Source organism: Melospiza georgiana, chromosome 6 (assembly GCF_028018845.1).
Source record: "Melospiza georgiana isolate bMelGeo1 chromosome 6, bMelGeo1.pri, whole genome shotgun sequence".
Lineage (NCBI taxonomy): Eukaryota > Metazoa > Chordata > Aves > Passeriformes > Passerellidae > Melospiza > Melospiza georgiana.
Genome location: NC_080435.1, coordinates 53,281,430 through 53,534,417, shown reverse-complemented (window position 1 = coordinate 53,534,417; position 252,988 = coordinate 53,281,430). Strand labels below are relative to the sequence as shown.

Sequence of the window (252,988 nt, the reverse complement as noted above, 5' to 3'; positions counted from 1 at the left end):
CGCTTCCGTTCGCTGGGCGCGGTGGAGGCGGACCGCGGGCCGTGTGTGTGCGGGCTCCGCGATCTCTCCGCGATCTCTCCGCCCAGCGATACCTCTGCTCCGCGCTCCTCGGCTGCGAGCGGAGCGCAGCGGAAGGCGGGGCCGCACCCCCCGCCGGGGAGCCCCTCCCCGGCTGCTCCCCCTGCTCGGCCCCGGTTCCGCCGCCCCGCCGGGAACTCGGACCCGGGAGGAGCGTGGCGAGGGACTACTTTGCCCCCCCCCCCCCCCCGCCTCCCCCGTGGCGGAAGGTTACGGCGTAGTTTGAATGAGATTCCATACAAAGCTCAGTTGCCCGCGGGGAGCTGAGCCCGGCAGGGTTGGGGTCTGTGGTTGCTCTGCCCGGGACGGCTGCCGCCGGCAGCAGTGCCAGAGTCCCACGAGGGGATGGGAGTCCCGGCGGCCAGCAGTGCTTTGAAGAGAGCAGGGGCGCAGCCCGACCGAAGCGGCGCCGAGAGTGCGGGACAGCGCCGGGGTCGGAGAGAGCCGGGGCAGCGGCGGCAGCTAGCCGGGGAGCGGCACCGCACGGACGGGTCCGCGGCGCTGCCCCGTCAGCCGGGCGCTGCCAGCCGCTCCCGGGGCAGAGCCGCCCGCCGGGGGCACCGCACGGTGCCCAAGGAGCCGCCTCACCCTCGCCCCGGGCGCCGCCCCGGGTCCGCCCAAGTAACTCCGTGGCTCCCCCTCGGCCCCTTGTGCCGAGCCGGATCCGCGCCCCCGTTCCCGGCGAGTCCCGCGCCCCGCATTCCCAGCGGATCCCGCTCCCCACGCGGCCCCGGGGCGGAGCCGGCCCCGAGCCCTCCCGGGGGGCGGCCGCGTCCCACGCTCCGTGCCTTCCCCGCCGTGACCCGGCTGCGGGCCGAGCTGCGGAACAAAAGCGGCGGCGGCGCCGCGTTCCCGTCCCTCGGCACACGAGGCTCCTGCCGGGAAAACCCGCACGGCGTGGGGGAGGACTGCTGGGGGGAAAGGAGGCGTCCAGCCCCGCCGTGGCCAAAATGGGCAAGCGAAGGGTGTCCAGACCGCACGCTGTTATTTGCGACTCGAACTGTACATCAGGCTGAGGCAGCACAATGCACGGTCATGGAAAGCAGCTTGTGGGGTGTGTCTGCTATTTTCATTCAAATTAACTTCTGTAGCAAGTTTTTTTTTTTATTGGCCCGAGCAATTAAAAGTGCCATTTGACTAGCAGCGGTTATCTCGTATCAGCCAAACTGTCCCCAGCCACTCCCCGCCTCCCTCTGCCATTTTAATCCAAGGGAATTTGCACAGGGGGAGGGGGAAAGAGCTGCCGGGGAGAGCCATCGTCTCCAGCCTGGCCTTACCATTCCTTCTCTATCTTGTGCCTAAGATTATCAAAATTATTTCACTTCCAGGGAGTAGTTTGGAAAGGGTCCTTAATATTCACGTACTATTCTTCTCCATTAAAATTAAGAAAATAAATACCTTGTTAAGGTGTGTGGTAGTTTGCTTCAGCATACTGTGGTCTTTACAGTATCTCCTTTCCCATCTTCACTCGGTATGTGTGTTGTGTGTACATACTGATATGCAGTCAATTTCCTTTGTTTACACATGCATGTACCTGTGAGTATTTATTCACCCCAGTTATTTACCACTGAAAAACTAAGCTTATTTTCACTACATAAAAATAACTATGTATATAAAAAGAACTTTTTCTAGCTCACAAAACTAAAATTTATTATGCTGGCTGTAGATCCCACATTCTTTGAAAATACCAGTTCTAAATTAGGGGAGTAATTAGCGATGCTCTTAAACCCCAGCACGGACAGCCACAAATATTTCCCATTGCAAAGTGTATTAGTTCTGTAGTAGAGAATACATTGTCATGATAGACAGGAATGCAAACATGGCTGAGTGTTCATTATCCTTCTCCTCTGTATTTGAGGATTTCTACTCCAGAAATGCAAGGGCAGGAAGGTAACATCTGATCTTTCATTTTAAAATGAGCTTTGAAGGTCCCAGTACTGAAGGGGGGAGAAAAAGTTCACCAAAGACTTAGGCTGAAACATACCTGAACCTGAACTTGAACTTGAACTTGAGCCTGAGACCACAGATGACATTTGGAAACGTGTGTACAGCTTAGGCTGAGACTCACACGTGTGCACAGTTTTGCAAATCTGGGCCTAATTTTGGTCTTCCTTCACTTCCTCTTCCTCCCTCCCTCCTCCTCTCTTCGTGGCCATTACCCACTTAGGCCCCGGGATTAAAACCTTAAGTCAGTCATCTCAATTATTTACAAGACAATTTCCCTCACTTGAACAGTTGAGACTGCGGGCCCTTCCCCGCGGTGTGCCTGTCCCGAGCCTGCCCGCAGCCTCTCCCGCAGCGGGCTCAGCAGCTCCATCCTGTCCCACGGGCTGGGAAGCAGCACATTCCCTGCTCCCCGGCTCCTGGGGGATGCCAGCTCTGCCCGAGCCGTGCCCCAGGCCAGCCGGGCACGCTGTGCCCCCGCTGCCCTCCTGCCAGGCCGCTCCTCGGCCCCAGCCGGCGATAAGCGGCTGCCCAGGAGTAGCAGCAGCTCTGTGCCTCTCCCTGGCTGACAAGGGCTGCGTGTGTGCCCTGTGCGTGGATGTGTGTGCGTGTGTGCCCTGTGCATGTGTGTCTGCCCTGTGTGTGGGTGTGCATGCATGTGTGTGCCCTGTGCGTGTGTGTGTGCCCTGTGTGTGGGTGTGCATGCATGTGTGTGCCTTGTGCGTGTGTGTGTGCCCTCTGTGTGTGTGTGTGTCCTGTGTGTGTCTGTCCTGTGTGTGTGTCTGTCCTGTGTGTGTGCATGCGTGTGCCCTGTGCATGTCTGTGTGCCCTGTGCATGCGTGTCTGCCCTGTGTGTGGGTGTGCATGCATGTGTGTGCCCTGTGCGTGTGTGTGCGTGTGTCCTGTGTGTGTCTGTCCTGTGTGTGCATGCATGTGTGTGCCCTGTGCGTGTGTGTCTGTGTCCTGTGTGTGTCTGTCCTGTGTGTGTGTGCATGCGTGTGCCCTGTGCATGTCTGTGTGCCCTGTGTGTGTGTGCCCTGTGCATCTGTGTGTGCCGTGTGTGTGCCCTGTGCGTGTGTGTCTGCCCTGTGCGTGTGTGCATGCATGTGTGTGCCCTGTGCACACGTGTGCCCTGTGCATCTGTGTGTGCCATGTGTGTGCCCTGTGTGTGTGTGTGTCTGTCCTGTGTGTGTGTGCCCTGTGCGTGTGTGCATGCATGTGTGTGCCCTGTGCATGTGAGTGTGCCCTGTGTGTGTGTGCCCTGTGCATGTGTGTCTGCCCTGTGTGTGTGCCCTGTGCGTGTGTGTGTGCATGCGTGTCTGCCCTGTGCATGTGTGTGTGTGCCCTGTGTGTGTGTGTGTGCGCCCTGTGTGTGTGTTCTCTGTGCGTGTGTGTACATGCATGTGTGTGCCCTGTGCATGCATGTCTGCCCTGTGCGTGTCTGTGTGTGTGTGTGTGCCCTGTGTGTCTGCCCTGTGTGTGTGTGTGTGTGTGTGTGTGCATATGTGTGTGTGCCCTGTGTGTCCCCAGAGCAGGAAGTCTCTGCGTTGTCACCGTCGCAGCCCGTCTGCACCTGTCACAGCTGTTGTCCCAGGCCAACAACACTCTCTTCATCCACAGCAGGGCTGCTCTTCATTTTCCAGCCTTTCTGCAGAAATTCATGAGCCTGAATATAACATCTCTGATGCTGATGGAGCTTTTTGTTTCTAACCATTGAGAAAATTCTTCCTGTTTGTTTCTGCTTTCTGAACAGTGGTGTTGGGTTTCTTTATGCTTAAGCTAAAAGCCTGAATTTTTGGGAGTGTCTCAAAACAGCACAACAGATTTTGGTGTTGTTCTTGAAGGAAACTTTGAAAAATTGTTTTCTGGCCATAAAGAAAACTCTTTGAAGAGTGTAGGCAATGTGTACACAGACACTGTACACAAAGTACAGAACTGTGTTTTATTTTTTAGCAGCAACAGTGAATACACTTTATGCAGCCTCTAATGCCAAAAGAGCAACAAATTATCCTCTGTCTCACAGCACTTGCTCTGGAGAAAACCTGTGTTAACACTTCATTATTTTTAAGTTCTGCAAAGTGGGACAGATGAGGAGGAAACTCTTTGAACACTAAGAGCGCCTCTGGTAGGTACAGGGTCTTGTTTACCTGGATCAAAACTTCATTTAGACACATCAGGCCAGGATCCCACACATGACTGCACACACCTGTATGTCCTGCTCAGGCTCCTCAAGAGGAATTTCGTGTATGATCTGCAGCAGACTCAGTTATGTAAAGCAGGGATTGTATCTTCCTTGCACCTGAGCTTGGCTGCAACTTCTGGACAATACTGTAATGTAGTGGTTAACCTGCTCACCTGTTTAGATAACAGAGGAAAAAGAGTGGAAAAAGAAGTCTCTTCCTTATGAAGACAGTGTCACTGTTGTGCATATACTGTGGCCTAACAGGTTGGACCAGCCAGGACCATCATATTAAAAATTTTCTTGAAATTTGTTTCTTTTTGTTAAGGGGAAAGCACCTCTCTTTGCCAATTTTTAAAGGAAAACTTTTCTTATTGTCATTAACCCTGTGAGTCCCAGAAATAAAATACAGATGGAAGTAGAAATGCAGCCAGGATGCCCAACAACTGAGCAACTTTTTATTCCCTGGATGAAAAGAAGAGTGTCTTCTGCCTCATTTTTTGCCTCCTTCCTGGCCAGCGGAGTGTTTCAAGCCTTTCCCCAGGACAGCAGTGCTTAAGAGTGTGCTTGGGGCTGCTAGCTCTTGCAACAAAGGGTTAGGAGAGTTAAAACCCTTCCCATTAGCTGGAGTTGTAGGCAGCAGCTCTCTCACCTCCTTCCTAATGTATTTTCCTTGAAAACAGATGCACTAAAAATGCTTACCCCAGTGAGAATGTTCTTGTGTGTTTACACAAGTATATATGTATGTATGTATATATATGTAGCTGGTTACCAGTAGTAAAAGGACAATTAATCATGCTCTAGACTGACTGTTTTTAATACTCAGAGGCTATTAATCAGGAAAATGTTGCCCTTTGAACAAGATGTTTATACAGTCAACACTATGGGCTGTTTTCTTACCCCTGGTGCTAAGCTGCCTGCAAATGCAGAGAGGAAATCGGGATTATTATCTCTTACTTTAGAACTTGGTGCTCCAAGTTTGACAACAATTTTGGCTGGAATTTGGAAGGAATGCACATGAGATGATGCCAGGTTCTCTTAGGTTTCAAGGGGACTTGGATGTTCAACCCTCAAATCTCTGGAAGCATTTATGTGCCTAAAAGACATAAACAGGCGTGATATGCAAGTTTCAAAAGCATCTCCTTTTGCTGAAAAAAAAAACCCAAGGGGAATTTAATTTCATTTTAATGTGACTAAAAGACTTTTAAAATCTATCCCTAAATCTCTTGCGGGCCTTTGGAAATTTGTCCTTGGAGCCTTTCAGCCTAAAAGTTGCTTTTAGAGAAGGAATTATATAGTAAATTTTAATCCAAACTTTTATTTCCCACTGGAGAGAATGGCTCATATCCTGTAGTGAGTGGGAGGCCAGCGGAAAAAATCGAGGGGGGAAACTGTGGTGGGAGTGAGAGGGTGCAGAGCTGGGGCTGGATCAGCAGTGGGAGGCAGGAAAGGGCTGCTGGCAGCTGCAGGGCGAGCATGGCAGGAGCAGGGGAGCCTCTGCAGCTGAGGAGGAAACACTGTCTTGGCCTGGAGCAGGCCAGAGGGGAGTCACTAAGGGATGACCTGGGAGGAAGGAGAGGATGAGACTGAAATCCTGCACAGGCAGGGGCTGGCGATGCCAGGAGAGAGTGGGACGAGGGCACAGGACAATCTTGTGGGCAGAGCTGCAGAGAACTCCCTGTCTGTCCCCAGCAAAGCACGCACGCAGCCCCCAGTGGTTTTTCAGCATTTGTGCTAGGAGATATTTCACAGCTTGTGAAGCTGATGGGAACAGGAGTCACCCATCTGTCCATGCTACTGTGACCACCCCTTTGCAGAGTTTCGGCTCCTTTTTGGCAGGGACATACAGCTTTCCCTGCCACCCTGTTTCCCGGACAGGACTCAATTTCTTCCCTTTCCTCCTGGGAGTTCCTCTCAGTGAATTAAACCTGAAGCTGTTGAGGAGCCCTGCTGCCCCTCAGCTGCCCAACCAGCAGTGCTCCAGGGCTGGGCACCCTTGGCTGGCAGCATCCAGAGCGGGCAGCCCCTCTCTGTCCCCCACCCTGCACCCCCCATCAGCCCTGGGGAAGAGCTCAGGAGGAAAATGGGAAATCACAGCAGTGAGGGTAGGTGAGAAGGGTCCTGATGGCATTAACCCCTCCATAGCTGGTGGCTTCTCCCAAAAAACAAACCTTGAGTGAGGTGGGACAGGCATCTTCCCCTCCCTGAGGATGAGGCGTGCAGCAAAATCAGAGTAGAAAGCCTCAGACAGCTGATGGGTTTGCTTCACTCAGTTCTGTGCTTAAGTTAATCTCCATATCTGATGAGAAACACACTGTGTGAAGAGATTCATCACTCCTTAAAAAAACATATGGGGGAAAAAATTTCCTTTTAGGGAGCCACTTAATCGTAGGGATGATTGCAGTTAACACAGCACTTAACCTGGGAATATGCCACTCTCTTTTTATAGACTTCCATTTCACTTGTCTCTGGGGCAGCCAGTGAGCAGTGCTAGTCTGTGAAGGGAGATGGAATTGCAGGGGACAGCTGCCATCATTTTTAGGGTGTCTGAGAGTCAAATAACATAGTTCTTCTCACAGGAGATTTTGAACAAGAAATGCACACAATCCCTTCAGAGAGCTCTCTGTTACAAGACCTAGTGAGACAAGGATTGAGGTTTAACAGCAGATACCCATTGTAAGAGCTTTGCAAGGAATACAATCCCTTGCATTTCAGGGTTTAAATCAACCTTTTTTTTTTTTTTTTTTCTTTTTTTTTTTTTTTAATTGAGTGAGGGAAGCAGTTCTCCCCAGGAGATCATGCAGTCCTGTGCATGAGTTACCTTTGAAGGACTCTGCTACGTCAAGGATAACAGATTATGAGAAGCACCACGTGGATCCAGCAGGAAAACTCCTCTATGCCAGCCCCTCCATGGTGGCAGCTTTCCAGTGGCTTTCCATGTCATTGCAGTCCAGGGTGGGAGCAGAAAAGACTGCCCAGAGAGAGGTGTCCCAGAGAGAGGTGTCCTAGACAGAGGTGTCCCAGAGAGAGGTGTCCCACCTTTGCCCATGTCAGGCAGCCCCCCCTGCACCCTCCCACAGAGGTGCTGGTGTCCAGGGCTCTGAGCACAGCAAAGTCCCTCAGCCAGGTGGTCTCCTGCCTCCCTGGGAGTCCTCCATGTGTCTTGCTGCTATCCTGGTAATCCCAGCAATGGGGACGAGAAGTCCAGCTGGGAGGCAGCTGCTTACTCCTGAAATCATACCAAAAAATCCCTGCATTGGCTTTCTGCCAACACAGCCCCCTTTACTCCACCACTCAGCCAATCTCTTCCCATGACACAGGGGATTTTAGGGAAATGCAGCCAGGGCTGTCCTACAGGGCCTCTGAGCACTGGCATTCCCAGGGGAAAGGGAACTATTAGAATTAATCTGAAACTCCCTTCAGAACTCATAGTTGTCAGGTTGGTATGTCCATACATGCATATGAACGTGAAGAAAATCATTATTCATTGCTGTGCTGAAATCTCTGGAAATTCCCTTTGTTGTAAAACCAGCAGAAGGATCAGGCCCAGCTTCTGTGAACACATCCCTAAGGCAGCACAGCTCAACAGGACTCTAGTGCCAGCTTTTGATTGTGCACTTTCTCTTCATTCAGCCTAAATATAATCTGGAAATGTCAAATGCTAGTGATCTCAGAGGAAGGAGAGAGAAATACAGGTTAGTTCCTTACTGGTATTTGTCTAAAGAAAACCCTCAACACATGAAAACCCAGAAAAGAAATTTTTAAAAATCAGTGGACCCTCTGCTTGGTGTCGAGTGAGGCACTAATCATGAACCAAAAGAAACAATTTTATAAAAAGCCATGACCTAGTACCTCTGAAAATCACACACAAAAAAAAAAAAAAAAAAAAAAAAAAAGAAGCTACATTCCTATCTGCCCCAAGCTTTCCCCTTATTAAGCATGGAACACACCAAATACAGATTCATTTCCCCTGCCCAGGAGCACTGAGCACAGGAGATGGATGGTTTTTCATTGGTACCCTCTTACAGCCACTGCCCCTCTGGGATTCCTCTGATGACACCAGAAATGTTGCACCAAACTCAGATATCAGACCAAATCTTTATTCTGTGGTCTTCCTCTTCTCAGTTACATGGGTGTAAATCAAAGGTTTAAACTGATCCCAACCTGTTCAGTGGCACTGGAAGACTCTGGATTAATATCAAGCAAAGGCATCTGTCTCCTGCTGTTTCTGTGCCTGTGGTATCAATAGTGATTTTGAAAATTATTATTTCTATACAGTCTGTAATGACTTAGAAGGAACAGTTACAGCCTGTTGTGCAAATGTGAATAATACTTGCTTTTTAAAAATGTGGATTTTTCATACGACAGGAACTAATGGCCCTTTCAGAGCAGTTATGGTCTATCTTGTCAATTTGGTTTCTATTCATGCATGCTAAGTGAATTTTTATAGCTAAACTAGGAGTCCTTAAAAAGGGGCCTTATACTGGAAATGCAGATGTGACTTACTGTGAGTTGTGCGAGGAGATCATCCCTGCCCCTGGGGAGCCAGAGCCAGTAATCAGAATTCCCTTTTCCTGTGCACATAACACGACTTGCAGGCACTCTTTCATCTGCACTGAGGCAGGAAGGAGAGGCAGAATTAGCCCCTCATTACAATAATGTTTCTCACACTTTCTCCAGCTACTCTCTGCAGGCATTAGTAAGGGGGGCCTGGCTGCCAGAAATGCTGAAAACCTACATCTCCAGTTAAAAGAAACCAGAGAGCAGGGTGCTCAGTGGCTCTGAAAAATCAGAGCCACAGAGCTTTAAACAAATGCTTTTATGCTCTTAAAAATATAAATATACGGACTCACCTTAACTTTACTCTCTACTGTGAGTGCTTTGTGGAAAGGAAATTGTGTATTTTCCAGACTGATTTCTCTTACAGCTTCACTGTAAACTGTACTGCATCCATACATCAATATATTTACCTGTCTGCTTCACAGCTGGAAAGAAAATGAAGCCATCTCAATCACCTTCACATTCAGCAATAAAGAAACCTGATTTTTTTTCCTCACTCAATGCCAATTAAAATGCAAAATGTGGATAATCTGATCTCCACTAAATATTCCAATCCCCTCCATAGCACAGAGTGGATATACCTCTATCCTCAGTGGCAACCTGAACCTTTTCTAAGACTGGGAAAAGCAAAAGAACAGAGGCTGTACAGTCTTATTACTTATTTATTTAAAATGTTGTAGCCGTGCCTCCCTTCATCTCTTGGCTCCTTACCCAAAACCTGTGTAATGAGCAACATCACAGGGCCTGACTCCAGCAGACACAACACCTCCACTAAAATGAATGCATTTATACTGATTTATGGCAGCCAAGGAGCACATCCAGGCAATACCCACCTCTCCAGAAAAAGGCACACCTCTGGCAATGTCTTCCCAAGGTATTTCTCACAGATCCCATGCCTTGTGGAGTGGGAGCCATCCCCAGCCCTGCTTCCAATCCTGTCTCCACTGCTGCGCCGAGGGCTGAACCACCTTGTCCTGCTGGTGGAGGCTCTCCCCTGGAGAGGCACGGAGCCAAAGCTGGCATGAACTGATCAGACATGTACAAAGGGAAATCTTGACAGCATCTGTGAACAGAGTTTAAGAGAAAGGAACAAAATAATACCACATATGTTAACAGATTGAAATGGTAGCTATGGTGACCACGGACAGACAAAGAACAAACCATTTTGACTGAATTCAGCCAATTCTTTCTGACAACAAACTGCAAGTATAAAGCAAACTTTTAAAAATCCCTAATGAAATCATTATACCAAATCCATTCAGCTCTGTTTGGCTTGTTTGCTTTCTAAATTTCCATTGCAGCTATTACATTAAACCTATTAATCATTGATGTAGTCAAATAATTTCCACGGACTAAAAATGGGAATTTTCTCACCGTAAAAAAAAAAAAAAAAAAAAAAAAAAAAAAAAAAAAAAAAAAAAAAAAAAAAAAAAAAGGTAAAAAAAATTAATTGATTGCATTTTCAAGGAAAAAAAATTGTAAAATGGCAGACATTTATAATTCAGGGCATTTTCTTGTGCATGAGAGAGTGTCTGGGTTTTGTAGAATATGGGCTTGTTTATGAAAGTTGGATTACTTTGCCTATCCTGATATGCATCGTAGCTATGAAAAACGACTGTCCTGTTTATTGTGTATCACAGTGTCAAACCTCTCAGTGTCTCTTTCCCCCAGTGTGCCACGGAGCTGGAGCCCTCCCATTGAGGGCTGGCCAGTTGTGCCTAAGGGAACTGAGCTGAGCACAACGTGGGAGAGAGAGCCAGAGCTGAGCTATGGAGGAGCAGAAGAGCTCCCTGCTAAGAGCCAGCAGCAAACAGGCAGGCAGGAGATGGGGAGGGTTTCTCCAGAGCCAGCACATCACGAGGCTGCTCCAATGCTGTGCAGCTGCTCTCTTGCTTGCAAACTCCCCCCGGGAGGCTGGCAGGGACCAGAGGAGCCCCCTCAGTGAATGCCAGGGTGGAGGCTCCAGCACATGGCCTGCTGTGGAGCATCCAGGCACACCTCCATGGAGACCCCAGTGCCTGCTTGGTTTCAGTCTGGAGACTGCTCCAGCACCCCTGAAACAGGAGGTGCTGCCCCTCTGCCCTGTCCCTGCCCCCAGCTGCGCTCACTGGGGAAAATCTCAGAACACAACACAAAATCTTACTTCTAACCTGTGGCAAAGCTGCTGTTATTTCCCTGGCTGAGGGCTTAATATTTAACTGTGTGCTTGGTCCCTTTATGGACTGCACAGTTCCTAACAATATGAATTTGCACTGTAGCTGTGCTTTTGATGTTCCAGGAGCAGTAACTTCAGCTTTCTGCAGTGCACAGACACTCTCAACTCCACTCTCACATTTCCATCTGCACAAGCTCATAGATTTTAAAGAACAAAACAAACCAAAAAAGCAAACTCACACAAAGTGCCCACCATTCTAACGTTGCTCTCTTTTATCTGTGTGCTGACAGAGGCTCTGGCTCAGCCTTCTGCCAATTAAATTAAGCTCCCAGCTATGCCATCGCTGCCTGCGTGACCACGGGCACTTTCCCCAGCTGCCTCTGCAGCAGGACTGGGTTTATGGCCTTTCCTTTCTGCTGAGCCTGGCCCTTCCCCGTGCTCTCCACCCACACTCTTGGCTTTCGCTCCTGCCAGCGCCCAGGGCAGGTCCCTGGGGACTGTGCTGGCTCTGTTGGGTCCCCAGAGAGCAGGGCTGAACCAGGGTGAGCACATGAGGGATAGCAGAGCTGAACAGGGTGAGCACATGTGGGATAGCAGGGCTGAACCAGGGTGAGCACATGTGGGATAGCAGGGCTGAACCAGGGTGAGCACATGTGGGATAGCAGAGCTGAACAGGGTGAGCACATGTGGGATAGCACAGCTGAACCAGGGTGAGCACATGTGGGAGAGCAGAGCTGAACCAAGGTGAGCACATGTGGGAGAGCAGAGCTGAACAGGGTGAGCACATGAGGGATAGCAGAGCTGAACAGGGTGAGCACATGTGGGATAGCAGGGCTGAGCCAGGGTGAGCACATGTGGGAGAGCAGAGCTGAACCAGGGTGAGCACATGTGGGATAGCAGGGCTGAACCAGGGTGAGCACATGAGGGATAGCACAGCTGAACAGGGTGAGCACATGAGGGATAGCAGGGCTGAACCAGGGTGAGCACATGTGGGATAGCAGGGCTGAACCAGGGTGAGCACATGAGGGATAGCAGGGCTGAACCAGGGTGAGCACATGTGGGATAGCACAGCTGAACCAAGGTGAGCACATGTGGGATAGCAGGGCTGAACCAGGGTGAACACATGTGGGAGAGCAGAGCTGAACAGGGTGAGCACATGTGGGATAGCAGGGCTGAACCAGGGTGAGCACATGTGGGAGAGCAGGGCTGAACCAGGGTGAGCACATGTGGGATAGCAGGGCTGAACCAGGGTGAGCACATGTGGGATAGCAGAGCTGAACCAGGGTGAGCACATGTGGGAGAGCAGGGCTGAACCAGGGTGAGCACATGTGGGAGAACAGGGCTGAACCAGGGTGAGCACATGTGGGATAGCAGAGCTGAGCCAGGGTGAGCACATGAGGGATAGCAGAGCTGAGCCAGGGTGAGCACATGTGGGATGGCAGGGCTGAACAGGGTGAGCACATGTGGGATAGCAGAGCTGAACCAGGGTGAGCACATGTGGGATAGCAGGGATGAGCCAGGGTGAGCACATGTGGGAGAACAGGGCTGACCCAGGGTGAGCACATGTGGGATAGCAGAGCAGAGCTGAACCAGGGTGAGCACATGTGGGATAGCAGAGCTGAGCCAGGGTGAGCACATGAGGGATAGCAGAGCTGAGCCAGGGTGAGCACATGTGGGATGGCAGGGCTGAACAGGGTGAGCACATGTGGGATAGCAGGGATGAGCCAGGGTGAGCACATGTGGGAGAACAGGGCTGACCCAGGGTGAGCACATGTGGGATAGCAGAGCAGAGCTGAACCAGGGTGAGCACATGTGGGATAGCAGGGATGACCCAGGGTGAGCACATGAGGGATAGCACAGCTGAACCAAGGTGAGCACATGTGGGATAGCAGGGATGACCCAGGGTGAGCACATGTGCTCCTGTGCTTTGTGCAGGGACACAGGGCAATCTGCACAGCCTCACCTGCTCAAGACATTTGCTTTTGCTGCACCTTAAGAGTGGCAAGGAGAACATGGAGGGGGGGGAAGAGGGGAAGAAATAAGCATGTTTTCTTTCGGTATTGCCGGCAAACAGTAAAGAAACAGTTACTTTAATTTTATGTGCAGTAAACCCTCACTAGATGGCTCCTTACAGCAAGTAAATATATTCCCCACAGAAGGAACGCTGGTGTGGCAGTCTGTGTGAGAGCAGAGACAGCGTGCTGCTGGCTGGGCTGTGTGGCAGGCAGAGTGCTTTGCATGGAGAAGCAGGATATAACACGGGGGTGTGGGTGAGCAAGGGAGCGCTCACACGAATTACGAATGACACCACTCTGCCAGTCGTGAACTGTGAGTCACATGGGCACCGGTGTCTCAGGCGCATCAAAAATGCAACTTGCCCTTTTCTGTAGGTTTTTCTGTGAATTTGTTTCACATTCAACTTTCTAATTCAGAAGGCAGAACTGGGCTGTGGTCAAGGATACCAGCAGTGGAGATCCTGCAGCAGAAACGGCTGATCCCAGCGGCCGAGGTAACAGATGGTATTAAAGCTGAACCCCCTAATGTCATGTAATCACTCCTAAAAAATATAAGCAATGCTTGCTTCTGAAATGCCCCCCCATTACCATCACGAGAACATGTTATTTATAATGTGTGTATTGGCAGGATGTTCTGGGCAGAAGAGCAAAAAGAAATGAGCTGTCATCTGCAGTTAACCTCTCATTCATACATCACTGTGTGCATTCAGTGGTTCAAGGTTATGCAAGTTGATTGTGCCCTCATTAACGAGCAGTGTTAATTGGTGTCTATCCTGCTTTGAGATAAACATGTATATTATGTGTTAAAAGTACTGCAGGCTGTGAAGGAGCTGTATGGTACACAAATGCATAGGTCCCTACACAGGGAGCTGCAGGGAGAGGCTGTGAAACGCGAGGACTGATTTAAATCCACCAGCGATTCCAGTCTGCGCAGCCCACGTCCCTGCAAGACAGCCTGGTGCTGGCTCGAGGGCTGAGTGACTTCTGCTGGCAGAACTCTGTCACTGAGTGTGCCCCCAGCTCCCCTCTCTGGCTCTTGCTGCAGCCCTGAGCACGCTGCCTGCAGCCCACTTTTCAAGGTGAATTAGCAGTGATTTTAGCTTCCCTTAAGCCCCCAGGCTGTAACCTCTGGCCATCAGCAGCTCATAGGTGGTTTGACCACCAGTGCACCAGGGCAAACAGACGCAGAGGAAGGTGCTGTCCACCTCCACATAAACTGCCCCTGCTCAGGAGTCAGATGCAGTGGAGCCAGGTCAGCTCCTGGTCTCTGTGTCAGCAGCCCTTAGGGCTTTATCTGGCCTCTTTTTTCTCACATTTCCCTCTGCTCATGTGCTGGCATGGTGCAAACTCAAACTGAGCTCATGTACACAGAGTCTCACCTGTCCCGGTGAGGGACAAAAACAAGGTTTGACACTGTGTCAGTCTTGCACATCATGAAAAGACCTTTTATTTTTTCCCTGAGAACTGCTGAAAATCAGCACAGATAAACATCCTGGTCCAGGTCATAATCAACACACAACATTGATGAAAATATTACTTAAATTAGAGAATTATGGCAATTACATTAAATAATCTATATTATATTATAGAATATTATAAATGCTCAAAAGAATTGAGTTACATGTCTCATAAGCAAGCACAAGCCATTCCAGGCCAATGCAAGAATTTATCAATAAAGTAATATTTGATCATCTAATTAATGGAGCTGTTATCTGCCCAGAACAAGCAGGGCTTAGAGCTTTCAGGGTGTTAAACACTTTGTCTCAATGCTTAAAAGCAGCAGCACCCACCAGACCTTTCCTTTTCTCAGTAGCATGCAGTTGTTTACTTCAGGCCTTGAAGGCTGGATTAAGAGTGGAGATTGTTTGCTTTAAATTATACACACAAATTTTATTGCCATTCCTCCTGCCACTAACAAGCTATTTAATAAATGTCAAAGTGGCAGAGCTCACTGATTGCAAAAGTGAGAGGGTCAAATCTGTGAATCCAGAAATAATACTGAGATTTTCCTCTCCTTTCATGAAATGTACTTGCAGCACACAGCATTGAAGTGCTTCCAACTTTCATAGCAACAAGGAGAAGCAGCTCATGAGTCAGCCCAAAGAGGAAATATGTCATTAGCCAGGGAGTTCTCAACATATGCAAAACCATCAACATGTCTGTGGCATCCAGGGAGGAATTTTTATAATATTCCTTGTAGTCAGCATTTTATTGCCAGAGCTGTGGGTGTGGCTAGGTATCTCAGTGGCTGAGGCTGTGATTGCTCCCAAACTCACTGAGCATTTCACTCCACAGCACTCATGCTCTTCCTTTTCAAGGCAGGAAACAGATGAGACATATTTGTTTTTGATAACTGCTGGAAAAACCCAGCTAAGTCCTGCTGGTTGTACCTTGAGTTCCTCTTCATCCTTCATCTCGTGCTCACCACACCAAGGAAGGGGCAGGGCTCTTATCTCAGCTCTCTGCAGTTCCAGCCCTTCTGGAACTGAAGGAAAATAAACACAAAGAAAAAAGTAATCAGCTTCCTACATTTCCTTGCCTGTGTAAATTATGCATCACACTCATTATCGGAAAAGGGAATACGCAGATTTGGAAATCAGTTGTGAGTTTCTCCATATTTCTTAAAATTATGCAAGTGTTACAGCTGCATACACAGGGGATTTTCTTTTTTCATGCAGCTTTACACCAAAATAAAGGACTCAGTTGTTCTAGTTGGTGATTAGGCTCAATATTATGCCTCTGGGAATGGGAAGCACAGGGACTCAGAGAAAACTTAATGAATTCTTTATTTGAAGAAGAAAAAAATTTTCAAAATGTTTTCCAGAGCTCACAGGAGAGATTCAGAGGCTCCTCCCTCTTCAGGAAAATGCATCTCTTCCAGGTGAAAAAATTACCCTTGTCTGCTCTCAGCTGCCCCTCACCAAAGGTTCCTTGCCCTCAGAGCCCAAGCTGGGCTGTACAAATTCCCCCACTGTCTCAAACGAAGTCACCGACCCCTTTACTGGATCTTTTCACTACTGTGGCTCACACTGGCACATCTTCCTGCGGGACTTGAGACTCACAGCAGGATGACTCAGAAACCAATCTTGAGTTGCACAACAAGCTCCAGGAAGACAAGGAATACAATCAGTGAATTTGCATATACTCACTTTGGAGGGGGCTTGCAGGTGGTCCATGAGCCAGGCTTAGCAGGCCCCTGATTTGGACAGGCTCCTGCATCCAGGTCTGAGCCAAGAGCATCAGACCTCAAAATGGAAAGCACTGCACCACGGGACAAAGGGACAGCAGCCCTGCCCAGCAGGAGCAAATGGGAAATATCCTTCTCTGGAAACACCTTTGGGTAATGGGAGCTTTCCTGATATTGGCATGGGTTGGTTTTGGATTTTTTTCCCCAATTAGAATTTTTTATGTAATGGAATAAATAAAAACATACCCCAATCTCAGGACTGCTTGCAAAGCAAACTGGGCAGCTGGCAGAGCATCAGTGAGGCAGGGCAGCAAATCCCCACTGTCACCCTGAGGCAGAGCCTCCTGGTGCTGCTGGGTCTGTGACACCTGCCTGGGGACAACACCAGAGAGGCCACAAACCGTGACAGTGAGACACCACTGGAGCTGTGGGCCAGCGTCAGCTCCCAGCAGTCCAGCTGAGGAATGTCCTGCATCCAGGGACTGCCACTGCTGCTGCTGGGACACAGCACGGCAGCACTGAGGGGTTCTGTTTGACAGCAGCACCCATGGGCTGAAGGTAACCCTGCCCCCAGCCCTGTCTACAGCAGGAGGTGAAGACACAATGGTAAAAGCTGCCCACTGTCTTATTTTATCCCAGATCAGATGACCCTAAATCAAGGAGCTGTGCCTGATGCTTCTGAGTGCACTCAAGCCTGCACATAAAAGAGGACTGGCAAAATAATCATGTTGCAAAATGCTGAGAATAGTAGAAGTGGTCACCCAGTGTATCCAGGCTGCTAAGAAAGCTCTTTTGATTAAATCAAACACAGAGCACAAGAAAAATGCTCACATCATACATGATGGTGTCTCCTGGGCTGCCTTATACTGAGATGAAAAAGAAGAAATTACCCATGCAAAACCCACATCATCCATAATCTGCAATGCATTTGGACAGAGGGAGGCCAGCCTTAATTCAAACCATGTGTGTTTGGCTTTAAAACCAGCATCAGCAGGACTCAGCCAGCCTGTGTGCCATCCTGCCTGCCCTGGATTCCCTGCTTCTCTCTCATATTCAGCATTTCTCTCCATGTTCACAGCTGAATCACTCCTGCATCAGCAGCATCACCATGGGCAGTGTTCCTTCTCCAGGGCAGGCAAGTGGCAAGACCCCCAATCCAATCCTGCTGCTGAGCCCTCAGCAGCACAGGATCTCTTCTAGGATACTGTCAGATTCCTGCAGGGCCCTGTGCAACTTTTTTTCTTTTTTAATCCTAAATTAAAACTTAAGCTTCAAAGGCAGAGATCTAGGGGGGTCTCTTCATGCAGACACTGTATTTCCTGGAACAGATCCTTTAATTTTGTGGTGAGCTGGAGTTGAAGACATTTGTATTCAAATCCTTATTTAGGCTCTAATGCTCTTTAGTATTGGATATAGGGATTTTAGACTGGAAATGGCACTTTTGACTTTACTATCACCCCAAACAGACAATCACATTTTAAGCTGCTATTTTTTTCCCAGCCTTCTTACACTGTTCTCCACACTCTCCCAGAAACTGTAATTATTCTGCCACATCTACTCAACTAATAAAATTTATTCTGTTCTATGTTCTTCCCTAATTTTCTTCACAAGTCTTACACCATCAAATAAAATCAAGGTTTTCATTTGTAAGGTGGTTATCAGCAGCTCAGCTTTTACTTACAGTTCTTTGAACAGGCTACAGGGATGGTAGATGGGTAGAAATGTAATGCAGTAGCATGTACTGTGGTGTATCCTCCAAGCATCACTTTCTATGGGGTGTCCCACAATACCTTCTCCTTTTAGGGGGGTTTAGCCCTAGAGATGATAACTGGTTCCAACAGTTTTGCTGGATGTTAAAAATAGTCATGATCTAGTTGGTGTTGATGTCACTCATGCCAGCTCACCTCAGCGTTTGCAATCCTGCCTGAACACAACAGGATTTGTAATCTCCATGGGTCCCTGCAGAACAGCCCTCACTCAGGGATCTCTCAGGGCTTTACAAGCTCACATTGTGCTTTGTATGCTGCCTAAAGTCCACAGGGATGGAGAGCACTGGGCTACTGCTGAGGCAGGCTAGGTGCAAGACCACATCCCTCTAAAACCACAGTGACTGAAACTCCCTCTGAAGGATTGAAAGCATTTAAAATCTCACCTATGCCCAAAAAAATTATGAATATTTTGTGAATATAAACAAAATATTTGTTTGAATCTCCCAGTTTATTCCAAGATTTGCTCATTTTTTTGCATTGGTGTCTTTAGGAGCAGCAGCTTTTATAGCTGTCCAGCAAAGGATTCATTCTCAAGTGTCCCTTATATGCAGCTGAGCCTGTGGTGTCCATAGAGAGCCATGCACCTCCTCCACTCTCAAATGTGCAGGTTTTTTCCTCAAATGTTCACACCTAAGCTGGGATGCATGGGTAGAGCCTCCCACTCACCAACTCTTAATTCCCAGGCCTGGGGCCTGGGAGAGTTTTGTTTCATAGGCTGGTATTGCTCCTGCTCTTAAAAAACAAAACAAAACACCAACAAATCCAACATTAAGGATGAGCTTGAAATTTTCTGTACATTCCCTTTACAGAGACTCCAAAAACATTGGGGAAGGGGGGTGGAAATCAAATGTCATTCCCAAAAGGCAACAAGACAACATCCATTTATATAGTCTCACATTCCCTCATCTAAAATCAATAACACCCCCAAATAAATAAAAGAGGCATACCCATTCAGTAGATCTGGGGAATACTGCTAAAAAGGAGTTAGGAATATTATTTCATATCCTCAGCATATGGATGCACATTGCTCTGGGAGCAGCTCTCCATGAGCACTCCAGCTAACAAGCCTGCTGCAGAGCAATCTGAGCAGCAAATTTTGAAAGAAGGCTCGGAAAATATTCCCCAGAAGACAGCTTGGAATAACTAATCATCAAAAAATTCACACTGGACAGCTAATTTAGGAGCTCTGATCATCCTTTCAGTAGCTGGAAATATAACACTGGATGTGCTTGTCCAGTCAGAGCAGATGTGTGTGACTCAGAGCCGCCCGCTCGGGAAGTGTCGCTCACCCTGCACTCAGAAAAGTCCTGAGTGAGAGCAAGAATGAGAGAATGTGTGTGTGTGTGTGTGTGTGTCAGGGGCTTCCCTCCAGCACATTATTTACTGTGAATTACTTAGGCAGCCCCAGATTTTATTTGATAATTTTTCCCTTGATGTGCTCCACAGAAAGGCAGTGTTAGCATTAACCAAAGCTAATCCACGGCGCTGTTGGGAAGGGGATTATTTTGCCAATGATTGGTTTCTTTAAACATGGACTTGTGATCAAAGCAATATGGTTCTGATTTTTTCCTCTATTTTTTAGCTTTGTAGTGTGGTTCTTCTAAATGGTAAGTTACTGCTATAAGCACGCTGTGAATTTCCAATATAGCAAAGCTTTAATAATTTGCAGCCATAATTGTTCCTGCTTCAGTCTCCAATTCAATTTGGTGTGGAATTCCCATCTCCCAACACAAAGCTTAACTCAATGGTATCTGTGTGAGACAGACTATGAAACTAGTCTGGTATAATGGATTTCATTAAGGGATAGGCAAATTATTTTCATCTGTAATCTATTTTAAACGGAAAAAGGGGCTTTGAATAAATATTTTTCCTTCAAAAGTTATTAATTTCTGTGGGGAAAAAGAGGCACGGTTATTGTTGCTTATTTTTTCCTTTGTTTTCATAAAGGGTTTGAAAATTATTTTCTGGTTGAATTATTTATTTGGTTGAAATAACAAATATTTAAACCAGGGGTGGAAACAACATATTTTTATTTTATTGTAGAGTCAAACTCTGCAAGGCGCTTTCACTTCTTTGCCTGCCCATCTGTAACCTCTCCTGATGCTAAAATCCCAGCTCAAGGACTGACATAATAAGCATCACCCATCTCCAGACCTCAGCAGCTATTTATCTGCCTGTGTGTAGATTTAGTAGCCTCAAATAATTTTTTTAGTCCAGCCTGAAAGTAGAAAAGTGTGACATTTTAGCACAGATATCTGTTTTTAAGAGGGAGCCTGTGTTGGCACAAGACCATTAACCCTAACCTGAACACACACAGACTAATTCCACAGGTAAGTGGAAAGTCTTATTCAAGCCCTGCACATGGCAGTAAATTACTCCCTTGATGAATAAAAGCCATTACTTAGTATTTAGCATCATAGCAAGAAGCCTCTTCGGCCTGCTCCTAACAGAGATGTTACAGTTAATTTAGTGTAAAATTATCACCTGCTGTACAATAAAACAACAAACTGCAGTCAAATAATCTCTTAATAAATGAAAATGTGTAATAAACTGTGTCAGCACCACAGAGACTTGGCAAGGCTGAATACCCTAAAGGTACCAATCCAAACAAATTCACCATACAATATATGGCCTATGTCATTTCTGGTTCTTATCAGAGATGATTCATCTGGGAATCCCTGGCACTAAGTTTTACCTCTAAAGGCCAGACAGTTATTACAATGATATAATTTCTGCCACATTAATTAAATATAATGCATGTTAGCCCCTTTATAGGGGTCTATAAATTTGCTGTAAACATATGCTGTAGATGGGCAAATGTAATCTACAAATGTAATAAACGTTCAGTCAGCTTCCTCTCCTTGCAGAGCTGGGAAAGGTCAAATTATCACAGTGCCAGAAAAACCACAGATACCCAGAGGTAAAGCTAAGCTTGCTTCTGTCACACATTATGATAAGTATATATGATAAGTGTGTGTGTATGTGTATATATATATATATATATGTATATATTCACACACATCTTCATATACAGAGACCTGTGTCTGCCAGAAAGGGAGGCAGCATGAGCACAGGAAGCATGAGCTGGTGGGAGTCATGGTTTGTGGGATCTCAGCACCTCAGGACTGATGTGCAGAGTGACCGAGACCACCCTTGGGGGGCTCGGGAGTCCTGGAATGTTGCCAGAAGTGTCTGGTGGCTGGACTTTGATCCTACAAGGGAGACGACACCTGTATGAGGATGGGAGGATCTCACTGGGGTGAATGGTGAAGGGATAAGTTAATTAGAGTGAAACACAGGGTTTGATTTCTGTACAGGGGGGTCTCAAGAAGTAAGATGGAGGAATTGGGGCGTGTCCTGTCCTTCTTCTTCTTCTTCTTGGCCTCCATCTTCTGTGGTGATGTTGGCACTTTGGGATTGGTTATTACTAAGAGTGCACTGGTTAATAAGGGTAAAAGGTATTGGGGAAAATTGATAAATATTGTATACATAATTTTGAGTATAAAGACAGGTGACCACCCTGGGGGCTCTCAGTGTGCTCATGGCTGGCTTGCTGTGCAGACCTCTGTCGGGCGAGAGAAAATCTTTTAGATAAACAACTAATAAACACCGGAGAACGAGAAAAAACCTGAAGCCTCTTTTCGTCCTTTGAAGCGCGGGCTGTCCAAGGCCACCCCGGGCCTTTCCAGGTCATTAAAACAGCCGAGAAACCGACAATGGTTCTGTTAAATTGCCTAAAGTCTGTGTTTGCTGGAGATTCAAATGCTCACTTTACCCAGTAGGAGAAAGAAATAAGAGGGGAGGACAAAGAGGAAAGCCAAGCCAAGGGAACAAAAGCTGGGTAACACTTTTTGCAGTTCGCCAGACCCAGACTTTGAGCAGCATCAACAGACTTTCTGAGGCACCACATGATCCCAGAAGGACTTCTCTGTCTGTAAAGCTTGTGACTGTACAATCTGACTGTACAATTTGACTGTGTGATCTTACTCTGTCAATGAAAGGGACAGACCACTGCCTGCACTTGTGTTCCTGCTGCTGTCACCAGGGCAGCCACTGAGTCCCCCATTCCAAACAAGATCTCCAGCCTCAGCATGTCCCTTTCTCTGTATTTTAAAACTGCTGTTTATATGATTACTATTGCCATTGGCACTTCAGTGTGATGTGAAATTAAATGCTTGGTCTGGTACTGAACCATGATTTTCAGGTTTTTATTAAAATTAATAAAGATTGAGTAAAAACAGAAGAAAAGTTTGAAGTTTGAAAGTCTGAAATTTTTAGAAAAACAGGGAACTGTTCAGCTTTTCTTAGCTTTACCTTTCAGCTGCTTCAGTGTCATTAAATTTTGCATTTTTTGTGGAGGAAACCCAGCCACTCCAGTAATGAGTTGTAAAGCTCAGAAAAATAAACAACAAGAGTTTCACTTAGCTTTTATCTTTTGCCAAATCAGATGTGCCTTTTGCCTGAAGTGCAGTTACATTATGGCAGAGATGCCCATTGAAGGAGGATTTTCTCATAACACCCATGGCCACTGCCATCACTTATGTCCTCAGACAGGGTTCATTCCACTCACCTGGGATCACCTTGCTTTCAGTTTTGCCCTGTCCTGGATTTTGCCTTCCCCCATCAAAGGCAGAGCCCTGTTTGCACAATGGTTCCTTTTGCAGCAAGGGCAGGCAGCATGGGCAGCAGACCAGCTCCCCTGTGCTGCAGGACAGCTGCAGAGGTGGGGGGATCCCCCCAAAGAGGGGACACATGACTCCACCAGAGTGAATCCCCCGTGGCTCTGGAGTCCTGCCCTGGGGGCTGGAATGTGCAGGAGCACACCATGCTCACATCCCTCACCTCACAGCACTTGCTGTGCCTTCCCCATGCAGGAGACAAGCAGAAAGGTGATGCTTTGACTTTTTGGGGTCACTCCTGACTTACACCGCCACCACAGCTGATTTAGAGATTCCTACAGGAGTGGCACTTGCCTTTGGTTCCACAGGATTACTTGGGTGGTGACAAGAGGCAGCATTTGGGTCTGTATTATGGTGTCATCATTTTGATAAAAGATTTTTGCTTAACAGACATTTTCCCCCTCTCTGCTGGGTGCAAACCTCACACAGAACCAAAATCTGTCCAGAAGGGCATTAAAATGCAAAACTATTTCTGCTTCACAGAAGGACCCTTTCCATTGGCACCTCTGCTAGACCCCAAGGGTAATTCTCATTCCATTTTACAAAACCCCTCATTACAGTAAGAAGGGGAAGAGAGGCAGGGGGACGTTTAAAGTGATGTGGAAGCTGTTAAACATTTTCATCAGGTCTGTCAGAAATTCACATCAAGAATACAAAGTTGCAAAAAAAAAACCACACACACACCAAAGAATTCCTGCAATTGATTTTCCAGGCCAAAAAGAACTGCTCTGCACATGCCCAGCCATCAGCTATGAGCAGAGCCTGCACTGCCAAGGCAGTTTCTTCAATCATACCCAGGTTCCTGTGCCTGTAGTACTGCTGTACAAACTGGGGAAGAAGAGCTGCTGAGCCCTCTAGACATGATTTCACCCATGTTACTGGAATTATAGAGGGTCAATATTGCAGAAAGAAGGAAACAAATGAGAAACCTGCCTGCCCCCTGGTCTTCGCTGTGCCCAGCAGCAGAGATGGTCCCACCACAGCCATGTCTCCATGGTCTGGGCTGTTCAAGGTGTGTGTTTCTCTCCTGGCTGTGTGCTCTGGGCATGGCAGATGCACACAGGGGCTCAGCATCCTGAGCAATGCACACCAGCATAGTTCAACAGCAGTGGCTCCAAAGGGAGAGTGAAAAATGTTATTGCTCAGTAATTAAAACAGTTCTCACCTGGCACACAGCTGGGACATGGAGCAAGGGAGGCTGCAGCCAAGGTTTAGCTTCCTTGGGGTGCAGCTGTGAAGGGAGAGCATCCCATCACAAAATGGCTTTCTGAGCCCAGTGTTGGGGCTGCAGACCCAGGCACAGCCAGTGGCCACAGCCAGCCCTGCAGGAGAAACCCCCAGGGAAGGCCTGGAAATAGCAGACAGCTCTGTGGACAAGCTCTGCTCAATGTGCACAGCATGGATGTAACCCAATACATCCAACTGCTCACACCTTCCTCTTGTTCCTTTGTTCTTTTATTGGTCACCATGGACCTTGGTCTTTTTCTTGCTCTGGGTATTCCTCTCAGTGTAACCAAGCACACAGCTATCCTGAAACCATTTTCTTCTCTTCCTGGAGAAGAGAAATATTAAAGCACAGGTTTTCCTCCCTCAGTTCAACTCACCTCTCTACTTTTCACAGATGCTATTTCCCCTAACCTTATACTTCTGCTGAAAAAGTCCCTCAAAATAACTAATCCTCCTGCCTTCCTTCTCTGCCTCCCACCTCTTGTTTCCCCATCCCTGCTCCTCTCCTGTTTCTGGTTTCTTCCCTTTCATCTGGTTTCTCTCCACCAGCTGGTCTCTACATACACACAGCTCTCCCCTCCCTTCCCAGTCTCTCTTCACCCTATTAGCATTTTTTCACTTGTGCTAATTAGGCCCTCAGTTAACATCTTTTCTGCCTCCCTTCCCATGACTTCCTAGCCCCCCTATCCTGTCATTTTCCCTTCCAGGGCTGCCTTTAATGCCCTCCTGGGATGCAGAGGCTGCTCAGTGCATACAGAGGTCTGCGTGGGCTCTGGAAACCCCTTGCTCAGAAAGCTGCCCAGTCTGCAGCCCTACACTGCTGCTCTGCACAGCTCAGCACCAGCAAGGAGCCACTGTGGTGATGATCACCCCAACCAGGGCTCCCTCCCTTAATTAAGAGAGGTCAGATAATTACCAGCAGGTCAGGCCAATGCCAGCTCTGAGCACAGCCAGGCTGGGTGCCCTCCTCCCCCAGAGTCCCCAGCTCCACATGAAATCTCCTCCACTGCAGCCCCAAACCACAACCAGCACGGGTCCAGGAAGGGCTGGGCACCTCTCCCTGTCTGGGGAACAGGGGAGCTTTCCCCTCAGAGCTGGTGTCCCTGAGACCTGCCCTCCGGGACATGTTACAGCAGCAGCATGACTTATAAACAGAGCCTTGCTCAGCATCCTGGTGGCACATTCCCAAGCCTCCAAATAGCACAGGTCACTGACAAATTGTATGATTCAGATGCCAAGCCCTTGGTATCTGGGATGGTTCTAGTTAAGAATTGGAGAAAGGAAGGCTTGTGGCTTCTGAGGAGTCCAGCCCATTGCTGGGAGAGGTCAGAGGGGTTTTGGTCTGTGTGTGCTTTTGTCAAGGCTGGACTGGGAGAAAGCCGCTTCTCCCAAAAATGCCTGTGAACTGCTTTTCCCAAGGGTGTTTTTCTCAGCACGGGATCCTCAGGCAAAGAGTTCTGCAGCTGCCAGAAAACAAAATGCCTGCAAAGAAAACCAGTCCAGCTCAGTGTATTTTGTTTCACATCACTGTCATTCTTCCTCCTGATCATCACTGTTTGCCAGAGCAACCAAAGCCCTACTACTCGACTAGACCCTGTGCTGAACACAGGAAGATGAACTCTCTGGTACAAGGGGAATAATCTAGACAATCAGCTCCTGTTTGGAAATCATTTAGAACAAGAAAAGTAGATTTTTTTAAACGCTGAAAACATTGAGCTGTCAATTATCTGGCAGTAGCAGTGTGGCTCATACACATAATCACCTGAGGACACCGAAAGGGAACACAAACACTGGGTTTTGACCAGCACTGCTTGTGGCACCCAGACATTGACACTTTCCAGGCTGTCCTAAAGGCTGCAGGGAAGAGCAGGTATCCTCTTACAGGAGTAACTGAGGGTGTTGAGACACAAACACACGGCAAACTCTACCCAAGCATCACCCAAAGCCTACAGAGAACAGCCCTGGCAGAAAGATTCCCCCCAGGTCATCACAGCCCCTCCTCAAACCACAAGGAGCCCACAGGGAGCCAGTGGGACCAAAACCCAGGGAAGGGCTCTGCTGAACACCCATGGGAGCTGGCACAGGAACGCTGCTGTCCCTCCCCAGCCCTGCAGGGCCTTTCCAAGGAGAAGGAGCCACCGCAGCTGCATCTCTCCCCACTTGGAGGAGCACCCGTTTGGGATGAGTCTGACCCCACATGAACCCTCTCCCTCCTTCCCCTGCCAACTGCGAATGCGTCACTGAGGGATATTGCCAGAGCCAGCCCCGGTGAGAAGTCGAGTGCTTTTTATTGCAAAACGGATGAAAATGAGGCAGTCTGCACACCAAACTGTATCCAAAAGTATTTTGACAGGGAGAAAGTTATTCCCATTTTTTGTATCTAACAGATTTTATTTTATATTAAACTAAAAATTTCAGTTTATTTTGAATTTTCTTTCTCTCTCTCCCCCCCTTGGATTTAGAAGCTGTTAGCAAATGCCACAATGCAGCAGCAGTGCCATAAGCTCCCAAACAGCCTCCTTGCTGACCTCAAGCACAGGCAGTGAATGAAGGTCTCCTTTAAATTGCTCTCTGTTTTTCCCTTTGCCTCCCACTCTCTACTCCCCAGGACACAGCTTCCCCTGGGTCTGCTGAGCAAACACAATCCATCTCCTCTTCCACAAATACTGAACTCCTCATTCTGACAGGGACAGATCCTCCAGGCTTGGGCTGCACCCCTTCAGCTGCCTCTGGGTTTGTGAGGGCTGAGGATCACACCAGCTCCTCCCCAGGTCAGGCTCAGTGATCTGTGCCCCAGCAAAGCTTTGCCTGGGCTGGCTTACCCAGCACATTGGCAGCCCCCTGGGATCTGCCTGCCCCCCTAAAATATTGCTCCTTTGCAGTATTTGCCAGCTGCAGGGTGGAACGGGCCTTGCTCACACAGGCCATGGCATCACCCTCACCAGGAGTGAACACCAGCAGCTCCCCACAGTCCAGAACTGGTCCTGGTCAGGGCCAAGCACAGGGGACCTGGATTCCCCTGAGCACTGCAGCTGGCTGGGAGCTACGTGCCAGGGCCATGCCAGCTGGGGGAAGATGGGTAATTTCCAATGAACCATGAGGCTGGAGCAGCCCTGACAAACTCTATCTGATCCTGCGTCAAGCCAGCCCATAGAGTTTACCTGTCAGAATGTTTTAAGCCCCTGTGGATGTGTGTAGTAGGAGTCCTTGTAAAATCTATGTATTGTATAAGTGGCCTTGCCCCAGTCCTAGTTGTTCTAAATGGGCTACAGCTGTGAAGTCCTTAACTGGGCAGCAGCTGTGGCTCGTGAAGGCAACTGGGATAAAAGGGGGTGGGCTTTCTGGTCAGGGAGAGCTCTCCTCCTTGGAGGAGCCCTGATGAAGCAGCAAGAACAACACTGCTGAGAAGAGCTGCTCATAAGGTACAGGACTCTAGAAATAATATAGCAGCTACATGAATACAATAGATGTGCAGCAGGAGCTCCTGCTGTACCATTGCTCTGTAGCAAGGGGGTTGTGACAGCAGTGATCCAGGCTCCAGGAGCAGCTATTCACTGCTCTGGCAAGCCAAGCTCCTGGTGCTGGGGTCAGAAAAATCTGCATCACGGCACAAAGCAAAAAGCAGCAGCATATTTTAACTCTGCTTGTTAATAAACAGTAGCAGCAACCCTGTCCAGCCAAAAAGGGAGAATTCTAAGGCAGCAACAAGCTCCAGATAGGATGAACAGCACATATTCTGGAGATGAGGTGCAAGAGGATGCAGTAGAGACCAGACCAGCAGTGCTTTCCTGCTAACAGCAGTGATTCATCCAAGAGAGCAAACCAAGTAAAGTTTTCCCAGATAAACAGGGCAAAGTTTGTTCCTGTAAGTCATTCTAAAACAGTTGGCTTTTAGTTTTCCATTGAGCACCAGCCATTTCCTTGTCCATTCTTTCCAGGAAAACCTTTCTAGGTTGAAGGAGAAGAAGGAGGGATGACAAGAGAAGGCTGTTCAAGAATGCCTGCAAGTTAATAAAAAGACAGCATGGAATGCTCTTCTGTGACAAAATGGGAGCATCTGATTTTCTAAAGATTCCACATCACTTTCTTACTTTATTGATTTTTAAGAGGTTTGGGTATATTCCCATTTGGCCAGATTTCCAGACAGCTGTAGTGTGAGTTTTACACACCCTCTCCCTGAGCCAGGCCTGAACTTCCCCCCACCTCTGCATGGAAATTGCTCTCAGGGAGACGCAGGCAAGGCACAGCTTCCCTTCCCTTCCCATCCCTGCCCTCAGGGCTGGTGAGGGGCTGGCAGCACTTTCAGAGCTCCAAGGGCCAGAGCTGACCTGGGGCAGGTGTCACCCAGAAGGGCTTAAGGGATGGAAGCTCCAAAGCTCAGCTCAGCAATACAAGATCCAGGCATCATAAGACAACCTATCCCAGCCCTGGTGAAAAAAGGACAAACCCTGGCCACCCCACCACCAGTCCTACAGTGGAAGTGAACATTTAAAAGTGCTTGTTTGCAGCACCCTAAATAGAAAAAAATATATATTTGCCCCCATCATAGGCTTTGCTTTGTGAAGGGAAGGAAATGGGTTTTCAGGGGCTTTTTATACCTTTGTGAACTTCCACTACAAAACAAAAGGAGGATACAAGAGCCCTGTTTCCACCATCAGCAATAAAATGTTACACAGCTATGAAGCCGAACCTGAGATTATAAAGTAAAACTCAGTTGAAATTTAGTACTTTTGCCTTAGGTCAAGAAGTTGCATTTTCAGTGGAACCTTAATTACTTCTGTTGAGATCCATAAAATTAGAGGGTTTTGAGAAAGTGGTAAAAAAGACAGGCCTCAGACAGCAGATTTGTGAACAGTGCTAATGCAGCAGAAAAAGTTTTCTAAGCTGTAGAGCAGATGTGAGAAATAGAATAACATAGAAGAATAATAGAATAACAATAAGCCTCTGTGATTTGCCCTTTTAGGTTGCAACAAGTTTATTTAAGGTGTATCTTTAGAAGGTTAATATGAGTGAGTCTCTGTGCTTTGTCTCTCATAAATGAGCCACTGTGTTAAAGAATAAGTCTCTATTGTGTTAACTACAGTTATGTGTGTTTCATATGATTGGATAGAATTATTGTCAATATGTTGTTGCTCTATGTGGGATTGGCTGAAACTTGGACTGATGGCTTTATGCTATGCTGTAACGTTACATTTCCTTGGCATTCCATTTGAATCAGGGAGCTGTTCACATCTGTTCTCTCCATTGTCCTAACAATGTACTGATACTGACGTTTGAAATAAACAGCTCACGGCACTGATTTTGGGTGTCCTGTCCCTGTTCGTGGCTGTATATAATGTGCTGATGGCAAAATGGTGCCTATCCTCTGTGAGGAAGATAACTAGACTAGGATAAAAAAGAAAATCGTGGAAAAACCCGGCCATCGGAGACCCAGGTGTTAATCAGGAGAAATATTTAATCCCCTCGTCATTTGCATCTTCTGTGTTTGTAAGTAATTTTTTCTAGGGGCTCCTGGGTTACAGAAATGGGAAGTCATTTATCTAAAACAGAATGGGACATTTTTTACCAGCTTGAGAAAATTTACAGGATAAAGGACGTTCAGATATCTCAAAAATTGAACCTAAAGATTTACTCATTTGGGTGAAAGCGAACACTCAAAATATAAATTTACAGTCTGCTTTTACCTTTGATTTTTGGGATCAAATAAGCTGGAAAATCAATAATTTGTTCCCTCTCAAAAAAGATGAGAGTCTAAGTAGACTTATCCCTACCTCCAGGGCTTTGCTGGAGTGTTTCAAACAAACTGACAGTAACCAAGACAGTTCTGAACCACAAAACATCTTGCTCAGACTCTTTAAATCCAAGTAAAATTGAGCCTGCGTCCCTCTCGGGGAACTTTTCGGGTATGGGTCGGGATGATTCCCTCCCTCCTGATTCGTCCGGTGCTTCTCCCAGAAATGCTGGCTGCATCCCGTCCTCCGGAAACTGGGAACCAGAGCGGCTTTCAGATTGGGTCGGGTCTTCTGTTTCCCCCAAGTCTCTCTGTGTCCCTGCGGCAGAAAATAATCTCTCTAGCACCCCTCCGGGAAATGATTAACTCTTTCCATGTCGGGAAAAGTGTTTGGGATTTTTGTTGTGTTCCGGGAACGTAAGAGTTCGTGAAATTTGTTTGGGGGCGGGTGCAAGCCACGCGGAGGGGGGAGATGTGAATTTGCACAGGTTTTGTGATAAAGGAATTATGTGTTCTGAAATTGTAAAAGCAGTGGCAGCTGAAACTGGTTTAGTCTGCTGTGTCTGGCCGGGGGGCTGTGGGGGTCGCTTCTGTCACTCTTTTCCCTTTTCGGGAAGGCAACCCCTCGGATTCGGTTCAAGTGGGTAGGGTGCGTTGTGATTCGGGGAGTTCTTTTTTGGTAAATTGTTCAAATGAGCCTCTGCCAGGTTTTTCTGTTGTTCGCCAGCCTTTTGATGTATAGGATGAAATAGCAGTGAGTGGGGCTCGTCCACAGGACAGGGCAGGGGGGAGGACAAATGCGGCAGGCAGCAGCCAAGAACTGAGCCAAACGAGGGGGACTCTGCCCGGGCAGAGGCTTGAGGAAAGAGCAGGAGATTTTCGAAGGGTTTCTGGGGAGAAACAAGCTGAGATTTTGAAGAATTCGAAATCTATTTCTTTTGCTGTTGAGAGAAGGGATAGGGTGTTAAATTCTCAGTCTGATGTTGGCTGTTCTCCAGCTGAACCTTCGCAGGCAAAGGGACTTTGTGAAACATGCCATTATTCTTTAGAGATTCTCAAAAGCACAAACCCAAGGCTGCTTTCCCAGGGGAGTTCGAATCTTGGCTTTCCTCCAGGGTCCAGAGAACACGCCCTTGGCTCGGCCCCTTTTGGCAGGGCTTCGGAGGGGGCGTGTTGTTTGGCTGAGCCCTCCTCTGTCCCTCATGGCAGGGCTCCAAGGGGGGCGTGTTGTTTGGATGTCTCTGCCAAAAATTCGGGGGCGTGTTCTTCTGTCCGTATTGGCAGAGTTCCCAGGAAACTTTGTTGCTACAGCAACATCCCTGCCAAGAATTCGGACACTGGCAGGGTTCTCGGAACAGCTGCTGTCAGTGAAACTGTCAGCTCCAGTTCTGACTTCCCATTAAGGTTGCCTAATTGGTCTTACCTTAACCAAAAATTAGAAAAAGATTTAGACTCAAAGAAACAACTCCTTGCATTACCTGTAAGATATGGTCGTAATGATCGTAACCCACCATACGAAAGACTTACCATGACATAAAGGCATTACGTCAAGCTTTGAAAGAAAGTGGGTTCTCTTCTCCCTATTTTAACAATGTGCTGAAAAGTACTTTTAATTCTTATGATTTAGTCCCTGCTGACTGTCGAAATGTGGCTTCTCTGGTTTTAACCAATTCACAGTACCTACTATGGGAATTACAATGGAAAAAACTTCTTAATAAGTTGGTTGAAAAATATGCAGATACTGATGATGCAGATTTAGATGTTGTTCAATTAGCAGGTGATGCACCTTACCATAGAGCGGAAAATCAAGCAGTAGACTTTCCTTGCTCTGTATTAGCAGACATTAAAGATGCTGCTAGGAAGGCCTTGTTTTCAGTAGAGCCAGCTAGCACACATGTAAATTCTTATCTGCTGATTAAACAAGGTGAAGCAGAATCCTATGGTTCATTTTTGGATAGATTAACTCAAGCAGTTGAAAGGCAATATCCAGATGAACAGGCCCGTTCCTATATTGTTCAAAACCTTGCTTTTGTAAATGCTAATGATGAATGAAGAAAAATTATTTTAACTTTGCCTGATCAGCCTCCAGCTGTCACGCAAATGCTAACAGCTTGCAGCAGACTTATGGGTCCACAAAATCTTGCAAATTTACAGGTCAATGCTTTAGGAAAAACATTGGAAGATAATTTGACACAATGAATGGATAAAATTGAAAAGCTTTTAGAAAAACAAGGAAAAAATTGGGAAAATTCTGTTAGCACTGTGCAGTTGGACTCTGACAAAAGGCCTCATTGCTTTGCTTGTTGTAAACCTGGTCCTGTTAAAAAAGGATTGTCATGTGTAAACATTCAAATCAAAACAACTTTCTACCTGTCCTAAGATATGGTTGTCATGATGTATATGATTTGCTAATATCTTTTTGTACAAGTTTTGTCCTCAGTTCACAGAAGTTTCCAAGATCCAAGATTCTACACTACATGGATGATTTGCTCATCACAGCTTCAACCTAAACAGAGATGCAGCGAACCCATGCTAGTGTTGGGACTGAAATCCAGAGTGCTGGACTTGGCATTTCTACGACAAAAATCCAAGGCTACAACAAAAATCCAAGGCTGCAACATCAGCTCTTCAAAGACGACAAGCTCATTGCTGCATTCCGGACACATCTTTCTTTTTTGCAGTTTTAGGACAGAAGATGCAACTTTGTGGTCTCATTTTTCAGTGGGACCCTTCTGAGCTAGATCCTTTGTTGATAATAGAGAGGATTTTTCCTCCCTACAGGTTTCCAAAGACTATTTTCACAGTTTTAGAAATGGTTGCACACATTGTCATTAAGGCCAGAACCAGATTGCTAACTTTAGCAGGCCAAGAATTTTCAGTTATCTGTTTACCATTGAAAAAGATTACCTCCCTTGGGCAATGCAAAATTCTGATGATTTACAATATGCATTCTTGGGTTTCCCAGGAATTTGGTCTGTTCACTACGCAGCTCACAAACTATTGCAGGCAAAATTGAGTTTCAGAGAAAAACCTAAATTAAGTGAAGAACCTTTAAATGCAGTGACCCTCTTCACTGATGGCTCTAGTAAAAGTCACAAATCAGTCGTAACTTGGTTGAATCAAAAAACTAATACTTGGGAGTCCGACATTGAAATAGTAGAAGGGTGTACTTAAATTGTTGAACTTGCTGCTGTGGTTCGGCGTTTCAGCTTTTCCCTCAACCTTTTAATTTATTCACAGATTCTGCTTATGTTGCTAATGTGGTTAAGACATTAGAAAGGTCAATTTTAAAGAATGTTAGTAATGAAACTATATAATTGGCTTTCATGTCTTTTTACGACTTTGCAATATAGAACTAATCCATATTTTGTTTCTTACATCAGGGCTCATTCTTCGCTTCCTGGATGTTTAGTCGAAGGAAACACAAGAGCGGCCAAACTAACAATGGTTATTTCAAACACTTCGCCAAACATTTTGAACAAGCAAAATTCAGTCATGCTTTTTTCCACCAAAACACACAAACACTTCTGTGAATGTTTCAAATCTCTAAAAGTCAAGCTAAAGGTATCATCAGTACCTGCCCTGTCAGCTTGTGCAATCTCCTGTTTCTACAGGAGTTGTCAACCCGCAAAGTTTGTACAGTCTACAGTTTTGGCAAACAGACATCATTAAATACCCTTCCTTTGGTAAATTTAAAAATATTCATGTCTCAGTGGGCACGTTCTCTGGTGCAATTTTTGCTTCTTTTCACACAGAAGACGGGCAATCATGCCTGTCATGATTTTCTGCAAGCTTTTGCTTAATTGGGTGTACCCCAAGAAGTAAAAACTGACAATGGTCCCGCAGATATATCTCAAAAATTGGAAAGGTTTCTAAATGAAAGGGGTGTTTGTCACATCTTTAGCATTCCTAACTCTCCCACAAGCCAAGGAGATCTTGAAAGGGCACATAAAGCATTAAAAGGCATTTTAGATCAACAGAGGGGGAGTTGAGATCACACCACAGATGAGGAAGAACAAGGCTTTGCATGTTACTATTTTCTAAACAGTTTGTGTACAGACCCTGATCCACACACCTTTAGGAAATTTTAAAATAACACGAAGGAAAAACTGCAAGAAATTCCTCCTGTTTTCTAAATAAAACCTGAATCTGAACAAATTGAAGGTCCTTTTCAACTAATAACCTGGGTAAAAAGGGCATGCTTCTGTTGTTATAGGTGCTGGAATTAAGTGGGCCCCTACCAAAATGATGAAACAATATTGCAGCCCAGAACGAGCTGAGTAGTCCAGAACTAAGAAAGCAAGTACACAGTTTCTTTCTGGGACGAGAAAAGGAATCTTGGGAACCTGAAAAGAAAGCCTTACAAAGACACTGCAAAGGACATACGATCAAAGGAACTGCAATTAAAAATCAAAAAAAGCAGAAAATAGGCCGTTTTAGTGACTTCAAAAACTAGGCTGTGAGGAAGTCAGATGCATTGCAGAGCACCAAAACATGGCAAAACTAAGCTCACACATGTTGCAAAAGCAGGGGAAAAAGTCAAGGAGGAAGACAGGAAGACACAACTTAGGGGGGAAGATATGAGGGACATGGCACAGATCCTTAAAAAAAAACAAAAAAAGAAAAAAAAAATCTTTCCCAAAGTCAAAGCCATCAAAAGGCACAGCGTGCCATCAAGGGCAGGGACATGCACCAAACATTCCTCTATTTGTGCCCATTGAAATCGCAATGAAATGAAATGAAATGAAATTTCCTTTCGGGAAGGGAAAAGGAATCTTGCGAATCCCAAAAGAAAGGCTCACAAACACTCTGGAAAGGAGATAGGTTCAAATGAAATGCAATTGAAAAAACCAAAAATCGAGAACTTTAGTGTCTTCAAAAACTAGGCTGTGAGGACATCAGCTGCATTGCAGAGGCCCAAAACATGGCAAAACTGAGCTCACGGATGTTGCAAAAGTGGGGGAAAAGTCAAGGAGGAAGACACAACTTAGGGGTAAGATATGAGGGACATGGCATGGACACTTCATAAAAAAAAAAAAAAAAAAAAGGAAAAATCTTTCCCAAAGTCAAAGCCATCAAAATGCAGGCAGGCCATACGCCATCAAGTGCAGGCACATGCAGCAAAGCTTGCCAAAATTGATCCCCACTGAAGGCCAAAACTGAAAAGAAGGACTTACAAACACGCTGGAATGGAGATACCATCAAAGGAATTGCAATTGGAGGAGAAAAAAAGAAAATTTGGGAAATTTAGTGACTCTAAGAAAATGGCATGGGATTATATTAGGTGCAGTGCAAAGGACCAAAACATGCCAAAACTAAGCTCACAGATGTTGCAAAAGCAGGGGGAAAAGTCAAGGAGGAAGACAAAATATGGAGGGGAAGATATGAGGGACATGGCATGGACAATTCATAAAAAAACAAAAAAAGAAAAAAATCTTTCCCAAAGTCAAAGCCATCAACAGGCATGGCATGCCATCAAGGGCAGGGACATGCCCTAAACATTCCTCTATTGGTGCCCATTGAAATCACAAGGTTTCCTTTCCCTTCCCGAAAGGTAGGCTGAACAAGGCTTTTGATGTTTTTAATTTTCTAAACAGTTCGGTTGCAGAACCTTACCCACCAATCTTTGGGCAGTTTTCAAATAACCCACAGGCAAAACTGAATGAAGATCCTTCTGTTTTAATTAGAATTTCTGAATCTGGACAAATTGAAGGTAATTTTTGATTTATAACCTGCGGCAAAGTGTATGGTTCTGTCTCTACAGGTGCTGGAATTAAATGGGTCCCTGCCAAAACATCAAACCATATCACATCCCAGTACATGTTGACGAGTCCAGAGCCGAGGAAGCAAGTACACAGATGTGAGCCGAGCAGAGGTATTCCAGGTCACGCCTGACGTTCCTTGTGCCTGACGTTCTTTTTGCATTGGTAGAACCTGCAAACTCTGATTTTGTGTTAATGTTATTTATGAGTGTGTCGATGTATGTTAAATGTTTGTTTAACAGAGCTGAGTTTTGGCAAAAGTTTAGGTTTTCGTTTTTGTGGAGAACAAAATTTAAAAATTGATATATATGTAAGGATTCTGCCCAAACTTAGCTAATGAAAATGATGGAGCAATTGCAAGTTGTATGTTGGTATTGGTGGATTTTAATTGTTTTTTGTCGTGCATATTTGCCTGTGGAACTACCAAAAACAAATGTTTGGGTGACCTTAGCCAAGGCAGCCGGCTCGGATACTATATGTTTGTCTAATTCGGAACCAGAAAAACCTTTTTCAACCTGTCTGGTTGGTGTGCCAGTAAAAGAGTCGCCTTTGGTCAAAAAACAATCCAATGATAAGCCAGGTGAAACTGACAATGGAAACAATCCCTCATTGAATTGGAACGTTTGGTCCAAAAAACTTCCCAGGGCAGCATCTGAACCCCAAGAATTAGAAATCCTTGGCTCTTTAACAATGGATTTTTGCTTTACCTTCATAGCTAGTGCATGGCAAAAAGGTGATCCTCCAAAGTACAATGCTACTCCTCATTATTTTGCATACAGAAATTTGAGTTTTTGGTGTAATTTTTCAAATAGTTGGGATGTGCTTTCTGAGGCTGACCAATATCCACGGCAATTGCCGAAGGGGTATTGGTTCATTTGTGGAGACAGAGCTTGGCAAGGCATTCCAGCACACCTTGAAGGTGGCCCTTGTAGCATTGGGATGCTCACTACAATTGCACCCACTGCTAACGCGGTCATGAAAAATAAACAAAGGAGAACAAGAGCTGTTTCTCATTATGAGGAGAACTGTCAGAGTGATTTCAGGCCTTGGAAAGCTGCAAGAAGGGTTTCAGCAGGTATATTTTTACCCCAATTGGCTTCAGCAGTGGCACTGAAACAATTAGATTGAGTTGGATGCTGGCTGAGCAAACAAGCTAATGCCAGATCCTCTGCAATTAGTGATATGTTAACCGACGTTTACAGTGTTAGACATGATACCCTACAAAATAGAGCAGCAATTGATTTTCTTTTACTGGCACAAGGGCATGGTTGTGAGGAATTTGAAGGATTGTGTTGTATGAATTTGTCCGATCATTCTGAATCCATTCACAAAAGCATACAAAAACTGAAAGATCTGACAACTCAAATTAAAGAAGATGGTGGTTCCTGGCTGGATGATTTGTTTCAAGAATGGAGCTTTGCACCTTGGCTAAGGCAACTTTACAAGATAGGTCTTTATGTATTGGGTGTTCTGGTAGTGATATTGATAGTAATGCCCTGCATACTTCAGTGTGTGCGGCGAATGATGAATAAAATGGTCCAAGAAGTTTTTGTCATACAAGAAAGAGAGTTAGGAAGTAGAAGCACAGAGAGTGTTTGAAATCTCACGGAAATGCTAGGCGACGGTGCAGAAATGGAGGAGGGTTTTGAATTAAGACCCTGGAATTGACAAGAGTTTTTCGAACAATGACTTGTAACTATTGTCAGACGTGATTCATATCTCTTTCACTGACTGGGCCTTCACAGAATCAAGTTGCTGTGCTGTAACATAGCAATGCTTAAGATCAGCAAGAATAGGCCTCCAGCAGATAGTAAGCAGAAATTTTATAGTAGGGCCATGAAACGCAAGTAGTAAATGACATGAGTATGGAGGTTTCTTTTTGGGTCAACAGAGAGGGGGAGTTGTTGGGATCCATAAAATTAGAGGGTTTTGAGAAAGTGGTAAAAAAGACAGGCCTCATACAGCAGATTTGTGAACAGTGCTAATGCAGCAGAAAAAGTTTTCTAAGCTGTAGAGGAGATGTGAGAAATAGAACAATAGGCCTCTGTGATTTGCCCTTTATAGGTTGCAACAAGTTTATTTAATGTATATCTTTAGAAGGTTAATATGAATGAGTCTCTGGGCTTTGTCTCTCATAAACGAGCCATTGTGTTAAAGAATAAGTCTCTATTGTGTTAACTAGTTACGTGTATTTCATACAATTGGATAGAATTATTGTCAATATGTTGTTGCTCTATGTGGGATTGGCTGAAACTTGGACTGAGATGGCTTTATGCTATGCTGTAACGTTACATTTCCTTGGCATTCCATTTGAATCAGGGAGCTGTTCACATCTGTTCTCTCCATTGTCCTAACAATGTACTGATACTGATGTTTGAAATAAACAGCTCACGGCACTGATTTTGGGTGTCCTGTCCCTGTTCGTGGCTGTATATAATGTGCCGACGGCAAAAACTTCTTCCAGCTGTAGGTCTTAAATAAGCCTGTCTGTCAAAAGCTCACAGATTGGGTTGAAGTGGAAATTTCTGTGTAACCAAATTTGGAGCAGATGAAATTAAAGAAAAATAAACCACAAAAGAAAAACAAAATGACATGATATACTGAGCTGGAATTAATTTTGCTTTCTTGACAGCCTTCTGGAAGGGGTCACCAAGTCCCACATGCCCAAGCCCAAGGTGTTTGGCAGGAGGAGAGGATAGCCACAACAGTGTTAGTGCAGTGCAAACAGCTACCAAAAGCTGAAGAAAGCCTAGAATAACTAAAGTCAAATTTCATTAGGTCACTCCTCGGTACAGCTGCATTTTATCATCTCCCAAGGTCAGTTTTCATGCGTGGGAGTGTCAGAGTCAGCAATTCACATTTTTTATTGACATGCCACCTTGCAGCAGGTTCCATGCTAAATTTAACAGGTACAATTTCCAGCAGGGCAGGCGGCTGCTGTGGTGTTGTCTCCCCCATGGGGAGCCTGTAGTCCTGGCTGTGCCTACTCCAGAAGCCAGCTTAGGGCAGAGCCAGGGCCACCCTAGGCTCAAGAGCTTTTTGGCCACCAAGAGCCATGGTAAGGTCCCACAGCCCCTCCAGCATGGCTCATGCTGCTCCAGAGCCTTCCCTGGGGACAATGACCAGCCCAGCATGGGCAGCCTAAAGCAGGGTGGGCAGAGCAGCAAGAATGCCAAGAGTCACTGTTGGGGTATTAGTCTGCTGACAAAGCACATCCCCCTGAACCTTCTAAGAAGGCTTGGCCTTAAACCCCAAATCCACATTTAGAGTAGGTCTAGACTCCCTCAGGTCACCTTCTTCCTCTCTTTTTCCCTAAAGACAAGGAATGTGTTGTTCAGCCACTGTAGCAGTTGGATCAGCATTTGGCCTGGAGGAGAATGACCCTCTGCAGAGGAAGGGCCACGGGAGCAATCAGCTTGGATCCAACAACCCATATCCAAAGGTGTGTGCACTTCATAGCTACACCTCACAGCTGCTGGCCAGCTGCCACAGCTGCTTGCCAACGCTGACCACACTTCTGGCAAAGCCTGGAGCTTTTCCTCAGTGAAGGAACCCAGCCACCCACCCCTCCCCAGTCAGCTCTCTACCCCACACTCAGTCTGGTCACTGGTCTGCAGCTTTCCCCTGCCTCCATTTCAGTCTGGGCCCACTCCTGCTCGTTCTGTTGTGCCTGATCATGTGTGAGGAAGCACAGATAATCATATAACCACCACATTCAAAAAACAAAAATGAAAAAAGAAACTCAGGACTCCCAGGAGAAGCCACACTGCATCACACACTGTCTCAAAACAGAGTGATATTATAACAAACCTTACCCAGACCAGGAAAGGAAACTGATCCCCTATTATCTTCAATATATTGAATAAATACAATCTCCCAGACCCTATGAAAACAAAGGGCTCCCTGCACCCACCTCCCCCCACTCCAGGGAGTACAGACAATTTGCGACAGCCTCACCTCCCACCACACTGGCCTTTGCTCCAAGCACAGAACAATCATCCCTGACATCTCCTCAAGGCGATGTGTCCAGGGCAGGCTCCTCCGCCCGCAGCAGGAACGTGCTCGTACGTGTCATCCCTCCCCCGCCCACGCCTTGGCTTTGCCATCTCAGCAGTGCCCGGCAGTCCCTGGGGCTTTACCCCCTTTTCGGTGGCATTCACTGACTGTCAGGCCCGTCCCGTCTCTGCCCTGGGCTGGCAGCGAACAGGAGATGCTCAGGCCCCAGCACTGGGGTCCCGTTCAGGGGTGACCGAGCCCTCACTCGGCCCCCGGCCGGGCCATCGCACCCCGAGGTGCAGCCGCGCCGCTCCCGGCCCCCACACAGATCACATTGCCCTCTAGTGGAGCTGGAGACACAAAAAACCTTCAGCAGCGGCCGCAAGGACTGGGGAAATGAACATTAAAAAAAAAAAAAAAAAAATCCAGCCGATCAGCCCCCAGCCAGGCTCCTCCCTGGCATGCGGAGGCGCTCTCTGGGTCTCTGGGAACAGCCGGGCCCAGCAGCGGGGCCCGCGGCGCGGGGCCGCGGGAGGACGGAGCCCCCGGCCGTGCAGTGAAAAATACACGGCCAAGTGCTCGCTGCCCTGAAAAGCAGCGAGCCATGGTGCAGCTCCCAGCCATCCCAGAGGACAAAGCCAGGACATTCCACAAAGCGTTTGGTTCTCCTCACACTCAGGGCTGGAATCTCGGCTATCAAAGGCTGCTGCACTTCGGGTGAAAAAGCAGCAGGAGATGTCCCTCTGCCCAGGAGGGATTTTAAGCTGGCAGTTACTGAACTCTAAAGTGCAGGTGCTTTTTGAGAGGGGAATACTCCAACTATTTAGCCAGGGTGGTGGGTTCAAAGCGATGGGAACAAAGCAATGGCTCCAAGCTGCCCCAGCCTCCCAGCCTGCTGCGGCATTACTGAGGAGAGAGGGATGGATTATCCCCCTTAGAACAGGATTTCAGAGCAGGGCCTGTGAACTATCAGGACAGCAGTTCGTCCCTTCCAAAGGAGGGCAGCACAGCGGGGAGGTGGCAAAGAGGCCGTGGTTCAGTCCTCGGGCACAGGCACCCACAAAGCCTGCGAGAGGCTGGAGCAGCCCTTTTTCCCAGCAGTGATTTCAGCGTGAATCCTTATCAGCTCCTACAGGACAGAGCCACAAGAGAAGCTTCCCAGGAAGACACAAAAATCCAAGAGGCATCACTAACTGCTATGAAAACTGCCCAACTTCCCAAGGGGTTGGTTTTCCTCGGCAACCTGACTTCAAATCCAGTAAGGGAGGATCAGTGCAAGACCTGGCCTGCTCATTACATCAACTCCAAGGAACAAGCCAGACTCTTGACTGGGCTCGATAGAAAACCAGCACAAATGAGAGGAGAATTGAACTTTCAAACCACTCCTCCACCTAAAAATAGTTAAAGGTAAAAAAAAATGGCTATTTTTGGTTTACAGGTCAGCACAGACAGTCCTGCACCTCTACTCCATAGAAGCATTCACCCACCCCAGGATGCCAACAGTCACACCGGGAGCTCGAGGCCACTCTGGGCCAGAATATTGTCCCAGTTATCCTTGGAAAGATGGCCCAACCATATTACTTTGGGCCTCTTGCAGCCCCTCCTCAAGTGCTATCCAGCAACTTGTGTCTAAAGTTTCTGTTGCTCTGTGGTTTGCAGGGTTGGACAGCTGCCACTGCATGACTGCACCGCCGCCGAGTCATTCAGCTGGAGCATTTGCTGAGGGGAAGCTCATCCAGGCTCGGATGCTGCAGGGACTGTGTCACTCTTGGACACTCACAAACCCACTCCCAATAAAGGCATCCTCCACATTCTTCCTGGGGTGATTCTGGGCACCACCAGCCACTAGGCAAGGAAAGGTTTGTGGGTGGGAGCATGTGGATCCTCATGTCTCCTGGCAGCATCACCTGGTTGGGATACAGGTCACACTGCTGCACCCCAGCAAGGCATGAAGGCAGGGACCCATATACAAGGCAAAGTCTTCTCCCTCTCTTGATCCACCTCAACCAGGAAGGTTCATACCCTCCCCTTAGCTGACAGCCCTCCATGAAGGAGTTTCACTAACAATCAATGAGAGTCAGGCACATAGCTGCTTTTTGGGTTTCTCTGTCTGTATTCCTTGCATCCATGATTCAGGTATAAAAGCCATGCAGATGACATCCTGGTGCATTTTCTATTTGAGACCAAGCAAGAAAGAAAAGGAAAAGGAGGTCAGTGCACAAGAGGTTCTTTTCCTCCAAGCCCGGGTCAGTGGGTAACACCCAGTCCCTGGTGAGAGAAGAATCAGGGAGGCAAACAGCACTCAGGTTTCCCCTGAAAACTAGGGTCAGATGCTGTGCAAGACACTGGACTGAAATGCACAATGCCCTTTAGCTGGGCAGTGGGATGCAGCTGATCACTCACCTTTGGTGAGGATTACTCTTGGGCTCTACAGGACATTTCACATGCCTCTCACACACAGGCCCATTAGTCAGATCTTTCTCTTCCCCACTCTTTCAGTTTTATTCCTATCCTTTACTCACACATCCACACAGATCCTCCCATCACCCAGCAAACACCCACCCAGCAATAGCTTGTTTCAGTCACACGATGGTCCCCACTGCTGGGCCAGCACTGCTCTTGCTGAGTGAGGGGGAAAGCAAAGAACCTTCTTCCCCCTCAGGCAAGTCCATCCAGGGGAGGAACAGCACCAACCTCTCCCCATCTGCACCCTTCCTCCCCCAGTCCTTTCTTTCCAACTCCTTCACTTAACTCAGGTCAGAGCTACTGTGCTCTGCATGCTCCTCCATTGCCCAGGGCCGAACACATTGAAAAATTACTATATTTTACAACATATGCAAATAATAAAGGATAAATAATCCCTGATCTGCTCAGCCATTCTGCTAGAGCCAAATGAGGACAGAACTTACCTTCAAAAGTCCTGAGACACAGCATCTCAAGCGCAAGATTTTTAAAAGTCCTGAATAGACAGAGATGAAATTCAGCAGATTTATGTTTTTTGGGACATTGAATCTAAATTTGGAAGCAGGCAGTTGCCTTCCTGTTAGCCCTTAGCTATCCACTTTCCCAGAAGTAGCTGCCTGTGTTTCCAAGACATTTGGCAACTTTTCTACCTCTCACGTCATAACAACTTCCATTGGTTTTTGTAAAAGGGCTTTAAATAAAAGGAAAACACCATAGAAAGGTAGAGCATCTCCTTTGATATGGGTTTCAGAGGACATGATCGTTTACTCACCTCACAGACTGAGAAGAACAGAGGTTTTAGTTCTAAGTGCACTTTCAGTGAAAAAATATGCACTTTCAATGAAAAAGTTTCAAACAATTTTTTTTTTCATTATGACTGATGACAAATTCCATATGCATTCAACTGGTGCCAAGTTAGGTCTTCTAAGCCTCTGACAGAGCCTTATTTAATATGATCATTAGTTACAAAATTAGTTCTTTGGGAATACCATCTCCTTGGAGAATCAGACAAGTTGAGAAAATTTCCCTCTGGGGAATCACGGACTTAATAATCAGATTAAATTCTCTTCTAAATTTCTGGTGTGTGTCTCTAATATATTGAGTAGAGAGCTGAAGACATTTAGTCGACTATATCATCAATTTGAAATTCATGTTTTGTCTGGGAATGTGAAGGCTGAGCTGCTAGAAGTAGAAGCATATTCATTTCCAACTTGCCCTGAGCTGGTTCCCCCTTACTGAAGCTCTTTGCACCCAGCATTATTACATATAAAGCTGATTTTACCATGCACAGGTGCTTTGCAGCACTGCTCCCCATGTGAGCACAGCTGCTCAGGTGCCAAGGGCTGTGCCCCAAGTCCCACTTCAGAAGTGCCCTCAGATAGATCCTGTTTCCCAGCCAGGATGAAGAAACTCAGTGATGGCCATCCAGCTCAAAGGGCAGAAACCCACATCAGAGGAGTCCCTGATGCAACCTGCACCAGGAGTGAAGAGTGGTAGGAACAGGAAAAAATGTCTATTTACACCTAAAGGCAGGCTGGACATAACAGTGAAGTATGGAACACACAGCTTCTGGAGGAGGGGAAGCCTCACCCACTGGTGCCAGGGCACTCACTGGTGCTCTGCAGAGGAAGGATTCCAGTCCCCAGGGCTCCTAATCAGGCATTTAATAAAATTGATCTTATTACACTAAGCATATTACTGTTAAGCCTTCAGCTGTTAATGTTCAGTTGCTGTTGGGTCAGTCCCAGCCACAAATCAGCCTAAAAGCGACACATCTGAAGCAGCAAGATGATACTTCTGAGAGTAATAATTACTTTGTCCAGGGAGTCTCTGAATCAGCACAGCAACAACTCCTAAAAGCACTGACCAGTCATTGTGAGAGACCTCTGGGACACATCCCCAAGGGCATCTGTCTGCAGAAGTGCCTTCCTCACACTGCCAGCTGCCCACCCTGGGCTCTCCTGCTCCTTAAACCCCAGGTCTGAGCAACTTGGACAGGTCTGTTCTCCCATGTCAGAGAGCATCCCCCACTGAACTTGCTAGCATCAGGTTACCAGGGCTTTCCAACCCCTATGCATTGTACAGGCTCTGCAATTCTCCATCCTGCAAAACACACAGAACCTTAATTGGCCTCCAGCCCAGCTCTTACATCCTCCAGGGAAGCCAGAGCCCACCTTCATCTTCCAAGGCAGAGAAAGGTTCCTGGAGGCACTGCTCAGACCCCAGCAGAAAGCTTAACAAAACAAGCTTCCCTCCAGCCCAAATCCCAGGACTGGTGCTGAACATACCAGCAAAGATTGACACCCAAAACCAACATCTCCTCTTTGGGATTGCCAATCTAAACTTTCCAGCTTCTAAGTGCCCTCTATATCCAGCATGAGTTGCTAACAGCAACCACCTGAAGGCCAGTCCTTAGAAGCTGTAGGTTGTTGGGGCTTTTTGACGTCTAAATGAAAGCTTTGACCACCCACCTAGTGAGGAGTTCATCACCCAAGGGGGTTTTTGTGGGTATTTGGGCAGCCATGGTGAACCAAGGGGTCAGGGGCAAGTGAGATGCTCTGGGCTTCAGTCTCTCTGCCCAGCATCAGGTGGAACCAGGCAGAAACCATGCTGGGTTGTATTCACACCATCTACTTTTCTTTGTGTCACAGGGTTTTTTTCAAGAGGTTTTAATATTGGTCAGCTCTTTACATACTATTTGTTTAAAAGGGACCTTATCTTGAATACCTTTTTTGACATTATCAACTGCGATTTCACAAATTATAGAGGCTCAAATTATCTAATGTAAAAATCACCAATGATCTCAAAAGCTATGTATTTGAGAGTGTCTTCCAATTTCTTAATTTTCCTCAGCCTTTCTAGGGCAAAATTATAACCTTGAAGTTGAGAGAAGGAATAGAATTTAAGAAAATAAGAGTCAAACATTAGTTTTCAAATACCAGGAATGAGGACCCACGGCTCTAAAAGGATCCTTGAATATTTGGAACCAGAACCGTATTACAAGAGCCATCTGCTAAAATTATTAATCTCATTGTTTTTACACATGCGGTGGAAATCCATATTTGCAAAGTATTGCATGGGATTTAAGCACCCAAGAGAAACTGAAAAATTCAGCCCTGAAGATTTGGTCTATCAAAAATAAATAACTGAAAACTGCATGTTTGCTGATTCATTCAGTTTGTGATCAGCTCTGTCATTGTCACTTACTTGATTTCCTTCTCTGTCATACCTGTTTCACAATGGACAGAGAAGGCTGCATGGAAGAGTCCCTGGAAGTTGTAATCAGTTATCAGCACACTCAGATCTGTGACTGAAGGTTGAGGAAAATTCAAAGACTTCAAGCAAGAGTTCAGTGTAAGACACAGCTGGCTTGAGCTGCTGGTAGGCAGGAAAAAAGCAGGTAAATCAAGATCTGTGTCACAGGGGGAAAAAACCAGATTGGATTTCACAACACGGCCCACAGGATGCCTCTGTCAGAGGAACACACTGGGAAGTCCTCGTTGCTACCACCTATCCCAAACCCTGCTGGTGGAAACCGGGGGCAAGGAAAGGCAAACCCCACAAACCCCATAGCAAATGATTCCCAAAAAAGTCCCCCTAATGCTCTCATGCCTTTCTCCCACCACGGGAAGAAGGTGCTCTTGCACTGAGGCAGGTAAGGGAGGCTGTGGCCCCTGAGCCTGCTGGCCTCCCCCAGGAGCTCCCTCCAGCCCCACTGAGGATGGGGCTGTGCATGGACTGCCCACCATGGCAGCTCTCCTGGCCAGCCTTTCCCAGGCCATCTGGGCCAGCAACATCAACAAAAGCAGTTTAAGGCCATGGAGTATGAGTCATGCATCCTGTGACAGCCTTTGCACACAGGACTAAACACTAGGGTACACCATCTCCCAGTGTTTCTGTGTACCAGCAGCCTCCAGACCAGTGCCTCTCAGTTCAGCACAGTGCACACTGTGCCCTGCAGATTGCACTGGCTCTTTATTGGAGGTTCCTGTCCCTTGAAGCAGAGCCCAGGCATGCAGTAATGTCACTGCTGGCTTGTTTCCTACAGCCTCCTGCTGTAGGAAAACCAGTGCTGGAATGGGAAGCCTGATGTTAGATAGCCCAGGAGCTTTGCAGCCTGGGTTTGAGGCACAGCCTCTGCTTTCTGGGATGCTCTCTGAAACATTATCCACAGCTTGTTAATATGACCTGCTCTGAGCAGCCTGCAGAGCACAAAGATATTCTATTGGAAAGTCCTTGGCTACTCAAAACAAACAAGGAAATAAAATGGGATTAAATATAACAGCTCCAATAAAGGCAGCATTCTGCTGCATTATCCCATTTGGAAAGGCTAAACTAAATCCAGTAGTGAGAAAAATCTTGATTTCACTCCTGATTTAGCATTTTCAAGGCTAACATGGGAGTACACTACACAAGTTAGTTGACTTCAGGCCCTCCCCAGCTCAATAAGCAGTTGGATCACTATGGCCACATTTTGCTCTGCACTTTTTGCTCTGCACTGCAGTAGGTTTTTGAGTGACTCCCTGTGAGCAGCAAAAAAGCAAAATATCACTCTCCTTTTCTGCATTTTTAGGGCCCAAACTGCTGTTCTTTCCCCTTCTGTGCCCAGGCATGGAGATCTAGAAAAGGACAGTTCACCACCACTGGTAAAGACCATCTCCACACAGGGAAGACATGACCTTCACTTTCCAGTTTCCTTCTCTGCTTTCCTTTTTTCTTTTTTTTTTTTTTTTTTTTTCCTCCTCATCATTTCTTTCTCCAGAAAGTCCCCCCAGCAACAAGACCAAATTAATACTTGTGAGGAGTGTCTCACCAGACTGCAAATGCCTCTGCTCTTTATCCTAAAATAATTCTCATGTGAGTGACTAGAATTGCAAATTGTTTTACCTTAGCCAAATGTGGGACTTCAAATTATTAGGACTTTTAAAAGAGGCCAGAGGGTGCCCAGAAATGCCATTTCCACCTGGAGTGAAGCATGACCTCTGCAGGGCATAGCTGTGTCCTCTGTCACTCCTGAGGTGGCTCTCCTGCCGAGGGCAGGGGGCACAGAGTTAAAGCTCTGGATGAGTCCTTTTCAATGCAGGTGGCTTTCTTTGATCCCAGGAATAGCTGCATTTGTATCAGATAATGGCTCAGGGTGATATCTGAAGCTGGCAGGTTCATGAGGCAGCAGCTCACCCTGGGTGATTTTCATGTTGCCAGAGGATGGAGAGGCAGTGCTGGGCACAGGGACATCGTCCCACCAGCTGTGGATGGTTCAGGGTGGCTCTTGTCTAGCAAAATGAATTTGTCATCACCTGGAAATATCTTCTTGACAGACATTTCACTGTACTTGGTCTTAAACACACCTGTGCACACGTGTTCCCATCAGTGGGGTCACTGATGTCCCTCCTGAGCTGCCACGAGGTTGAACACTTCAATTTAGTCACTCAACAGTGAAAAAAGATGCTACAAAGTGACCTTTTGGGAAGGTGGAAATGCTGATCTCCAGTCTGTGGGGAGCCCTGCCAACATACCCATGTATCCCAAAACCAGCAGCTCAGCTAGTCCAGAGCCCAGAGAGACTTTCGGGTTCAGAGAGGGAACCATGTGACAAAGCCCAGAACACAAATCACCCAAGAAACTGTCAGCAGCCAGATCAAACCCAGCATTTGCATTGAGCATCTCAGCAGTACAGTGTGACAAAATCTCCACTCCAAAATTACTGAATCTGGAGGAAGTCTAAATTCAGAAACAAAACACTTATGCTTGAATCAGCCAGTATTTAGAGTGTGTGTTCATGGGTGGGAGTTTATGTGTTTGCATCCCATGCACACACATTTGTATGCACTCATTAACTACTGGAATATCTAAAAAAAAGTTAAAATCTAAGATGACAAGAAGTAAGAATAGCTTGTATTAGTTACATTTTTCATAGGCAAAGTCGCAGCTGAGGCTGGCACCACAATTTGCTTTTGCTCAGCTCTTTTCCCACGGACAGCATTTTGGGTCAAAAACAACTGGTTTAGTGAAGCTGCAGAGAGCCAGCCCATGCCAGGGGCAAATTCCAGGCCTGGCCTAAAAGAGTGTAATTCACATTCAAATCAGCTGAAGTTATGCTAGCCTGCTGCAGGACTGACCCAGCTCCTGCAGCTTTCCTGCTCAGATTGTTCCCAGCCTGTCACTGTGATGAGCACAGGCTCCCAGGATTTTGGCACAGGAGTGAGGCAAGGACGGCTCAGGACATGCTGATCAATCACAGAGCCTTACATTGGACAGATCTGAAATCAGTCACCAATTTACCAACTTCCAGGCATGTGACAATCAGGAGCATTTGGGGATACATATTTATGTTTCCAGAAGTGAAAACACAGGGAGCTATTAATAGATGAATCTAAAAGCATCCCTGGGACCGTGTGAGGTGTCATCATCTGGCAGCACTTCAGTGTACCCGCTGCTGGGAATGTAATCATGTGGGTTGTCATCTGCACCCACCCGGAGCAGCAGCACAGGCTCAGCCCCTCTGGGGCCAGCTCAGTCTCCACCAAAGCAGCAGAAATGTTTTAACTCCCCTCCAAAGCACTTAGAGAGGGAGTCACTGCTGGAGCCCAGGCACAGATAGGACAGGGATGTATTTTCTTACCAACTCAGCTGTTTCCACCTTCCCTTAGGAGACAGAATCCCATTTCCTCTCTCCTCAGGCAGAGTGAGGAAAGCCTGGAGTCATCCTCTGGTTTCATGACAAAGGTACGCTTGGGATCAGGAGAGCACCTGTGAAGGATGTTCCTCAGCTGGGGGCAGTGCTGAAGGAGGATGCAGAACTTAACCTTGCTCTTATTTTCTTGGAATAGGACTTGGCTAGGGTTGGGAAATTGCAGGCCTTGATGCCCAGACCTTGTCTGCATGTGACCCAGCAGGCTGGGAAGCACTTCTCATCCCCTGCATCCAGGCCCAGGGGATCAGGTGGGATTTGGCTGCACAGGCCAGGTGTTCAATGCACTGTGCATCAATATCCAGCACGAGGAACAGAAACACAATGTGTGTGTCTATTTGTTTTCATGTCTACTCCTCTGTTTCTCCTGCCATGTGTTCCCCTTGGAACTGCAGGCACATTAGACTGTTTTCCAGCTCTGAGATGGCTCTTATACAAATAGGCAAGGCAGTACAAGGAGATACTGTCCTTTCCCAATAACCTCTCTCTGTCTGTGCTGTTGCCCTGTAGAGGTGGAGGAGATGGCAGAAAGCAGGCTGAGCACCCACTGCTAAGAAGTGACAGCAGGAGAGGAAGGTGGCCTGACCAGCTGATTCCTGGTTAAGTCCTCAGTTCCTAGGTATGGCAGGGTGCTGACCTCCTAGGGAGAAAATATTCTTATTACTTAAAGCCAAAAACATTAAATAAATGAACAGTTTTGCCTCTTTTTTAACCTGTAATTTTTTTGGGAAAAATTTTTCAAATACATTAAAACAGAGGTATTTCACATCTAATCTGTTCTTGTCCTTTAGTGCAGTCATCTGGCACCCCCTTCAATTTCTAGAAGGTGATTCTACTATAAGGCTGTTTCAAATAGCTTAAAATTAGTTACAGCTTTATAAACAATTACATATTTATGTAAGATGAGGGATTTTCCTTAATATACATTTAATGACATACTCAGAATATGAACTAGCTATGGTTTGGGACTTTGTTCGTTTTTATGGTGTTTCTACCCATTTATTTTATGGGCTCTGGGGAGTGGAGGCTAAAATTGAGAACTTGTAAGAGGTTATAAAAGAAAAGAACTGACATATTTTTCATGGCAGTTTGAATAGCCAGGTTGAAGAAAAAAAAAAACCCAGCAATGCCTTTTATTCACATCTTAGGCAATTGCTTTTTCCCAGTGCTGGACTCAGACATGGGGACCTGTATTTTTTCTCATGGGCTTTTTTCCACCACACCTCACCAATGCAGCCCAGTGCTCACCAAGGTGAGAGCATCTCTATCTGCAGCCCGAGGAGGGAGGGGCTGTCATTGTCCCCTCCTTAGGGACTGGGCCAGGCAAAGGAGAGGCTGCAAACAGCCAGGGCCCCAAGCAGAAAGCCCCAAGAGTCCAGTCATGGGGGTGCTTGGCACTGTGCCCCTCTCTGTGTGTTTAAAGCATCACTCCTACCAACATCTGTCAAAGCTGCAAGCACCTGTCACTTCTGTAAATCAGATTTTCAGGTCTTCAGCAGGCATTCAGAGAAAAAGAAAACACATTTATGGGCCACCTGCAGTCAAACATCATGGAGGTCCAGACACAGATTTGCACAAACCAGTTCCTTGTGACGGATGGTCTGAGTACCCAGCAAGGCAATAGCTCAAACTCCCTCTGTGTTGTTCATTGCATATCTCACATGCACCACTTCCAGTCCCTGTTTTTACAGAAAATGTCTTGAAAGGAGAGGAAACAGCTGGTGAATAATTCATTGTGTACCCTCCCAGTTGTATTGCAGCCTCTCCTCAACAGGCAGGGTTATCTGTACCACCACGAGCCATTCCCCCAGCGCTTCTGGAAACAAAGGCTCCCTTTCTGCAGCTGTTTCTCCAAAGGACACGGAGAGAACTGCAGGAGGAGTTGGGGAAACAGCAGGAGTGTGAGATCCCACCCAGTGTAATCCCTTCTCACGGAGCAGAGGTGGACAAGGAGGGCTTGGGACTCACAGTCACATTCCAGGTGTATCTGCCAGCTCTGGTCCCCTCACCACTAAGTCTTTTCCCAACTTATAATGACCCATTCTCCCATATCAGAGACTGCTTCTGGACTTGGTAACAAACCAGAAGTTGTGAAGATTGAAGAATTATGAAAATTAAAGAAACAAGCAATGGGACAAAAGAAAACATCTTCAGGTTGTGCCAGGAGGTTTAGATTGGATGTGAGGAAAAATTTCTTCCCTGAAATGGTGATCAGGCTGCCCAGGGAAGGTGCTGCACAGAACAGGCCGCCCAGGGAAGTGGTGGAGTCACTGTTCCTGGAGGTATTTAAAATATGGGCAGATGTGGCACCTGGGATGTGGTTTAGTGCTGGATTAACAGACTGGAACTGGGTGGCACAGGACAGCCCTGGGGAATGAGACAAAAAGTGCACTGACTCCAGGGAATGCATTTTGGGGAAAGTGGCCATTCCCTGGGACAGGGCTACCAACCAGGATAACCACACTGCTCATCTTACGCTGAAGACCCCAGTTATCATCTCACTTCCAGCTCATCCTGAACTGGTTGAAAGTTGCTATTTCACCTCCCAGCCCATAACTCACACATCTATTAGTCACTGACAACCGATTATATTTTCTGCCATCACATGCAGTGTTGTAGATGTTGCCAGAGTCCAGCTTTGGGAATATTTCTCCAATTTGTCTTTAAATGTAATTTTACAAAAAGACTCTAATCAGCTAGCTGCCCCAATTGGCCTGCTGCATGGAGGGAGTCTGGGGAGAGGTTTGCAAGTTGTTTTTTCAGGGTTGCAGTATACCCATCTCCAGGCACTCACCACCGGCCAACACTGCCCTTTGTGAGCTGCACAGATGCAGTGGGAGGGAGAATGTTGGTTGAAATCCTGACAGACTTTATGCTAATTCACCAAAGAGCATTTTAGACCATACACGGACACTTAATCGAGTGGGAAAGACAGCAGCGAACACGACATTTAATTATGGGAAAGAAAAACGAAGTCTTTTACCCTGCATTTGGCCTTCTCCCAACACACAGAGTTAATTGTTAGGAGGGTATATTAGAAGGCAATGAAGGAGAAGATTGAAAACCCTGATTATACTGAGGTCCTGAAAATGCTGAATTTATTGAATTTCACATGAGAAAACACAGTCTGTGCTACACTGAGGGCTGTGCCAGCAGCCAGCTAAGAGCTCAGGGGGTCTGTGTGTGCATGTAGGAGGGGAACAAAGCACCCCAACTGCTTTATGAGCCTTTGCCAACTGCTGGCCAAGCCCCACTGCATCCCTAAAATGGGGCAGGTCAATATATACTCATGTGGATGCTCTTGGTATAGGTGATGCACAAGGCCAGCACGTTTTTCAGGAGTTGTTTTCCTTTAGAAAAGGATCTAACCAGGTAAAGTTGGAAAGTGCATTTCATCTGTGACCTCTGTGTAGTACATTCAGTTGCATTTGCCTAAATTTGGCTAGAGCCTGAAGCAACAGCAAGCCCAAAAGCTTTGGCAAGCACAGGCACAGATGCCCATGAGACAAGAGTGGTGGGACTGGATCATGGGAAGGTGCATCAGTCCCCGGTGCACCCAGAAGAGGAGGTATTACCAGAACAGAGAATCAACCAAAATTCTCCTCCAGAAAACCCCATCACCTCCAACAGTTTGATTCTTAGCCCTGTCATTGGGCTGTGGTGTTGCCTCAGTGTCCCTCAGCACATTTCCCTATGAATTTTTTCAGTTGTCCTTGAACCACATAAAGTTTTAGCCCATTTTTTTCTTCATGCCTTATCATGGGTGAGGAGCAAAATTATGACCCGAGGATATAGTCATTATATCATGACCCATGGCCCAACATATCTCCCTGGGAAACTCCCCAGATCAGGTCCCACAAAGGAAAAGTGTCAATAATTGCCAATTCCATCATGGCATTAACAATCCCATCTGCTTTTGCGGAAGTCAGTAGAATTTTCTCTGGGTTTTAGCAGCGCAAGATGCCTTTTTTTCCCCCTTCCATTTTTTTAAAACAGGAAAAGTCCTCGTGGATAAATGAGCTCCAGCTGATGGGGCACCTGCAGTAGCTGTCACTGTGCTGCAGGGGGGAACCTTTGGCTGCTGATGCACTCGCGGCTGCCGCAAGTTGGAACAGGCACCGCCAGTCAACTTTGGCCAAAATGCCCGTGGGAAGAGCCCTGGTGATTTATCGTGGTCCCGATTTTATTACAGCTTCTGGGGTTTTTTTCCTAGCTTTAAACAGTTTAGGAAAAAGAGTCGTAAAAATTAAAATAATTTGTAAAAAGACAGAAAGAATCTGACATTTGGCGTAAGATAGCCAAAGTTATTCCTTCAGATCACAGGATTTTTGTGTCTGACCAATGTCACTGGAAATACCCAAAGGGAAAACTTGAACCCCCTCACAGACACAGAGTCAGGCTGTCACTGCAGAGGGGGAAGTCCAGCAGAACATATAAAATTCTGGCTCCTTATGAAGAGCAGCAAACCAGAGGAAACCCCAAAGGCTTATGTAACAGGGACACACCCCTCTCACGGCAGCCAGGGGTGTCCCCGGCCAGGAGGGCCAGCCTGGGGACGCACAGCTCCCAGGACGAGGAGCTGAGGCAGGACAGGGCGACATCCAGCATCGATTTGTTGATGGAGATCTCAGGGGAAACTGCTGAGCCGAGAAAAACAAATTGACAGCAGCTCCATCCTCAGCAGCCAAAGGCACTCCAGTCTGGTTTAGATTTATCAGGTGCCTGACCGAGCTTGTGCTAAGCTTGAGCACAAGGCAGGCGTGTTTAGCAGGCTGGTGGCAGGCAGGAGGGAGCACTGTGCCTGTGCCAGCCCAAAGCCTGTGGATAGAGCAGGAACACTGGGATCTGGAGCTCTGGCTCAGCCCTGCAGGCTGGCAGCATCCACCCCTCGTGATACAGCTTTTAGGCAAATAATTACGTTTGGATTTTTTGTTTTAATGAGACAAGAATAAGTCTCTCAATTAAAATGTCCACTATGCTATTTAAAATTTGATTTAAACACTTCCCACTGCTTTTTGATTATTTATCCCTCTCTCTGAGATTTTTTTGAAAAACAATTTTCCACTTTAGACAAACATTTTCCTATAAGGTCCTCTGTGAGGAAGGGGCTGGCTGATCATTTGCAAGAGTGTTGATCCCTGGGGCCATTTCCAGCACTGCTGGGTAATGCTCCAGGAGACTTGGCAATAATTCACCTCCAAACTGTGCATGCCCTCAGTCACACTGGATTTTCAGGAACCACGTTAGTGTGGAACTGCACAGCAGGCGCACAATGCCCTGCCTGGGTCAGCAGGAGGAAAGTGTGAGCACACACCTATGGGCAGGTCACAAGAGGAAATGAAGGTTAGAAAAGTGCAGAAATCAGGCAGCAGTTAAACATGGGTGAGCAGCTTCCTCTTTTTTTCAAGGATTGAGGAGAATTGTTTGACTTTAGTTTGCAGCAACAACCACACCTCACCTCAGATCTCCATTGCACTGCCAATGCAAATGTCCTCAGAGGAACCCAGGAAGATCTCTGCATATAAAGAAGTCTCAAGACAGATTAAAACAGATCTCAGAACAAAGCCACCTCAACTACAACACTTTAAATGGAAGTCAACTTGATGATTGAAAGTCTGGTCTGCTCCAGAATTCAGTTCAGTGGTGGCTGAGCTGCTGGGCAGTAAAACTCACTGGTGAATGAACTACTTTAAAAGCAACAGAACTTTGTCCTCTTGGTGGCTCAATTTCTCTGGTGTCTCCAAAATGTTTGTTTATAAGTGGGAAATGACTAACTGGCCTGTGCAGAAACGAAGGCAGCTGCAGTTCCAGCTTTGGGAAGCTGCCCATGGTGTCAGGCAGATGGAGCTGGGGAATGAGAGCAGGAGGCTGAAGGCAGCAGAGGGAATGCAGCTCCATCCTCACCACTGCAGGTGACTCAAGGAGTTCAGCTTCTGACATCTGCTTCAGCTCCCTGGAGCCCTGAGAGAAAACCTGAATGTCATATACTACTGCTCTGACCTCGCCTCACCTCTCCACCCACCACCATCCTCACACTTCTGCTAAAATAACCTGCCCTCAGGCACACTTAAGTCTCTCAGAGCACAAACCAAGCATCAGAGAACCAGTCCCTTCTTCCCCAGACAGCAAAACACTGGGAGTGGCAGTGCCAAGGAGACTCCCCTTGCCTTTACATCCCCATGTGCTGTCAACTCTGAAACCTAATGACTGTGCTAACACAGCAGCTTCCTTTGCCTTGCTTCCAGGGACATTGCAGCAGGCTGCCAGCTGCAGGGGACTTGTGCCACCATCCATACTCCTTCCACAAAGCCCCATCCCCTCAGAGGGAGCATCCAGCTCACTGCAAATGTTTACCATGACCCAGCCACTGCTGCATGCCAGACTGAAAGGGCACCTCTGACACAAGACAAACTACAACCCACACAACATAACATTGTCTCACTCACCAAGAACAGCCCAGACACTGGGAACAGCAGATCAGCACCCTCTGGAAGACCATGGATGCCAGCAGTAACTTAAGCAAAGCTGCTTTTATTCTATACAAGCAAGCAAAGACCTTGAACTTTTATCAGGCACTTATCACCAAGACAACCAAGAAAGGTGCTTGAACCCTGGCCAATATGTTTTTCTTTCTGCTTCACAGAATACATGAATTGCAAGAGCAGGCTGTCTCCAGGAGCATTTGTGCCTCAGAGACAGCAGCTAGGTTTCCAGGGTAAACTCAAACGAACTCTTATTTTCTTGTGGGCTTAACCAAAACACAGGTCTAAGGGATCTCAAATGCTGACATCACTTAAAAACCCCCAGCCCCACAGTATTACCTCTCCCAAGCACAGACCTTACTCTAAGGCTTACCTCCTTTTATCACACTGCTATATTATCCCAGACCCACTTTCCTCAGTGGTTCAAGCTGAAACACCTGGCTGTAAACTGGGACACAGGTACTTCTTATTGTGCCATCTCCAGTGTGGGGGCAGGATAGGGGGGCTAGAGGCTACCAGCAACAGAGCAGAGATGTGAAGAGGTGAACCTGAGTAATTTTGTCTGTCTCCTACAAAGCTTCTCAGCATGACTGAAATTCCCACTGGCACTGTTGGGTGCTTCAGCAGGTGATGCTGTGCCCAGCTCTGAGTGAGCTGCTGACCAGCAGCACTCCCAGAGCCACAGAACAGCCCCCGTTGGTGACAGACCACGTTGGCAAGTGTGGGGTATGCAGATGGGATGGGTGGCCAGGATGGGCTCAGTCCACAGCGCTGCAAAAAAGTCTGAGGGAGCCCAAGACCTTTGTCCAAGCGTGCTTCACACCTTTCTGCAGTAAAAAACCCTGCATGTGCTCCAGACACTCTGTGCACCACAACAGTGGCTGCTCCACTGTGGGCAGCCCTGCAATGGTGAGCCCAGTCAGCCTGTCCTGGTCCCAGTATCCAAGCAAGGCTACAGGAGAGGTCCAGGGAGCAGAGCCAAAGTGGGGGAGAGCGCTGGGGCCCCTGCAGGTGGTGGCAGGGAGCAAGCTGACCTTTGTGTAGTGCTTAGCAGCTGAGTTCACTTGCTTCTCAGCTTCCGTATTTACATGTTTTTGTCATGTGTCTCATCTCCCAATTACTTTACATCATCTCTTTACACTTTTTTTTTTCTGTTTTCTGCAGTGGAGGCATCATGAAACACTTGCAGTACTTTGGAAACATCTGTTCTCCCATTTCCCTAAACTGTACGTGGAGGAGTAGAGGAAAATCCTGGCAGAGGAAGGCTGGACCCTAATGCCCCAGCCACTTAATAAGCCATGAGTAGACATACTAATGGACAAATCTGATCAGGCAGTTACAGCAATTTCTATGCAAAAGCAGTGCTTCCAAATGGAGAGTGCATGAAATTATGCTAGTGCTGAATCCATCAGGTAAAAAGCATTGCTACCCTGATTTTAAGCACCTTTATATTCACCAAATTATCTATCACCTCTACATAGGGGATACCTATTGACTTAGAAAAAGCAAATTCAAAGACCCTGCTATGAACTTGCCATGGCTTAACCTCCTGATTGTACTTGGATTTGAAAATTTAATTAGAAAGTAATTACAGAGAAACCGGAAATATTGAGAGGCCTCATCCAGGCCCAGGAGGCTTTCTTGGCAGCAGAGCAGCTGCATGCAGCACTAGAAGATTTCTGACCACTTTTTTACAAAGCAAAAGACAGACTCTTTCTAAACACCACTCTGCAGCAGAAAGGCTTCTGACTGATAATCCAATCTTTTCTCAGAAAAGCAGGACGGGTTTCCCGTTGGGCTGCTGGAGCGCTGCAGGGGCTGCAGTCGCTGTTGGAGTTAACTGCTGCACCACAGCTCCCCACTGGAGGAAGCTCACCACAGAGCTGCCCTCTTTCTTCATCCCTGTTTGTTATTTCAACAGACCCAGCAGCAGCCAAGAGCAGAGAGAATGAACAAATGGGAATAAAAATAAGTCCTCTAAGACACGCAGAGCATTAGCCAGTTCTTTTTTTAATCTTTCTGCTTGGCCATATATCTATTGTGTTTTAGAGCTGAAATAGCAGAGGGGTTTCTTACAGCAAAGCCACATCAAATGCAACTCTTGGGTGAGCATTATACTGTAGGTACCAGCCTCTAAACAGAAGTGAGGGGGCTGCTTTGCTTTATCTTAGACAGGAATTTGTCCTGCAATGAGCCACAAGGTCAGAACAGTTCCATGCTGAACAGCAGGGTCTGAACAGCCACACATGCCACCAAAATTAAATATGCACTAATCACAGGTGAACTCAAACCATTTAGGCCCAATGGTTGGACAGGTAATTTCTGTGTCACAGAGCCCTACTCACATGGCAGTGACAAATGCCTTGGGAAAAAAAAAAAAAAAAAAAAAGGATGGTTAGGGTAATGCTCCCCATGGCAACCCAAGCATCTACACAGTGAAGCTGCTGCAAAAAGAGGATATCTCTGCTTTGCTCCAAGGAGGCTCCATCCCCCAAAACCTCTTCTAGAGAAGGGGATCTACACAGCCCTGACAAGTACAGCCTGCTCCAGAAACAGGAGCTTGTGAACATACCACTAACACTATGTACCTACACATCCCTCAGCTTTATGCAAAGCCATTTTGGCATTTCCAGCAGCATTGCTTGGAATGAGGGTGCTGCTGCATCAGCAGTCCTGGGCCCTACAGCCTGAACCACAGGTTTCATTCAGGCCAATTATAGCACATTATAAACAGAGGATCCTGCTTGTCTTGGAAGCGGCACACAGCGAGCGAGAGGTTCTGCTGCCACAAATAGCCCAGGAGCTGGTGAGGACAGGCTGACATCCACCAGCCTGAAAAGTGCTGGGGTTAAAATGACACCAACAGGGAGCAAGGAGGTGTCCCCAGCCTGGCCAGAAACTGGAGTGAGTAAGTCTGGGTACCGATCCCCTATGGGGCCAGGCTCTGCTTTAGCAAAACCTTTATCCTCCTTATCTACAGAAAAACTGAGCTTTCACCCTGAACCTTCCTTGAACGTTTGAAGTAGCAAAATTTAATAATTACAGGTATACTTTTACAGACAAACAGATGATTTTGTAAGGGTTTTAAGGCATGTTCATGATATACAATACAAAAGGCAGGCAATTCATTGGTTCTTAGGAAACCAGGGCAACAAATTCACATTGAATTCAATCAGGCGTCTGCTCAGAGCAATTCCCACTGGGGAAGCCATCCTAGTCTCTAATTATAAAACACTGCATCATTTTTCTAACTTTTGAATATTATTGATTTTTTTTTTTTTAGGTGGAGAGAGAAATGCCAAGTGTGATGTCAGCAGGCAGCAGTACCTGGCACAGTTGCTCTTTCCCAGAGCAGAGCACTGAATGCCAAGTGAAGCATGGCTGGATATTGCACAATAAGAGACAAGCTATGCTGTGCATATTTGGGGCAATGGACACAAGGGTATGACCCCCTGTGCCCTTGGGGGTTGCTCTGCCAAGGCCAGGTTGCTATATCATTATGATAAGGGTAATCCTGTTAGGCAAACACATCAAACAAATAGTCACTCCTGATTGCAGACCTTGTCTAAGCAGATCTAAGCCTGGGTTAAAAATGTGCTGAGTGTTCAATCCTCTGGCACAGCACACCAGGGGCTGAGAGAGGAATATGTGGGGGCTTCTGTGCCTCAGGACCCCATGCAAGCACTCTCTGAGGCTCAGGCTAATTCCTGGAAGTATCTAAAAACTGCAACAGAATAAGTTCCCTCTCTTTCCCCTTCACTTCTTGTGTAGAAGAGGACAGATGACTCTTATGTCAGCCTGTTTTGCTTCTATATTTATGTCCTGCCTCAGGCTCACAATGTTCAGCTCAGATGCAATCCAGTCTGGTCATATTAATACATCTGGGAAAATATTTTTAACAACCAACATCAAGCTGAAGGCCAAGATCGTCCACAGGCACCGGGAGCTCTCTGACCCCTCTTGACCGCTTGCTTACGAAACAGAAAGGCTCCCCAAAAGGTGCTCTGTAGACTTTTAAGGGCCAAGCACACTTTTCAGCTTCCCTCTGTAATATGCTGGATGAAATTTAATCTCTGCTGTAACTCTGGGAATTTCCCTACATTTCCAAAAGGCTGAATGTGGCTCTTTTATTAGGGGTGCCAAAATCAAGGCTTAATGAGACATGGGCTGTGAACCCAGCCAAGGTGAAGAGGACACTGATGACAGCCTGTGAGCATCCCTGAGGGCCTGCAAAACACCTGCAGCAGAAGGAGCTCATCACCTTGCTACCCACCTCACTGTGCCAGACCACTTTATCAAGGAACCAGAATAAAAAATAAGTTTCAAAGCCTTAAAAATTGGGTAATCCCACTGGTGGGCAACATCAACAAATCCGTGACACCAGCTGAGACATTTATTCAGCTTCTCATCAGCTGGGACTGATGTCTGACAGCAGTCACCCTTAAATTAAAGAGTGACTTAATTAAACCCTCCTACACAGCCACTGGGGAGATTTCTTTTCCAAAACAAAATGTATCAGAGCTTCACTTGGGCTCTCAAGAATCAAAAATGGTTAAGTTTGGAAGGGACCACTGGAGGTCATCTAGTCCTACCCCCTGCTCAAGCAGAGTCCCTGGGAGCACATTAATCTGGATTGTGTCCAGGCAGCTTTTTAATATCTTCAGGGAAGGAGACTCCTCAAGGTCTCTGGGAACCTACTCCACCAAGAACCATTTTGGATGCAGATTTTGGAATTTGCTCAGCAACAGCCAGGAAACAAGAATAACATGAAAAGGCTTGCTCACTTTGTTGTTTCCAAAGCAGATTTTTCTTTCATGCCATGGATCAGGATGGAGCTGACCCTATAACACAGCAGAGAAAGCAGAGCAGCCAAGGTTATGGGTAGCTCTGGCTCAGTGTGAAATGGTGATTCACACAAAGTCAAGCAAGCAGAGATTGAGTGTAATACAAATGAAGACCGAGGAGGAAGAAGATGTGGATGCAAGACAGTGCAATGGTGAGTCATGAGAACAGGGCATGGTTCAAGGCCATGCCTCCTGCCCTGGACAGGGCAATGTTGTCTGATGATTCCAGCAAGGGAGTCAGGAGCATTGCCCCAGCCCAGATCACTGCTGACTCCCTAATCAGCTGTCTTGTTTATCAAATGAAAATAGCTTTGCACTTTCCAGGAAAACTTCTGTATCTTTTTCAAACTGATTTGATATTCTGAAATGAAAGGACAGCACTAGTGAAAATGCTCCCCTAAAAATTGGAGATGGGCAAAGAGACACACAAAAGGCATGTGCATGACCCAGGTGGATATAGGAGGGAGGTGCTCCCATCTCTGCATCTGATGTGCAACAGCCATCCATGGTGAGCAGCCCTCACTCACCACCACGCAGGAAGATGTGCACTCCTCCTTATCAGGCAGCCCCAGGCAGCTTCCCTTGCTGCCTTCCCATCCCTGGTGTTGCAGGCAGCCAAGGGCCCTGAGATGACAGAAACAAAGCACAAGCTCATCGGGGAACCAGCAGCAGCAGAAGAAATGAAACCGAAAGGTTTCTGAGAAAATGTTTGTGTGAGGCTTCCACGAGGTGTCAGCAACAGCTATTCTTCATCAGAGCTGAACAGAGCGCCTGGGGCTGCCATCCACCTCCTCACATGGCATGTCCTCACCAAAGGAGAACAAATCCTGTCCAGTGACTGCCAGCAGCTCTGTCCCGTGTCTCTGCACAGCATGACCAGTCCCTGTCCCCTGTCTAACACAGCAGAGCATAGGGTTCCCCACGCCGAGCCCAGGCCCCAAGGACCAGAACAATATATTTTCATATTATCCCTCAAGATCAGTGATGTACCTGTGGTGAGAGGGGGACACACAGAGTGTCTATTCCACCCCAGCACCCCTACCACAAAACCCCTGACTGTCCTCATTCCTTACTTCACTCTGAAGATGTGCAGTTTTAGCTAAACAGGACATTAGGCATTTCTCTCTGACTTGTTGATGAAGATCCCAGAGGCTAAAAGTGAAGTGGCAGCTGTGCTACTCCAGCCCACTAGGGATCTGAAGCTGTTGTCCAAACTCTGCTGACCTTTGGTGCTGAGCCTGCCTTTTTCCAGAGGAGACTGGTAAGTGTTCAGAGTTAAACCCATGCAAGAATTCTTTGCAAGGACTGGAGTAAACCCTGTATCCTTCATCTCTGTTCAAGAATGAGGGATGTACTCTTTGCCCATCTTCAATCCCATGCTCAAACCCAGCACTAGACTTTGTTCAGTGTACTCCCTGCTAGTGCCTATTTTTATTTTGCTTTTAATTACACAGTCAGGTCCATTATGTCAAAATTATCCTGCCCTCAATTTGATGAAAGCCTTAGGAAGCAAATGACGTCTGCCACAAGAAATGGCAGAGCTTTTCCCTCCGTCCCATTACGTAGTTGGGGTTTCCGTAGTATTAAGAAGGTTTTAGTTGGTCACTGGCTGGAGAAACCAAAGGATCAAGGTCCCAGAGTAGGGTGAAGATGAAAATAGCTCTGAGAGAATACGTCACGTTACTTGGATGTGGCTGCACAGATAGAGTAATCCCTGTCATGTGCCAAGGAACCTGTGATAAGCCCTCTCATAGTCAGATTGGTAATAAGATCAGCTACTTAATTCAAAGTGATTAAAACCAGGCTGGACTGCAAACAAACACATCATGTTCACGGGTCTCTGCAAAAAAATATACATATAGAAAAGTAAATTTTTTCTGGGTTGTCCTGTCACATCACTAGTACTAAGCACTGTACCCTATGAACAATTTTGGGGCCAAATGTAATGCAGTGCAGCCCACAGGCAGGCTGCCTTTCCTACAGGCAGGCTCCCACTTCAAATGTATGTGACAAATACAATTTGCAAAGGGTTACTCACCAGCTGCAAGGCTGAAAGGACTTGGCATGCTCTGGCCTATTTTTAAGCCAGTCCTGGGGCCAAAGAACACTATGGTTGTAACCATTCCCACCACCTCCATAGGAGAGCTTGGCCTGTGAACAATGCTCCCACTTCTACACCAAAGACATTAATTTCCCATGAAAAAGCCAGTTTGGCTTTGCTACTGTGCTAAAATGCCTTGCCTTTTGGGCTCTGACTTGCCCAGGTATATGTGCAGGATGAGTAGAAAGGGCTGGGCAACCTGACATCACCACACTGGACATCCAAATCAAAGGCAACGTCCTAGCAACAGCTAGAAAAGGATTTGGGATTCTCATCAGGGCATCCCCCAGAGCAGGACACACACGGAGATGTGGTGGGTACCACTACCATCAGCAATGGGCACCAAGGCATGGGCAGACAGAAAGGAAGGGCTGCAGAAGCAGCTGTTTTTAAACCATTTCTTTCAGTCCTGCATTTTGGTAGAAATTATCAATCCATGGCTGCAGTGACAGGACGTGACTGACAGGTCAGTGCCCTGGTGGCAGCAGGGAGTGGTGGAGCAGCTGCCTTTAATGGGTTTTCACCTGGAATCGGAAGCAAGCAGTGAAAGAGGATTTTCTGTGCCGTGGCCGACATCCAGGAGCCGCGGTGGATCCGCAGGGATCCTCCGATGACGAATTGTGCTGACCAACGCTGGACGTAATTCTCCCCAGCAAAGCAGATCAGTGGATGTTATCCTTCTTCTATTCTCTTCCCTCAGATGTGGTCAGCAGGAGTTTTTAAGTGTGACAGTGTCCTGCCCAGCTCCCCCACGTACCTGCACCCCCTCACAGATCCCCGGGGTTTGCTGTGAACATTTCTTGGCAGGGAAGAAATTACAAAGCAAAGCAAGCACAGTTTAGGCTTTGTTTCCCTGGCTGAATGGGGGTTCAGAAGAGGCACAACAAAGGGGATGGCTGTTCCTCGCCAGCTTCTTACTCATCATGGTCATCAGGACAGTTTGGTAGCATGATGTGGTCCCCCTTCCTGCCTCCCCAGTCAGCTTCACAGAGGGAGCTGCAGGGAAGCAGAGCATTTCAGCCCCTGTCTGGTGACCCCCCTCAGTGTGCACAAGTGTTTCCATTCCAGCAGCAAAGAGCAGCAGTGGGACAACTCCAAGGACACAGAAATCAGAGCTGTGGCCTGTAAACCCATCAGCAAATGGCATTGCCCACCTGCAGATGCCAGAGTCTGATCTTCCTGATTGAGAGGACAATGGCTGCAAGAGAGGGAGACACTGGGGCCAAACACAGAGGAAGAGGGAAATGGTCTCAGGGGGTCAAGGATGGAGCAGATCCCAGTATTTGCTATCAGTAAGGAGGCCTTATGAGAGAGCAGATCCCAGTAAAGCAGCACTTGCTTTCCCAGTGTGTGACTGTACACGTGCATTTCAGGGCCAAGTGACTGCAGGTGCCCAAGGGGAGCCCCTGGTGCAGGGCTGTGGGCAGTGCTGGACTCACCCCCCACCATGATCATCTCCCTGCTCTTCTGTAGCCTGAAACCTGACAGGTGTCTGTCAGAGGGAACGGCTGCAGGCAAATGTCACTCTCTGGAGACATCCCAGAGACACAAGTTTAGCAACAAGCACGTGTGCACACACGTGTGCTGGCCGAAGGGCAGGGCCAGGCCCCCGCCCGAGCCACCCACAGGGGCCAAGAACTGGCACAGGCCAGGCTGGGCCCTGCCAGGGCGGGCACGGGGGTGTGACACCGCCTGCCCCGGCACACGTGTAGCCGGGCACTGCCCGTCTGCAGAGTTCGGGTGTCCCACAGCCGCCGGGCACGGTTCCTCTGTGGCCCAGACACCGTGTGCCCTTGACCCATGAGTGTGTGTCCCGGATCCCGCAGGCTCAGGATCCCATGGCCCCGGGATTCTGCGCCCTCTGCATCCCTTAGTCCCAGGGCCCCACACCCCAGGACACCATGTACCTGGACTCCATCCCTTTGGGACCCCAGAGCCCGGCATTGCTGGGACCTCATACTCCCGGGAACCCCGATCCCTACGCCCCTGGGACCCCACACCCCCGTACTTCAGGAACCCCATGTCCCTGTGCCCTCCCGCTCCTGGAAGCCCCGGTTCCTACGCGGGGACCCCGCTGCCCGCGGCCCCCGCCCCGCGGCATTCCCGCCCCGCCCCCGCGGGACTCCGAGCCCTCAGCCAAGTTTCTTGGAACTTTGCCTCCCGTGACGCACGCGCCGGCGCCGGGCCCCGTCCTCCCGGCGCAGCCAATGGGCGGCCGGGGCGCCGGGGCGGCGGCCAATCGGCGTTGGCCGGACAGTTCCCCGGTCCTGACCGACCTTCACCGCCCGGGCGGGGGGGCCATAAAAGGGCCCCGCGGCGGCGCGCGGCGCTCCCGCCTCCCGCCCCTCCACTGCGGCGGACACCGCACGGGCGGCACCGCGGGACCGGCGGGGAGGTGAGCCGGGAGCGGGGGCAGGGAGACAGGCCGTTCCCGTGTACCGAGCCCTGTTCGCCAGGGATATGGGTGTGCTGTGCACTGCCGGGAGGCCGTTCCCTTGTAGCGGGTCTCCGTGCACGGGAAGGAGGGTGTCCAGTGCACCGCGGGGAGGCCGTTTCCCCGTACCGGGTTCCCGTGCGCCAGGGACATGGGCGTCCTGTGCGCTAAGGAGAGGCCATTTCCTTGTACCGGGGACACGGGTGTCCCGTGCAGCGGGAGCGGGGAGGGAGGGAGGGATGGCGATGCCGTGCTCCGGGTGTCTCCTGCACCAGGGTGTCGCGCCGGCTCGCTGTCCCCTGCACCGGCGGGGAGGCGGGCGGGCCAACCCTGCGAGCCCCGGAAGCAGCGCGGGGAGCCCCGGCCGCCCGGCACTGACCGCCCGTCCGCTCCCGCAGGTCCGGGCCGATGGTGGGAGGCAGCCCCCGGCGGAGCCCGGCCGCACGCCATGCCCTGGAGCGTCCGCTGGGTCGGCGGCTGCGGCGCCCAGTCCCAGAAGCAGTGCAAGAAATCCTCCTTCGCCTTCTACCAGGCGGTGCGGGACCTGCTGCCCGTCTGGTTCCTGGAGGACATGCGGACCATGGAGGTGTTCCACTGGGAGGACGGGGGCAAGGTGAGCGTCTACTCGCCCTCGGAGGCGCTGCTCTACGCGCTGGTGCACGACCACCAGCCCTACGCCCGGCACCTGCTCACTAAGTTCCCCCAGAGCGCCCTGGCCGTGCCCAGCCAGAGCTTCAGCTGCTGCCAGTCGGCCCCGCACCTGGCCATGGCCGTGCGCTACAACCGCGTCCGGGTGCTCTTCCGAATCCTCAAGGCCATCCAGACCTTGCCGCCGGCGGACAGAGCCGCCCACCTGGACCGGCAGGGCTGCAGCCGCGTGGAGGGCGGCAAGACAGCGCTGCACACGGCCTGCGAACTGGTGCGGCCCGAGTGCCTGCTGCTGCTGCTGGGGCACGGCGCGGCGCCCTGCCTGCGGGACAGCGCCGGGAACACCCCCCTGGACACCCTGCTGCAGCAGATCTCCCACATGCCCGCCGCCAACATGCGTGCCAAGCTCCTCTGCCTCGACTGCCTCTTCTTCTTCGTGCCTCAGGACCTCGAGTTTGCAATGAAACAGCAACTGTTGGACAACCGGCGGCAGTGGCAGGAGCTCCTGGGAGAGAGCAGGTTCCAGTGCCTGGTGGGCTTAGCTCCCCCGTCGCTGTTTGTCGGAGCCATGCGTGTCTTGATCAGGACCATTGCACCTGAGCACTTCCCAGAGGCTCTGGATAATCTGCCTCTGCCTCATTTTCTAAAGCCTTTGGACTTGAAACTGGAGAGCTAGAGGGGTGGTACGAGAGCCTCCTGCTCACCTGACAGAAATAGACTTGTGCTAAAAATGTATCATTATACAAAGCTGCTAATGCAGTGGCCAAGTATCTGTTTTACTGAGAACAGTATTTTTTAAAAGAATTGTATCTGGCACTTTAAAATATATTTTATTTAAAGATCCTTGTGGTGAGGTGAGGGCCATGCTGCATTTTATAAAGATGTTCTATGGCATGTACAAATGAGGGTTTGGAGAAGAACATATTTGTAAATACATCCGAATAAACCGGTGGCAGATGTGATCAAAATACAAAACAAGCAACTGAAAACCCTGGAGTGGCATGTGCCTTGGAAAAGGGTGTGCAGGGTGGGGGAGTATCTTTTTGTTAGGATTTCCCTGTTACATAAGCCTTGTCCTGGAACAGGATGACTCCTTTTTTTACAGCTCTCCTAATACATCTTGGCAGAGATGCTGGGTTTTTTTAAAGGCACAGATGAAAACTTCCTCGTCTTGTACACAAGACCAAAGAGAAGCCAGATACTGTTACAACTTCCCTAAACAAGGCTGCCAAGGATGTGCATATGAACAAAATGTATTTTAAAATATGCATAAATAACAGTTGGCTTCCTTGTAAAGTTGTCTCTGTTCTCCTTGGAGGGCCAAGGTGTTTGCTGTCAGGCAGAGAGAGATGGAGCACACGTGTTGCTGTGGCCAGAAATGTACCTGCCCTGGCCAGGCTGGCTCCTGCAGCCCCTCTGTGTGATTGCTGCAGGGTGAGGAGGTAGCACAGGGCAGGAGGGGCAGCTGCTGTTCCCAGGGCATGTAAGGAGGTGTGACAATGGCCCAGGATCCTAGACCATGGCTTTTCCTATGGATTCTGGCCACTCCACTGCCACTCCCATCAGCGTGCGATGGCTCAGGTTCAGCTGAGAGCACCATGACAGTCTTGGTGTTCATTCTAGGTGCCAGAGGAGTAGCTTAGATACCCAAACTTTCCCCAGCTATCCCTTCTGAGATGCTCCAAGGTAGAAACCACATCCTCACATCAAAAAGCCCTTTAGGGGTAATGTCCTGCTTCCAACACTTTCTACCAAGCACAGGGTACAGCTTCAGTTCCTTGCCCTGCAGCCCTTACTCTTCAGCGAATGCCCTGTGTGACTGGCACTGCCCCTGTGTGCTCTGCAGGGAGCTGTGCTGGCTCCATCAGCCCTGCAGTGATAGTGATCTCCTAGGACACAGCACTGAGCCTTGGCTCTGTTCTTGGAAGTTGTCATTGAAACTGGAGGGTTTTGTTTCAAGGCTTAAATTCATAGCCAGGGAGCTGTTTGCCACTTGAACTATTTCAGGACTGCTGTTCACTCCAGGGTCATCAAGGAATTGGTGTGCTTAGGAGAGAAGAGCTATGGTCAAGGCACAAATTTCTTTATTCAGTAATTAATTTTGGTTAAGGATCAAAAAAGCCACAGAATTAGGCACTGTAAGCTGTTCATGTTTCAGCAGAACAAAGTGGCATTTAATCTAAAATAATCTCCATACTGCATGCACAATAAAAGATAAGCCATGCTTCTGAAAATGGAGAAGAAACAGAAAGAAGATTGCTATTCTTAGCCTGATAGCACTGAAAATGTTTCCTAGAAGAGAAAATGTTCCTTTTTCCTAAGAAACGAAGCTGATAGCTCAAACCTATTACCATGGGAAATTCAAATCCCTTGCTGGAAAACATGGAAAAATTCTAACTGTTCTCTTCAGCTTCCTTATTGGTTATAAAAATACAGAAATCGAGAGAACTAATCCTAATCTTCCAAATCTAGCCACTTAAAAAAAAATCTATTTTGCTACACTATTCATTGGAGTATCTGTTCCCCATTGCTTCTGTAACAATGGTGTGGAAGAAACATCTTTCCAAACAGACAAGTAGTAAAGGAGTCAGGTCCAACTTGCACATGGCAAAGTTTCCAAGGTGAGGTGGGGGAAGAGACGGAGCAGGGGGTGGGACAGAATGTTTATCAGCTCTGCTGACAAAGACATAACGAGATTCAGCAGTAGGGGGGAGTTGGTTGGTTGGTTGAACTGGAAAACACTCCTGCTCCCAAGCTGTGAGGGTAATTACACCCTGGAACAGCACAACAGGCTGGGCAGGATATCCCACACCTTCAGATGAGCCCTTTGACAAAACACCAATGCAAAGGCTGTCCTGTGACCCTCTGGAGCCCTCCCACCACTCTGTAATTAACTTCAACAAACAGAACTGATCCCCTCAGCCTGCTGGGATGGGTGCAGAGCCAGCTGCCTGCTGTGCCCTTCCTGTTATTCTGGGACAGGATCACACTTGGGGCTCAGCCCACGCTGGGGTGGCTCTGCCCAGGGTCCCCACCAGCCCTGGCTGTGTGTGGCTTGGTGAGGTCTGCCATGCTTCATCTGGAGAGGAACTGGGGGCAAAACAACCAGTGAGCACATGGATCATTTACCCAGCTGGGTCCGGGCTTGTTTTTCAGACAGAGTCACAGCTTGCAAAAAAGGCTGGGGCTTCTTGGCATAGGAAACAAAAGTCTTTTGTTTGTAGACCAAGCAATAGCATCATCATCTTTCCTCAGACTGACCTGCCAGCACATCTCTGTCTTCTGCCACCTTTAGGGCACAGTGGAGTGCAGACTCCACAGCCCATTCAGTTTTCCATCTCTTGGAGAAGGCTACCAACAAGAATACCAAGAAGTGCCAGCTGCATCATCACTGACAAGCTTAAAAAAGCAAACATGGGCAGTGATTATGTCACTGCAGAAGAGAACTGTGGTGCTAGAGCCAGGAAGCTTACACAAAGGTGTGAGAAAGAAGATTCACAAAGTCCTAACACCATGGGAGTAGAGGGGTAAGGAGATAAAAGCTTCTGTCTTACCTGCATATGTTAATGTTGTCACACATGGAAATTACTCATCCATAGGAAATGCTTTCCAAAAGCAGGCAAGACAGTAGATAGAACCAGCATTCCTGAAAAGCTTGGTTAGAGTCAGTCCCCTAAAAAACTACCTTCTGCCAGGAGACAGTGATGAAATCTGATAAATATGTCCCATGGGTTGCTCAAGCATTTTCAAACCAAAATATTCAGATACTACCCACCTTGTGGTTTTATTTGCAGTGACAGTGAATGAAGCATTTTCATTCAGAAAGCAAGGGGAGGGAGGAAGTACTGAGTTAGTTTTGACTCTGCAGCTGACTCCTCTGTGCAGTTCCCTAAGTTTAGCCTGCCTAGAGTCTGCTGAAGGAGATGAAGTCTACTGTAATTTTGGGTAACTTGTTTAAAAGATGGCTTTGTGCTCTTTAACAGTCTTCCTTCATCCTGGCACAGAGGCAAGGAAAGAGAGAGACTAGAAAGGGGCCAGGGTGCCAGGTTTGTTTCCTAATTTCCTATTTGTCCTATGTCTGGTGTCCAAGCCATATGGGTTTTTGATTTGCAGTATAAGAAATCTACTGACATCAGCAGATCCTTGTGCATTGCATCATCCCATCCAGGCAAACAAGGCACTTGTGCCATGTGCTTAATATTTAAAGAGCACTGTAAATCCTTGCAAACCAAGTTTCATAAGATTTAAGTTAATAACAGGACTTCCATCCCTGCCTGGTGTCAGCACATGTCTGAGGCTACATAACCATTAATTCCCAGGCTGGTTTCAGTGGTCTCTCCTCCTCCTCCACCTGTAATGTGTGAAAAGGAGGTTCTGCTTATGACTTGCTCAGACCACATAAAATTGTCCTCTATTACCAGGAATCTCCCCTGTGGTGCTGCAAGGCTGCTGCTTGCACTGATTTACTCCTGCCCTTCCCACCACCCAGGAACAGGAGCACGTGGAGCACAAGAGTGGAAGGAGCTGAGCTCCCCCACAAAACCCAACTCAGCAGGAAACACAAATACAGTTTGCAAAAACATCAGAGATCCCTCCCTGCTGCTACAAGAAATGGAACCAAGTTCAGCTGGGGTACAAAGATTGCCCCCACTTGCCCTGATGACCTCTGAATTGACCAGTATCTGTTTGCCCAGTGGTTTAGTTGATAAATGAAAAAAAAAAATCACATAAATCAACAAAGCTAATTTCAGAAGCCTCAAACAAAGAGACTCTCATCATGTTTAGGAATTACTGCTAAAGCCAGGAGAGCCTGGTTATCTAATGACCCAGGCCAGCAGTTCTTAACGTTGAACTTATCACATCTGATTGATTTACAGTATCTGTTATAAATCCAACTTTACTTTATTGATTTTTAAACTATGGTGCATCTAAGGCTCTCTGAAGAACCTGTAGCTAAGTCAAACAAGGGTCCCATCCAGCAAACCTTGATTTCTCATCTCTCCCTAAACCCCAAAACATCCCCTGCCATCAATGCGATAAGAAAAATATTCTTTTCCTAATACAAATGTGAGAGTTGACCAAAATGGATCTGAATCAGCAAAGAGAAAGGCAGAGACAATTCAGAGAAGCAAGGAAGGCAGAGAGGGATTTTGATCTGTCCCACACTTGAGCTTTCTGAGCAAGGTTTTAGCAAGTCTGAGCCAGTAATTCAGGATCCTGTGTGAGCTCCAGACCCTCCAGCCATTGTAAGGTTACATCCCCTGTACTGCCAATCTACTGGGAAGCGGAACAAATCAACACTTCTCCTTCAGGAAAGCAAATGAGGCCTGAAAAGGTCAATTCCCCAGTTCAGGAGCCATGGCAAGACACCTGCATGCCTGGGATGTGAGGGGTGACCATGGACCAGTCTCCCCTTCCCTGTGCTCCCCAGCTGAGGCAAACACTGGGACAGTGCATTCCATGGGCCTCAACAGGGAGATGAACAATTAATGCTGGACAAGTCCTTCCCAGGAAAGGGGAAAGCAGTGGAAAGAGGCCAAGGAGAGAGAGACTTGCAGGCAGAAAGGACCTGGCTCAGCCAGGACAGGGAGCAGCTTCCAGCACCTTCCCTGCACAGTGTGCTGAGTGCCACAGCTGCCCTGGCCCAGTCTCATGGCTCTGAGGGCACATGGGCTGATGGGCTCTGCTCCCAGCACTGGCCAGGCTGGGGACACAGACCTTGACTCTCTTTGGAAAACTGGGCAGCCCCATCTTCTCTCTCAGCCAGCAAAGCAACTTTGCCCAAAATCGTCCCTCTGCTCCTTTGTTCCAGTCCCAGTGATAATTACTGTTTTGATGTAAGGGGTGGTTTTTGTCATCATGCTCTTAATATTCAGGCTTTATTTTATAATCATTAGGGGATTTTTCTTTTTAGCCATGCAAGTAAATTGTAATAAACATGTACTACATCACATTCCTATTTTTAATGTGATGTCATTTTCCTGACAATGTTTGAGGCAGCATTTCAGATCAAAGGCTAAAAGGATAAGTAATTTCTAACACACAGCAAGAGAGAGAATGAAATCCCTTGAGGAGCTCAGTTTCTGAACATGCTTTCCTCAAAACCATCTGCTAGTGCTCTCCTGCTCTCTCCCACTCCTGCAATAGGGACAGCTATTGATGGTTAGTGACTCAAAGTGACAAGGCAGAGGGATGCAGACTCTCACACTGATTTCAGTCCCTTGCTAATGCCATGCCCAGCCAGGGCTGTGGCCAAAGGCAGGCTGGATAAAATTTCCCAGCTGGTAAAGGACAATCTGAACAATGCCTTGTCCACTTTTTCTGTGAGGAGAGGGGCACATCACTTCTGGTAGCATCTGCAGGCTCTCCCAGCAGGAGCAGGACTGGGACCTTAAGGGCCCCAGAGCTCAGGAAAACTGCTGGAAGCACTGTAGGGCCAGAGAACCATGGCAGAGCTCTCAGTGCTTTGGGAAAAACACTCTCATGCCACTGGGAAGAACGTGGCACTCCCTTGGGTTTGCCTGCTCGTTCAGATGCCCAAGGTTTGACTCAGCTTTGCTGCTGCCTCATTTTCCCCATCAACATCTGTGGTTAGACCAGAAATGCCCTGGCAGAAAAACACCTTCTGAGACAGCCCTGAGCTAAGAGCTGCTGGGACAGCAGAGCAGGTGAGTCACTCACTGAGTCACTCAGCAGGTAGAATATTTTGAAGGATAAAACCAGGTAATTTCCTTCAAAGTGAAATGCCAGCTACCTATCACCCAGGCTGCCTTCACTGTGGAGAACATCAGGTGAGGTGTTGGAGCTCTGTACAACACCCTGGCCAGAGACAAGCAATTCACATCCAGCATCATCCTCCCAACCTTCATGACAGGTCAGCTAGCTACCATCCCATCAGCCAGGGCTGTGGTATCAAGCTCTAGGTGAAAGACTCAAGGTGTAATTCCTCATAATCCTTTGCTCCAGTCACTCTGGTCTCTATGAGACCATAATTCCTCCTGAGAGTCACCACCCCAGACTGGGTGTGCAGAGGGAGGCACTCCACCCTCCACTCTTTCTGTCAGCAACAAACTCCTCCCTCCAGCACAGGCTGTCCCCACACTCCTGTCTGCCACCGAGCCCTCCCAGCACTTCCAGCCCTGCTCTCAGGAAGCACAGGAAGCTCACTGCTGTAGGGGCCTGAGTAAATATATGTATTGTAAATATATGAATGGCAGTAAAAGATCTCTGTATTGTATTAGTGACCCTGCCCTGATTCTAGTTATTGTAAATGGGCTGCAGCTGTGATGTCCTTGATTGGGCAGCAGCTGTAGCCCATGGAGGTAGCTGGGATTAAAGGGGGCAGGGTGGTCAGGGAGAGCCTTGGAGAGGAGCCCTGACTAAGAAGCAACAACACCACTGCTGTGAAGATCTGCTGTGAGAAAACCACCCAGAAGGTATGAGACTCTGGAAATATGATACACAACAATATGAATACAACACACTACCAGCATGGCAGTGGGCAAAGAGCATCCAGGCTGTCCTGCACTGTTCAGGACACTGGGTGTGCCCAGCTCCCCAGTGAGCTCAGGCCCCTGTGGAAGCACAGAGCAGGAGGCACCTGGGGCTTTGGGAACACAGCACTGGGGCCAAGCACCACAACACTGCACCATGAATGCAGTGAGAACCTGAGTCCCTTTGGTCCCACATGGCACCAGCTGTGCTTACACACAGGCTTAGACAAGCCTGTGGTACTGAGCCCCTGCCCACATGATGAACAGCCAGCCCACAGCACATCTCCTTTTGCCAGTTCAGAGAGATATAGGGCAGTTAAATTCCAGCTTCTGAGGTCAAACTTTTCCAGAGTAACATCAGCAAACATTCTTATCAGTAATATCTGCAAATATTCTTATCACCAGAGGTCTCTGGCTCAGTATTGCCTTTAACTCTTTAACTCCTAAAGTCTCCCAGGCCCCCACAACACAAGGCAGACAGCAGCAGACCTTGCCCTGCAGCATTTTTGCTGGTACCAGCCCAGGGCTGTCAGGCAGGTGTTTCTATTGCACAGCTGAGCCCCATGGGGCTAAAGAAGAACCACAATGCTCTGCTCTAACAGCACCACTCTCACGTGTTCCCATCCTCTTTCCACTTCAGCTGAATGATGGGGGAGGAAAAATGGGGAACAAATTACTCTGCTAGCCCTGACAGTGAGGGAGTAATTTTCCAAGCTAGAGCCAAACAGAAGAGGGAAGAACTGACACAGAGCTTGGCTCTGCCCACCTCCAGCTCAGAAAGAAAAGCTCTGCTGAGCAAATGCTGTGCCTTTCAGAGGGTGCTAAGCAGCACTGAGTGCTCACTCTGGGAGGTAATAAGTCCCAGCTGGTAGACTGGATCTGCATCTATTCACCTTTTCAGCATTTGCAGTTCATGCATGGGAAGTGGCACTGTGCTGTACCAAACCAAGGACACAGAGCTGAGAGGGTATTCGGAAGTCTTTTGTTCCAGAATCAAAAGAAGCCTTTCCTGCCTCCTACTTGGGATTTGATGCTTTAGAAACTGGTTGCTCAGATACCAAACAAATCTTGTGTAGATTCCCTATTAAAACAAAAGCATAGAAATTTATGTAACCAAATCCCTGCTTTGGACTGTGACCTTACCAGGCCCTATTCATTAATTAGACTACACTGAAGCTTTACTCAGATCCAAACCTGACACAGGTGCAGCTCACTCCACAGGACACACCCTTGCTCATGGGACACATACCAAACATGCTGTTTCAATCCCATATTTACCACAGGTGACCTTGACATTAAATACAGTGTGGCAGAAAGAGATGTCCTACTTCTCTCTGTTAGATGCTGTCTGTGAAGAGAAAAGCAAGTTTGGCTATCCAAGCCAATGAATTTCAGCTCAGCTGGCAGAAGGGCTGCACCCCCTGTGACAGCAAGTCTTGAGCTCTGACCCTGAAGAAAACCCATGTCCTTTGTGATATCAAAACATGAAACTAGCACAGTGCTCCTGGCATTTCCACGTGCCTCCCCAGCTCCCAAGCCTCTGCAAGAGAGCTCTTTATGGGTTAATGGAAAAACACAGCTCTCCTGGTCTGTGGCTCACTCACCTGTTGCTGTAGGATGCATCATGGTACTCTCAAGCCCACCCCTCAGTGTAAGCTCAGTGCCTGACATCCTGCTGAACTGGGTAGTGAGGCTCACCTCACTCACCTCACTCTGGTTTGCTCCTTTCTGAGCTGGGAACTGCCTGACCTGTCAGTCTGTCAGCAGCAAACCTTCAATTCCTCTTTCCTGTCTGCCTGCTCTCCTTCTCAATCTGCCTTTAGGTAAAGATAAGTTTACTGCAGATTTACCACAATAAATACATGAGATGTCTGGGTTTGGGGAACATTACCAGGTAATAAATAAAAGTGACAGCTCATGCCTGCTGAAGTCAAAGACTGACACTACACATGAGCATCCTCTTGTGGAGGGATCACCTCTGTGGAGAAAGACTATTGGAAACCAGCACCTAGAGCTTAACTAAAATATATTTACTACACAAGTCTAACCATTTGGCTTTTACAAGTCCCCCATATTGTTGTAATGTCAAATCATCAGTGGTCAAAGGAATCTTTCTTATTTTTGTTCATTACATACTGATTCTGAAAATAAAAGACCAACCCAACCCCCAGATATGTCACATCTCTTACAGGTGATGTCACATGTCATGAGCCTGCTGGTGGCATTGCTTTTTTGCCTCTGCTACAATAAACAGCACTGTTTTCACACAGGCCATCAATAAGCCCTGAATGTTCTCATGGATGTGCAAAACTGCTGTGTGTTCACAGCACCAAGTGACTGTACAGGCCATTCATTGATGAGCTGGACTCAGTGATCCTTGTGGGTCTCTTCCAACTCATATTATTATTCTGTGATTCTGTGAAAATGACATCAAGGAAGATGCACTCATCCTTCACCTTCAGAATTCCTGACTTTCTGCTAACATCATTCAGATCTAGCAAGCAGAACATGAGGGACATAAAAGTACTTTAAGAAGTGAAAACAAGGTGATACCACCTACATAGAAGAATCAAGCAAAGCAACAGAACATTAAATGGCTCTGACAGACAGATGTTCTTATTCTTTTATCTAATTACAGAGTTTGGTCCCTTTGTCCAATGTTAAATGCTTTATGGAATGGAACTGCAACCATTTCCTGACAACAGCACACCCTAATAAGTCTTATGATAAGGAAATGCTTCCTGACATTAAGCCTGTTTCTTCTTTCCTCATTCATCTTCCACAGGTCAGAATTACTCTCTTCAACATTCCCTGAAATCATCATTTTACTTCTACTTACCCTAGCAACCACAGATTAAGGCAGGTGTTCTTTCACGGCTCTTCCACTCCCATCCCTGCCCCCCTTCCCAAGGAGGAGCATTATCTCTGCTCATACTGGCTTGTCAGAATGTCCCTTCTGAAATCCAGGTGTTTCCAGCTGTTTGCAGTAACCTTGATGTGAACACATCAATATCAGAGGGAAACAAAGTCACATTAGCACTGTGCAATGCAATGCAAAAGACTTCCCCCCACACCAGGAACAAAGCTGCAAATATTACCCAGAACTACTACCACAGGCCTCCTGTGACTTGGCTATCTTTTGAAAAGACATGCTCCTATTTCCCAATCAGTGGCATAAAATGGCTTCCAAAGATATTCCTTTTCTGTGTGGACTGCAGCAGAGGCATTGGGATAAAGAGAGGGGAAAAAAATGGTTCCTTCCCCAAGTGTCATCCGTATTAAAATTTTACGAGTCACTGCCAAAGAAGAAAGGCTATCACATTATAGAAAGAAGATCCACTTGTTTTGCAAAATCACTTGCTAGGGATGGCTTCCAAAAACATCTTACTTGGCTGAACATAAGCAGAGTTGCCTCCAGAGATGTTATATGGCAAAGCCTTACAGGCAAAGCCTACTAATAATATTCCTGAAGCCTTTCCAGGGTCCATTGTAGTGAAAGCTTTACCATGAATAAGGACTAAATACGAAAGACAAACACTCCAGTATTCCCTACTTGCCTGGCTGTGCTTTCACAAAATATTTTTTTTCAAAATAGTAAAAAAAAAGGTTTTGTTTTTTCCCTAGTCAGCGTGGGTTATAACTGTGGCCAGTATTTCCTGGGCTTTACATGAGAACTGAATTCAGATAATCTTAATTGGGAAAACAGCTGAATATAGGTCAAGAGATCAATAATATCAGTGCTAATAAAAATAAACTCAGATTTCTTTTATTTTTTGGGGAGAAAGCAATGTTCATATTCCCACTGCAGCAGTGTTTCTGGAGCAGTGATTCTCCAAGATGCTTCATCAGGCACTGCCAAGTGGATGGACCACATTTGTTTACAGAAGCATACAACTTCTGTGGTGCTTTCTATTAAAAACTAGATGGAAAAAAATGCAGGAAAATCTACAAGGAAGTTTAAGTGGTGACCCAGGTCAACTCACTCAAGAATTTGGGAATAGCTATTTTAAATCTACTCACTCTGAACAAGCTGTACTTGTAAAACTGAGAGTAACAAAAAGTGAGAATCTTGACTGCAAAATGCAAACAGGGTAAGAATTTGCAAATCATCTGGGTGAGAGGCCTAATTGGTGAGTCCATTAGACACTGAATTTTAAAAGTACCCATCTCAAGGTCAGAGATGGGTGCTTGTGGAAAATTACTGTCACTTAATATCCTAAAATAATCATAGATGGTAAATACAACACAGGCTGCACTGCTCCCCTCAATATTTAACTTTTAAAACTAAAAACTGCATGAAATATGATGAAATTCACCCTGAGAGAGCATGAACAAAGTTGTATTTGTAATAACAACTTATCAGGGATGCAATTTGTGTCTCTTGTGCTGATGTGTTCCACCCTGGCTGACTTGGGAACTCTAGCAGGGAACGCTAGACTTAAAGCAAGAATCCTTAGAGACAGACCTAAAAACCTACCCATTTGTCCAGATCTGCAAAAGATTGCTCTTATCCCCCACAGAGGCTGGCAAGACTCACCAGGGAGGGAATCCTGTGAGGGGATGAGCCTGCCCATGCTGCCCAGAACAAATGTGCTGAGGGAGACTCAGAAGTCTGAGCTCTTGGCCGTACAGTTCTGCAGAAACATTGTTATTCTTAAGGTCCCTGAAGCTGACAGCAAGATAGATGCCAACCTGCTTCTAAAAGTGGCTCTGAGAAATCACTGGCTGCATGATTGTGACACTCAGGGATTGAATGAAGCATGGCCTTTTAAGTGAAAGATGAGCTCACTTTGCTTGGTATGCTTTGAAAACTCACCTGGGAAAATATGGCATCTTTCACCCATTTAAGAAAAAAACCCAAACATCTGTTCCCTTCCACCTCAGAAGTCTTCTATTAAAATCAGGTTTAAGAAGTCACTACACTGTAAGCAGCCAGCAATGGTGAAAAACATACTGCAGAGGACTAAGGACAAGGTTAAAGCTGACACAAAACCCAGCTGGTTTAAACTCTGTGTTTTTATTAAAATTGAAGCTAAAGTAGGAGGAGCTGCTTCACTACATCCCTGGACCTCAGCTCCCACCCTACAGCATTTAGAAATGGCAAGATGGGGGGAAGGAAAAAAGGTGCTATACACAACACTGTTTACTTCAAAGGATTGGCTCTATATGGGCATCATGTAGACACATGAAAGGACAGGAGAAAGATCTCCCCACTAAGCAAAGAACAGTATGAAAAGCCATCAGCAGGCCTTAAAAGCAGGGAGATTCAGCTCCCCAGTGCATCCATTCCAAGCAGAGACAAACACAGGTTTCAGATTGTTTTGTAGCTGTTTTAAACATGCCCCATGTTGGCAGTATTTTAAGTAACCAGCTAATGAGACCTGAAGCCCAACAGATCTCCTACACAGGTACCTATGGCATCAATGTTAATATTTAACAAGGTCAGCATTATTACTACAGCAATTACAAAGAGAACCAACAGTGCTAAACATGTTATTGCAAAGTGTTACACTGATCATTTACCAGGCTCTCCTAAACTTAAAAGGTCTGACTTTCCCCACAGCACCATGGAACAAAGTGCAGGTCCATTGCTTCACATGTTTTTGTCCCCAATTTGGAGTGCTGGGTGTGGCTCACAGAGGGAACAGACCCTCGACCATCTGTTGAGGCACAAAACGGATTTAGCAAGACAAGCGTGGGAGCTGAGCAAGTAAAATCTCAGTCATTCTAGCAATTACCCTCCTTACTTTGCACTTCCCATGATCAGCTGGCTGGTCTGTTCCCTAGAACAACCAGGGATTGTGGGGTTTCTTGCTGGCAGCTGCAGTTTTTCCCCTGCAGCCCAAGCAAATTCATTCTCTGTGGTACATCCCCCTGCTCTGCAGCGAGGCACACGTGCCAGGAATTCTGCTGGGGGCTTCCCAGGAACTTTCCTCCCAGCCTTATTTTTATTTTCTGGGAGAGATCTAGTTAGCTTGATCTTTCATCTGACCCAACAGAGCTTAGCTAAATTCATCCAGCCCACATTTAGAGAAAAATACAGCAGCATGGAGTCATCTGTTGAGTATTCTCATGACTCCTCAGCAAGGAGTCATCTGTTGAGTATTCTCATTTCATGCTTCAAGAGATGTTAACACCTGTGTCACTTCTCCATCCCATACACCAGATACCTCTGCACACCTTTAACAGCAGAGAGCTCTCAGCAAAGGCTCCCACACTGATTAGACAGCAGGTCCACTGAATACAAATAAAGCACAGTCACTTGTGCAAACCCAAGATGGTAAGCACAGGATGGTAATAAAATTCTGTACACATCTTTAGGTACATTTTCCCTGGATATGAGATTCAAAACACAAGTGTTGTAAATGGAAGTCTCCTTCCTTTATCTGCTCTAAGTGTATCTCAGCTGAGGTTATGAGAAAAGTATATTAAAATGGAAAAACAAATCACTGGTTTCTTCAGTATCAGAAATAGTGAATAATGTTTGAAAGATTAATTCATAACTGCAGCTCCACTCAGTGAAATTCAGCTGTGTACTATTCAATTCCTCTATCAGAATCACAGGCTATAAAAATCCCTGTATTTAAAAGTAATTTCTGAGGGCCAAAATGGAAAAGGCATTTTCCCCTTAAAATACATTTTTCATATTTTATTATCATTGTTATCATCTTTTACAGAACAGAAATCAAAGCTTTTATATATATACATATACATATATAAGAAGTCCACCATCCATAAGAACACAAAGATTCTCAAACAGATCTTTACTTTTTCTATGCTTTTTTTCTTCCACTAGCACCAAGAAGGATTTTAACCTTATGGCTAATACAACAATTTGATAGATATATTTAAATAGATTTCAAGTCAGGTAGACTCAAAGACCAAAGGAGCCATCATGGTAATTTCACTCAGCTTTTTGTGTGATACCAGCCACAGAACATTCTAAAACATTTCCTGCACTAAACCCAAATCTCACTTCCCATCTCAATTTCAAGCAATGAGAAATCCATAACTGATAAACCAAGATATTGCTATAGCAGACTAGGGAGATAATTTCATTCATCCAGACATTTTAATCTTTATTGGTAGAGCTCTGGTTGTAGTAATTCACAAAAGATAATGACTGCAACTCAACTTTCGCTTTCCAGTAATTAAAATCCAGTCCTATATATTACAAGTTCTCTTCTGTCCTGATGTGAGAGTGGTAAACTACAATAACTCATTATCAAAAATCAGGGTGATCTACCTTGTTTGGCACAGGATCCATCAGTCTTTCCCAGCTTGCCACCATAATACTGTTTCCAACATGTAACCTTGGCTTTCAGGAAGGCTGCAAGAGGAATAACAGCTGGAAATCTCAATCCAGACTTACCTCTCTACTCCTGACAGCAGGGATGGGATGTAGACAGGGCCAGTTAGTGTAAAATCTGGACATCTGAGAATTTACACCAAAGTAATGAGGAGAACTCCATACCTTCATAAACAATTTATGCTTCACTAATTGCTAATTGACCAGGATAAGCCATAGGCATACAAGCACTTGAATTTCAAGCCTTTATACTCAGAACAGCATTTACTGAAAAGGTGTATCAAGCTTGTTCCTTGAAATCTACCCAGAACTGGCTGAAACAATAGCAAAAGCTCCCTCAGTATATGGAGTTCCAAGAGAAAAGCAAAAAAATAAATCAATGTCACACAAGTCTGAAACAATCCATAAGTGCTTTTGAAATGCCTGGCAGAACCCATCTATTGAAAAGTAATGCAGGGGAGTTATGGGGTTCTGATGTTCACAGGTGTGTGGGAAGAAGGGGGGATGATCCTGGTCTATTCCATCAGACACTCTTGGAACAGGTAATGGAGGCTGAAGACTTGTGAAACTTTGTACTGCACAAATAAAGTATGTTTAGACAATGACCCAAGTTCATAATTAAATGCTTCTCATTGTAATGTTCCTCATAGTAGCACTGTTTCACATCAACACTTCTACTACCTTACCTAAGGAATTAGAATATTTTCTTTGACACTTGTTAGTGAAAGACTTTCTCTGTACCATTTAACATGATCCTATCGATTTTTATTGCTGTGAGACAAAGAAAACCGGGAGTTTCTCATCTGTCTACAATAGCTGGTTTCACAACAACTCATCACAAACATCTTCCTTAAGCTGTGACATCAGGATTACTCCTGCACAATAGCAAGGAGCCAGTGCTGTAAGGAGAATACCATTTCCCTGCAGGGGTCAGAGAAGCAGCTGAACCAGTTTGTCAAGATAAAAGCTATGATAATTAGCAAGGACACTGCCATCTGAATCTGAACAGGATTCCTGGGGCTGGAAGTGTGTTTAAGAGTCAGAAGCCTCATTAATCACTGTTACATTGTCTTGTGTGAAGTTACCCAGGTCCCCACTCAGCCAGGAAAGAGCTCTCTCTTTTGGGAAGCAAAGCCAAGGTGTTCTCTCTTAAACCCCAGCTGCAGTTCCAGTAAAATGCCAGAAACACAGGAAGTCCTCAGATAATGAATAATTCAAGGAAGGGTGCAGTTACAGCACACGTGGTACAATCACCATTTTCTGCTGCACCATTTTCTAGCTGGAACCACAAATGCATATTTTTCACTGACAGCTAAAATATTCCAGATGCAATTTTTGTTCAGCATGCAAGGAAAGAAATTTGTTTCCTTCTATTACAGCAAGACTATCTTAATATGGATGCAACAAGCTTAACATTCAAATGAGAGACATGTTTAATTGTCCTTGCTTAATGATGAACATTTTGCTGGCTTCACACCTCTGTCACAATTTTTAAAAATAGATAAAATAAACTTCACACTATTCAGGTCCTTACATTGTCATTACCATGTTGTCTGGGGCAACATTAGGGCACAGTCTTTCACAACAGAAAGACTGTCAGACATAGAGAATTCTCTTGTAAATCACACAAAAGATGAGTCTTACCACAGTAATTTATTTCTTAAAAATCTAATTTATTGCACTTTGTCTTAAAGCACAAACAAAACCAAAAACCTAAATACAGAAATAAAAGTAAAAAAACCCATCCTAATTTTGTTGAAACTACCCTGAAAAGTAGTCTGTAAGAGCTCTTGACACCAATAGAATATTAACGACCATAGCAAGGAACAGTATTATACAGTAAATAAACAACTAGCAAGCTCAAACCATTACTAAGATGACTTTGAAAAATGTAATACAAAAGTGTCACTATTAAATAATGCCATTGTACTTGAGCATCTGGTGCTTGGAGGGCACAGAGAAGTTGTTCTTTCTCATGTCCTTTCTCCAAAGTGATTGACTCAGGAGTTGCCACAAGATACTTTTAAGCTGAATTTCAGCTTCCTTGGGGTCCTCAAGACACCAAGCTAGGCTTGCATAAAACAGACTGGGTTACTTCACAAGCTGATTCCATTACCATCCACTTCCAGACAGGCTAAAAGAATCCCTCTGGGGTAATCTCTGTATAGAGATGAGACAGCAAAGAAGCAAACAATCTGTAAAAGGGAATTAAATCTGTCCTTCCTGTAGGACTGAGATTCAACTGAGAACTGTAAGCCAATGCCACAAGTGCTACTAAAAAAAAAACAACATAACTTCTCTCTCCCCCAATTCACATTCTCACCTTGCACCATGTTTGTTCCAAGTTTAGTGCAGTACACGCATGAACTATTCTGAAAGAGAACAGAGGTTAAAAAGAAAACACATCCTTTGCCATTTGTGTTAAGTTCTGAAAACAGAAAAATCCCCACTTTTCAACTCTTGGCCTTTCCTGAAGCTGGCTCTTTTACAGTATTGGTTAGCAGCTGCTTAAAACATTCTGATGATTTATAAGCTTAGAACAAACACAAAATAACTCCTCCGCCTACACACTGAACTCAGGTTCTCTCATCTATAGTTCTATTGCTTAAAAAAGATGAGGTATCTTTCCAAGAAGATTTAGTATAAAGAAAAATAAACTGCAATGATTAACTTAGGTTACTTCCCAGTTCATCACATACTCCTGTTGCAACATCTGTTAAGTATAAGACACTTCAAAATTTAGCTAACATAGCTAAAAATCAGAATATTGTTAAGTATTTTCTCACAATATCACGATTTTAAATGGGATAGGTAGGTAATTCTATCAATTACCATTTTATTCTTAACAAATTTAAGTTTGGCACTCAAAACAATATGAGTCCAAATGTTAAAGCACTGGCTGGAGGCACAAATACAGCACAACAGGAATTATGAAAGCTGCCTTGTACATTCCTGCTTTGTACTACAAACTCAACAAGCAACCTCTTCTTATTCCAAACTGGGACTCACCCCCAAAACTCTTGTCAGCTTCCTGATGGTTATGGAAATGGGCAAAAGTCCCCCTGATATTAGATGTAATCCAAACCTCTACCTTGTGAATGAAGCCAAATTATGAACAAAATTTCTGGAAATGGAAGGTTAGTATAGCCTCACAATTATTTATATGGAAATGGATCAAATTAAATTCATTCTAACAATACTGAGTCATCATTATATTCTCAGATCTTACTAAGAAATACTTCACCATATTTTCTTCCATGCTGCAACGAAAAATAATTCTAAATATATGTACAAGAGTCAAGGAGTAATCCCATCAGTATTGTATGGAGTTCCAAATACAAGAAGAAATTGAGAAATGCTTGATGTTTCCACTGTAGAGAAATATTTAATGCAACATAATTCCTTCTCAAAATCAGTACATTAGTTGCATGCTGCTGTGAAGTATTCACTTTCATTGCTAGTAAGGTTAACTGAAAAGTTATATTTCCAAAGGAGCTTTTACAGTAGTACGGTATAACAATTGCAGTATGCCACACCTAAAGAGTCTCCCAAAAGATTATGTAACAAACATCAGAACTCACAGCTTGGGGCTATTTAACAGGTCAGTTTTCCAATACAAAAGTGCTAATATCACAGGTCCAATGAGTGGCTTTTAGATCCAATATTCTGTACATACATTACAGAAATTCTGTCCTCCTGTTTTTTTCACTGCTTCACAAGCTTGACAGACTTCATATCACTTCCCATTCATCTTCCAGATCATCAGGGTGAAGCAGAACAGAAGTGTCATTATTTTTCTGCAAACTATGGGAATGGCTAAAGGTCTTAGTCAGGCGCTGGAGCAGAGATCCAGAAGTACTGACCGCCCACAGTTCATCTAGAGGGGTCACTGCAAAGCACAAATTATCCATCTTTTAATTACAGTAGTAGCTTCCAATTCTAAAGACTGAATAAATAATATTTGGATCTGTTTTCACAATTATAGCCCGAGAAGGTTTTTACTAATGTGATAAAAACACCCTTGGTGAAACACAGTGCGTGCGGCTCTCCCTGCACACGGCCAGCTTGAGCACCATCAGCTAGAGCTCAAAGTGGACTCAAAGCAGACATCCCAACGTTTTGGACACACTGCCATGCAGAACCAACTTGCCTGTTAAACGTGAGACATTCCCAGGAATCTTTTTCCAGTAGTCTCCTGCGGGGTTCTTGTCGGTGACGCCGTAGCGGCGAGCGACGTCTCCGTTGGGGCAGCGCGCCCACACCGTCCTGGCACTCAGAGCCAGCTGGCAGGCCTGCAAACCTGCAGGGATTGCACATGAGCAGGGAAGAACCAGGCTGTCCTGCACTCCAAATACACTTGCAGAAAGTACTCTAAGAGCAGACTATAATACTTTTTATATGTTCTTACTATCAAGACTATAATAGTTTTTATATACTCTTACATGAAGCATCGATGAACAAAAAAAGGTTTTTAACTGCAGACTTGGCACTTCCTGCATCTATTGGCCATAAGGGTTATCCCAACATGGAAATAATTTGTTGTGTGGCCAGAGTCACAAGCAACATCCAATTAGAGGACCTTCATAACATGCTTTTGGAGCCCCCACTGCATGTGACTACCACATGGGGAACAAGCCAACAATTGCAATCTTAATTTGTCTAAAAATGGTTAATATTACAGACATTGTGGACTCTTGCCCTCTCTTCACAAGAGTACTCTGCAACTAAGTGCCATGAGTTAATGCAGTGACAAGTCTTTAAAAAGCAGATAGCATCAATGCACAGTTATTCAGAAGGAAACAAAATTTAGTTTTATTTAAAGGCAAGGCAAAAGTGTAATTACCTAATCCACAACATATCCAGCACACAGGATTAGTAGAAAGATGTGAGAAATAGTGTAAGGTTTTTGTTACCCACATCTAGGTAAGAAACCTCATGTGATATCACAATTAAATATAAAACCCCCCCAGCACAACAGTCTCCTTACTGCTTAGGAATTCTGCTTTAGTTTTAATTGAAAGGGAACTGTACCACTTACTAATTGAGTGGCAGCAGCCTGAAATAACACATCATAAATTCATTTAAAAAATCATATTTCTCCCAGTTAACTACTCAGTGTTTTTAAGTAAAACCAAGGTCCTCTTCAAAAAATAACCCTTATCAAACACTTGATTGAAAAAAAAAATAAGCATTACTATCTAATTTAAAAAACAACAAGAAAAAAAGAAAACCTGAATGAAACAAAACTACTGATAAAATGGCAGAAGCAACAAGGAACTGATGCATTAATTTTTACCTGGTACATGTTCCCAGTCAGTGCCTACAGGCATTTCATCTGTAATTCCAACTCGTACATGGACATTCCATTTGCTATCAATTGCCCACAACATCTGATCATTTGGACTTGAATGAATGCTGACCAAGTTGATTCCTACTGGCTATAAAAATTAAGCATAGTATTTAAACTTTGTACTACTGTATCTTTGTACTATTGTAGCATTTGTTTTTCACAGAAGTACACAAGAGCAGTAAAATATTTACCAGATACTAAAAACAGGGGAACATGTATCTGATATTTTATGTGTTACTGTACACAATTATCCATTTTCCAAGAACTTTAGCCCTTTGTAAGTGCAAAAGGAACATGAATGAATGTATCATTACTCATAGTGATATTAATATTTAAAGTTCAGTATTCAAGTCTAATAGTGTTAGTATTTACTTAACCACTGCTATTCCAATCAGATACAGTTTGAACTACAAGTTGGAAAAAGGAGCTCTTCCAATGAAATGCACAAAATGCAATATGTTCCTCTTGCCTGACAGAAAGTTTTCCTAACATTAATAAACCTGCACTTTATTTCTAAGCATATTCTAAAGCAGTACATTTCTACAGTCTGAATGTCTCCTCTTTGTAATTAAATGATGATCTGCCTTCTTTCCTGTACTCCATTCCACAGGAATACACCCATGGAACTCGCTGCAGAGCACTGCAGTACTGGAGCACCTCACCTGCAGGAGAGGATCCACACCACTACCCACTGGCAATCACAAGTGAAACACACTTCCCATTCTGCTCCCAGGCATGTCCTCACTCCACCTGCTTCTACAGAGATTTGCCTTAACTACTGTTCAAAATCAGTGGCACTGATGTAACATCATGACTTTGTAGCAAAACCTACCATCCAATCAGGTTGGATGATTGCAAATATCCTGCAAAACATGGACTTTGAATAAAACATGGTTAGTAAAGAAAAAAGAAGTTTTTCTCCACACCAGCCTAGTAAAGGCACTGCAGAAGACAGTATGATGTCTGAAGTACATCATCTCCTCACAAAGCAGCACTGCATTCTCTGCTTTAGCCTCATGGGTGTAAGCTGAAATTCCAGAGTACTAAATAGAAGAGCAAGTAGCTGTCTGTATGTATAAACCAAGGGATACAGAAGCATGATCTGCATGTATACACAAGCACACAGCCCAGTCCCAGATGGGCTTTCTGTGTACATAACAGTTACCTGCTTTGGTTCTGCTTCTAAAACTTTGGTGCCGACTTGGGCCTGACCAAGCTACAACCAAGTCTGACTTGCATCACCAAATCAATCCTGTCTATTCAGGTTTCAAGGCCCCTGACAGACAATCTTCTCATGTTTTTCCTCTCATTAGGTATTTGCCCTTTGTTGGAAGCCTGAGGCTGGTAGAGCCTTGATCAAGTGTTTACTTGTGGTCACAGTAAATTCACAAGTGGCTGCAGTTTGAACCCTTAAAAGTAAAGCCACTAATTGTCTTGAAAAGCACTGACTTCATAGAACACCACCTGCTTAGCAACTTTCAGATTGGTATTAAGCTACTGCCTTGAACAAAAATCTCAATCAACAACAACAAAAAAAAAAAACCAAAAAGAAAACAAACCAAAAAAAACCAACCCAACAAAAACCCCCCAACCCCACAACAACAAACCACACCAAAAAAACTCCAAACATCCAAAATTAACCCATCAAATGCCCAAACCACATTAAAAACAAAACACCCCAAAACCCCACACGATTCTCCCATTTGGACTTCTGCCCCTTTGCTGGAAGTGATCCTTACTCCTGAGCCAGTTTCCATTTCTCCCCTCCATTTTCCATTTGCTTCTTTCTGCAGCCCCCTTGGCTCTCACTCCCCCTGTCCCTGCCATGGGCAGTGCCTCCCTCCAGGGCAGCTCCCTGCTCCATCACAACCCTCCCCACACTCCTGCTCCTGCAGTCCCAAGTTTTCACACAAGGGAGCTGGGCAGTTATCAGCTTGTGCAGGCTGGAGTACTGCATGAACAGGAGACCTTTGCCTTTCACCTTTCTCTTTCTATTTCATTTTTAAAAATCCACTTATCTCCTTCTTACCACATTCTTCTAAATAGCCGCCTCTTTCCCAGATTTAGGACTTTCTGCCACCTTTCCCCCATGGCCTTCACACCACAGACTGGCAGTGTGTCTGTCTGTGCTCTGCAATACACTTCATGTTCCAGCCAGGGTCTGTCCCAGGGTCTGTGCCTGACACCTTGGTGGAATTTTGTTGCTGAGCTGTTGAGGTTTGTGCACCTTGCTCCCCACTCTCATATGGCAGGATCCCAAGCCTCTCTTCTACTGTCATTTGTCTAGAAGAGAATCCTCTGAGAAAGAGCTGGAGCAGGATTTCCATCCAAAAACACTTACTATTTAAACCTGCTACCTAAGCCTCTGCATTATTACAGATTTAGAGGTAGTGGAAACTAAGAAAAGCAGAGGAAACACCCAAAAGGAGAGCCACAAAAGGAGCTGTATGAATCTCAGCTAAATTGCTCCTGACACCACTGCAGGCTCAAGTGTAATCAAAGCAATTACTTCTGCTCTATTCTGCACCACCAACACATCTAAGGCACAAATGCCAATCATCAAATTCAAAATGTGTTTAAAAGCTTGGCCAAATAGTCCTCTCATTCTTTGCTTCTCTAAGTGAGCTCACTTCATCGTTCAGCTTCCCTCCCTCTCTGGGTTTCACTTCCAGCTTCTCTTCCTTCTTCAGGCTGCTCAGCTCTTTCTGACAACCTCACATCAATAAAACAATCTTCTGACTACTGCTGCAAAGGATCCAGGCAATTCCTCTACCCTCAGCTTCCTGCTGTGGAACAGCCAGGAAAGGACTCAACTGACAGGACACAGAGTGACATCATTATATACAGCAGCTTTTGGCACAAACCAGGAAATTTCTTTGGAAACAAATACAGGCAATTCTTAGAGCCTGTTGCAAAGGTTTGACTTCTGGATTATTTTTTACGCATCTACAACAAGAAGCCACTCTCATGGCCACCACAGTAAGGTGGATAAAATGAATTTTAAATTTTCTTGACATAATGAACTATTTTCTTAGAACAATCTTGCTGTTATTATCTCAGATATATCCAATTTTCACTAAGTTTTAATTACCATAAGTATGCTTTAAGTATTTTATAAGTTATATAACAAGAAAATCTCTACAGCTGCAGCTAAAGGTTAAATAGAGTTCTCTCACAGCACTAAAGAGAGATATCTCTGCAAATTCATAAATCTGCTGATAACATTTTAGAGACTGATAACCATGAAAATTGATAAATTATTTCAGCGTAGCCTTTACTTAGCTGGTTTAACTTCCAACAGCATTCATGAGATTTATACACCTTGACTGTGAAACATGTCCTATTTGCAATTTACTGGAGAATCTGGAATTTTAAAGAACCTGGCAGCAGTCTCTCAGCCTTCCTGCTCTGATACACCAAACTCTGTTTATACACTTATCCACAATATGATCAGCACTGTGAGAGATCAACCTGTGATGGATTATTCAAGGATCCAGCGCTGTTTGATAAAAAAATGCAGAACATTGTTTTTCTATTACTTGGGGTGCCAAACATTTCTAAACTCTAAAAATCTCACAAGTCTGTTTTAGCCAGTCAGATCTGAATGCAGATTCCCCATCCTGCAAACACCCCAGTCACTCCCTGTCTTTTGATATGAAGAATTTCCACCAGGAAAATGGACTGCAACACTATCAACTATGTACTTCATAAAAGCAATATACTGAGAACTATAGATATATCTGTTCTCCAATACAAATAAAAACAAAGAAAACCAGCTTGCTCCATGTCTGTTGTGAAAACAGGGTTGATAAAATGAAATAAACTTGAAGGAATCACATAACTGGCAAATGGTTAAATGATATCAGGAAATAATGTCTATGCTAAACATATTTAAGTTACCAAGTTGTCCATTAGCTTTATAATTCTGTGCAAGTTACTTCCTCTCTTTTGCAAACCACAGAGAAGTAAATTTCAGTGTAAGAATTTAACTTATTGGTAATAGTATCAAACAAAATCCAAAGTAAAAACTAACACATTTCTCCATCCAGTCTCCCCTACATACTATTCAAAAGTTCTCTTACTGGTCACAGCTGAACCCAAATGGTTAAAGTTCCCTGTCAAGGAAGAAAGGACAAGCACACGCACACGAAAAAGGCACCAGAACATTTTCCACGTCACTTTTCAGGAGCACAGAGTCCATGTACCAGCAAACCTCCATTATCTCTGTTCTGCTGCAAATATGCAGGATAAGGAAGACTAAACAGAACATTATCAGTCTGGCCAAGCCCAATCCTTTTTGTAACAGGTTGGTGGCTCCATTCAGCACCAATGTTCTCCTCTCCTTCCAAAGACAAAGCAGAAACACCTTCAGCTGGTCCAGGCCAGGCTGTCAGAAGGTCACATCAGGGATACTTCTCACACTCTTGAGTATTATGAGTGCATCAGACTAATCTATTCTCATGACTAACAGCATTCAGACCCTCCTAATAAGGATAACAAACAAAGAATGCAACTTAGAGAGACTCTCTCCCAATAAAGGCTTATTTACTTATTATTTTCTGAGGTCCATTTGAATGAAGGTTATAAAGCTCTTTCAGCATTAGCTTGCTAAATTAAGTGCCGTTTTTTTCTCTGCAGAGAAGTTCAAGGCATTACACAGGAGCAGGAAAGATGAATCTATGTTTGGCCTTCCTTGATGCCACATGTTCTTCAGGAAAGCTGGCATTAAACTGCCAGAAAGCCATAACTATTTATTGTCTGTAAAACTGGAGCATTACTTTCCTCAGAAGCCTCAGAACAGCAATAGGACCCTTTGCCCCACTTTCTGCCCTCACTGGATAAAAGGAAAAGGCCTTAGCTGGGTATTTCCAACAAAGCAGGTATCTACTGTGCTGCCTATGACTAGCACGATCTGGAAGATAAAGCAAAGCCAAGGAGGAAATCCCTTGACCTCTCCCCTTCTGTTAGCTCTAAATTTTTTATTCCAACATTTTTCCTTGCAGAAACATGAAAAAGGCAACACATGGTATCAATTCATAGAAAAGATCAAACCAAACCCATGCAACTACTCAAAATGTTCTCAACAGAACCATAAAATACTTTAAAAATACTTAATACAACTGTTCCTTAGAAGCAATTAAATAAATAAATAATTTAAATTTCATGTAACCACTTTAGAGACCATACAAACTCCAGGCCTACTCAGTTTTGCCCAACTGTATTCTGATCACACTGTTTTATAACTAAGATTATAAACTGCAATGTAGGAGATAAGCCCTCTGTAATTACCCCTACAGGTATTTTTAATAACATATTGAAGAAGTGAACTGTTAGGAAAATAAGAATTAATTATTTACAGAAATGTGGGTTAAGTAAACACTAAGTGCAAATTCCCAGGAAACAGAACATAATTTAACACTAGGTAATAAAAACCTTGTATAAGCAAACCTGAGTAACCAAGGTTTTATTTCCTTATAAATACACTTTTAATGAGCATCAGTGAAACACCCTCTGATGCAGCCTATGCCTATGAAGTGCCCCTCTTTAGTTTTTGAAACTTAAATACCTTATCAAGGACAGAAAGCATTTTTGGGGGATTACAGGGAAGGGTCTTCAAGGTCCTAATTCAAGGTCAAAGGGTCTGATGTCCAGCAGATACCCCAGGGTGTCTCCTTACTCTGTGCTACCACAGCTCATACCTGCTAAATCATGATGATCATCCTCTACCCATGAATTTTTACACCATGGTGCTTTTATTTTTGAATAGAACAACTCTGAAAAATGGCCAAAACTTTATGATAGTTGCGGTTAGTTTATTTGCCCAACTGAATGTTAAATATAATTCTTCATCTCTCTGAAGAATAATTAAATATCTAATTCTGTGTTAACTAACGAAAACATGGGAATATTGGAAGAGTTTGCAGGTATGGGGAAGTTCCAAATAATAACCAAATTGAAGTATGAAAACTGAAGGTTCTCTCAACTGAAGGTTCTTCTCTCAATTGATGTTTTAAATGTAAGTCAGTCTTGTGAAAAAGCAAATGCACCACCTGGAGATCACACTTTAGAAGGACACAGGAGGACTGCCCACTGAATTTTCTGGCTGTACTGCTTGTTGGGCACTTTCTGTGACCTGAAGCTTCTGGTGCTGATAACAATTGTTATCTCCCAGGCCAGGCCACGCGCCGCTTTTCTGAACACAGTGATAGCTGGGCCCTAAAACAACATCAGAGGGCTAAAACTCCAAAGCAGCAAACTACACTGAAATACAGAGACAGCAGTTTTCTTAACTAGCAACAAGGAGGGAGATAATAAGCACTACACTCAGCAATGGAATCAGCATGAGGCAACTCCAGAACAAATGTTGAAATTGTATTTTTTTCAGCCTCTAAAAGCACCTTTTATGTAACTTACAATTACTTAAGATAGGCATGCCTGTGAAGAATAGCATAGACTTGAACTTAAACATTATGGCATTCTAAATCAGCTAAACAAAAGGCACAGCTGCAGAAGCTTTGATCTCCTGCACTTATTTGCAACCCACCTTGAGACAGCTGCTCTTACTACTGCCAAACAACTTTTCTCTACATCATCTTGAAAAGTGCAGTCCTCCAGGAAAATCATCTCCCTATTAATGTCTTCAGAGGCCTCACATGAGTGCAGATACACAGAACAACAGACTACAGTTAGTCTGGTCTAGAGAGAACCAGGCCTAATGACTGTATTACTTCTCCAACCTATGCAGACTTTGGTTAATTAAAGATACTTCCTCTGAATCTTATCTTAGCACTCCAAAGCAGAACTCATGGTAACTCAGAAGATGTCTGTGCAATGGCTGAGAAACACAAACTGGTCTGTGCTAGTGAAAACTACTGCACCTGGAAAAAACAAACATGTGAATACTGAATTGGAAAGAACAGAGACTTCCATGACAAGGATGGTTCAGAAGTAGATGATGATTCTGAAGTAAAAACTATAAAGCATTTTCAACAGAAAAATTTCCTTCCCCTCAAAATATTCAGTTCTTGAAGATCATTTCAAACAAACCCTTCCTGCATTTCAGCTTAATGGCAAAATCTGATCTTGAGGACTGCTCACCACTTCCTCCTCTAAGTACCACTAAATGCAGAACTGGCCTTAATAACAACAGAAATCTCACTTAGAAATGCAAAAGCAAGGCAGATGCAGAACAAAGTCCCCAGATCCAAAATAAGTGTTCTGTAAGGTAAGCAGAATTTTATCTAAATAAAGGAAACAAAAGAAAGATGATGACAACCATTTCTAACAAGTCAACACTCATCTGTAAGGCACAACCAACTCTTTACCTTTTCTAGACGTATGTTCAGTGTGAGGTATTGAAAAGAACTTAAATCTATCCTGTAGTGATTTTTCAGAATTACAGATAATTTGCCTAGATTTAAATGGCATTTTTAGAGTACCATTTCCTTCATAGTTTTAATAATTTTTGAATGACTGTGAAAGCATGAAAAGCCTTAATTTATTTTTTGAAGTCTCTGTGCAAGAAAAAAAGAGCTCCTCCTACATCAATAAGAATTTCTACTACCTATAAGAATTTCTCTTGCCTATGACACCAAGTTTAAAGTACAGTGACACAATTACCAGGCTGTTTATGGGAAGAGCAGTAAATCAAAAGCTTCTCTAACTTGAAGCACACAAAATGCAAGAGACACTTTTATGGCAAACTAAGTCAAGCAGTGCTCATCTGCTGAGAACTACAAATGATCATCTAAAGCTTTATCCAGCAACCAAATGTTTCCCTAAACAAATCTCTTGTACTTTGTAGCTCAGACAAGCTATGAGAATATTTAAACAGACCTCTGGATTTAATAGTATCACTTTTTCAATTCTATTCTCTATGAAATGTGGTTACAAATTAACAAAGAGCAGCAATTAAAGAAGTGACAATAAAATGTCTCAATCTATTTTTAGAGTAAGACTGAATATTTACAATGACTAGATGATTAGTCACTCATTACAAATATTTGTTCTGTTTCCTTTAATTTGGTCAGATAAAGTTGTTTATCTGATAGATGCCTTGATGTAAATCTGAGAAGGTTTTAAGGCCAGTTTTTAAACTGTGGGAAGCAAGAGATTCTCAAGATCAGATTTTGTCTCAGCATCTTTTTCAGAAGGTACCAGAAATCAAAGCTGAAATGTTCAAAGAATTATTTTCAAAGAGTTCAACTTGGTGGGACCTTTGAAAGCAATTTAAAGACTTTCACCTTTTGATCAAGCTCTACCCTTTAATAATCTAAATTAGTCTTACAGTCTGTACTAATTTTCTATTTTATTTTTAGTTATTTTTCCTTTAGATATTGGAAAGGCATTAAATCATAATAAAGCTACAAACAAATAAAAAGATACTCTATATTATTTATATTTCCTGCCTTTTTTTAAATTAAATATTTATGTATGTAAAAATATGGGTGTATTTTGAGACATGTTGCAACAGATGATAGTTTTGTCCTGCATGTTAACAACAGAGTGGAAAAACATTTTCTATTTCCTGGTCTAAATTTCATCAAAGCATTTTGATTTGTTTTGTCAATGTCCTTGAAACAGCTTTCAAAAAGCAGCTTAACTACATAATTATTTTACTTCTAAGACTGCAGAACCAAATTGATGAATCACAGAAACCAGCTATATATAAACTACTACTGCTCAAGATACTCTAATGATGTTATCAACCACTTCTGAAGTACTGGATAAAATAAAAAAGAAGGAGGGCAGAGAACAAATAATGTTTTCTTCATCTCAAGAGATGCTTCAGTAAGGAGGTACAGAGAGAAGAGGTACAAATGAGAATGGGTTTAGCCTTGATTTAAGAAAAAAATACAGCATCACAAAGTCAAAGACTGAAATTATATTCAGTCATTTTAGCATGAGCAAAATCTCATCAAAACTGCAGTTTCTGAATACCTTTGTGAAGTTCTGCAAAGACGAATACTGTGCAACTGCAGCACTGCTTTAAGGAGAAGTGACACCATAAAAGCAGAATCTGCAGCTGCTCCCAAGCTGCTCCTGAGTCATGAGATCTGGGACAGCCAAGTCATATTGGCTCTGACATTTACTAGGGAATGAAATATCCATAGCTGGTTTTAAATTACGTTATTTGAGAGTGTTCCTGTACTTGAAGCAAGTGAAAAGCAGTTTTGATTTCCTTCTTCAAACAGAAAATGGCTGAATCATTCACAAATACTTCTTACAGTATTCCTGTTGTTCTGAACATAAGAGCAAAGCAGCATGAACTGTGTCAAAGTCAATTAAGAGGCAGAACAGTAAGGTGTTCCTAATAAGCAAATATTGTTCACTTAATAGTTCACTCTTCAGACATTATGATGTATTTGGAAATACTTTTAAAGTTCACATATTTTCTCATTTTGCATTAAGCCTCTGCAAAAGCATGAATGGCTGCTCATTTAATGACTTGTTTTAACATGCTGGAATTGTCTCAAAACAAGTACGTAACCCATGAGTGTTCATCATCTCTGCAAGCAATGTCTGAATTCTTGCCTCTTTATACTGACCCATTAAATCTGCCATGTCAGGAGTTGGCAAGATAAGAGGAAAGGGAATGACACTGCTCTGGGTATCAGAAGGTTATAATTTTTGGAAGGCAACATCATCCAGCTTTGTTGATAAGATTATGGGAAATAATTTGATTTTCAACCTTGTCCACTTTCTACTTAAGGAAGTCACTGCCAAATCATGAGCCTCAGCAAATCCCAATTCTTGTAAACACCTTTGTATTGAGTAATTTAATCTACTTCAGTGGAGAAGCAGAGAACCACTTAGTACAGAGAAAACAGTATCAGCATAGAGAAACAGCTTTTTGGGCTATTCTTCTGGATAGACCTTTGGTAAGAAGACAGTACACAAGTTTAATTCTCTGTCTCTTGGCAAAGTCAGTTTAAATGGAATGTTTCTTCCTCTATTTTTTAAAGAATACTGCCTTTGTGGGAGACATCATCACTGACACCTTCAGTCTCATCTTGTTCCTGCCCTACTCCCTTGCTAGCAGGGACAAGGTGTTACATCACAAAGATCCACTTGCAGCACACCAAGAACCAGCTCTGGAACCAAGTCCTTTCTGCAACTGATACTGGCACCTATTTATCAGTCTGCCTTGCTATCCTGCAAAACAAGGTACCATTTCTCCAGAACCACATTACAAAATGTACAGAATTAGTCATCTAACCAATGCTGTGCTAATTGATGGGATGCCTATCTGCAGTTTTCATTTCCCTGTTCCCCTGCCCTTCTTTGCTGTTACACCCAGAGATACACATGAGCCAACAACTGGCTGATGAGAGATAAGCAGAACTAAAAGCAAATGATGTAAAAACCAAATAAATGATTGCAACTCCACTGCCACAGATTTACTTCTATTTCTTAATGTGTACTTTCGAAAGTATCACACATTTCAAAATCTTTAAGAGAAATGCTGCAACATCACAGAATGTCCATCAAGTATGCAAACACATCCAGTGTTACTGGGCTAGACCAGCAGACAGTTCAGTTCAAGCCATTTTGTGCCAAGGAGTAAAGAATGAAATCAGTAGTCAGAGGTCAGCTCCATTACAGCAGTTCCAACCCACAACAGAAATTACTCCCATTTCACAGATTAACTTGCAAAGTATTAGAGCAGCAATGAAAGCAAGCACTGTGGTTAAAGAGGGATTTAAAAAGAAAACAACCAAAACCCAAACAACAAACAGACACTGGAGAAACAGATTTTGTCAGTTTTCTGTATTTTTCAAATGTGCTTCCAGGTGACTTTAGGTGGCTTCTTTCAGCTCTGACCCTCCCAGCTGGCAGGTAGAAAGGATATAAACTTTTCCCATTCTAGTAACAAGGGAAAAGAGCTGCAATTGTACTGCATGCTTACAAAGCACTGCATGACCAGCAAAGTCATGAATTCAGGCCCAGCACCCTAACAAGCATCCCAGACTCACAAGGGTGAGGATAAAGGAAGAGGGAGGCAGGCATTCAGCCCCATGCCACTTGAGCAGAGCCTTCCCACACCCTCTGCTGTGTGCTGTTTGTCCATCCAGCCTTGCTTAGCACACAGAGGGTTCTCAGCATAGCTCAATTCTATACTATAAAACCTGGCTCTGCTGTTTCCCATGAATTCTAAAATGACTGTTTTATTGTTTAGCATAGAGCGAAACCACTGGGTTACAAAGAATTGCAATCAACATTTTACCTGTATGGGTGGCTCAATCATTATCCAGGCAGGAAGCATCAAACTTGGGTTAAGAGGTTGAGTTCCCACACGGAAATAAATGCCACCATTGGTGTCACAGGCCCAAACATGCTGATTTCCACAGGTCAAGCTGATCAGCTTTACACCACCTAATAACAAAGAGATTATCAGCAACCTGGCATTTTCCCTTCAAATTCAGCTAACAATCATAACTTGTATTTAGACTTCATTGTATTAAACAAGCTTTAGTCACATAAAAATGATTAGAAGTTAATACAACTTGTGGGAGAATAAAAAAAGTTGCTGGATACAATGAACAAAACCAACAGGTAGTACATATGTGAGAAATTTCTCCTCTAAACCTAAATGTTTTAGTCATAGGAGAGTGCAATTTCTAAAGCACATTATAAATACTCTATTCCAATAACCAAATTCAAGCAGGGAACCATTCCATGACAAATGTTATCAGTGCCTAGACAAACTTTCACATGACCTAATGTGAACTCTTCTCTGTAGCTGGCCATGCTTGGAGACTTTTAAAGGTGTCAATCTGATAATACACTCAGCAAAGAACATTCCTAACAGCAGCAGCATTTCAAAAATATGAGAGCATATGGGTTATGCATTTCAGTGTTAACATACCAGTGTCACATCTGTAAATAAAGGAACTCATTTTCAAATGGATTTATATTCACCACTGTACATATTTATTACACCAATCTCAAATGTGCAGCAGTATTTTAACCCTGTCAGCATCATCAAAACAAAGCTGCCAAATAAGTGTGTGTTGGAATTTTGATGTGGTCTGTGTTTGGGTTTAGTCTAAATTCCTGCAAAGACAGTAGAGATGCAAACCTGGTATTTTAGACTAAAAAGAACTGCTAGTTAACTGTCTACTGAAACTCTTACTCTTTCAAAATAACTTTAAAATAGCCACACAACGTAATGTATCTAACATTTGATTTCCTTTTTTCACCCCATGTTGGAGAAAACAAAGCTAAGTCATGGAAAACAAGTTCCAAAGAAAGTGGGACCCAAGCAGTACAGATCCACTACAGAAGGAATGCTCTGGTCAGACTCCAAACTAAAGGCTCTAAAAATAGGCCTTGCTGGTTGACTGAACATGCCAGTGCTGCTTGGGATATCCCATTCTTGGTAACAGCTCTGTTTTCAGGGATGTGAAATTTGGCAACAAATCCTTGTAAAGTGCATCAGACACAGCATTCCTTAAAGAGAGGCTTGGAATTTTATCCCACAGAGTGCAAGTTCGAAGTATTTATTGCTGCAGAATGCAATATTCCCAATTGTAAGGGCTTGCTGGGGAAAAGAACAGAAAACAACAGCACAACAGAGCTTTATCTTTTAATTATCTGTGGTGAACAGATCTCATTAACCAGAATTATTTAATTTTCTGGATCACAGGAATAGAAATCAATCTATCTCACCCAAAAATTTCTTTTAACAGACAGCTTCATATAAAAACCAAAATGTCAAACAAAAACTCCAACTGCTTGGGATGAGAACATCTATAGTAATTTTCTTATGTAGGCAGAGACTTGACTTTGAGCTGCAAAGCCAAAATCTTACTTAAAACCTTGTTATTCCTTCTAATAAAGTATGCCTCAAAGGCTTTGTCACATGATACCTCAGCTGTCCAAGTGTTCTGATCCAGACAAGCATCAGGCACTCAAAGCTGGAATCACATATCACCTACCCAGCAGAGCTGGTATTATTTACGTCTACAGTACAATTTGATATTCAAAAACACAGCCCTTATGTAAATGTTTTGGGGTTTCTCCCTCCTCCCACCTACCATTTGTATCTTGGGACAAGGTCATGTTAACCACACTCACCAACTGTTTTAGAGCAAGTAGCATGAACCAGCAGCATTGTTTATTGTTCAAACCTAAAGGTCATTCTACTGTGTTTAGAAACCTTGATAGTGATAGTGGAATGCTAATCAAAATAATCTACTGGGTGCTACTCCCAGAACATACTGCAAAAGGCAAGATACTACCAACATCATAAGAGTATTTCAACCTAATGCTGGTAAACCCCATCACTTCCATACAGAATTCTGAACTGCACTTTACAGAAAGTTGCTCCCACCCTGCCTGCCCTCTGCAGTCACAGGCCTCATGTTTCTGGAGTAAACTTAAACATACACTTGACACAATAACAATAGCTGTCCCATTGCTTCAGCCCCATTAGAACAAATAAAGGCTTTTCTATTATAGCCATGGATATGCACTTGTCAAGCTGTGATGTACCACATGCAATTAAATGGAGAAAAAATGCCTAAAACATTTTCACATTTCAGTGCTAACCCACAGTGACAGGTACAGAGGAGTGTTTGAGTATTTCCTGACCTCAAATCTCTACTATGCCACCACCATGTGCCAGAGCTGACAGAACAGCTGAATGTAAAGGCTGAATTTCAGAACCGCTGAAGTTCACAGGCCAGGTATTACAGGCAGCTAACACCAATTACACTGATTTCCTATATGAATTCTTCTGAGATTTTCAGACAATGACTAGAAGTTACTTATTTTTTCAGTTAAACAATTACTGTCTAAACTGCTAGAAAGCAGTGGTTCATGAGAAGAGTTTCAAACCACACTAAGGATCATGAGAAGGACAAAGTGGCCAAATTTATCCTGTAGGTCAGTAAAAAAGCATCAGTGTTTAAAGTATGGTGATTTGGAACCAAATAATCAGGTCTGAAAAATAACTGGTGTACAACTGAAAAACAAGTTAATTTTAAAAGACACAGTTTATAATTTTTCCATTAAATATTATAAACTATACACTAAAATTGTACATGAAGCTTAAACTCTGTCAGCTGTCTGCCTTTCCTTAAACCTTAAGTTAAAACTGCTTGTCTGTTATCAGACCAGTCATGAACACTGCCATCAAAAATGGAAATATTGCAAACCAGTTGAATTATTTTTAAAATGGTGAGAGAATGGTGCACAGTCTCAATTTCCTTTCTCTTCACCTGAAAGAGGTGTGCAGATTAGCACAAATATAAGAATGTTCTAACAGTCAGAGTATTAAACAAATAAATCTGATGAGAGTACTACTTATGAAGGTGGCAAATAACTTGATTACCCCAGAACCACACTCCAAACTGTGATTACATTTCAATGATCAAATCATGGTCAAGCACCTGAGCAAATGAAAAGAGCAGTTAACCACCATCACATTCTGAGCATTATGCTGAATGTTTACATCACTATAAATCTCAACATGAGTGCTATCAGCTGCATCACTCATGAATGATTCAACTCTTGGAGCATAATTCTTCCTTGGCAGGAGCTAAAAATGTATTTAACCATAAAATTCAGACGTTTGTGCCCTAGATCAGGTGACTGTGGCTGCACTGAGGTACAAGAGCCAGCCTAGACAGAGCTGCTGGAGCCCCTGCACAGCGCCGTGTCAGGCCGAGCCACTTCAGACTGACCAACATAAGATGCACTAAAGTACCTTGCAAACAGCAATCTTTTTGTCTCCAGGAAAGGGCTACACAGAACATTCTTTGAAACTCACATCTGTTCCTGATATTTTACAATCACCTGCCAGTAAATGTTATATTCCACATCAGTAAACTGAGTGGTTTGTGGAAAATATGGTGTGCTTAAGAGACAATCAACTCACTAAAAATGTCCTACCTAGTTGGGAGAGATCCAGTTTTGTCCAGTGCATCCCTGTTGGGCAGCTGGAGGAAAGTGTTCTGATAAATATCTGCCCGAGACTATCCAAGGCCCAGATGGCATCCTGGCAGGCAGAGTAGTGCACCATTTCAGCCTCCGGTGGCAGCTGCACCGTAGAAGGACGAAAATGAGGATTCTGATCACTGACACAAAACAGATCCTTGTTGCTTTGGCACAGCCACAGAAAGCTTCCTATGGAAAGGACACTTCTGTTATTAAAATAATTCCTAATCCACTCTGAGAAAGCTTACACATCTACTTTTTCTGAAAAAAAAAATTATCAGTACATTTGAAGGCAAAACTAAAGCTTCTTGGCTATGCTCACAGGGTAAGGCTTTGAAGTACAAATACACATCCTAAGCCCTTATTTAGGCACTTAAATACTCCATTTCTCAAATAAAGGAAGTAGTAAGTGATCTCATTTAAAGAAATGTTTCATTTGAAGGAACAAATAGAGAGAAGACATGTAACAGTGCACTATCACCTCTCTTTATTCTTTTGCTCTTTTATATCCTCAATAATAGCCTTTGAAAAGCAGCATTCTTTTTCAGCTCTAAACCACATTTTTGCCACTAAAGCCAGTGTACTTAGATAATGCAATTGCTAACTGCTGTAACCAGCAGTTCAATTCCCTGACAGGGTCTCACTTTTACCAATAATGGGCAATTTTGCTGCAGTAATTGCTCTGACAGGAGAAGCACTACGTTACTACAGGCATTTCAGCAAAGCATGCTCTGAAACTTCCAACCACAAATTCTGGCAATTCATGCTTTGGCAGTTTAGGAAGTTGCTGCTCCTGAGGACCACCCATTTCCCTGTCGGGTGCCCCTCCACACCAAAGGTCAGAGTGAGTAATACATTCTGTTAATCTCCAGAAGTTTTACAGATATACTTCCACCCTACTTCAACTACTTTAGATCCCTGCAAACAGAAAAGACAACCAATACCTGAAGTAGTTCAGGATATTTAATTACTTACACCATCAATTCCACTCTGTTTAAAAATCAGATATTATACATCTGCAGTGTTGATTTACCAACCTTCTTTAGATGAAGCAGGGGAAGCCAACACAAAAATCCATTTTGTGGCAGAAGCAGTACCACGAGGCACAATATTATTCCAATACGTGCCTTGAAAGAAAGAATGAGTGGCATTAATAGGAAACACAGTTTTCTGTTAATGTTTGTAATTTCAAATTTAGAAGAAATTCTATTGCAATCAATTATTAAATATATTTTAGACAAGATTTTCTATGAAAATCTTCCAAGATACTGTAGGGGGAGGGGGAATTCTCCTCCCAACACCTGCGTAAACACACAGAGAAAACTGGGAATGCAGAAGAGGATAAAGAAGAAGATTAATGGTCTTCAACAGGGGACCAATTTGGTGATGAGGTTAAACAATATCCCAGATGCATTGTTAGAGTTTACCTAAACAACGAAATGTAGCAAATAAGTATTGTATTTTGAGAACTGTAGCAAGAAAAATAAAGCAAACCCTCCATTAGCACTATAAAACCATAACATTATGTCTTGCACAGTCACTGATCATGAGACTCCACTGTGCAAGACAAAATAGCTTCAGCAGCTTAAGGTTGCCTTATCCCAGAGAAGAGACAAATGTAGGTGTTAAAAGCAGTAACTTGTGCACAGTTCACTGGTTGGCAATGACTTTTCCATGAAAAATATTTCCCTTTAAATGAGAAAGTATTTAAGACCAAATGCTAATGAATAATTTAATGTAATTTTTAAACAAGTTAAAGCTGCTCTGATTTGCCATGGGTAATTTCTGTGGTGACAGAGTTGTAGTTAGTTATTTCCTTCTACTTAATACTCTTAACTTAAAAAAACTAAAGATGCAAAAGCACACCAACCTACTAAGTTCCCCTTTGCTACATGGAATTCATTTTTGCCTGAAGAGATCCAGACTCCACTGCCATTGACTCCGAGGAGGCTGGGCTGACACTGAAGCTGCTGTGACCAAAATGCCATTCTTAGCTTGTCAGCCACCTTCTCCACAGGTGCCTGAGCTGCTGTTGCCACCGTGTGAGTTGCCTGGATTATGGTCTGGAACAGGCTGCACTGGTCAAACACTACATAATCAGTGATGCTTACCTGGGGGAAAAAGAAAAAAAAGTGCTCTTGATAATTAATTAAGCTCTGGGGTGAACTGCACAATCTTTCACCAGAAGATTTCTTAGATTTCAAAGTGTAGGAAGAGAAAAGTAAAAATGGTACATTTTGAGTGATTCTCTTGCTAATAAGCCAAAATCAGTACTAAACCAGCTTACAACTCTTTTCTATCCAACAATCAATTTAGAAATCTGCATTTTAAGATAGGCCTTTGTTTTAGGACGTGTCCCTCTAAAAACATGCCAAACTAAGAGGTAAATTTTCAATTTCCCAAAGGAAGAGAAATTTGCACAGTGTAGCAATTCAAATCACATGACAAAAACTTGAATGCAATACTCCTTTGCAACTACCTCATGGACATTTTAATTCATAGTGCAGAAGGAGGTCTAAATAAGCAATTGCCCATGTTCTGTCATGGACAACTAGGCTGGCAACACTCTGGGATACTCCTAGAAAGGAATGAAATTTCTAAGAGCACAAAAAGAGCAGCAGTTTGCCAATAACTTCAAAGCCAAGCTACTCATCATGTGAGCATGACACTCACATGCAAAAAGGGCTTATACATACACATAGAACAAAATTCTTGTAACTAAGGTAGCGTGTTGACAAATTTTCTGTAAGACTGTTTTTGTACTCCCTTCTTCCCCATCCCTATCTCTGGAGGAAACAAGAAAAGCTGGAGGAACCAGAGTCAGGAATCCCAAATCAACACCAGACAATAATTGCAGTAACTGAGATGGTTTCACCCACATGAACTGTGGCTGAAGCAAGCTGCTCCACATGGCTTGAAGAAACCTCAACTGAATGGAAAAATGTGAAACACATTCTTTTGTATGGTGACTTATTATTTATTTTCTCTAGCTAAGGAAAAGGATGGGCACTAAAAGACAAGAGAAAAGGCTGCATTCAGCAGCCAGATTTGATGCTCTGCCTCAACAGCATGTCCTATGACCTGGCAGAGCATTTCTTGTGTTCTTGAAAGCTTCTGCAGTGCTGCTCTGAATGAGCACAGGATGGTTTTCCTTCCCTCTTTACAGAAGACACAGAAAGGAGATTTCAGCCACAGTCACACAGAAGTTTTAACATACTGAATAAAGTGTACTATTAATTGGAATTTTCCTTAGAATCTTGTGAGAAAACAACACAAATAATCAACTCAAGGTAAAAGACTAAACTGAAAGCAAAACAAAAAAATGCCTACTTGCCACCAATGGTTATCATCTCCTTGTGGTTTCTTTGAAACTATACCAGTCCTGAACCAGAGATTGCCATGGATATCCAGAGCCCATAATGTCTGCTGATCACCAAGGGTTATGCACACTGGTTCCAAAGCTTGCATTTCACTGGAAATGCAAACAAGCAAAAATGTTAAAAACCTTAATACAAATTCGTGTTAATGGCATTTTAAGGAAGCTGTTACAATGCTAATAGTTTAACACGGTTGAAATTCAGTGGGACCAAGCTAAAAAACACATTTGACATTAAATTTTCAGTTAATCAGTACTTTATATTTTATTTAAGTATAAAAAACATTCAACAACTACAACAAAAATGAGTCCTTCAAAGATCACTCAAGATTTGAAACTTGAATACATTACAATAAAACTAAACAAGCCCTCTTTTGTTCAATAAATAAGCAATCAAGACCTGTGTTCTTTAAGGTTTTGATAAGACAGCTTCATAAATGTATCTCCTCAACTTCCTTGACCTATTCTGAGAAAAATACCTGCAGTTCAGGGACTACAAAGAGAAAACTCAACTTAACTATGTGACAGAGATAAATGCTGAATTTAGGACTGAAAGTTTCCTGCATAAGTAAACGATTTTCAAGCTCAGAAAGTCAACAGGGTGAGGTGATCATATCAGACACTGAAAAGGTAGCAAACAACACCAGCTCTTTCAGATAACCTTTCTTGATAATTTAAGAACAAATAGTGACTGCCTTCTGCAATTTTAACACAAAGTCCAAGAACATGAAATGTACCTAAGGTGTAGATCAGCAGGTATTTTCATTAAACAAACTCATTAGAGTACGAGCAAATTTCACATTTGAACAAAGACACAGTAGTTTCTCAGACTGTTCAAGAGCCAAATACCAGGCTGGGAGGTAGCAGAAGTCAAGGTTTCACAATAGGATATTCAGTAGATAAAATCTCCTGATAACAAGAACTTGAATTTCTTCCTAAACTTGCACCAGGCTGATGTCACAAGAGACACTAAATTCAACATTCTCAGAGCCAGCAGCAGAGACTCAGTGCTTTTAACTTTATCACAGATGAACTACTGTGGGCATAGAATCAACTACAAAGTTAAATACCAACTACACAAAGTATTTATAAAAATCTGGGGCTAAGGAGTGCAGAAGCTGTGTGGATGACCAAGAAAATACATACATTGAATCTCAGGTAAAAAGAAAAAAAAAAAGAAAAAAAAAAACTCTCAAAAAACTGGAGAGCTCCTTAAAACCATTAAGCCACAGATTAAAGAAGGAATATTTAACAGAAAATCACATTGACAGACATCATAAAGATATTTTAAAAATTTTTTCTCACTCTTTAAACCTGCTTCTGTTTGTGACAATTCCTTTCATTACATAGCAGTGATGGATGGATGGATGGATGGATGGATGGATGGATGGATGGATGGATGGATGGAAAGAAGTATACACAGACAGACATCTAAAATAATTATATCCACACACAGTGGTATATAGACACAGGAGCTCAGGCAATACTTTTCCAACCATAAGGGAGCTCCAGCACAATCATTTGTGTCACTCAGGCTACGGGCAGCACGTCCCAGCAGCGATTACCTGACAATGTCGCTCTTCCAGTGCTCGCCCTCGGGGCAGAAGCTGCGCACTCCCTCGCGGTAGAGCAGGGCGCGCTGCTCGCTCAGAGCCCACACCACGTTGTTCCTGGACGTGACCTGTGACAGTGGATAAGGGCAGTCAACCTTTACTGCTCGGGCACAAGGACGATCCACACTCAGGCCTGGAAATCAGAAAATGAGGATTGCTTTATAAACTTCGGCTATTTGCAACAAAAAGGAAAGAGAGAAAGCAACTCAATCAAAGAAAATGAGGAAGGCAATCTCCTTGAAATGCTAACATTTGTCATTTGATCACAATTTCCTTGAGTGACCGCTCTTTCTGTAAACTACTAATAATTTCCTCTAAAAAATAAGACACTATACATCCTTCAACACCCTGCACAGTGCATGTCCAGTGCTGTCATTTCTGTTCCTTTTCTCCCTCTAGTGTCAGCACCAGGAATCTCCATTTATAAAACCTCTACTAGAGGTGACAGAAGAGTCAAAGAAAAAGCCAGTAATGGAAGAACTTTTGCCCAAAACATGCCAGGGAGAGAAGCAACCTGATGTGAGTAGTGACAGCAGAGCAATTACAAAAGAGCATGCCACAGTGTGTAGTACTGAAAGGAACAGAGAGGTTCTGGTAGATTTACAGGCAGTTTGCACACATTTCTACAGCTAATCTACAGGAACATGTCTTTACAATTACACTGAAGCTTGATTTACACATATGAAACTGCATGTGAAACATCTCAAGAGACACAGGTTTTGTTTCATCTCCTCATGCTGCCAAAATCAGTATGAACAGACTCGTGTATAATATATTCTAGACTAACAAGAACACTCATTTCTAAACCTCTGAGCACACACTTTTGTTATAAATGTTACACAAGACAGTGAAGGGGATGAAAAGCTCCTGGAGCAATAATTTTCACTGGCTGCCTCTCATTAGGAAGACTGATATACTGAGAATTTATTTTTTGCATCAAAAGACAAATCTGGAATCCTAAGAACAGCAGAATGTAAGCTGATGTAATCAAACCAATCTCCCAAAGGGAAGAAAAATATTGATTTAAACCTCCACAGAGCCCTGTATGATTAGCATCCAAAATTTACTCCCCATCACCCCTATCCATGCCTGTTGGCAGTATGCATGCGACCACAGGCAGGCCACTTGATTTCTCTAGGACTACTACACTTAACTTAAAAAAAAAAAATACACTGTCTTTGAAACAGTGATGTATACTTAAAACAGTTTTTTTAATCACAAAGAATTTATGCATTGTGCAACGAGAACTAAACCTAAAAGAGAAATTAATAGAGTGCCAAAATTAAACAAAAGGTAAATAAAAATTTTGATAGCCACTCAGACATGGTGTCCTGCCTGTATATGTCTTATACAGTTTGCCCTTAACCCAGGCCTCCTCTTCATTCACCAGTAATTTCTTCATCAGGTTATTGGTAATTTTTCCTTAGTAACTCTGTGCAAGCCTCACACACCTGAGAGTCCTTGGTACTTTTCTCCCTTAACTCCAAAACTAGCACTACCATCCTTCATCCAAGCTGCTTGCATTTAGCCTGAATACTGTTTGCATAACACCTTCCAAATACATCCTCTTCTACTCACTGAAGAACTTAAAACTAAGGCCACCACTTCCAAGTTGCCACTACAAAACCCCTTTGTCCAGTTTGTGCCTCACTGACATGCAGGAAGAAGGCAGCTGCAATTCCTGCTCCACAGCCCATTCTGTTCCCCCATGGCTTTGCTTTCTTGTCACACAGAACACATACCACTTGGCTATATTCCCAAAGCACCTCACCATCTTCTGTCTCAGAATACCTTCCTGCCATTATCAGGTGGTAACTCTTACCTTCTAGAGATCTGTGCTTTCCAAAACACAAACCATCTACTTTTCCCTATTCTGCCCACTTAAGGCTGAGTTGTTTCAGTGCACCATACCACTTTCAAAGCAAGGGTACTATTTTGATATTTTCCATAATCCCTTTCCATTTATCTCCATCCATCTCATATCTTCCCCATGCCATAAATTCCCTGAACTGTACGTACTCTACTTGGCATACACAAAACAAGTGGCCATGAACTGGCTTTTCCACTCTCCTAATTACACCAAATCTCACATCTGTTTCCAAGTGTTTCTCAAGATAAAAAGGTTTCCTTATGTCCTGGCTGTGGATAAAAGTTTATAGCAAATTGCCATCATCCCACAGACTTGAAATCTAATAATCTCAGCCCACAAAAATTCAAAGAGCCTGCGATTAATTCAGGTACCTGTTTGCAGATATAGATCTCCATTTGTTCTGATAATCCAGGCAGTGTCATCACTTAGAGCTACAAATACAGCCTGGGGTAAAGCCTCATACCAGTGCCTTTTTCCTTTTATAGTTACTTTTCCACAAGCAAAAGCTTTGTTAGTCTTCTGTTCAATTTTCCAGAGAAGAGTCCCTGCAAGAGAAGCAAAGAAAGAACATAATAGCACTCAGCAATTACTGCAGCAGCCACAGGTGATGTGTCCCAGCTACACCTAAACTAACAGGAGGGGAAAAGCAAATCAAAAGCATTAAACAAAAATGCAAGTTCAAAAAGCCCTTACAATTTTTTTTTTAAAGCAAGACCAGAACAGTAACTGACTTCTAATATATAATAATATCTTAAAAAAAGAAAACCAAATGTAGCTCCAAACTTAACTGCTGGCTTTACCAGAAGAGTACACCGTCATAATTTCCTTTGAATGATTCCACAAAGTTGCATTTAATTCCATTTTGACATGCTGTGGTTAACCTGCTCCTGGCATTAACACATCCATGGCAAACTGGGGATGCTAGAAACTTCCACAGATTCCACGAAAAGCTGAGTGAATTGAAGGATAAGAAATGCAGAGGAACAACCTTTTTGCCCAGGCAGCCTGAGCCACCATCAACTGCACCCTGAAACTACCACAGTCAAATCTGACACATGCCCAAGCCTTTCACTTTTCTGCAGGGACCCTGCAGGACCACTTTTAAGGGAAAGACACTGAGCTGGATGAGGCCACACTCTCACCTACTACAAGTACTCCCAAATTGTTTTGGCTATGGCTAAGCTCAGCGACAGATCAAACAGAATTTCTTTCTTAAAACAGATAGCAAGTCTTCCCCTACAGACAGAAGGGAAGACTGGCATGTGCTTTTAGAGATGACAGGGAAGAAAAGTAGTGGCAAGGCAGGACACAAGGAAATTAAAATGGCTGAGAAACTTTGTATTTTCACGCCAGTCCTGGAACAATCTGGAATGCCAAAAGTGACGCAAGTTTATAACCAAAACCTGCTTAATTTTAATCCAACATAATCCTCATTCACCACCATCCAGAACAAATGCATATGCAAATGTACTAAAACTTCAAAGTTTTTTTTCTTCAGCATTTAAAAAGAAATCAAATCAACCAACCCACGCATACACAAAGCCAGTTCTACACTTACAAGAAAAAGAACTTTAAAATTGTGAATCACAGAATGGTTTGGGTGGGAAGGGATCTTAAAGATCATCTAGTTCCAACCCCCCTGCCAGAGCAGGGACACCTCTCACTTGACCAGATTGCTGAAGGCCTCATCCAGCCTGGCCTTGAACACTTCCAGGGATGGGGCATCCACAGTTTCTCTGGGCAACCTCTTCCTGTGCCTCACCACCCTCACAGTCAAGAACTTCTAAAGCTCTGCAACAAAAATCAAGGTTTTGTATAGACAAGGAGCTTTTTCTTCTCTGCCTACCACTAAACGGCTACTTCTGAAGTTCACTTTAACCAGGCAAATAAATGCACGTTGAAAATCTCCCAAAATGCAATGTGAACCTGCTAGAAAGAGCCATTCAAACTAGAACATGGGATGCAGAGGTAGTGAAGATGCAGCCATATAACTGTGACTATTTAAAAAACAAACAAACAAAAAGAAATCCAAACCAACACACTACTTTTACATGAAACAACTAAGTTTCTGGAAGTAATTATTTGGAAAAAAAAACAAACAATAAACTCCTATGTGGAAATAACATATGCACTCAACTATACATGTAATCTCATAAAGATGACAAGTTACATATAATTAAATAATAAGTGATACTAAAAAACATCACCAAAAGCCAACAAAAAAAAAAAAAAAAAACAAGAAAACAAAGGAAGTGCCCAAGTCTATCCAAGTTTTATATTCACAAGACAACAGTGCAGCAGCAGCCAACCTACCTGAGGGGGAAACTGCCACCTGCTGGACCCCATCCTCAAACTTCTGCCAGCGCAGGCCGGCCGCAGGAAGGGCGCTGCAGTACAGGCTGCCCCGGTAGTCCAGGCACCAAATGTATTTTTCTGAGACAACCAGGCTCAGGATGCCATAGCCAGGGCCAGAGTATCCCATCCAGCTCTCTGCAAACTAAAAACTGTAGAGTCAGAACAGTGTCAGGTGTCTTCCAAGTGCATAAGAAAATGAGTATATAAGAAGAGCAGCTCCCACGTTTTGATTTTAAAACATGGGAGTACTAAAGTACTTTAATCAATGAAGAAATTTGCCTTGTGTAAAATACAACTACATCTGTCACAGCTCTCTAAGGCTGTATGTGCACAGTGAGACTGCTTAAACAACAGATTTAGGAAAAAAATAAACCCCTCCACCCTGTCATCCAGCTCCAAAGAAGGAACACATAGAAATGTACAGTCTGCCTGTAGTTCAGGAAATTATTCATTGTCTAGGAAGTGATGAGCAAAGGGAACAAAGCTGAAGGGCAGAGACAGCTGAATATCCAGCTCTGGTACTCTCTGTATGGTAGAGGAGCCACGTCTTGCACAAATCTGGTTTACAGCCTGCTCTCTTAAATTTTGATTGCCTGCATGAGGTGAACTCAAGAACTGCATACATCACCAGGGGAGGTTTCTGAACGTGACAGAGTGTAAGAATACCATAACCTGAAACAAAAATCTTCTGCACTTTGGGCTGCAGTTGTTAGTAGATAGGACACCAACAACTTATAACTCAACCTTTATGAATTACTATTTGGTTGATCTCAATACAAGGCTGTTACAGATCTAAAAGAAACAATTCCCCCACCCTACAAAAACTGCATTTCCTTCTTAAGACTTCTGCTAAAAGTCACAGTGATTCTTTTGCAGATTTTACAATTAACTTTAGTACTTCTTTTCTATAGTATCTATGAGGATTACCCACAAATAACTATGAAAGAAAGAGGGATAACAGAAGAAGGAAACTCTACATTTTAAACAGTACTAACTACTGCTGGCTAGGGGGCAAAGACTAATCCTTATTCTGAGTATTTAGAGGTAAAATAATCCTTAAGCAGAAGCCAGCCATGTGAGATCATTTGCATTAATTCTTCATGAAGTCAGCTGAATTTGGGAACAGCATCATGCAGAATTTGGACTACTGGAGAACCAAACAAGCAGCAGCCTTTGAGTGTGACTGAGTTTTACTGTTCACTCTAATGGATGGGTTTCTAACAGCATTTTTGTTGAGCTGGGAATAATACAGCCAGAACAGCTTCTTTGCATTGCAAGCACACATGACCCATTTTGAAGTCAGATATATCACATTTTTTAGGAGTTATAACACATACTGTTGTATTTTACTTGTGTATTGAATCAAGTTAAAAAAAATTGCTCTTCTAGAGATATAAAGGACAGTAATTGCAGGAATGTTTCTTTTTGCTTCTTTTTAAGGTTAAAGGTACTTTAATTAAACCAAAAAGAAATACCTGATCAGATTTTAACAGCACCATTTCATCTAGGCTTATCTTTGCTGCATCCTGTGCACCAGGCACAGCACCAACTTCAGGCATGCTGGTCTCTGAAGATGAATATGGTAATCCACGTCCATAAATATCCTCTTCATCACTTGAGGCAGATTTTTCAGTCCTACTTTCATGAGTGTCTGCTACCCTTTCAGCAGTGCTAGTACTACATTTAGCTTTGATTGCACTTTCAAAATTCCACCCAGAAATGGAACAGTTATCTGAATGAACATTGTCAGAGATGTCACACCGGAGTGCAGAAGGCTCTGACAGAGCACTGTGGATTAGAGAGAGAGGCTGTTGGTCTTCCTCACCAGTTTCATCACTTTCCTTTGGTGTCAGAGATGTCTGGACACCAAGTATACTGTCACATTCCAAAAACATCTGGTCTGTAAGGTCTGCATCTTCAGAAGATTTTTCAGTATCCTGCAGCTTCATTTTATCCAAGTCTTCATCTATTTTGCACAATGTAGGAAAATCCTGCTCCTCCTCCTCCTGGCTCAGCTTTCCAGGAGAGCATTCACTGCTTGCAGAAACCACAGCACCATTACATTCACCACCAACACTGCTTGTCAAGTCTTCTGTGAGCATCAGAGGAGATGCAGATGTCAAAGGATCTATAACAGCTGAAGTACCCATGCCACTGTCACTGTTTGGAAGGTTCTGTAAATCAGCCACATCTCCATTTTCTTCATTAATTAGTGCATTTGCTAACTCAGGAGACTGCAGGACACTGAAAGTTTCTGAACCATTATCTTCTTGCAAGATTGTATGGGACTCCATGCTGAACATGCTTTCCTGATCTGGAGATCCAGTACTCAAATGATCAATGCTGCCACTCATTATGCTGGAAGTCATGGAAAAGGAGTCTGCATTCAAGGAATGTGGACTGTCACCAGAAAGCTGACGCTCATAAATGGGTGTGCCTTCCAGAGAGCTGTGGTTTCTCCTTGTCCCACTTTCTGTGATCACACACACACACAGGAAAAAGAAGGAGAAAAGTAGTATTAATAAAATCTATTAAATCCCAGCGCCAAGCAAAAAATTAAAATATTTTCAGAACTGGAGGAAGAACAAAGCTAAATCTAAATTTTAACCATACTGATTTTTTTTCAACTTTAACATTAAATAATACATATAAAGCCAAAAAAAGTCTTAATACAGTAAACAATTAAAATAACTGAATACTCACACTACTTCATGAAATAAAGAGGATGGCTAAGAAAGACACTGCCAAATATTCTGAATAGGATGAACACACATTACACAATTCCAACATAAAACTGGACACAGAGTCCACTGTGTGGTCCCATTAACAAATACATTAGAACTCTAAGCATGCTTACACAAAGGAAAACAAAAGAAATAAACTCCAAACAGATCGAAAAAGTCTTCATCAATTTATCACTTTTAAAGGAGATTTTCATCTTAAACAGAAATGGCCCCCACAACCCCTCAGCCATTTCAGAGGCACAGCACCACAGTACACAGGAAGCCTGCTCAACACAGACTCTTCCATGAAATGGGCTCTCACAACGTGCAGTGTCAGGCAAAGTTCTGCTCCACCTACCCTGTTTCTTCTTTTTTTTCTTTTTCACCTTAATTGGCTTTACAATCAGTTCTTGGTCAAAATCTTCAGAGCTGATGGTGCTGAACCGTTGTGAGGAAAGCTGACCTTCCCTCTGAGCTTCTGGAAGTTGCTCTGCACACAGCAGGAAGCTCGAGCCGCTGTCCACGGAGTTGAGAGAGCTGCTCCTGCTCCGGGATTCACTCACCACAGAGCAGCCCCTTCTCCTGCCTTCACTGCTCAAGTCTCCCACTCTTTCAAAGCTTTTCTCTGATAGTGTTGGAGTTTCCAGATCATCTTTCACTGAAGAAGTGGTGCCATTTTTATCACCAGTCACTGAAGGAGAAGTAACCATTTTTCTTTCTGTTTCCACTGAAGGGCTGGATGATACAGATGAAACTACTGATGATGGGGTCAGCAATTTAGGACTTGTATCTGTTAAAGGATTTGACAATTTTGAATTCACATCTGAAATTGTCCAAGAGAAAAATAAAAGTATAAATACTAGTTTAAGTATAAATACTAGCATCATGTGAGTATGGGCATAATTTCAGAGAGTATTGAATGAAAACAATATTTATGAAAAAAAATTTCTAAGCTAACAACATTTAAAAATAAATACCTGTGCACAAACACACTATAAACTTCCTGCAAATTAATCTATGAGAAAGCACCTCCCCTGAGCCCTGTATCAAACTTCTATTAGCAAAATTCTGAATTTATGTTTCTGTCAAAAGAACAGTACAGGTCTGCAGCTTGGAAGATCCAATTCTATCACACACTGAAGTGCCATCCTATATCTTTAACCTCTTCATTCAAACATTCAGTGGCTTGAAAAAAAATCAAGGAAAATTACCAGATAAATCACTGCAGTGATTAGCAGAAAATACACTTCTAAAGGCTCCTTTCAAACTATACTTGAAAGCTCAAAAAAAATAATAAACAGTCTCTAGAAGTTTGTGAGTAAAGACCTGCCTAAATGACTAAAGCTATTGCCAATATGCAATGACAAGAAAGTTAAGTTCTCCAGCATTGAAAGAGACTCCATAGCACATTTATTAGTATTTTGCTAAAACAAAGCTAAGATGGAGTATTTAAATGCATTAGTAGTCCCTTTTAAAGAGTTCTAGTAACATAAATGTTTAACTCAGATGGCAACAAGTATGAAACAGCCAAATTATTTTGGGAATTTTAGTGAGCATTCTTTGGATTTATTTGCCAATTCTTTCCTTCTTTTTCATTGCTGGGAATGCTGAGATTTCCCCTGGAACGTGGTTGGTGACAGGTGGCACAGAATCAATGCATTCAGCTGTTGAGACTGATCTAAACCATGATCAGGAATCCAGACTGCTTCAGCATCATGGTTCAGAATGAGCTCCCAAATGCACAGATTAGAGATGCCTCATTAGGTTAATGCTGATCCACTCTCCAAAAAGGCAAGCATATTTAATTTCTTAATGCCCCCATTCTCATTGCAGCCAAAAGAGAAGCTCAGATAAGTAGATAAAGCAGATCTCTAAATATAACCTATCAGAACAGATGAGTAACTCTACAGGACCTGCCAGGTTTTTGTAACAATCTGAAGGGATTTGCCTGAGGTTTGATGTGTTTCAGTTTTGTTGGTTTTGGGTTTTTGTTATTAAAAATGTACAATAGGCACCATGTTCCATGAGGTACACACTAATTTATACATACTAAACTTACTGATTTCTACATAGTAAGCTTACTAATTATACAAACCTATTGATGACACTCCTTCAGGTCTATTTGAAATTCTTATAATGTCTCTATCTCCCTTTAAGAGAAAAATCTCATTGTTGGTACAGGACACAGACACAATATCACCATATCCTTCCAAGCCACCAATCAAAGCCTGTAAAGAGTCAGCAGAGAAAGAAATAATTGGCATTAGATTAAGAGAGTGTTTGCACAACATGGTACTCTTAACAAAAGCATTCTCTGGATTTTAATCAACATAAATAATAGAGGCTAAAGATTTTTATCTTATCAAAAAAAAAAAAGAAAACAGAAAAAAGAAACAGAAAAGAACTCTCTAATCATGATGCAGCTCCATTTTTATACTATTTTAAATTCCACAGATCCATTCTTTGTCCAACTAAAGGCAACTAAATATAACAACTTAAGCAATATACAATTTGGTGGCAGAAGAGTGCCACAGTATGAATATTTAATATCATTTAGACAAAAATATACTAGCTTGTATCCACATTCATATGCGTTTTTAAGACAATAAAATAGCTAACACTACACTGTATACCAAATAAAAGGTAATACATCTTTTTTTCAGACACCAGCAGTGGTAGAAGAGAAGAATAAATAGTTCCAGGCACATTTTATAGGCCTAAAATATCTTTTTGCACTAATTCCTAGACTGTAGGTTTCTATATGTTTCACTAAGCATCAGAATTAATTATGATGTTAAAACCTTAACTGAAAGCTTTACATATATGCAATTTTCATAAACAACATACTGAGCTTGGTGAGTATATCATTGCAATGACAACTTGAGAAGGGACACAATAAATATTCTTTTTTTTTTTGTTTTAAATAGGGATTAAAATCACAGCCATAGAATGTATAAGCAAAACAGATTCTCATGGCATAACATGAACAAAAATATGGAAGAAACAAAATATGCAACCACAAGATTTATCTACCTGGTTTACAGTGTCCAGTAAATAGATGCTGTATTCATTCCAGGTCAGCACCCATCCTTCTTGGAAAAAGCATGAGACAAGCCCGAGGTGTTTCTCTGGAGAGCTGTAACTTCCTCTGTCAGGTGGTTCTAAACGAGGATACAGTTCAAAAGTTTTTATTCCTCCAGCAAATACATCTTTCAATATGAATGTGGCCTGAACAGTCCCATGAACATCAGACTTCCACAGACGAAGCCCAGGTCTGGCAGCAAATAGTGTCAAGTCACTCTGTTTACACAGGCCAGGTATAAAACATGCTCCAAATTTGCCAGTGCTAAAATGCAAAAGAATTTATTTTAAAAGCTATATACTCAATTTTGAAACAATTTAAAAACTAAAGGCACAAATTCACAAATGATCAAAAGTCTTTGATTAAAATATCCAGTCAAACATCTGAAGTACAAATTTAGTTACAGTAAGACAAGAGCAGTAATTCCAAATAACAAGTCTCCCCTCAGCTTTGGATGTTAGACACTACATCAACAAAGCAAGTTAAATGACTCCTCCTAATAAGCTTCATAGCCTTAATGCCACTCTATCCATCTCAAAAAGATCCTACTATGCACTCTTCCCTCCACCAGAATTTACAAAAAACAAGCAAAACACTACAAACTAATGCTGAGGAACTGGCAGCCTTTGCTTGCAAGAAGCACAGAACAGACCCCAGCTGTTAGACCCTTCATTTCACAGAAACACCATTGCTATCATCCAAGAAAACCCTTCCATATAAGATGGACCTTGGTATTCCTCCTACTATTCATAGCCCTGGAAGATACATCATAAACCATCTTTCAAGGGTAAATTTCCTCTCCTTAAGAGAAACAGTCAGTCATGCTGTTCCATGACCAGGTTCCCTCTTCCTTACTTGAGAGGGATTACATAAGAGGAGATGTCAAAGTCACAAAAGAGGTTCCCAGTCTTCAACTCAAATTTAAGTGCTTACTATACATTCTCCCTGTTAACTCACTTCAGTGTATAAGAAAAACAGGGATGATGACTTGGTTTTTGCATTAAATATTACATCACCCATTAGACAGATTTGATTACAATTGCTGCAAGTCACAGCAAACAAAGAGGGATTGCAGAGGAAGTTTGGCAGTGTTTTCAGTTTAAAAAATGAGAAAACATCTTAAATATTTTTGCCTAACAGTGCCTTGAGAATATGATCGTGACATACTTGCAACCACATACTTTCTAAATAGGTATAACTGTCATTGATGTTTGATCCCACACAGCTATGGTAACTAGCTTTTTATGAGCAGACTGCTGTGTTGTATTAATTTTACTGCCTAGATGACTCTGTCTGTAATTCACTTCCAAGAATTAATAGATAAGCCTGCATCAGGATTTTATGAGGGTTACTTTTTTCTGGGCTGTGTTCCAACTTGGTTGACGGATTTCTCTTCTGTGTAAAAAAGCAGAGTCCGCTGTAAAGTGGAGACAAGCAGCACCTTCTGGTTGTAATCCAACTGCACAATCGAAGAGGGCTCTTCCAACACAAGGCTGGAGTTACAAATACCCTGTCAAAGACAAACACACAATTCACAAGAGTCAAACCTTCCTAAAAATGCAAGGTGGTAACTAACAAAAAGCTTTTGAACAAGAAAACAAACAAAAAGCTTTCGAACTGCGTTGCATGAAACTCACTTAATGAATATAGACTTAACTTATGTAGGCAAGAGGAGAGTTAGATTGTGTGTGACACACAAATGTAGTTTCTCTTGGAATACTAGCTAATACATTGCTCTTGAAATCAACAGAAACTTTAGAAACTTTAGGACACGTTTTTTTTCCTTCTTCCCCACTGCCAGCTGATGCCTTGCTGAGACAATCATTACTTTTGGTGGTTTTTGTCAAACCAAATTGAGGGACAGTCACAGATAAATCAGGACAGATGTTGTTTAAACTTTTCTCTCATTTAAAAATTCAAGTTAGCATTAATTTTGTTGACATTTCAGGTCTGTATTAACTAACAAGATGTGAGAAAAATTCCATTTACTGGTAACACGCCACTCAGCCAGCAGCACCCAAATGTTACTTTCATTGTACACTTTAGACTAAGATGCTGAACAATTCTGGGAGAAATACTTCACCAACAGAGCCACATCAGTCAAAAATACCCCTTCCAAACAAAAGAGAAAGTACTGACTGAAACCTGAAGAAAGATTTGATAGTTATTTCATGAAAAATGAGAAGGATCACTACTTCTTTTAAAATGCATTACTTTTTTAAAATGATAAGACAGTTCTGAAAGATATCCAATGGTTGCCTTGCTGGGTGTGCACACACTGGGCCAAGTGTACAGATACCAATAAAGCCATCCAACTAAAGACATAACACTGAGCAATTAAGTAACTGCTGAATATTTAAACACACAAGAATCCTTTCAGAAACTGCAAATGTGAATTAAGATCCCTATAACAAATGCTTACCTGGTCTAGGTCTAGTGCAGAGTAGACAATCTTTCCTTTGTCATCTCCAGAGAATAATTTCATTCCATTGGGACTCCAAGCTAAAGCTGTAATGCTACTTTTGTGGATGCCAGCAACATCAAATCTGCGAAGCTGTGAAACAATAACAAAGCAGTAGAAGAATGAGCTGAAGAGAAAATGGATGCACAAAGCCTATTCAGTGACTCCTGACTGGTTTAACTGGAGATCAAGTACAAAAGTGCAGGTTCTTCTAAAGTTTATTTAGCACAGAAAACCCCCCTCCACCAAAGAGATCAGCCAAACATGAAAAATCTCTCAGAAACATATTTGATTAAATACAGCTTTTGTAATGCAAAGCATGCTTTAATATTATTGTTTTATATGCTTAACATATAAAGCCTAAAACTTATTCACAGCTTTTTCATCAGGCAAGACTGGCTGGGTGTAACTCTTACATAGGATCACAGTAACACTGTACTAGAACTGGCCATACTAGAGCTCACAGAGATTTAAGCAAATGAAAATATTTACCTGTTTGTTCCTTCCAGGTAATGAAGACACAAGCTGGAAAACTGCAACCCGGCCTGAGGCTGTGCCAACAGCAACCAGATCATCAAAACAACTCAACAGCTTTACAAAAGTTATAGATTCACACCTCCCCTGTTGAAACAAACCATACAAAGAACTCAAAGTTAATGAGACACCAACAGAGAGCTCAATTCAGAGCAATCAGCTTCATTGGAAGAGACAACAGTAAAAGTTAAAGTGTTTACCTCAAAATTATATTTTTTCATCTGGTTTATGTGTCTGCAGTAGAGATAAAGCATTCCAATGCTGCTCCCCACAGCAATGTAGTCTCCATTGGTATCAAGTGCTGTCAGGTAAACCACGATGGAGCGAAAGCCTTTCTGGATCTTTGTAGGAATGGCATTGAGGAGATAATACAAGGGACAAAATTCCTTAAATATAACTGGTGAAGCCACAGATGCCATGGCAAGGATTTGCATCAGCAATTTTAAGGCTGAAATAAATACTTCTACATGACCACATAAGGAAATCTGAAAGACAAAAGCAAAAGACATGTCATTGACTTGTGTGCAGAGAGTAAAAGGGTAACAGCCACAATCTAGCAAAAAAACAAGAAAAAAATCTCATATTTTGCTTTGCATAAGAAAAAGCAAGTTAAACTCTTGAAGTGAATGTAACCTATTTTTAGAAAAAACATTTTTTTTACCAAAATGTGTATTCCTTAAGTTCAGCTAACATATAAGGGTGTATGGTAACCACTAAATATGGGATAACCACTTTTCCTTGCATCTGTAAATTTGTCAAAGCTGAGTTGGAATGCAGTGTTTCTTTTCATCTGCCTAGTGAAAAAGCCATGAGGACTCTGACACTGAACAATCCATGTGATGTATTTCTTCATCTTTCTGCAGCCTCTACCCTCAATCCAACCAGTGCCCAAGAGCCTGGGCTATTACAGGGTTGCAAGATCAAAACAACATTCCAGCATTTGTGCTCCACTCCTTAATGCCCCTCAGCCCAAGAAAAAACACAGCTGAGAAGCACTTCAGCTAGAGCTACATCTGCTATACATTCAAACAGCAACCAAAAAATTAGAATAATGTGGGAAGAAAGGGGTGAGTAAAAACTTAAAAACTCCTATTTTGACAGACACAGGAAAATATCCATGTAGCAACTGAATTTAGAAAGATAAGAAGCAAACAGGAAAAAAGTACCATATGTCCAGGTTTCCTTTTATGGATAAGAAAATAATTTCATGCTTGTGAGCAGTACAGTAAATATACTTAGGGAAGAATATCTATGAATAACAAAAACAAAGAGTCTGTTTGCCTTCTCCAAGAAAAACAACATAGTCAGAGCTCAGCACAGCAACAGCATACTGGCACCTTCAGAAAAAGCTGATCAGGAGGAACGACAAAATATTCAAAAAATTTAATTAAACCAAGCAATTTTTCTCAGCACTACAGCCTTGACAAGAACATTTTGCAGCAGTAGCTGCTGCTTCTCCTCATGGGTGACTTTGAAACATGGAAAAGAAAAGAAGCCTTCACTCCTCGAGTTTTATTTTGCTATGAACAAGTGCAGTTAACAGAATGGTAGAGAGTCTTGCAGTTTTCCAACACAAGAATTTTGAGGAAAGTTTTTGATGGTTGTTTAAGATCTTAACACTGAAGATTTTTTTTAGCTTCAGCACAGTTAGAACTTCCTTAGAGAAATAAAAAAAGGAGATCTGCCAACTGAAGTTAGAAATGCTTCCAAATGCTCACAATTATTCTGTGAACTACTCCCACTGCAATTTGTGATATATCCTATTGTGCCTTGTTTTTAATTCTCTAAGGATGGAAAATGTTTTTTGTTTGGCAGCTTATAAGCAATACATTGCTTGCAGTGTGTACCAACTAAACTAGACAAAAAAAAAAAAGCTGTTCTAGTTTAATATCTCCCTTACTGTGAAAGACTCTGGTGCTTCAGCTTTCCAACAATTTCAGTTACTGTGCAAGAGCATTCAGCACATGCACTTTGGGCCCTGCAACACTTGCTGTCAATATAAAATTGCACTAAGGCCACAGGGACTGTTTGCAGGACATTGCCCATGCATGTCATACACAAGACCACAAGAATAAAAACTGGGTTTTGGGCTTATATTTTATCTGCTACAAAAACTGCCAATAGCTACACTAGCACCAACTGTTAGAAGTTCCTAATTGTGGTAAATTTTACTGCTTGCTAGAGTTTAGAAATTAATTCCATTCTGCTCCAATGTTTACAACCTGCCATGATGTATTTCATGAAATATCAAGACCAGCTGATACACATGTCCAAACTATTTCTGAATGAAGAGTTCCTTTCAGAGGTGTTTACAAAGTTATCTGTTAACTTTAGCACATCATGATACTTCCACAATATTTTCACAAACCATTGATTTCCTATCCTGTATTTTAAGTCTCCTACCCTTTCCTTCATCATTTTCTGCTATCTACAGTCAACTAAATATATAAAGAATCCACTGTTAAAGTGTCATTTGCTGCTCTAAATGTGCTGTTTTGCCACTTTAGTAATTTTACTAGTCAATGGTCTTTCTTTTCCCTAATAAAATAAAAAATAAAATCCAGTTTTTGTCCTGAGTCTCACATTTTCTAATCTTCCTGTGTCTAACCTCAACTTCTACCCCTACCCAGCCACTGCCTCATGAATTCCACATATTTTATTTTGGGTTTTAAGTCCTCTTTGTGACTCTTGCAATTTACATCTCTCAGCATCCAAAGCTGCTCCTGTAGCTGGAACCATCTCACACTCCTCAGTAACCAGAGGACTTTCCAAGCCCTCAGAATTCACCCTCTTTCTTATTTCCACCACTTATTCTTCCAGCTCAACTAAACCATTAAAAACAGAGTAACTGATTACCAGCTATGGAAATGTGGAAACTTTTATTATCTGGAAAAAGACTTTTGCTCATTTCTCCACAATAACCCTTCCTGCTACCTGATGTATATTTTGGAAATTTACATTTAATTTTAAAAAAGAGTAAAAAAAGAAAGCTTGACAGGGGTTTTTCTTACTACACACAGAAAAAAATATAGGAGGAATTACTTCTTGTCACATACTAAGTTAAATTTGAAAACTCTGCTGTTAGGTAAGGGCTAAAATAAGATTCATAAAATTTATATACCATCTCTAATAGCAAAGTAGTCAACAAAAAAAATTAATATTTTGTTCTCTATAATCCATTTACCCTGTACAATCAAAAAAAAGGAAAAATTTATCAATGAACTATACTTTCTTGACATTGCACACAAATTAGTTTCACCTTGAGCTGTTTACAGACTAACAAAACACTTCTACTGATTGTGTAAAAACTTAAAAGTGAAAACTCAAAACTTTTATTAAAAGTACTACTAATATTAGGGAATTTTATCTACACTAACCAAATGTATAAGGGACTAAAACATCTCCCATATGGCCTATACATTCAAAACATCTGCACAAATGCCACAATTCTCTGCTTTTGAGCCTAAAGTCTTTAATATCCCTCTAACAACAGCTGTGTATCACATGTAGTCTGTAACAGCTTTAGGATTAATTGTTATCTGTTTTTCCTACCTCATTAATCAAAGGCAAACAGCAGATCTAATCTATTTTCTCAGGCAGATTTTGGAAGTGGATGCATGTGTTCAGTCTGTGTCAGCCCCAGTTACTCTGAAGTACACAACAGCCATACAGGGCAAAGCAGCTGGTGCTAAGCAGCTGTCCTGCAGAGACAGAGTGGAGAAAAACCACATCAAAAACAATCACCAGAGTCCTTCCTTCTCAACTCTCAGACTTCACAGTTTCTTCAATACTGCATTCAGGGTCATGCTTCGAAAAATAGCTTTTTTAAATTTTTTTTTCCCCTGGTCTTAGAAACAGGAATAAGGCTCAATGCTGCCTAACAGAGACAACTAAAGTGAGAGATAATCCTGTGCTTCAGCAGACGGGCAGTGCCCAAAGGTTCAGTGCCAGGATATGCCACAGACTGACTGCAGGAAACTAAAGCTGTCACTGCATCTCTCTGAGCCCAAGGGTCCTGTTTGTACTAGAGGGACAACAGCCACATTAAAAAAAAAAAAATCTTTGACATTAAAACTTAAATGTAAGTTCTTCAGAGCACAGACAAACTCCCATATGACCGCAGCTAAACACAAGAGTCTCTGTTCTCAGCTAGATCCTGCCTACTAAAGAGAAAAGCAGTTTTCTTTTCGCATACTTCTCCCACACACAGCCCCAGGGCAGGCTACCCCTCTGTCACATCTCCAGAGCTCTTCACAGCACAGTGCTGCAGAACAGAGCACACAAACACACACCCTGCCAAAGGACCTCTGCTTCCCGTGCCCTGCACACAGGTCAGGGTTACCTGATTAACTCACACTTGGCTTTACACAATTCATTACATGTTGCATTTTCACCTTGTGAGAAACTCACTCTCTGAAATTTTAAAAGTTTAATAAGGGATAAAAGGGACAATATCCAGCACTGGAGTGTTTGGGAATATGCCAAAAACACACAATTAGCTTAACACAGTGTTCTTACATACTGTTACATTACAGGGGATAAATAAATACTCATAAGAGTTTACACATATTCAAACATTCCAGTGAGTTTAGGAACTCTTTTGCTTGGCTTTAACCTTTAACTTGTCTGCATGCCATCTTGTAGATTAAATCAATACATTTTATTTCTTCTTGAGGCTCCATTCTGTTGTTTTGACACTTCCTAATAACTAGAGAGTCAGTAGCAAACTTCTCTTGCTGTCCTGGTTCTTGTCACTGTTATCTTATCATTCAGGTAAAATGGTCCACAAATGTGAGAAACCACCTAGCTATTTCATACCATTATCTGAGCTAGTTACACAAAAAAAAGCATTTTAACATTACATAGCTTTTATTTTAATATTATGCTAAGACCTAAGATATATATTGATCACACTATTATTTATATAAGCTATAGGGTACATACATAAACTGACAGGTTATATTATATCAAAAAAGCAGTTAAAAGGAATTACCAATTGTACTATATCAAAATCTTTGTGATCAATAACTTGCAAAAGCAAATATATAAATGCAAAAGCCAATAACTACATTTGTCATTTATAACATGGCTCAAACTAGGTTTGTTTTTCTTCCTCTGTGACATAATAAAAAATAAATAACAAAACAAAGAATCTAGATGAATGATGCGGAAAGGGTAAAAAAGGGGAACCTACAATCACTGCACATCCTTATAGAGATGGGAAAATTCAGCTGATGGTCTTGTGACACCCTATGAAACCTTCACAGAATCCTGGAATGGTTTGGATTAGAAGGGACCCTAAACACCATCCAGCTCCAAGCCTCCTGCCATGGGCAGGGACACCTTCCACCAGCCCAGGCTGCCCTGAGCTCCCTCCAAGCTCGCCATGAACACTTCCAAGGATGGAGCACCACAGCTTCTCTGGGCAACCCGTTTCAGCGCCTCGCTACTGTCACAGTGAAGAATTTATTCCTAGTACCTAACATAAACCTGCTCTTCTTTCACTGTGAAGCAATTCCCGCTTGTCTTAACCCCCCCCCCCCAACTTAAACATATTTTATTGAAACACACACATATGTTTCAAACCTCTCCTTCCCACCAGGTGCCTTCCCGCACCTGTGTGGCTGCAGCCTGTGCCAGAGGGGGACAGAGCCCGTGGCTCCAGGCCGGACACCCATGGGGCTGCCTCGCCTCCCCGCCGGCTTTACCTCGGCTTATGCCGGATTTACCGCCCAGACACAGAGCCCCGGCAAGGGGAGGGCGACGCAGCCGCCCCGGGTAACGCAGCCCCTCCGGGTAACGCAGCCCCTCCGGGTAACGCAGCCCCTCCGGGTAACGCAGCCGCCCCGGGTAACGCAGCCGCCGGAGCCCGCCCCGAGTCTCCTCACCGAGCGCTGCCCGGGAGCGCCGCCCGCAACAGGCGCCCGCAGGCGGCAGGCCCCGCTGGCGGCGCTCGGGGAGGGGAGCGGGACCGGGCCGGCCCTGAGGGGTCCCCCCGGCTCCGCGGGGACGCGGCTGCACTCACCGCTCCGGGGCGCGGGCTGCGGCTCAGGGAGGGCGGCAGGGAGCGGCGGCGCCGGGCCCCGAGGCGGCGGAGCGGCGGCGGCCCCGGTGCCTGCGCCGCTCGGGGGCCGGGCTGGGCGGGGCCGGACGTGAGGAAACTTCCGCGGGCGGAGGGGTCGCCATGGCGGGTGAGTGAGGGGGGAGCTGCAGGGAGCGAACGAACGCGGGAGTAGCAGGGGGCAGCCAGAGGCGGGGTCCCGGAATTTCTCAGCAAACTAACGAGGTTTAAAGGGCCCGTGGTGCTCTGGCCGTCCGCCGGGCTGCTGCTGTCACACCCCGGGGTGCACCGTGTCCAGCACCTCGCTCGTGTGGAACGGGGCACCTCATTTGTTTTACCACGTCTCTGTATAAATATCTAAAGAGAGGGTGAGTGAGTGGGTGGGTGTTAAAAGAATTGAACCGGGCTCTTCCCAGTGGTGCCAGCGAACAGGACAAGAGGTAATGGGCAGAAATTGATGCACAGGAACGATAAACATGAGGAAGAACTTCACTGTGCAGTGACCGAGCCCTGGAACAGATGAGCCAGAGAGGTTGTGGAGTCTCCTTCCATAGAGATATCCGAATATCCCTGCAGAACCGTCTGGACACGATCCTGTGCCGTGTGCTCTGGGATGGCCCTGCTTGAGCGGGGAGGTTGGACCAGCTGACCCACTGGGGCCACTCACAACCTGACCCATTCTGTGATTTTGTGTGGACTTTTTCGATGTGATGAACTCTTTTCAGGCATCTCTGTGGATAAAAGTTGAAGCCAGCAAACATCCAGGCAGGGCCTTGGCTTTGAGCCCTGCTTTGGCTGCCAGGGCGGGGCGTGATGTGCAGAGGTGGGGCTGCTTTGTGTGATCAGAGGAGGAGCAGAGGGTTCTTAGAGCTGTCTGCTCTCCAAGGAGATTCCATAAATGAGGGCTTTGTGCCCAGCAGTAAAGCACCCACCACCTTCAGCAGGACTCAGCCTTTCCCCAGACTCTTGCAGCTCACATGTTGCTGTGAATTAATTCTGACATTCATGGCATGAGCACTGCACACATGCCATTGCTGCCATGATTTCTCTCTGTCGGGCACTGCATTAGCATCTGACTGTCATTTGATGTCAGAAGACTGCTAGATCTGCCAGCACTACAAAGCCACTGCTGTCTGTGCTGCAACTGCACAGCTCAGGATCTGCTTCACTTGCTTAATAATGTGGTTTTCTTGCAAATAGCAAGAGATGAGGAATTAGATTTCATGACCAAAGACAGTTAGTGTAAATTCCATTTTACTTTAATCAATATTTATCAGTAAAGCAGGAAATCCTTCACACAAATAGCTGCTGGACGCTGATTTGTTTCTGTATGCATTAAATGGCTTCAATATCTTAATTTTCTCATACAGCAAAAAGTCCTCCTGATAGTACTCCAAGAAGGCCTGTTTTATCTGTCAGTGCAAGAAAAATTAAAGATAATGCAGCAGACTGGCATAATTTAATGATGAAATGGGAGAGACTGAATGATAATGGATTTACTACAGCAAACAAAATAGTCAACATGAGGATCAGTGAGCAGTAAGTATGCTAATGCACACGAATAAAGATAGCATAAAGATTGCTTTTATTGAGAGATTAATGTTCTTTCTTCACTAGAAAGTTCTTTTGGGGGGATGGGAAAAGAACATGTCACAGTGGATAAGCTAGCTCTTAGATCAAACTCTGCAGTTGCATTTCTTTGGTTACATAAACTATTTACATTCAAATAATGGCTCATAGTAATGATATTTGCAATAAATGGGAAATGTTTATTTTACATAGTCAAATGTAACATATTTTAAATACTTATATAATGTAACAAGTTAAAAATTAGTTCTATAAATCTCAGCCCATGTGAGTTCCTTTATTCTCTTGCATGTTTTACAGTGAGACATAAAAAGCTAAAGTCAAAAGTTGAGAATATTTTAAGGAAGGATCAGTGATTTGTACAGATAAAAAGTTTTAATGGTGACAACTTAAAACCAAGAAGGAATCCACAAAAATACCACACCACAACCACCATTAAAAAAAAAAAAAAAAACACAGAAAAACTGAAAAAAACCCACTTTGGTACAGCTTTTATTTTCATGCTGTAATGAGAAACCTTAACTAACAGGGCTGTGAGCAGCTTCTCCAGATCCCTGACAGCTGAAGACGGTTTGTCTGACAGGGTTCTGACAGGTACAAGCTGAGCAATATTTTGCTGTAATGGTGCCAGATGTTGCTTTTGCTCTTTAGCAGCTCTCTCTCTCCAGTCTGAGTTTCCAGCTGGTGTGAGTCTGCCAGACTGGGCAGGTGTCTGCACACTGGCTGCTCTGGGGTCACACATAAATGTCTTGGCTTAAACTTGCACAAAGATGAGTTTGTGGTGAGGCTCCAGATTGTCCTGTGGAGCAGCTGAAGCCTGGGCATACCTTGTTGGTGATGGGAGAACAACCTCCAGCACAGGGGCGAGGTAAAGAGGGAAAAGGTGTTATCTTAACACCTGCAAATGTTTGTTCAAGCACATGTTCTAAGGTAGAGTGGTTCTGTTTTTCTCTGAAGATTATGGTACTAACCCCATTTGCCCACATGGCCAGCTATGCTTTGTGCTATTTTTATGTAGGAATTCTCATGAACAGCCTGTGAGTGAGAGAATTTCTAGGATCAGACCACAAGGATTTTAAATCTGCACTGCTCAAGTAAACCTTTGTGTAGTTCTTTATGCTGCCTCATGTTTGTTTTAGATTTCAGGACAACAAACTGGAGATAGCATGTGATAACAGTGCCACAGAACCTGAAAAGCCAACCCCAAAATACAATCAAGAGCTGGACAATTGCTGTGCAGAATTACTTGAGACCTTAAAGCAAATGGTAATACTCATTTTTCAGACTTAGTAAATATGAATCAATTCCAAGCATGCTCAAATAACAAGGAAAGGTCCTGAAGTATTTATTGTAGGCAGAAAATTGGGATTTTCATTCATAGTTCTTTGGCTTCAAATCTAAATGACTAAAATCCAGAGTGCACCCTGTATTTGGTTGATGGGTAAATTTCAAAGTTGGTTTTACATCATCTGTCGGCTTATAGTTCTACTCCCCCCTTTATAAAGTGATGTGGAAACAAATCATACCCAGAATGCATTCCAAAGCTGCACCTGTTTTCTGTTTCTCATCCTGGATATTCCCTCTGTTTAGAACAAAAGAAACAGCAAAGCATAAAGCAGTGCTCTACCTGCCATCAAATCCTTGCAGCTGTCTTTGATCAGACATAATGCAGTCATATTTTAGCCTTCCTGCCTTCATTTGCTCTGCAGATCTCCTTCTCTGGAGAGTGGAGTAAGATAATTATGTAACCCAACATTTTTTCTGGATACCTTGCTAGGAATTAATGTCACCTGTCAGTTTGACAGGAAGCAAGCATTTTTTTCTGCCAGATACTGTAATTTAAAATTCCTGTTAAAAATAACTTTTACAGCCTTTTGCCAAAGTGGAGGCCCATTAAAAGAATGGTAGATCTAGGGGTTTTTTTATAGACAGGATACAGACCTGCAGTGTTTAGAAAAAGCAGGAAACTGGCTAGATTTCCCTCAGATTTTTTTCTGTGGGGAAAATGTTTGGGGATTTTTTTTTTTCCTTCATGTACTCTTGTATTCAGACTACAAATGCATTGATAAAGTTTTTACTCTTCCTGAGGAACAGGAGTCAAAGCAGTCAGTGTTAGATTGGATACTAAAGATAGCTACTATGATCTAATTTATTTTTCATTCCTTAGGAGTTTATACAAGCTTACAGGTTCATAGATGTATCTGTGTTTTAGCTGCTTGATGTAAAGATACTGCCTGCAAGCTTCATTTTGGTGTAAATATTCATACCCAAATGCACAAAGTCAGATGAACATGAAGGAAGTGGATGGAATTACCTATTTTTGAAGCAAGCTGTTAGATCACCCTAGATATATTGTCAGTAGTAGCTTGAGCTGCTTTTCTCACCTGCTGCTGATCTTTTGAAGTTAAAGTCATCTTGATATGGTAACGTACAAAAAGATCTTGAGAGGGCTTGTGCTGTTCAGGTGTGATGTTTTTCCCCACTGCTAAATTGCTATAGGAAAACTACAGAGGTGAAAAAGTGAGAGAGCTTTAGTATATTTCTACATGTGGGAAACAAAAGAATGTCCAAAAGAGAGTCATTATCTACAGTGTTCAAAATTTCTGTGTATCTCATATTAAGTCTTTATATAGATTCCAGTTTTGATTCCTGTCTGGAGTTAAAAAAATGCAAGTTAGAAATGTCAATATTAAATAGCCTTCATAAATAGTGTGTTTTCAAAAACTGCTTAAGATCATGGTAGCCTAATATTCCTGAGATACTCATTAATGTTCCATGTTCATCATTTTCAGACAAAAATACAGATGAAAATGGAAAAGCTTACTTCAACTACTAAAGCAATCTGTGACTTGGAAACATTCCACCATGGAGCTGGGAATTGCAAGGCTCCCTTCTTTCATACATGGCCCACATCATACTTCTGTAAGTAAAATATTGATTATCTTAGCTAATTACATTGTGTCATCAGTGTCATCCAATTTATGTATGACTGAAAAATAAGCCCTCTTATCTGGATGTCTTGCCTGAGAGGGAGAGAGTGCTGTCTCCTTTACAACTGACTAATCAATAAACACAGGAATGCATCACTTGGTTTAGGGTTACTGCTGATGACTGCCAAGCATTGTCTGACATGCAACAATTACAGCACAGAACCAAATTTGTCAGCAGCTGGCAGTGTCCAAGCTGCAACAGCCACATCCTCTGCAGGCAGAGATGAATTTGCAACTTGCTGGTGTTAAGCTGCAGGCTTAACTACTTGACTTGTTTCTTGACATTGAAATTAAACCCTTGAATGCAAGAGCAAGCTATACCTCAGTTAATTCTCAAGCAGCCAAAGAAAAATACCTTTGATCTCAGTGTCAATCAAGACAAGTAAAGAAATGTTACACTCTACTGTTAATATTAATTCTTTTAGCATTCACTTGATGGCAAAAGGTACTGCCTCCCAGCTGGTATTACCCCAGTTTTAAAACTGTCTGAATTCAAGAGAAGCCTGATTGCATGCAAGCCAACTGCCTTCTTTGTGAAAACCATACTTCTGTGAAGCTCTGCCTCTTAATTCACTACCACAGTTTAGCAGGAATCTTAATGTATCAGTTTCTGCCAGCCTCAAAGAATAAGAATGACAAAGACAACTGCTGTCAAAACACCCATTGTGACTGAATCATTTAGTGATGCTGTCTACTCCATGAAAGACTAAATCCTTCTGAAGGCAGTGATAGTTCAGGCTAAGGTAGAAGCATAAGATCAGTCTCTCTTTAAAAATACTTTGTGTGATTATTTTTTAGGAATTCAAACAATGAAAGATTACAGATGAATTTTAATCTCCCTACCAGTTTTACTAACACAACTAGTAACAGTTTTTGCAATAAATGCTTCAGTTTTGGTCTCTTGGGGTTTTTTTACTGTTGTTTTTCACTATTGGTATTACTTATTGGTGATCATGCATTGCTGAAGTGCTTCACAGCATGTGAGGGCATCCTTAAGATTAGCTAAAATCAAGAACAACTCTAAATGTGAAGCTTGTACTACAGGATAGCATTATCAAATTTTAAAATCAAATTTCAGTTATATGAGGAATAAACTGATTATTTTACAGGGGGTCCTGAGAACCAATGCCACTGCTTATTCTATAATTAAATGTGGGCTCATGTAAAAATCAGCAGTGTGTAAAATACATCCCAAAGCTGAGGAGATTGTTTAGCATTTTATATTCTAATGTAAAAACATCATTAATGCTGTAATAAAATATGGCTAAATTTGGGGCATAGCTTATGTAAGGTAGGGTTTTTTAATGATCCACGTATTACAAGTATAATTTAGCTTTTAGAGAATTGCTGGAATGTTCTGGTCAATGTGCTTGGGTTTGTCAATCCATTTCAGATGAGGTTTGTCTGAAGCTGTCTGAAATGTACAAGAAGGAGCTACAACTCAAACAAACAATTGTACGAGACATTGCTCATTCTGCTGACCAGGATCTGATGATGGTGTATTTATCCTCGTGGCTGTACCAGCCTTACATTGACAACAGCAGCATGCTGCTGCTCGAAGCCATGCTGCTGGAAACAGGACACAGGCAGTGCTAGAATTCCAGAGCTTACATGGCTGCCTTCTAGGGGTGCTAATATGAAACTGAACTGGCATGTTGCAAAGCTTACCAAGTAAGTTGATTTTTTGTAAAACTTATTAAAAATATTTTTCTCTATTCATATTCCTTACTTTGTCTCAGCTGATACACCTTTTTCTGTGTTGGACAAGCTAGTTTTGGTTGTTTTTCTCTATTTTAAGGGCAACACTGAGGTTACAAGTAGGAGGCTAAGTCCTCTATACTCAGAAAGAGGTAAGCACTGCCTGGCAATCTGGGGGATTCAATGCATTTAGAATCTACAGCAAAAGATGTTACTTCCTGCCAAGTCTGGACAGCCTGAAATACCTGCATGGTCCTTTTTGCCACAGAAATTCAGCAATTCTTGATCTTCCATGGTTTTGGGGTTTTTTTTTTTTGGTTTTTTTGCAAGAATTAACAGGGCAAATGTTTTTGTAATTCATTTATAAGTGGAGGAAAGGAAAGCACAAAAAGAATCCAAAAGGATCCACATAGTTTGGTGTGTGATTTTGAAATGCTGCTGCAGACAATAGTACAAATTCTGGTTTGGTTTTGACTCTGGTGTTGTTGGGTACTTCACCCTCAAAGAGTGATCCAAGCTTGAACCAGCACCCAGGGAAGGTTTAGTACAACTCAGCATTTTACAGTCATTATATAATAAGGTCTTGTCTCTTTTAATTAATTTTAACTTTTTTTTTTTTTTTTTTTTTTTTTTTGGTAGGAGATGTTTCATGAAAGCATCTGTGAATAAAACAAAACCTGCTTTAGTCAAGACTGTATCCCATCTTGTTTGCTCCCTGTCATAGGGCTCAGTGAGTTTTTCCTTGGGTTACTGATACTGATGTCAAGTGGTTTTGGTTTGAAGGTGTCTGTCCTTCTGTACTGATAGGAAAAGCAAGGTCACTTAACTCATTAGCCCCAAGCTGAAACCTCATAAGCTTAGTAAGGGAAATTCATCAGTTTCCTGTAATAACAGGACAGACAGACATGAATTGATAAGTTTTCTTTAAATGTTGTTCTGTTAACAATGAGGTTGTTTTTGGCAGCTAATGAGAGTTCTATTCTTAACCCACAATTCCAGCATCTAAAAAGAAATTCTGCTGTAGCTCAAGGAGAATAAAGTTAGGAACAGCTTTGTTGGGTTTTGTTATTTTTTCAGTGGAAGTGTTCCACTTAGTTTAACAGCCACCTTAATTCATCTGAGTTGGGCCAGACCTGTGTCACTATGGAAACATCTCAGTACTTCAGAAATATTTTCCAAGGAGAAAAGATTGATTCACATATAGAACTGTTCTTTTAAGATGAGAGTAGGTGTATTATATTTCCCAGCATGTGCAAATTGATAGGGAAGGCAAAATTGAAGCAAATTTTCATTTTCTCCACAGGTGGAAATTGTGGTTTGCTCTCATTTCTTAAGAGGAAAAAAGCTCTTCAGGAAGGGGTTTTCATATTCACAGACCCTCTTGCTTATTGACTGTTGTTGGGCATTGGAAGATTACTGCAAAATCATTGCAGAGATGTTTTGTCATTCTAGCTCTAAGCAGTTGTTATATTTGTAGCTCTCAAATATAATTATGAGACAGTCAGTACAAAAAAGTATCATAAGGAATTGCTCACTGCAATGAAAGACTTTGAAAGACCAGCAGAACTTTGCTTTGTGTGTTACCTTCACTTACAAGGTAGGTGTGTATCCTCTGGCAATTACCACCTCCTAAAAAAAGAGGGGAAAAATCCCAAAACAAACAGTAACTCATTAATAACTCATTAATGTATCTTTCACAGCTACTCATAAAAGGCAACGTTTTGGATAATCAAATTCATATTCTACTTAAACAACCACAAAAAAACACCACCAAACAAAAAAGCCTAACCCAACTATGTTTAAAGGGACATAGTAGAACAGTTTATTTAATCTGTAAATTGTCTTCTGTTTAGATTCAATTTTAATGTTTTTCTTTGTGGTAACAATACCATGAAAAAAAAAAGTCAGTGTTCATATTCAATTTAAGAACAATTCTCCCGTCCTTGGCAGATTTGTCTGATTGTCCCAGTAGTTGCATCTATTCAGCAATGAGGTGACAAACACATTTTAAGGATGTTACCACTTTTCAGTAATGTCTGCTCATTTAATGTTGTTCTTTTTCACCTGCTAAACTTCTTGAAAGAAAAGACAGTGCCCGGGACAAGATGCTGGTAGGAGGTCTCTACAAAATATACTCTGATCCAAGGATCATATTGAAAGTATGACAGAAATTCAAGTAATTTGCCAAGTTTTCTCCCTGCCTAGAGCAACAGTTCCTTTGTATTATGATTAAACAGTAAAAGGTAGTGTGGAGTTACTGCAAAGGTTGAAGTGTAGAACTCATAAAGGATGCATCATCTGAAAGGGGGGAAAAAAAAAGTGTAATACCACTCTAACAAAAATAGGCCATGACAGACTAAAGCAAAAAAAGAATTTGGTACCTCATTAAGGAAACTTATATCACTACTTATGCATTTTCCCATTTATGTCTATGTAACAGCAATTTTTAAAGGTGTGGCTGAACATTAGACAAGCAACTTAAACACATTTCCAACTGTTCAGTACAAATCAGATCTTTTGAGGCTATTTTTGTCTCAACTCAGTGAGTGCTTATTTCAGTAAGGATCAGCTAGGCTGTCACATTGTTCCCAGAATGCACAAGTTTGTGGATTATACTTAAACCTGCTCATTTTTCCAGGCAGATTTATGAGCATCAAGTCTAGATGCTAATGAAAATTCAAGATAGCTTTTAAAAAGCACAATAACAGCGTTTTGTAATCTCAGTGGCACAGAAAATGCACATTTTTAATATAGCTTTTATTTTACCCATATACAGCTTGCCAGTACACAGCACATCACTGCTGCACAGCAGTACAACTTACTGCATTTTGAGATGGCTAGAGAGAAAAGGAATTATGTAACAAAAGGGAACAGTGCAAGTTTTAGGGTTGACAAGATTTCCACTTTCCACCCATCCCCAACATATAAAGCAAATAGAACAATGTTAATTCTAGAATTTTTGGTTGCAATGCTGCTAAATTTATATAAACATAAGTTATAAAAAGTACAGGGCATAGAAACAGTTTACAAATAAGTTAAATTTCAATTATCTCAGTATTCACATTAGAAAAATATACATTTTATAATCAGTCTTTTCCAGAAGAAAGCTTATAGGGTTTTCTAATTTATGGCTCCAATTCACTTTGAGAGAGCAAAATATCTTCACTTTGGCCACCTGCTTCCATTGCCAGTAGTGCTTCCACTGTTTCCAAAGGTATCCCTTGGGGTGTGCGGATGTGCATTGTAGTGCCATTGGAATCAGTCACAATGACGATGCCTTCTGCCTGAGACAAAACAGCAGTGTCTGGATGAGACAAGAGAAGCCCATCTGAAGTCTGAATAAAAATCTGTTCGTGTCCCTGAGACAAAAAATCATGGCTCTCATCAGAAATCTCAAAAGCTACAGTTTCATCTACAGTAACTGTATTTGCCAGCTCGTGTGCTTCCTCTGTCCCACAAGAATATTCACTGTGGTGATTGAAAGCGTTTTCCTGGTTCCCTTGAGCAGACAGGGAAGCTCCCTGGCCAGGGTTCTGGTGTGACTCAGCCTGAGCACTCTGAGGGTAGTTTATTGGCACAACGTTTGTTGAAAAAACCTTCTCAAGTTCCTGTATCTCATCAGTCACATCAGCATTGTGGAGCTGCTCAGAATGTTCTTTAATTGCAAAATTCGGGTTTTCTTCTTGCAGCTGATGATATTTTGGACTGTGACCATTTTCTGCACTCGTTGCTAGGCCAGTGCTCTGCCTGGCCCCTGCCTGCTCCATCAGGGAGCTGTGGAGCTCAGGAGCTGCCGGTGGCCCCGCTGTGCTCCCGCTCACAAAGCGCGCCTGGACCGGCCTGGCCGAGCCTCCTTCTGCCACAGGCAGCACCACTCCGGGGTGCAGCAGGGACCCTTCACCTGCCAGGCCTGCTCCCTGCATCCCTGCAGCCTGGGGATACTCCATCCTCATTTCCACAGTCTGGGAGAAGGTACCTGAATTTGCACCATCGATTCCAACTCCTGAATCAGCAAGTGAGTTGTGTTCCTCTGCTGTCTGTAATGTACTTCCAGTTGTACAGCAGGTGATATGCCTGTCTTCTGAAAGCAGGATTTCTCCATTTAATGGATTAAAACCTGAAAAGGGGGAAGAAGTATCATTTTGTTGGGCAATCTAATATTGCATGCCAAAAAACCTATATTTCAGTAATAGTTTTGGAGGAAAAGCTAGACTACTTCCCTGCTTTGCTTCCCCCAGATTAGCAAACCTGAAGCACCTTACAGGAGTTTCACAGAACTTCCTCATGAGAAAGTCATTATAAAATATAAATATACAAATATTAAAATTATAAATATAAATTTATAAATATAAAAATATAAATAATATTTTTAAATTCCTTGTTTTTGAATAGTGATAGTTTATCAAGTATTTCTATATTAAGAGACCTTACATTTAGAGGCAGCATTTTTCCATTTTTCTGTTCGTCCTGAAAACAACCTGAGCTCAAAGGCAAACTCAATTTTGTTCCATCTGTCATGCAGTCAGTAATATTAAAAGATAAAGACAGTCTTTTTTATCAGGCACAAACTTGTCAGCTGCTCACCCTCATCACTTTTAGTAAATTGATGGAAGCATTTAAACTTCTGTTTAAATTTCTATTCCTAATCAAGCTCATCCTGAACTTGGACGTGTCATCAGGTTGCTACATATTAATTAGCTGTGCTAAGAGCCCCAGCAGCACTTTTGTCCTGTACCAGAAAAGGTAAAAACCACAAGGAATGCAGTGTTCTACCAGTTACTTGACCTGGACCTGACCAGGCTGCCAAACCCTGAAAGTAGTTGGACAATAACTACTAAGCTGCAGTAGTATGAGCTGTCAGACTTTATTATTAAAGCTCAAAATGAACAAGTAAGTTGGTCTGGTTTTGGATTTTTTTTGTTATGAAAGATACCACTGCACAAAGAAGGAGACTTAACACTGCAGAGAGGACTATTTTTAACATTTTGCACTGTAGACTAGCAAACACCCTATTAGCAGGTGCAAGCAAAATGTAATTTTAAAAACTCCTAGCCCAGAAGAAAATCATAGTGCAGCAAGAAGTAAGCATGGTCATGCAGAGAGCCTTTCAGAGAAAGAAAATGTAATGGAGGGAAACAAAAATAACCATTGACTGAAAGGCATACAAAGGGCAAAGGCACTTAGAGCAACACCAAAACAAGGTATTTACAAAGTGGATGGTACTGACAGACATATCTTACTAGAGATTTACTTTCTTTTCACTGTTACCCTGCTAATCTGAAGGGCAGCAGGATGAAACATGACGAAGGAATAAAAAGAAAGGCAACCACCTGAAGACTGTGGCGGCAAATGGTGCCTCAATTCCAATACAAGATGTATTCCAATGATTGATACAGGACAGCCTATACCTGCTCTCCCTTTTCCCAAAGTTCCACAAAGCTCTGGTAATTGTGCTGCTGTAGCTGGCTGGGGCCAGAGGAAGGATGTGCATTGTGCATCCTCTGCTCTCCCACAGCTGACACAAAGGTTGTGCACTCAGGGGGACAGGACAGACAGGGAGCACACAGCAGAGAACACTACTATGCTCATAAATAGTATCAATCACTGATTATCATGCATCCAGCACTGAGCTACTGCTGTCTGCATCATCTGTAACTTTTCCCTCCTCATGAGGCCTTTCCAGTTAAACAGCTGCTTTTGAAGGACCTGGGAAGCAAGTTAAGAGTTGAAACTGGAAGACAAAAACCACAGTAGCTTGAAGAACAAAGATTTGTTCAGCTGCTCCATGAACAGAACTGGAAAATCTGAAGTTACCATCTTTTCCAAACAGTGTACACAAATTCCCACTCCTTTCTTTCACTTCATCTTGACTGGCATAAGCATTGTTCACATTTTCTGTTACATCTTCTAACTTGGTCCTTTTGGCTGGTGGCAGCAGTTCTTCCCCTGAGCTCTGTCAATACAAGAGATGATTAGCTGCAGCCTGTAACAGCTGACAATATTGAAAAAGATAACTGTGGGAACATCATGGCAGTGAACTAATGATCCTCGAAAACAGGATTTACATTAAAGGTCTTCCTAAGAGGTAAGGATTTAAACACAGCCTTCACACTTTGCCAAAACTCCAAGGCAAAACACAGCTCTCTGCTACAATTATAAACAGACTGAAGCTCATCAACTGACTTATCAAAAAAAAATAACCTGTTTTCATGCTCCTCTCTCCAATTACCACAGCAATGAGCAGTGTCTGAACCTGCTGTAGGTTAGGTCATGTCCTCTAACACAGGCTGGAATCTGTGGAGCCCCCAGTTACCAGCACCTCAATTAAGTTCTTGTGTCCTCGTATCAAAGACCTGTAAGTCTTTGATACTCTGTCCTGAATGCTACCAAGTGTCTTCCCAAAGCCCATACTTACTGTGCTAGTTCGTATGCCCTGCTATGGTAAGACAGCAGAGAGTATTTTCAGTATTTCTGAACACCACAAAAGCTTTACTTTAACACGACTCAGATAATATAGCATGATTTTCTAAGGAATAATTATGTATTTTTAAATGTTTTAATTGGTCTTAGATTCACTGTTAATTTTCACAAAGCTGTTCCATACCTCAGCTGACCGTTTTTGTCCCAGTACATCCACAGGCACTTGCTCACTGACCATTTTAATGACACATTGTGAATAAGGGTCTGCACCTTGCATCTTCTGTTCTCCACTGAGTATTTCTGTGATTCCTAAAGATTCAGCAACCTTCAGAAACAGATATAAGGAATAAAGTAAAAGTTAGCCTCTCAGATCTGCATACATACATGCTGAAATACAGATTAGTTTTCTTAAAACTGAACTAGAACTACATCATGTCTAGCCTGACAATCACCTCAGCTCAATGCAAGTATTTAGACTCCCATGTTTTCTACCAGCCTTCACACTGACACATGAACATCACCTTCATCTGAAGGTGATTGTTAACAGGCAAACTTGAAAGAATTATGGTTATATATAGAATCCAGGGACAGTTACTCAGAGCAGTGTTTAATAAAGATTATTGAGGCACTCCATCATATAAAAAACATTTAAATTTTCTGTTTAGAGTATATCTGTGTAGTTAAGGACTTTCCCCTCTCCTCGTGTTCCATTCCTGTGCTTAGTCCTTACACAGATGTGCTACCATCCAGCTTCTCAAGGCCAGGTTGTTTTGGGGTTTGGTTTGGTCTTCTTTTTTAAAGAGCATCATTCTATATTCAGAATGCACATGAACACAGAAGAGAGCCAAGAAAGAGGTTTCATCTGTCTTTCTAGATACAGCTCCATAAACAATGGATCTGCAGTCACTGAAATAATAGTTTTCATTTTATAATGTAGTCACTACCTTTAATGTTTGTTAATGTGACTGTGAACTGCATAGATGCATTCAGTTTGCCCCCATTTTGCAATGAAATTACCTCTTTAAATCAAGGTCACTCATTTTAAATATAGATACACACCCCCCCCCCCTTCCTGATCAAACATCAGGATGTACTTTGATTAGTGGTTAATGCTAAATAAACCTTGCAGTAACATGCAGCTTCCTACTACTCTAGATATGCAAGGCAGGCATCAGCACTGCTAGAATTGGTTTTTATCTTTCTAGTTGTATCCACTGACATAAACTAGAATTGAAGTTTTATTATGGATTTCTTTTTCTTCTTGCTAAGTTGTTGGACTTTCCACAATAATGCCTATTTTTGCTAATTAAAAATCTTGTTGTTTTCAAATAAATTTACCTGCACGAGAAAATTAATTATCACAGAAAATTAAAAATGCAAGGCATCTCACATAAAACAAGCAAACAAACCAACCAAACATAGTTCCAAACAGAGTGCTTTATTACCTTAGCATCTTTTATTTCAACAGGCTGTTGGCAATTCACAGAATCAGAATTACTGAGGTGATCATAAGCCATTTTCTTTACCATGTTATGCAAATCTTCAAACTCCCTGTACACATCTGGAAAGTAAGCTTTGGCTGGATGTCCTTTTTCCACCTGGGAATAAGAGGGGAATAAAAAAGGGCTTGTTTCTCCCTCCCCTATACTTTAAAAAAAGATTAAATTAAGATCTGTCAATTTTGTTCTGTTCAACATTTTAAAATAGAAACGTTTAAGTCAAAAGACTGTGGAATATTCAAAATGCCACTGAACCAGGCAGCAAAAAGCAAGGCTTTGAGTTGAGACCTACCAGAGTTTTGCCTGTGGAAGACTGAAGTGATGTGTGGAACATCTACATGCTGCACAACATTAATTTAGGAAATTCAATTATGTCTCTAAAGGAATCTTTTTACGTGTACTAATGGACACATCCCTAAAATAATTTAATATTTTTACATAAAAACTCACCTTCATCAAGAGGAATTCATACACTGTAACAAGCTTTGTAAGACGTGGGAGAGCCAGCTCCATTAAATCTTCATTATCACATTGTTGTATTAGCTGTCAAAAGCCAGAATGAGATTATTAGGAAAAAGCAGCCCACACATTATGCACCCCATTTTCAGAACATAAAATATCACTACTTTTTTTTTGAAAGATATGCCGTATGTTTAGGCAGCTTTAAGAATAGATGTAAACTAACTCCAAAATGGGGTAAGTTACAAAACCTCAGACTAGGTTTTACTACTCGTGTACAGCCAAAACTCAGTCCCACAAATGTTGCCAATTCATAGAAAGAACAGCAACCTCAGTAGCTTTAGTGGCCATAAAGGATCTATAACACACAGAAACCAAAGAACAAGTTGTGTTACTTGGATTTTAACCCCTATCCTCCCCCAAGACCTTTGTGGGTTTGTTTTGCTGGTTTTGGGTTCTTTTCATTTTTTATTTCTTTTACTGTGTTGGAGGAGATACTAGTAGTAGCTAGTAACTTTCCTTCCCCAGAAAAAGGGTAGCAAGAATATATCTACATGTCAGAATCTCTTTCCAAACCCAGTTCCCATTTTCCTTTTTCCAGTTTTCTGCTGGAAGTATTTTTTTCTTAAAAGACAATGTTTTCTTCTTAGAAGCCATCTAAGGCTTTCATCTTGTCCATACATAAGGATGTAAAAAAAAAAAAAAAAAAAAATTTAAATTATTCATTGAAAATAAACGATAAAAAAAACAGTGTGGGAAATTCAGGTGGGGTAAAAATACTTGCAAAGTAATTGCAGAAGAGAACCATACCTCTTTTAACCTAGCTTTTCTTCTGAATACATTGTGTTCTGCTGACACACTACTAAGTGACTTTGAAGGGGACTGACCAGGTCTGCTAAGCCTTCCAGAACACCTGGACCTTCCACCCATCCTGGGCCGACCGCGTCGCTTTGCTCGTCGGGCTCTTGCAGGTCCTTGTGGGGTTACAGGTCCCCGGCACCCTGAACTGCTTTCATTTGCTTGTTCTGCCAGCAAGTGGCTGCTTTCCTCACACTCTGGTGCCTTAATTAAAAGGAAAAGTCTTTATTCACCATTTTAAACAGTTTTGAGGAAGACAGTTTTAAAATTAAAACAATAAATAGCATATTAAAAAAACGCATAGCTGGATACAAGCATAACTTGCAAAGAAAGTTGTGGAATAAATCCAACACATGAGTAAGACTGCTACTTCTGCATCACATATATGCCATTATATGCAAAGTTAGCATTTTTGAACCACAAGATGTCATACAAAATAAAAAGATTAAATAAACATAATGAAAGAGGTGGTTTAAGTGGGTTAAATACATTTAATATTTTTGAAGTAAAATATATCCTCTTTAGATAGAGGTTGTAGAAATAAAACTTAATTAGCAGTAAAACATAATTTGGGTTTCATTGTACCTATGTCAAAGCATGAAGACTTTATAAGAAAGGCAAAAACTCTGACACCATGAACAGTGACAAGCCCAGTAATTAAATTCCAAATGTACTGCCCAGTTACTACACTTCAAAATCCTGTCTTCCCTAGGAACACAGCTAGGAAGCAGCTTCTGTTATAAGATCATACAGAAAGTCAAAGTGCCTTTTATATGTTTAAGTTACGATGATCATTTCAGTGTAAAAATCTTTAACTGTTCAAAGCAGTGACTTCTTACTTAAGCATCTTCCCCTTCCAAGACAGAATTTCTAAGAATGTTCCAGCATCTTTCAAGAAATTGGTTTATAATAGTACTGAGTTACATCAGGCTTCTTTGCATAATCTGTGCATTTGCATCCCAGTGTTCAGTAACTCCCTACTATTCTACTGATTAGGAAAGCTCTATAAATGGCAAATTTATGTCAGTTCTATCCAGGGATTAAATTACTAAATTAGTTCTAAATTTGACACAGGATTAGGGGTTGAGCATGGGGATCTTGATTGGCTTCCTGTCTGTATCAAACTACAATAATTCAGACAGCAGACTTCAGTAGTCTGCAATTCTCTTTTTCCAGAGATGATAACTGAGTGCAGAGGATGAGGGAAGGTTTGTTTGCTGTAAATTTTCACTTTCCTGAGAACAACTTCACTATTACAAAGACAAGTAATAAACATGACACCCCTACATCTAAACAAGTACTTGATCCGAACCAGCAGCTGCATCAGCTGCAAAATGTTGAGAGTGATTTCAATATTAAAAGAGAAACTTTTCTTTGAAGTGACCAGCCTAGAACATCACAGGAAAAAATTTGCAGCTGAGGCAGCTTCTACCCTAGAGGGTGGAATTTCACCAGTGTTTGGTGTGCAGGGTTTCAAAGCCTCACTTTGAAAACCTGCTCTAGGAAAAGCTGTAGTTCACTGTTGTGTTCCAAATAAGAGATTTTTCTGTGATGACATTATTTCAGCAGCAGAAAATGAGAGCAGATGATGTGTTGCTGTCATGCTAAAGGCTGTAACTGAACAACAGTGTTCTTATCCAAATGCAGAGAAGAATGTCATTTATGCAGACAAGGTGAAAACCATATGTCAGAAACACAGTAAGAAATGATCACTCAGTGAAAATTTAGTTGTGTCTGTGCAAGAGTGCTATTGCTGCAGCACTGCAAGAGACAATTTGATTTTTAAAGGACTTCAATGGGAAATTTCCCTAATGTAGTCTATCAGCGGATATTTCTGAGCAGTACAAGACTGTGCAGCTACAGAACTGCCATTCTACTTTCCACAGAATTGACAGATTTTCTAAGTCACACTTTACCTGTTCTCCAGCCTTTGAATGAACAGTTTCTTCCAGACTGGTAGCCAGTGCTTTTTCATGACTTAAAGTGACAGCAATTGAATCCAAATGTGCTGGACTCATCATTTCCTCTTCCACAAATATACTTCCATTAGGCTTATTTAGAGGTATTTTCTGAGGTGAAGGCTCCAGCTGTCCATGGTCTGGGTTAAGTTTATAATGTCTTGCTAATCCTCCTTTTCCTATGTAAGATTTTTCACAAGTCTGACATTTAAATGTCTTGGGTTTCAGATTATAATTTGAAGAACTGAATAATGCATCCTTTCCCTTCACCTTTCCTTCTTCATCATCTTCTATACTCAGCTCAGAGTAGTCATCAGAATCAGACTGATGACCATCAGCCAAATCCTCCATTTTAATGAATTTATAATCTTTAGCTTTGTATTTGGGGGGGCGTGAAATCCGTCCAGAACGAGTTTTCACCTTCAAGGATTTCTTCAACTTGTCATCCTTTTGCTTTTTTTCAAGGCTTGGTGTACTTGCTGAACTAGCTGCAGCCACGGTAGGTTTTGGAGACCTTGAAGCTGATGCTGTGGCACAAGAAGCCCTCTGTCCATTCACCATCTTGGATGGGGGAATCTTGTCCCCAGACACTGCCCCGTGAGATGGGAAAGGCCTCTGCATAAGCAGCTGAACCGGAGACTCAGAAGAACTATGCAGGAGTAGCTGCTGCTGCTCAGTTCCTGAAACAGGCTGTATCCTAATTATCTGGGGATTAATAATGCCAACTCCTGGTATGCTGGATTTCCTACCAACTGGCTGACTCAGCGTTATAGTTTTGGACTGGATTGGTGCCAATGATGTCATTGGCCCTTCAGTTTCCTTCATCTGTCCTGGCTGAACTTGGACACAAATGGCTTCCAGCTGCTTTTGTGGAAAAAAGGAAGAGTTGCAATTACACAAATGTATTTATTTATTAATAAATAAATAAAATATTTATTGAGATTATACACACATTCCCTTAAAGCAAAGCATGAAGAAACCACTGCACATCATTAACTTTCCATCTTAATGCATCAAAGCAGATTCCCTTCCTTCAAGCTATGGGTTTTCCTGCACATTTTCTGCTGTGACTGCGGTTCAACTAAAGCATGTAAAGTTTGCTCTGAGGCCATGTCACAGCTTTGTTTCCTGCTAGCAGGCCTGTCTGGAGTAGCAGAGTCAATGCCATCACTAAGGCACGTTCATAACCTTCAGCAAACCCCACATGGGAAAACTACGGTCTGCTACAAGATACAGGCCAAATACCCAGCCCAGCACATCCTATAACGTGTGTTCAGTTCACAAAAACTTAGTGGTGATGATTCACAGAATCAGATGCTACTGTTTATCTCCCTCACAGTTTCCCTGCCTCATCCAAATTTCTGCTTCAGTTCAATCACTTCACAACCTACACCCCAAAAGTGGGTTGAAAGCCCAGGGACCTGCAAGAGGCATGCAGTAACTTCCTGTGCATCACCACTTAACCACTAGGAAACAGCTCTTCTAAGCTGTTCTTGGCTGCACGTGTTGTCAGACTGAAATACTGACCACAGCAGCTATTAGCTACATTCAAACACGGATTTTCCTAAACCACATTGAAAGCTGTGCCTTTGAGCTGCGGGAGCGGAGTCTACACCCGAGAGCAGGTGTGACTGACGAGAACGACAAAAAAAAAAAAAAAAAAAAAAAAAAAAGAACTTATTAGAAAGGATTAAACCCGCGAGAGCCGTGGCTTTCATCACCAACGGAGCGCCGCAGCCTCCCTCCCCCCAGCCCCGGGGTTACCTTGTGCGGGAGGAGGCGGGCGGCGGCCGCGGCCCTGCCCTGCTGCAGGGCGACCTGCTGGGCCACGCTCTGCAGCTGCCGGGCGGCGTTCTGCATGATGCCGCCCGCGGGGCAGGGCTGCGGCGGGGGCGCCGCCGGCTTCAGCTGCTCCTGGGCCTTGCTCACTTGCTCAATGACCCGCCGGAGCTCCGCGGGGGCCAGCGGCGCGGCGGCGGGACGGGCCGGCGGGGCTGGCCCCGGGCTCTCCAGCAGCCGCTCCAACAGCCGCCGCTGCTCGCCGGCACTCAGCCCCGCGCCCTCCGCCGCGCTCCCGTCCGCCCGCAGGTACAGCACGGGGCCGCTCGCCGCCGCCCCCACGCCGGCTTCCAGGGCGGCCAAGCTCTGCACCAGCTCCTCCGTCACCGCCAGCAGCTCCGCGCCGCCGCCGCCGCCGCCGCCCTCCTCTCGCCCCGCCGCCCCGCCGGGGGGTGCCCCGCGGGTCCCGGGGGGCTCGTCCTCAGCGGGCGGAGGGGGCGGCCGTGCCCCGGCGCCCCCCGCCCCGGGAGCCGCCATCTTGGCAGGCGCGGGCGGGCGGGCGCCGCATCGGCGGCTGCCCCCGGCGGTGTCGGCAGCGCGGGCGATGCGCGGGGCACCGGCGGCGGGGCCAATGGCGCCCCCGGCAGCGCCCGCCGCGCCCCCCGGGGCGGGGCCGCCCGGCGCCGACGGCGGCTCGCGCGGGCTAAACCGGCGGAGGTGCGCCCGCAGCTCCTGGCCCCGGTGGGGCTGGACACGGGACCCGCGGGCGGAGTTACCGTGAGTTGTGTTTGCCCGCGGTTCGCGCTGAGTCTGTACCGAGTCGCGGTACAAGAGGGACATGGAGCTCCTAGAGCGGGTACAGGGGAGAGCAGTGGGAGATAGCTGAGATACCGGAGCGTCTCTGCGTCTGTCTCACGAGGAAAGGATGAGGGGGATCGCGCCTTTCCAGTCTCGAGCAGAGACGGCTCAGAGGTCACCTTGTGTCTGTGTACAAGTATCTAAAGGGCCTTGTGCCAAAAGAATGGATCCACGCTCTTCTCGGAGGTGCCAACCTCTGGGATACGAGACAACTGATGCACAGAAAGTTCCACCTGAACATGCGGAAGAACTGAACTGTGCGGGTTACCGAGCACTGGAACAGGTTGCTCAGAGATTGTGAAGTCTCCCTCAACTGGAGATATCCCAGAACGGTCTGGACGCAATCCTGTGCCGTGTGCTCCAGGACAAGTCTGCTTCAGCAGTGACGTTTGGACGAGTTGCGGTCTCCTCCTAAGTGACCCATTCCGTGAATGTGTGCTCCGTTTCGGGCGGCGGAGCGGGTGCCACGCGTGAAGGACAGCCCACACGGCAGAAAAGAGCCCGAAGGGTCACCCGAGCCCGCTGTAGCCCACCCAGAATTCTGCCGGGGCCGGCCGGGCTCCATCAGCCGCAGGCGCGCAATGAAGCTCGGTCCGTGCCCTGGGCGCTCGACCGCACACAGAGAGACAGCCAGACACACACACCCCCCAAGTTCCCGGCCGTGCCCTTGTGCAAAGATCACGCCGCGTCTCAGCACAACCGCGTGAGGTGGGTGGGAATCGCAGGGACGAAAAAGTCACGGGAGAGAAAAAGGGAAGTCCTGTGGCCCGTACGGGGATCGAACCCGCGACCTTGGCGTTATTAGCACCACGCTCTAACCAACTGAGCTAACCGGCCACTTGATAAGACGGCCGCCGCTGGGAGTAATAAAGACAATCCTGTGCCAATGTTCTACCTTTCACTCGAAGTGGCGAAGGCGACGGACTGGGCGAGGAATCTCCTCGTCCTCAGGAGCACCGGACCTGGGCCCGTGCATATGGAAACACACGCTTATCTCCTCAGCAACACCAAACGCAAATCGGAAAACTTTTCCCTGCCTATAGAGAGATGCAGCGCCTGGTAGGGAACAACCGTAACACGGAATCGGGGACAACTTCACCTCTAAGTCAATAGACTAATACTTCTTCAAGTTTACTAAGATATGATTACAGTTTCTTTTAATTAAAATATTTGAACATTCTTTAAAAGCATCTACTATTCTGTTCAACACGCTACAAGGATTTTGTTTTGCACGGACAAAAAATTCACTGTTTCCTGGTGTTTTCATTTTTAGTACATATGCTGTACAGAAAAGAACTTTTCTGCCCGCCCTTGAAGCCTGCGCTAAAGCACAGGATGTCTGTTTAGCAAGAGGCAAACACCGGGAGGCGGAGACAGGGAGGGGATGACACAGATCTCCAAAATGCAGGTTTTTGGAGACAGCTCGGTGAGAACACAGCCCCTGCTCTCTCCCCGGGCTCTTCTCTGTGCCGGGCTGGCGGTACGGCGGCTCTCCCCATCCCGCAGTGGCGCGCAGGATCCGCCAGGGATCAGGCCATCACCGGGGATGAATCTGAGCCTGCCGGGGCGCTGCTCCGGCCACGGGAGCCTTGGCAGCAGACAGGGCCCGCCGCTGGATTTATGGAGCACGTCTCTTGTCCTAAGGGCTCCCCTCCTTAACCCCTCACCCGCGGCCGGCTCAGCCCCGCCATCCCCGGGGAGTCGGGACGGCAAATGACACCTCGAGGCGAGGTATTTCGAGTTTTATTGTAGTTTGCGCAAAGCAGAGAGCTGGCTGGTATCACACAAAAGTCTAGCCCAGTGATCATCAAAACTTGACACTTGCTATATACCTTTTAACAAACAAAGGCATCAGCATTCCTCGGTTACCAACTATGTAAGTTTTCTATTAATTAGTATTCAAACCACTATTTGGTAGTAACATCTCGCTTCTCGTGCTAATTAGTCCGCAGGCGCAGTTCTTTTTTTCCGGTTGAGTCTGGGGTCCCTTCTGGGTAGGTGGCCAGTGGGTTGCGACCTCACACTGCCGAAATTACGTTTCCCCCAGTTACTGCTCCATTCTCCTGACTTCAGTCCTGATGGCTCTCGTCCAGACAGCCCATTCACCTTGGGATTTTCTTTCCTTTTCCTAAAAAAAAAAAAAAATTACCCGAGGGTGCGACATGCACAATTCTGCCGCACCTGGGCGCGCACCTGCCGGGCAGGGACGGGGCGCTGGCACGCCGTGCACACTGCGCATGCGCCATCTCCGGCCGTGCCGTGTGCAGCGGGCCGCGGCGCGGGGCCAGCGCGTGCGCGGTTGCCGGGGCGACTGGAACACAACATGGCGGCTTGAGGGGAGCGCCGGCAGCGGGGCCGGGTCGGGCCCGGCCGCTGATCCGCCAGCCCCGGCAGCGGCGGGACGGCGCGGGAGGCACAGTAAGAGGGTACGGGGACAGGCCTCGGGCCCTTTCTGAGGGGTGATGTGGGCCCGGGCCCTCCATGGAGGCTGGCGGGCACGGAGGGGGCCGTGGTCTTAGGGAGCCCCGCGCCGAGGGGGCTGTGGGTGCTTCTGCCGGCCCTGGGAACGCCGAACCCGCGGCCCCTGCGCAGCTCCCGGGGCTCGCATGGCCACCCTGGTCTCTGCGTCCCACTCCTCCGCAGCAGGGAAAAAATGGGTCTGTGTCTGGGCTCCTGCGGGGCATCACCTCGGCTGCCGGTCTGCGAGTGCTTCCTCAGAACTGCTGAGTTCTCCTGGTTCGGCACGCCTTGCTTTCCATCGCTTGGCATCCTTCACATCTGCCGTGTTACATCCTTCACATCTGCCGTGTTGCATCCTTCACATCTGCCGTGCTACATCCTTCACATCTGCCGTGTTACATCCTTCACGTCTGCCGTGTTGCATCCTTCACGTCTGCCGTGTCTCTGAGTGCAAGAATTACGTACCATGGCCTTGAGGCTCAACTTCTTCATTTCTGCCTCCTTCATATCTTTGGTTATTTCTTTCTTCCCACGTGTATCAATGTCATACTTAAACATCATAGCTTTTTCTTCCTCAGTATCTTGGCATCTTTGTAACAAAGCGTCTGCTTTAGATTTTTATAATATCCTCTTTTGACTACTGTAGTGCTGTCTTTTGTGTCATTTTTTTATTGAATTCTTTAATTCTAAATGATTATTAATTTTCCACTCTCTCTAGTTAAAACGATTGGGTGTTGTCTTTGAGCTCCATCACTTGCCCATAATTTATACTTAGATTGTTCCTTATTTCCTGGGCTCTTTAGCCTCTTTTGAATAATTCAGGGCCACTTTTTTGGGATGTTGGATGAGTTCATATTGCTACAACTTGTTCTTCCCAACCTTTATTTTCCTTTCCACTAACGATTCTAAGCTTGAACATCTGTGTGTGCTGAAACAGAGGGGAGGGAGGGGAGAGGTTAATTTACATCCATTGTTACAGATACACGAGAGAACTCTACCCAGTGATCGGGTCTCTTTTATTCTTCAGGCTTCTATGCAAATGTAATTGGAACACTTCCTTTAATTTATCCTCAAAGCTTTCAGTCTTACAATGCTCATAAAATTTTGAACCTTTCTTTCAGTCTTCATCTTTGACTACAACAAATTCAGGTAATCCTAACTGGTAGTAAGTTTTGTTTTGTAGCTGTACAAATTTTCATAGCTCAAAGCTGCTCTGACCTGGCTTTTTTTGTTCAGTATGTGTTTGAAGTCTTTTGGTTTGGTGGGTTCTTTTCATCATGATCAGGATGGTGCTGAAGTGGATTTTTAAGAATCTCCAGAAATCTTGGCTTGTGAATGCAAAATTAAAATTTGTTAGTATATATGAAGTCTAAATTTTATTTTTTCTTATTCTATATAAACTTCTGTGCTGTTGTTCTTACAATGTGTGATTTTCTTTCAGCTGCTGATTAAACGATAACTTGTCATGGGATCATTATCATTTTGTCTCTGGGAAAAAATCCCTCTTATTTTAGTGTTTTGGTCAGAGTTTACACATTGACTTTATTCATCAAAGAGACATTTCAAATACTGCAATTTTCATTCCTGATTCCACCCTTTTTTCAGTCAGTTGAAATTATCCAGGCCTTTGCTTCATTCCTTTAACTGGGTGGATCTCATAAGTGCCAGGTGAAAGCCTCAGTTGTTGGTTATGTGTGGGGTATTTATTTTGTCTACAGAGCTCTCTGTTGTGAAGGAATTGCAATAACAAGTGTTACAGGCTTATGTGGAAAAGATCTTCAGTGCTGTGAGGATGTTCTAAAATGTGTGAAGGATTAAGTCCTTGTACTGTATCAGAATTCTGCAATTTCAAATCTAAACAACTCAACTTGTTTTGAACTCTCCGCTCTCATCTGGACTTCTCTTGTATGTGCAAAATACATTTATAGAAGAAAATATATAAACATAACCAAACAGTATAAACATATACTATCTGACTTGTTTAAATACCTGGAGATATTTTCAATAAATTTGTACAAGAAGGCTTTCCCTGCACTTCTCTGCCCAAGTACTCTGCTTCATTAACACTATGGCTGGTATGCCATAGATGTTAAGATCTCATTTTCAGATCATATGATTTTGAATTTCTTTTTTTTTATGCAAGAGAATCAATTACTTGCATTTAAGAAAAAAATACAGGAGGGCCATTTATTAGAATAAAAGAGTAAATCAACAAATAACTAACTTTTTTGTGTATATTTTGGGCTCAGGGCTGGCTCTGACATGATAGGAACAGGTAACACAGCCAGTGTGTTTGTGACTGGTTGGATGGTATCATTTGCTACCAAAAATTGCATTTACACTGAATTCTGAGAGAGTAGTATTTAAGTAGTCTGAATTTACAATCTCCATCTTACATTTAGCAATTTAGATAGGAGATTAAAACTTGAGGTGGGGATAGAGAACATGGTGATTTTTCCTGACAAGATGTTCTTTCTTCAGTCTCAATTGGTGAAGGCTGAGGGTCAGCTCACCTGGAGCACTAACCAAATTACCAAATTACAGCCAAAACAATGAAACTGTCCTGGGGCCTCCTCCCCATGCTGGAGTCTGTTAGAGATTGCCTCCTTTACCCACACTGATTTTCAAATTAATTTTGTGCTTTTAAAATAGCTCTACATGTAAATTGTCTCTATTGAGTGTATGAGATGGTGTGGTTTGTTTTACATTGCTCTTCTATTTCCAATTTTTCAAATTGAGATGGCCTAATTAGTTAGTTTATGGTGCAGCATGATAGATAATGATCAGAAAACAGAAGCAGCAGATGATAAAAATGAGAAGAGCACCTGACAACTCTCATCTGAGTGCTGCTGCTGTATTGAAGAAAAAGGGGTTGCAAGGGGAAGGTTTCTATAATGAAAATACAAGCATTTGGCTCACAAAGAGAGAAAACACTTTTTTCTTGTTTGGGTTTGGTTTTTTTTTAAGAGAAGCAAGTATGAAAGCTGGGGAGATGAAAAGAGAGTAAGAAACACAAATTGATTGTTAGTTGGAAGACAGCATTAGAGTGTCCCTGCCTAGGTAACTTTTCCCTCTGCAGAATTTCTTGGCAGGCTTTCTCCACTGTAAGGCTGTGTTTATACTTGTAAATTAAACATATCTGGAAATCTTCTTGGACACAAAGAGCAGCTGGCATGAAATAGCCCTCATCTCTGCTCGTAAATTCTCTTATCTTCCAAAACAAGGCAGCAGGGCAGAAACTGCTTGAGCACTGACCTTAGAAGGAGTCCTCCCACAGGCAGGGAAGGTGCCCCACCAAGGGCTGATTGCCACAGGCCACGTCCCTGCCAGGTGCTGTTGTCACAGTAACTCATAACAATTAATAACTAATTCAGCTACACTGAATTTACTGCTATCACAAAGCTTGAGACTCCCAGTTATTCTGACACCCATAAAGGGCTGAATATGATAAAAGAGGTTTTCTGCCCTGCCTCCCTCAAAATGACTGGGTTTGCATCTTTGTTGAATAAAGACCCATGTCAAAAGCAACAGCAGCATAAAAACAACCAGAACTGGATTTTTCTCAGGTGAAATTACTGAAAAAATTATCAAGGATAGAACCTGTAGGTGCTAAAAATAAAAGGCAATAGGAGGATGAGGTGGGTGAAGGGAACTAGGCACTGGGATTGGTAGGGAACAGTTAATCACAGAGCTGGAGGAGAATAAAGGAGGAAAGAAAAAAGTCAATTCTGATGGAAATTAGAAGACCTGAAAGTTAATATAAATAAAACTTTTTTTTTTATAACCCATATCTGCTTCATCCCTTAAAGTTCTGCAGAATTAGAATTGACTGATTTTTCACATCTTTGCATTTGAAGCATTTAATTATCAAAGCCAAACATTACTTTTGGCCCAGAGCAAATCTCAAATCTGAATTTAATATGGGAATAAAGCTTTAAAATCAGAAACTGCTTTGCTTAAAATAAAATATATAAAAAACCCCAAACAAACCAAACAATACCTCCATAAAAAACCCCAACAAATTTCCCATTGTTCCCATGTTGGAACAATGATTCCATGATAAACTTACTTTCCAAGATAATTTTGTTTTCAGTACATTGTAAACAAAGGGAGTTCTTTGTTTTGTTTTGGTGAAAGAAGCAAAGAATAAATTCAAATATGAGTTGCTAATAAATTCAAATATGAGTTGCTGCAGGATAAAAAAAGGTAGGAAGGGCTGTGTGGAGAGGCATCATGTCTCTGAGCAAGGAAGTGGTAGTTTATTGTCTAAGAATTATTGTCTTCTACTTTCTGGAATATATATTTCTGTAATCTGGGCAGCAAAACTTAATTTGCTATTTTTCATTGCATGTTAACAAAATACCTCTTTTATCTGAAAGTTTTCCATTAGTCAGCATTTAACAAGTAAAGTAAGGATTGATACACAGTCTTCATAATAATTGCAAACATACTGACACAGTGTATTTTTGTTTTTAAAATACCAGTTGCTAAGATAAGGAGAGGGAACGTTTTCTGATGTTCTGGAGAAAGTGAGTCTTTGGGAAGGAAAGTACTGTGCAAGTAAACACATGAAGCAACATTTTGAAAGGTATGCATAATTAATCATGGAAATTGTACAGAAAACCATGTTTAAATTCAGTGAGGGAACACAAAATTAAGACTAAGTGAATCTTTTGAAGTGCACATGAATTAAAAAGGTTTGCATGTGGTACAGAAAGGGAACTCTGCCTTCCTGTTAGGCACTGGGGGTTATTTCCTGGAGTGCTCTAATTGATGTCACCCACTGTGTTAAATGGGGCCTGGCCACTGGGTCAAGGGGGAAAGGATGAATGAGGAATAAATAGTTGATTTCTGCCTTGCCAAATGCACAAATATACTTGTGCTGTTTTTCTTTTATCTGTAAATAATAATTGCAGGAAATGTGTCAGTCCTCTTCTTGGGGAATACTTTTTTCAGCCTCTTTAAGTGCTGTTGTAATGCAGGTTAAAACCAGTGCATTTATCCTTAGTCAATGTATAGCATTAGTTCTCCTTCATATTTGCATTTATGTTTGCATCCATCACTCAGATGTTGTATGGTCCCAAAATAGGTGCATTTATCAGTCAGGGAGATAGAGCAGAGGGCTGTGTGTCAGTAGACATAGACCTGGCATTGTCCTCCAGGTATCCAAGTGCCAACCAGTGCCTCTTGGGTTACTGATTTTATATTCTCAGTTAAATATATCAGTTCCTAATGAAAGCACTGGCAGTGACTCATTTGTACATACAAAGTGAAATGGGACATTTTGCTCTTAGGTGAGATTTCAAAATGTAACTCAGAGCTTCAAAGAATACAAGTTAAGAGAAATATCTTCAAGTAATGTGGCTTCTGATTCTCTGTTATATTGTTAGAGATCTGTTGGTCCATTTATACACTACCCACCATTGACAGAATTGTCCACTTTATGATTAAAACAGTATTTAAACTGTTATTTAATTATATTTAGTATTTAAACTATCTGCTTAACTGTATCAAGGGCAGATGTATACAACTCAGTGGAAAGGCACTGCAGACTCAGTCATCTTTTCATCTAAAACATCTTTTAGGCCTTTAACCCTTTGATAAATTGACTGACAAATTCTTTTGATGAAGTGAACTCTTTTAACATTATTTTAAACAGAACCTGCCCATACATGGTATTTCTCCTCATTTCAAAGTGGAAAATATTGTTTTGGTGTTTAGCTGTACATCTGACTGGGAAAAGACGTATGTCCTGCTCTGATCCATTCAATAGTGTGCAAAGCTCTTTGTTTCCTGCTTCCTCCCAGAGTTTCTGTAGCATGGGTTTTTTGTTTATTAAAGCCTAGGAGGGCAATGAAATAATATACACAATCATTGAATAGTGTCTACTTTTCATGTAAGAGGTTTCCATCAAAACTTAATCTTAAATGTTACATTTGGCAATGCATCCCACTGAGCAATGTTTGGAATGAATGCTACAGCAGCACAGAGTAAACAGTATCATCCATTCTCCTGAGAAACACAAAATTCCTGCTGGGAGCTCCTTGGTGTCCTAACTGGTGTCTGGGGCACAACACATTATTACTTTATTCTTGGGTGAGCCCAGCTGCTCCAAGCTGCAGGAAGGAATAAAGCCATTTACTAATTACTGATCTGCTCAGTAAAGAAACAGGAAGGAAACAATTTATCAGGCCCTGCATTTCAAAGTTCAGTGACAGACTAAAGTTCTGACAGCCTCATGGCTGGGGAAAAATCAGCTCTAATCCAGTCCTTGGCTGCAAGACAGTCTTCCTCTTTTCTGTTTAATTTAACTTTAGTATAGCACAAGTGAAAATCTGAGATAAATACAAGCAGTAAGGAGGCCGACTCCACATCCTACTATCTTTATGTTTACATAAAATTGTTCTCTATGCATGGTGCATTGATTTCTTTCTTCTTTATCCCTGTATTTGAACAATATCCAGTAGCTTTTGGGTCTAGAGAAAACCTGTAGATTCTTAACCAGCTTTTTGAGTTTGAAACACATTTCTCAAAATCTGAAGTCTACGTGTCTGCTGTTGTTAAGAAAGTCTGATGTAGCTCTTGTTTTTTGTGCCTCCTTCCCAACAGACCAAAATATTTCAAAGTCAGTATTAAAATGAAAATCTAAATATATGTTAAGCATAGTTAGATTTCATCTCATCATATGTAAGATTTGCTGGTGATTTCAACCCACATCCCATATCCAGTGAGTGCTTTAACTGTTCACCATGGCTCAGTACTCTGGCTGGGCACACTCAGAGCTTATCTCTGGTACTTAAGGATCTTGGCTCGACTTATCAGTTTGAACTAGGGATCAAAGCCAACGATTTGGCAGTATCATTTCACAGGCAGCTTTACAGACATCCCTGTGCAAGCAGCTGAAGTTTGGATCTCAGAGTTAGGCAGTAGCTGAGCTCTGCTTTTGGAAAGAGGTGTCAGTGCTAAAGTTGGGCTCCTTGCCTCATTAAGCACTTCAGTGTCTCTGGGGACGTTCTGTCTCCAGAGTGATCACGTTTTATGACAGCATTTACTCCATTACTGCATGGTACATTTCATCACTGTGCAACAGCAGACATATCCTTCATTATTCAAATCCTTGACACAAAACTTGTTGACTGCTGTGAAACAGTTTTCTTGTCCTTCAGGCTGTGTCACTTCTCTGTTGAAGGCTGTGCAAGCAGCACACTGCCACTGCCAGTCCCGTTTCTGCAGATACAGGACGGTGCTGATGGTGTCAGCAGCCTGGCTTCCTGCAACCCTCAGCCTCAGCTGCTGTGCTGTTAACTGAGGCTAATCCAGCCTGCTCAGCTCCTGCAAGCTGAACTGCAGATTGCACCCTCAACCTTTTCCTGGCTGGCTTAATACAGCATTGCAGGGGAGATGGGCTGTAATGCAATTATCTTACAAGGAAAACTGAAGACCTAAAGATGTCTGCCTCTGCAGGGCAGTGAAATGGAAAATAAAGTGTCAGGTGTATTACATCATGATTATACTTGAAATTGCTGTTGTCAGCAAAGTAGTGAGTTCAGATACACATTGCCATGCAATAGAACACTTCTGGAGTTTAAGTAGAAAGTATTTTCACAAATAGTGCAGTGGCTTCCCTCTCTTTTCTTCTGAGTTTGTATCAGAATATATTTCTTGATACTGCACAGATATTCCCAGAAAACGTGCCTTCAAAAAGCTTCATTGAATATATCAGTTGACTTCTGCAGTAGGTGCTTTGGATAGCATAATCTGAAACTCTGATACCTCAGATGTAAGTTTAAAAACTTCCATGAGACAGCATCAATTAAAAATGAACATGTCCATTTTAATACTGATTAAACTACTTACTTGTTGTCTACACTGTGGACAAATCAATGTGCAAGTTTTATTTCTAGCTTAAAGTCTCCTTATTTGTTTCTGCAGGGATGAAAGCCCTGGCTCCCTTTCACTGGTATGTGAATTTATGGCCATGACTATTTATGAGCTGATAAAAGGTATGTAGCATATGCTTAAAAAACATAAACTCTCCTTGTGTAGATCACAAAATGGAATTAATTATTTTTCACTTGGTTGTTCACTGTGACAGATTATAGAACTCACAGGGAATCTTGTGCTGTACTGCTTTACTCTTTATTTCTTGCCAGTGGAATATACCCAATTGTTTAAGGCATGGGTAGGTGCAGTCCATAGCCATCCATTCTACAGTCAAACAACCTAGACTGCAAAACACAAAATAATTGCTTTATGGTACAAAAAATAAAATTTAAACAGATTCTTTGTTAGGTCAGGGTGATTGTGAGGTATTCCCATTTATTTCAAAACTATTGAAACAATGAATAAGGAATTTTAGTTTTTGTACTTAGTAAAATGGTATAACCTTAGTAAGTTTTCTTTATAAAATTACATTGTTCCCTCCTACTTCCTATATTTAAAAATTCTGGAGCTGTTTGTCAAAGCAGGTCAGAGATCATAAAGCATAAGGAAGAGTTCCTCCAAAAAATTTAGTACAAAAGCTGATTTAAAATCAGTTCTTATGTAAACAGAACAGAATTGGATACAGCAAATGAAGGGACTTAGAATTCATGAGTAAAAGAGGATTTTTAAAAATGAATAATTAAGAATTTGTAATGTCTTAACACTTGGGAGTTTAATTTAAATAACTGAACATGCAAGTGTCATTCAGTGTAATGCAATAAAGACTTGCTCCTGAACATGACATTGGTGACACTGACTATTCAGATCTCTAACAAAAGGAGTAACTCTGTTTCTGACCTAGATAAGAATGTGAGATTAAAATTGATTTATTTGCTGATTGCTGAAGTAGATTGCTGTACTAGTTTTAATAAGACATTTTGGGTTTGCTATATTTAGCATGGTATTCAGATGGAAATGAGAATCATCATTTCAGTATGTTCTGATTTTTTTTACTATTTAAAAATACAAGTTCTTTCAAAGTTTCCCAGAAGATGATTGTTTTAACACCACTTAGTTATAGTAAACTCTTTTTCTATGCCATGGTGAATCAGTTCAAAATGAAATCTGTTCAATAGTAAACTGAAATGCTGCAGTTACAGATTATTTGAACATTCACCTGGGCTTACCTGAACTTCTCTAAATTGTTGATTCTTCTCTATGGTCTGAATTTTGAGTCTGGACTGTGTTTCCCATGATACAGTGCCTTATTTTTAATGTTGTATAAGGTAGTGGCACATGGGGTAAAGCTTGTCAAATCATTGAGTATAATGGGAAAGTGAACTGGACTGAGAATGAATTTTTAATTTGACAAGGAGTATGGAGACACTTCTGTAATTAGGAGGAAAGTTCACTGTAATGCTACTAATGTGGAAAGCTGATAGTTTTGTGTTTTTTCCTTAAAAAAACAAGAGATCCATGTTACTTCAATCAAGCCTATTTGTCTTTACACAAAGTCATAATTGTCTTGCTGTTAATTTATAGCAGAAGCATTTAATAACTGAGAAAGAATCTTGCCCTTTATTTAATCAACAGTAGTTTGGTAATGTAAAACAATGAAAAAAGTGGCTGAGAGAGAGGTGTGGAGGATTTCTCAAGAGAAATGATAGAAGCCTCAAGTGCCACTGCCTTAGGATTCACTGTACCATTGCTGCCAAATGAGGTTCCTCCAGTGATAAATCTGGAAGTAGAAGAGCATCTGCTCCAGATTTTTCTAGTGACATGTAATGAAAAAGCAATTGAGCATGACTTCTTTTTATGAAGGCCCAATTCCTTAAATAAGAATAATAATCTAAATTGATTTGAATAGCTGCATTTTCTAATATCTTTTCACTATAAATGACAAAAGTCCTGATGTTGAAAGCACCATTTATCTCTATGGGGGCACTAGTACTACAATTCCCCATGTAAATGGTGCTCTGTTCCAAGTGCTTTGTGATCTAATCCTGCTCAGTGGATTATGTGGCTGCCTGGAGGAGCACTGTAATCAGCTGGGAACACAAGTCTGGCTCTGGGGCTCTGGCCTCAATGAGTTACTGTCCTGATAATCCCCCTCCTCCTCCCAGCCAATTACTCATACTACTGTCATCACCAGATCAGTACCTGCTTTGTTTTTCAAAAATGTGATCATTTCTGCCTCCCTTGATGGCATTGCAGCGTTACATAAAGGCATTACAGCAAGATTAAAAGGCCTTTGGAGCCTATAAAAGAAAAAAGCTGAGCAGTTACTGAATGGCTCTGAAAAATAGATAAATTTTATAACTGTAATTATTGCCTTACAGGAAGCTAAACAACATAGGTTAGCCTTGAATTTGCAATTCAGATGTGAATCACAGTCTTTTAACCGTGGTGGTAACTTGAGGTGATTGATACAAATCTTTAACCTGAAGGACAATTACTTTGAGTAGAGGGGAAATGAGATATTTAGAAGAACTGCAATGAAATATTGGAGTTCTGCTAGAGCTAGGGGAAATAGATACTGCAAGTAATACATGCAGTAAAAACTGAGGCATCTTACAGAGTATTGAATTGACAATTGTTAGTGCATACTGAAATATAAATTATGTCAGAAGTCAAGTGGAAAATGAATCAGAAAGCTAGCCATAGATTACATATAAAAGTAGTATAATTGAAAAAGGTGATATCAATGCTCTGGAAGCTGAAGTCTATGATATTTGTATTCTATTTGTTCTTCACGAAAAAGGACACACACAACTTGAAATTTTATTCCAGGAAGGAGAAAGCTATTGCCTTAAAAAAAAACAAACCAGGAACAATGTGTAACAGATATGCAAATCTCTAGGTTGTATATAGGTAAAAGTCCTGGTTCAGCCACAGCTTTACAGCAAATGTAGCATACTTTTATTTCAGGGTCTTCTCTAGGCAGAAACAGAATTGTCTGGGGCAGCCCTGACTGCTGCAGGGAGAGAAAAGGCCCTGGCCCAGGTAAATGTGTGCCTGCAGCAGAGCCCTGGGGGGCAGCAGGCAGCCAGAGCTGCTGCCAGCACCCCAGAGGAGCTCTGGGTCCTGCTGAGGAGCCCTCCTGGGGGGGATGGCCCTGGCAATCCTCTGGTAGCCCTGGTGAGAGCAGGAGCACAAAGCCTGGCCTCTCCTTCCTGGACCTGCCCATTCCCCATTCCCATATCTGGAGCTGTTGTCTCACCATGATGGCAAATTTTAATATTTTCTATTATGTTGATAAGTTTGAAAAAAGTGCTGGTTTCTTTAAGTATTTTTTGTTTTTTACAAATAACTGGAAGCACTGATAATGTTTATCTTTTTACTGAATTCTTCTCTCTGCTGTGTTTGTATTAGTACAGAAATGGGATATTTCAGAGTGATGGGCAACAAGAAAACATAATAATAAGGGTAATTAAATTTATATGAGGATATTTAACTAAAAGTTATGTATATAAGTATTTTTCTCTTTACCCTGAGAAGGTAATGTTTATTCATGAACAAAAGTACAGTTTTTTAAGAAATATATAGACAGTTACTGTATTCCTGATCTAGGGGAATGAACAAGCAATTTTGTTACTGGCTAAAAACTGAAATGACTGAGATGCTTTACACCCTGTATGTGTTCCCTCCAACCTGAAACCTGTTCTTTATCTTCTGTTAATATGTATTTTCATTTCTGTGTTAATCTAGACACAGGAAATAGAGTTCAGTTTTTCAGCTCTTTCTTTCTACATTCAGTTCCTACAGTTAGTGGAAGTTACACAAACAAAAGAGAGCAGAAGATAGTGGCTTTCAGAAGATTTAATTGTAACCATCTCTCTTGACAGTTCCAGAAAGTTATTTTGCTGATGTTTGAAAAGCAAGGATTTTTAAATTCAGTTTATGAAATTTTATTTTCTGAAGATAAGTTTTTGAGTCATAGAAGTGTAGAGGAGAAGCCAAAGCCACCTATTACATCACTGCTAAACAGAAGAACTTTAATAACTTAAATTAGATGTCCTATTTAGCAGCCTTTCCTTCTGTGATAGTCCCTATGCTCTTAGACCTTTCTTTTCATGATGTACAGAAAGTATTTGAATTACATACCATGGACACAGATACCTTCATGCCTGGACCCTACTCACTGCTTTAATGCAGCTTTACTGCTGTGATACTGCCCCTGGATTTTGGAAAGTTTCTTCTTAAAGTCATCTGTGATTTCTTTTACAATGACTATTTTACAGTCATTGCTTGAATATTTTACTGTTTGTAATCTGTGGAAATACTTTATTTATTTCTGCAGCAGAACAGCCTGAAGTTAAGAGAATTTGGATCTTGTAGGAGTATCTCTTCTCAGCAGGCACACAGTACCTCCCCATGCTGGTACTGAGCACCTCAATGTTTGCTTACAAAAGGGCTCTGTAGTTACAGAACTGGCATGTGGAGTCCTGGCTGTGTTTTCTATGAAATCACAAGGTACTGTGTTCAGTGGAGGGTTTTGCTTATCATTAATCAAGATAATCAAAGGTAAATAACTCAAATTAGGAGCATGTGGTTTGGATAATGTGATCTTCGTTTCCATGGATTTGTAGAAGAAGCTTCTGTGCTTAGTGTGCAGGGTTCATGAGGCAGTAATCCCATCTGGTCTGGCACTCCCTTCACCCTGTGGCAGGTTAGTAATAAAGCAGTTCAGGAGAACACAGTACAAACAAAAGTGATTTACAAAGGAACATTTTTCCCCAATCACTTAGTATTTAGTAAAAATGTATTTCCTCTGCTTTATCTCTGTGTCGAGTATGGCTCATTTCTTCTCATGAGCATCACAAACTATACTCAGTCTTGTTAATGCACTTAATGGTAAAATTTTTCCTACTTTTTTTGGACTTTCTAATACTTTATGCAAAAGCAAGAGGAGATTAGAGAATACACTTCCTCTGATTTACAAATTTGATTTACAGTATAGTGTATCTAAGCCCCCTGTGCTCTTAAGATTTTGTGTGCTGGTATATTTTGAAATCAGGTTCTGATGAAGGAAGAGTTCAGGAAAAAACAAAGTCTTTTAAGATTTTTGGTCATAATGAAACTATTACTTTAAACATTTGTTACTGGTCTTCAAGAAAAAAGCAAAAATACCCACCATGAGTATTTCTCCAATATCTTTGTGCCCTAGCAACAGCAGCAGTTCTTTATTCTCCTCCCACACTGCTGTCTCTGATATGCAACCAGGACTGATAACATTTGCTTTGCTTCTTTCCTCCTCCACATGGCAAGTGCAGCTGCTGCCATCACCATCACATTAAATGACAACCATTATGCTTTGCCTGCTAACTTGTAGAAACATTTCTACTTCTCCAGCCAGAAAACTGTTAAAAGAAAAATCCCAAATGTGGCAGTACTCTTGCAAAGTAAATTGGGACCAAAAGCTTTAAGAATGCCTCGTTTTTTCATTTCAGCTTGAATCAGCTGGGCTTTGTAGCTTAGTAAGAAAATGACATGCTGCAAACTTAAGTTTTCTTAGGGAAAACCCCCAAACTTTAAAGATATTTCCTTGTAGTTTTAGCTTAATGTAAAAAAATCCACTCTTTGCAACCGCTGAACATTTTCAGAGACCTTACAGGTGTGTTCAGAAAGGAAGGAGGGATGTTTGTTGAAATTAATGAATTACAAGAGATACAGTCTTGCCAAACTGAAGGCAATTATGGACAGGTTTGTTTCTTTTTCAGTGCCTCCTGCAGTTATTGCTGTTGAATGGTTGCATAAGCCTTCATGCTTTACAGCACATTGTGTAAGAACTTTTAGTCTTTTATTCAGCCATGCTGATCTTTCAAATCTTGTTTCCCTTTCTGTTCCCTATAAATCATGATTCCTGGATCACACTTTTCAGTGGCTTGCACAGTTGTTCTTGAATTTGTTACAGTTTTACATTTGACAGCAGCACATTTTTTAGTTCACACAGAAACTCGTCCCAGCTGCATGTCTTGGTGCAGCTGCACAATGTGAATCAGATCTTTTTTCTCCTTCCTCTAAGCTTTATGAGGACACTCAGAGCAGTGTGCAGCCAGCTGTTTGATTGAATTTGCAAACAGTTAAAAAGAAGTTTCTCGTGTCTACAAAGGGGCTGAGTGTTTTGCTTTCAAGAGTCATGTGGTGCTACTGAAGTGTTTCTTGAATTATAAGCCCAAAGAAAAAAGCAACAAGTGCAGGAAATGTTACTGGACCCGACTGAAGTCAGATTGCTCTAATGTGATAACAATGTTTCAAGGACTCTGTGCAAGTTTTATATTAACTGAGGATCAAGCTCAGGAATGCAGTTCAATTTACCATGTTTCCAGTATTGCTGCTTGCAAAGAACCCGTGTATTAGGAATGGAGTGTTATAAACACATTTCTATGTGCATACACAGCAAGAGAGACTGCTTGATTCTGCTGTCTTAAAATGAGGAGACTACATTGTCTTCTAGGGTCTGCCACTTTACTAGAAGCAAACACAATCCCAGATCCATTGTCCTTCACCACAAAGGATGATCTCTTTACATATTTTTCCCCAAACCAGCAGGAGAGGGCAGCTACAGATTTCTGTTTAATAACCCAAGCTACTCCTTCAATGCAAACCAGCAGCTGTGTTGCTCTGCTGCTGTTGTTGATAGGTATTAAGCTGTCCACAAATGAATAATTCTATCATGTTATCTTTCTCACAAAAAAAGGTTTTTTTTTAATCAAAAGTGACAGTTCAACTGTGTCTTGTCTAGTACTAATACCGTTTCTTACCTTGCAGTTTCCAGTCTCTTTTTCTTGGATATAATGAGCTGGACAACATCTCAAAAATCCATGAAGTGATAGGCACTCCTGGTAACAAAACTCCAAAAGTTCAAGCAGTAAGTATGCCCTCCCATAGCTACTAATCTCACTGTTTCAATGTCCACAATGGAGCTGTACAGCTGTGTGCAGTGTCTGCTCAGGAAACCACCACAAAAACCTAAATCTGTTGTGCTGACACAAGAGCAGTTTCTGCTGTCCCTGCCCAGAGACAGTCACCCATTCCTGAACCTTAAAGGCAGAGCAGAGGAAATCTGAACCTGTCTTCATCTTATCTGGCCTTTTATTTCCATAGTATCTTTAAGGCCAGTGACATAAATTTTTAGGAAAGAAAAGGGTTTTTTTCAAGTACTACCTACTTTTCTCTAATGAATGATTACCTAAATCAGGTGAATTATTTCTTTTCAGTGAATTGCAATCCTCTCTGAATATGCATGATCAAGCTTGCTTAACACAAGTCAAGAATTTTGAGTTTTGAATCCTCCCTTTAAAGAAAGGAAAAGGAAAGTCTTCTCTTGTGCACAAATTGCCTTTTAAAAGTTTCTGTTTCCTGTGTGCAATGATAAAATATGACCTCAATGAGAGAACTGCTGCCCATCAAACCTTACAGGACCCTTATTTTCAGGAACTCTGGCAAGTGACTTCAAATCACTTCAGTTTTGAAGACTAAAGTCAAAAGGTGAGGGGAACATTGTGTCCATGTTTTAAGTGGCATGAAATTAAATTTGTTTCCTGTGCCATGTCTTGTCAACCATGAACATAATTCAGTCAACGTAGTTCTTTGCATTGAGTCCAAAGCTTACCTAAAGCACTACTGTCTCTATTCTTTTTGCCCCCACCTTTTTAAGACAGCCAATACATGAGCTTTAACTGTGCACAAAAAATTAAGAGTAGTAGGAGGTCAAGTACCTCAGGATTTGTGGCAAATTTCAAAAGCAAGTCCAAGACAGGTAGTATTAAAGTGGAAGAACTGTCAGCCCATTTAGAGAAAGTAATTTGTAGCACTGAGCTTGTTAGCTAGAAACAAATGTTTTACTTAAGCTGATTACTTGGGTTTATTCTGTCTGCCTAAACACAGATCTTTATTTGGTCTGATGCAGTTCCCCCTCCCCCCAAATCCCTGACATACACGAGTTAGAATTTAGAAGCTCTCATACCTCATAATCCCCTCAGTAGATTCCTGTTAGAGTTGCTGTTACTTGAAGGGTCATCTCCACCTTTATTTTCAAATATCATCATCCTGTTTTTGATGTCTGCCTTGAGTTAAAAAGTTTTCCAGATGAAGTGTGACAGAGACAGGAATTATGCTTTTGCCTTTTCAGGGCTTTGGTCTACTTTTTGAGCAAATAAAATATTTTTTAAAAAAACTTAATTATCATGTATACAGATGATATCAGGGAAAATTCTAAATGTGTATTTGACATGAAATAATAAATAATTAAATTCTGATAACAAATTCTGGCCAACTAAAACTTTGTTTATACATCAGCTATGTGAAAAATTCTCTGTGTATTCACTTGCTGTATCAACAAGGTGAGGTGGAAGTTAGTACCACACAGAAAACTCAAATACAGGTTTTTCTCAAAAAACCCTCAAAAACTTCCACAAACTAGCAAAGAATAATTATAAATTATTTTCTGCTGTACATTCTGCTTTGAAAGCATGAACTCTCCTTCTACAGAGAAGCCACTTTTCCCACAAATTTAGTTCTGGGATTCATCAGTGTAGGTTTTCTAAGAAGTTCCTTTAGGCAAGATTTCAAGAAACATCATGTAAGGCAAATAATTTTTAAAAAGGAACAAGGTGAAGTTGTAATTGGCTGAGGGTTTTTTAATTTCTGATTATTTGGGGTTTCTTTTCTAATTGTATTCCTTAAGATGTTCTCAGAAAGAAATTGAATCTTGTTTATTTATTTTAAAAGCATTCTCTTAGGAAAGTCTAGGAAAAAAAAAACAAATCAACAACATCAGTCTCCACTGGGAGAATTACCAAAATTAATTTTTCTGGAGCGGCCAAATCGATTTCCTTTCCTACTCCTACATTGCTTTCAGTTTTCTGGAAACCTAAGGAAGGTGGTAGAACCCCTGTGTTCCAGTCTGTCAGATTTACTGGATCAAATACTGAGGTGTAGACTCTCACTTGCCCACTGAAGCACATTTGAAACTTCTGTTGTTTCTTCAACAGTCTGAGAAACAGAAGGCACTTCAGTCTTCCCTGAAACATTTCCATTTGACTGCTATAGAAGGAATAGAAGTGAGAGAGACCCAGTCATGCTTCTCTTGTTAGAGATCTAACAAGAACAGCAGTGCCTGATTTTGTCTTGTTCTAACAATTTGCAGGAAAACCCCACAAGGTTTGAGGGCTGGTTTCCTACCATTTTGATATTATGTTCCTGAAGGGGGTCAATATTTAATTGAAGCATTGTTCTGGCAGAGCACAGAGAGTGTTCTGCATTGAACTTCCTCAGTACTTGTTCCTTTTAGAACCTGATGGAGGAGGAGGTTGGTTAAAAATAACATGAAAGGATTCTTTGAGTTCAAGTATTAGGAATGGAATGTTATCTACAGAATTTGAGTTTTCAAATTGTATTACAAATGACAGCTAACTGCTATATTTTTTTTAGATTTAAGAGTTTGGGGTTTTTTCAGTTAGCTCTGGAAATTATTCCTGTCCTGTACTCAGTAACTTCCACCTCAGGTTTTACTGAGAATGTGCAAATTGGGCAATCATATGAGATACCTGATTTTAATGCAGTTTCTGTAACTGCTGAATATTTTTATGTAACTATAATCTAATTCAAAGCTAAACCAACTTTTTGCTGATTCAAAAGCAAGCAAAACTTAGTCACAGTTTGCTCCAAGCCATTGATCTTAACATTAATCAAAAATCTTAACAGGGACTGATGTTGCAGCCCGTTGCTTAAAAGAGCAGTCATAGCACATAGCTGAGAATGCTTCAGAAATCTGGCACACAGATCACCAGCAACAATTTAACAGAATATTTCCTATTATTAAATAAAGTGAGAGTTACAAGGCAACATTCTTATCTTGCAAGGAAAGAATCTTTATTCCAGATTGATACCATTGATTTTTAAATTCCTGAGATCTAAAAACTTGCATTAAATAATTTCTAATACATAAATTTGGTGATGTGTTAGAGAACATTTTGTTATGAAATGAAAGTCTGTGCAAGTCATACTTGGCTGAGAGTTAAAAATCTTCTCCCTACCAAGTGTGCATGCAAGACAGGTTTGGAAAATAACCTTTTTGGAGGTTTTAATAGTTATAAAAGTTACTCTGCTCATGACTGGGAAGTGATCATCATTTTTTTCCATAACCAAACACTGGGCTCTGGTGCTGCTGCTCAAAACCCCAGCCATGAGCAGGAGGCAAAGGGCATTTTGTGTGAGAGGTACTGCTGCAGGGAGCACCATGGAAAATGGGGCACTGGGGAGGAGCACATCACATCCAAGTGTCACTCAGCCAACCCTTAGGCATCAACCTGAGATTTGTGCTCTAGATCCAGACTATTTGTTTTAACCAATTAAGATACACAATGCAGTAAAATACAGGTTAACATAAAGATCTTGTAAGAGTAAAAATTAAGCTTGTTACATTCTCAGCTCTCCTTCTGAGACTCCACAGGGCTGTGCATTTGTGAAAATAATTATTCTTCTCACTCATTTGAGCTCTTCCAGTTAGTAGGCTTTTTGCTGTGGTTTGGTTGTTTTTGTAAGAAGAGGCATCTCAACACTTGTAGGGCTCTGTTGTGACTGGATTAGATCCTAATCCTTGTTCAAGTCAACTCTGGACAACTTTAAGCATGCCCAAATTCCACATTGTAGCTTTTCTGTGTGGAAGCTCATGAGACTCAAGTTCTTTATGAATCCTTTTGACATCTACTGCTTAAAAGCACTTGTCTAACTTATGTTTGTCTTCATGTTTAGAAGATGGTATTATTATCACATACTGTACTGAGGATCAATCTGACATTTATAAGGAGATTCTTGAAAATGTAAAAATAGTCATAGGGTAAATGTGGTGCAGACTGTGGGAGTATTTGGTATTGATTCAAATTTGACTACCCAAGTTAAATATCCTGCACCACCTGCATCATGTACCATTGCTCAATTTATGTCATTTCTTCATAGCAAACTTTCAGAATCTCAACACCAAGAATGGAAAAAACATCCCAGCCTTGGCAAGAACTTGTATAGAGAAGACTAAAGCACTTGAACAAGGCTCTGCAGGGAAACCTCTATTGCTGCTGCTTGCACTAGGTGTGCCAAAGGAAGGGCAGATTTCTCTTACTAGGACTGAACAAATACACGAGTTTTGGTGGAGGAAGTGCTTTACACCAGTAAAGTGAGAAAACTGTAATAAGGGAAAAGAGCAGAACACAAGGGTACAGCTAACTGCTCCTTGTCATGTCATTGAAACTCCTGCTGCATGGATGCTGCTTTCCTCTGGTCCCAAGCAAAAAATGTTCTCCTGAACACTGTATCTCCAAGTAGAGTGACTGGCTGAGGTTTCTTGCTCTGTTACATTTCAGTGAATCATCTCCCCACATCTGTATGCTTTCATGTTAGCAGCTCATACTGATAGAACAGAGAAATTCAACAATAAGGCAATACATTATTTGTCTGAATACATTATTTGTCTGAATACTTACCATAGGGACTTTTTATAGACAGACAGATTAGATAAATATGTGAAAAGTATGATGCTACACTTTGAAATTAAGGACTGCAGGTCTGTAGGCAGGCAACACAGTGCAACAGTAACCTCCAAGTTCTTACCTTTGGAACACTGAGCAAAAGGTGCCATGAGCTTATCCAGTGCTTTTTCCAGAGAGGAAGATGGTGAGTTGCTCAGTGCTGATATATTTGGAATTGAGCATAATGAGTAGCATTAAAATCGATGGTCTAAAAATAGGTAACTAACGGGATCCAAGGGAGCTCACTCTCCACTGTTGTTAATTTCTTACAAAAAGAGAGGACAAATCCTACTACCCACATTTGATGGATTGTTCTGACTCAGATCTCCCTTATCTAGCACTATACAGGGGTCAAAGCTCAGATTATCAAAACTATATTCCTGATGGAGATACATTTATTGTATTTGTTGCTTCCCATAATCAGTTTCTGGAAGCCTCAAATCACAGATGCTGAAATTTAAGTATTTTGACTAAAAAATATAAAATTTGATCAAACTTTGTTTGGACAAGGTACTTTTCTGAATTCAAAAGTGTTATTGCCACTGTTTGCTTCCCTTAATATATCAGGTAGATGATTATTCATTCATCAGGAAAAAGATGAAGTCAGAATTTTTGTAAGTTTTAACCTGGAAAAAAAGGGCTACCAGAAGAACATCTTATGTATTATGACATTCTGTGTATCTGGGGCTGTCCCCAGATTCTCTGGGGAGAATAAGAGTGATTCTGGTTGTAATGAAAATGGCAATTTCATGTTCAACACATCATTTTTGCTATAAAATTGCAAATCTGAAGTGAAGAACCATATTGGAATTTTTCTTCTTTTTTTTTTTATACTTTCAGGTGGATCTTACTCAGTTTGGCACATACAGTACTTCAAGGATATTGATTTCCTAACAAGTTCCTTGCTGTTAAACCTCTGGAGACAACTTACACTTCTCTGGCTGTTGGATGAATAGGCAAACTTGAGTTTTCCCACCTGCTTTATAGTTAAAATGCACCCAAACTTTAAACTACAAACTGGCAAGTATAGCTCCTACCCTCATTCTTCCAGCTAAAATTCCATACTGAGATTATCTGTGTTCTGCTCACTTTCAATTATTTTTTTAATGTAGTAGGAGAAATATTTTTATTAAAAATTTTATCTACAGTAGAGGTTTTAAGTTCCTTCCAGGTAAGTTATTAGTACCCTGTTTCTTAATAAAATAATTTTCTTCCATATGGAATAGAGTGTGGTATGGGCAATTCAAGTTTCTAGATGATTGCTATTGATGATAATTTCTTTCTTCTTTACTATTGATGATAATAGTAAAGAAGAGGCTGAGAAAAGAAACCCCCCCCACATTCCTTGTGTGCTGCTGGACTGTGATTTGTGGCAGGGACATTCCCTGCCAACCCAGATCTGAGTAGCTGCTGCTGTTCCCCTGGTGTTGGATATTGCAGTTCTTTCCCTACTGGTTTTGTATTTTTCCAGCTGAAGGAAAAAAGTCTTTTAAAGTTACTGCATATTTTTTCAACTGTTTCATTTTGACTCAGTCCATATGAAGCAGTTATCTACAAGAAGTCTATGGGGAGATAACTACACTAGTTTTCAGTGATGAGGTTTATCTGTATTTTAACAGTTAAGCCCACTTTTGTTAATAAAACAAAACTTCTGAAAAATAATCCTGCTCAGTTTCAGTATTTTCCCCATTCCTTGTACTTTAGAAGAAGACAGATAAGAATTGTAAAGCACAGCTACATCTTGAATAAAGTAGGGAACTAATTCCCAGCTTATAAATGGATCTGGCAGTTCTCTACATGCTGGCTGCATTGCAAGGATGAGACTTAGTTACAAGCTACTGCAGTTGCTTCTCCCCAAATATTCATTCATTTCCTGAAAACAAATTGCTTTTCATGCCAGAAAATGTCTTAAGTTTACTTGTAATTAAAAAAATTCTACCCAGCTTTATTGTTGGAGAGCAGGAAGGGAATTAACTTGTGCCCACAGCTGCAGTATGTGCACCCTCAGGCAAGTTGATGCTTCTGGGCCAGCAGCCTCTGCTCTACTCTGCCCACAGGATTCTGCAAATCCCAGTGGTGAACGTTTCTGCATAAGAAAAAGGGAAGCATATGATGGATACTTCTATTCTCTGTCAGTCTGGGGCTGGGCATGGACTGTTAGTCTTTGCAAGAACTACTGAAAACAAGTTGAGTGGTGTGCTGACTGATTAAAAATGACAAGTGTTTAGACAAGCAACATTAACCTCTGCAAATCCATGGATATGTCTATCCCCATCACACTTATCAGTTTAGGACCACTGAATTATAAATGAGATGCCTGATGTAAGAGAAATGAGCCTCAGAAATGCTACTCCAATATGTTAGCCCAGTTTCTGATTGACAAGTCAGAAAGTGTGTACAGGGGATCTTCCACTTCTCAACTCCAAATGCACGGGACTACATGGTGACAAAATCCTTACCCCATGAAGTTGTCTGTGGAGTTGCTGCTGTATGATGTATTTAAACTGCAGGATGTGTTTGGAGATAAGCCATTAAGAACAAGAACAGAACAATTGTATTTCACTTTCCTAATTGAAATTCAAGTCCATTAAATATGAAGCAATGTTCTAGGTAAGATATTTTTGAAAGGAATTTGTTCTACAAAGTTTAGGTAGTATTTCTGTACCAAACATTTAATTCAGCAAAGAATTGGTTACATCAAAAGTGATTGAATTTGAACAGAAAGTAAACAAAAATGCATATTCAAGATAGTTTAATATGTATTTTCTGAATTAGAAATATCACTTCCTTAAATGAATGAGAATTTCTAGTGTAATGATCCATTACTCCCATCCCCCATCACTGAATTACATTATTTATACATATAATACAGAGCCGATTGCAGTTGGAAACAACAATATTAAAATAAATGTTTAATAGATACAAAGGATCTTTTCTCCACAACATAGTTTTTCTGGTGTCTGGACACCAATTTTAAAGTAATTCTCTATAAGCATTAAACTATTTAAGTGCAAAACAATTTTGTTTTAAAAAAATCTATGATTGCAGCATCCATCTTCCTGAAAAACATTTTGAAGCCAGAAAGTAATGACTTTCATTTTCCATGAGTGCATTCCAGGCTGTCTTCTAGCCATCTCTGGTTAAAAAAATCAGTGCAAAATAAACAATGGTGAAGTACTAGTTTAACCATTGAACTTACTTGAATTTAAGAAACATATCTTATTTTACACTATATATATATATATATATCTTTTATTTATATATTTATAGAGATTAAATTACACTGGACTTGAAAAGTATAAAGAAAACAAAAATGTTACTACTTTTTCCTGCAATACTAAAGGAAGCTTTTTGCTTTTTCTCCAATGCAAACTCTTCCTTGGGTGAGCAGCCTAGCAGGATCAGCTGTAGTGAGAACTCCTTACATTTGTCCTTTGCAAGTCACTATGTGATTCACATAATTCCATGTTTACACTCTGCCACATTATAATTTGTGATGCTCTTTGCCTGAAGAACAGCTCGTGGTTCCACTGTCATTACTTCTTGTCCTGCGTTCAGAGATTTGCTAGCAGTAGTGTGATGGCTATACTACAGTTCCACTTGGAGAATTGGCCTGGTTTTGGGATGACAATAAACCCTGCAAACAAAGCAGTTTACATTAATCCAGCAAGAGAACCTGACATGAATTTTATAAAGTTCTTAACCTCAACCTACAATGAGTACAGTTGATTTTTACCAACACTTGTTCATTACTTCAGACATCAGCACCTTCCCTCCTAGGAAGGCTCTAACCAGCAGCACGGTCTCAGGCAAGCAGCGCACAGAGAGCTCTCAGACAGGAGAAATGTGTGCGTCATGACACGGAATGGATCTGATCCCAGCATTTGGTTTAATCTACCTTGCACTTAGAGTCACAGTGAACTCTGAAACTTTAATAATCATACACCAAAAAAGTGAACAGCATTTTACTGGGGTGGTGTCAAAAAAATCTATTGCAATATCAATGTTTGACACCTGACCTGATACAGGGAAACACTTCATCTCTTGTATGTGATTGAGTATTACAAGGTTTGAATAGAAAAATAGATTGTCTAACCAAATATTTGTTTTGGTAATTTTAAAACAGAATTAAACACTGACAAGAGTTCAGTAGAGATTTCCTATTACAATTTAAGTTCCCACTCAGAAAAACTTGGTACCAGCTCTTCTAACTACCCTGCCATTCAAATCAAGAGACTTGTTTCACACACAGCCCTACGACTGCACGGTGCCCCTCACCACACAGAGGCTGCTGCTCTGGATTAAAGCAACTTCACCTTACAGATCAAACCTCTGGGTACCAATGGACAGATTCCATTTCAGATTTATGCACAGTAACCACTTTTTAATAATTCACACAAAATAACTTTATCAGGCTTATTCAGGAAAAGCTTATTGTCAAAATACAATTTAGCCTTATAAGGTCATTAGTTCTACCGAGTGCCAGCAGGCCAAGGGGCATGCTGGCAGCTGGAAGCACACTGGCAGCTGGAAGCACACCAGCAAATATCCCCATGCAACTCCTCACCTTGTAGGAATGATAAATGAACTTTCAGCAACTCCTCTAAGCAGCTCCCAGCTTATGTTCTTACCTCAAAATTAAGATCCTGGGACTCAGATCCATCAAACTAGACAAGATCAGGCAGCAGTTAGCATACAGACAGAAGACAGAATTATGTCACTTCTTCAGAATCTACAGGAGCTCTTTCAAACTTGGATCCAAGAACTGAGAGGTCATGATGATGGAAGTAAACCCTGACCTCAGAAGAAGTGGAAAGAGGGGAAAGAGGGCAAGACTGACTGGATTCAAGTCATCAAATTTCTGCTCAAACCAAAGCCCTTCTTTTTAAAAAAACATCTGATCATTTCAGACATGCCATGAACCTGAGTAGTTTGCAGGATTTCTGGCAGACTGTATTTGCATATGGTCCATATGACATTTATATATAACAAAGCACATGGAACTTAACTTGGTGCCTTCCATAGACCTCACCTGAAAGAACCTGAAAAACATCTTTATTTGTATTTCTTTATGCAGGGGATATCTGACTGAAACACTGTTGAGGTAGACTGAAGTGGGTTGTTCTCTACACTTGACATTCAGGATGTACAAAGATCCTACATATTTCATGAGAACAAAAAGTTTCCTAGTTATTACTTATGGACTAGATGGTGAAAGAAGTAATAGGCAGAACTTTAAAGCAAACAAGCCACTGAAGCACTTCTGAAATTTTTACCAGGGAAGTTTTGTTGGAAAGTGACAAGGTTGAATCAGAATTCACTAGTTCATTACTGAAGCATTCTTCACAAGTCTATTAAATCCAGCAGCAACTGGAAGGTCTTTCTTGTCAGAAGATTACATCCACTAAGCAACTTTGAAGTATCCTGGAAAAAGACGTCCAAAGGTATTATTTTCAGTCTTAATTAAATCAGCAATCCAAACTGTTCATATGCAAATATGTGCTTTATAAGCACACAGGAAGCTCTAGGGATGGCATAATGTCAAGTCTTTTTCAACAGGCTCATAACCACCCTACACAGGAGAAATAAGGCGTATTCTAGCATTGGATTTACATTGTAACACAACCAATTATTGGGAAACAAAATGAAGTTATTTTCCTAGGATTCCTCTAGAAACTGGCAGCACATACTGAAATTCAGTGTGGTGCCTTATTCCCTGTGAACTACCAGCCACTCCAGAATGCAAGTTCCAAGACTAGGAACAAGGAGTCAGTCCTGGTTACACCTCATAGGTGGTGAATGCTCCCTGCTTTGAAGAGCAGCAGCTCAGTGCAGATGGCTTTCAGTGAGTACCAGGAATTCCATGTATTTCAGTCCCTGCTCTGAATTAATTCTGCAGCTCTGAGCAGGCAAGCCAGAGGAACACCGAAGTGGAAATAACCTCAAGACCAATATTCTTTGTGCTTCTGCAGATGGAACAAATGTATGCAAGTACTGCCTTAAAACTTGGACTAGGCTACAATGCTGTTCAGAAACTCACTCCCAGGGGAGAGACCAGAAAGTTTGTGAATTCTTCCAAGTACTTGATTTCAGAAGACATCTTAAATGTTCATACAAGAAAAGCAAAGAGTATGAATTTGGTTTTTAGGCACATAAGTTTCACCAAAGGTGGTGAGTTCTCAGTGGGTCCAGATTAAAACAAAAATTCTGCAGCATTTTGCCATTGGATCAGAGCCTCCAAGCAAGGCTATTCACAAGGTTGTGTGCAGTGTAACACAGTACATGGAGGAAAACAACCTAAGAAAAGCAAGTGAGGGCTCAAATAAAGTTACTGTTTTGATACAAAAGTTCTCAGTTAATCTCATCTGTGATACAAAGGGTGTGGGATTGGAACAGTTGCAGTTACATTCTCTGGAAGAATACAATGGGTAAGGTAATGAAAAAATATAAAAAGCTCCTGCCTGTAAAGAAAGAAGAAAGGCATTAGAGTGTAGTGCTTTCTGTGATGGAACCACCCAGTCTATCAGGTGGGAAAAGATGAAACAAAAGCTGCAGCAACTTATTAGAGCAACAGCCAAGTGAGCCTGTTTAACAGCTGTGCCAGGAAACATGGAAGAGCAGAGCCACAGCTGCAGCTCTGCCGTGTGGTGCAGCAGCTTCAGGCTTAAGGACAAACAGATCCCACTGAGCAAGCAGCAGGAACAAATTAAGACACTGCTCAAAGTTTTGTAAATAATTGTAGTGTTTTATTAGCAGTAGTATTTTGTCAGCATATGAGTCTAGCAGGCGTGGGAAATGGAAGAATTATGAGCTCCAAGACAGGAATTTAGTAAAACAATATTCATCCCACCCTCAGAGGTAGCTGCTGTCATCTCAATGGGACAGTCCACAGCTGAGCAATGCAGCTCTCAGAGGATGGGGTCATTTTTCCTAAGTCAGTCACTGCTGTGAGTATTGAACACAGGCTGCTTCAGCTCTAGCTGCTAGGGCTATCCTGTTTATCCATGCATTCTCTGACTTCCTGAAACACACAGGACTTTGCACATCTGGTAGAAATACGCTGGCATGGGTAGGAATGAAAAGCCATAACAAGTACAATCAGGAAGGCCATTTGCACCCGAGGTTGTGGCACTCATCTGCTGGGGTCTGTTCACTGCAGCAGCACAAACACAAACCCTCCTCCCCCTTTATGGGATTGTGAGGAGAGGGGTGGGTATATTTTTAAAAATTCCACATACAATCCAGACAAAAGTCTGGGGCTTTTTTCCAAAGACATGAAACATAATGTTTCACAAGAGAAAATAATTCCATGAAAGATCAGCATGTAATTGCTGTATTAAAAAAAAAAAAGGAAGATATTGCAATATTAAATAGGAAAATAGTAAACAGTAGCCACTGAGTTAGTATTTTCTTAATTTAAATTAGAAGCTGTTTAATTGGAGCCAAAGGTGCAATCATACACAGTTTCACTAATCTAGATAATAAACAGCAAGTTTGGACATGCAAGCAGGATCCAGAAAATGCTTGTCTCCTTCAGGGAAACAGCTCTGCTGGCACTCAGAACATGCTGGATGTCAAACTCTGCTCATCTTTCTACTTTCTGGTTTGAAATTGAAAGGTAGAAAAAATAAAGGGTACAACATAACAAGCAATCCAATGTAAAAAAAGAAAGTCTCATAGTACACTTCACTAATGCAATTAAACCAATTAAAATATGGCTGAATTAACAAACGCCCATACAAGAACGGTACTGGTTTGTTAAACCATTTCTACTATTGCCAGTATGTAAAATAATGGGAAGTTATTATTTGAAAAATACTCCAGGAGTAGTTTATTTTTTGTCCAGAATGGTGATATTCTTTGAGAAATTAGGGTTACTACCTAACTAGAGTTACACAGTATTGTGGACTGAAGCTTTGCTTGAGAAAAGAGCCCACGGTCCATTACGGTGTTTGAGCAATAAGACACAAAAACCTAAGTGAGATTTCTCACATTTGTTTAAAATTCTGTAGGTAAATTAGCTGCACTGGTTTTAAAACTTGCATGAACAAAATCATCAAGTTCTTTATCCAAAGAATAAGTGTTTAACAGCAAAAGTTTCTGAACTGCACATACTCACTAAATCACATATTAATCTCTAACGGAGCAATAAAATTAATTTAATAAAAATGCTCAGGAAAGCACAGGCTGTTCATTCACATAACATGCTACAGAGAAATATTCTGTATGGGATTTAGGGGATAGAGCAAAGCTGTTTCCTGTCTTTACACAGTTTTTGTGTTCACTAAATGGGCTTTTAAATTTGTGTTCCATTTGCCTTTTTTTCTCTGTTCTGATAACATTACACAAAAGTATAAATACATAAACCATTTGACACCAGACCTTATAAAAGACTGTAGCACCTTTAGGGTTTCACTTGCAACTTCTCTTCTGTGTATATAAAGGAGTTTCTCTTAACAGAGGTCACTGTCAACAAAAAAAAAATTCAAATTCAAGGCTGGTAGAAAACCATCAGTAACTAAAAATCTGTCCAGTGGCACTAGGTGAATGGAAGATATGCAGGTCCAAGAGGAAAAAAAAAACCTAAGATGCAACTACTTGGGTGCTTGAAAATGCAAAAAGACTTTTGCCAGCAGAAACCTGACCTGGGCTCAAAAAATAGGACCTTAAGCTACATTCAAGTACTAAGGGCTCACAGGCTTATAAACTGTTGTTTCTCTACTTTTCTTGAACTACAAAAGTCAGTAAGGTGTAAAATTTTCAGTTTAGAAAATAATGAAATTGAGATAAACCAGGGAAAACCTCAAGGAAAAGGATATAACTTAAGGCAACCCCATGTGAGTTAGCCATAAAGTGACTGTGGTCTTAGAAGAAAGGAGCCAAATGAGTTTGATAAGGTTGAGCAGCACCTACCTAAAATCCAGCTTCAAAACCCAGAAAATAACATTGTCTTAAAAGTTATCTCCTTGAGAAACTTGTGCAACATTATTAAAGGCAAGTAAAATGACACCTTCATGTTTCAAGACATATTTTGCCAAATACTTTCTCTGACCACAAAACCTCTGGAAGCTGGGTTTTGTTTCAGGCTCACACTGACTATTGGGAAACTGGTTTGACCTACCAGTTCTTGCATCATTTGATATAAATGGATGTTCCAGAAGCATTCAAGCAGATTTCATTTTTGCTTTCACTAGCCCCTGTTCTTAAATATGCATCAATGTTCTATGTATAGATCATCACAATGGTCAGTCAATACTTTGGAAGTACCACAAAGTTCTCAAGTTTACATAAGATGATTGCCTCAGCTTTAGTCTACAGAGTATTTTTGCATAAGAGACAAACGAGTCCTCCCTGTCAGACTGGACCCAAAGTAACGCACTTTTACACTGAAATTCCCCAAAAATGCCTCTGAAACACTTCAGTAAATAGCATTTGTTTGGCTTCTCTTTGTTAACAAAGAATCACTGCTGCAAAGGTGACACAATGCCTAACCCCTCAAAAGGAAGGGCAACATCTGAAGTCTTCACCTAAATTTGCTCCAAGAAATTTTGCAAAGTTTTAGTCGAGTTTATTTTAGTTCAGATGAGTTTTATCCTAGACTATTTTCTCCTAGACAGAAAATGCTTGAAACACCTGTATGAGCCATATCCTCGAGGCTGTAAATTCAGCAATCATTAGGCAAACACCAAGATCTAAAGCTGGAATAAAGAACATACCCTGCACCAGAGTCCACAGAGGAAAGAGCTCCTGTAGAGTCCTAGAAGGAATGACGACACTCTGCCCCAGCTCCTGCCGGACAGGTGTGCAGAGAGAATCTAGAGACAGCCATGTCTGTGTTCTGCTGAATCTGAGTTTAAACAAGTTTGAAAAGTGGTTTGGTAAGTATTCTGTTTCATGTTACTCTAGTCCTAAAAACAATAGCTACCTTGAGTCATGACCTTATCAGCAAGCTTTAAACATCAAAACATCTGCATAATCTTGAGATGAAACATTTTCTCAGAGCAGGTTACAGATGTGATCAACTTCTTACTAAAGCATGGCAAGTTAACAGTTGCATTGTGGCCATTTGTTCAGCATAGTGTGAGAGCATAAGACCACCTAAGCACTGCAAGATAAATTAAAACTCAAATGTGGAAAGGACTATTGAAAGTTATCTACATTTACAGTTCAATCACACATTTTTATTTAACATCAGTATACAGAGGACAACCCCAGCAAGTTATTTTGTAATGTCAAGTATTTAGTAAAGTTCTTCAGCTGTAACAGTGACAATAGAACAGCTAAAAATAAGCAGTATGAAACAAACATGATCTTCTTAAAATTATAAATATACCAACAATACTTCTTAAAGCTTAATTATTGCAACAGTTAAATTAACAATAGTTCATGTTAGAAAGGCTCTATGAAATTTATTCAAGTTGTCAAGAAATTAGATGGAAGTGTAAAAAGGAAATACATATGAATTTTACTTTTGATTTTCACTAAAGGTAGTCAATACAATTTTGTACAGTATCACCTAACATGTCAATCTTTAACAAACTCCAGTATACAGAATCATAAAATGCAGAAAAAATAGTTTAATCTTTACATGTAAATTGACAGTAAATTAACTGACACAAATTTTATTATTGTAACATAAGCAGGCCAGCAATTTAAATATTAATTTAGTAGTTTTATGTTGTTAAAGGGGCCGACATATACAGTCATTCCAAGTACATACTCAAATTTTAAGAGGTGATAATTCAGAACATGGGTTTTCTAGAAAGTGTTTAGTAAAAGTCATGTTATTTCCTAATCCAGACATCCTCATCATAATGCCTTTACAGGGTTATGATCTCTCCTGGCTGCACTGGAGCCACTTGTCACACCTCCTCACACACGCACACACACATACCTTGCTATAAATATCACACCAGTGTACTCTAGGTTTAATTCACCCTGATAATGTGGGTATGCCATGTGCAACTTTGCTACTGTGCACATTACAGAAAGCTTCAAATTTTAGCATGGTAACCTGAAGTTGTATAGCTGTGTTTCAGTTTAACTATAATCATCCCTGAAGTTTATACAGATACCGTATCACGTTGAAAGAAATCTATTTGATAGTACTTAAATACCAGCAATTGAACTTCAATTGTAATGATGAAATGCTCCTTTCCACTGAGGAAGAATTAGTATGTATAGCTGCTTGTCTCACTCAAATATAGTACATGAATGTTAAGTACTTTCACTAAAACAGAAGCCATACTAAAACATGATACTGTACTACAATTGTAGTTAACTAGAAAATTCAAGGATGTTATAATTTAAGTCTAAGTTTTCCTGTACAAGAAGTCAAATAAATAAATTCCATGTGCATTTGTTTTACAAAGTGGTAGGATGTTTCTCTTGCTAGGTTATACACTGCCATTTCACCCGGGGGTGCTTCTGGCCAATCTTACCTTGAGCTTTCTGACACAGGGAACTCCCCAGCAACTTTCACTCCCAGAAAATGGAGTCACTTACAGACAGTGAACAGTCAGTTCTGAAGCCCAACACAGAAATCATGTAAGCAGTTACTCTGACCACTGAGTTCAGAGAAAACTTATTTTGCATCTCCAAGTACCACTTTGGGGTTTTGTGGGTTGCTTTTGTTGGGGTTTTTTAATTGCTTCCACAGATCCTGTAATTCAGATTGACGTAGCTATAAAGATAGCACAATAAAGTTTACTTTTATTCCTTCCAAATTCTGTTTCTATATTTCTAGATTAATCCAACAGTTCTGTAATCCTGTTTAGGTTTCCCATCAGGGCCTGGCAAAGACAGGGGAGAGAAATGACAGCTAATTGTCACCATGCTGAGGAGAAAAGCTCACACTCTTGTTAAGGCAACCTATTTTTCTGACCGCCCTGAACCTTTCACAGAAACCAGCTCACAAAAAAAAAAAAAAAGAATAAAAAATTGAAACTAATGAACCCTGAACTTCATCCAACTTGTTTCTAATTGAATTTTGCCATTCACTTCACTTCACTGACTGTGAGTTGGCAGAGCAGTTCTGGAAGTGCAATGCAAGAACAGCACATCCCGTGAGGAAGCTCAAGGTAGGATTTTGTACACGCTGAAGCAGTAATTTGGAAAGTTTATAAACAAAGTGTCAGGACAACGTCAGCACTGCACAGACTATCAACTATCACAGGGATCATGGCTGAACAGACACTTCTGGATTTATTTTCCACTCAGGGCAGCACAAGCCCAACCAGAAAAATAAACAGAATTTGTCATACACTGTCAAATTATCCAGCACATGTTTTGATGGCTGTTGGAAATGAGAGGGAGAGGTAGCACTGCTCAATGGCAATTACATTAGACACTGCAAGCCTCCTTTGCTTTTCCATCCAATTCTTTCTTCAGGCTGGCAGTGGCATCAAATTAATGAAGGCCTTCTGAGGCAATGATGGAAGCAGCAGCAAGATTCAGAGGCTTTTACTCTATAGAGTTGGCAGACAAAAAAGTGACAGAGCTTTAAGATCACTTGGGGAGCCATATGTCAAAGGAAGACTAGAAATAGCAACTTTAAACCCCAGAGTAATGGGACATGCTAGGATAAAACAGCTGGTGAAACAGAAATGATGGTATATAACCCAGTAAGAAAGACATCACCATGAGTGTTTTATACTTTGACAATTCTCATTAAATAAAATTAAGTGCTTTCCTATAAACAAAAAGGATGCTCATAACGTCCTTCTGGCACAAGTATTTTCCTAACAAAGCCCTGTAAACATGCCACCAAAATTTAGTTTTTACCAGCAGAGTGAGCTCACTAGAAATGCAAGTGAAATCAAAAAAACAAAATAATTTGTAAATTTCTAAGTAAATACATCCTAAAGAATATGGCATTTACATCAGTGTGCAATATATTAATTTTGAAAGTGATAACTTCAGCATGAAAATTACTTACCTGTAGTTAAAGTTTTCCATATTGGCCAATACATAAATCCTGATTTTTGGTACTGCATACTTTATCTCTGAAATATTTGAAATGTCATATTCCAAATCAAAGTCAATACACAAAAATATTTAAGTTATACTCAGTCTAACAAAACCCACCTCAGCCACTGAAAAATAAATGTGACAGTGTAGTGTTTAATAGTATCCAAAGGAGTTTTAGAAAAAAAGAAAATGTAGCTCACAATAGCAATCTGAGGCACTGCTGTATTTAATAAGATGTGAAGTGCACTGAGTCACAAAAGTATAATTGCTTTAATACTTTCATTTTGAGCAAACATTTTAAATAGTTTAGTGTTTTAAGGGAGTGTTGGCATTTTTTTTTTTAATTAATGCTGGATTTGTAGTTCTCAGGCAAAAAATACTTTTAGGTAACACCCTCCTCCCTTCTCCCATAAAGGGGTTTTCAATTTTAAGTTTTAGATTCAACCTTTAAATATGCATTAAGATGCAGAGCAGACACAGATTTTTACGCACACATATGCTGAGACAAATTTGATAGGATCTCAAAAAAGCCTACATTATACAAACAATTTTAAGAAAAATAATTGAGTGTTACTTGCAAGTTTATAGTAATGAAGATATGGTATCTAAATATATACAGAACCTCTACTTCAAAAGTCAGATTTATGAACCAAATGGTTAAAATCTAACAACAGATTTTCATTTAAGTTGCTCAACACGGCATTATTCAGGTATTACCAGATCACTTCTCTCACTTCAGGTGATAGTCTACATCCCCTTTCAGAAATTTTCACAAAAATAATGGTCCTTTTTCTCAGATCAACTCTGGAAATGTTTTCACAGCTGTAGTCCTTTGAACTGTTGCTGGCAAGCAGAGCTACTGTAGCACAAAGTACTTTTTAATGTAAGAATCACCACATTTAGCTTCAGTCAAAATTTAGCTATCTATACATTGGACAGAAGAAAAATAAAATATTATAGGTGTTCAAGTGCATCAACAACAAGAGTGAAAACTAGTAATAGACTAATGTAGGTTCAGCTGATGGAACTGGTGCCATCAAAAGCACGAGCTTGTAGTGGTTGAACTGCCTTAACAAACCTGACAGGAACAGAACACTCAAACTACTGAGAGAAAGCTTGCAGGATTTTCCCTAACTTAAATACATAAATCAAAACCTGGCTATAATTATTGTTCCTTGTTAATACTGATTCACAATTTAAGAGCATAAACTACAGTCAGTACAGGGCTCACAAATCTGTGCATAAAATGGCTGATGTTTTAATAAGAAGTGGTTTCACATTAATGGCAGGCCACCACAGAAAAGAATGGAGGAATAAAACACTTTGGTTTTCACTTTTTCAGAGGCTCACGTTTCTCATTAGACTTAGAAGCAGCAGCTTTTCATAAGCTACTCTCATTGGGAGTGCTTATTTTTTAGAAAACATTAGAAGGATTATGATTATTTTAGTGTTTGACAGGTTTTACTTCAATTTTTACATAAATAGCTTTCACCATATTGTGGTTATGCTTAAGTATAAGAACACTGATCAATAGTTTAGATGCACAGTATTTATTTCTTCTGCTGGAAGGCAACTATATTTAATAATTGTATCCAAGACACTTCAAATCATTCAGAAATATGGCATGCAGTATCCAAAAGTATGGCTCTGAGGATATTTTTTTACATTAAGCATAAAGAAATTTTATATTCAACATTCATTATATTTCAAGAAAACTATCTATTCAGAGTTCTAGCTCTTTGATGCAGCATTAAGGATTAAAACTTACCACTTTACCAGGCCTTGCCCATGTGCAAATAAATCCCTCCTGACAAGCAGTGACTATACAGTCTTCAAGAAAAATTAACACAGTCAGTCTTTCATGTGCTATCTTTTTACAGATAAGAGGCTCTAACAAGGGAACATCTTCCATTCGGGGACAGAGAGGTGTTCCCAAAGTTTTAGCTGGGTCCGTTTTGGTTTTAGTAACTAGGTTCAGTTTGTCACTGCTCTTGCTAGATATATGTCCCATGCTATGGTTTCTCTTGTGATCTTTTTCATGGTGTCTTTCCTTCCGATCGTGTAGCGATAAGGTTGCAAATTTACTAACGCCAGAAGCAATGGCACCATCCATGACACTGCTTTTACTGCCAGCGTTTGAGACTGCAGAGTGTGGAAGGCTGTTTGACCGTGGAAGAGGAGGGGGTACAGAGTTTCCAGGTGTTGTGATACTGTTTCCATTACTTCCTGGGTTAGTTCCACCGCTTCCCGCAGGTGGACTTGTGGCATTCATGACATTTGTATGTGTCCTTGCTCTTGACAGAGGTTGGTGGGGGAAGAGGATATCTTCTGTAAGATCCCACAAACACAGCTGCGTGTCCTGGCCTACTGAACCAAATCTATACGTAACACTTACTGGACGACTGTCTGTAGAGTTCCTTTTGGACAGTCTGGACTGCGTGCTATTTGCTCGATCTCTGCCAAAATGAAGGTCTTGGAAATCCTCATCGCTTCCGCTAAATTCCATGGGGTCGCTCTCTTCTACACTAGTGGTGTACGGATCAAAGGCCACCACGCTGACCCACGACTTGTGTCCGTGGCCTCGCGCTATGACTCGACAGTCCACGAAAGACCAAACTGTCACCAAGTCATCCTCTCCTCCTGTCACTATGTATTTCCCATCGGGGCTCCAACACACACACAGCAGTCCTCCAAAGTAGCTTTTCATTGTACCATGCAATTCCACCGAGTCAAAGTTAAACACGCGAAGAAAACCATCCTGGCTCACGCACGCCAAGAACTTCCCATCAGGGGAAAAGGCAAATTCGTTCAGGGCACCCTCACCTACTGTCCATTTAAGCAGAGGGTTTCTTGTGGATTTACTCTTGCAAGTGTGCACTGCAAAATTCTCTCCTTGTTTAAGTAGCTGGTAGTGCGGGGCTGTGGTACCACAAGTGTGCTCCACGTTATACAAGTACATATTGCCACTGGAATGAGCTACTAGGAAAAGGCTTTCCGAACCTGGTACCCATTTTACACAGGTTACTCGGGACTTGTCTATTAGTCTCTGTGAAAAACAAAGAAGATACACATCAGAAACTCTGAAAATTAAAGTTTCCATGATTAACTGTAAATCTGAGCTTTCTGGGGGATGAGGAGCAATAGTTCAATAAAGTGAACTTAACTTTCTAGACAGGAACTATGTTGGTTACTGTATTTGCTAAAACTTATCAGGCAGTAGAGGGGAAATTATTTTCAGACCAAGTACTTTCAAAGGTTATTATTATGGTCCAGTCATGTGCCACAAAGACCGTACTTCAGTCGAGCCAATCTGTTATGAATCTAAAGGCAGTGCTCTTTGGTTTACTTTTCCCTGTGTAGGCTGAAGAGCATGAGAAGGAAACAAGAAAACACTGAATAAACTAAAGGGGAAAAAAGGCAATTACTCATCTGGATTATAAGCAAACAGGTTACAAATCAACAACAGTAAATTTAGGCTCTGATTTTATCTGAAATCACAAATAAAATCCAACCTTTAAAAAAAAATCTACAGCTTTTACTGATTCAGGGAGCAAAGGCCGCATACACAGTGACCCTGTTATCATGTAAGTCAGTAGGTAAATGCACGGGCTGGGTGAATTCACAAGGCATCACCAACTTTTCACCTTGGAATCCCCAACCTCCAATTATTTTTCTTTCAATAGCCAAGGACCTGTCAATACCCTGTTACCATTTGATTAAGCACTTTCTTTTAAAAAATAACATTTTAATAGTGTTCATCATTGCAAAAGAATGCACACACATTAAACAAACATTCCTGTTCATAATGTCTTCAATGCCCTAAGAACTGAGAGGTGAAGTTTGACTCCTCTGACTCCTGTAGCTCTGGTGGACTTCCACAACTTACCATGTTGTCCATGGCACCACTCAGCTGTAACTTGCAGACAAGTAATTCTTTACAAGCACATTCAAGATTTGTATTTGGTATATTGATTGAAAGCAGAAACAAGAGCTGAGCTACACAAAAGGCAAGAATGCAAATATAAAGAGCCTAAGGAATACCAGAACAAGTTGCAAAAGCCCTAAAAAGAAAATAGAAAGAAGAATTCTCCCCCCTCAAACCTTGCTATGCTGTTTATCACACACAAAACCATCAAACTAATGGATAATACATCAACTGTTATCTGTTGTGGAATTGTCACTGGAAAGCAGCACCTGGCCATTTTAGATCACACTTCTGCTGCTCTCAGCCTCAGTACAAAACCAGAAAGTCTCTCTCCTGTAATTTCTCATTGTTTAAAACAGCCATGGGACATTTGAGAGCTGAGAGATGTAACTAAATATGGCACTGTTCCTTCAAATGGAGTAGCTTTAAAATAATAGAGTCTATGATTCTGTTGTGATATAGTCTGTGATTCTGTTGTGATATTTTAACTAGTTTGTCATATATTCACTGATATATATCATGCATGCCTCAATAATGATGGCATCAGAAACATTAGGGAGAAAGTTACCTGGCACACAGTAGGAGAACATGGGCAGGGAACACCAGCCCAGCTGGTTTCCTGTAGGCACCAATCTTCTCATTGCCAGTATGGCAACAAAAGCAAAATTTCTTGCTCTCTGCTAAAGCAGCTCAATCTGACATACAACCTTTATTTGTAAGAGCATCTGCTCAACTTTTATATCAATAATGGCACTTTATGTCTACAACCATGTTGGCCTACATGATCCTAAATACTGCAGAGAAACTCTGCAAACATGATCTTTACTTCAAGGAGGCTGTGAAAAACAGAAGATTACAATTTGCAATGAGAACAGATCAGCTCAGGAAGATACAGAGGGACTCTAATCTGACATGTACAAGTGACCAGAATGCATCCCCTTCTCAGGATACAAACTCTGAAGTTCTGACTTTCGGGAGTTTTAAAAGCTTTCAGTTGGGTTCACAAAGTTCTGCAGCACAACAAAGCCAGAGCTGCAGTCAGTAGGAGCAGCAGATGCATTACAAGAATGGTCTGAGTGCAGTATCAGCACATCAGTGAGGAATGTGAGATAAAGAGCTTATGTTCAGTCTGATGGAAGAACAGGAAGTGAAGAAGCTTCACTCACCAGGCAGAAACACTTGCCAAGATTATCTTGGTCATGTTTTGAAGAACTTGAAGGGACAAAATTACAGACACAGGCCACAAATGACTGAAAAATCTGAGACAGTCAAAGAAATCTGCATTAAGGCCTTACACAGCTTTGGCAACAAAGATACAGGACGAGTTTATTAGAAAAAAAATGCAGCTCAAGGCTTTGGTTTAAATTAAAAAAGGATTAAAAAATAAGATGAAAAAGCACTGGCTAATTTGATAACAACCAATCACTGCCTGGAAAACTGAATCTGTGAGGTGTATTTGACTGGTTTGGCAGTAAGAAAATATCACTGTTTTAATTCTGACACAGCTGGAAGGAGTACCACTGTGGCTACAGATGGACTTATGTAGGCACCCACAAGCTGCACAGTATCTATCACTCACCTCAGCTTTTCAAGTCTCTATCATCCTCTATATCAACAGATTTTTTTAAAAATAGTAACAAGTTAAGACTATGCTAGGGCTATTGCATTTTATGTTCAACATAACCTATCATAACAGGTTGATTTATTTCATGTATCATATACATTCTGATTGCTATTCTGATTGCTCTACCACAGCTGATAGGCAAAGCAGAGCTCCCTGAAGCACCAATTACTCACAGGAGAGGTGGTGAATTCTGTTACCTCCAGCACGAGTGCTGGATCTATAGAACAATGTTCACACTAATTCAGACCACCTTATGCCTACAGTTATTCCTAAAGACTGTCTAAACTCGAAATATATTCCAAATCCAATAGGCACCTTCATCTTGAATCAAATGAACTGGTTCAACCATCCGTGCTCATGTTTCTCTGAAAGGGGCTTTAAATACAAGTCCTTACAAACTTACAAACACATCTAGGGCAAACTTCAATACTGTAATCAACAGAATAAAAATATATTTCAGTTTTAGATTTGGTTGTAACTGCAGATAACGTCAGTGTGGGAAACAAGAATTTGTCATTTATTGCAGCCTACTGTGTGCAGTTTTGGTAGCACTGAGCAAATCCTTACATTAGCTTGGTACAAGAGAGATCACCTCATTTAAATTTCCACCAAACTGTCAAAAGGCCACATTTCCATCCCACAGAAATTTTGTCTGACAAAAGCACAGACAAAAAGCAATACTGGCTGCTGGAAGTGGCTGCAGTGCTTCCAGCATGTGGGGAATACCACAGGAGCTATTCAGGCTGCAGCACAGCTCTGCACTGGAGTCACCAGACACCATCAAGGCCTGGAAAGGTGCACTGGGCCTTGATATAAATATTCCAGCAGAAGTTTTTTTCAAAATAATTCAGCTCAGCTACAGGAGTGGGAACTACTCTGTGATATGCAACCAGCTGTTTAGAGTATGTCTGCTACCCTTCTTAATACTTACAATATTATTGTACAAGAATAAATAAGACACTTTTGGAGGGGTGGGTGGGGGTGGTAGGACAATGCTAAAATTACAATTCAACTACTTATACAGAGGTTTTTACCAACAGACAAAAGATTGATTAAGAGATTCTCCAGCACTGTTTCCCACTCAACACAAGCAGAGGCAGAGCAGCTGGGACAAGGCCAGGTAGGAAGAAAAATGCCCCTCTTCTGATCTACATGTTGCTACTTTTAGAAAGCTGAGGAGGAATTAGATCTAATTATAAAACATCCCCAGTGAGAACAATACTTCAATCTTCTTTGCACAAGGAAGGAGGAAGGCAACACATCTGAGGCAGGAAAGGTATACTTTGAAAGCTGAGCAAGGCTAAACTTCATCTGTAAAGTTTGAATCCAGATGTGAAATTTCATAAAAGAAAAGAAGAACAAAGAAACAAAACCAACCAAGAGACCTGCAAACCTCTCTACAGAACTGAATTAAAACAATAAAGGAGCAGAAGAACAATCCCCAAAAGAAAGTCACCTCTCCCAAACCACCCAAATTCTCAGAGCTTATCCTCTGCAGAAAATGCTGTCACAAGTCCTCCCAGTTACCAGGTTTCTTTCCTTATTAGCATCTGGACACTTATTCCTGTAAGAATGTCAATGCTACCACATACCCAGAGGCAGTGGTTCTGTAACTTGGCATTAGTGCTCCCCACAGTACTCCTCCTATCTTTCCTTATTGCAGCAACAGAAGAAGCAGATGGAGAGTTTCCTTCTGAACATCACATGGCCAAGACATCATAAACCCTCAGCATTTCTGTGCACTCAGCTTTACAGCCTACTCTTATCCAAGCAGGCCTTTAGGAATATGGGCAGCTTCTGCTGTAATGCCCCAACCATAAAAATGTGTACTTTTAACTTATTTAATATTTTGACTATAAAATATGAGTTAAATAGTGGCTTAAAATTTTCTTCTTCATTGGCAATCAGAAGCCTCAGAAACAACTGAATTCAGAGCACACACAGTAACATTTACATTTGTAGACCTTATTCCCATCTGTAAACTGTCCTCAATGCTAGTTACAGTATTACCCAAACTAGAAAATGCTAATTTTTAATTCTAAACCCCACAAGATGCCTTTATCTTTTCACAATGAATAACATTTTCTGTAAGTACTCCAAGCCAATGGAACAGCTGTAAAACAAAGGCAGTGACTGAACAATAAGCTACACAGGCAAATGGAGCCACATCTACAGAACTTTGAAAATCTAGAAACTACAATATCACAAATACATTGCATGCAACAATATTAAGATTTCTACTTACTTCCTCATTAAATAATTTGCTAGTTTCTTTTTTAATAGGGTCTATAAGTTGGACCTGGCCTGCAGAGAAGCCCACTAGAAGAGACACACTTTCTGCTGTGGCTGTTAAGTGATTGAAGTCGTGGCATGTAGGCTGTGTTCCTTTGTATATCCTTTTGTCTATTGGTTTACTCAAGTCCGCAGCCTGCAAAGAGAGCAAACAGAATTCAGTTTATCACAGTATGTGCACATAACCACAGCTGGCTGAAAACAATGTTCATACCACACTACAATTCATGCAGTCACAAAACCCTACTTTAAGAAGCAGCTCTGCATTTATGAGACATCCAAGATCTTCTCAAAATGTTTCTCCTGCCCTTGCCTTGGCACCTCCAGCACGTGACAAACCAGTGCCAACCACTCGGTAGCACAAAGGCTCCTGTGGGTCCCCAAGACACCAGAAGGCTTCTCCTGCCCCAAGAGCCGTCACAGAGACAAGGTATCTTCTACTTTTCTAGCAGCACTTTCCCAGTATTGAGTACTACCAATTTTGCATTAAAAATACCATATTCTCAATCACACAACTCTTGAACTGTAAGTCTATCCTTTAACAACAAGCAAACAAATGATATTGTTCTCCATAACCACAAAAAATGATCAACCAGCTCCAAAGAGAGCATTTTCTAAGAACAGTGATTCAAGATACTGATCCTGTGATTATAAAATACATTTTACACCACTGAGCTACAAAGTAATTTGCTTCTGAAAACAAAACTCAAATATAGCTCAGACAAAATAAGTGCTAACAAAACTGAGGAATTTCAATATAAACAAATTAAGATCTAGCACTAAGTGTCAGAAGAATCAAAAGGAACAGAAAAGCAATTTAAAATGCTCCCTCACTTGTGTCACCCGTGTTTATCCCCATATCACTTCTGAACAGACAACTCAATCTTTCATCATGCAGAGATTAAACCCCACACATTTAATATGCAAGATCATACACCAGGTTCAACCTTGTTTTTTAACCTCCCTATTTACGAGGTTCAGAGTCTGTAATTAGAAAGCTGCAGATACTCAGACAATATTACAGGCCTCAGATGTAGCTGTGATTTGGGGCTCAGATTCTAATTTTGATATATACTTTTGCAGTTATTTAGTCAGAGGAAATCAGGCCAGCAATAAAAGAGAAAGTAAACAAGCTTCACATAAAATAGAATTTCTCCAGAGCATTAAACCTTGGAGGACAAGGACTGAAGAGCAGCACATCTTTGGTATTCACAGAGCTACACAGACAGAAACTAGACCTGTCAGTAGGGAAAAATCCTAACCAGCTACACAGGTGAGCCATTTCCAAGGCAAATTTAACTACAGGATATGCATGAGAAGCACTTATACACAACAGTATTAAAGCTGCACTTATGTTTTGCAGCATATATTATAAACCAGTTTAATCAGGTGTATGGTCTCCTAGTTAAAAACTCCAAAATGAGATGATGTATTACAATTTTTAAAGTCAGCAGACTAAAAGGTTATTCCCCAGACTCCAGAGATCCATTTTAAGCTAAAAGAGAATATTACCAATACCTCTTCAAGGAGAAATTAAATAGAATACTAGTTCTACAGGGAGATGGCAGGATAATGTGCATGCCTGCCACAGAGCCTTCACCAGCTCACAGCTTGATGTAAATCTGTGATGTGAAGTTGAAAAATCAAATCCTAAAGGCCTTGCAGTTATGTCTTAGACTGTGCAACATTCCCTTGTCCTGTATCACTGTAAGCAAGTGCTGTCAAGAGAGAGCTCTCAGAATTGGGGTAGCATTTCTATCTGGAAGAGCAAGCTACACAGACACATAGCCATACCTCAAATAAAGCAGAATTAAAGCAAACCTATGAGACTCAAAGTTCTTTCCTCTGGACAGAAGTTGCAGCAGGACTCAATGCTAAGAACAAAGATCCATTCTAAAGTAAAAATTACTTGGCCTGAATCCTACTGAATGAGCAGAGAACCACAGACTGTCCCAGCCAGCAGAGGATACAGGCATTATCACCTTCCTCTGAATCCCCACTGTCCCTTTAAGCAGCAAAGGATCAATAAATAGGTGGCTATGTTCAAACTACACCTTGCTCTTTTGTCTGGGTGAGGTTTTACATCACTAGCTTTTGTTTTTGTTGTCCAACATTTTTGGTGTGACAAGTTCCCCGCTGCATGAAATTGTGTGGTAACAGACCTAGCAACACATGAAATTCTGATAAATTAAATCTCAGCACAGACTTCACTGTGCTTATTCTAGCTGTTCTCTGGGAACCAGATGGCAGTGAGAATCTGTCTGAACTTAAATGAAGTATAAATAAACTAATTCAACCCAGAATTAACCAGGCTTCTGCTGACAGGGATGCCTTGCCTTTTATTTACATGCAGCTACTGCTTCCAGTTACAGCACAGTTGTCTCATGGAGATAAGTCAAATCTACAAGCACTAAAACACTGCTTTGGTCTACATCTCTCTTAACTGAAAGAGAGAAGAATCAATGGGCACAGCAGCTAGGAGACATTTTCTTTATTTCTGCATGAAGGTTGCTATTGGATTTTGCTAAGAACAAGAGAAGTGCTTACTCATAAAATTCAATCATGCATGGGAGTCAGCTTTTCATTAGCTCACCACTAAGCCCATTTGCTATTTTGTGAAAGATGTGATTCTCCGAGAAGAGCTTTTACAGGAGATTTTGTCCATAAAAAAGTGTCAAATCCTAGGAGCTGACACTCTCTACTGAACAAGGTGATATGAACTGCCCCCCACTTAGGAGTGGTGATGTACTTTGAAAAAACCCAGAAAAACCTTGGGATTAAGTGTTGCCAGGCATGGAGATTAAAAACACAGAGGCAGACACCCTCACCATGGCAGCTGGCAGCAAGCTATTTGCACACTTCCTGTCCCAATGCTTTTAAAATTTCCTTCTGAAAAACACTCAGCACTATTCCAGCCTGTCCACTCTGAGAAACTCCCTCAGTCGTGGATGATTCAGGATGAGAGCACCACTTGCAATAATCACAGCTGAAAGCACAATGGGGCAGCTGATGCAAGGCCAGGAATATCAAGAGCATCCTTCCCTGCTGAAGTAAATCCCAGCTCACCAAGGCTCTGGGACTGGCACCTTGGCCAGCTGATACCTGTGCTCTAAGTCTGCTCCTCCAGACAGAGGTGCTGCACCCCTGGGCAAAGAGACAAGGAGGAACAGGTTGGGCAACAACAGGAACCACACACACCTGTGTAAAGCCAGTGAACAAAACTGCTGCACCTTGGGCATCAACAGCTCCCAAGTCCTGTCTCTGAGGAGATTAAAGCTCTACTTTAAGAGAACCTCACACTTGCTCACAGAAGAAAAATTGAACATTTAGGTTTGCATGATGAGTTCATACTCTAGAAATGAAAACCATGAACCATGTAACTGTTTGAGGGACTCCCTATTCTTATTTATTAAACTCTCACAGCACACTGTTTTAACAAAACTATTCCCACTCTCTTGGGGAGGGAGGGAGGGAAGAAAGAAAAAAAAAAAAATCAAAGAGTTTAACAGTAGCCCATTCACCCTGGACTCATGACTTCCAGTAGAAGGGCAGTCAAATGGAACATATTAATCATAGCTTTAACTACATAAACATTCAGAAAAAAAATGGCAGCAAAAACCCAACAAAAAACAGTTGCCTTGGTTTGAAGCAAATTTTAAGCATTCAGATTCTGATGTCTGAAATGCCTGATTAGGATGGGCATCAATAACCTTGGTTCTGTAGCTCTGTGAAACTCTAAGGTCAAAGCCAAAGATTAATATCTATCCAAGATGTCTTTTATTGATCCAAGACTCAGAGCTTTCATAATAAGATTGCCTAAACAGTGAATCACATTATTTTAAGTCATTGTTTAATCACACTCCTTGACAGATGTTATTTCTTCCTGTATCTTTTCTTTTCCTAACTTACATTTGCAGCTTTCTGCAAATTTTACTTGAATGAAATGTGTCATACATGCTGCAATTCTTTCCAAGCTGAAAACATTGCCAAGATATTAAATTCATTACTTTATTAATTTATTCCAGGTAATTTCAGTTGTATTCATGAAAAGGCTTCCATTAGACACTTAATAGTATTTAATATTACATTTGCCAGGAGACTGGCTTTCAATGGGTCATAGCTGTGAGACTGACACAGAATAGTGAAGCATTTAATAAAAATTTTACTGCCAAAAAATCCTCTAAAGAAAATCTCTCTTGTCCAGAGAATTAATTGATCTTGAACAGCAGATTACAGATTGCCTATGTATGTACAGCTCTAGTGCACAATAAAAGAGAAGACACACAAGAACCAAGACAATGTACTTTTGAAAACAATTTCCTCAGAATTTCTGGAGCTTGGAATTTGTACCTGACTACCTGTAACTTGCAATCTCTTCCACACCTTGCTGTCCAGGGATTTAATGGTCCCTGATCTAGGGAAAGAGAAAGCTGAGCTTAATATGCTTATTGTGTTATAATGCTGTACAGGTAACAGAAGAAATCAATTCTTAGAATTATTACTAAGTGAGTTCTTAGAACTTCACAGATGCTCTTTAAAACTTGGCTGAAAAAAGAGAAAAGGCAACCCTTGCTGGATGGAGCTCTCTGCTCTACACAACCTCCCGTGAACAGGACAGAACCCTCCCTGACTTGCTGGCTGCATTAGCAACGACAGGAAAACTAAACTTGTTCATTCTTCCTCCATGTCTGTGCTGGTCTCCTCCTTCCTGCAGACATGCCAAAGGACAGGGACCACTGAGGAACACAAGCAAGCAGAGCTACCCCAGGCACTTCTGTAGAATTTTCTGGCCAACTCCATCCTTGTTTCTGTACACAGGTTTGTGACAGAAATACCAGCGTCAATACTTCACACTCCACTTTATTAACACAGGAGTGAACTTCCAGATTTTATTGGTTATATAGCCCAAATAGAGATCACTTAATATTAGCAACAGAATAATTTTTAGTTACATCACCGTTGTTTCAAGCTGATCTGATCTCACAGCTGACCCTGCTTGGGGCAGGTTAGACTGGAGACTCTCAGAGCTTCCTTCCCACCTGAATAGCCCTGAAATCCTAAGCTTAGGATCAACCAAAGCAGCAGCAACAGGGCCACTCCCAGCTTACTTAACAGGTCTGGTTTGCATCATAAAGGAAATTCAGGAAGCAAAAAAACTCCAGGAACAAGTTGGTTGTCTTTCCCTATAAAGACCACTGATGTAGGGCAAAAGTTCTGCTTCGTTTATATAAAATACACAAGAGAAAGTCCAGGCAACACTTCCTGCAAGTACAAAGCCCTAACAAAACACTCCTCAGTGCAGCTGACAGTGCCACAGCCTGTCAGTAGCAAACTGGCTGCTACAAATATAACTGCACCTAAGCTGACAGACTGCTGATTTGGCTTTCTCGACACAAAGTTTCAAGTCTGGCAAGAACTCACATCATCCCTTCAGATGCAGCATCTCTTCAGGTACACAAACCTTTCAGGCACTGTACAGGTCAACACATGTTCACTGCAAAAGCCCCCTCCAAAAACTTAAAATAGTTTAAAAGCTTCTCAGCTTTCACTTAGAAACCAAAGAGAAGGGAAAATAAAAGGGTAAAAATTCTCATTAGGATTCAATAAAAAGCCAGTAGATAATCACCATTTGTAAAGTTGCCCTATTTATAGCCACAATAGGTTTCTTAAATAAATGTGAGCTGCTTTTTCCACACCTGAGTGATGTGCTTAGTTTCAAGGGTTGCATAATAGGTGTTGTGTGTGTACACACAATAGTTTTAAATGTCTCCTGAGCCTTGCAAAGCCATTAATGCTAAGGAAATTTTAGGTCTCTATATTGCATTCAATGTACCTGCTTTATATTAAAGTCACATTTCTAAGCTTCAATAAAAATATTATTTTTAGTTTTCCATTTCAAATTTGGCTGATCTTCCAACTCCATGAACTGAAGCATCAATAGCTTGCCACTCACAATACTGTTCCTCATAAATGGGTTCCTGTATCTTTGCAGAAGGTTTTTTATGAGTTACAAAGCACTTGATTAAATGCTGAACAGGAACACTTAAGGCATGTGACAGTTTCTAGGATACTCTGTAAGAACAGCTCTGCTAGTAAAACAGGGACACCAAGTAATTTTATTTAACCTAATTTTTTTTTCAAGTGTTCCACACAATTCATCCATAACAAAGTCTTAAAGATCAATTTGGTACAAAGCTGCTTGCAAATTTGGGAAGCTACTTGATATTCTTCTCCCTTCTAGATTTAATTCCCACTTGGGGCAATACAAGACATACATGACTTTTGAAAGGAGAAAAACATTACTTAACAAGATTTAAGCATTTATTCATACAGCAGACAACTGTGACCACCTACATTTAGAGAAAAGCTCTAGACCAGATAACTGGACATAAATCCATATTTAGGCAGAGATCAGTGCAGTTTTCTGAAGGATCCAATAAAATAATCATATTCTGTTTCCAGAAGAATTACTCTAAGCACTCAAACAGAGCAAAGAGCATGCACTGGTTTGAAATAAATCTGTGTCATATTAACTGAACCCATGGTTATATAATTGACAAGATCAAGAAAGTAGATGTGAACACCATAAAGAACACACATAAAGGACTGTTTGATTTACAGCTTATCATAACAATGTTAACTCCATTTTAGTAGGGCCATAAACCAAAACATTTCTGTGGTTACAGTATAGATCAGCACATTCTTCTGAAAGTTGTCTAAGGTGAAAGCACCAGACTACCAATAACCCTAGAAAAAGTAGATATTTTTATTTCTAAGAAGTGTCCAAAACCTCACAACAGCAGACTCAAAAAAAATTGTTTGCAAGACCCCATTCACTTCACAGGTATATACAGCATCAACTTACTCTTCATTTATAAGACTGAGCAAAGGGCACTAAAACAGTACAAGAACACCAACACATTTGAATTACTGCAGGCCAGGGAGGCTAAGGGAAGTTGGAACAAGGTTTTGAACCCCTCCACGCAAAAATCCTTCTGTCTTCTGAGCACAGAATGCTGTTGCTGCCTCCACCTGTCATAACCCAAGAGAGGTCTGAAGTCCCTGCAACTGTTCCTTCAGAAACTTAAAGCACCTTCAGGTGTTACTCACTTGGTTCAGTTTTCACCCATGCTGCCACTGCTGCTTCAGAGTGGAAGACCAGAACGCACAGCTTGTGCCAGTGCAGCTCAGAGCCAGGTCAGACCCAAACTGTTGTAAGGAACTGCCCATGACAGCTCTCCAGAGCACACCCTGCCCAGTCCTGACAAGGTCTGAGAGCTTGGCATCTCCAAGAGAGACCCAACAGCCTGCCCACTCCACAGAGCTGACCAGAAGCACTGCAAGCAACTCCAGCACCTTCAGCTGCCCTACACTCAAACCACTAAAGCTTCAGGCAAGTGACAGGACACTGGAACTTTTCAAAAGGTGTTTGTTTCTCTGTATTTAACTGTGGGATCTCAGCACCTCAGGATGGAGGTGCAGAGTGGCCGAGATCACCCTTGGGGGGCTCGGGAGTCCTGGAATGTTGCCAGAAGTGTCTGGTGGCTGGACTTTGATCCTACACAAGAGACGACACCTGTATGAAGATAAGAAGATTTCACTAAGTGAATAGTGAAAGGATAAGTTAATTAGAGTGTAAAACACAGGGTTTAGGATTTCTGTACAAGGGGGTCTAAAGAAGTAAGATGGAAGAACTGGGGCGTGTCCTCTTCTTCTTCTTCTTCTTCTTAGCCTCCATCTTCTGTGGTGATGGTGGCACTTTGGGATTGGTTATTACTAGAAGTGCACCGGTTAATAAGAGTAGAAAGTATTAAAGAAAAATGATAAATATTGTACACGTAACTTCGGGTATAAAGATAAGTGACCGCCCCGGGGGCTGTCAGTGTGCTCATAGCTGGCTTGCTGTGCAGACCTCTGTCGGGCTGAAAGAAAATCTTTTAGATAAACAATTAATAAACACTGAGACCGAGAAAAGATCTGAAGTCTCTCCTCGTCCTTTGAAGCGCCAGACTGTCCAAGGCCACCCTGGGCCTTTCCAGGCCACCTAAACAGCCGAGAAACCGACATTTAACTAAGTCAATTTTTATTACACTTGCAGAAGAAAACCTGCTCCCTTTGCTCACCAAAAGCACTTGAATTACACAACTCTGCTTTAGTATGAGACAAAAAGAATATATGAGCTTTAACTTCTCTCGAGCCTCTAAACAATCCCTCAGGGACCCATGCTGAAGAAGAGCTAACAAAAGGGATTCCACAGTTCTTTTTGCAAAGTTCCCTTCATCATAGGTGCCAGTCAATGACATGATCAACTCAGATAAAAACTGAGACTATGACTCCAGTGCTCTGCATTTGGTCACACTAAATCTGTAAACAGGCTAATTAAACAACTCTGAGTAAAGTCACTGTATCACACATTCCCAACAGACATGAACTGAATTAGATGTTCTATTTTGGTTTAAGCAATTACTTGCCTTTTTTTTTTTTGTTAGGAAGAAGGGAGAAGAAGCTCTGATATCAGCATTATTGTCTCTTCCCAGTGCCTGGTCTGCAGAACTTTGGCTCTACTGTAACTCAGCCTGCTGGATAAAAACCTCTCCAGCAGAGCCCTGATTCAGAATCACGGATGTTGTGCATGTGATGCAGACACCTTCCTCCTCTTCTCCCCCTACTCAGCTCTTTTTAAGAACATATGTAAGAAAGAGATCTCACTGTGCAGTTTTAAGTTCAAAATAATGATCTCTGGGGGTATTTATAAACCATGGGTGACAGGTCACATTTTTACACTGGTTTCCCCCTCATTGGCTCAACAATTAAGACACCAGTTTAAGTCATAGCACAAACATACTTGATAATTATGGACTCCAAACTGGACTTTTTTGCCAGGACTTTTTACTCCAGTACCATTTCTTCAACAGTGAGCAGATATATGTTCCAGAAGTTAACTCATGAAGTCAGATGTATTAATGGATTATTGTCTATCCTAGATTTCTTTAATGAAGTCATTTACAATGTAAATATGGAAGGTCAATAACACTTACAGGATTTTTTTTTTTTGCATTAACTACTGTATGGAATTGAAAAAATTGCCAGATTTTAACTCTAACTTCCTGTTCATTATTCACTTATATTACTGAAGCAAGGTACCCTGATGAGTTAATATGTGGAAAAAAGTGTAATTTCTGAATGTTGTTCCACTCTGATTTCACTGAACACCACCTTGTTGCCAAGAAGAGACAATGATGTCTAATATTCCTCATATACACAGCACTTATACTGATTACTAGAGTAAGCTAGTCCTGTCTTCAGTATTCACATAAAAGTTTTCAGATGCCACAATTTTCAGCACTTCTCTGAATATCTCTGTAATAATACATTTTTATAGACCTATAAGAAGAGATGGACCTACTGATTTATACAATGCTGTATGATTTATTCTAATATTCTTCTTCATTCCATTTCTTAAATAAATAAATATTTGTTAGAACTCAAATACTAATCAGTTAAGGCAATCACCAATATCATTCCACTCTTCTTGTGTACTAGCTCCAAACTGACTCAAGTATTTTCCTCCACTGTGTGCCACCAAGAGATTAGTGGGAACACATATTGCTGCTCACTCAAATATCCAAACTGCATCTCCCAAGTTTCTTACAGCTGCCTCTTGCAAGTTACTCAGTCAAACCAGTCCATCTTCAACTTCTGCTGCTCTTCCCCTTTCACTTCTTTTCCTGAACTTAGATATACCACATAACTATAAATTACCTTATGTTAAACTTAGTGGGATGAAACATTTTATTTACTGTAACTAATCAGTGGCACAATTCTTCTCTTTCTGTGCCTTCTAAATTCTTACTTTCCTTTGAGTTAAGCCCTAGTATAATCTTCCAGATGTTTTCACGTTCCACTTTTGTTTTAATTAAAAAGTGCTCGGTAAGTCCTTTTTAAAGAGGTCAGCAAAAAGCAGACTAACCTGTAACTCAATATAACAGTTACTGTTCACAACCAGAACTCCTGAACACCATTTCATAAACTGTTTGTTCCATCACCTCCAACATTTCACATTCCAGTAACACTACTTCCCAGTTAGAACAACAGTGAGCCTTCCTTCCCCAGAGACCAAGTGTTACAAAGAGAGGCAAATTCATCATAGTTTCTCAGTAATAACCTAAACTGCTTTCCCTGAGCCTCCAACTGCCTACCATAATCTCCAATCCATGTTATGCAATGCATAAAGTGATGAGGTAGAGTCACATGTTAGGGTAGGTGCTCCTGATCACAGTGCCCAATGCCAGCTCTAACCTGGATCTTCAGGAAATCTTTAAAAGTAGTGTCTCCCTCAAGCCACAGATTGGCTTTCCCTTTGGGGGATGAGACTTTGGAAAGGATACATGGAAATATACATACTAGTTTACATTCAGAAAGAGAGAAATAACTGCATGGTTTGCATGTGACCACACCTATGGAAAACTGTACAGCAAGTCACATGCAAAAGGATCAGATTTGCCACAACATCCTGACAGGACTACAATACCAAATACTGTGTTCACAGTAAGCTGATTACACAGGGAACCTATCAAACTGAAAATCACCCCATTAAAATACTCACATAAAGACCTTGGTTATAGGTAGCAAGTCTTAAGACAAACAACTGTGGGAAAGTGAATTAAATATGGCAAGATCTTTAACATACACAAGTAATTAAAGGATATATATGCAATCAGGAACACAGACAAACCATGAAATACACAGAGATCATACATATGTACACAGCATACACATGTGATCTAACATACATATAATCATTAACACAAACAAATTTTAGAGAGACAAGACTGAATCATCTGTGAAACAAGGCACTGCACACTGAAAATATGTCAACCTTGATTACAGTACTTCAGTAATTCAATTCCTCTGTCTCCAAGAGGCTACTCTATTCACTCAATGCCCTTACAGTTAGAGGGCAAGCCAACAAAGAATCTCACTCTTCCCTGCTTGTGAATATTGCTTCCTTTGTGCAAAACTCTGGACTGGCAATTAAGATCTGCTTAATAAAATAGGATTTTAAAACTGTATTCCTTGAGAACCAGACTCTAATAAATCATAAACAAGTATATTTGCTCTCCAAAGTGATTATTTCGGTTTACAAGTTTTCTTTTGCGTATCTTTGTTTCCAAACTTTGGCCTGGATTTCCTACTGTGTTTGCCATGGTAACCAAGCAGCCTGAGCCTCCACTTGAAATTCCATTTAACTGTTTAGCATTGCATATTGATCAAGATACATTAACATCCTTAAGCACTCCAAAGAGTGAAGCAGCCACTCTCATACTGGAGAACCACCTTGTATCACAAACCTCAAAGCATTTTTGCTGCTGTTTAAAATGGCAGGGTAGCAATGAAACTTCCTTGCAAAGATGTATGTAAAAAGCTACCAGATAAAGAGAATGCACACAGAGGGGAGGAAAGGAGTACACTCAGTTTACAGGGAGCTGCATTAGAACAGCAGTCTCTATCTGACTCTATCTTCTCCCCTCTGAAAGAAGAGTTTGCATTCATGTCCAAAAGGAGAGTTTGCTCCAGGAGAACATTTGAATGAGAAGGACTGTTTTCTGCATTCAAGCTTGTTCCCCTGGTGGAAACCTGCTCTGTTCCAGTGCAAGAGGGGCCAGGTAACTGGCTAACCTGAAGTTCCAGGATTAACACTAAACACTAAGAGGGCAAAGCCAAAGCACAGGTGCTTGCTGCTTTTAGTTTCCATTTTGAAGAAAGATCTTTCTTCAAACATTTCTCTCCAACACAGGATCGTGAGAAAACATCTGTTTTAAGCACAAGAATCTTTTCCAATTCCTACAAAACCTGCCAAATACCTCAGCATAGTAAAATTTTATTTAAAAGTAAGTAAACAGATAAGGAAAACCTGAGAAAACAGGCTTACTGCTCAGTGTCACTACACCATACGATTTTTTAATAAAATAAAAAAAAAAAAAGCTGGCTGGTCACCAGTTAAAATCTCATCCTTTACTCTGCTCCTGGTTTACGACAGGAGGAAATAGTTCTGACCTTCATGCCTGTTGTATAAATGGAGACTCAGAATACAGAAAACCACCTCCAAAAAACACACAAAATACAAAATCCCCTCCTAAAGCTTCCCCACAAAACTACTGAGATACTCCAGCATCCATTTAGTTAGCATTAAAAATCTCCTGCTCTTTCCATGCTATCTGCCAAGTGAGCTGTACATCCATTTTTTCACTGAGCATTACTGCCTCCAGCTCCTCAGCCTCTCACAGTCCTTTCCTCTCCTCATCTGAAAGGCAGTAAGGTGCCCTCACTGGGTACCACACAGAGTTGGATTTGTATCACTAAAAATAAATTGCCTTCATTCACTCTGCTCATCTGGCTCAGCCCTAAGAAGCTTCTGGGGGAAACATTCTGCCTCTTGTTAAAACCTATTCTGGACTTCCCTTAGGGTCACAGCATTTTCATCCTGCAGCTCAACTATTAGTAATTGCTTACAGCAGGGCTAGTCAAAAAGCAGGATAATTCCAAATTAATAGTAGATTTTGCATGATTGGGATTTGTGGAAGATCTGGTAATGTTTCATCCATCCAGGGAAGGTTTTTATTTATTCTCTCCCTTCTTTCCTCTCTTCTTATAGTGTGACAAAAACTGCATTTAGTGACTTATTATTTTGCTCAGAAAATTAAAATCACACACCTCTTTCTCCAGTTTTACATTAGACACCATTCTCTTTTAGTAGCAGGAGTTAAAAATCACCTTCAACACAAGTAACCAGAATTTCTTGCAATATTAAAGCCATCTTCTCAAAGCCTAGTACAATGGCACTAAAGACCTTCTTTATTTCTATTGTAAACTTCATTTGATACATCTCTGAATTGCATTTATGTCCTTCAGCCTTCAACAGCTGTATCACAAGCTGCCTCAGCTTGTAATCAACACTACACTCTGTGTATCATCTTCTCAAAGTTTTATTGCTGAAGCAAAAATTCCCTATGGATTTCTTCAATAAATTTTCTCTTCACCTATGGCTGTGGTATCAGCTTGTATCTCCTTATAAAGTAACTCTGATTATGAACAGTGATGCATCCCAAAGTCATTATGAGCACCATGTACTTGCTCTTGCTTCTCTGTATCAGTCACCAATTCTATTATTTCCAAAATCACTCCAAGAAGACCTCAACTTGAAGGTCTCTTCCCAATGGTTGTCTCAGATATAAAGACCTTAGCTTTTAATTCTCTCAACATTTTGGAACAGAATTTCCAAGTTCTAAAATTCCCTCAATTTTAATATATGGAACTGAATTTCCACTTCATTCAAAGACATGAACTTAGTAAGTTACAACTCTCCTTTACTACCAAAGTGTTACACTACAAAGGCTAAGTGCCTGAACTTCAAATAAAGCTGGCTATATATACACCTTATACATTAATGTTTCCCACCACAGGGAGACAACATTTTACTTTCAGCAAAACAAAAAAGAATCCCTAACACAGAAGTCTACAATGTAAGAATTTCAAAGCTAAAACTGAAAGGGGATTTGTTGTTGTTGTTGTTTTTGTTGTTGTGGTGGGGTAAGTGTTGAATTGCACTCCTGCATGTTTTTCTCTATCTGAATACAATCCAGGATAAGCCTTGCAAAAATACCTGCCAGTCACTCAGCAAAGGCAGTCAGAAGGTTTTTAGCAGAAATTTTCACTGTTAGGAATAGAGTGAATTAAAATGCAAGGGATTTCAGAATAGCACAGAGCATTCCAAATATTCACAGGCACTAAATAAAGTTTGTGCTGGAATACTACTTATGGACTGTCACAAGCTTTGTGAAGAACACATCACCTTCTGTAAAGGCTGGAAGGCACTGAAGCACATTTTAGTCTCCTCACTTTTGAGGAACTGAGAAAGTGAAGTGTACTGTAACAATTATTTCTTTCCTTAACTACACTTCATAATTAAGTTCTGCAAGTCTCTCTTAATATTTATGCTTAGTTAACTATAATTCTAGTCCTCTTAGTACCTTAAAAGAGATTCATAGCTCTACAGTAAAAAAGTAATAGTTACCTTTCTGATCTCCTTCTTGCTCCTTATTCTCCAGTGGATCCCTTTACTTCCTCCTACAGTCTAGTCACACTGTTGCCTACACTTATAATCTGTCTTTCTCACCTTTTTTAACACTGAGTGAGGCATAATTCAGATGAGCTTAACAGAGATAAGAATACATGTACTAGATGTACAAAACAAATTAAAATATGGGAAATAGGTATGTAAATATCAGATGGATTCCAAGTAAAACCACACATTCTGGCAGCTGTTCTCATTTGGTTCACACACTCAGTTACAGTATTTATTAAACACTTAGTAAGTTACTTTCACTGGGAAATTGTTTAAATTGGCTCAGCTCTGCAAGCAAAACTGGTTAAAAAATCATACCTGTTAAAGGCAACATTTATTTAAATTAGAGCTGGCAGACTGCTTTTAGATGGCTCCCAAAACATGGAACAAACTGGAAACATTGCATGACTTAATGGCATCATCATCTCTGAGCTGATCACCTCCTCCCCATGCACACACACAAAAGTTACCTGACCTGTTGGACCAGTGCTCCAGTCAGTCACTCGTTCAGAGCCAGTACTTTCACTTTATCTCTGAATCCTACTTTTTTCTTTTCTAAAACAATGGTATGGTTTTGTTACAATCCTGGAAAAATGCACTTACGCAATACAACAACAGCAAACATTGAGGCTGACTGACAAAAGCAAAAACTGCTTTTGTTTTTTCTTCCACGAGATCAGACATCTGAAGGGTATTTAAAATACTTAACACAAAACTAAGAGTCCTGTTAAAAAACAAGACTGCTGTAACTTCATCACTTAAGTTGTTAAAGTTTCATCTCCTCTAACTTTAAAACTATCAAAATATAGTAACACTTAAAAGTTGGCTTTATCAGTGTGTTCTACGGCAAAAAACCCAAAACACCTGCAGTCCCTTGACAAAATCCTAATGTTTTCCAATTTTAAGAGTGAAGATTAAAGTAGAATATTCCTCTCTTTAAAGGTATTCAGAAGCATTGAAACAAAAAAAACAAATACAGAGACTTTAAACACAAAAATAACAAATTTTTAAAACCCCACATCTGGCTGATTCAGGGAATGAGCATTACAACTTATCTAAATTTATTTACTTTAAATTTGTAAGCTATTATATGATCACCATTATTATTAAATTAGACCAGGTTTAGTTTCGTGTAGACTGTCAAGAGGCAGAAGTGAAATAAGAATTCATACTGCATAGCAATATATTCTGTATAACTCCATTCATTGTACCAGTGACATACAGGCAAATAGCTGCAGGTTGAGTTTCCACCAGTCTACCACACTGCTATCTATCTCAGAAAGTTTCTTCCATTTTTTTCCAGCTCATAAGAGGAAAATTTATTTCTTTATGAAGGAAAAAAAAAATTAAAAAGCAAGAGCAGCAAAAGCTGAGGATTATCCGTTGCTATAATAAAACAATGTTTTAGTCCAACAGTGTAAACTCAGTGCTTGGAAGAAAAAAATTATCTGGTAAGGAAAGCAGTCTGAATAATTGTACCCTGCATTGCCCTGTTGCTATAGAAACTTATTTCACTGTAGCAGTTAATTGCTAATCAATTTATAATTTTTCATTACAAAGCTCAATAGAAGTCAAATGGGACACTGTCACATCTGTCCAGCAAGTCTGAATCATGTCTCTTCTGGCTACTGTTGGATTTTGCAAGTCCTACAGGAATGCTGGACATTTTTGATACAGAGTTTTTATCAATAATTCCATCATGTTGCAGCATGTTAAGAAAATATTCCTAGAACAAAGCCCTAATTACTTTAGTACTAAAAATAAGATGGAGCTGGCTCTTATCCTAAGAGCACCAGAACAGTCCCACAGAAGTTATGTGAATAAAATACTGCACAAATGTTTAAACTGTGCTCCAAAACCAGGATGAGGCCCAGTGGATTATGCTTTTTGTGGTCATATACAGTAACAGACAGATGAAATAACATATTTGCTCTAACTATTGTCCTGCAGCTGTTAATTTGCAATGCATCTTCCTTCTGGGGCTGAAGACATTTCATTACAATCCAGCCCAGTAAGATGAAAAGTGTTGCAAACCAAACACAGCTACTAGCAAACAAGTATCAAATCCAAATCCCTAAAACAAATATAGTGAACTCTGATTTCCCACAATCCCATGTGTACAAGTTCTAGGATATCACCCAGTCTGAAAAGCAGAATCCTCCTTCAGAATTTTTAGAACAAAAGGCAATACGTTCCAAATTCAGGCAGCGCTTTCTCAATAAAAATATTTCTTTTAAAGTAAGCAAAGTATTAAGATATTTTAAGTAATAATAAGTGTTGGCAGTTTCACTGGTATAGATATTATGTGAAAAAACCCACAACCTTTTGCCTGCCATTAATAATCTTCTATAAAATTGCCATCAAAGGGCTAAAAGTATTCCACATACCAAATGGTCACACAACAGTGTCTCTTTTCCTCAGGGTGATTTCTGTCTCAAGTGTGGGAGGCAGTGATCAGACTGTCTATTGTCACCATGCTGCCCACCGAGTGCCCACACGCAGCCGTTCTGCTGAAGGTCCTCCCAGGAGACTCTGAGGACACCCAGCACAGCCCAGCTACTGAATCATCCCACCCACTGATATGGGCAGACTGATAGCAGGCACACCAGGGATCTCTGCTGTCAAAAATAATCACACCTTGAACCACCACTGATGTTCACACGCTGTCCGAATCTAAACTCTCCTTTGTATCAATCTGCACTGCAAGTGCCACAGCTGCAAGATACCTACTAACCAGGGGAGACAGAAATGAAGAAAAGGTTCCCACATGAGTGAAGAGAAAGCACAGCAAAAGCTGCTCCTTGGCTCCTAAGACTGGGCTTCTCCAGGCCCTGATCCCACCAGCATTCCCCTCTGACTCCCTCTTATGTACACACAACGCTTCCATCAGTCTAGGACTGACAAACACAATACACACATTAACCAGATCAACGCCAGCCCAACATGTTTTTGCAGAAGGTGTGAGGTGAGTTGACCCTGGCTGGATGTCAACACCCACCAAAATGTCCTATCAGTCCCCTCCCCAACTGGACAGAGGAGAAAACAATATAGTGAAAAGTTCACGAGCTAAGGACTGGAAAAGATCACTCACCTATTATTGTCATGGGCAAAACAGACTTGACCTGGGGAAATTAACTGCATTTATCACTACGAAAATCAGAGCAGGATAATGAGAAGTAAAACAAAACTTAAAACTACCTTCTCCCCACTCCTCCCCTCTTCCTAGCTCCACCTCCTCCCCAGGAGCACAGGGACACAGGGAATGGGGGCTGCAGCCAGTTCATCACAGGGTGTGTCCCTCCCACAGGACAGAGTTCTCCAGGAACCCTTCCTGTCTGAGTCCCTCAGGCACAGCCTGCTCCAGCAGAGTCCCAAGTCCTACCTGCTCCACATGGGCTCCTCCCTCCATGGGTCCACAGTCCCTGCCAGGAACCTGCTGCAGCCTGGGCCTCCTGCAGCTTCACAGCCCTGCTCTGATGTGGGTCTGCTAGGGGCTCAGGGGATCCCTGCATCCCTGAGGGCCTCCATGGGCTGCAGGAGCACAGCCTGTCCCTCCATGGTTCTGACAGGGCAATCAGCTCTGACCCCTGGAGCACCTCCTGCCCTCCCTCTGCAGTGACCTTGGTGTCTGCAGAGCAGATCCTCTCACATGTTCTCGCCCTGCTCCTCTCTGGCTGCAGATACATCTGCACAATAACTTTTCTCTCCTTAAATATATTACCACAGAGGTGTTACTGCCATTCCTGATGGGCTCAGCCCTGGCCAGCAGCAGGGCCATCCTGGGCTTCTCACAGCAGCTTCCAACAGAAGCCCCCCAGAGCCTGGCCAAGCCAGGACAAGGTGTTCCCTGTTGTTCACAGGGAACAGAGACCTCAGAGGGCAGCACACAGAGCACTGAGCATCTGCCACTGGACTGCTGCAGGAGCTCACTGCTAACCAGTACTCTGTCACTAAAAATGAGAGGTGTGGATCACCTTGAGCATCACTAAAGGCATCTTAACCTGGGCATTTGTTTGAGTTCTTTAGAACAGTTGTTTGCCCCATCTTTCTGATTTAGAAGTGCTAACATGTGCCCACGCTTAACTATCCCAGTTCCATCTAGAGAATTTACAGAGGCAGCATTTTGGCTAAAACACAGAACTACACTTGAACAGTCACTTCACTGGCACAGAAGCTGTTCTGCCAACACTCTTAGGTCAGAAACATCACCTGGAACAGCATCTCAGAACTCTGAAGGTGTCAGCAAACAGCTCGTGACACAGACAGAAGTTATTCTGTACGAGGGACCACAGTTCAGTGCTGAAGGCAGGAGAGGCCACCCCTGTGTTAAACTGATGTGAATGGAAATGGACAGCTGCCTTCAGAGGGGAGGGAGCACCAGCTCACACTGAAGTCACAGCAAGGCATTTCCTGAAGTCACCTGCTGAGATATACAGCTCATGCTGTATATTATTAAATAGCAATAACCCTCTAGTCAATACAAGCATCTCACTTTTACAAGCTGCATCCTGTGTTTCTGAAATTCTTCTTTGGGAAAAAACCTCCTGGATCAATATATCCCACTGATCAGGTACATTTAAAAAAATATTATTTAGTTATTTATGGACAGTAAATAATAATACAAACTGACTCAAAATGACAATGCAAAATGGGCTGCAAAACAGGTAAGAAATACAGCATTTGGCAGTAGATGATATCAAATTTCAAAAGTGGTATTGCCTAATCATGCAGCTATTCCTGCCCTCATAAATTGCTATTTTAAAGACAGACCCTCTTGACACCTTAAGTGCAAACAGGTAGGTAGCTATTGAAGGTCTCTGGCCCACTCTTACTAAAAAGGTTGAAGAAAAGCAACCTTTAGAAATACTTTCATTTAAAAATGAAGTCTGAAAATGAAATCAAACTGTTTGCTATTCTGTAGGAAAGGCAAAAGTTTGAAGAAAAATGCACACTAAGCCTTCACCTATGGCTTCACAATACAGTATTAAGCTGATGGTAAGAAATAATATTTTCCATTCAAACCACCAAAATATGCAAATCCAAACATCTAGACTATAATTTAAATCTTAATAATGTGATGTAAAAAACAAATAATTGCAAAATTATTTTTCTGTATTACTGACAGTTACCAATAGAAAACCAGAAAAATCAAGACAACAAAAGTAAGTCTTTACAATTGGTGCCAAAATTTCATTTCAATGATAACTTCAAGCATGAATCACATGCTCTGATACCTACCTCAAATATCAAGAAAACCTGCACATAACCTTTCTAGAAGTCTTAAAAGAACCATACCAAAAAACCTTTAGAAATAAGCTGCCACAGTTAAAATAGGATGAGACTACAACTTTTAGAATTCTGTATTTGCTATGGTTACATTTGTAAGTCAGGAAAAGGAGACATTTATGTTACTGAGACTCACACTTGTCCCTGTCACTGCAGCCCTGGGCAGGCCAAAGTGTCCTTAAGGCATTGTTCAAATTATTTCTTTCACCACACTTGTGGGTTTTAACACACAGTTCAATGTATCTTGGTATCCATTCTCTCTCCTGTTGTCACTGCTCCCCCTTTCTTTAGCTGAAAGGGAGAATTAAAACCATAAACTTGAATCCTCTCCAACTTTCACATCATATCATTTCCCTGAAAAAAAAAAAATCTAAAACTTCTGCTAAATATTTTTTTAATTACTAGGAAACTGGGGACAATGACATTTGTTCACAACATGCAATGTTTTCTTCCTACACCAGCATGCTCCTAAGCTGTATTTCTTGCTCAGACTAGTACTTTGTCTGACACAGCACAATCTCTAGTAGTACAAAAATTACACACTATTAAACCAACAACTTCTTAATCCAGTCACCTTCCAATCCCACATGGAGTTAAAAAGTAGTAATAAGAAATTATAAATATTTTTTTTACCATTACAGCCACACATAAACATTACTATTAACTTATAAAATAAAGAACAAATATATCTGGTAAACCAAAACTGAGATCAATTTGCAGACAGTATCTATCAGAGATCTATCATTCCATTATGAACAGCTGGACTGAACAGTGCACAAGAAATCCCAATGCAAGTTCCAGCACTGCCCCTGGGAAGGTTTCAATTGCAGCAGCTGCTGGTCCTGCCCACAAGGAGCAGGGGGCTGCAGCCAGGGCACCCCCAGCTGCTCACAGGAGCCAAACAGGCAACAGCAGCTGCTCCCAGTTAGAAGGGCAAGAATGGGTGGGAGGTGGATGTAAAAAATGAGCTGTCTATTCACTTGGGCCTGCAAGTGGAGTCAGTAAGGAAGAAAAAATACTCTGCTTCCCAGGACACAACCACATATTAATACTTATATAGCACATTTAATGCTACTGTTTCTTTTCCTTATGCCTTCTAAGAGGACAGATAATTGAAATATTAGGCATTATTTTGCATTAAATGGCACTACTTTCAAATAATAATTTGTCCAAGTGTGTCAACTCATAGTCATGACAACTGGATAGGAAGTGGCCTTTTGGTACACATCCTTCACAAGAAAGTAATTCAGATGGGTCCCTTTAGCCAGAAAGCTGCAATAATACTTCAAACTAGGGCATTAAATTTGATTCTAGAATGTCAAACAAGACAATTATGGCTGGCAATCCTCTCAGAGGTGGGCCTAGGCAGCCTTTAATTAGAGTTTGAGGCACCTTCAATGTACATTTGAACTATTAACAGTTAACTATTTAAGTGTTTTGCAGACTCACAGATGTATAATGCAAACTCCTTGTAATTTAAGCACATAGCACAACACTTTTATAAATATTCTGACAAAGCTGCCCCATAAAACTTTCCACAGGCACAGAAGCATTTGTTACAAATGACCCCTCTTTGCATCTGTGAAGCATTATGACTAAAATTTTGTCAATTTGCAAAGAATAAGTGCCACAATTATTGGCTTTATGCTAAATTAATTTCCCCAACTGAATTCAACTAAGTGCAGTATTACCACAAATGCACTTCAATACAAAACAAAAACCTCCAAAATTGTAACTGCTGTGGCAAAAAAAACCCCAACCAAAGACACACAGAGAAACTCCCTGCCTATAAAGTACTGCATGCCAAGGGGGGCTGTGGGCAGCCCAGGCCAGCACTCACAGCCCAATGAACCCTTCCCTCAGAGAGCAATCCTTCAGCCAGCACAGGGCAAGAGCCCACTCAACTCAAACACTGATATGGGCTCCAAGCACAGACTAGGACAAGAAAAAGCACTACAGACTAATATCACTTCCTACATAAAAATCATCTTGCAAGCTCTGTCAACCATAGATATTTCATCTTCCTCCAGAGCAAGAAACATTTAACAGTGTAACTTGTCATTTTAAAGCAGATTTTTAGGCTTTTTATCTCACTCTAGCCAGTCCTAGTTGCTCTGTAGAAGCCTCATAACAAAATTAAACAATGAAAGCTACCTACACATCTGTAATCTGCATTAACTCTTCACCATTTCCTTCAGCAGTGTTGTTGGAAAAAAAGGCATTACTAAAAATTGTACCCTTCAGGAAAGATTACAGGAGTGCTTTGTAACATGTCTGTCAGTCCCTAGCACAGCTAGAATTAGGAACAGTACCTAGCTACATCACAGAACTCAAAGGGGTAAATAGATCCACCCATTAAACACCTGAAATAAATTTCCAAGAGCTCTCAAATACCTTCACAACCACAGATCAAGAGGTAAAGAATTGCTGATCTAGCCACAATACCTCCACGAGACTGCCCAGTCCCAATATAACAGCTATTATCCAACACAAAGACAAGGAAAGAACTCAGCAGGAAATAAAGGGATTTCTTGAAAAAAGAAATCTACAACACCCTTTTAAGAGGGGCAGAACAGAGTCACATCCAACACACCTGAGAAATGTGAAACATCAGCAGCAAATCCAACAGATGGATTTTAAGTTCTATGAGAGATTTTCATTAATAGATGAGAGTACAAATCAAATTTGTGAGTAACATCAAGACTGGAAGGATTTGTTGCATTATGCAGCACAGAACTGGAAATAAAACCACTCTAATAATCTTAATAGAACAAAATCCAATGAAAATGCTACATGGCATTTATAAACATCCACAAAAACCAAGGCATGGATAAAAATGGAGAAAAGCAGCAATATGATAAGAAACAATCCAAGTGAGTCATCACTATAAGGAGGATTCAAAAATGTCAACACTATTCAATATGTTAGCAAGAATATTAGAAGACAGACAGCCAGCAACAATTCTCCCTTGCTCTGTACTGAAGTCACAGTGCAAGCACTGGGTCTAGGTCTAGTTTAAGTACCACTAATAAAAGACAACAGAAGCCAACACAGGAGAACAATTAAACATTTGGAAGTCTGAGAAGAATGGTTTAAAGAGCAGGATTTATTTACCTTAGCAAAACTGAGTGGACAAATTAACAAGTTTTTAAATATGCAAAGGCAAAGGCAATATAGTCAACTGTCCTCAATGTCCACACTAAATAACTGCATTCAGCCTGGTTTCCTTTCTCTTTTTTCCCTGAAGGAGAAGTTCAGTCAGATATTGGAGGAAGAAGGAAGAGAACACCAAAATCGTTATTGAAGGAAACTGTGGAATTCTCATTACTGCAAGGGCAAGAACCAGTCACTAAGATGTGGATACACTTCCCTCTGCTACAGACCCAGTGTATCTTGCAATATCCTTACAAACCTCAGCACTTTTATAGCTCATAGATGCCTTTATAATCTGCATGGTTTTCAGAGGCCTGACACAGCTTAGTGATCAGTATAAGCATACAGTAATATAAATTCACATTCCCACCACATCTTGAGAAAATGTGATGGTTTTCTCCACACATCCCAGCTCCCAACCTAGAACTGCCTGACACTGCTCTTCTCAGAGCAATATATTAAGCACAGTGACAAATGTCACCCATTACCATTCTGTCACTGCAACAAGTACCCAGGTGAACAGTCTGGAGAATGAAAGTCACCAGCAAGGATAACACTCCTCAACTGCACAACAAATCAAGCCAGACACAAAAAAAGTAATTTTGAGAACTGCAAAGGAAGGAATCCTATACATCAGTCTTTTTACTGATAAGCAGGCACTACCAGTATGCCAACTGGCAATAAAAGAAGTGGAGATATGAGATGATTTTCATCCTAGTACAAATATAATTTCCAAGACACTTGCTCAAGTAAAGCTTAAAAAGACAGTCAACAAATTCTGCCCTCCGTGGCTCCAGCAACCTGTGCTCATCACCTGTGTATGTTTCTAATCCAACACTGCTGCAATACACTGTAATATTCCAAAGTTATTAAGAGACTGCTGCTTTAGGCAGCTGCAAGAAAAAAGTCAAACTAAAGACAAAACCTCTTCTTGCAAAGAGGTGATTTCAAAAAACGAAACCAACGTTAAGAAAGTCTGCCACACACTACCAAAGAGTATACAGCCAGAATTTAACTACAATGCAAAAGGTTTTCCTGTAATAAGCTAAACTATGCATTGAAATTTCATAACCTCTCAATATATTACGTAAAAATGAAGCCTGTGCACCGTGCAACACTTGCTAATGTGTGCCTGCACTGCAATGACAGCTGCAGATGAACCTGCCCAGAAACTTTTACAACATACAGAGAGTAACACATCACCACACACAACTTCTACAAGGAAAATGCAGAAGCTTTCTCTTAGGAAGGGAAAAGGACTTGATAGTTAATGTCAGCTTTCAGCAGGCTGGAAAGCTTTGCCTTGTCAGTCACTCCTAAGGCAAGGAAGATGATATAGCACTCTCTTTTTCCAGCCTAATGAATCAACTAATAAATCATTTTGCAAACCTAGCCACAAACCATATTTAAGTGCTTCAAGACTGTCTTATAAACAAAAATCAAGTAACAGCCCTCACTCCTGGTTAGGGGCTGTAGGAAAAAGCAACCCACCAAGAGCATCAGAGCATCATAATTTGAATAATTTTTGAATTGTTACATTATAATCTCACACCATGAAGAGGGAAATGCCTAAAATAACAGGAAAAGCTTCTGTTAACACCTCTAAGTCTCTTAATGAAGTCAACAATCCCTCAGGAACAGATCATTCCAGAAGTGACTTAAGGCTGAAGCAGAGGCTTTACCTCCAAGGCAGTGGATGCCAGCAGACAGTGCAGCCACTGAAGGGGGCTGAGCCCCTCCAGCCTTGCCTTGCTGTCACTGTACTCATCAACCCCAAGGTGACACCGTTCAAGTCCCCAAACCGAGAGGAAATCTGCCCAGAACAACTGCAAGTACTTTTTGCTGCTGGTTTAGCCAGCTGAACTGGCTGGACCAGGGGCTGAGCACTACCAGAGACAGGGGATGGAGCACACTGCCAGCAGGATCCCACACTGCCAGCAGGATCCCACACTGCCAGCAGGATCCCACACTGCCAGCAGGATCCCACACTGCCAGCAGGATCCCACACTGCCAGCAGGATCCCACACTGCCAGCAGGATCCCACACTGCCAGCAGGATCCCACACTGCCAGTCCATCCCTTACAGCTCCCACACATCAGGGGAGCTCATGGGAATTTGCCCCTTCTGGTTAATGGGAGATCACTGCACACATCTCACCTGAAAGCCAGAGTGAAGGAGGACTGAAAGGGAAAGTCCAGTGGCACTCGGTGCAGTTAAGAACAATTACACACTTATCTAAGTAAACCAACCACAGCTCCTTCTGTCACAGTTTAACTTCTTACTAAACTACAGCTCCGTGTGTTTTTTTTTTTTTTTTTAGTGGATCCAAATCAGAACACAAGAGCTTTCTGGAAGTCTGCATTGCTTTACAAACACAAAGACAGCTGCAACGCTTCATTAAAAAAATCAGGGATTTTTTTAATAATGTTTTTAAATTTTTAATAAAATAGTAAAAACTCAGCTTCCTTCTTAAAGAGGTATAGAATGAAGCTGGAAAAAAACTTTTTGCTTTGAAAAGTCTCTAGAGACAGCTTCAAATGCTGTCCAAAACTTTTGTCTCTCTACCAAACGCTGAGGATTGTCCATTTGTACTCCAATCTCCACACCACTGTCCTGGATGCCAGATCTAACTTCTCCACCAGGTGCCTTGGAAGGATCAAGGTTACCTGGAAACATTTTTCTTTATGTAAGTTAAATCTCCTAAGGCAACACACACATCAGCAGTTCATGTAAAAAGGTGACTTACAAACCAGATATAGCAGACACAAAGCATTTAGGATTTAAAGGAAACTAAAGGAAGAAAGATTAGCATTATTGATGTCAAGAAATATCTTCCAAGTGGTATCTTTGCCTCAATATTAGGTTATTTATTCTTAAGTGGCATTCATGGCTTAAGTGTTGCTCTTCCTTAATGTGTACTGATCTGCAAAGGATTACTGATGCAAGAATTATCTCAGTACCTAACAGACATGGTCACTTAAAATACAGTCCTGGTGGTTCTTTCACTCATTTTAGGAAAAATATAGCATTTTCCCATCAAGAAAAGAAGTCTTAAAAAAAAAGTGAAAAAAAAGAAAAAATAAAAAGACAAAATCACAGTGCCCTGATATATTTACACAGCACATCTTCATTAAATTCAACTCAATACTCCAATATGACTTAGCCAGAATGAAAATCATAATCTTCAAGTAATCAGGGAAAATTTTAAGGGATATATAAATAATTATGAACTAACAGCTAAAACTGAAGTTATCAGCACCTGCATTATGCCAAGGAGCACAAGTAGGTTGGTCTTAGATCAAATCCCTCTCCCCATCCTGCTCCCAGGAACAGGAAGGGACACAGAATGTGACAGTCTGCCCGGTTTAAGGCAGAATTCCATCCTGTCCATTCAGGTAACAACAGCTCTCTCCCCTTTATGACAGCTACAAGACAGAACTTTTGATTCTGAAAAGTTCACATGATCAGTTGACAGGCTGGCAGCCTGTTCCTGTTTCACTTTTGTACACAGACAAAACAGTTACTTCCAACTGAAGTTCCAAAGTAAATTATAAAACAGCAAGTACTGCAGATTTAAGCCAGACCATCTTCCCATTTAATTTAAAGTTTTCCTTAGACTGAGTCAATCTATTGCAGCTCTTCCTTTAGGTTCACTTAACTAAAGTATTATACATATAGAATATGCAGTATTATCTTACACAGTTAATACTGTAAAAGGTCATGGAGATTAATTCTGTCCTAACAATGTGTATGTTTTACTCTATTTAGAGAAAAAAGTGTTTCACATTCACACTGTCACAGGTATAAATGCCTCCTGAGTTCACAAACTCAAATTTCTCAGCTACTGCATATCATACCAGTAGCTTTTAGCATCTAAAACAATATCCAAACACCAGCTCAAGAAGTCTTTTGTAATTTGATATAATTATTCCACTCCTTACTGTCAACGAAGTTCCAGCCTTTAGATTTTTATTTCTCAGAAGTGTGGCAAGAGCTGACTAAGAGAACTTGCAAGAATCACATGTGCCATTACTAAACTCCATAAAGGCCTGCTCTGTGAGCTGAGGGAGAGAACTCTGCATGGAAAAAACAAACATAGCAAGACCCAAACACAGCAACGATTTAGGATATAGATTTTCAGAGATACTGCTCCTCAGGATACCTTGTAAAGACAGCAAGTGGTTGTGAGCAGGGAATACTGCCTGATACTAAATACTCCTTGTGTGCCTAAAAAAGCCATTGTCCAAGCACTATTTGAAACATACCTAGATTATCAAAATTCATTAAGGAGTGAAACTAAATACACACAGACACACTTCCACATATAATTATAGAAGACATATCAGATCTGTTAGGTCACAGTCAACAAACAAGCACGTAGACTTTAAACTCCTGCTGTGCCGACATTTTACAGAAAGCAGGAGTGCTGGGGGCACTACCCAGGACACAGCAGCTCCAGGCATAATCCCCTGCTCATCCACGAGCCTCCTGCACAGCCTCCTGCGAGTCTCGAGCTCCCTGTGCCCCCATCCCATGCTGAACGCTGGGCTAAGAGCAGGAAGATTTCAAGGTACTCACACGATGGCACGCTGAGACGCGAGCATGTAAAATAACAAACGCCCACTATGTGAAACAAAACAGAAAGCTGACATTCATTATATCTGTGTTTACATCTATGAGGACTGACATGTGTTCACCTAGCACGGCAAATTCCCGATTGTTCTCTGAATCCCATAAAATCAAGGGGTTGTTCAGAAATATGGTGACCTGAGAGATCAAAAGCATGCACTGTCCTGCATCCAATAATGACAAGCAAGGAGTCTCTCTCTCAAGTACATCAATCTTTCCTCCCTGCAAAAGCAACTTTCTCTCTGTCAATTATCTGATATTTAAGACTCATCTCACTGCACCCGCTCCCATTTAGAAACAATTCTAAAACCAACCCACACTTCTAAGTCATAACAAAGGCCTAAAGCTGCACGGAATGCTTCAGCCATGCAACCAAAGCTCGGAAGATCCTGGAAGCAGGGATTTGACACCACCATAATCACAACAGGCATTAGCGTGTCCAGCAAATTCTGACCTGAAGCAGCAGGTGAAGGAGGCCGAGGGAGGGAAAGCCAACCAGCCCTCGTTCCGCACCAGGAGGGCCCAAGCGATCCCTGCACAGGGCCCACACACACAGACAGAGCTCTCGCCGGTGACACCGTATCTGGAGCAGCCCCGAGCACCGGCCCGGCGCCGATGCCCTCACACCGCCCTCGCCCCAGGCCCGCTGTGCCCCTCGCCGGGCGCTCCCCGGTTAACCGGGAGCTCGGCGGGAGCCGAGGAGCCGCCGGCCCCGCGGCCGGGGGAGGGGGCACGGCGAGGGAGGGGCGGCCCGGCCTCGCTCCCCCGCCCCCGGCGCGGCCCCGGGGCTCCCGCACCCCGGCGGGCGGGCGGCGCGGAGCCCCCAGAGTCCCCGCCCCATCCCGGCGGGGGAGCCCCGGTACCTTGCGGACCCCCTTGTAGATGTAGAAGTAGAGCTCCCGGCCCACATTGAAGCAGAGCCGGTCCCCGTTGCCGCTCTGGTCGTTGACGTTGACGAAGGAGACGCGGACGGGGTTGGAGCCCTGCGAGTTGAAGGGCACGCGGTTAGGCCGGCTGTACTCCGAGTGGCTCAGCAGCTTGTACAGCCCCTCCCGGGTGGTGAACTGAGTCTTAATCTCGTTCATCTCCTTCCCACCTCCCTCCGCCGCCATCTTGGAAAGGAGCGCTCATCCTGCCCCAGTGCCCGGATGTGCCGACACTGCGCAGCCGCCGGCGCGCGCGCGGCCCCTGCGCGCGGGGGCGACACGAGGAGGCGGGGCCGGCGGGGCCTGTTTACCGCGCGACTGCGCGCGCGCCGGGCCCGCGCGCCCGGGGGGCGGGAAAGGGGGCGTGGCTCGGGGCGGGGGCGGGGCCCGGGGCGGGAGGCGCGGCTGTGCCTGAGGGGCCCGGCCGGGGACACCGCGCTCGGCATCGCGGCCCCGGAGAGCAGCACTGCCGCCTGAGCCCTTCTGGGTGTCTGCACTGAGCGGGACTCCACTCCCTCTCTGGGCAGCCTGTCCCAGTGCACGGTCACTGCACAGTAAAGAAGTTCCTCCTCATGTTCGTGTGCAAGTTCTGTACATCAGTTTCTGCCCGTGGCACAGCGAGGAGGGTCTGGCTCCATCCTCTGACACCCCTCCTTTAGATATTTATACACATTGGTGAGGTCTCCTCCCCGTCAGCTTTTCTCAAGGCGGGACAGGCCCAGCTCCTCCGCCTTTCCTCGCAGGAGAGATGCTCCAGTCCTTTAATCATTTAATCATTTTTGTAGCTCTCCACTGGAGCCAGCCCAGGAGCTCCACATCTCCCTTGTGCTGCAGAGCCCAGAACCGGACCCAGCGCTGCAGGTGTGGCCTCACAGGGTCACCCAGCATGGTGGCTCCAGGGACAGCTACTCTGGAGATGGGAGAGAGGGGGAGGAGGGGTCATGAGCAGGGGCCTTGTGCACCCACCGGGCCCTGCCGCCCTGGGATGTGGGCATCAGTGCCAGCACAGCGTGGGGTGGGGTGATCCCCGCTGCTGGAAGTGCCTCAGCCAGGAGGTGTCCATGTGCAGCGCTGGTTTTGGGGCAATGGCTCCCAGGTGAGAGCCCCCACTCACCGCACCACAGCCCTGGGCATCTCCACTGGCTTGTTTGCCCACAGGGGAATTGCCAGTGCCTGGAGCCTGGTGAGATTCCTGCTGTGGCAGTCTGTCAGTGTAGGGACAGCAAATCCAGGTGTGACACTTTGACTTCATGCCAAGCTCAGGTGCCCTGATGGAGATGGTGCCTCCAGCCCTGCACCAGTCTCCAACCTGCTGCAGGCAGAGCCAAGCCTGGGAGTTGGCCTGAGGTGTGAACCTGAAAAACTGGTTATCAAATCACTCACCCCATTGTTCTGATCATCCTGCAGCCATGCAGCCAGCTGTGTTGCATGGGGAACCAGATCAATATCAGATGGAGGTGGCACAGGGCTGGGAAGGATTGCATTCACTGGGCAGGGAGGCAGGATTGTTTCTTCTGACAGCAGTTTCAGCTTTAAGAGTTTGTCTGATTACAGCCTCATGACTGACTCAAACTGATCTAAGACTGATCTCCAGCTGGAAAAAAATATTTTGGCCTCTCCTCTACAGGTATTTCCATTTCTTGCCTTGCATCAGTTCTAGTAATCATGCAACCAAAGGGTGAGTCAGATCCACCTGAAAATTAACACACACACAGAAATTACAAGTTCTCAGGAAAGCAAAGTGCTGATCAGCAGCCAGGCTGATTCAACTCACCACAGAACTGCTGGAGCCAAAATAAGGAAGGAGTTGGGAATGTGGGACTAGGGGAAGATAAGCAGCACAGAATTAGAACATCTTCAGTTAACAATAAAAAAACACACTTTCAAAACACAGTTTCCTGCTGTAGCTGTGTGGCTCTAATGTGACTGCTACCAAAGGCATTGTCCTGCTCTCTTCTTTCTGGACTATGACTGTCTGCTGCTACTCCTTCCTGTAGCAGCCACAGTGCTCTCCTGACCTCATGAGGAGCCATTTCTGAAAGGTAAATGGATGGACAATTCAACACCTTGAACATGTGAAACGAATATGGTTAAACAAAAAACACTGACTCCTTAAGGGAATGGGCAGCAGGACCTTCCTGCTTTCCATTACATCAGCTCAGCTGAAGAAGTCCCCTCAGCCTTCCAGACTGCAGGGGGTTAAAGGGATTTAGTTTCAAGTCAATTTAGTTCAAAGAGATTTTGTTTGTAGCTGAATACTGTCTTGCTGCTGACCATCAAAATATTAGTCAAAAATAGCTGAGAGACCCAAAACAGCCAAGGATCTCCAGAACAGAGTATGTATCTGAGTGAATACTGAACAAGTACAGATGATTAGACTTCTAAAAGGCCAAGTATTGAAGACTTGCTTGAAATTCTTAAGATAAAGCCAATCAATAATGACCAATGGATCTTGTCAGCTTATCAGTCAGTCCTGCCAGATGGTATTGATGACCTCCTAAAAGCACATAAAGCAGGTAAGCAGCCCTGCATTTTTTTAATCATGTTAAGAGTGATTGTTTCATAAAGAAATTTCATTAATGGACTTGCAGAGAGTATTTTCTTTCACCAAAGAAGAGCAGGAACAGCAAGGATCTCTAAATAGTAATATTCAAAACAGATAAGGCTGTAACAACAACAACAAAATAAAAAAAAAAAAAAAGTGTTGCTCCAAGCAGGCATACTCAGTATGTCTTATTCATTACCCACTGACAAGACAGGATAGATCACTCTGAAGAAGAAAGCAGGCAACCTTGGTAGAGGGCCTGTGTGGAATGCAAATCACACTGAAGCCACAGCAGGCCATCTGTCACTGATGGAATGAGTGTGATCCAAAGAATAAACAAAGTTAACAAGTACCTGGTTATCAGCAGTACATGATGGTGCAGAAAGTCAAAGAATTGATGTAGTGTTTAACATTTACAAGAAACATCAATAAAAGCTGCTGAGAGATTCCACGGAGAATCCAAGACAAATATTCATTTGAAAAACACAGCTGCAAGTCACAAGAACACTATTGTACAACCCCATCAACAATGCTCATCAAATACTAGGAGAAAAAGAGATTACAGAGGTAAGTCTTATGGAAAAAATTCCCTGCACCACTTGAAAATTCTTCTGTTTCAAGCTAACCAAGGATGATAATTCTGAAACGATCCCATGAGGACACCCCAAATGAGTTGTTCTGTATGCACCACACAACCAATAAACTGCAGTCAGTCACAATCACTGCTGTATTGTGCCTTTACCTTTTGCAAATTATTTTGGCAAATTGGAAAACAGACATGAGCAAAATTCACTAACAGTAATAAAATAGTGTGGTCCTTTGAGATTGTTTTTTCCAGGGCATAAATTGGTCCTGAAACTTTTCAGAATGTAATATTAATAGTGCTTTTACTGGACATGAAGAACCTGCAAGAACAGTTATGAACAAAACTTTCCTGTGTTTGAGTTTGAATGCTGTCTGTTACTTCCCTAAAAGTGCAGCAACTGGTATTAGCTTTTAGCAGCTTTCCTGAGACAAAAAAAAAAAAAAAAAAAAGAGGAGGGTGACTACTCCCATACTGCATCAGGCAAACTGTCTATTCCAGCAAGCACTGCCTGCAGTTTATACTGCAGAAATCAGGAGACCATCTCTGCACTGTCTGTCAGCTATAGCAGGTCTGTCAAGTCTTTCTGGGACTTCTGATGCCCAAAACAATTTAGGCATTTAATGTGACTGGATTAAGAGTCAAGAGAGTCAAAAGCTCTGCAATGTGTCAAATTTTAACAACTTTTGAATGTGTGTGAGCTACTAACAGGTACAGAGACATGTAAGGAACACATCTGAACTAGGCAAAAGTTTGTGCTGGTGGGAGGATGGCAAGAAAGTTCCATTTAATATGGAGAGAAGAAAAAGGAAATGTATTTTCAAGTACTTACATGGTCTTTAAAGTACATTTAACTTGCTTTCATCATGAGAAGTTATTGTTTCTGGCATAGTTTCATAGCTGCTTATTTGCATTAGGAATCTCTTCTTAACCACTGCATACATTTAACATTAAATATGTGAGGTAATGCATTATGTATTGCAAAGTGAAAGGGTGTTACAAGGAAATTTCTGCGCTCCTAGAACACATTTCATGTTGTTTATACTTGTATCCTTCCACAGAGGAGCAAGAGCATGTGAAACATTTTGTTTTCACAGTGTGCGGGTTAATTACTGAGAAACAAATGGATACTCTTAAAAACAGGCATTTGGATTGAAGGAAGCAAGGTAAAATGAGTGTGCTTTGTAGCCGGGATAGGATGATGGGTGAACTCTGTTGCTGTCTTTGGAAAACTTCATTCTGCTGTTTGCAATCAGGTCTCTGTGAGTTGTCTCCTGAAAAGAGTGCCTTGCCTCCACAGCCAGGAGTGCTGTTCTTGTCAACAACAGTTATTATCTTGGGACTGTAGTTGTGCTGGAAATTATGTTCTCTGAAGATAAGACTGAGATATTGAATTTAATTTAAATTCTACGGAAAGCCAGAGAGATTGGTTTGATATACCTACAAATAACTTGTGTTTCCAAGCTGTGCTGCAGCATTATGTACTTCTCAAAACTCCCTAAATAGGGAAGACATATTGTCCATATAAACAGTACTGCTGTAATCAGCTGAGGAACGACAACCTGTGAATAAATAAGGTCTGATTGTTGGTGAGCAGCAGCAGCTCAGTTTCTCACAAAACTGGAATTTCTAGACAGTGTTGCAGTGTGAGAATGCAGTGCCATTGAGACAGCCAAGGACACTCCTAAAGTGCAGTCGGCAATAGACACTTGAATGTTTGTAATTCAAGAAACAATAGATTCAGCAAATACGTGCTTCAAAATTATTTTCTCTTTCATCAGAACTGGCTGTTTCACTCAGCTGGTTTTCACTGGGAAGCTTGTGGTTATTGAGTTACAATAATGCATGGTTGGTTATTGATGAGTCTTGCAGGTCAGCCAAGCAACCTGCAACAGTGAGTTAACAATCATCCATGCAAGAAAAGTGGCTGCCAGTGTGTGATTTAGGAGTCCCTAAGCAGAACAAGAAATAAGGAAAGCTGAGAAAGGTGTCCTTGGAAAGGACTGACTTTAACAGTCAAGGAAAGGGAAGCATTACCAGCATAAAAAAAAAAAAAAAAAAAAAAAAAAAAAGTATCTTCATTTAAAGGTGACCAGATTCAGGAGCCTCTGAACATTTTGCTCATATGTGCATGTATATCTTAAGTTTATGTCAGGTTCTTCAGTCTCCCCCAGGTCACCTACCTAGCTGATGGTGAGATGTTTCTCTGTTGCTTTGGTGAATTACACAAAGAGGAACTGAAAACTTGTGAGCACATTCTTCATTCCTTTATCACCATTCTCACATCTCAGAGGTTGCAGAGAGCTTCAGAAAAAGCATGGCTATCTGCTTTCTGTCCAGTCATAGGAGGAGATTATCTATCAGTGTCACAAGCATAATTTCATTTCCATGGCTGGAATCACTGTCTCAAAATTGTTTTAGATGAAGCATTGAAGCTTTAGATAAATGATCATCTAATGGGAATTTTTATGAGTTTTCCCATAAGCTCACTGAAGCATGGGAGCTCTGCATACTGCACAGCACTGGCTGTTCATTCAGTGCTGGTTGAATCATTGAACATTTAAAGAAAGGAGAGTTTATTTCCCTGAATTATGTGCTGGCTCCATTCTGGTCATCATTATGTGCTGGCTTCATTCATGGTCATATGGTCACTGATTTTCATTTGCAAGTCTAGAAGGGCACAAGTTAAATTCACATGGCTTTTCCACCCATCTGGTGTCCAGAACTTACTCATATATAGGAAGATTATGTACAACCTTTTAGATAAAATTTACCAGTACAGTATTTTCCAAGAAAGTGAGGATAGCTTTTTTATGATTGGAGTTTTGTCATCTACAAGATGACAAAACTGAGGAGAAAGGGTATTTATTTATTATTATTACATATGTACTCTTACATCATTACCATAGGTACCTTATAATTTCATCATACACAAAATTTAATTAATCATAAAAAATTATCACCACTCAGGCTTTCAGCAGCCTAAGTGTCTGTCTAAATGGAAGTCTGACTTTCCCCATGCCTAATGAGACTTGTTCACATTTAATCTCTCTCCTCACTTTCTCTCACTGCATACATAAAGCAAGGGATGGTATTACTAAAGAAAGGTGTGACTTAGAAGATTACCTATGTAGAGTAGGCTCTTGGGTCCCTGCTTTTCTAGTTTATCTGAAACCATCATCATTATGCAGCTCATACAATATTGTTCTTATATAACAAGCACTTCTCAGTAATCATGTAATCAAGTATGCACATTCCTGTGACATTCCTTGTCTTTAGCCTCCATCTTTCTAAGGCCAGGTGCTAGGTATAACAAGATTTATGTCATTTTCTAATAGCTGCTTTGTTGGTTGAGTTAAATCCCATCTGAAGTCTGTTTGTTCACTGTCATTTTTCTTTTCATGAGTAGGTATAACAAGCTAAAATCAAATGTAGGGTAGATGTGTATTAAATCTTCATGTATTTTCCTTGTTTTCAGTAGTAAAATGATGGAATTCCTTCTTGTAGGCATGGTAAAATACAGAGAGCACCAGTCTGACATCTTTCACAGGCAATTTCTTTCAATTTTCAAATACTAACTTCTTGATTCAGTGATGTGACACAGATGAGGACATTTGATATATGCACTGGCATACAGATATTTCCTTTTTTTTTTTTTTAATCAGTTAAACTCTACAGTGATGTCTAAATATGTTGAATCTCTACAGGAAGATAAATCTGGGGAGTGGATCTATGTGACAGGATCAGTCTCTGCATCTGTGTTGCAAAGGAGAAGGGAAAGCTCTGCACATTTATAAACAAACTGATTTTTACGACTCTCACTTATTTAAAAATAGATAAAAGTATAATAATTAGGAATTGATCTTAACATAAATCTTCAACTTTTATATATGTGGTTTTATAGTTGTTTAGAGTTTTTTAAACGTTAAAAATAAGCAAGCCTGATCCAACCAAAAGATTTCCTGAGACAGCTATTGGTTTGTGGGGTGGGAGAGAATGGCTGAATAGTTAAACATAAGATTCATGGAAAATTAATTTAACAAAGTATCTATTAAAAATAGTGGACTCATTGAAGGGGTTAACTTAAAAAAAAGAAACCAAACTACTTTTATAAGGTTAAAACTCCTGTGCTATATACACAAATATATATTGCTCTCTCTATCTCTATATATTTGTTCAATATGACTCCTATAGAGAATATTTATATTTGCTGTATTAGCCCCATCTGGTGAGTTCTAACAGCATTGCAAACTGGACAGCCCTGATGCTGCACTCCTGTCCCAGCTCTTAGGTGGGTGGCAGGGCTTGGACAGAGACCCCTGCATTGCTCCCTTTGCCCACTGCACAGGGCACAAACACCAGCAGGAATCCTCACTAGCATGGCACTACCATGGCACTACCATGGCTCATGAGCTTCTCTTCTGCTTTCATGGATTCCTCTCCCCAGTCAGGCTGTTACTCTGTTTGCATTCAGAAACACGCACAGCCCATCAGTGCACCGGAGTCACCCCCATTCCCAGGAAATCTGCCATTTCTGATCCTTGGTGCTGCTCCAGACAAGGCCACGTGTGCCAGGGCTGAGCCCACTGCTCCTACAGAGACTTTACCTTTCAGTTTTTCTGGGAGGGCTGTGGTCCACTTTCTGTGAATGCAAAGGGATGTCACCCAGCAATTAGTTCATTTCAGAGCAGCTGCTAGTGGACACAGTAATGGGCAACCTGCTCCAGGTGGCCCTGCTTGAGCAGAGAAAGATGAGGTTCCTCCCAACCTCAAACATTCCATCATCCTGAAAGTTTACCCTTAACATTATAATTTATTTTTGTGCAATATCAATATGAATCGACACTGTTTTGAGTAAGAAGCATTTTACTTACCTCCTGTAAAAATAATTGTTTTGAAATTCTTTTGAAGTGCAGGATCATGATGTTAGTTTCTAAACAAGCAATGAGGAGGCTGCTTGCCTCTAGTAAAGCAGCCTTTGATATTTGGTAGGTCAGAATAAGACACTCTCCATGGCTGCCTGGACTTGCTCCATGCCCAAGGAGTCTTGTTCAGTTTCTCTCTACTCTCCTTCTCCTGCACGTCTAAACCAAGAGATGGGATGATTTTTAATGTTTTTTTTTTTTAATTTTATTTTTTGGTGGCTTGAAGGTTACCTACACTAATTCTGAAGAAAGATGAGTGATGACAATGATTCTTTTACTGCCAGACCTAGCTGATGAAGATTAGTTACTCTTCTAATGTAAGCTGAAATGTGGCTACAGGCTGTTTCTTTCCATCATTTCCCTCTGGAAAATTCAAACATAATCTCATCATAGTATTTCTAGTCAGTTTAAATTATAATTGATTCTGTTTCTTCTGTCTACTTTCCTTCCCACAGCTGTGACAGGAGAGAATTGGGGCAAAATAAAAACAGCTAGTAGCCAGACACAAGGGCCTTGTGGCCTTTTTTCATCAGAGGTGAATAAAGGGGGTTGTTTAAGAAGAACTTAAATAGAAACAGGAAATAATAGCCTATCTTAAGGAGCAAATCTACACCTTTAGGTGGTTTCAGATTTGGTTTCTGTTAAATGATCAAGAGAAGGGACATTGTAACATATCCCTTCAACAAAATGTGTTTCTTTCCAGTGTTATTCTGACTTGAAGGGACTATAAACAAATCTGTGTTAGTCTCATCATTATATCAACTCAGCCAGTATGTCCCATTCCCTAGAGAATTTTTAAGCTTATTGTTAAAATTAAAGAGTTACCTCAGAATATTTCTGTTGAGGCAGTGTTTCAGTTAAAGGAGAGTGAAAATCTTGTGTTTGTTATTCTGTCAAAACTGCAAAATTTTATCTCTGGGATGTCCTAGAATGTACAAGCGAAATTAATTAGTGAAAATAAATCAAATCCTGTGATGACTTTTCTTACTTTATAATACAGTCTAACATGACAATATTAAAAAGCCTATGGATTTCCTCTTGATTAAACAATTATTCATTCTATGTTATCTTAAGTAAGTAATCAGCGAAAAATCTAAAATGTATATTGGATTATTAATGATACATCTGAATAATTAAATTTCTCTGCCCTATGCTCTCAAGGCGAATTATTTATATTTTTTCAGTTTAAGAACATATGTGCCATTGTCAAGTGTGTGGGTGTACAAGCAGTGAAGTTTCAACTCTGTGTATCCTTATTAACACTGAGTCTGTGCAAACAGAGGATGAAGAGGACTCTTGCCTTCCAGGCAGAAATAACTGCTCACCAACACTTTCCATTCCAGCAAGAAAGACTTTCTGAGGGAGGCAGTTAGCAAATCACTGGTTGCAAGTAATCTGGCTATTAATGTGACTCAGCCAGTAAAACACAGCCTGGATTCTTAACTGCAACCCTGAGAATGTTCAAGCCTTCTGTTGTGATCCCTGGACAGAGACCTGAGGCTGTGAGTGACCCTCACAAGCTGCATTCTGGGAATGATGGGCCTGACAGGCACCACTGCACTCTGACCATCCTGGATGCAGGCACAGGAGCTGATCCCATGAAAACTCTGAGGTCCAGCAGAGGAGCTCCTATAGAAACTGGCTTGTGCTGGTGTCAGTTTGGGGTCAGCTTCTCCTCTGCCTCCCTGGCTGCCAGTGTGACCGTGGTCACAAAGCAAAGACAGGCAGCAGGAGAGTCACCTCCATTCCAGGTTCTTGCTGTCATTGATAATGGTAAATGCTCGTCAGCAGAATTCATTGCTCCCTGTCTCGTGGCTGGTGAGAGTGAAGTGAACATAGTGCAGAACAGAGTGGGAGCACAGGTGCACAGGCTGATGGCAGAGGATCTCTACCTTCAGCAGCAAATTTGCCTGGCTGGGTAATAAGCATTGACTGAACTTTGTGCAGCAGAGAATGAATGTGCATCACACAACACAGCACTGCTGTGTTTCATTTTTAGTGTGTGTAACATTTAAAGAGAAAGGTCAAACTTAATGAATTTCTGCTCTATAGACTTCCTCTTGCAGTTCATATGTTGTATTGCTGTGCTTCAAGAGGGCTTTGAAAGCTGGGGGAAATACACATTGAAATGGTATAATTGCTTTAGTTGTTCCATTTGTTGGAGCACAGAACAGGTATAGAACACCAGCTCAGCATTATCAGGTAATCAGTGATGATTAAGAATTTATTACTCTTAATTTCAGAAAAAGGTTGCTATTTGTCCATTTGTGCTGTCACTAAAACACATGTATTTCCTTCATGGGGAACCACATGACTGTGAAACAAAGATTATCCTATATCTGAAGGAAGACCAAAGAGAATACTTAGGAAAAAGGCAAATCAAAGAAATTGTGAAGAAGCATTCTCAATTCATCAGCTATCCAATTACAGTCTTTGTAAGTGCCTTGTTTGAGATGCTAATTGTACATGCTTTGAAACACTAGCTGCATACCTAATGTCCTTGCATCATTCCCAGATGCTGCTAGTACAACATTAACTGAGATGGCTCTGTACTGCCAGAATTAACATTTGCAGGAGGGACTCTTTATTGTGTGATAATTTCTTGGTTTGCTTTCCTAATGAGCTCTGAAAGAGTACTGCCAATGTAGGACAGAGTTATACCATATATCAGCCTAGATGCTGAGCTTCTCATCCACCAACCCAGAGGAAATCTTATAAAGATACCATTTATCTTAGTGAATTTAGTAAGACACAGTTCATGCTTTTGTTAAAATCTGGACTACTTGGCAATGAAAATATGCGCTTCTAGCTGAAGATCATAATTATTCAGGTGAAGCAATAAACTCTGATTATGCACTCTATATTGGTATTTACTAAAGCTGTGCTTTTAGGGCCAAAAAAATCTCCTGATGTATTTAGATATGCTTCTGAAAGAGGTCTGGTTGGCAGTGACTAACTAGCAATTCTGGATTTTAAGCCAGACTTATTACAGCTCTAGTTCCAAAAGTGAGAACAGATGAGCAGAAGGCAATTTAGAAAGGTACTTTCTGAAAGTACTTTGAATGCCAGGTGCATCAGGATTATTTAATGAACTAATTCTACAAAACTGCAAAGCAGAGTTGGAAAGACATCTCATATGACCTGTAATTGTTTATTCACACAAAGCCAAGGACAGGCAGGGAAGTTCATCAAGATGGAAATAACATGCAAATTAAATAATGTATTAGGAATGTGACTTGCAGAGGTTTCTAGAAAAAGAATGCCCTCCTGTAATTTTCTGTCTTGAGCTACAAAGAAGGAGGCCAAGCCATCATGGTTATTCTTAGTATAAATTCAGAACTGTATTTTTGTTAGATGAACAGTTCTGTAGAAACTTGAACAGTTCTGTAGAACCACAACCAAGAGAGAGATTTCACTTTGAACAAATGGTCTGAGGAAACAATTTTAGGTAAGTCATCAGAAAGAGCAGCTATGCCCTAAAGAAGAAAAGCTGAAAAATCCCTTCTTTTACTGTCCCAATCCTTTGATGCCTCTTCCTGCAACTTAGCTTTGTAGATCTACTGTGAAGACAGCCAAAACAAGAAACACAAAATGCATTCTGTCATAATTTAAAAAATAGTTTTGCTTTATAATAAAGAATTTGACTGGTTAGAGTGAACTTGCTGATTTTATTTTAAACACTAGACATTTTAAAAGTAACTTGAATTTGACAAAATAAAAGTACTTCCACTCTTTCAGATATATCTAATCCAAATAAAGCAGAAATGAAGAAATCCTGGGCTGTCAGCATCTGAAACAGTTTTAAATTTGTCAATCACAAGAGTCATTGCAACTCCCACAGTGCTGAAAGACCCATTCTGGAGGGGTTTTCTTCCTTATTTTGTTTTGTCAGTGATGTGGGGGGAATAGGCAGAGGTATTTCATGGTAAGTGTTAACCAGCACCCCGCTGGTCAGGAAATAACCTGGTGACTTGGAGTAGCTGTGGTGTGTCCTACTTTCCCAGAGCAGAGCAGCTGCATTATACTGACCTGCATATTAACTGGCTAAGAATACCCTGGGCTCAGCTGACTGCAAAGCAGGATTTCAGCATAAAGAGCCAAGTTACATCACAAGATTTGCCTCAGTATGGCAGCAAGCATCTCCTTGAAAGAGATGAAACCCGATTTTTCCCTCTAATTCACTATGCCTGGTTCCTGTAGCCCACAGATAAATTTGTAATGATTAATCAAGCACTTACACAGCTCTTGACAAAATTTCTCAAAGTACCTACTCACAGTCAGCTTTAATCAGAATATCTTACTGCTACTATTCTTTTTTTTCCAGCATTCTTTTGTGGAGAGGAAGCTGGGATTCACAGTTCTCCTGTTTTTTCACAAGAAATAAATCTTTTGATCTGTCTGACACAGCAAGAAAATAACATTAAACTATGCCTAAGCAGAGTGTTCATCACAGACAGCTATTAAGCCTTAATCTGTGATTATCTGAAAGCACTCCATAATTTTAGTATCTTGTTTTTTATCCCATCAATATCTTGGTAATAAAATGGAAGTGCTCTCTGGAATATGAAAAAAGTCTCTATCTAGAATATATGGACAAATTTAATTAATTTCTTGCCTTTTTTTTTTTACAAGTATAGAGTGTCAAATTAAGGAGCATATCCTGTTTGAAATACTAGAAGAAAATCAACCTTATTCACATCTATTTTAAATGCTCACAATCTCCTGTCCTGAAAAATGTGGATCCTGAACTTGTAGATTTTAAAAGTTTCTATGACCTCTAAAACCTTTATTGAAACATGTTTCATGATGAAATTTGAAACCTCTAGGTGTGTAGCAGACTCACAGTATAGCACACAGCATATACTGAATTATGAATAGCTGACTTCAAATATTTTTTCACAGATATTTCAGCACAGCACAATTACAGAGGTGATAATAATGAAATTTTTTCCAAGTTTTCCTTGAGCTTCAGAAGGAAAAAAGACAGCAAGTTTGTACACAGCTCTCTGGACTGTGGGGTGTTCTGCCTGGACACCTCTTTGGCCTTGGCCAAGGCTTCTTTATGTCTTTTTCACAGAATTCCTTTCATACTGGTCACATATTGGCTGTGTGATACCAGAGCGACTTCTGAGCTGTAATTCACACTCAATAAATAACTAAAAATCTGCCATGCAAATTCTTTCTAGACTTGGGTTTATCAAATTAGCACAAATTTAAGCAGATGTTCACCAAGATTCTTCAATTCTTTCCATTTCTGTGCCCTCTTTAAAGTAGAATGATTGAGGTTATTGCATACTCAGTATCCTCAATAAAAATGTGTAATTGATTTTTTTTAACCTAGCTCACCCTGATTCCAGCTATCACTGCTTAGTAAACCTACTTTCTCAGCTCTTTACACAACTAAAATGCCATTCACAACTAAATCTGAAAGTGTAATCTCCATACCAGACTGCTCTCTCTTTCCCTGATTTCTAAGGTAAAGCTATCTACGAAGGATTTTTTCTCTTTGTTTCTAGGAAATGTGCTTATAAAGAAGTAGATGCTTTGGAAGTGTTCCTGAACTATGAAGGCCTTTCCAACAATTTTTCTTCTTCCTTTTGCTGAAGTCGGCAGAGCAATTTGATCCCAAAGATATCTTTTTTATAGAAAATCTACCTAATGCCAAAATACATGATCTTTCTGATCTGCTTAAAACCCAGGACTAGAACTTGCCTTTTGTGCCTCTGCTTAAAATGAATTGAAAATTTATTTCCTACTATCACTTTTCTTTCGTGTCATAATCACCTAACTCAACTTTGAAAAGTTGTCTGTTGTCAGTAATTTGCAAAATCAATACTATTGCATCAAGAATGTTAGTGAATACAGAACATCCTTTGTGACATAATTACCTACAATATCCAACATTTAGAAGGTGGCTTGAAGGTGAGTTTTGTCTAAAAATCTACCAGGAACACATAATAAGTAAATAATAATAAAATATGCAGCAGTGCTCAGCTGCTATAGGTACTAAACCCTCAACCCTTACTGTTATACTGAATTCAACTCCTACAACTTGAGTAAGTACAGGGGAAAAAAGTGTCAAGTTTATTTCCAGGCTCACTGATACTGGGGCTCTATTAAGTTATTTTTTTTTAACCACGTAACTTTACTATCACTACTTTTTTTAACATCTTCATGGGAAGTCTAGGGTTTTGTTTGTCTAGGGACTTTTTAGTCAAACCTTCTGCTGTCCGGAAGGGCTTTTTCTCCAACCTTCTTGTCCTTCTGAATTAGGATCTCCTGAAACTTCTGGCTATGAATAGAACAAAGCTCTTAACTATGGATAATAAAAGTTACAGCTGCCATCATACCTCTTGTTCTCCCTCCAAAGTTAACAGTTTTATGTAACTGTTCCTGGTTTAAGGGAGCTCTGATGGGCAGGACATTCTCCTGTCACTCTCCAAGCCATGTAACTGTGTCCTGGTTTTTTGGTCCCATCCTACATGGAGATCACACACATTTCCACAAAAGGCACCACAGTCGTCTTAAAATGCTCATAAAACAAAGAGCAGAACCAGAGAAGAACTTTTAACTTGGTGGAAGACAAAGTCTCTTGTATAGCTCAGTTGGCATAGGTATGATGCTTGATTTGTACATATAACTTCAGCTAAGAAGTACAAAATTATGCATTTACGCTGGCAAAGTATAAAACATTATATAAGATCTAAAACTATAAAGAAAATATGTTTTGTTCCAGTCATAAGGGAATACTAAGATGAAGAAAAATTGAAAATATCAAATTTGAGTTGTTATAAGGTTAACCTATTAATTTTGTAACAAACACCACATAAAGTAATTTATGATAAGCCTGAACAATTACTCTGGGACCTTATTAATGTGCCATGAATCCAGGCCTTTCCATGCTCATTCTCTCAGCTTTCCTATGCAGCTGAGCTTTACATATCTAAAGAAACATATGATATATGTTATATTATGTATATATAATATAAATTATAATTGGCATTTGTTAGTAGTGGAATTGTTGCCTTTAGCTATAACAAATACATTCTTGTTCAACAGTAAATCCCTTTAGAACTCCTTCTGAGATAAATGACTGACAGTTTTCACAGTCCCTGACACATATTTCAAGAACCATAAACTTTTAGGAAAAAAGAACGTGTACACACAGCCCATGGTCCATGCAATTATTGCTGCCACCTGCAGTTCTTCAGTACAATTACATTGTATGAGATCGATTTTGTTCTTTGCCTCTTAAGTAGCTTCTTCATCAGAAAAATATTTCTTCTAAGTGACTATCGATCCTGTTTCTAGAATGACTCACCTTTTTTTGTGACCTACAGATCTTATGATCACTTTAGCTTCCAGCAAGCAATGAGAAAGCACAAAAGAACACAGCCTGGGAAGCAGTTTTAAGAAAACATGAAGCTTTGCTCAGACAGATATCCATTCCCAGCTTTACATTTCATTATGATAACACAGATTTTACATGCATAATTCCATGTGTTAAAGCAAACTAGACATATATTACCACATCTTTATACTTACATCATTCTTCTGAAATGTACTGTTAAGCAGTTTCAGTTAGTGCTGTTTTGTTTTCCTCCAGTAAACCCCGAAGCACTGAGATAACATGGCAAAACTGTCTCAGAACTCAAACAAAATTGATTTTAAAGCAACGCTATAAAAGCATTAAGGCTACAACACCAAACACTCAGAAGTCAAGTTAAATGCTGGAATTCAAATTCTTTATGCAAACATTTTTTAATTTCTTTGTGGCTTATAAAAAACAAAAAAAAAATCCAGCAACACAGAAAAAGCCTTTGATTGAATTAAGAATAAACCCAATTTTTCCTGTGTGCTATTTCAACACCTTGAACATTAAATACCTTCCTTTCAGCTTTTGCTTTGTTCTTTTTAAATAATGTTCACATAGCAAGGAGTTCTATGAAACTGTGTAATTAAAGATTCTAAAGATCCTATTAAAGAGGATGCAAATGTATACAGAGACCAAGTGTGGAACTAATCCTCAGGAAAGCAGGAAATGCACAGTGGAGACTTTCTGGTAAGGAGTGTCCTGTTGGTGAGCTGGGTCAGCTGAGTCCCCTCACAGCTCCTTGTGCCCCCCAGCCTCCTTGCTGGGGGTCAGTGTGAGGAGCAGAAAAGGCCTTGATGATGTCCAAACACTGCTCAGCAATAACAAAAACATCTCTGGGTTATCAACACTGTTTGCAGCACAAATTCAAAATATAACTCCGTGCTGGCTGCTGTGAAGAAAATTACCTCTACCCGATGAAAACCAGCACAATCTCTTGGTTGAAAAATTGATCTCGCTCAGAATTTCCTCCAAAATTAACTCTGACACAAACCAAGTTAGGAACCTTTTTTTTTTCCATGCCTAAAAGTGAAGCAATAAAAAACTGTGACCAGTTAAAATAGAGTAACCATAGGAACAAAATGTCTATATTTGCTAGCCCTCACTGCATAACAGAATAAAAAGACTACAGGTTATTCACAAGTCATGAAGAAAATATGTGTTTTACACAGTCACAGAGGAACTGGGATTAAGCAGAGCTGGGAAAACTTCGATGGTTTGGTATGAGATTACATTCTCCCAGTGCACTTGTCAAACAACTTTGACAAAAGAAATCAGCCTGCTTTTGAAAGCTGAATAACACAACCACAAAAGAGAAAACAGAATGATGTGACTGAAGATTAGACAGTAAAAAGGCATGTGATCCTGCAGACATATGCAAAACCTTCCATAGGTTTTCCCATGCTTGAAATGACATATATCCCTAAGTCTGAATCACTGGGCCCACATTAATCGAGAGATTAGAAAGGAAAATACTTTCTTAAAGCTTGAATATTATTATAAAAGTGGCACCCTTAAAATTCTAGACACCTCAAAAGGAGAGCACACAAGCAAATTTAGCAGGATATTGCTGGATAAAATGCTTGGACATATATTGCAATACTTCAGCCATTTTCTGAAGTACAGAAGTTACTTTGGTGCAAACACATGTTAGAAACCATTTCCCTCCATGGAATCTGAATGTAAGAGGGTTTCAGCCTAAAAGGCACATCCTATAGTATTTATACTATACCATGACTGTTTTTTAATCTAAGAAAACCATGAAAGTTACATCATTATGCCTGAGTGTAACTGCCACACTTTATTAGTGCAGTGGTAAAGAGCCACCAGGCTGCTTTATGGAAGCAGACAAGCAAAGCAGCTGCCAGATCACTGAAATCACAGTCACTGTGCAAAGAAAGGAACCTGTCGTACTCAAGAAAGCATTTTGGTGCACAGGCACTTGGTACAGGCACATGTGTCTGAGAGAAAGGAAGAGAAATGCATTGAGAAGCACCCCAAAATCCAACTTGAAGACAGTACAGAAAACAACCAGCCAAAGTAAGCACCAAGAAAGTGAACCAGACATAAGTGCAGAACTTTCAAGCCTGAGCACTGGCTGAAAGCCAACTTTCTCAGTGGCTTAGAATGGTGAGCAAATAACCTCACCCTTACAGTCTGATTTCTCCTGTGGGCTGAGCAGCAGCTCATTTACACACCCTTTTATGTTGTTGACACCATGATTAATTTTTCCACCTAATTAACTAACCTGCAGGATCCTGTATTTTGGCCAATTGCTTGGGTCAGAGCTGGAGCACCAGGACTGAGAAGGGCAGAGTCCTCTAAGACACTGCACCAATGCATGTACTGATCCAGATATTGCAGAAACTGCAGCAAGACGAGCCGTAATTTTAATTGCTTGGTGTTCCTGCATGTTTTACACGTGTACTTAATGTATCTTCTTGTCAGAATACTGAAAACTCTCTGAAAACACAAAGCTACAAAAAAAAATGAAGCCAGTGGACCCCAATTCAATCAGATTTGCTCATCTGGGTTAAAACTGCAGGATAACCAATACAAAGGACATGAAGTTCAGCATGAGGATTTTTGATTAAATGTGTTAATGGATCTAAGTCTTGGAATATTAATTCATGCTAGCCAGTCTATTTTAGACACTCAACTTGGAGAAGGGCAGGTTAGGCAACTTAAACTTCAATTCCCCAAAGTCAGACAGATGTTGAACTAGATAGAAGTCTGGGGCACATTTAAGAGCCAAAAGAAAATGGAAAGAAGTTACACCTGAAATAAATTTTTGCAACAGAAACAACATTCTTTTTATTCCTCAAATATATAGCCACTCTTTAGAGCAAGGAGATATGTCTAAATTCATGCTTACATCAGTGCATAATTTTAACATGTAGTTTCTCTGGGTATTTATATCCTCGAAAGTGGATCAGCTCCAAGAAGAAAGTTTTAGAAGTCTGGTCTGGAACACATGGGATGCAGATCATTCTCCTGAGATGTGGAAGATCTGCATTTAACTCCCTGCTCCCAATCAGGTCATTCAGGATATAAAAATACCCGCCCTGCTAAATGCTGCAATCACAGAGCTCCTTGGTATAATGAGATGGGTACATATCAAAGCCTTTGTGCAGCATATGTAAATGTATGTATAAAGGTGTCTCTTGCAGTGCCCTTTGAACATCACCCAAGATTTCCCAGATGAACTGGCAAAGGCCATGCTCAGGCTGAGAATCCCAGCGGGTTTCAGGCTCTGGGCTGTTACAAACCCAGCAGCACTGGCCTACGCCTCGTGTCTACTATTAGCACTTAAATCCTTAAGTAACTGCATAGCTATGTAGGTCTGCTGAGCCGCTTGGCTTCGGTCCCACGGCTCTTTTTACCCCGTGCAAGTGCACAGACCGAGAGGCAGAATTTTGTTAACTCTCAGACTTATACCTGCTGCGTGAGAACCGGTGTTGTTTTTCCTGAGCAGGCGAAACGCGTTACCACAGCATCCCTAAGCTGTGATTCACCCGGCTACGCCCGGCAGCGCGGCCGGATCCTGCCCGGCCAGCAAGGCACGGGGAGCAGGGCAGGGGCAGCGGTGCCGCCCTCCCGCAGCCCCTGGACCCAGCCGAGGGGACGGCGGCAGCTGCACAGCGCACACACACTGAGCTGCACAGCGCACACCTGCACACACACACACACTGAGCTGCATAGTGCACACCTGCACACACACACTGAGCTGCATAGTGCACACCTGCACACACACACACACTGAGCTGCACAGCGCACACCTGCACACACACACACACTGAGCTGCATAGTGCACACCTCCACCTGCACACACACACACTGAGCTGCACAGCACACACCGCCACCTGCACACACACACTGAGCTGCACAGCGCACACCTGCACACACACACTGAGCTGCACAGCGCACACCTCCACCTGCACACACACACTGAGCTGCATAGTGCACACCTCCACCTGCACACACACTGAGCTGCATAGTGCACACCTCCACCTGCACACACACACTGAGCTGCATAGTGCACACCTGCACACACACACACTGAGCTGCATAGTGCACACCTACACACACACACTGAGCTGCACAGCGCACACCTGCACACACACACACACTGAGCTGCATAGTGCACACCTACACACACACACTGAGCTGCATAGTGCACGCCTCCACCCGCACACACACTGAGCTGCATAGGGCACACCTCCACCCGCACACACACACTGAGCTGCACAGCGCACACCTGCACACACACACTGAGCTGCACAGCGCACACCTGCACACACACACACACTGAGCTGCATAGTGCACACCTGCACACACACACTGAGCTGCATAGGGCACACCTCCACCCGCACACACACACTGAGCTGCACAGCGCACACCTGCACACACACACTGAGCTGCACAGCGCACACCTCCACCTGCACACACACACACACTGAGCTGCACAGCCCGCACCTCCACCCGCACACACACACACTGAGCTGCATAGTGCACACCTCCACCTGCACACACACACTGAGCTGCACAGCCCGCACCTCCACCCGCACACACACACACTGAGCTGCACCTCCACCTGCACACACACACACTGAGCTGCACAGCGCACACCTCCACCTGCACACACACAGAGCCACAGAACTGCACAGCGCACACCTCCACCTGCACACACACACAGAGCTGCAGAGCCCGCACCTCCACCTGCACACACACAGAGCCATAGAGCTGCGCACCTCTACCTGCGCACACACAGAGCTGCACAGCCCGCACCTTAAACCCCTAAGTAACTTAAATCCTTGATCTCGCACAACTGCACCTGCATACCTGAGCACCTGCACAGCCGCACTCCGTCCGGCACAGTCCCGCACCTGCACCCCGCACTCTCCCACCCTCACACACCTGCACCCCGCACATCTGAGCATCCCGCGTTCCCGCACCCTTACACACCTGAGCACCCTCACACTCCTGCACCCGCGCTCTCCCACCCTCACACACCTGCACCCCGCACACCTGAGCACACCTGAGCACCCCCGCGCTCCCGCACAGCCGCACGCCGGCGCACCGGCCGCGCAGCGGAGACAGGGGTTCAGCACGGGGATACAGAGGGTGACAGCCGCCCCGCACCCCAGCCCTGCACCGCTCCCGGCAGGAGTGAGGGGGCACCCCGAGTTTTCCAGGCCCTTCCCTGCCGCTCCGCGGGGGCGGGGGGAGAATGGGGTAGGATTGGGGGGGGAGAGACCCCGGCCCCGGCCCCGGCCCCGCCCCCTTCTAGGACGTTCGGAGCGGGGCTCGGCAGCGAGTGACGTCATCTAGCACACGCCACAGCCCCGGGCCCCGCCCCTTCGGCACCGCCCCGCGCGGCTCCCGCGCACGAGCCCGCCTCCTCCCTGCTTCCCCCTCCCCCCGGAGTCCCGGCCGGGCCAATCGCTGGGGGCGCAGCGGGGCGGGGCGCGGGGAGCGCGCGCGCTCGCGCCCATTCAGCCGCCGGCCCCGCGGCGCCTGTCGCGGACGGCTGCGATTGGCTGCGAGCGGCACGGCCCCGCCCCTCGGGCGGCTTGTTCCGCCCCCGCCTCGCGGCCCCCTCCCCGCGCCCCCCCGCGCCGGCGGTGAAGGTTCCCGATGGTTCTGGAAGGAGGCGGGTCCCGCCGTATATAAATCGGGCGGGCTGTGGGGAGCGCGCATTAGAGAGGCTACAGCGGAGCGAGCGGGCTGTGTCACAGCGTCAGTGCGGAGAGCAGCGCCCCGTCCCCCTGCCAAGGTGAGCGGTGGGGGCAGCAGCCGGCACTCGCCGGTGGTGGATCGGCGCGCGGAGCGTTTTCCGTCCGAACCCCGGGGCCCGGTGGCTGGGATGCGGGGCTCGTGTGCGGAGTTGCGTGGGTGGTGGGGGTGGGGTGTGCTGTAGGAGCCGCGTGGCGCTGATCGTGCTTTTCTCTGTGCTTCTGTAGATCCTGGGAAAGGGGATTAGGGCTTATAGTCTGGGTAGAGGTGAAAAAAAGATTTAAGTTGGCGGTTTTGAACCCAGCTTACTAAATTTGCATTCTTGTAAGAATGGCGGTGGAGGTGGGGAAAGCGAGCCGCTCCTTGGGGGGTGCCGGTATGGCAGCGGAGCGGCAGGCGCAGAGGGCGGTCAGGGAAGGCTCTGTTCGTGTCCCGGGCTGCGGCTGCAGTGCCCCCTCCGCCTCGCAGCGTGCGCGGGAGTGCTGTGGGAGGCTGACCCGAGCACGCCTCGGTGCGGAGGTACCGGGTGGCCGGAGAGGTCCGCTCTCAATGAATGGGCCCCCAGCCATGAGAGTGCAAGATGGAGGAGCGGGGGTGGGAGAAGCGCCGGACCGGGAAAGCGGCGGGGGCGAAAGGGGGAAGGGGGGGGGGGGGAACCGGGTCGGGAGCAAGAGAAAAGGAGTGGCGGAGATGGGGGAAGAAATAGGCGGCATAAGTAGAAAGAACAGGGTATTGCGGGCAGAAGGAATGGGGGTTAGAGGAAAGGAGCAGAGTGCCAGGAGGGAAGGGAGCGGCGGGGGGGAGGAAAGAGTGGGGGCGGCAGGAAGGAAGGAGCGGGAGAAAAGCGGGGGATGGAGGAGGGAAAGAAAAGGGGGGGATGGGGAGAAAGCGGCGTGAGGGGACAGGCGGGCAGGGGATGGGGCCGGGAGCGGGTTCGGGGGCTGCAGCGCTCTGGGGGGGGGGTGGGGAATGCGCGGGCGGGAGGCGGGGGCAGCCGGGGAAGGCTCTGGCAGTTTCTAGAAGGTCTCGCGGTGCCGGCGGGCGCCGCCAGGGGGCGCTGCGGCGCCGCTCCGCCCGCGGGCTCGGGGCGCGGTCCCGCGCGGGCGGGGGAGCCGGGGCCGCGCTCGGGGCGCTCCGCTCGGCGCCATCGCGGCGGGGCCGCGCTCGGACGCTGCTCGGCCGGGTGAAGGTCTGGCTCCCGAACGGGGCCGACCGGGCAGCTATAGCCGGGGAAGGACGAGTAGTCATTGATGCAAACGTTTTATCTAAGTCAGAGGTGGGGATAGCTGTGTGTGCAAAGTAGTCAAGGGATGCGGCTAAGAAAAGAATAATCCAAGTAAAGATTTTAGGTACTTGTGTGAAACGGGAAAATAAAGGTCGTATATCAATCCGTAAACTAAGGGAGGTGAGCGGAGTAGTCTTGTCTTACCTTAGGTGCTGCAGAGTAAAACGAGTGTAATGCAAGTCTATTGTAAAAGTCTTGTCATCTATTTCCCGCATTCTTTAAAACTTCTGAATAGTTACTCTCTGTAAATAAGGTCTGGGAAGGGCTTTGTCCTGTGTGTGTTACTCTGGTGCCGAAACCACGTGGTTAAAAATCTTGATCTCAGAATGCCGTTGCCTCTGCCTGTAAGAGGCTATGTTAGGTAAGCTGTTCTGGATGGAATTTCAGCTCCTCCCTCTCCTTTCACAGATGCCGGAAGCTGTGCAAACTCAGGACCAACCAATGGAGGAGGAGGTGGAGACCTTTGCCTTTCAGGCTGAGATTGCTCAGTTGATGTCTCTGATCATCAACACTTTCTACTCCAATAAGGAAATCTTCCTCCGTGAGCTGATCTCCAACTCCTCAGATGTAAGTACCAAAAGTAGTCTGGTTAATTTTGGCAATTGCTGAAATTCTCTAGGAGTAGTCAGAGAATGTTAAAGCATGTCTCTTCTCTTGCAGGCTTTGGATAAGATCAGGTATGAAAGCTTGACTGACCCAAGCAAGCTGGATTCTGGGAAAGAGCTGAAAATTAACCTGATTCCAAACAAGCACGATCGCACTCTAACCATTGTGGATACTGGCATTGGCATGACCAAAGCTGACCTGGTCAACAACCTCGGTACCATTGCCAAGTCTGGCACCAAGGCTTTCATGGAAGCCCTGCAGGCAGGGGCTGATATCTCCATGATTGGCCAGTTTGGTGTTGGCTTCTACTCCGCCTACCTGGTTGCTGAGAAGGTGACAGTGATCACCAAGCACAACGATGATGAGCAGTATGCTTGGGAGTCCTCAGCTGGAGGGTCCTTCACTGTCAGACTGGATAATGGTGAGTGTTCAGTGTTCTTGATCAGTGACATCTCTTAAAGATGTTTGGCAACAGTGCATTGCCAAACTCACTTCAAAAAGACACAAAATAAAATAAATTATTACAAAAAATGTGTTACATCAAACATAGGTCCAGGTCATATCTTGTAATTTCAGTTGGCATGATTTCATATGTGTGGAATGCCCAGGTAAATGGTGCATTAAGCTTTCAAAGTTTACACATGGAAAAGTATTTGTTGGAAGACAACTTTGTATGCAGAGTCTTTAAAGACTATGAACTGGATAGTAGACCTCTTCTGAAACTTCTTTGAAGTATATGTAGTGAACTTGAGAAAGCATAACCTAGGCTGTTTCATACACAGAAGCTTCATTTTGCTAAGGTGAAAAAATGATTGAGGAGTGTGGTTTTTAAAGAGTTAATAATGGAATCTGCTCTTCTACAGCAAGGTAAAACATGTAAATTCTGTTCTAGGTGAACCTCTGGGCCGTGGAACCAAAGTCATCCTGCACCTCAAAGAAGATCAGACTGAGTACCTGGAGGAGCGGCGGATCAAGGAGATCGTGAAGAAGCACTCCCAGTTCATTGGCTACCCCATCACACTCTTTGTACGTACCCTGCTGGAAATGCTAAATCAGTATTATCACTTTCACAAGTGGGAGTTTATGTAAGAAGGAATAGTCAGTCTTTCTTTGGTTAGTTTCAGTTCTTTCAGATATTGCACTGAGGAAGCTCTGGGGAAATGTAGTCCTGTTACTTAAAATTGTATTTCACAGGACTATGTTAAAAAACCCAATGTTTTCCAATCCAATAGTATTTGTTTCCAAACAGTTAACCTAGATGTATTGTTAGGAGCCATTTAGTGTAATGAAACTGAGCAGTGAGAACTCGGCTCGGAGCACATGGAAACGCCCACTCGTGTCAGCACCCAGAATGAGAGTCCTTGGAGTGTGGGAGGGAGAGCTTGACTCGCTGTTCTTGGAGTCTGCTGGCTTGGTGAGGCTGCAGGGCGTGCTTAGAACTGTTACTGAATTTACAGCTTCTGCAATTCAAGTACTGATACTGTTTTGTAGGTGGAGAAGGAGCGTGATAAGGAGGTGAGTGATGATGAAGCTGAGGAAAAGGAGGAGGAAAAAGAAGATAAGGAGGAAAAGACAGAGGACAAACCAGAGATTGAGGATGTTGGTTCTGATGAAGAAGAAGAGAAGAAAGATGGAGATAAGAAGAAGAAGAAGAAGATTAAGGAGAAGTACATTGATCAGGAGGAGCTCAACAAGACCAAGCCCATTTGGACCAGGAATCCAGATGACATAACCAATGAGGAATATGGAGAATTCTACAAGAGTCTGACTAATGACTGGGAAGACCACCTGGCTGTCAAAGTAAGTTTTTCTCTTGAGACACAGCTACAGTTGCTGTATCTGTAGATACATAAACTATAACACACAGCACTGAAGCTGTTGCTTAACAGCTTCAACTGATCCATTATGCATTGTTGTTCATAATCTGAATTAATTCTGCAGTCAGGGAGTACAGGTGCTTTCCCAGTTAATAGCTTAGTCACCATGTCTAATTGAATTTCAGACTAGGTTACGTATAAATAAAAAAGCTAATTATGTTTGTAGCATGTTACTTGAAAAGGTTTTTGCCTTTTGTTTAATGCTAAGTGTCATAAGAACACATTTGCTTTCTAAATGTCAGTATGCTGTGTAAGGAGCTGAGTGTGTTCTGAATTGGTCACAATGTAACACTAATTCAGTGTGTCTGTCTGAGGACAGGCTGTTCCTCACCAGTGTCTCAGCTGCTCTGTAATCTGATCTCCAGTGTGTTGCAGTTCGTGTTCTGCATTTGAAGAGCTTTTAAGTGGTTACCACAGTGGAACCAGGCAAACTGACTAAAATTATCATCTTATTTTCTCACAGCACTTCTCTGTGGAAGGGCAGCTGGAATTCAGGGCTCTCCTGTTTGTCCCACGGCGTGCACCCTTCGATCTGTTTGAAAACAGGAAGAAGAAGAACAACATCAAACTGTATGTGCGCAGAGTTTTCATCATGGACAACTGTGAGGAGCTGATCCCTGAATATCTGAGTGAGTATAATTCTGGGGAAAGTGTTCCCTGAAAAGTTAGAAGAACTGCTTAGCTGTTCTGTAGTTTGCTTTTGGAAGGGGGAAAATTTCAGTTCTAAACAGCTGTTGAGCATTTTAAAATACTGCTTAATTCATATTTACTGAAGTTCTATGGAAACAAATTGGTGCTTTGTAATGGGCAGAGGCACATGCATGTAGAGTGACTGTGGTAATGTTTGTTTGAGACTAACAAAGGTGGTAATTGTGTTGTTTGCAGATTTCATGAGAGGTGTGGTAGACTCTGAGGATTTGCCTCTGAATATTTCCCGTGAAATGCTGCAACAGAGCAAGATCCTGAAAGTGATCCGGAAGAACTTGGTGAAGAAGTGCTTGGAGCTTTTCACTGAGCTGGCTGAAGACAAGGAGAACTACAAGAAGTTCTATGAGCAGTTCTCCAAGAACATCAAGGTTTGTAGTCTTTCTGCTGAACACTGCTGATGTTTGCAGTTGCAGATTGGTGACTGTGGCAGTTCAGATTTACCTGAAGGAATCACTAAGTGAATTTTCTTCTTGCTTTTTGTAGCTTGGCATCCACGAGGACTCGCAGAACCGCAAGAAGCTCTCAGAATTGCTGAGGTACTACACATCTGCCTCTGGTGATGAGATGGTTTCCCTGAAGGATTACTGCACTCGGATGAAGGAGAACCAGAAACACGTCTACTACATTACTGGTGAGTTGGGACCTGAAATGGTCAGGCCAGCATTGTGTGTAGGTTTGCCTTCTGGGGGTTTTATAAATCACATTACAGGGTTCTTAGTTACCTTGCTTGGCAGGAATGGGAAGCATTTTTTACCTGTAAAAAATTTATTTCAGGAAATAAAAATCTGCTTTCAAGTCAGTTAAGAGTATTAAATACTGGAGTGTCAGTTTAAACTGCTTGAGTGTCTTTGGGGCTGTTGGTGCCTTTTTTCCCTGTGCTTGGGCCATGAAGCACCACAGCTGTTGCATAGGCTCTGCAGAAACTGAACAAGCTGCTGTTAGTGCTGAGGTTCATCTGTGGTGGTGTTTGTTGCAGGTGAAACAAAGGATCAGGTGGCCAACTCTGCTTTTGTGGAGCGTCTCCGCAAACATGGGCTGGAGGTGATCTACATGATCGAGCCCATTGATGAATACTGTGTGCAGCAGCTGAAGGAATTTGAAGGCAAGACCCTGGTTTCTGTCACAAAAGAGGGTCTGGAGCTTCCAGAAGATGAGGAGGAGAAAAAGAAACAGGAGGAGAAGAAAGCAAAGTTTGAAAATCTTTGCAAGATAATGAAAGATATCCTTGAAAAGAAAGTAGAAAAGGTAAAAATAGTTCTCAGTTTACATGTGTGTGAAAGTCAATCTACAATGAATTTAGGGTAAATCAGTTGCACTTGTTGAAATGCTTAAATTGCAAACCTGTGCTTTGTATTCCCCGTGCAGGTTGTTGTGTCCAATCGTTTAGTTACTTCTCCATGCTGCATTGTAACAAGCACGTATGGCTGGACTGCCAACATGGAGAGGATCATGAAAGCCCAGGCATTAAGGGACAACTCCACAATGGGATACATGGCAGCAAAGAAACACCTGGAGATTAATCCTGACCATTCCATCATTGAAACACTGAGGCAGAAAGCAGAGGCTGATAAGAATGACAAGTCTGTGAAGGATCTTGTCATCCTGCTGTACGAGACAGCGCTGCTGTCCTCTGGCTTCAGCCTAGAAGACCCTCAGACACATGCCAACCGCATCTATAGAATGATCAAACTTGGCTTGGGTAAGTTAACAAATCTGTCCTGGCTCCTGTGAGCTCAGGGTGTATTGTCTTGGTCCTGCTTGGTAGTGTGGAAAATGAACCCTCAGGTGCTGGAAGTACTGTGGAGATGAAAGGTTTGGGTTGTGCTGTGAGCATTAATGGGGGTGTGTTTCCTGCACAGGCATCGATGAGGATGACACTGCTGCAGAGGAAGCCAGTCCAGCTGTCACTGAGGAGATGCCTCCTCTTGAAGGAGATGATGACACATCACGCATGGAGGAGGTGGATTAAACGAGTTTACAGGAACTCATGAATGTTTCCTTGGCTAATATGAATAAGTTATATTTTGTATATTATGAATGTTACCTGCCAAAAAAAATCTTTGACACTTTGTCTGCATTCCCTCTTTATATTTATTTTCGAAGATGTTATACCTTTATTTTTGTTACATTGCTTTTTCAGCTGATGTGAGATAAAAATGCCATTGAGGGAATATTTTCTTTAACACTGTACAACCCTAAACAGGCAAGTAAGGAGTAGTTATTTTTGTCTGTATTAGCTGGTTGCAGGTGGCAGGGTTTTTGACTTATTCTTAATTGCCAGAAATGTGGAAAGAAGTAACGAAGGTGGGAAGACATCAGGGTGTTCAAGTTTGTTTAGTGTTACACAGCTCTTCAATTCTTAAGTATCTAACATACAGTACCTAGTAACTAGGTATCTAGGAGAGCTGAATCTCTTGGGGAAGCTTTAATCCTTCTGCTCCTAACAAGGTCTTGATGTTTAAAGTTGTTTTTTATACTGTTCAAGGATTCTGGATTGCACTCTACCATAGAATAGAATCCACTGTAAATCTCTATTGTGACTTATGCAACTCTGCATGTACAGTTCAAACATAGAACTGTAAGAATAAAAGTGTTAAGAATTGAGCTGTGTCTCTGACTGTCTGTTCACACTGAAACCAAACTGCCCTGCCCATGCCCATGTGGGTTGCTGTTCTGGATCCTGAGCTCCAGCTGCTGCCCGCAGTGTACAATTAATGGGGTGTGCTTGGTGATCCCCCTGCAACACCAGTGCCACACCAGAGGGGTAAGGGTCTCTGGAAGAGTGATTCGCTCCAAGTTGGGGTAGAATTTACATTGATGGTTCAGCAATTGTTCCCGAAGTCTCGGGTGAACGGAGCTGCAATCTCGTTCCATGGTGCTGCTGGGAGGTGATCAAGAACTTTCACCTGAGAAGTTGCCAGTACCATCACAGAGCTTGCCAGGGAATGAGGTGGTTGTGCTGCATTCTGTCTTCCTTGGCATTTGTCTTGGAGTAGCAAAGAGAAATTTGTAAGCAGCTCCATTCAGCAGTTGGGCCTTGGTGCCTCTTGGGTGCCCTTTTGGTGACTTAGGGCAGATTTTATTTGGTACAGTGTCTTAAATTCAATTAACCAGTTTGGGAGGAGGAGGGGTTTAAGGGCAGGTTCTGACCAACTCACCCTGCTGGATTCCTGTGTCCATTTGTTCTGCTCCATGATACAGGAATTCCCAGTATAAGTAATTCATATACATATTACAGTGTGTTGGTGGTGTTTTTGTAGTAAGGTGAAAAGAGGAGGTGGAGTTTCTGGTCCTAAGTGTATTTCACAGGTACCTAAACCTGGTTCCATGCAGACCAGTTCAAAATTATGTCAGGCAAGTTGTGGTTTGTAAAATGTTTATGTCAATGCAGCCCTTGGTAGGGAGAGGCCAAGCTGTTTGTGGATACGCTGCAAGCTGAGGAATTCAAGCTTGTGTCTCCTATATGTCAGTTCAACAGACTGAGCTGATCACGGGGCTCCAAATCTGAATCCTGTATCAAAGATGAGAAATAAGATGGGTATGAAAATCAACTGCTTCAGTGCTGCTTACACAACTGCTGAAGGCTGAAGGTGTGTGACAAGTGGGGCCTTTGTTTTTCACACCTCACATTCTGTATCATGACATGAAATGTTCAAAGTAATTTTAAGTTATGGGTACCTCATAAAAGTCTGCAGAAGGGACTGGTGGCTGCACACCAGTGGGAGCAGCACTGTCAAAGCCAGGACATCATTTCCTTGGGCAGTGAGGCAGGAGCTGTGGTTCCTCCTGGGGACTGTGAGGTGTGCTGTGATCTCAGGTGTCCTGTGTCTCACAGGAGCTGTTTGCTCAGCCTGGCTGTGCAAATTCCACCCCTCTGTGTTCAATTCCACTCCTCACAGTGATGGTTGTACTGCTGCTGTAATAACAATTATCAGAAGAGCAGACTTCAGCAAGCTTTAGTTACTGCCTCAAGACCTGTATCAAAAAATAGTATTCAATAGTATCAAACCTAAGGGAGATTCTAAGGTATGTGTGACTTGTGACTAAAATCTGTTCTACGAGATCTTGTGTAAAAAATGGTGAAAGCGTCTTCCAATTAGTAACACTGGGATTTAAAATTTACATAATGCTAAAGACTTTTCCCCTTGGCCAGTGATGGCACAAGTCTTAACCTCTCTTGAAAACTGATTTATCTCTAAGAGAATAATTCAGGCGAAACTTGCATGTTATCTCCGGTATTTCTCGCCTTGAGAACGCGTTGAGTGTTTTTGAATAATTCCCTGCATTACGCAGTGCCGGCAGAGCATAAGAAACCTGGACTCAAGGGAAATCAGAGCTTGTGGGGCTGGCACAAGGCCTGTGCAGGGCCAAGAGTGATGAGGAGTGGCAGAACACTGGGAAATGATGGGAATGAACCCTGGAGCAAACTTGCTGCACCCCTGGGACCCTCGGGCCACCTCGTTCCCACAGGGCTCAGCGATGGCATCCCCTGTGTGCCTGGGAGAGGGACACCCAGATCCCCCTTGGAATGCTCCGTGTGGCTGTCACTGCTGCCTGGCCCTGCCCAGAAAGGCTCCGGGTGCTGTGGGGGTTGTGCTCTCTCTCCATTGCAATCACCATTTCACCTGCAGCCCCTCGCAGACCAAGCAGCCCATGGAGCTCAGACCTTGCTGCTAACAAGAATCTGTAGCTAATTTGGGGCAGCTTTTGTGGGAGTAACGAGTCCCAGCCCTGTGTTTGGGTGGGGCAGGATGGTCCTTTGTGCTCATTGAGCTCAGCTGGAGCTGCAGGCACTAACACTAGTGAGCCTCCTCAGCTCCCGCTTCAGCGGTGGGAGGTGCTGCGGGGTGGTGAGTGAGGTTCTTGGTTGCTATGTTTTGAAAATGGTTGGAGATTCTGAGGAGAAGGAGTGTAATCATCAGATGGTTTTAGTCTGGGTGGAGAAGATAAGGAGATGGAAAGGCAGGGAAGAAAAGAGCTGTAAGCAGCAGGGTCTAGATCAGCTGGAGGCAGAAATGGGTGAAGGTTTGTGAGCTGCTCCTGGTACAGCTGCTGTCACTGTCACCTCCACCTCCACAGGGACTTGTTCCTGGTGCCTTTTCAGAGCAACAACCCACTGCTGGCTTTAGAGTGAGATGTTTGTTTTGCTGAGGTTTTTATACACTAGTATTTTCTGCCCTGTGCAAGAAAGCCAGCTAGGATAAAGATAATGGCAAGAAAAGGAATTTGATTTGGAAAAAAAGTAAAGATAGTTCCTCATTTCTTATAAAAAGAACAAGAAAGGGAATGGAGATGTAGCTTTTAAAGGGTGAAATCAGATCTGCTTCTTTGTGAAAAACACCTGATCCATACCTCTCTGGTAACTCTGAAAAAATACTGTTCCTGGTATTTAAGAACAGTAAAATTGCTATGCTGGATTGTAAATGATAAGGAAGATGCTCAGAAAGTTTTTTGTGTCCAGCTACAACTGTCCCTCTGCTCTAGGGGAGATCATCTGCTCCAGTAAATCATAGAATAAACATCTCTGGTCATCCTGGCTGCCTCTGGAAGGAACTGGGGGTGCAGAGGGGGCTCCCCTTCACTGCTGGCCCTTGTGTCAGCCTGAGGGTCCTGTGAGGGAAATGGGGCTCCAGAAAATAAACTGGTGAGAGCAGAGGGGAAGCATCACATCCCTGGCCATGAGGCCTTGCAAACTGGGCGTGTGTGCTTTTAAATATATGTATACATGTATGTATAATATATATGTGTGTATTTTATATGCACATGGGAAATGCAGCGACAAGGAGTGCAGGCCCCACAGAGGCAGCGCTGGAGCCTTGCAGCCGCATAAAGGATTTTCATTCACGGAACGGTTTCGCTCCCGAGTTTTGCTGCCCGGTTCCGCGTTCGGCAGGAGCAGCTCCAGGTGCAGGAGGTTGAGCGGGGCCCGTGTGAGGGCGCAGGGCCCGGCCCATAAAGCGGCAGCGCGGGAGGCGCCGGGGCCGCCATGGCCTCGGCTGGGAGGAGAGAGCGGCGGCGGAGGAGGCGGGAGGGTGGGCAGGACACGGAGGGAAAGGGAGCCCCTGGGACAGAGCCCCGAGCGGGGAAGGGGGTGTGGGAGTGCACAGGGACTGAATTTTGGCTGTGGGGACCTGGAACAGGCTGATGGCGCAGCTTGGCATTTATCCCTCTCTAGTCTGGTTGGGTGTCTTCAGCACAAATACCTCTTTAAGGATTCAGAAAACTTGCAGTGCTTAAAAGAAAAGGAAAGAAACCTCTATGGTCTGGTATAAGCTTCTATAAAAAATCATATTTTCCTCATGAGTGAAGTCTTGTTGTGGTAGAAGACAGTGGCTGCTTCTAATTTATTTTTAAACAGAAGCTGCCTTTGATTATGTGAAGGACTGATCAGCTTTTCTACCATAAAGGGAGTAGCCATGTCTGGGCATTTTATCTCAGAGAAGGTTTTCTCTAATGTGCTCTCCTACCCTCTGTTTCAGTCGATGCTCAGGAAAAGGAGGATTCTGTTAAAACCCCAGACTGTGTGGAAAGACTGGCACGAAAATACATGGTAACTTTTAAAATTGCTACTTTCTTTACCTGCCTGGTAAAAGACAATTCAGAAAGTGTTTGTTGGTTTGCCCTTGCCTGATGGTGCAGCTGCCTCGGCTGGAAAAGATTGCATGAAGAACAGGTATGGATGAATTAATTTAAATGGGAGGGATGGAGGTAATTCCTCCTCTTCAGTGCTACCCTCTGGGGATGAGGGGAGCTCTTTGTTTGTAAGGTCTCTTTCTACGCAAGAGCTTTAGAAAAAATGAGGGTGTTATCAGTCATTCATCTGCAGTTACGTTTCTGAGCTGTAGGGTTACCAAATGCAAAGAAACAAACAGAACCACAGTGCAAACTAAAAAAATGTTTTGTAAAGTTACTCACAAGGCTGGAGTAACCATTGTTAGCAAGTGCAAGGCATGCTCTGGGCTGCTTCCCTTTGTGGTTTTGGGGTGAGGAGTGATGAGAGAGGCTTCTGTTTTCCTCTTATGTTTCACTTGCACAACCCAACCAGCACCACAACTGTGGGATATTTGGGAAGACAAGCTGGCTTCAGATGGGGAAGCTCTGGAGAAACTCAGCACCTACAGCTGGTGCCAGAACTTAAGCTTCAGCCTGAAGCTGCATAACTTCTACTTTGAGTGGAATTTCTTTCCTTTCCTCCTCTGCAGCAGAAGTGCACGGTGGAGTCAAGCACAGAGTCTGAGTCTGAATGCAGGGCAGAGGTAAGGACTGACTCTGCAGTGTCTGATGGTGATGTGATTCCCTGATGTGCATCCAACCCTTCCTTCAGCCTCAATAGGGAGCCTCCAAGGCATGTTGCGGGGTTGTTGATTTTGTGCCTGGAAAAAACCCAAAACAACCCCAAACCCAATACTCCCCTTTCCATCAGGCTCTTTCTTACAACTGTTACTAGCTTTATAAAAGTTAATTCTATGGGGATGAGGCAGGAGAGAGAGTGTTTTAGGCAGACACATGCTAAGAAATGCTGACCTGAGCTGTTCCTGGTGGTTAACTTCCAGCAGCTCTGGTCCAGTGGGATTTCTGCAGCTCTGGGTGGAGAACCTCTGCCTTCTGACTGTCCCTTTTGGAGGATATTAAGAGCAGCTCTGTTGCTGTGGCAGTTAGTTATGGAAATTGCTAACTTATTAAACATTGTTCTGCCAAACCAGTGTGTTTAGTGCTGATGAAAAAAGACCTGATGCTGAAGTGGAGAACAAAATACTTAATTTGTGGGTAAAACTCTTTGGAATTGATGCTCACTGCTGGTGCATGAATCACTGTGCTTTGTGACTTGGAGAAACTGCCTGCCACCACCTCAGCTTCCAGACAGGTCAGGGCAAGGCTGGAGTTGTCTGCTCTCCTGTGAGAACCAGGCTGGAAGTGCAGCTGTGTGATGGCTGGGCAGGGTGGAAGGGGGCTTGCACAGTCCCAGCCTGAGCAGAGCTGGCTGCTCTCACTGAGGCTGCTGAGGAAGGGCCCAGGACTGGGGGATTTCTGTGCTCTTTGGGGAAGCAGAACTTTGTGGGAGTGTCTCTGTCCTTGAAGCAGCACAAGAATACAAGGTCACAAATGGGCTTCAGCTCCTCTGATAAAGCCTTTGGTTTCTTGTTGAGCCCAGATTCCTGAGCCCTGCTTTGTCTCAGCTGTGCTCAGTTCTCCCTCTTCCCACTGGAAGCAGCCAGCACTGACTGGTGGGGCTTTCTCTGAACACCTGTGGTGGATCCTTTTCAAGAACTTTCCCACTTTCCTTGCTGTTAACTTCTTTTCCTTTGTGAGACTTGGTACCTGGGGTTTGCTTTCTAAAGGGAGTGCTTTCTAAAGGGAGTCTCCCTACACGGCTTTTTTTTTTTTTTTTTTTTAATTAAAAGGCCCAGACTCTAAGCACTATTTCAGGATTTCAAATCATCCCCATGTGAAAGAACAAAAAGGGACCTGAGTGGAAAGGAAGGTCTCTAAACTGTATCCTGACTGCTATTATTTAAGTGCTGGTTTGGTTTATTTTTCTGGTGGCATGTAATTACTCATTGTTCTCCTGAGTGCAATGCTTTAAGTGCACAAAGACTTACCCTAGCTCTATTTTAGGTTAACTTTACCAAGCTTTTAAAAGTTAGACTGAGACACACTTTTTATTCTTTCAGCGAAGTGATAATCTGCCTTCCTCCTCTCTAAGATTTCCACCTACTCTGTTTTTCATTAGGTAACTTAAGGGAAAGTGCCTTATAAACCCATGTTAACTTCTCTTAAATAGGTTGTGCCTACCCCACATGCTGGAGGACCCAAGAAAGCAAAGGAATCCAGGGGACTACAAGTAGGTTTTGGGTATTCCACAGTCCTTGGTGTAGCATCCAAAAACTAAAACAGAGGTGGGGAGTGTGTGGATAAACAGAAAAGTTTCCACAGTAAGTCTTTGACTTAGGTTGGAAGGGATTTTAAACTCAATTGTATATTGCATTTTGTTCGGTTTGGCTTTTTTTTAGCGACAAATAATCATCCACCATGTTTAGAGATGTTTATTTTAGTTTTCAGATCCTTATGATGGTGATTCAGAAGATGCATCTGTTCACACTGACTGCTCTATGAAAGATGCACCATGGATGAACAGTGCCTCACAAGCAGTGCCTCTGGAGGATGCTGCTACTTCAGAAGATGAAGAATCCTTCCCTAATCCTCCAAATGTCAGAGAAATCCAGGCAGTAAACGACTGCGGAGCAGCCCTGGAGCCTCCTGGCCCGGAGCAGGATCTGTGGCCATCACCGGAGCCGCCTGCAGGCACAGAAGCCTTTACACCCGACCGCGCCCCACCGAGGGCTGTTAACCCTTCAGCCCCCGCGGAGCTCCCTGCAGCCCCGGCTGGCCCTGCTCCACAGCCCCTGCCCGCAGCTCACTGTGATGGCACAGTGGCCAAGCAGCCCACGATTAAAAGAAAACACGGGATTCCTGCCACAGAGAGTGCTAGTGAAAAACTAAAGAGAAAGAAATTCCGTGCAACTTAACCTAAGGGGTGAATAAATCATTGGACAGACTGTTCTGAAAACGAAGGATCATTCTGGTAGAGATTTCTTCTGCAGTGTGTACCTGAACTAGCCAGGCTGCCTCAGGCCTCTTACAAATGCACTGCACTGTACAGTAAGCTCTGAGATCCACCTGAAAAACCGAATCAAACAAGCTGTGTGACAATTCCAGTGGAAACCAGCAAAGGTACATCCACAGCATGACAGACAAGCTCGGTGCCCAGGTCCTCTGGGAGCAGCAGCAGCCCCAGCTCCCCTGTGCAGTACCTGGAGGCAGCTGCTCGGTTTCAGTGTAATTTCACCAACACTGACAAGGGCTTGAGGAGGGAAAGAAGAATGACCCCTTGGCTGCAATTATCTTCCAACAGCCATGGCTTGTCTGGCACCTGCTGTGTCTGACCTCCCTCGAGTGGTGAACGATACAGGCTTGACTCCCAACAGCTGAACTGCATCACGCTGAACTGACTGCAGCTACTGGCAACCCAGCATTTATTGTCTCCTTCAAAGGGGAGAAATTGTCTAGTTGCTGTTAACACAGCTGCTCCTTCCTTGTTTGACCAATGTTTTGGGCAGTTTCTGTGTGGCTGCCAGAATAGTGTTTACAATGTGGTGTGGAACACATGAGCTCAGAGCTGCTTAGTGAAAGCAATCATTCAGGAGCTGCAGGAATGGTGCCCACAGATGGGAGGCCAGTTAGGGAGCAAATCTGTCTCTCTGATCTCCCTTTCCTGTATGGTAATTTCTTTAATCAGGTTTAGAATCTGGGTAGTCCATTTGTGTGGGAGGGAAACTACTAACTATGAAAGTATAATGGTAGCTTGAAAGATGTTAGTACCAGCAACTTGTGGAAGCACTTGTTTTGTACAACTGGCAGAGATTTTTTAGTTTTCAGTGTCTTTCATAGGATGGAAAGCCACTCAAAATGTTATTTAACTGCTAACATTGCACCCTTCCACCTGTGTATTTATTTTATTAAAGTAACTTTTCTTTCATCCTTATTATCTCAGCTGGAAATGGTTTTTAATCAGCTTGGAACATATGTGGTTAAACAGTAAGTTTCAGAGGCCTTTGCCCCAAGACAGAAGCTACTGTGGTTGCCCCTTGACTTGTCCAGAGGCAAAGACTGCTGCAGTGAAAACTGTGAAGTTAATTGAAAAAACCCCAAACAAACCAACAACCAACCACTTGTAGCTGTAGATTGGTGTGTACTGCAATTAGCCTACAGCTCTCTCTGGAAGGAAGATGTGTGAAAAGCTTAAGAATACAATATTGTGAGGCAGCCTCATTATAAGTCCTAGCTATCAGACACCCTAGCTCTCAGCCCCATCAGCTGAGGCCAAATAAAACTGAAACCCCTGACTTTCAAACTGCAGCCAAAACTCCCAAACTCACCTAAAGAGGATTTCTTTAAAAGCAGCTGTTTCACACAGCATGGAAAAATCACAACAGGAGAGAAAGGGAGTGGAAAGGTAAGCCACATAGGACAGTATCTACTCATTGCAATATGTTTACTCAGTCTGAGAATCCAGATGTGGATTAACTTCTGCATTAGGCCTGAATTAACAAAAGGTACAATTTCAGGTCACAAGTTAACATAAAAGAGCAGAAGAGTTTGGGAAGCTCAAGCTCTAGGATCTCCCCATCAGTGTTTGCCAATAGGTGGAACTGGTTTGGGCAGAGTTTTAACAGTAGCTGTAAGTGGTACCACAGCCCAGGTCCATGAGCTGGGCACAAAGAGCAGCTGCTGAAAGGAAGGTGCATGTTCAGTGGAGCTGCCAACAGCCAGCTCCTGATTTAAGCTAACACTTACACTGCAGCTGGTACCCAGAGCATGCTGCTTTCTTTCTGTACAATGTAATTGAAACTATGCTGGAGGCAGTGATACCAGTTCCAACATATTCTGGTGCTGGAAAGCAAAGTCTCTCACAGAGGCTGAGACAAAGCAAAGGCATTATGGTTACAACTCATCTTGGATCATGATGCATGTAGTTCTCATCTCTGTTCCTCACAACTGGGTAAGAACTGCACAAAGATTAATTAACTGCACATGATTCACTGGTCTGGGATTCACAGTTTGTAAAGTAACAAAACCAGGACAGTTTAATCTCAGGGATTAACTTTGCAAAACAGTATGGAGAGGGCAAACAGCAGAATTCTGTTTCAGTAAACAGCAAGCTCTGACCAAAACAAGTATGTGAGGCAGGCTGAGATAGCAATTTTTCTTCCCAGTCCAGGCTTGTACTATGGAACCCTTATCACAGAAAAATACTGGAGCTGATCAAAGTCACTGCTTTCATAGGAGCAACTGGGGAGGAAGGAGCTCCCAAGATTTCTGTTTTCAGATTAGAAAGCTGTGTACCCACATTCTTCATACACACCTTTGAACACTTGACTTCAGCCACTGTCAGAAAGGACAGCTGTGCTGAGAGGATGGTCAGAAAGGTAGAAATGCTGAGCCAACAAATTCAGGACCAGAAAAAGCAAGCAAATGCCCAAACCATTACAGCAACCCAAGCAAATAGCAGGAACTCTCAGCTTTCCTGCTTTAGTAATGGCTGGTCACATGTGAGAGTCTCAAATAATATTGTAACTCCTTGTGTAAGCAATTAATAGCCTCCTCTTGGGTTACTGAGACATAAATCTGGGGACATATTTCACCATAAAAGCAGTTTGAGAAAGAGGAAGCTCTGTGGTCAACAGGACAAGAAAGTTTAGCTCAGGATGCTCCAGCTTCTCAATGCATTG

The 252,988-nt window shown here is 42.7% G+C and overlaps 8 protein-coding genes and 1 non-coding gene across 16 annotated transcripts; 5 read left to right on the top strand and 4 right to left on the bottom strand.

Moving 5' to 3' along the window:
- The first annotated feature begins 64,248 nt into the window (after positions 1-64,248).
- ANKRD9 (ankyrin repeat domain 9) lies at positions 64,249-65,934 on the top strand. The gene is made up of 2 exons (XM_058026373.1): positions 64,249-64,258; positions 64,696-65,934. Exon 2 carries the CDS (start codon positions 64,746-64,748, stop codon positions 65,619-65,621), a length of 876 nt encoding a protein of 291 aa, XP_057882356.1. The 5' UTR covers positions 64,249-64,258; positions 64,696-64,745; the 3' UTR covers positions 65,622-65,934.
- A 17,178-nt stretch (positions 65,935-83,112) lies between these two features.
- TECPR2 (tectonin beta-propeller repeat containing 2) lies at positions 83,113-124,159 on the bottom strand. 3 transcript variants are annotated; one of them, XM_058026015.1, is made up of 21 exons: positions 124,080-124,159; positions 121,607-121,755; positions 118,255-118,539; positions 118,013-118,141; positions 117,482-117,613; positions 116,412-116,569; positions 115,011-115,323; positions 114,073-114,205; positions 112,336-112,800; positions 110,730-111,727; positions 109,213-109,396; positions 107,271-107,444; positions 104,982-105,162; positions 103,371-103,512; positions 101,911-102,151; positions 101,078-101,167; positions 99,996-100,229; positions 96,325-96,473; positions 85,044-85,185; positions 83,898-84,047; positions 83,113-83,636 (listed from the first exon to the last, which is right to left on the bottom strand). In XM_058026015.1, exons 3-21 carry the CDS (start codon positions 118,486-118,488, stop codon positions 83,479-83,481), a joined length of 4,407 nt encoding a protein of 1,468 aa, XP_057881998.1. In that variant the 5' UTR covers positions 118,489-118,539; positions 121,607-121,755; positions 124,080-124,159; the 3' UTR covers positions 83,113-83,478. The 3 variants fall into 3 exon arrangements, with proteins under 3 accessions (XP_057881998.1, XP_057882000.1, XP_057881999.1); XM_058026017.1 differs by having other exon boundaries at positions 112,336-112,767; XM_058026016.1 differs by lacking the exon at positions 121,607-121,755 and having other exon boundaries at positions 124,080-124,150.
- Positions 124,160-124,216: 57 nt separating this feature from the next.
- Positions 124,217-142,114, top strand: CINP (cyclin dependent kinase 2 interacting protein). Of its 2 annotated transcripts, XR_009114603.1 has the most exons (6): positions 124,217-124,245; positions 125,486-125,654; positions 126,842-126,968; positions 128,495-128,624; positions 130,086-130,363; positions 142,050-142,114. XR_009114603.1 is itself a non-coding variant. In XM_058026750.1 (5 exons), the coding sequence occupies exons 1-5, from the start codon at positions 124,239-124,241 to the stop codon at positions 130,286-130,288; spliced, it is 636 nt and encodes a 211-aa protein (XP_057882733.1). In that variant the 5' UTR covers positions 124,217-124,238; the 3' UTR covers positions 130,289-130,952. The 2 variants fall into 2 exon arrangements, 1 of the variants encoding a protein (XP_057882733.1); XM_058026750.1 differs by lacking the exon at positions 142,050-142,114 and having other exon boundaries at positions 130,086-130,952.
- Positions 132,290-143,900, bottom strand: ZNF839 (zinc finger protein 839). 2 transcript variants are annotated; one of them, XM_058026748.1, is made up of 8 exons: positions 143,349-143,900; positions 141,543-142,448; positions 139,579-139,830; positions 138,760-138,852; positions 138,256-138,408; positions 136,995-137,135; positions 136,205-136,343; positions 132,290-134,507 (listed from the first exon to the last, which is right to left on the bottom strand). In XM_058026748.1, exons 1-8 carry the CDS (start codon positions 143,898-143,900, stop codon positions 133,516-133,518), a joined length of 3,228 nt encoding a protein of 1,075 aa, XP_057882731.1. In that variant the 3' UTR covers positions 132,290-133,515. The 2 variants fall into 2 exon arrangements, with proteins under 2 accessions (XP_057882731.1, XP_057882732.1); XM_058026749.1 differs by having other exon boundaries at positions 141,543-142,445; positions 143,349-143,462.
- A 1,084-nt stretch (positions 143,901-144,984) lies between these two features.
- TRNAI-AAU (transfer RNA isoleucine (anticodon AAU)) lies at positions 144,985-145,058 on the bottom strand. The gene has a single exon. It is a non-coding gene; the product is annotated as a tRNA-Ile (tRNA).
- A 2,089-nt stretch (positions 145,059-147,147) lies between these two features.
- Positions 147,148-167,059, top strand: MOK (MOK protein kinase). The gene is given in 9 exon segments (XM_058026723.1): positions 147,148-147,195; positions 151,166-151,269; positions 154,614-154,684; positions 154,835-154,863; positions 157,977-158,030; positions 158,905-159,077; positions 161,376-161,475; positions 165,567-165,695; positions 166,973-167,059. Coding segments are annotated over 8 exon segments (645 nt in total). The 3' UTR covers positions 165,633-165,695; positions 166,973-167,059.
- Positions 167,060-167,145: 86 nt separating this feature from the next.
- WDR20 (WD repeat domain 20) lies at positions 167,146-215,271 on the bottom strand. 4 transcript variants are annotated; one of them, XM_058026878.1, is made up of 4 exons: positions 214,999-215,265; positions 186,896-187,078; positions 180,870-182,147; positions 167,146-169,769 (listed from the first exon to the last, which is right to left on the bottom strand). In XM_058026878.1, the coding sequence occupies exons 1-4, from the start codon at positions 215,245-215,247 to the stop codon at positions 169,716-169,718; spliced, it is 1,764 nt and encodes a 587-aa protein (XP_057882861.1). In that variant the 5' UTR covers positions 215,248-215,265; the 3' UTR covers positions 167,146-169,715. The 4 variants fall into 4 exon arrangements, with proteins under 4 accessions (XP_057882861.1, XP_057882863.1, XP_057882860.1 ...); XM_058026880.1 differs by lacking the exon at positions 167,146-169,769 and adding an exon at positions 171,211-171,556; XM_058026877.1 differs by lacking the exon at positions 167,146-169,769 and adding an exon at positions 175,747-175,979 and having other exon boundaries at positions 214,999-215,271.
- Positions 215,272-236,153: 20,882 nt separating this feature from the next.
- Positions 236,154-243,302, top strand: HSP90AA1 (heat shock protein 90 alpha family class A member 1). The gene is made up of 11 exons (XM_058025835.1): positions 236,154-236,262; positions 237,916-238,074; positions 238,168-238,534; positions 239,006-239,139; positions 239,605-239,913; positions 240,454-240,619; positions 240,876-241,066; positions 241,182-241,329; positions 241,675-241,943; positions 242,064-242,397; positions 242,558-243,302. The coding sequence occupies exons 2-11, from the start codon at positions 237,916-237,918 to the stop codon at positions 242,665-242,667; spliced, it is 2,187 nt and encodes a 728-aa protein (XP_057881818.1). The 5' UTR covers positions 236,154-236,262; the 3' UTR covers positions 242,668-243,302.
- A 3,382-nt stretch (positions 243,303-246,684) lies between these two features.
- Positions 246,685-250,225, top strand: LOC131084964 (uncharacterized). The gene is made up of 5 exons (XM_058026722.1): positions 246,685-246,730; positions 247,178-247,248; positions 247,901-247,954; positions 249,481-249,540; positions 249,752-250,225. Exons 1-5 carry the CDS (start codon positions 246,685-246,687, stop codon positions 250,223-250,225), a joined length of 705 nt encoding a protein of 234 aa, XP_057882705.1.
- The last annotated feature ends 2,763 nt before the right edge of the window (positions 250,226-252,988 follow it).

Excerpts from the sequence above, each read along its gene's own strand:
- ANKRD9 (XM_058026373.1), top strand. The coding sequence starts at position 64,746 with ATGCCCTGGAGCGTCCGCTGGGTCGGCGGCTGCGGCGCCCAGTCCCAG.
- TECPR2 (XM_058026015.1), bottom strand. The coding sequence starts at position 118,488 with ATGCAAATCCTTGCCATGGCATCTGTGGCTTCACCAGTTATATTTAAG. Across the intron at positions 114,206-115,010 it reads TACTGGACACTGTAAACCAG|GCTTTGATTGGTGGCTTGGA; the intron begins GTAGATAAATCT and ends GACTCTTTACAG. Across the intron at positions 107,445-109,212 it reads GGTGGCAGTTTCCCCCTCAG|GGACTCTTCTCTGGAAAATT; the intron begins GTAGGTTGGCTG and ends CTTCTCTTGCAG.
- CINP (XM_058026750.1), top strand. Across the intron at positions 125,655-126,841 it reads AACATGAGGATCAGTGAGCA|ATTTCAGGACAACAAACTGG; the intron begins GTAAGTATGCTA and ends TGTTTGTTTTAG. Across the intron at positions 126,969-128,494 it reads TTGAGACCTTAAAGCAAATG|ACAAAAATACAGATGAAAAT; the intron begins GTAATACTCATT and ends CATCATTTTCAG.
- ZNF839 (XM_058026748.1), bottom strand. The coding sequence starts at position 143,900 with ATGGCGGCTCCCGGGGCGGGGGGCGCCGGGGCACGGCCGCCCCCTCCG. Across the intron at positions 139,831-141,542 it reads ATTCAAAGGCTGGAGAACAG|GCACCAGAGTGTGAGGAAAG; the intron begins GTAAAGTGTGAC and ends CTTTTAATTAAG. Across the intron at positions 137,136-138,255 it reads TTGAAATAAAAGATGCTAAG|GTTGCTGAATCTTTAGGAAT; the intron begins GTAATAAAGCAC and ends CTGTTTCTGAAG.
- WDR20 (XM_058026877.1), bottom strand. The coding sequence starts at position 215,247 with ATGGCGGCGGAGGGAGGTGGGAAGGAGATGAACGAGATTAAGACTCAG. Across the intron at positions 182,148-186,895 it reads GCAAATTATTTAATGAGGAA|AGACTAATAGACAAGTCCCG; the intron begins GTAAGTAGAAAT and ends TGTTTTTCACAG. Across the intron at positions 175,980-180,869 it reads GGGCAAGGCCTGGTAAAGTG|ATTCAGCAGAACACAGACAT; the intron begins GTAAGTTTTAAT and ends GTTTAAACTCAG.
- HSP90AA1 (XM_058025835.1), top strand. The coding sequence starts at position 237,916 with ATGCCGGAAGCTGTGCAAACTCAGGACCAACCAATGGAGGAGGAGGTG. Across the intron at positions 241,944-242,063 it reads TTGAAAAGAAAGTAGAAAAG|GTTGTTGTGTCCAATCGTTT; the intron begins GTAAAAATAGTT and ends TTCCCCGTGCAG. Across the intron at positions 242,398-242,557 it reads AATGATCAAACTTGGCTTGG|GCATCGATGAGGATGACACT; the intron begins GTAAGTTAACAA and ends TTTCCTGCACAG.
- LOC131084964 (XM_058026722.1), top strand. The coding sequence starts at position 246,685 with ATGGCCTCGGCTGGGAGGAGAGAGCGGCGGCGGAGGAGGCGGGAGG. Across the intron at positions 247,955-249,480 it reads AGTCTGAATGCAGGGCAGAG|GTTGTGCCTACCCCACATGC; the intron begins GTAAGGACTGAC and ends TCTCTTAAATAG. Across the intron at positions 249,541-249,751 it reads AGGAATCCAGGGGACTACAA|TTTTCAGATCCTTATGATGG; the intron begins GTAGGTTTTGGG and ends TGTTTATTTTAG.